The sequence below is a fragment of the Neofelis nebulosa genome, chromosome 9, assembly GCF_028018385.1.
Source record: "Neofelis nebulosa isolate mNeoNeb1 chromosome 9, mNeoNeb1.pri, whole genome shotgun sequence".
Classification (NCBI taxonomy): Eukaryota; Metazoa; Chordata; class Mammalia; order Carnivora; family Felidae; genus Neofelis; species Neofelis nebulosa.
In genome coordinates this window covers 52,376,573-52,631,199 of record NC_080790.1, presented here as the reverse complement: position 1 = coordinate 52,631,199, position 254,627 = coordinate 52,376,573, and the positions used below count along the sequence as shown (strand labels likewise).

Below are 254,627 nucleotides of genomic sequence, written 5' to 3'. Positions count from 1 at the left end.
TCATTTAGTATTAGCTTGAAACTACAAAGACCAAGCAGCCTTTACTTCTGTGGACCATAATACAGTTGCTTTTTAAACCATTTGAATTTGTATTTAATATGTTTGTAAGAGTTGCAAAGGTGCAAAAAATAATTCAAGTACTGGACATAGCCCTGTACTGTAAATTTTTAGATTAGGCATGCTTCAAACATAGGCCCACTGATTTTGAATTGCTTTAATACCAGATTTCGTAACTTTTCCAAGATTAGAGTACACCAGTTAATAAGAGAGAATGAATGGAAGGAAATGAAAAACTACTACTTTTTTGGGGGTTTTTTGGGTTTTTTTTAATTTTTTTTAATTTGAGAGAGCACCAGAGTAGGGGAGAGGGAGAGAAGAGAGACTGGATCTTAAGCAGACTCCACGCTCAGTGTAGAGCCCAATGCAGGGCTCAGTCCAACGACCCTGTGATCATGACCTGAGCCGAAATCAAGACTCAGACGCTCAACTGACTAAGCCACCCAGGCGCCTGAAAACTACTACTTTTTTAGATCTCTTACTCCCATCATAGCACATTACCTCACAGTGAGCGAGAATGAGGAACAAAAAGCAGCAACTTTTTGTTGCCCACTAAATTCACTGCACACTCAGTTCAGGCTTAGCCACAGCTTGAGCAAAATGACAAACTGTTACTACATGCCGTAGACTAATGAATGGGGTGGGGAGAGGGATAGCTTATGAATGCCATCTGTCTATTGTAATTAAAACCTGATAGGTGAGGTAGGTAATAAGATGGAAAAGAGCTATTAAAAGGTTGGAGAATAAGGTGCCAGTGAGCTAAAGCAGTATAGTCAGAATCTTTTCCTTTGGCCGCTCTGAAGCTTTTAAAACCAGAGATAGTAAGAGCTTTAATCTTGTCTGAATCAACTTTGGAATAAAAAAAATTTCTTTATTAGCGTTTTTATTTATTTTTTGAGAGAGAGCATGAGAGAGAGCATGAGCAGGGGAGGGGCAGAAGAAAGGGAAACACAGACTCCAAAGCAGGCTCCAGGCTCTGAGCTGTCATCACAGAGCCCAACTCGGGACTTGAAGCCATGGAAGCCACAAGATCATGACCTGAGCCGAAATCAGACGCCTAACCAGCTGAGCCACCCAGACACCCCTCAACTTTGGAATTTAATCTTAAAATTTTAAGTGTGAAACTCTTACTTCTGTCAAATTAGTTACATGGAAATTGGGATTCTAAATTAGAATAAAAGGAACTCCTAAAGCATAAAAGTGGTAGGGATGATTTTTGTTTCATCCTAGTGACAGGTGTTGATGGTTAGTAAACCATATATAAACCATGCTGTACTTAGTAAATCATGTTCCTGTCTGCTGCTTATTGTTCTTAAGACTGGGAATTTTTAGGGTTCCAAATACAAAAGATTTTTGTGTTTTTCTAAAAATAAAGACTTCTTTGCATATAATTTTAGAATTGTTGTATACTTTTTTCAGAAAACCTTGCAATACCTCCATCCTTTATCCACACTATACTTTATCATATATGTAGCAGTTTTTGCTTACTAGTTGGTTGGGGGATATAATTGATTGCAGTGTACTTTTAAAAATTTCTATCATTTCATCATCTAGACACCAAAGCAATAAAAGATTGCATTCAACACCACTTCTAATAAAAATTTCTAGGTTTTATTACCCTTTCTGGCACAGAACGCTGTGGAAATTTTCTGCCTCTCCAAAACTGTTCCTTCTGAATTCTTGAAAAAAAAATGAGAGCCAAGTTTTTAAGATTTAAAATTTTTGTTTTAATATGATTTGGTTGTGGAAAATACCAGGTGTATTGAAGAAAATAGGATAATTTACACATATATACTAATTATGTAGTTTCAATAATTATGAACTCAAAGCTGAATATATGTATCTCCACTCATACCTCTATTTTAAAGTAAATCAGCATGTCAGTTTACCCATACATATTTCATTATGTGCTTTTTAAAAATAAGGATTATTTTCATGTAACCAATAACATCATTAATGATATCCCTTATTTAAATCCAGTTCAAATTTTCTAATGTTTCATAAATGATTTTTATTTTATTATACTGTGTTTGAATCAAGGTCCAAATAAAGTCCATACCTTGTGACTGTTTCGATAGGTCTTTTTTCTTTAATGTATGTTTATTTATTTTTGAGAGCGAGTGAGCCCAAGCGGGGGAGGAGCGCAGAGATAGGGAGGGGAGGGAGGGAGACAGGGAGACAGGGAGACACACAGATTCCGAAGCAGGGCTTGAACTCAGAAACTGAGATCAGGAGCTGAAGTCAGATACTCAACCAACAGACCTACCCAGGCACCTCTAATAATTTTAAAATGGGGTTTGTACGTTTCTGCATTTCTTAATTTCTTAATTTATTTGGTATTACAAAGAATAATAATCTGATTGGAAATGGGGGGTGGGGGAAGGAAAGAAAAATAAAGCTGATCCCTCACATAATTTGAGAAACACTGCTGAAGTGTTCCTCACAGTTTAGATTTTGTTGATTGCAGCCTTGTAGTGCAATTTTAGTGTATTCCTCTATCCTATGATATCCTTTGAATCTGTGGTTGAATATGGAAACATCAGAATTTGGTTCTTTTTCTTTTTGTCAAGACTGCTTCTGGTGGTGATGTGGTCTTCCTGATCAGGAGGCACAAAGTATCTGTTTTCTTTGGGATTTTAGTAGCAGTTGATGCTTAAAGTTTAGATGTATATTTTATTCATTGAGGGTTGCAAAATGGTGATATTTTAATGTATATTCCTTGTATAAGCTGGAATACTCTTCTGAAAAGAGAAACTTGTCTCATCTGCTTTTTAGTTACTTAGTGGTGTAGTTTGTTTAAGAAAGGCATGATGCAGGGGGTGCCTAGGTGGCTCATTCTGGTAAGCCTCTACCTCTTGATTTCGGCTCAGGTCATAATCTCATGGTTCATAGGTTCGAGCCCTGTGCTGGCTCGGTATTCTTTCCCTCTCTGTGCCCCTCCTCTTCTGTCTCTCTCTCTCTCTCAAAATAAGGAAAGGCATGACAGGGGTGGGTGGCTCAGTTGGTTAAGTGTCCAACTCTTGATCTCAGCTCAGGTCATGATTTCAAGCATGGTAAATACTGATGCTTTTCCTTACTCATTTTTTTAAATTGAGTTGCTGGCACCCACCAACTATGGTAAGTTCTTTTATTTAAGTATTGAACTCCTGAATTTTAACTACTTGATGTTGCATACCTTTGCAGTAGTAGTCTTATTGATGGTCAAATGGTCGTAGTTTGGGCCTTTTTGATAGGACTCCTCATTCCTTTTAACAGGACACTACTAATTTTCAAAGATTCCTTGTTCTCCGTGTATAGATACATTGCAGGCTCACCTTGTACACTTTCTGCCCCAGACCTGAAGTTAGCCATTTCTTTAAGGAATAGTGGCTCCTTAGGATGCTCATTGCTTCTGTTGTGGTTGTTGCTTTTCAGTGGACAGAGCTTGGAAATACGTGTTTTGTTTTTATGACAAAATTCATCATTATACCCTTCTGGCTCAAATACAGGACTTTCAGGTTTCTATTGATCTTTTTTTTTTTTTCTTTTTTGAGAGAGCACACACATAAGCAGGGGAGGTTCAGAGGGAGAGAAATCTTAACGCAGGCCCATGCCCAGCACAGAGCCTGATGCAGGCCTGAATGGATGTATAGCGATGGTTGGATGGATGGATGGATGGATGGATGGATGGATGGATGGATGGATGGATGGATAATGGGAAAACTCAAAGACATCTAACACCCTGACTAACTGCAGTGATTTCTTCCCCCTATGGGAGTGATAGAATGCCTTTTCTTCCTTTTTTTTTTTTTTTTTTAATTTTAGTGAGAGAGCGAGGGAGAGAAGCATAAGGGTGGAGGGAAGGGAGAGAATCTTAAGCAGGCTCCACGCTCAGTGCAGAGCCTGATGCAGGGCTCAATCCCATAGCCTTGAGATGACCTGAACCAAAATCAAGAGTCAGATGCTCAACTGACTGAACCATCCAGGTGCCCCATCTCTTCCATCTTAAATCTAGATTTATTCAGGGGCGCCTGGGTGGCGCAGTCAGTTAAGCATCCGACTTCAGCCAGGTCACGATCTCGCGGTCCGTGAGTTCGAGCCCCGCGTCAGGCTCTGGGCTGATGGCTCGGAGCCTGTAGCCTGTTTCCGATTCTGTGTCTCCCTCTCTCTCTCTGCCCCTCCCCCGTTCATGCTCTGTCTCTCTCTGTCCCAAAAATAAATTTAAAAAATAATAAATAATTAAAAAAAAACGTTGAAAAAAAAATCTAGATTTATTTGTCTTAAAGTTAGGTATTGTAATTCGCAAGGACCTCCAATTGATGGAATTAAACTATCAAAATTGCTTATCTGTATCATACATCAGAAAAACAATACTGAGACCACAACAATGTGATTATTAAAAAGTTTAAAATACTTTTTCAGTTTTGTTTTTGTCCTTAGGGTATATCCTAAGAAGAATATATATTTAAATTGCAGAGCTTTCTAGTCACCTGGATAGTTCTTTAGTAGCTCTGCTACCTTGTAGATTACCATTGAGGTTCATTTCTTTATTTTATTTTTTATATTTAGGGGTTACATTTTAAATTTTAATTTTATGTTACATGAAGCATTTCATGGTTCTGAAGTCACAATTTTTTTTAATGGAGAATGAGCAAGAGAGGGAAGAACCCCAGAAGAGAGCCTGCTGCAGGGCTTGATCCCACAAACCTTGAGATCATGACCTGAACTGAAGAGTTGGGCACTCAACCAGTTAAACCACCCAAGCGCCCCTAAAACCAAACTTCTAAAACAAGGTATAGTCAAAGAATTGTAGCTTCTCTCATTCTTACTGCCTTCCTCCCTAATATAAATAACTTCCTTGCTGTTCATTTTGCAATATGTTTTTTATATATGTAAGCAGATTCATATCTATGGGATAATCAGTTTTTAATAGCTATGTCTTTATATTGATTGTTTATAAGGGGAACCAATGAAAACAACAACAATAGAGGTTGAAGGGAGAGGAGAGCTAGGAAATATCTGAATCCTCTATAAACCTAGGAGAAGGAAATTTGCCAGATCCTGAACTATAGGTCACAAAACGAGATAAATTACAGTAAGTTCCATGAGCTAAGGGAAATTCACCTTCTGATAAAACTTTAGGATTTTTTTTTTATAAGGGGTAGTTTTTATAAGAAGACCTAAAAATTTAAAAAGAAAGGTGGGGAAAAGGGTAACAACTTTGCCACAGAGTTCATAAAAAAAGAGGATTAAGGTGCTATGATGGACTCCCTACTACTTTATTCTACTCTGACATCTATAAACCATCAGCAAAACATTACAGGCTTATGAGGTAGGTGGTGAACTTAAGTGTATATGTAGTGCATGTATGTATATAAACCATGTTCTTGTTCAAGGCTTACATGAGAACATGAACATAGAAAGTAACTTGACAACATTACCTGTGCTAAATACTGAGTGGTATAGATCTCAAGAGTTAACATATGGAGAAGTAAAAGAAATGGTAACAGTTAAAAGAGGGGATTAGAGACTGAGATGGAATTATACTGTTACAAGTTTACATTATTTCTAAAGTGGTATAATAAGATAGACTGTAATTAGTCAAGGATCTCTACCATTTAAAAATGCAAATTGAGGGGTGCCTGACTGGCTTAGTCGGTGGAACATGCAACTCTCGATCTCAGGGTGGTGAGTTCAGGCCCCACACTGGGTGTGGAGCCTACTTAAAATTAAAAATTTCAATGCAAATTGATATGGTTAAAAAGTCAAGAGAGGAGCTAAAATGGATTACTAAGAAATAGTCTAACCCAAAAAAGACAGGAAAGGGAGAATAAAGGATTGAAGAGACAAATAGGAAACTTACAGAAAGATGGTAGACTTATGCCCAACCATATCAGTAAATTTATTAAATGTCAGTAGACTATACATTCCAATTAAATTGAAGTGTTAGGCATGAACTGGAATTAATTGGTTAGCACATCCTCTCTCTGCCAGCATCTTTGCATTCTACTTGGGCCCTAAACCTTGGAGATGAAGGATTTGCTTTTGTTAAACTGAAGTTTCTTACCTAACCTGTGAGGAAACAACTCCAGTTACTGTAGGTATGTAAAAAATTTGTGTGAAGTAAAGAATTTTCACTTATGTAAGGTGAGCTCATTTCTCAAACTAGACATTGGAACTGGAGTCAGGGTTGAAAAATACACAGTACGGTGTGTGCTGGTAGCTTTTTCTCATAACCTAGGAGTAGGTGAAAATATGAATCCTATTCATGTGCTGGACAGTGTCCTTCATGATTTTGTAGCATTCTCACTTAATCTTCAAAATAATACTAGGAAATAGATGCTGTGGTAATTTGCATTTTATTTATGAGGAAGCAAGCTCAAAGAGATGGTCACTTGGTCAGGACCACACAGCTAGTAAGTGATAGAACTGGGACTGGAAACCAGTGAATCTTACTCCAGACCCATGTTCATTCTACCTCCCCCCCCCCACCCAATCCCCACCCCCAGCATTCTGGTCATCATGTCAGGCCTCTTGGGGTCGCAGGGAAGAGAAGTTCATAAAGAAACAGCAATGTAGCTGAATTGGCAGGACTTGGGGATCAGAGAGGGAGGAAAGATGGTTTTCCTTGAATGAGTGTGGAATACTTTGTTTCAGTTATCTGCAAAAGCATTAATGGATAAGGTAAGAAAACCCTGGTAGCTCACTGGTAGAAGTGGTCTCCAGTCTCCAGTAGGGTGGGATATTTTATCACTAATACTGTTTAGAATTGCCCGTAGCAAATGGCAATGATAAAAAGATGTAGTCAGTTCTGCTATTTTTAAGTTCTCTTCAGACTGTATCCTTTATTTGCTTTTATGGAATAGACTGTATCCATTGATCTGCCTTTAGTACAGCACTATAGAGCAGCTGGAACCTTCTGAGCCTATCCTGACTTACCAGGGAAGGCTTCTGGGTGGCCAGGAAGGGCACTTGGGGTTTGCTTGTGCCTTTTTGTAAATACTGGCCAGAGGCTTGGGTGGAAATGTGACTAAGGCACTACCTCTCATAAGGCAGCGAACATGGTCCCATGGCCCTGTGGCCCCAGGTTTGTGTAAGCCCCTAAGTTGATCTTAGTCTATATTAAGGATCAGAGAAATGATGCCTAGTCTCATACAGTTATCCACAGGGACTAGCTGGAAGCTGCATTCAAGTGTTCCCTGCACTGTGATGGCCCTGGAGTCTGGGACTTCTTCATTTTCAGTCCTCCCAACTCTTTAGACCTGTTGGCTACCACCTCCTTGAGGCAACCCTTCATGTTGAGCTGCCCTGGCCAAGGAAGGATAGGATCAAGGGACTTCAGGGAGGTTGCAAAGGTGAGATTCTAACTTTGGCACTGAGGTACAGTTACAGAAATGGCCCCATATTTTGCTCTGAGCTGTTGAGTCTTGTTAAGTGATACCTAGCCAGGTTTTCCTCTCAAGAATAAGCCTAGCTACCTTGCCAGGGTGATTTTCTAGTTTGAGCCAGGAGAAATTTGCCCAGCACTCTTGAAAAAGGAGAGTCCTCCTTTGTAGAAACACAGAAGAAGCCCTATTTCTAATTTTTGGTAGCCCTAAGCACTGGCTGCCATCCTGCCACCATATGGGTCTCCAGGCTTTAGGAGAAATATATGCCATGGCCAATGAAGCAGAGAAACAGGACATACCTGGGCCCAGGATGGCATCCTTATGTTACTAGATCAATGAACACAGAAGCCACTCCACCTTGAGATTTCCTGTCCTTAAGAGCTAATCTCTTTAATGTTTTTAAGTCTATTTTGTCAGGGTTTCTCTTGAATTTATATGGCTTTTGGTGTTGAGTTAGGGAATTTAAACTTTAATCCATGGTCAGAAAATTTGCAGAGGTTTTTGAGATGAAATCCCCTGTTTAAGTGAAGTCCCATTTATACATGCCATCTACTTCAGTGCTGATGGAACAGAACCGTTTAATTTCCATTTTTTGTATAATGTGATACTGCTGCTTTTCTTACTCATTTGTGGCCAGTGTCCAGTAGGCTCGTACCCTTGTTCATCTTTCCACCGTGCCCCAAACATCTTCACACAGTGCCTCTGTCGTGCCCCAGGGACAGCCCTAATCTGTTTCCTCTGCACTCCCATCTGATTTCTTAGGACTTCCACACTAACTAGGGTCTTTAGTCTACTTTGTTGTGGCTTTCTCAGCAGCAGAAGCTTGATGCTGAGGGGAACTTCAGAGGTTCCCAAGGCCAGTCCTTAAATGTTTGTAGTTTCTTCATGACATTCCCACCACTGGCTATCCACTGAAGGAGTATTTCCAGGTTCTGGGTGCTTCCACTATGGCCAGTTCCATTTTTAGATGATTTTAGTTACTATAGTTCTCTCCCTAAAATTTAGATCTTAAAAACCTAGAGGTGTAATCCAAGAGAAAAGTTAATCAGCTCAGAGTCCTTTAGGTTAGAAACTGTTAGATATTTTCTGTTTGCCAAACCAGATTCACTCTCCACTCTTTTCCATCCTGCTCTCTGCCCCAAGAGGCTAACCCGTGTGGACCCCATGCTCCTCACTTCTAACTGGATTTGAACAAGTGAGCAGAGCAGGAGATTGAACAGAGGAAGTGAGGTCAAGGTATTTCTCCTGGTTCCCTGAAGGATCACCTCATTCTGGCTTTGTTCTTCAACCGAAGATTAATGTTTACATCCAGGTCACATTCTTTATAGGACTCTCCGTCTGGCTCTAGTAACTAATAACTGGTGTTTCTAGTCCTTGTGTGCTGAAGTACCAGTTGTGGTTCTCCTGCAGCTTGTCCATACCTTTATAAATAGTCCTTTATTAAATGTCCCTCAGGTTACCTATCAGTGTGCCATCTGTTTCTTATTGGGACCATGTTAGAATAATTGATACTGACCTTTAAAACTGAGCTAACATTAATTTAAAAAACAAAACAAAAAAAAAAAGAACTGACTATATTAATATCAGGTAAATTAGGCTTCAAAGCAAAATGTATTACTAGAGACAATAAGGAACAATACATGATGATAAAAGGATCAATCCACCAAGAAGATACAGCAATTTTAAATGTATATGCATCAAACCACAAAGATTCAAAATACATGCAGCAAAAACTGATAGAGCTAAAAGGAGAAATAGACAAATTCAGTTATAATTGGGAGCTTCTAACTCCCAGTTGTCTAACAGACAACTTCTGTCACCAAGTGATAGAGCTGCCAGAGGAAAACAGCAAGGATATAGAAGAACGAAACACTATTGAATCAACAGGATCAAGCTGACATTTATAGAATATCGAGCAATAGTAGAATGCACATTCAAGTACACACTGGAACATACATGAACATAGGCTATAATCTGAGCTATAAAATATTGACATTTAAAAGAATTTCAATCATACAGAATACATTCTATGACAATGGAATCGAGCTGGAAATCAATAATAACGAGAAAATCACAAAACACTTGGAAAGTAAACACATTTATAAATAATCCACGAGTAAAAGAAGTCTCAAAAAATGTGCAGAAATGAATGAAAATGAAAACATTAAAATTTTTAGAATACAGTTAATAAATTCCTGGGGAAATTTATAGCAGTGAGTGCTTACATTCTAAAGAAAGATCAAAATAAGTTCATAGCTCAAGAAACAGAGCAAAATAAACCCAAAGCAATCAATGAAATAACAGAAATCAATGAAGTTGAAAAGAGGAAAATGAGGGGAAAATTATACATAATTAGTTTCTCAAAAACAAAATATTGATAAAACTCTAACAAGATTAACAAAAATAAGACCAACTACTAATACCAGGAATGAATATCACCACAGATCCTGCAACCATTAAAAGAATACTATGAACAACAGTGCTCAAATTCAACAGCTTTGATAAATGGACAAATTTCTTGAAAATCACAAACCATTTAAACTAAGCCAGGATGAAGTGGAGTATCTGAATAATTCTAAAATTGAATTTGTAACAAAAACACAATCTCTTCCAGAAAATTGAAGAGTGAATATTTCCCAACTCATTTTCTGAATGATTATTCCAGATATGCAAGGCTGGTTCAGTATTGGAAAATTAATCAGTGTCATCCGCCATATCAACAGGCTAAAGAAGGAAAAAACTATGATATCAATTGATTCAACACCTAATCATGGTAAATGTGTGTACATTAAAATAGAGGGCAACTTCCTCAGTCTCATAACGAGGATTTACAAAAAACAAAACAAAAAACTATAGCTAGCATCATGCTTAATGTTGAAAGGCCAAATGCTTTCCCCTCTGAGGATGTCCATTCTCACCACTGCTGTTCAACACAGTACTGCAAATTCTTTCCAGCCTCCGAGAGAAAAAGAAGGCACACAGATTGGAAAGGAGAAATAAAACTGTTCTGTGGAGTTGACATGATTGTCTACTTAGAAAACTCAAAGAAATCTATAACAAAAAGGCTCCTAGAACTAACAAATGAGTTTAAGATCTAAGATCAACATAAGAGTTAATTATATTTTGGGGCACCTGGGTGGCTCAGCCGATTAAGCATCTGACTTCGGCTCAGGTTATGATCTCGCTGTTCCCAAGTTTGAGCCCCTTGTGGGGGCTCTGTACTGACAGCTCAGAGCCTGGAGCCTGCTTCAGATTCTGTGTCTTCCTCTCTCTCTGTCCCTCCCCTACTCGCATTCTGTCTCTCTCTCTCAAAAATAAATAAACATTAAAAACAAATTTTAAGTTAGTTATGTTTTCTATATACTGACAACGAATAATCAAAAGCCAAACAATTTTTAAATGCAATACCATTTACAATTGCTGCAAAGAAGATTACTTAGGTATTAATGTGCCAAAACATGTATAGGATTTGGGTAATGAAAATTATAAAATGATGAAAGAAATTAAGGGAGACCTAAATAAGTGGATTTATTATGTTCATAGATTGAAAAATTCAACATAGTAAAGATATTAATTCTCTAGGATGCCTAGGTGGCTCAGTCGGTTAACGTCCAACTCTTGATTTCCAACACACCAAGTCATGAGATCCAGCCCTGCATAGGGCTCTGGGCTCTGCACTGGGCATGGAGCCTGCTTAAGATTTCTCTCTTCCTCTCCCTCTGCCCCTCCCCCACTCACACTCGCTCTTTCTCTCAAAAATTTTAATTAAAAAAAGATACTAATTCTCCACTAATTTGTTCTATAGATTTTATGCAGTCCTGTCAAAATTTCAGCAATGTTTTTGTAGACCTAGACAAGCTTTTCCTAAAGTTTACATTGGATAGGAAAAGCCCTAGAATAGCCAAAACAACTTTGTAAAAGAAGAATGAAGTGAGAAGAATCAGTTTCCAATGTTAGGACTGAGTTAATAACATGTAGTGATCAAGAAAGTATGGTACTAGCAGGGAGGAAGACACAGAGATGAATGGAACAAACCTGGAAATAGATCCACACAAATACACCCAATTATTTGTTTACAGAGAAGCAAAGGCAATTCAATGCAGGAGGAGTAGCCTTTTCAGAGCACCATCAACACATTCATAAGCAGAAAAAATGACCCTCAATGTAAACTTCACACCTTATATTAAAAATTCAAAAGGGATTGTGGATTTAAATGTAAAACTTACATAAAATGTAAAATAAAAGTTTTAGAAAGGAGCATAAGGAAGGAACAATCTAAAATCTAGCACTTGGCAGAAGTTCTTGGGCTTGACACAAAGTGGAATCCACAAGAGGAAAAAAATGGATAAAATGCATTTTATCAAAGTGAAAACTTGTTCTGCCAAAGTTTAAAAGGATGGGATTCTAGACTAGCAGAAAATATTTACAAATCACATATCCAAAAAAGGCCTAATACTTAGAATATATAAAGAAGTCTCAAAAACCTTAAAAATCCAGTTAGAAAAGCAGAAGACAAAACTTTATACTAAAGAGGACATCTAGATTACAAACACATGAAAAGATGATTAACGTCATTAGCTGCTGGAGAGATGTAAATTAAAATCACAATGAGATATTTATTGTTACACAACTATCAGAATGGCTAAAATGAAAAATAGTGATAATACCAAATGCAAGGGTTCAAAGAAACTGAAATATTCATGGGAATGTAAAATGACACAGCAACTCTGGAAAACTGACAGATTCTTTCAAAACTAAAAATGGATTTACCATATGACACAGCACTTTTACTCTTGGGCATTTATCCCAGAGACACGAAGACTTATTTTTACACAAGAACTTGTACATGAATATTCACAACAACTTTATAATAGTCCCAAACTGGAAACTACCCAAATTTCCTTCAATGGGTGAATGGTGAAACAAACTGTGGTACATCCATACTATGAGATACCATTCAACAATAAACTATTGATACACACAATAACTTGCATGAACCTTGAAGAAATTATGCTAAATGAAAAAAGCCAATCTCAAGATATGTATACCACACGGTTCCATTTATGTAACATTCATTAAATAAAAATTACAAAAATGGAGAACAGATTAGTTATTGACAGATTGAGAATAGGAGAGACTTTAAAGGGGTTATTAACAGGAAGGAATCTTGTGATAGCACGACTGAGTATTGCAATCATGGTGTTTATGCAAGGCTACACATAACAAAACTGCATAGTGCATATACATATATAAATGCAGTCATAACTGGTGAAACTTTAAAAGCTTTATGGGTTGTACCAATGCCATTTGTTGATTTTGTTACAGTTCTATAGTTGTTTATTAACATGGGAGAATTAGGGGAAAGGTACACAGGACTTCCCTGTACATTTCTTTGCAACTTCCTGTGGATCTATAACTATTTCAAAATTAATAGTTTTAAAAAATTGGATTCTGGGGTTGCATTGATCATATATTCAAGAAGTATATGGGTAACCTTTTTGCCATGGGTGAATAGGACACAGTGATCTATGGTGTGCACTGTCACCACAGTTATTCAAATTATCACCAGTGGCATCAGGGAAAGTACAAAGTGCAGGTAGAGGGCAGGCATTGGAAGACCAAGTATCTGTGGCACTTAAGTGACAACAATAGTGATTTATTAAGACTGTAGAATCATTTGGTTCTTATGGCCCCAGTGAACATATTTAGGGAAAAAGAAAGTTATGAACGTATGATTCGAACCAGAAAGCCTCTAAGACAGCTTTGAAGGAGTTCCTCATCTGGTATCACAGGGCAGGTAAGGGTGAGAAGTCCCTGACATGACACATTCCCCTTGGGTACCTGCTAACCATTTGGTAGCTGATTGACTATATTCAACTCCTCCCATCATGGAGGGAACAGTGCTTTGTCCTCACTAGGAATATACATATGTTTCAGGTATGGATTTGTCTTCCCTAAACTCAGGGGTTCTAGTAGTACCACTGTTTGTGGACTTATGGGTAGACTTTATCATCATGGAATAACATCCAACATAACTTTGACAAGGAGATACACTTTTTGGTAAATGAACATATGGACCATGGGCTCATGCCTACACACTTTACAAGTTTTACCATGTGCTCTACCACCCAGAAGCAGCTGGCTTGATAGCTGGAATGACCTAAAGACTAGTTATGACACAAGTTGGAGATAACACCTTGGGAAGTGTGGGTGTTGTCCTACAAATGCTTTATATACCTTAGACAGAAGCCAGTATGTAGAACCATCTCACCCATGGTTGAAATGTATGGGTTTGGGAACTAAGGAGTAGAAGTGGGAGTGCTGCCCCTCACTATTAAACCAAATAACCCACTTGAAGGATTTCTACCTACCAGTAAAATCCAGGATTGTTATTTCTCCATGACCTTGGCCTCAATCTTTTTGGAAGTCCAAGTATCCAAAAAAAGAATGCATACACAAGACATAGGGCATGATTCTAATGAATTGGAAGCTGAGGCCACCCTTTCACCTTTTGAGTTTACTCATGCCACTAGACCATGGGAAGGAAAAGAATTTATTGTACCTGATAGAATGATTGGTCTTGTTTACCAGAGGGAAATTGAGTTGCTGCTACACAGTGAGAGCAAGAAGGACTTTGTTTGGAACCTAGCAGATCCATGGGTGTGCCCCCTTATGACTCTGGCCCAATAGTCCTGATCAAAGGAAAACTGCAGCAATCTGGTAATGACAAGACCAGGAAGGACTCAAATTTGACCAGCCTTCATGCTGGCAGAGGTTAAGAGGAAAATTGAATGAGTAGTGGAAATGTTCAACTGTAATGATCAACATAGGTCTTGTTATCAAATACAAAGGTGGAGACTATAGCAACCATGTTATATGATAATTTTTTTTTTCCAAATCTTTCCCCCCACCATTATCTTATATGCTGGGTGTAACAAACTAAGGATGCTCTGACAAATACCCAAAATCACTAAGAGGCTTGAATATGAGTAGAGATTGACCTCAGAGCCTAGGCTTGATGGGGATCATCTTGGAGTTGATAGTGTTCTCAGATGTTCGGGGTGTCAATAGTATCTGATTTCTGGACCAGTCACTGGACAATGGGCAGGAGAGAAGAGCAACTATGAAGTATTGTGATTGGGTAGGAAATACCGTAGCATGCTTTGTCCTGTTGTCTCCCAGGACCTTTGGCTCAGTCCTGTTTTTCTCAAGCCAAATATGTGAAAAACCGCAAGAGGTCTTCCTCAGCTCTTGCTTACCAAGAAAGCTCTTGGTAATGGTGACTATTCGCCAGGGTCAAAGAATTAAGTGAGTGCCCTGGGTTTGGGGGAGCTTGATTAATACAGCATGTTGTAGAAAGGCAGAGCCCTACAGAATTGACAGGGTTTGGGCCTTGAAAACCGGCCATCGCCCTGGTCAGCCTCAATCCCCAAGCATACCTTCTGCATCTGCTTCTCCAATCAGTTCTTTTCTTGTTGGTCAGGATTAGGTTTCTTGTAGCAGGTCCCTTCTTTCTCAGTTCATCTGAGAGATGGAATTGTCCCTAAGAGAAGTTAGAACATTACCAGATACATATCTTTGAGTTAGTGTAACTTCCCTAAATGTTCAGAGTGGAGATCTCTCCTTACCACCTCAGCTTGTCCCTACACAAGAGTCATCATCTCCATTAATCTCCCCTTTCCTTTACTTCCATCTAGAGCCTTTCTTGCTTGTGTCTTGCTGAGGATTTCCATGCAGGGGGTGTGTCTTCTTGATCTGCAGGACTCTCTCACTTGGTATTTATGCTTCTTTGAACAAAGAGTATCTTATATCACTCTGTTGGGTTTATGTACATACCTCTACTGTTACAACTTCAACTCTTTCTGCTATGGTCTGAATGTTTGTGTTCCCCCAAATTCGTATGTTGAAATCCTAACCCCTAAAGGTAATAGGGATTAGTAGATGGGAACTTTTGGGAGGTAGTTAAATCATGGGTGTGAAACCCTTGTGAATGGGATTAGTGCCTAAAAAAGAGGCCCCAGGGAGATTCCTAGCCCTCTTCCTCCATATGAAGATATACAATGAGAAGTCTGCAACCTGAAAGAGAGTACTCTGCTGCCCTCATCTCTACTTCCAACCTCCAGGGCTGTGAGAAATAAATTTCTGTTGTTTTATAAGCCATCCAGTTTATAGTATTTTGTTATAGCAGCCTGAATGGACTAGGGCAGCTTACAACATTTTTATAGATATCAGAGATCATAAATATTGTGGCTTCATATCTAAAGTTTTGTTATATTTTTTAAAAAGTTTATGTAATCTCTACACCCAATGCAGGGTTCAAATTTATAACCCTGAGATTAAGAGTCATGTGCTCTACTGACTGAGTTAGCCAGGTGCCCCACATTTCTGAAGTTTTAATCCTATGTTGGGCATTGAGAAGGCACTTGCTGGGATGAGCACTGGGTGTTGTATGTAAACCAATTTGGCAATAGATTATATTAAAAAAAAAGTTTTAATCCTATGAAATACTAGTTATACATTCCAATAATAATAACAACTAATATTTATTGAATGCTCACTATGCACCAGGCACATAAAATATATGCAAAGCACTGTATTAGAATTCTCCAGAGAAAGAGCCAATATTAATATATAAAGAGATTTATTATGAGGAATTGGCTCTTGTGATTATGGAGGCTGAGAAGTCCCATCATCTACTGTCTGTAAGCTGGAGGCTCGCTCAGAAAAGCCAATGGTGTAGTAACTGTCCCAACCCAAAGGCCTGAGAACTAAAGGAGTCAATAGTGTAAGTCCCAGACCAAGTCCAAAGGCCAGAGAACCAGGAGGGCAATGCCTGAGGACAGGAGAAGATGAATGTCTCGTGCAAATTGCTTTGCCTTTTTTTGGTCTGTTCAGTCTATTCAGGCCCTCAATGGATTGGATGATGTCCCCCCAAGATGGTGGGGATGACCTTTACTCAGTCTACTGATTCAAATGCTAAATAATAATAATAATAATAATAATAATAATAATAATAATAATGTTTTACCAGCTATCTGGGCATCCCCCAGCCCAGTCAAAATGACACATAAAGTTAACCATCACAAGCATTTATCCAGTGAGGCAGATATTATTATAGATAAGGAAACCAAGCCTCAGGAAGTAAGGTAACTTGCTGAAGACCCATCAACTAGTACGTAAAGAGAGCTAAGATTTGAATCCAGGTAGTCTGACTCCAGAGTCATCCTTTTACACTGCTGCCATTGTTCTTTTCCTGTCCTACTGGTTTTACAGTTTTTAGCTGAATATTATCTCCCTCACCTTCTCCCTCTTCTTCCCAGTGCTCTCTTTTTTCCACTTAAAGCCAGTCTCCAAACATAATCTTTTCAGTGCTTGTGAAACGTACTCCATCTGGATTCAAGAATGCATTCATCTGGTATATTAGGTTGTGATCCAAAGAGCCAAAGCCTTTTCTTTGATACTACCCAGGTCAGTGGTTCCTGGTCTTTGGTCTGCAAAAGAATAACTGGGGAGCTTTTAAAAGTCAGAATCCTGGGCCATTTGCAGAGATTTTGACTCAATAGATGTAGGAGTGCAGAGGGACCCAGGTATCTCCACTTTTTACAAGAAGATTCTGATACAGGGGAACTTCAGATTGACCACACTTGAAACATTGACATGTCAGATACTCACTTCTCATGGTATCCTTTCTTTCTCTAAAGTCCTACCCTTCAGCCAAGGAGGAAACGCTGAAAATGCTACCAGTTTGTTGCCCTCTTAACTCCTGGAAATGTTCTTTAGGCCTTGTGGTGATATCTTCCCATGATTCAACAGGAATTTTAGGGTATGGAGCGTCAGAAAGCTCCCTGGCCAATCTCTTCCCCCCCCCCCCCCCCCCCCCCCCCTGAGACACACAGCAGGGACCCCCTCACACTTGCTCCCCCTCATCTGCATCAGCTCTGCTGGTGCCCTTATTCTGCATCTTAGCTGGGAACCATTCATCACCAAGACCTGAGTCTCCCCCCTGCTGGGGCCTGCAGTAGGTTTCTTCACATTTGCTAATATTGGTACGTACTGGGATGTTGTAGCCTCTTTTACAAGGTGAGATTACCTCACTTCACAAAAAGTTTAGGGGTGCCTGGGTGGCTCAGTCAGTTAAGCTCATGCTATCAGTGTGGGATTCTCTCTCTGTCCCTCTCTCTCTGCCCTTACCCCACTTGCTCTCTCTCAATAAATAAATCAACTTTAAAAATTTAATAACAACTAAAACCTTTTTAAAAAAGTTTAATTCCTAGTCTGTCCCATACCCCATCTTTTTCCTCAGAAACTCTGTCTCTGTCTCTGTCTCCCTTACTCCTTCCCTCCCTCTCTCCGTGTGTGTGTGTGTGTGTGTGTGTGTGTGTGTAGGCTTTCCTTCATCCAATCTAGAGACTCCTCACCCTCTGAAATAAAGTTAAAAGGAGGGCTGTGCACACCAGTGGACCCACTTACATGGGCCCAGAGCTGTGTTCTATGCACTTCAGCAGACAAGCTGCTCTCCACTCCCTGCTTAAAGGGAGGGCTTTCAGGGAGGAATTTCAGACCAGAGGAATCTGACCATCCATTCTGAACACTCCTTTCCCTTGTACCAGCAGCCATTCCTGAACGGATAATAATAGTTTCTATTTATCAAGTGTTTACTAAGTATTTATTATGGTAGATTCTCAGAAAGGCCCCTTTCATGGGAAATTGAAGCCCTCTGAAACTACCATGAGTTTTTCTTCTCAGGGGAAACATAAGATGACTGAAGTGTGACCAAGGTTTGTGGTTCTCAGGAAGCTTTGCCAAGATATGTATGGCAGAGAACATAGAAATCATGTACGTTTTCCAAATTACCTCTTTCGCTAAAAATCTGCTGCTTTTTTTCTTTCTTTTTTCTACTGGGAAATAATATAAAACTTGCTCCTTGATTTCGCAGTGAGGTTGGAGAGTTGACCTTCCTTTTCTGCCCCAAAACAGTAAGCAGTAAAAAACGTTCTGAATGCCTGCTCTTTTCAACAATGGTCTGATTGCATTGTCAGAGGCTTGGTGTATTAGTTTCCTGTGGCTGCTCTTAATCAATTGTCACAACTGTGGTAGTTACAACAACAAATTTATTTTTTCACAATTCTGGAGGCCAGAAGTCCAAGATCAAGGTGTCTCTTTTTTTTTTTTTTCCAAATTTCTCCACTTTTCCATGCATGTGGTTCCTCTGAGCCTCCCGTTTTATTCAGTTCAGCTCCAGCCACACATAGAGGCTAGCATCCCTCAGTCTCAATTCCAAATTCTTGGAAAGAGAGCAGCAGATTGGTTCAGTGTTGAATCTTGAATTGGGTCTCTTTCCCTTTGCCAGGGGGTGGTCTCAAAGAATGTAGTTCTTTGAAATACAGAAGACACCCCAAACATATCCTACACATTGAGGAATAAAGTTGAGGTGCATTCTTACTAACCATTTATTTCTGTACAGAATGTCCTGTGGATAACAGGTTTGAAGAGAGTGGAGGCTGGCTGGCTTGGTCAGTAGAGCATGCAACTCTTGATCTCTGGGTCATGAGCATGAGCTCCATGTTGTGGGGAGAGTTTACTTAAAAAGTTTGAAGAGAACCTGCTGCATGAATAAATAACGTAGAGAAGTTGCAAGGGGATGGGTGTTTAACCGATAAAGAAAACTGGTTCTGGTCAAATCACTTTAGTCACACCACATTTGCAAGCAGCTAGGTGCTTCTGAGATCCAATTTTAGTTCTGCCTTAGAGCAGGTTCGTGTTACTTTATACATCTGAATAGAGCCAAACTGTACTTCTTTAAAAATAGATCTTAATTTGGGCTTTCCTTGTACCAACAGGGCCTCTTGCCTTCTTCCCAATGAAATTAAAGTTTACCCCCTACTTGGTACCCTTCTCTAAAACTTGAATCTGGCCAATTCCTGCCACATACAGGCACCCTATAAATGTTGGCTAAGTGAATGAATGAATGAGTCAATTACTTCATCCAAGCCAAAGTTTTTTTGTCCAGCAACATATAATGGCCAAGGTTAGCAGCAAGAAACCTGATCTACTCATACACTTGCTCTGCAGAACGTCCCTCCCACTTCCTCCCAGCTTTGCTCTACTTCCTTCCAACCCACTCTCAGTACCTTGGGTCACCATCCCTCTGCTGGAGCTTCTAACTGATCTCTTTGCCTTCAGTCTGGCGCCTTGCACTTCATTCTTCAAAAAGCAACCAGAGGGAGCATTTGAAAAGTAAATTAGATCCTGTCATTCCTCTGGACTACCTCAGGTCCTGTGTGGTTCTCTCAGCCTCACCTCCTCCACACCTCCACACCCCCTACGCCCAGCCTGCTCTCCAGTCACAGTGGTCTTTCCCAGGCTCTCCCCAGAGCCTTGACCCAGAGCATTCTCTTACTGCTCTCTAGAACACCCTTTTTCTCTGCCGCAACCTCAGTCTTGCCCAATGAACTCCTAACTGGCCTTCACATCTCATCTCAGATACCTCTCATTGTTCCTAGGATACACGAGGGCCGCCATTTTCTGTCCTTTTTTGCTTTTACAGATTTGCACTGGTATATGATAGGCTTGATTATTTCATTAAGTGTCAGTTTCCTCCACTGAAGTGTATACTCCTTGAAATCAGAGACTATATTAGTTTCCTCAAACTACTATAACAATATACAGCAGACTGGGTGACTTAATAGCAATGTATTTTCTCACAGTTCTGGGAGCTAGAAATCCAAAATCCAGTTATTGGTTGGCAAATTTGATTTCTTCTGAAACCTTTTTCCTTGGCTTTGAGAGCCACCTTCTCACTGTATCCTCACATGGTCTTTCCTCTGTGTGCATGCATCCCTGGTGTCGCCATTCCAAATTTCCTCTTATAAGAACACTTGTTGGGGGCGCCTGGGTGGCTCAGTCAGTTAAGCGTCTGATTTCGGCTAAGGTCATGATCTCGTGGTTCGTGAGTTGGAGCCCCACGTTGGGCTCTGCTGACAGCTCAGCCTGCTTCATATTCTGGGTCTCCTTCTCTCTCTGCCCCTCTCCTGCTCATGCTCTCTCTCACTCTCTCAAAAATAAACATTAAAAAAAAAAAAAAGAACACTTGTTGGATTGGATTAGAGCACACAGACTTGTTTTAACTTAATCACCTCTGTAAAGGCCCTATCTCTAAACACAGTCACATTCCTAACTGGGGGGTTAGGGCATATGGATTAACATACAGATTTTCAACTTATGGATTTGGCAGGGAGGGTGGGCGGGGAGGACAATTCAGCCCATAACAGGCACCATGCCACTTCTGCTCATCATTGTGTCCCCATCACCCAGGACAGTCCTGGCATGTTGTAAGACTTGATACACGCCTGTTAAATGAATGATTGAATTTCAACCCCCATTTCCCCCTCCTCCCCAACCACATAGTGTGCTAGAGGCAAAGAAAAGAAGAGACACAGGTTGCTGCAGGAAATGTTTGCTGTCCTGATCCTAAAATTACAGACCTTTCAGGGAGGGTTGCTCCCACTCTTACCACCCGTGGGGCAAAAAGCCCCAGCAATCTGTTCCTGCCCTGGGTGTGTGTGCTATCCCCATGGGTTGCTGGGAGAGAAGTTTTGCTGACAGGTGCATACCCATCAGAGTGGCCCTCTTTAGAAGGTGAGTCACCCAACTGCTGGGAATGTGGATCTACACAGCTCCCAGAAAGCAGTTTAGCAATAGGTACTAGGACCTAAAAAAAAAAGTATGTCCTGCAACCTTATCATTCCAAAGCTGAAAATCCAATCTAAGGAACTAGCACAAGGGGCTCAAGATGGGGTTATATCCTAGTTTTTATATATATATAAAAAAAAGTATTTCTCACTGTTACGATAGTGATGTATAACAATGGGAAAGTTTTGTAAATCTAGTCCATTCATATGATACAAAAGTATGTAGCTGTTGAAAAAATTGTCTATGAAAAATGAATAATGATGCAAGAAAATGTTACCTGAAAAAGCAGTGCACAGAACTGCATATACATTGATCTCAGAAATATAATAAATGCTCTAATTTACACACACACACACACACACACACACACACTCTCAAGAGGGAAAAGCCTGGATTGGTAAATCTCCAAATGTTAATACTATTTTTTTCAGACTCAGAGATTTCTTTCTTTTATGCTTTTGTGTTAAAGGTACCAGATGTTGCTTTTATGCCAGAAAGTGGGGGGGAGGGGGCGGTAAGCAAGAGTTTTTAAGGCAGCTAGACCAGGTCGGTCAATGAAATTCCTCAGCTCCTGGCTTCTCGGGAAAGCGCAGTCCCTGCGCCTGCTCCCCAACTGGTCCTCAGAGCGGCCCGCTGACTCCGGCCGACCGGGAGTGCTCAAATCCCCGCGTCGGGAGGAGGCGACAGACTTGGCGAGGAGTGAGGCCGGGGGTGGAAGGTCGGGGGAGGGGCAGAGCCTTTCTCCCATTTGGAGCGAGATCTGGACTGCGCTGGGCGTCCTGAGCCCTGGGCCAGCCCTCCGCCATCGCGGCCGCCGCCCAGTCCGCTCTTCCCCAGCCAGGTGCAAAATGCCTTGTCATTGGGAGACTGTGCGGCCGGAGCATTGAATTACAGCTCGGCCGAGCCGGGTAGGGCGGCGGGGGTGGAAGATGAGCAGAAGCCCCAGTTCTCAGAGCGCCTGCTGACAAGCTGGTAAGCGCAGAGGGTGCGAGGACCGCGTGTAGCCCACTGGAGCAGCCCGGGGCTGGCCTGTTCCTCTTTAAGAGCAGAAGATCTGAGCCGGCAGCCAGCGATCCCAAACGGCCTCCCTCCTCCAGCCTTCTCCAGTGAGGAGACCCACGAGCTGCGCCTAGATCCTCCACGACCTTCTCAAGCCCTCTCCGCGCCCTGGGCGCACGGGGCCCTTTCTCGCGCCAGTCATGCTGAGAGTCTTCATCCTCTACGCCGAGAACGTCCACACCCCAGACACCGATATCAGCGATGCCTACTGCTCAGCGGTGTTTGCAGGTAGGAGGGGCCTGCATCCCCGCCGGGCGGAGGGAAGGGGGGGGGTGGTCAGAGAGGGGACACCTCAGACCTCCACCCAGAGGGCACGGGGATGGGAGAGAAGAGACTCCACGCCCCAGCCAGACTGACTTTGAGTGTTGGAAAGACACACATCCTCAGAAAGGGGCGACCCAGAGGGAAACTGAGGCAATGAGTGAGGTGATTGAGCAGCGCTTCTCTGGATCCTGGAAGCTGAACCCAGGTTGGGGCTAAAGTGGGCCTGGAAGTTGGGGCCAGCACCTCTCCTCTCACTCTTCTGGGTCTCTTAGCAGAGGTCTTCCCGCACTGTACTGCGGGGATCTCCTCCTCTCCACCGAAGGCTGGGTCCCAGGCCTATTTATAGCCCTGCTGTCTTCCCTGGGCCTGGGCCTGGCTGCTCTCCGAGGCCTCAGCTCTCTATCACAGGCTGGGCTGGCAGGCAGGCGGCCACTGGGGGCAGAGGCACCGCTCTCCTGTCCAGGGATCCTACTCTGGCTTTCCGCACAGGATGGGAGAAATTTAGCAGCTGGCAGGGCTGACACCAGCACCAGCCTCTAGGAACTTTCTCCTTTCTCCCCTCCCCTCCCACCAGACTGGAGCTTGTTGGGGAGTGGTATCTGGGGAGTGGTATCTTCATCATCCTTGAACAGAGGAGCCTACTCCCCTATCAGATTGGGACCTCCTACAGTAAAGTCTTCCCATGGTCATGACTGAACTTTTTCTCCAGGAAGTGAGGACCAGGCCCAATCTGCTTCTTGGGACTGCCCTCACAGTCAAGCCAGAGCTGTGGTCTACCCCGCTGGGTTTTTAGGTTTAGAGCCAATGGGGGTGGGGGGAGGACCGGAGCCAAGGGTATGAGAGTCCAGCCCCCAGCCCCAACCCAGTGGGTTTGTTCTCAGTCTCTATTACTTGTCACTTCCCTTCTCTCCAGAGACCTGGCTTCATCTCAGGCCCTCAGAAATCATAACATCCAACAGACCTCCCTTTTCAGTTTCGTGAGTTCCTGGATATACCTGTTTGTTCCCAGACGCCCGATGCCTATGTACATACGTGTTCCGAGACACATGTACACCCAGGACTGCATATGACATCTGTGATGTTCCAAGGGGTAGAGGTTCAGAGAAAGAAGGCGTGTGTCCACCACAGCACACAAAGACATGTCAGAACAGGTGCATGTGCACACACACTCCTGGATGTGAAATTTGGGGCTTCTCAAGGAGGAGTCACTGAATGAGCCTGTGACCTGGAAAGCAGCCTGAGCCAAGAGGAGGGATAGAAGGGGAGTGGGAGGTGACACTACAGCTGTTTTTTTTGCTAACGTGTTGTTTTGACCTGTTCTCCACCAGTTTCCCACAGTTTTCTCCGGAAATGAAATTTATCCAGGTGTTTCCAGGGGAAAGACAAAGGCACAAAAGGGGGGCCTCCACACTTCCTCTGCATCCTCAGCACTGGGCACGTCAGGCCAGGCCAGCAGCCTCACGAAGGGCCCAGGGCTCCTAGTTGCTCAGCTGCAGGGAGCATCATACCCACCGTGAATATCCCCCTAGCTGAGGGGAAGGAGGGTACTGTCATCTTGGAGGGAGGGGGAAACCCTGTGCTTGAATAGCTGCCTCTTGCTCCAGTGCCCTAGCCCCCATCACAGTGCCCTAGGCCAAGGGCTGAACAACCTTTGCAAATGGCACCGTCTAGAGCTGTCCAATGCATAAAAGAACCTCAAGGGGGGGGCCACCATGGAGCCCTGCCTGTGTTCTCAGGGGTCTTGTCTCCTCTGGTGTCCATTCAGCCTGAACCAGATTTTCCTTCCCTGATCACAACCTCTCCCACCCTCCCCCACCCCTAATACACACACACACACACACACACACACACACACACACACACACACACACATACTTGTCTCATAATTCATGGTTCCCCTACCCATGCCAGGCCCTGAACCCTAGTAGGAGAAAGGAAAGAATGAATAATGTATGGGGAAGCACTTTCTAACCCCTGAAGTGCTTTACCCACAGGAGTACTGCTGGTGTGGCTCCTCTCCGGTCATTATTTCAACCCTAAGGGCTGTCTGTGGGGCCATTTTCCCCATCCCGCATCCGTCATCCTCCCTTGGTGTCCCTGACTCGCCCCTCCCCCCACCTGCGTGATGTCAGTCTGCAGCCTTGCCCTTTGCCTGCTGCCTGGCTCCCCTGGGTGGTCTCCCCTTCCCTGGGAGAAAGGAAGTAGGCTGTCTGCGCTGACAGTGAGTGCCCCCAGAGGGGGCTGGTGAGCCCACACTCCCAGTCACCGGGAATGCAGTCCCTCCCTCCCCCAGCCCTGGACACATTCCACCTCCTGCACTGTCCCTGCTCTTAACCCAAGTCCAAATTTGGCCTCCCTGCCGCATTCAGGCCTGTTCACCCTCCTTCTCCCAGCCAGAGCCAAGTTGGCGAATGATTACACAGAAGGCCCCAGTCTCAGGGACACACTATCACTACTCAGAGCCAAACACCCTTCTGGGGAGTAGTCCCTCACCAGTTAGCCAGACCCTTTAGGTGTTGGGCCCATAAAGCTCCTCCTTTGGCTACCTGATTATAATATCCCATAATGACACCTCCTCTGTGCACACATAAATTCATGTCATGCTCACAGCAGCTCTGTGAGGCCAAAAGGCAGGGATATTTTTCCTCTTTAGAGATGAACAAATAGGCCCAGAGAAGTGCAAGGGCCTGGCCAAGGTCATACAGGGTCATAAAGCACCTCCCATCCTCACCCCCGCCCCCCTCTTCACTGCCCTCTGTTGTTCTCAGCATCCATGGCTCACGAATAAGCATACCATGTGCTGCCCACACCCAGGCACCATGAGCCTGAGCCAGCACGGGAGGGGTGGGGGGGTGCTTGGGGTACCTGGCATGGGGCTGAGTCAAAGTAGGGGGCAGTGCAAGGCTGCAGGGCACACAATATAAGACAAATGACTAATAGATGGAGGATTCTGGTTTTGAAAATGTACATTCATCACAAGGAGAGAGAATGGGCATTCATTTAAGTACAAACAATGTACCGTTTTCAGCTGCTGTTTCTTTAAAACCCCATAACAATCCTTTGAAAGAGACATATTTAGGGACGCCTGGGTGGCTCAGCTTTTGACTCAGTCAAAGCATTTGACTTTGGCTCAGATCATGATCTTGGTTCTTGAGTTCAGGCCCAGCATTGGGCTCTCTGCTGTTGGCACAGAGCCCACTTCAGATCCTTTGTCTCTCTCTTTCTCTCTCCCCTGCTTGCGCTCTGTCACTCTCAAAAAAATAATCTTTGAAAGAGACATATTTAACTGATACCGAGCTTAGTAGGTGCTAGGCACTGTTCTAAATAAAACTCATTAACCGTGAGCTACATCATGTTCCAGCTATAATTTGTACCAGGCACTTGTATGTAAACACTTAACCCTCCTAGCAACCATATATAATAGCAAATATCACCCCCATTTTACAGATGAGAAAACTGGCACAAAGAGGTTACATTATACACTGGTAAGTAGTGGAGTTGGGAATCGAGCTCATGCAATCTGGCTCCAGAGCTCCATCTTTCACCACTTCACGATTTCCTTTGGGTCATAATTACCTTTGATTTTCAAGAGACAAGCAGTAAAAGGTGGAGGGGCAGGATTTGAACCCAGGTCTGCTCACACCCTGGAGTCCAGTCTCTTTGACATAGTCTCTTGGCACTCAATGCATACTAGCTATTATTACTAATATTATACATGATTATATATATATATATATATTTATTATAATAATTATTATAGTTAACATGCATTGTACATGTACAAGGAAATCACTTCACACATCCAAGAAGACTGTCACTATCTTTTTTGCCTGGTCATTCCTATCATCAGCTGCATCACACTGGGCACAAGGGGCTCAGTGGTGAGTGGCCATCCCCTCTGGCTCAAGGGACCCTGGTCCTATCTCCTCTGGCTGCCCACTCTGGAGCAGCCCCTTCTGAGCTGAAGGCATTTGTCCACCTGCCTGATGTCTGGCCATGGCCATCACCGTGGTGGTAGGTCTTTCTTGGGACAAATATTCCTCTGGTGACCCTTCAAGCCTACAAACCTTCTCGGTGCCTCTCCCCAGGTCAAAGTCATGCTCAATCTCAGCTATCTGTATGCTAATCTCTTTCCAAATTGCTTCATTAGAATGAAATGTTAGCCAGTAGAGTGCTAACATCTACTGTAACCTACTGTGTGCCAGCCATTGTGCCAGAAGGGCTATCGTTCAGTTTGAATCCTCCCAACAGCTCTGTGAAGTATCATTCTCTCGATTTCACAGAAGTGGAAGCAGACTCTCAAAGATCAAGTCACATGCCTCGGGTCACACAGCTAGAAAAGGGTGGACTGGGATGGAGGCCCAGGACCATCTGATTGTTCCCACTACAAGATGGTTCTGCCCAGGAATTCACATGATCATGGCCATGGCCAGAGTCACTGCTGCCTGTACATTCTACACCCTTGGTGGATACACAGGTGCCCTTTCAGTCCCAGCTTTGGATTGGGCTATCAATGGAGCACGTATCCTTCAGTGAATGTGAGGGGAGAGGGCAGAAGGATGCCTTGGACCGTCCATACTCTTGGAAGTTCTTGGACCTTGACACTTGTGCCCTGAAGGAATCCTGTAAATTCAGAGGCAGAGTCTTCATCTCAAGGTTGGTATCATTGAGCAGAGGGGCAAGGTGTGTTTGCTTCTTGGTCACCCCACGTCAGGCCTTGGTAAAAAGAGAGACCTGAGCCAGAAGATACCAGTCGGCCCAACTCCAGCAACAAGAAGAATCTCAGTTAGAAGTACCTCTTCTTTGACCGACAGGGAGGTAGGACCCCTAATAGGTGACAGAAGAGGGCAGGGACCAAAAACACACGCTTAGGGGAGCCTGGGAGGTGGTGTAACTAAGATGAGGTCAGAAGGAAAAGCACATGCACGTTGGGTAAGTGGTGGCAAGTGGAGTGAGCTGAGAGTGCACGGCTCACTGCACAGGTGCCAGATAGGCACTGTCAGGCAGAGAATTTGGGCCCATGTGCCAGCTTCTCTGATTTTTCAAGAGAAGCTATAAATTCGGATTTGTAGGAGAAACCTCCTGATGTTTAATTAAGGTATTATTTTGTTATAAAACATTGTGTTGCTCAAAGACAATAGGTCTGTAGGCCGAATGCACCCCCAGGGGACACCAATGACAGTGTGTGAAGCACGGTGTTTCATTCAATCTTGGAGACCTTAGTCCTGGGCTCTTGGGATAACAGACGGCCAGTCTCCTCTCTCTTGGGATTATCAGTCAGCACCTATCTGTGAATACACCGATGGAGCAATGGGGCAAATCGAGGAGAACTCTAGTCCCTTCCTCCTCATCTCTATCAGCCCTGAAATGTTGTTGCAGTTAACGTGACATCTTAAGTAAAGTCCGGGCTTGCTATGCAGACTCAGCTTCAAAACAGGTCCCCTCACCGCCTTGCTACCTCTCAGTGGCTCCTAAGCTGGCCCTACCACCTTCACAGAGGTACTGGGGTAGTCTGGGGTGCTGAGGAGCTGTCCTGTACCTGAGCTTCAGGTGGGGTGCAAACCTGGCTATTAGTGAGCCCTAACTAATGGTGGTGTGAACACGATAGTCTCTCTCACTTACCTCCTAGTTGATGTTTAGGCAGTTCTGGCCGGTAAGGTTCTGACCCACAGGGCTGTCTAGCACCAGATCCTCCTGTCTTGTTGCTCTGCTATTCCCGGGGGTCCCCTTGACAACATGGTTGGTGACTTCACCATCACAACCTGTATCACAGCACAGGCAGGCATGCCTCTTCCCTATAAGGATACAATCAGACAGTTCTGTACATTCTGCTCATACCCTGCTGGCCATCACTTGGTTTCATGGCCATATCTAGTTGTGAGGCCGTATCTAGTTTCTATTTGGGTGGCCATGTGTCCAGGTAAAACTGTGCAACATTTCTGTAGAAGAAGGGGAGAACATATAGAAACGCGACAAGTTGAGGGCCCAGCTGGCTGTCCATGAGAACTTCATTCCTGATACAAGTCCCTTTGGGAGGAAGCCTCCTTTAGGACGAGGCTGCACTATGATGTCTCCAAAAGAAAAGTCAGTTATCTCATCAGGAAGCAGTGAACAGCAGCCAGGCTGGGAAGCTGGAGGTTGGAATGGGAAAGGGGCCTCAGGAAGTGTCCGGGGCTCAGGCCACCAGCTGCTGCTTTTCTGGTTTACAGAACAGACATGTGGAGCCCCTGTTGCTGGGACACAAGCCAAATGTTTGTATGTACGAGTCCTTTGGAATATTCCTCGGGAAATATCAGATATGCCCCCTACAGATTTCCTGTGCTACCTCTGATGGATTCAAGCAGGAGGAGGTGGCGGGGTGTGGCGAGCTGGGGGAAAGGAACACAGCCTGGAATCACTGGGACAGTAAAAAATATCCCAAATCATCATATCCAAAACTCCACCAGGGGGCAGTACTGCCCTCTTTGAGAACCACTGGCCTAATCTCATGCGGCGGGGGGGGGGGGGGGGGGGGGGGGGGGGGGGGGAGGACACTGGGGAACCAAGTCCATTGGCCACTGCGCCAGCAGGCCGGCCCTTACTGTGCACTGGGAATACCTGGCCGACTGAGATGTCCTTGGTCTCTCCCCTCCTTGACCCCACCATCCAGCTAGACCTTGAGCAGGTAATTACACAGTTATTCCTTATAATTTCAATGAATGCCAAGAATAAAAGTGCGGCTGTCCAGTTGTTTGCCAGAGGGACCCATCCTAGGCCAGGATGTCAGAGACGGCTTCCCCAGGGACGCAATATGTAAGCTGAGGCCTGAGGATGCATGGGGGTTGCCCTGTAAAGAGAGAGGGGAAGGCGTTCACAAGCAGAGGAGACGGCAGGGCTCCAAGTTGGAAGAGAGCTCAGCACGTTCCCAAACCTGAGAAGCCATAGGAGCTGGGACTCAGAGAGTGAGGGGTGGAGTGGCCTTTCTCAGTGGGTGGAGGTGAGGGATCTGGGCTTCATCCCAAGAGCAAGGGAGGCCTTTGAGGCCTGATCATATCTGTCGTAAGATCACCTGGCCCCAGTGTAGATAATGGACTAGAGGTGACCAGCTGGGAGGCCCCTGCAGTGGCCCAGGCAGGAGAGGGTAGTAGAGAAAATGCCTCAATGGAGGCATTTGGATACTGTGGGCACATGGATGCTACCAAAGTCATGGGTGTCAGCAAGGAAGATTTAAGCTTCAAGTAAGTGAGCTCTTGCCTCAAGTAGGCTTTAATAATTAACAGTCTTAGGGTGACCTTCCCTCGCAATACATGCCCCCTTGGAGGGAACTCCCATCGAGTACTAGGCCCCAGTAGGATCCAGAGACATGGTGGGTCCTGTGCATTTACAGCGTACAGCTCCAGAGTCATCTCAGACCCAGGCAGACCATTTTTCTCTCTGGTCTGCTGCCACAGGTGTCTGCTGCATCCTAGAGATGGTAGGCCAATGGGATCCTCATGCTTCCTTATTCTTAAGAATCAGGGGAAGGAGTTGGGCTTGTCTGTTTCCGGAGTAAAAGCCCATCCCTTCTGGAGAACAACTCAGGATGTACGTCTGGTGCTACAGCAAGAGCCGTTGCCAGGAGATGGGCTCAGATAGATCAGGATCTACCTGGAGCTGGGCCTGGGGGGTCATACCTGAACAGCTGTGTTCTGCTAAGAGGGATGAAGGAGGTCTGAATGTTGGAGAGGAAGCAAGTGTCCACCTCATCATGAAGGTAGTGGGGTCACCCAGGGAGAGTGGGAGAGTCTGGAGGAAGTCCCCAGCCAGCTAGAAAAGGTGCAACCTTTAAGGTTGGGGAGAAGACAGCCTCAGACTTGTCACTGAAGGGGTGGGATCCAGTGCCCAAGTGTCCAGCCAGTCTTAGGAGTATAGATGTTTCATTCATAAAAAATGGGAGAGAAGGTTGGTGCACCTGGTGGCTCAGTCATTGAGCTTCCGACTCTTGGTTTGGGCTCAGGTCATGATCTCACGGTTGGTGAGTTTGAGCTCCACATCCGGCTCTGCGCTGAGCATGGAGCCTGCTTGGGATTCTCTTTCTGTCTCCTTCTGTGCTTCTCCCCCAAGCGCGCACTCTCTCTCTCTCTCTCTCTCTCTCTCTCTCTCTCTCTCTCTCTCTAAAAATAAATAAAATGAAAAACAATTAAAAATGGGAGAGAAGGCAAAGGATTTGGGCACAGATGCTGATGGGGGTTAGGAGCCTGGGAGCCTGGGGGAAGTTCTGTACTCAGTAAATAGGAAGCAAACAGAGTGAGGGTGGCTTGGCGTGTTGTAGGTTTGGGGAGAGAGAAGTATGACAGTCCTCTCTGAAGAGACTGTGGAAAGATTGCTTGCTGGGTAGCAGTCAGGGTGCACCTGAGTCAGGAGTCACGGTTATCAAGTGGTGGGGGCAGGTTAGATCTGTGATTCTCCAACATCTTCGGTGCAGGGTGGAGTAAGCAGAGTTGGATTTCACCAGGTTATGGTTTACCCACATGAAAAATGCTGGAGCCTCTAAATAAGAGAGGGGAAAGCGAGTTGAGAGGTTTTGCGGCAGAATGATGACTAGTCACTGAATTTAGGCTAAGGACCGGTGAGGAGGTGGCAGAGGGGCAGTGTCCTGCCCCGTGCTAGGTGCGGCGGTGTAGGGGTGTAGAGATGAGAAGCCAGGGCTCCCGTGGTCGAGAAGTCCACCAGCTGCAAAGGACCTGACAAGCACTCAAGGCTCGCGCTAAACTCAATTCCTCCCCTCTGTAGGGGGCGAGGGGGCCTGGAGGTTGCTGTCGAGGCGGTGGCAGGGGGACCGAGTGGGCAGCGTGTGGATCGGTGTGCTTCAGGGAACGCAATATAATTTAAACACCTTCAGCGCACGGAGACGAGCGACCCCAGACTGCTTGGAGAAGCTGAGGGGCGGGTTCGCGAGGCTCGGGCCGGTCCGGGAGTGTTTCCAGAACGGCCGCCTGGGCACCGCGGGCGGGTAATTGGTCGGGCGGCGCGAAGCCGGGGGCTCGGGTTGGAGCGTGTCGCCCTGCCGCTCCGCACACTCGCTGCAACTGGTAGTTTTCCGCAGACTCTCGCGTTCCTGCGGCCGGATGTCCCCTCCTCCCGCCTTCGCTCGTTCCCCAGTCTCCCGGCGTCCTAGGCGTGCGGAGCCTGGCTGGGCGCAGCGGGGTGCAGAGCCGCGGCTCCCGCGAGGTCGGCACTGGTGCGCTTCGGCCCCGGCGGGCAGAGCGCCGGGCTCGAGTCGCCGGCGCCTGGCTCAGCTGTGCGCTCCGCGTCAGCGCCGCTTCCGTTCCCGGCCCGGGGCGGGTATCCGCCGAGGGGGACCAGCGCAGCCACGGGCGCCCATCTGACCCCAGCCCCGCCCCGCCCGCCACCCGCGGGGCGGGCCTGGGCGGGGGCTAGGGCCGGGCGGGGGTGGGACGGTCCGCCCAGCGGGTGTCCTGTGTCCTCCCCGCGGCCTCGGCCGGGCGCGCGGACTTCTTCGCGGAAGCGCAGCGAAGGCGACTGCTCCCCTCTGGCGCGGGTGCCGCGGTGCCGGGCTCTCGCTCGCTGGTGCCCGGGCCCCCTGCTCCCGCTCCCGTCCTGCCCGCGTGCCTCTGCGCGCCCGGGGCGGCCCAACCATGCTGTGCTGCCTGCTGGTGAGGGCCAGCAACCTCCCCAGTGTGAAGAAGGACCGGCGCAGCGACCCGGTCGCCAGCCTGACTTTCCGAGGTGAGAGCCCCTTGGCCGCGGCACCCGCGCGCCTGCGCCGTCCGACCCTCCGCGCGCGGCCGCATCTGCGGCCACGGCTCCGGCACTAACCCTAGCCCAGGGCACGGGAACAGAAATCTCAGCCCTGCAGGGAGGGCGAGGAGGATGAACCAGAGCATAGTAAATACCATAGTGCTCTGCAGTTTTGGAAAACGGAAAGTGCTATAGTATGTAATAGTTGCCACTTTTCTAAGACCCGTTCCGGGAGGTATGATGTGAGAACCCTTTACCGGGCAGTGAGGCTAAGGGTGAGGAAAGAAAGATGGGTGCAGAACAGAGAGAGGAATCAGGATCGCTTACAAACTGGGCGTGTTAATGGTGTGCTTTTGAAGTTGTGTCTTTATTTCATTCATTCATTCATTCGCCCGTCTTTATTGAACACTGGCCATATTGAATCCGCCATGCCTCAATTGGGAAGAAAAGGAACAAAATAGGAGCGATATGGCCTTGACGCCAGAATTTTGAGCGGTGTCAAGGATGTTTTTCAGAATTCAAAGAGCCTAAGCATCTACATGAGGTGCTTAGACAAGAGAGGGTCTCTCTCTCTCTCTCTCTCTCTCTCTCTCTCTCTGGAGCAACAAAGGACTCCTAACCCCCCTTCTCACCATGTACCCTTAACCCATCCCCTTTAAGGTAGACATTCTCATGGGAGGAGGTGTCTCAAGAGCGGGAAAGAGAAAAGGAAGGATATGTTAAAATGAAGAGAAGGAACAATGGCTGTGAGTCAGGACCCCAGTTCTGCAAAGAAAGATAAATAAGGAGAGGACAGAGGGTTTCTCTCTTACCAAAAGTAGAGGGAAAAGTGGCCGGTGTTTTCCTGAGATTTGAAAACAGTGAGGGCACCAGGGGGCTCTTTAGCTCTGACCCAGGATTTCCATCCGGACTCCAAGCTCCTCAAACTAATAATGACCATAGATGGCAGACACAATTTGGCAAAGTGAGAAATACTCACATTTATTCTTTGTTATGGGACAGTTTACATTTTCTTCTCTTTTGAAAAATGTAAGTAAACGCATTTTGGAAAGCTTTGCTCTTTTCATGAGCTGGTGACATTACTGGATGCCTACTATGAAATGCAACTTCACGACAAGGTCGCTAGCTCATCTGCCTAAGCCATTCCCTTATAGAAATTGTGGGTCCACCTCTGGCTGGAAAAGAAGTCCTGTAAGGGTCTTGAGACCAGGGGCCTAGAGAAGCCTAGGTCTCCTGGATGCTTTGGGATCTGTTCACAGCTCTTTCCCTCTGGTTCTGGAACAGTCTTGTGGTAACTCCCAATCTCTCCATTCTGCAGATAAGGAAATGGAAACCTGGGGAAGCCATGTGTCCAGGTCAGTGGTCATGGCAGGGAGTTCTTGGAGTGGGCAGTACCGTTGGGTCAGGAAGGTGACCACATCTGTTGAGGCCCCTGTTGGCTGTTGCCCTGGCCCAGGTACCCCATTCAGCGGCTGTCCTCTCAGTATTCACACCCCCCCCACCCCTTGTGATGCTTTACTATTTATTTGCATTGATAAACTCCTCGCAAAATGGAAATATAATAGAATGTAACATCTCCAACTGTTCAAAGCCTATTGTTTTTCAAAGCTCTGCTGCAATGCCACCTTCTCCAAGAAGGCACCCAGGCTTCCGCTGGCATTCACGAGTGAGTCTCTTCTCTCTGTGTGTACAGCACCTTACTAGGTCTGCTAGAGTGTACACCCCAGCCAGCCTGTGCCCAGCACTCAGATCCACGCTTAGAATGCTGTGACTGCTTGAGAGCAGCAGCCTGTCCTATTTATCAGGATGCCCAGTGCTGAGCACAAAGCAGTTCTCTGTAGTGTTCGTGTGCTTTCTGGCCCAGGCTCTGACCATCCTTCAGATGTGCCTGAAGCCTCATGCAGTCTGGGCCAGTGGTCCTCATACTTGCTGTGCCTGAGAATCCTCTGGATTCTGATCCAGCAAGGTCCAAGAGGTCTGAGACTCAGCGCTTAACATCTACTTGCTGCAGAACATTTTGGAACCACACTTTAAGAGAAATTGATGTGAGATGTGGTGAAATGTGAAATTAATGTCATTCCCTCCCCCACTCCCACCCCAGAGGCTATTCATACTGCAGTCCATGGCTGAGTTGACACTTAGGGAGAGAGGCCATTAGAATCAGACCCAGAATTTACAGATCATTTAGGCTGGGGTGCTCTACCCTGGCTGCACAACGGAACACGTGGAGAGCTTTAAAAAAGACCGCTGCCAACCTCCTTATCCCCTCTTCGCTTGAATCTCTGGAGGAGGGGCCCAGATATAGGTGTTTCTAAAAATTCTCCAACGTTTCAGATGTGCAGTTAGTGGGGTGAGAAGCCTAGAGCCTGATCCCCTCATGGCACAGAGGGCACTGTGGCCTGCTTGCAGAGAAACCAACCTGCACTGGTTGCTTGGCTCCCACTTGCAGCCCCAAATGCATGGGCCTGGCCGGCCCCACTTTCCCCGCAGTTGTTCCCAGGGCATTCCAGGCTCGGATGTAATTTCAGGACCTACCTCCCGAAATAGACCATGAGCTCTGGGAGGCTGGACTCTGAGGCCGCTTTCTGGGTCCTCTCTCATGGGTTCTCCCTCTCTCATGGGTTCAGGGTGGAGGTTATTAATGAATACTTATCATTTCTTTGTTCTGTACTAATTAACTAATTAGTTAACTAAAACTACCATGGGTACCTGGGCTGTGGCAGATAGGTTTGACAGACTATCTGCATGAATGAACGTCTTCATTTCCTATAGCATTTGATGACTGTGCCTCTCTTCTATTGTACCCATTTTCCACTGGCTAATGTGATTATTTATGCCTCTTCATTCATGCACTTAGTTCACCGAACAAATATTTATTGAGCACCTAGTATGTGCTGGTGCTAATCAAGGTGCTGGGGACACAGCCAAAAGCAAAACCAGATCCCTCTTCCCTTGGAGCTCAGACATGTTTCCTTGAGGGTGTGCTCTCCTGTGACCTGGCTTGGTGAATTTCTATCCTGCTTCACCCAGGCATTACTGTTCCTTCCCTTTCTTTCATCCTGTCAGGGCCTCTCTTCCTTCCTATGTCTCTCTAGTGGGCCCCTCTCCCTTTCTCCTCCTTCCCACCCTTCTGTCTCCTGTGGGGGTGGGGGAGCACAGAGGTGGGGGCTGGTCTCTAGGCTCCGAGCAGGAGGCTGGGGGATCTTATAGAAACTTCTGAAGGTGGAAAGACTTCTTAGGGGCTGGTGTGCCTCAGCTGTATAGGGAATGTGGGTTGCAGGGCTGTCTGAATCTGGCTTTTTAAACATTATAAAGTGGCTTTAAAGCATTGAAATAATCTTCTATTTTCTTTTTGTGAACATAATGCCTACTCAGTGTAAAAAAAGGATTTATTATAGGAGTGCCTGGGTGGCTCAGTCGGTTAAGTGTCTGACTCTTGATTTTGGCTCAGGTCGTGATCTCCAGGTTGGTGCAGAGCCTGCTTGGGATTCTCTCTCTCTTTCTCTTTCTCTCTCTCTCTCTCTCTCCTCTCTCTCTGCCCCTCCCCAATTTGAGCGCGTGTGCACTCTCTCAAAATAAAATAAATAAATAAAAATCTTAAAAAGGATATATTGCAGGAATATATGAGGCAAAAGTAATGAATGGCCCCAAATCCAGGTACTTTGAATCAACTTGTTATTAGTTATCCAAGATTCTTTTTTCCTCTTTTTCAAAAAAGCAATTTTTAGGTGTGAAATTTAACACCCATGTAAAGTACATACAATGTAAATGTATGCTTTAATGTACTGGTTCTCAGCTGGGGGTGATTTTGTTCCTCAGGACACATTTGGCAATGTCTGGAGACATTTTGGGTTGTTACCACCGAGTGGGAAAGGGCCAGAGATGCTATTAAATATCCTACAGTGTATAGGACTGGCCCACAATACCCATAAGAAAGAGTTATCCAGCCTCAAATGTTAATAGTGACAAGGTTGAGACACCCAGCTTTAATGAATAAATGGGGAAGGTACTATCCGTGTGTATTACCAGGACAAGGAAGAGAACCTTGCTAGTCTCACCCCTCCATCACAATTCCCAGATCCCTTGCCTTCCTCTCTAGAGATAATCCCATCCCAGATATCTTTTTTCAAATGTTTGAATGTTTACATTTTCACTTGACAATGAACCAGGGGCATCTTTCTGTCAGTAAATAATCCTTTACACGTCTTTTTAAAATGTCTGCATAGTATTTTATTACATGGGTGCATGCTAATTCAGTTCATCAACCCCCTATTGATGTATATTTCAGTTATATCAAATTTTTTATATTTATATCCATTGCTTAAGTTATACTGTCACTGTGAGAAATATCCTAGCGATTAAATATTTTTTTAAATGGCTGTGCTAATGCTTCAGTGAAGCTTGATTTTATTTTATTTTGTGTCATTAAAACATTTTTTTTAATGTTTCTTTATTGTTGAGAGAGAGAGCACAGGGAGGGGGGGGGAGAGAGAGAGAGAGAGAGAGAGAGAGAGAGAGAGAGAGAGAGACAGAAAGAGAATCCGAAGCAGGCTCTGCACTGACAGCAGAGAGCCCGATGTGGGGCTTGAACCCACGAACCATGAGATCATGACCTGAGCCAAAGTCAGTCGCTTAACTAACTAAGCCACCCAGGTACCCCAATTGATTAAATCTTTATTAACATATTTAATTATTCCCTTTGGGTAAACACTGGAAGTGGCATTGCTGTTGTCTGTGTCAGAGGTTAGAGAGATGTGTGTAAGGCTTTGCTGCATTTCCCAAATTGCTTTCCTGAACATCTATACCAGTGTTACACTCTCATTAGCTGAGTATGAAACTTTTTTCCCTATAATCCTGCTAACACAAAACATTATCATGCTTTAACAATCATCTTTAACCATTTCTTAGGTTCAAATAGTATTTGTGATATTTCAATGTTATTACCTATTACTTACTTGCATTTATGTCTTACTGAATTGCTTTTTTAAGAAGTTTAAGTTTATTTTTGAGAGAGAGAGGGAGAGAGAGGGAGGGATGGTGGGAGGGACAGAGAGAGAGGGAAGGAAGGAAGAGAGAGAGGGAGAGAGAGAGAGTCTCACAGGCTCTGCGATGTCAGCACAGAGCCAGATTCAGGGCTCAATCCCACGAACTTGTGACATCATGACCTGAGCTGAAATCAAGAATCAGACACTTAACTGACTGAGCCACCCAGGTGCCCCTCTTACTGAATTGCTTTTTAATTTGCCCAGTTTTTTGTGGGGGTTGTCTTTTTCTTAATTAGTTGCAAGTGCTCTTTATATATTAAGGATGTTAACATTTTGTCATAGATATTTCAGGTATAGTCCCCAGTTCTAATTGTCCTGTTGGGTTTAAAGAGTACCCCTCTCAGAGTACATTCTATCACAGCCGGTATATCTACCTACCCTCCTTTTTGTAAGAGGGTATCTGTGCTGACAAGTAAAGCAGATCTTCCTTCAGCAGAAGCCAGGGCTATCTTTTCTCCTTTCAGTTGCCATTGCCTTCTGGTTTTGTCCTGATACTTTGAATCTTTATCATGCTCTTTGTACGATGGATAGTCTAATGAAGTGGCAACCGAGTACCCAAAACAGAACAAGTTCTCGATACATACTTGTTGAATAATCAAGGCTGCTTGCACAATCTTAAGCTGCCAGGAAGCTTCTTACAGTAAGTCTTGTCACCTGACTCATGGGCAGAGACAGCCTGTCTCTCTCTCTCTGGGAGTCCAGAACACCCCATTTCCTCTCTTCTCTGCTCTCTTTCTTTTTTAAAAATTTTTAAAGTTTATTTTTTTATTCTCAAGTTAGTTAACATACAGTGTAGTCTTGGTTTCAGGAGTAGAACCCAGTGATTCATGTCTTACATATGACACCCAGTGCTCATCCTGAAAAATGCCCTCCTTAATGTCCATCACCTATTTAATCCCTTCCTCCACTCCTATCAAACCTCAGTTCTCTGTATTTAAGAGTCTCTTATGGCTTGCCTCCCTCTCCGTTTTTATATTATTTTTCCTTTCCTTCCCCTATGTTCATGTGTTAAGTTTCTCAAATTTCACATATGAGTGAAACCATATGATATGTATCTTTCTCTGACTGACTTATTTTGCTTAGCATAATACCCTCCAGTCCTATCCATGTTGTTGCAAATGGCAAGATTTCATTCTTTTTGATCACCAAGTAATATTCCATTGTATATTTATATAACACATCTTCTTTTTTTCCCATTTTTTAATGTTTATTTATTTTTGAGAGAGAGAGACAGAGCATGAGCAGGGGATTGAACCCATGAACTGTGAGATCATGACCTGAGCTGAAGTCAGATGCTTAACCAACTGAGCCACTCAGGTGCCCCTATACCACATCTTCTTATCCATTCATCAGTTGATGGACATTTGGGCTCTTTCCGTGATTTGGCTATTGTTGTGATAACACCACTACAAACATTGGGGTGTATTTGCTCCAATACAAATCAGCATTTTTGTATCTTTTGGATAAATTCCTGGTAGTGAAATTACTGGGCCATAGGGTAGTTCTAGTTTTAATTTTTTGAGGAATCTCCACACTGTTCTCCAGAGTGGCTGCACCAGTGTGCATTCCCACCAACAATGCAAAAGAGATCCCCTTTCTCCACATCCTCACCAGCATCTGTTATTTCCTGAGTTGTTAATTTTAGCCATTCTGCCCAGTGTGAGGTGGTATCTCATTGTGGTTTTGATTTGTATTTCCCTGATGTTGAGCAATGTTGAGCATTTTTTTATGTGTCTGTTTGTCATCTGGATGTCTTCTTTGAAGAAGTGTCTATTCATGTCTTCTGCCCATTTCTTCACTGGATTATTTGTTTTTCAGGTGTTGAGTTGGGTAAATTCTTTATAGATTTTGGATACTGACTCTTTATCAGATGTGTCATTTGCAAATATCTTCTCCTATTCTGTCAGTTGCCTTTTATTTATTTATTTGTTTATTAAAAAATTTTTTAATGTTTATTTATTTTTGAGAGAGAAAGAGACAGAGCACGAGTGGGGAAGGGGCAGAAAGAGGGAGACACAGAATCTGAACCAGGCTCCAGGCTCTGAGCTGTCAGCACAGAGCCCAACGTGGGGCTCAAACCCACAAACTGCTAGATCATAACCTGAGCCAAAGTTGGCCGCCCAACTGACTGAGCCACCTAGGTGTCCCCCTGTCAGTTGCCTTGTGGTTTTGTTGATTGTTTCCTTTGCTGTGCAGAAGTTTTTATCTTGATGAGGTCCCAATAGTTTATTTTTGGTTTTATTTGCCTTGCCTCTGGAGTCATGTCAAGTAAGAAGTTGCTGCAGCTGAGGTCACAGAGGTTGCTGCCTGTTTTCTCCTCTAGGGTTTTGATGGTTTCCTGCCTCACATTTAGGTCTTTCATCCATTTTGAATTTATTTTTGTGTGTGGTGTAAGAAAGTGGTCCATGTTCATTCTTCTGCATGTCGCTGTCCAGTTCTCCCAGCATCATTTGCTAAAGAGACTGTCTTTTTTCCGTTGGATACTCTTTCTTGCTTTGTTGAAGATTAGTTGGCCATACATCTGTGGGTCCATTTCTGGGTTTTTGATTCTATTCCATTGATATATGTGTCTGTTTTTGTTTTTGTTTTTGAAAATTTTAAGCTTTATTTATTTTTGAGAGACAGAGCACGAGTGGGGGAGGGGCAGAGAGAGAGGGAGACACAGAATCCTAAGCCCGCCCCAAGCTCCGAGCTGTCAGCACAGAGCCCAATGCAGAGCTTGAACTCATGGACCACGAGATCATGACCTGAGCCAAAGTCAGATGCTTAACTGACTGAGCCACTCGGGTGCCCCTGTCTGTTTTTGTGCCAATACCAGACTGTCTTGATGATTACAGCTTTGTAATATAGGTTAAAGTCTGGGGTTGTGATGCCTCCAGCTTTGGTTTTCTTTTTCAACATTACTTTGGCTACTTTGGGTCTTTTGTGGTTCCATACAAAATTCAGGATTGTTAGTTCTAGCTCCGTGAAGAATGATGGTGCTATTTTGATAGGGATTGCACTGAATGTGTAGATTGCTTTCGGTGGTATTGACATTTTAACAAATGTGTTCTTGCAATCCATGAGCATGGAATGTTTTTCCATTTTTTTGTGTCTTCTCTAATTTCATTCTTAAGCTTTCTATAGTTTTTAGCGTACACATCTTTTACTTCTTTGGTTAGGTTTATTCCTAGGTATTTGATGGTTTTGGTGCAATTGTAAATGGGATTAATTCCTTGATATCTCTTTCTGTTGCTTCATTATTGGTGTATAGGAATGCAACCAATTTCTCTATGTTGATTTCATATCCCGCGGCTTTGCTGAATTCATCTGTCAGCTCTAGCAGGTTTTTGGTGGAGTCTTTTGGGTTTTCCAACAGAGTATCATGTCATCTGTGAAGAGTGAAAGTTTGACTTCTTCCTTGCCAATTTGGATGCCTTTTATTTTGTTTTGTTTTCTGATTGCTGAGGCTAGGACTTCCAACACGATGTTAAACAACAGTGGTGACAGTGGACATCCCTGTTGTGTTCCTGATCTCAGGGGGGAAAGCTCTCATTTTTTTCTCATTGAAGATGCTATTAGCTGTGAGCTTTTCATAGATGGCTTTTATGATGTTAAAGTATGTTCCTTCCATCTCGATTTTCTTGAGGGTTTTTATTAAGAAAGGATGCTGCATTTTGTCAAATACTTTTTCTGCACCTATTGACAGGATCATAAGGTTTTTATCCTTTGTTCTATTAATGTGATGTATCACATTGATTGATTTGCGAATATTGAATGAGTCCTGCAGCCCAGGAATGAATTCCACTTGGCCATCGTGAATAATTCTTTAAATGTACCATTGAATTTGATTTGCTAGTATCTTGTTGAGAATTTTTGCATCCAGGTTCGTCGGGGATATTGGCTTGTAATTCTCCTTTTTTAGTGGGGTCTTTGTCTGATTTTGGAATCAAGGTAATGCTGGCTTCATAGAATGAATCTGGAAGCTTTCCTTCTTTTTCTATTTTTTGGAACAGTTTGAGAAGAATAGGTATTAACTCTGCTTTATTTTTATTTATTTTTTGAGAGAGAGGGTGCAAGTGAGCAAGGGGCAGAGAGAGAGAGACAGAGAGAGAGACAGAGAGAATCCCAATCCCAGGCGGGGCAGAGAGAGAGAAAGAGGGAGAAAAGTGGGGCTCCAGCTCACCTGATGCGGGCCTCGAACTCACAAACTGTGAACTCATGACGTGAGCTGAAGTCAGATGCTTAACTGACTGAGCCACCCAGGTGCAAAGTATTAACTTTGCTTCAAATGTCTGGTAGAATTCCCCTGGGAAGCCATCTGGCCCAGGACTCTTATTTGTTGGGAGATTTTTGATAACCAATTCCATTTCCTCGCTCGTTATGGGTCTGTTCAAATTTTCTATTTCTTCCCATTTGAGTTTTGGTAGTGTGTGGGTGTCTAGGAATTTGTCCATTTCTTCCAGGTTGTCCAGTGTGTTGGCATATCATTTTTCATAGTATCTCTAATAATTGTTTGTATTTCTGTGGTGTTGGTTGTGATCTCTCCTCTTCCATTCGTTATTTTATCTATTTGGGTCTTTTCTCTTTTTGAGAAGTTTGGTTAGGGGTTTATCAATTTTTTTTCTTCTTTCAAAAGACCAGCTCTTAGATTCATTGAACTGTTTTACTGTTTTTGGATTCTGTATCATTTATTTCTGCTCTAATCTTTGTTATTTCCCTTCTTCTGCTGGCTTTGGGCTTTCTTTGCTGCTGTTTCTCTAGCTCTTTTAGGTGTAGGGTTAGGTTGTGTATTTGGGACCTTTTTTGCTTCTTGAGATGGGCCTGAATTGTGGTATATTTTCCTGTTAGGACTGCCTTTGCTACATCCCAAAGGGTTTGGACTTGTGTTTTCATTTTCATTTGCTTCCATGTATTTTTAAATTTCTTCTTTAAGTTTCTGGTTGACCCATTCATTCTTTAATAGGATGTTCTTTAACCTCCATGTATTTGGGGGCTTTCCAATTTTTTTCTTGTGGTTGATTTCAAGCGTCATAGCATTGTGATCTGAAAATATGAATGGTAAGATCTCAATCCTTTTGTACTTGTTGAGGGCTGTTTTGTGACCTAGTATGTGATCTCTTTTGAAGAATGTTCCATGTGCACTTGAGAAGAATGTGTATTCTGCTGCTTTTGGATGAAAAGTTCTGAATATATCTGTTAAATCCATCTGGCCCAATGTGTCAGTCAGAGTCATTGTTTCCTTATTTTTTTAAGTTTATTTATTTATTTATTTTGAGAGAGAGAGAGAGAGAGAGAGAGAGAGTGTGCGTGTGTGTGTGTGTGTGTGTGTGTGAGACAGAGAGAGAGAGAGAGAGAGAGAGAGCGCACAATTGGGGGAGGAACCGAGAGAGAGAGAGAGAGAGAGAGAGAGGGAGAGAGAGAAAATTCCAAGCAGGCTCTGCACTGTCAGTGGCAGAACCTGATATGGGGCTTGAACCCATGAACCGGGAGATCGTGACCTGAGCTGACATTAAGAGCCAGATGCTTAACTGACTGAGCCACCCAGGCACCCCCGTTGTTTCCTTATTGATTTTTCTGCCTAGATGATCTGTCCTTTGCTGAAAGTGGAATATTAAAGTCACCTACAATTATGGTATTATTATCAATAAGTTTGTTTATGTTTGTGATTAATTGATTTATATATTTGGGTTCCTCCCTGTTGGGGCATAAATATTTACAATTGTTAGCTCTTCTTGGTGGATAGACCCCTTAATTATGATATAATGCCCTTCTTCACTTCTTGTTACAGTCTTTGTTTTAAACTAGTTTGTCTGATATAAGTATGGCTACTCTGGCTTTCTTTTGATGTCCAGTATCATGATAGGTGGTTTTCCATCCCCTCACTTTTATTTATTTATTTTTTAAAAGGTTTTATTTTTTATTTATTTTGAGAAAGAGAGATGTGGGAGGGGCAGGGAGAGAGAGAGAGAGAGAGAGAGAGAGAGAGAGAATCCCAAGCAGGCTCTGCACCATCAGCATAGAGCCCAATGTGGGGCTCAAACCTACAAACCATGAGATCATGACCCAAGCTGAAACCAAGAGTTGGATGCCTAACCAACTGAGCCATCCAGGAACCCCTCCATCCGCTCACTTTTAATCTGCAGGTATCCTCAGGTCTAAAATGAGTGTCTTGTAGGCAGCATATAGATGGATCTTTTTTTTTTTTTTTTTTTTTTTTATCCATTCTGATACCCTATGTCTTTTGATTGGGACATTTAGTCCATTTACATTCAGAGTGATTATTGAAAGATACAGATTTAGTGTCATTGTGTTATCTGTAGGTTTCATGCTTGTGGCGATGTCGCTGGTCCTTTGTTGTCTTTGCTACTTTGTACTCACAGAGTCCCCCTTCGGATCTCTTGCAGGGTTGGTTTAGTGGTCATGAACTTCTTTAGTTTTTGTTTGGGAAAGCCTTTATCTCTCCTATTCTGAATGACAGCCTTGCTGGATAAAGGATTCTTGGCTGCATGTTTTTCCTATTCAGCACATGGAATATTTCCTGCCACTCCTTTCTGGCCTGCCCAGTTTCAGTGGACAGGTCTGCTACTACCCTTATGTGTCTTCCCTTGTAGGTTAAGGACCATTCGTCCCTAGCTGCTTTCAGAATTCTCTATCTTTGTATTTGGCCAGTTTCACTATGATATGTCATGGTGTTGACCTGTTTTTGTTGATTTTGAAGGGAGTTCTCTGTGCCTCTAGGACTTGGATGTCTGTTTCCTTCTCCAGATTAAGGAAGTTCTCAGCTATAATTTGTTCAAATAAACCTTCTGCCCTTTTTCTCCCTCTTCTTCTGGAACTACTATGATATGGGTATTGTTTCATTTCGTGGAATCACTTAGCTCTCTAATTGTCCCCTCATGATCTAGTAATTTCCTTTCCCTCTTTTTTTCAGCTTCATCATTTTCCATAATTTTATCATCTTTTTTTTTTTAACGTTTATTTATTTTTGAGACAGAGAGAGACAGAGCATGAAGGGGGAGGGGCAGAGAGAGAGGGAGACACAGAATCTGAAACAGGCTGCAGGCTCTGAGCGGTCAGCACAGAACCCGATGCGGGGCTCGAACTCACGGGCCGTGAGATCATGACCTGAGCCGAAGTCGGACGCTTAACCGACCAAGCCACCCAGGCGCCCCCATAATTTTATCTTCTATTTCACCTATTCTCTCCTCTGCTTCTTCCATCCTAGCTGTCACCGTATCTAGTTTATTTTGCAACTCATTTTAGAATTTCTTAATTCATCATGACTGGTTCTTAGGTCTTTGATTCCTGTAGCAATAGATTCTCTGTTGTCTTTTATGCTTTTTTCAAGCCCCACTGTTAGTTTTATGATTGTTATTCTAGGTTCTTGTTTAGATATATTGTTTAAAACTGTTTTGAGCAATTCTCTGGCTGTGATTTCTTCCTAAATTTTCTTTTGGGGAGAATTCTTCTGTTTTGTCATTTTGGCTAATTTCTGTCCTTTGCATATTTTAATAGCTTGCTATGTGTCCTGTACCTGCGCGTACTATTATATTAAAAAGGGGTCATACACTGTCCAGGGCTGCGACTTAAGGAAGTGTTTTGGGTGTATGTTGCATGCACTCTGTTGTTGCCTTTTGGCTGCACTATTCCACTTGTCTGTCCTCTGCAAAGCTCTTCCTTGCTTGTAGTGGTGGATTGTTTGGACCTTCCACCAGGTGTGCTGTGATTTGTTTGTTGAACTAACCCTGGAAAAAAAGGAAAAAGCAAGGCGGGACCCTGATCCCATAAAGAGAGAAAAATGAAAGGGGAGAAAAGAAGACCAAACAGAGAATCAAAAAACTATAAGGCTATGGGGCACCTGGGTGGCTCAGTTCGTTGAGTGACCAACTTTGGCTCAGGTCATGATCTTGTGGTTTGTGAGTCTGAGCCCCACGTGGGGCTCACTGCTATCAGTGCAGAGCCTGCTTCAGATCCTCTGTCCCCCTCTCTTCCCCTCCCCTGCTTGTGCTCTCTCTCAAAAAATAAACATTAAAAAAAACTATAAGGTTAAATCCAGAGAAAGAGAAAGGAAAATAAAGAAGAGAAAGAAAATGTGTAAAAAGAATAGAGTAAAAATGCCTGATCAAACAACAACAACACACACACACACACACACACACACACACACACACACACAGAATTGACCAAAAACAAATCAGAAACTATGAATCCGATTCCAAAAGAAAAAGAGGATAGAGAGAAAAAGAAAAGAGAAGAAAAGAAAAACAGACAAACAAAAACAACAACAACAAACAAACAAAAACCAATTGTCTGTTGGTTCCTGGGACCAGTGGCTCTTCTGGTCTGGAGGGGAGGCTGGCTGGGTGGGTCAGTGTCAGTCCCACCCTGGTAGAGAAGCAATTAGCAGGCATGGAGGGGCGGGGATTGGTGTAAGCAGATCCTGCTTCCACTGGGGGCTGCTGTGCTGCTCCCTGAAGCCCCACCGTGTTGGTGTTGGGGAGAAAAATGGTGACACCCCAGTCTCTCTACCCCGGACTGGGTGTCTCAAACCACGCTGCTCAGGGGCAGTAGGCTTGCCCTGCTCCACAGTCTCCTGTGCCTCCTAGGGGCTCAGCTGGGATTCAAAACCTGATGTGTTAAAGGACCCTCCCCTCCCTTCCCCCCCCCCCCCCCCCCCCCCGTTCTGGTGCAGCACCACCCAGCCCTGCTGATAAAAGGCCTTTGGCTGGCACCTGCAGAGCCTTTCGTCCTTGAGGAGGCAATAAACCCTCTTCCCAAAGTACTCGAGGAAGGGGACTGTTCTCTCCCAGTGTACCCCTGAGATGGCTACAGCGCCCCTAGGGTGGGCTCCTTCTGGCCCAGGAGTGCGCACACACGGCTCCCGGCTCCACTCCGGAGAAAGTCGCTCACTTTAGGAACCTCTGAGTTTCAGCTCCTAAGTCTGTTTGCAAAACAGAAACTGGTACTCTCTGGAATTCTCTTTCCCCAGTGCATGATCTGGAGAGGTTTTCCTCTTGGGCAAACTCGATAGGGAAGCCCTCTCTCTTTCTCTCTCTTTTGTCTCGCACAGAAGGGGTTCCCTCCCCTCCGGGCCTTTGCTGTTTTCTCTCCCCCAATTCACATACATGCACCCCAGTCCTGCCAAGCTGTCTCCCTCCAACTGTGGAGATCCTTCTGCCACTCCGCAGATTGATTTTCTGGGTGTTCCCAGGGACCTGATGTCAACCCAGCTGTGTTTGAGGGACGAGGAAAATCCTGGTCCCCCTACTTCTCCGCCGTCTTAACTCCACCCCTCTCTCTGCTCCCTCTCTAAGTGAATGGCACCACCAGCCACCCATGCATCCTTGTCAGAACCTGAGACATGTTCTGCTCTCCCCGCTTCTCTCTTCCTCACCTAGTTGCTGGTCAGTGTGCCGGAGACCCATAGCCTTTGTGTCCTCACTGTCTCACACCTGGACTTTTTGAAAAGATACGGCAAAATACACATAGCATAAAAGTTATCATCTTAATCATCTTTCAGTGTGAACTTCAGTGGTATTAAGTACTTTTATATTGTTGTGCAACCATCTCCTCCATCCATCCCCAGAACTCTGTAATGGTCCTCAACCCATTAAATAAGAACTCCTCACGTCCCTGGTAACTGGCTGTTTTCACTTGGTATAATGTCCTTGCGGTTCATCCAAGTGGTAGTGTTGTCATAATTTCCTTCCTTTTTTTTTAAAAATTTAAATCTAAGTTAGTTAACATATAGTGTAATAATGATTTCAGGAATAGAATTTAGTGATTCATCACTTACATATAACACCCAGGGCTCATCCCAACAAGTGTCCTCCTTAATGTCCCTTGCCCATTTAGCCCATCACCCCATCCAACACCCCACCAGCAACCCTCAGTTTGTTCTATTTAAGAGTCTCTTATGGTTTGCCTCCCTCTCTGTTTTTATATTATTTTTGCTTCCCTTCCCTACGTTCATCTGTTTTGTATCTCAAATTCCACATATGAGTGAAATCATATGATATTTGTGTTTCTCTGATGACTTGTTTTGCTTAGCATAATACACTCTAGTTTCATCTACAGTGTTGCAAATGGCAAGATTTCATTCTTTTTTTATTGCTGGGTAATATTCTATTGTATTTCTTAAATTTTTTTTAAAGTTTATTTATTTTGAGAGACAGAGGGAGCAGAGGAGGGGCAGAGAGAGAGGGAGAGAGAGAAACCCAGGAAGGCTCTGTGCTGTGAGTGCAGAGCCTGATGCGGGGCTCGAACCCATGAACCTGAGCCTAAACCAAGAGTCAGACGCTTAACCGGCTGAGCCCTCCAGGTGCCCCCCCCCCATTGTATTCTTTATCCATTCATCAATTGATGGACATTTGGGCTCTTTCCATACTTTGGCTCTTGTCGATAGCGCTGCTATAAACATTGGGGTATATGTGCCCCTTCAAATCAGGACTCCTGTATCCTTTGGATAAATACCTAGTAGTGCAATTGCTGGGTTGTAGGGTAGTTCTATTTTTAATTTTTTTTTTTTTTTAAATAAGGGGGGGAAGGAGGGCTTTTTATTTTTTTTAACATTTATTTATTTTTGAGACACAGAGAGAGAGAGCATGAACAGGGGAGGGGCAGAGAAAGAGGGAGACACAGAATCCGAAACGGGCTCCAGGCTCTGAGCTGTCAGCCCAGAGCCCGACGCGGGGCTCGAACCCACGGACCGTGAGATCATGACCTGAGCTGAAGTCGGACGCTTAACCGACTGAGCCACCCAGGCGCCCCTATTTTTAATTTTTTGAGGAACCTCCATACTGTTTTCCAGAGTGGCTGCACCAATTTGCATTCCCACCAGCAGTGCAAAAGGGTTCCTCAGAATTTCCTTCCTTTTTAAATAAATTTTTTAAAAATGTTTATTTATTTTTGAAGGAGAGAGAGACAGAGTGTGAGGGGGGGAGGAGGAGAGAGAGAGAAGGAGGCACAAAATCCTAAGTAGACTCCAGGCTCCAAGCTGCCAGCACAGAGCCCGATGCGGGGCTCTAACTCATGAACCATGAGATCATGACCTGAGCCGAAGTCGGATGCTCAACTGACTGAGCCACCTAGATGCCCCAGAATTTCCTTACTTTTTAAGGCTGAATCATATCCCATTGTTTGTATATCCCACATTTTGTTAATCCATTCATCTGTCAATGGACATGTGGGCCTTGATGTCTTTGAGATGCGTTGGGAAATGGATCAGTATCTCTTAGCTTTTCTTTAAACCCTCCTTCAACAGTCATAAAAACCTCCCAAATTACAGACTGAGTGTACCCTCAGTGAAAACCCCTGCTTTAGAGTTTGTCTTCTGTATGATCCCAATAGCCCTAAAGATTCCATTGTCATCAGTGTCATGAAAACAAGCATTCTGTCTGCTTCCCAAATGTGCCATGACCTTACAGTCGTGTTGTGGGGAGGTGGGACTACTGGGAGATTGCCACCTGATTCTGCCAGATGTCAGGGAGCACCCCGTAACCCCTGTGGGTGTCCAAGGCCCTGGGGCTAACAAGCATCCTGATCACTGAAAGGAGCCTATCCCCACAAGATGGGCCTACAGATATGAGTGAGACCTGGAGCCCAGACTGCTGGAGAGACAGCTCCCTGGCCACTGACAGGTAAACCTCACCAGGTGGTGAGCAGAAGGGTAGTGATGTGGCTTCTCATGTGAGGCCATGGATATGCCTGATGCTTGGCTGTCAGGAGATGTTGGAGGCTCCCACCAAGGGAGATTGCTTAGCCAGGTGGCCCCAGGTACTGGATGGGGCAAGATAGGCGGTCTTCTTACCTCTGCTCTGCTTCTGTCTCTGAGGCCCCTCAGCTTCCCTCCCACAGCCATGGTCTTTACCAGAGTTAACCCCAGGACCAGGATGGTGTCCTACCTCATTCCTGTCACACACCTTGGCTCTCGGCACTCGAGACCCAAGATGGTGATTTCTTTGTTCTTCAGTTCTCCTCTGACAACCTTCATTTAAGGCATTATTTTCAAAATTTTTGGATTGTTATCCACAACAACAATTATATTTTATATCAAGACAGGGGTGTGTACGTGGCTCAGTGGGTTAAGCGTCCAACTTCAGCTCAGGTCATGATCTCATGGTTTGTGGGTTTGAGCCCCTTGTCGGGCTCTGTGCTGACAGCTCAGAGCCTGGAGCCTGCTTTGGATTCTGTGGCTTCCTCTCTCTCTACCACCCCACCCCGTCCCTCTGTCTTGAAAATAAATAAACATTTTAAAAAGGCATAACACACACATATAAATATGTATGTGAATACATAACCCAGTGAAAGATGTACTCTGATATTTTCTTTTCTAGTCTATTCTGTCATTAAAAAGACATACTGGCCAACTCACTCAGTTGATCTCATGGCCTACTAATGGGTCCCAATGAGCAGTTTGAAAACTCTATCCTATGGCAATGGGAGGCTCTGGTTTGGGTAAAAGTTGGGGTAGGTAGGCCTGGGGAAACAAGTGAAGATTTTTCATGGGGAACAGAAGAGTCCTCCCATTGTACATTTATTCCTTCTCGCTGAGTCATTCGGTCTGGAGGAATACCCTGGAGCTACAACATGATTCTTATGGAGACCTGCTGGCCTCCAATTCTGCAGAGCAATCCAGGGAGAGGATGTGGTCCCCTGTCCCCAACCTCAACGTGACCTGTGGGCTCTCCTGTATCTTTAACTATTGAATCTGTTACATTACGCATGTAGAGCCACATCTCTCAAGGCCAAAATTAATTATCAAGGACAGGACAGGTCTAAATCTATGATAAGGAAGGAACTGTTTTCTTAACTGTTTCCTAATTAGCAGCATGCCTTCTCTTTCCTTGCCATCTATAAGTCATGTGATTGTACTGGCTTAAGGTTTCTTCTTTCCTGCACCTCTTAGGGGCTGTAGTGCCCTTCAGTGACCCTCCCTTAACGTCACTCAGAGAGTCTTAGCGTTGGTCCTTCTAACCATACTTAGTGAAATTTCACTGAAAGCCTTTGTTCGCCTCATCTTTAGGGAAGGCAGGAAGTGGGAAATGCTTGAAATACACTTTGCACAGGGCTTGGCACATGGACACTGTTCAATTAATACCAGGAGCACCAGGAGCACCAGGAAATGTTTCCAAGTGGATGACTCAAGAGTGGCTGCAGATGGGATTTTTCCATGTTACTCTTGCAGGTCATGGGGAGTTGATAGGGGAAGGGAAATAGACACTTAGATAGAATCTCCTATCTCCTCAAAACTCTATGAAGTGAGCATTCTTATTCTTCTTCTTTTTTTAAAAAAAATTATTTATTTTGAGAGACAGAGAGAAAGCACAAGCAAGTGAGGGGCAGAGAGAAGGAGAGACAGAATGACAACAGGCTCTGATGATGGGACTCAAACCCACAAACTGTGAGATCATGACCTGAGTCTAGATCAAGAGTCAGATGCTTAATCCCCTGTGCCACCCAGGTACCCCTGAAGTGAACATTCTTCTTATTATCAATTTACCACCAAGGGAGCTAAGGCCTAGAGAGGTCATAAGTTCTAACTAAGGTCACGCAGCAGTAGCTATTATTTGAATGACTCCAAATCTGTGTCTCACTGATGGAGACATACCAACATGGCCCTCAAGAATGGTTCAGCCAGGGCAGGTTTGAGAAGATAACTCTTGCCCCTCCCAGATCTCCTCCTTCTCATTGTGACTCCTCTCATCCCCTTTGTCCACTGACATACTCTCCTACTCTTAATGCAGTCTTATGGCATTCCTTGAGAACAGTAGTTCTATCCCCTGGTGATGAAGTTAACTTGGAGCCAACTTGGGAAAGAAAAGACCCATTTATTCAGCACTTCATTACTCCATTACCTTGCTATACACTAGGGTTACTACATGAGTAAGGCATGGTGTCCCCTCTGAAGCTCACAGTCCAGTTGAGGAGAGACATAGAAACACATATATGTGTTCTGATATGTGATCACAGCTTGCAACCATCTCTGTCTGAGAGAGACAAGGGAGATTGACAACTGAGCTGGGTATTGAAGAATCCGTAGGAGTTCACTCGATGAATCTGAGTGGGGCATGGGGGAAGAGGAAGTGAAATGAACCTCGTATGTAATGAGTATGCTGTGTGCCAGGAACCTCACTCATACTATCTTGTTTAGTTTTCACAAAACCCCATGAAGAGGTATTATTATGACCTTATAGATGAGGAAACAGAGGCTGAAATGTTCAATGAATTTCCTAAGAGTTTCTTCAAGTGTGTTACAGGGACTCCTGGAGGAATACCCACGATTCTTTGAGCAGGTCAGCAAGGTTAAAACTATTTTCAGAATAACCCAAAGATGATATGTGCCTTTTTAACTGTGTTGATATTTGCACTAATGGTACAACGGAATGTAAAACTGCTGGTGCCTTAATACTAGTGAAGGCCTTGGTGCCACATTGTACTTGGCATTGTATTCCTCACCCTTATGTATTTGCGGTTAAAAATAAAGCCAGTTTTGTTGAAGAATGTCCTTGATAAAGCAGTACAATTATTAATTTTATTAAACTAGATCCCTAAGTACATGTGTTTGTAATATTTTGGGTGTTGAAACAGAAGTATGCATAGAACACATCTGCTACATGCTGAAAAATAGTTGTTACAAGAAAAAGCACATGTATGGCTGCTTAAGTTGTAAGCTGAATTAGCCAGTTTCTTTTTCTTAACGTAATACTGTTTTTTACTTGAAAGAATGACTGGCAAACTGATTTTTCAGACTTGGGCACTTGATAGACATTTTCTTTCTTTTTCTTTTTTTTTTTTTTTAATTTTTAAACGTTTGTTTATTATTGAGAGACAGAGAGAGACAGAGCATGAGCATGGGAGGGGCAGAGAAAGGGGGAGACACAGAATCTGAAGGAGGCTCCAGGCTCTGAGCTGTTAGCGCAGAGCCCGATGCGGAGCTTGAAGTCACAAACCCAGCAAGATCATGACCTGAGCTGAAGTCAGATGCTTAACTGACTGAACCACCCAGGCGCCCCGACAGACATTTTCTTAAAAATGAGTGAGTGAGGGGCTCCTGGGTGGCTCAGTCGGTTAAGCGTCCAACTTCGGCTCAGGTCATGATCTCATGGCTCTTGAGTTTGAGCCCCGTGTCGGGCTCTGTGCTGACAGCTCAGAGCCTGGAGCCTGCTTCCAATTCTGTATCTCCCTCTCTCTCTGCCCCTCCTCCGCTCATGCTTGGTCTCTCAAAAATAAATAAACGTTTAAAAAATAAAAAAAAAAGAAAATGAATGAGCAAACTTTCCACCTCAAGCAGACATTTATTATTTGTTGCCCCAATCATAAAATTTGAGCTTTCAAACCAGAATTGGAATCTTAGAAAACCTGTATCTTTCAGCTTCTTGATGAGATGGATGGTAATATTAATGAATGTGATTTTTCTGGTATTATATACTAAAATGTGTCAATATTTGGAAGGTCTACATAACTCAGTGAGCAGAAACCTTCCCAAATAACCAAGGCAAGATATTACAGAATCACGCATGGGTAAGATATTCATTCAAAGTACAAGACAGAACAATGGATTTCAATGTAATAGACTACAAAATGTTCATCTACCTTGTTTCAAGAAATACTACTTGTTGAATTTTTGGTGTAGTGTCAAAGAAGGATATCCACAATGATCTGAAAATTTATTAAAATACACTTTCTTTTACAACTATATATCTGGTTGGATTTTCTTCCTAGATGTCAACCAAAACAAGACATCTCAACAGAGTCAATGTAGAAGGAGACATGATATCCAGCCAGGCATTAAAAAAATTTGTCTCTCCACTGTCCCTTTGTGTCTCTCATAGGGGTGAAGAAGAGAACCAAAGTCATCAAGAACAATGTGAACCCCGTATGGAATGAGGTATATAAGGTTTCCATTCTCCCTCTTTTTTGCTCTACTGCCACCATCTCTGCAGTGACAATCTAGGGACTTGTGCAGGAGGTGACTTTCTCAGTGGTATTGTCAAGGAGGGGAGGGGCTGCTGGTCCAGTGTGTCAACTAAATCTGCTTGCCTCCTGGGAGGAGGGTTGATGGCATGGCCCGCCAGGGAGATAGAACCATCTCCTCTGATGTGGGTGTGGCATGGGGAGGAGTGCGATGTCTTTTGTTTCTATTCCTCTCAGCTCTAGCCATCCACACAGAACTACCAGCCAGATAGTTTAGGGGCTCTCTGGCCTGCCTCGTCTCCCTAACGCCAGCTGTTCTTCCTGTCCAAAGCCTACCTCCTCCCCACAGTCCTCCCTGATAAACCAGGACCTCTACCATCTCCCTGCACATGACCCCCTGGTGGTCCTTTGGAAGCTCTGGATGCCTTTTGTGGATGGGGTTGGGATGCACAGGGGTACCTTTGCTCTGAAGAGAGTCCCAGGTCCTCTGGATGGGCATTCTCTGTGTGGTACTAATTTATGTTGCCCATGAGGGGCCCGGTTTCCACATGAGCACATTGATCTTGGTCTCTGAGGACCCTGCAGGGTCACTTGATTTTCCCCAGCTGTGCTTCTGGCTTGACTTCCTGGTGATTGGTGGAATTGAGTTGGGGGAAAGGGGCCATGGGAGCCTGACCTCCTTCTCTCTTCTGCTGCCTGTGGCTTTCACTGCCTCTTCTGAAGCTCTGGAAGTCTGCTGTTCGTGTATTCATTCATTTACTAATTCATCTACCCACCCACCAGCTTTTTTCATGGATGGCTGCTCAGTGTCGTGGGGGGGGGGGACCAGGGTGAACCAGACACAGTCTCTTCTCCTAGGGGGCCACCAGTTAAGATGTTTTTGTCCTCTTTTTTCTTCCAGGGCTTTGAGTGGGACCTCAAGGGCATCCCTTTGGACCAGAGCTCTGAACTTCATGTGGTGGTCAAAGACCATGAGACAATGGGAAGGAACAGGTGAGGTGGGCAAGGGTGACTCTGTGCCCTGAAGGCACAGGTAGGTTTGTTGTGGACATAGACTCCAGAATCTGCAGCTAGTGTTTCCATTTAGCGTTTATTGAAGACCTGCCTTTTGTGGGCTTGGGCCAATGGTAGCTGTCGGGAGGGGCCTGCTTGTAGTCTCAAGAACTCAGCCAGGGGTAAATCTGAAAGCTGTGCAGGCTCCAGGGAAGGGAGATGGGCTCGAATCAGATGTGTACATGTTTGTGCAGACAGCCTGTGCCCCAGGGAGCAGAGAGGAAAAGGCTCCCAGTGTCCTGCTCTAGCCCAGGGGTGCCTGGGTGCGGCCACCTCTCCCCGCCCAGTCCAGGCTGGTGAGGGCACTGGCACACACCCCAGCAGACGGACTGGCAAAGTGAAGCTGCAGCTAGCAGGGAGTTCTCAAGGAAGGCTTCACAGAAGAGGAGGGACGTGAGGTGAGCTTTGTGGTTTAGACGCCAAAAGATAGTAAAGGTTTGTAGTGACTGCATACCTCCCTTTGGCAGGCTTTTCTCTTGTTTCATGTATGTGGTGTGGAGGGTTTCCAGGCAGGGGCAGTAGAGGAGCAAAGTTGTGGAGGCAAAAGCAGGCTCTTTACAGGCGGGCAGTGGGTCCTTTCTCCTGTTATTGAGCTCCAGGCCTTATATATGCTGGTGGTAGTGTAGGGGGGCGGGCAAGACCAACTGAGCATGCAGACTGATGGCTCTGCTCACTGCGGGGTCAGGTGGTCTGAGAGATGCAGCCTGTGAGGCCCCTTAGCCTTGACTGTGAAGGTAGGGTTCAACATCCCTGCCGGGCATGGCAGGGTACAGCTGTGTTAGGTGCTGACAGCAGTGGGTTCCTGCTCTTGGTGCCATTTACTGAAGCATCGGCTTGCTGTTTTGTGATCTGCTCACAGGGGTGCCTTTGTCTGGGAACTGGGTCAGCCAGTGTCTAAGGCCTGGGAGGCCTGGTTGTGTTACCCTGGGGTGGGAGAGGAGAGAGAGGGAAGGAGGGAGGATTGAGAGGCCTAGGGAAGGCCAACGAGGGTCTCAGGCTGCAAAACACCTGGAACGTTTGAAATCTTAAGAAGCTTGGAAGAAAACCCAACTGCCACAGTCTCTCTGTGGCTCTGCTGGTCATGGGTGCAGGGCATGGTATGTGCGGGGAGGGTGGGTGCACTTTCATTGGGACCTCTACCCCATCTGCATGGGGGGCAGGGGCTGGAATCAGTTCATGCTAATGTACCCCAACACAGATGTTCCGTGGAGAAAATGCAGCCTCTAATAAGTGTGAATGGTGGATCTGCAGGTACGGGAGGGAGTAACGCTGAACACAGGACAGTCCTGGAAGGCTTTCTGGAAGAGGGTCTCACAGACTGACTCTAAGGCTTTGGGGGGTGAAGAAGGGAGGGCATTCCGGCATTTGGGTATGGCAGACAGTCAGGCTAAAGCCTCACAGGTGGGACTCAGTCACATGACACATGCGGTCCAGTGAGGAGGGAGCTGCGGGACCCGATTGGGAGGAATTCTCAGATACTAGGCTGAGGATAATAATAGCAAAAGCACAACAGCTGATGTTTACCAAGGGCTGAGCTGAGTGTCTGGCCCTGTGCTGAGTCTTTATAATACAAGATCTTTTTTTAATCAGTTGGTTACTACTGTTACAATGATAGTCATTACAGGGGGAGACTGTGGCTTTGAGAGATGGGGTGCTTTTCTTAGAGGCTGGTGATGGCAGAACTATTCTTTTTTTAAATTAAAAAAAATGTTTATTTTTGAGAGAGAGAGCACACACAATCGGGGGAGAGAAAGGGGGACAGAGGATCTGAAGCGGACTCCATGTTGACAGCATGAGCCTGACGTGGGGCTCAAACTCCCAAACTGTGAGATTGCAGTCTGATGATCACAGTCTGAAGTTGGACACCCAATTGACTGAGCCACCCAGGCGCCCCTGGCAGAGCTATTCTTGAAGGCAGGTCTGCAGCATGCTCGTAGTCACTGAGTCAGAGGCTCCTAGAAGGCCCCGGCCAGTGCTGGACCCTTCTGGAGAGTTCCATTCCCTCATGATGCTGGAGTTGAGAGAGCTTAGTGAGGCAAAGGTGGGACGGTCTGGTTACTGCAAGACACGCAGGAGGAAATGCATGTTTCATTTTTGTGATCATATTCAGCATTTTACAGGCCCTGTAGGGAGATTTCTGAGATCATGAAGGAGACCTGAGAGCAGGGGATGTGAAGATATTTTTTATCAATTCAAGGGCCAGGTTGGGTGACACGAGGCCAGTGCCCCACATGGCGGCCCAGCTCTACAGCACCCTGGGGCCTTCTCGTTGGCCCCTCTGTGTGTCCTCTAGCTCTTAGGGGGAAGCCGGCCCCCTGAACCAGTTTACTGCAGGGCCAGGGCTAGAAATCAGTTCCTCAAATATCAATTTGCAGAATTGCTAATTCTCAAAACTTCCCAATTTGCTAGAAACTTCTTATACTTGCATGTAGGTTTTGAGTTTTCCAAACGTGTCTTAATTTTGTAGTTGTAGCAATTAAAAATTAAATTTGAATTAAATTAAATTTAAATTTAAACTTATATTCGTACACATCTGAAGAATTTCAGAGATTGCCCAAACCACATGGTCATGTGTGGAAATAGTGGAATTCTGGCTTCCTTATAGCAGCCAGTGGGGTATGCAGCCTCCATAGCAGTTCGCCGGACTGTGAGGTGCTTAAGGGTGAAGCTGTTGGAGGGGCATTTGGTACTGCTGTGTTTCCCCTCATGACTGTTGGCAGTTTGGGGTGGCCTTGACTGGTCTGCTGGCCTGGAGTGGGAGCTCAGGGAGCCTCCATGCCTCAGGACAGGAATGGAGGCTGGGAGCCTCTTGGCTACTCAACACCCACCCACCTTGAGCCCGAGGGACCCCAGAGCCAACTACGGGGCCGGGCCAACTTTGTGTTAATAAAACCGGGTTTGAAATGCAGAGAAAGGGAAACTCCACTCCTATGGATAGGAGACGCTCTTGAAAGCCCAGCTGGAGGTCCTGGACTCCTGTCTCAGGCTGCACTGAACAACTTCTTGTTTGCTCTGGGCTTCTCAGAGGGACGCTGCAGAGGTGTTGACCCTGATCCCTGACTGGCTGCTCTGACCACTGGGATGTTCGGCCGAGAGGTTCCTAATCCGAGCAACACAATAGCATCACCTACAGCTTTTATCTATATCCGTGCCTTGTGGGTGTCGTTACAAAGTCCCAGGTATTAGGTATTTCTACTGTGCAGCCCAGGGTGAGAGCCATTCATCTCAGTCCAGACCAGTGCTGCCTGACAGAACTTTCTGGGATGATGGAAGTGTTCTGTGTTGGCTGGTATAACTGAGGAACTGAACCTTAAATTTTATTTACTTTTAATCAATTTAAATTTAATGTTTATTTATTTTAAAAAGTTTTTTTTTTTTTTTAACATTTATTCATTTTTGAGAGGCAGAGACACAGAGCACAAATGGGGGACGGGCAGAGAGAGAGGGAGACACAAAATCCAAAGCAGGCTCCAGGCTCTGAGCTATCAGCACAGAGCCTGACGCGAGGCTTGAACCCGCAAACTGTGAGATCATGACCTGAGCCAAAGTTGGATGCTCAACTGACTGAGCCACCCAGGTGCCTCTGTTTATTTATTTCTTAGAGAGAGAGAGAGAGAGAGAGAGAGAGAGAGAGAGAGAGAGTGTGTGTGTGTGTGTGTGTGTGTGTGTGTGTGTGTGAGTGGGGGAGGGGCAGAGAGAGAGGGAGACAGGATCCAAAACCCATTCTGTGCTGCAGCAGAGAGCCCCGCCCCCCACCATTGGTGTGGGGCTCATAGTGGCTACAGTGTTGGACAGTGTAGGTCTAGAGTTTTACAAAAGTGTTCCTGCCCTGGTTGCATATTAGCATGATGTGGGAGCTGTAAAAGAGATCAGTGTCTGGGCTCCACAGCAAATTCTGGAGTGGGGTGCAGGCCTCAGCGCTTCTTGTAACTGCTCAGGGGAGGCCAGTGTGCACTCAAGGTTGAACTGGCACTTCTGTAAGGAAGTACTCTGAATTAAAAAAAAAAAACCAAAACTTTTTTAATGTTTATTTTTGAGAGAGAGAGAGAGAGAGAGAGAGAGACAGAAAGAGGGAGAGGGACAGAGTGTGAGCAGGGAGGGGCAGAGAGAGAGGGAGACACAGAATCCAAAGTAGGTTCCAGGCTCTGAGCTGTCAGCACAGAGCCCGACGTGGGGCTCGAACCCATGAGCCGCGAGACCATGACCTGAGCCAAAGTCGGATGCCTAACTGACTGAGCTACCCAGGCGCCCCTAAGGTACTCTTAATTTTTTCATGGATTAGCTAGGAAAGAAATATAAACTGTCACTCTTGTAATAGTATATGTGTGTAATTATTGGTGGAAATAGTCACCACAAAATACTTATGGCTAAAACTGCACATGGGTAGAATCACGAAGGGAATGTAAAAGGGAATGAAGAATCCTGTTGGTAACTGTAAACACTGACCTGGGAAAATGGGCCATAATAGAAGTAATTCTGTAAGAGAAAACTCAAAATAGAAAGGAGCTATATTCGATAGAGCTTGATGTGAACCAAAGAATTGAAAAAAAAAAGTCTTTGAGCCAAATCTGAGTTTGGGAAATTTAAACAGAAAATAGTTGTTACCATTGGCACTAATTTCAGTCAAATAGAAATAAAGATTGAAGGAAAAGGAAATAGTTAATTGCACCGTATAGAAAGTACATCAACAAATTCAATGGACTTAATTTAATTTGTTCCAGAGAATGTCTTTTCAGTGGAAATGAATTAATGTAGGTATATCTTTGATTTAAATATTTGGTAAACATGCACATGGAAGCAGAAGTCTCCATGGGGTCAGAACACCTGCCTGTCAAAAAAAATACCAGGGTCAAAACGTTCTCCACTTTGACCATAGTAGCGCATTGGCTTTAGGCCTAGCCAGCCCTGGGGTAGGGTGGCCGGATTCAACAAAGAAACATTCGGGACACCCAGTTAAGTTTGTCCCAAATATCGCATGGGATTTATTTATTTATTTATTTATTTATTTATTTATTTATTTGAGAGAGAGACAGAGAGAGAGAGAAGGAGCATGTGAGTGGGGGAGGGGGAGAGGGAGGGAGAGAGAACATCCTAAGCTGGCTCCATGCTCAGCACCAAGCCCGATGTGGGACTCGATCCCACAACCGTGAGATCATGACCTGAGCTGAAATCAAGAGTTAGACGCTTAACTGGCTGAGCCACCTAGGCGCCCTGCGTGGGATCTACTTATAATAAAAAATTGTTCACTGTTTATCTGAAATGTCAGCTTAACAGGGAATCCTGTATTTGGTCTGGTAACTCTTTCTCAGGGTGACTATGCACCCTCCCTCCCTTTAATCAAGCAGCATAGAAGGACCCCTAACTACACCAACGACTAGTTCAGAGGCACTTAACTGCATATGAAAAAGCCTTCGTTTAGTGTTTAGGATAGCATTTTCTATGCAATAGTGTGGTCAACTTGGTACCTCTTAGGGACCCGGTGACTCCATAAAGTGGGGCATTGAGCCCCACTCAGCCTCACCCAGAGCCTTGCCTTCCCTCCCCTGCCTGTGATCTGGGTCATCAGTCATGGTGTCCATATCTGGCTGGGGGCCCACGAGGCAATTTGGGAACCTTCTTGAATGCCTGCTCCTTCTCCTCCTTCCTCTTTTGGTTGGTCCTCTTCCCACCCTTACACAGGGTTTGACATTGTGGTCCAGCAGAAGAACAGGGGTCTAGTCTCAGCGAAGCTCCCTGAGCCTCTCTGTTTCTTCCTCTTCGAGGGGTGTCAAATCAAACGCACAAGCTCATCTGAGGGAAGTGCTATGAAGAGGCTGCTCCATACATGGCAGTTCCTTTTGGCACATCCTCTTTTCCGTGTCTTTTTTGTGCTGCTCTCCTGCTGCCCCAGTTCCTTCCGTTCTCACTGGCTCAACCCTTTCCCATCAAAGCCTGCTCTCAGCCGGTGATGATTTGAAAAAAGACTAATTCATACTAAAGTGTTGGTGGCAGCCCATGGCTTAATGTTTTGCTCCTCTTAGGAGCCTGGGGAATGGTGCTGTCTATGCCAGACTCTGTTTAAAAAAAGTTTTTTTTAATGTTTATTTATTTTTGAGAGAGAAAGAGAGACAGAGCCCAAGCAGGGGAGGGGCAGAGAGAGAGGGCGACACAGAATCTGAAGCAGGCTCCAGGCTCTGAGCTGTCAGCACAGAGCCCGACGTGGGCTTGAACTCGTGAACTGAGAGATCACACCCTGAGCTGAAGTCGCAGGCTTAACTGCCTGAGCCACCCAGGCGCCCCTGCCGGACTCTGTAGACCAGCAAAAGAATGTTAATGGTGAGCAGCAGGTGCCACTATAGGCTTTGAGGAGATATTTTGGGAATAGTGGTCTACCTGACCTCTGTGACTATCGCTTTCAGGGCAGCCTCTGAGCCCAGAGTAGGCCTTGGTGCCCTCAGGGTTTGTGTGTATGTGTGTGTGTGGGGTGTCCTGGGCCTCCTGGGACAATGGGTTAACGTATTGGGGAATGTGGGCATTTCCGGGGAGGAGCTGAACAAAAGTCTTAGTCCTTAACAAGAGGAGCCCAGCACAAGAATGCACAGGGGATGGCCGTGGCTGCTGGGGGAGGGGGTCTGGCCGGATGGTGCCTGTGGCCCCTACAGGGAGCGTGTTGATGTGGTGGAGGGATTTCTTCCCTGAGGGAGCAGGGGGTCTCAGGTCCCCAGCTGTGTCCACAGAGCCGAGCAGGGGAGGGGTGGTGGCATGACAATGAGGCTCAAAGCCTTCTCTCAGGGACCCCCTGTCAGTAGTGAGCCTCATCCTGACACTGTCTGCGACCTGGATTTCTCTGAACCTGCTTCCTCATCAGGATAATGGCCACAATAGTACCTACACTGCGTGGTTGTTGCGAAGCTTGAATGAGATAGTGTGTGGGTGTCAGATGCCCTACCGCGTGCTTGGCACATTGGAAGGTGTGTAGCGTGAGGGGATTGTTGGGTCCGTACAAACACACGTACACAGACCACACCGACTGAACATACCACCCACACGCTCCACGTGGACACAGAGTGTGCACCAACATGCCTCACACACACGTGCACACACATTCCTTAATTTATGAAAACTCACAAGAATATAAAAATTTCAAGTGCTTTTTTATAAGCAAAAGTAACCTCCATTCTTAAAAAGCTATAAAGGAAGAGGTGCAAGTTTTCCCAGCCTTCCCCCCATCTGCTGCTTCCCTTCCCTCCAGTGTGTCTGTTGTTGACAATTTGGCGCATGTCTTCCTCGGCTTTTCAAGCCTGTGCAAACATCCGTTTACATACGTGTGTATTCATGTTCTTAAACAAAAATGAAATCATGTCATACATACTGGTCTACACCCTGCTTTTTGTCAATTCATCATGGACCCTTTCCCAGGTCAGTATGTATTGACCAGCCCCATTTTAAATGGTTGTGTGGTATTTCACAGGGTGGGCACCCCATAATTTATCCCACCGTATCCTTACTGGCTGGGATTCGGTTTCTTTCTCATTTCTTTCCTACCCCTTCAGTGGATATCTTTATCCAAATTGCTTTATGTCCTTAGACTATTTTTTTCTTTAAACTAGATCCTTAAAAGTGGGATTACTGGATCAAAGGATATGAACATATAACATTTTCATAAATTCTGCCAAATGACTTTTCAAAAACGTGTTCTAATTATGTCTACCAACAGTGTAAAAAAAGGTGCCTGTCAATTTTTATTTTTGCTTAGTGCCATGGTAGGGGGAGAAAAGTATCTTATAAACTCTGTGTGTGTGTGTGTGTGTGTGTGTGTGTGTGTGTGTGTGTGTGTGTGTTTAAGATTTTATTTTTAAATAATCTCTATACCCATTGGGGGAGTCGAACTCACAAGCCCTATATCAAGATCAAGAGTCACATGCTTTCTACTGACTGAACCAGCCAGGTGCCCCTAAACTATTTTCTTGACTACTTGTGAAGTTGGGCATCTTTTCATGTATTTTCTTGTCCATTTGTACTTCTTCTTCTGTCAATTTCCTATCGTTATATTTTGAATTGCTTGCTTTTTTCTTACTAATTCATAGCGGTTTGTGTGTTTGGGGTCCTATCGGGAATATTAACTCTCCATCTGTTTTATGTGTGGAGGGTATTTTCTCCCTGCTGACACATGTCATTCCCACCCAGGAATAGACACTCACCTAGATGTGTGTGTGTGCACTAAGACATTTAAAGAGGCAGAGTGGCGGTTTGCTGTTGCTAGAAGTTGGGGAAAGTAAGCCTAAGTTCAGCCTCTGGGTTTCAGCAGGTTGGTTTGCAGGCCCCCCTTTCTGGAATATTTATTTGGGAGGCAGGAATATTTACAGTTCACCACCTCATTGTTTTCAGCATACTCGGAAGTGTTGACCGTTCCCTTATATTCCAAGGATTTTTATAACTATAGACTCCAGAGCATCCCTGAGTTTCAGAATAGTTTTTCTTTTTTTTTTTGTTTTTTTGTTTTTTTGTTTTTTTCTGGATTGAAGTGGAAAACTATTTAGTCACCTTTGGGCAGTCCCTGGGGAATCAGATACCGGGGGGAAGGCTGCCAGAGGCCAGGGGTGGGAATGTCCGGCTGTCCCTCATTTCCTGCTCCTCACTGCCAGGCACGAATGGCTGAGGGCTGGAGGGGGCACAGATCACAGCTGTCTCCTCACAGGGATCTTAAATCTCCCCGGAGTGTGTTCGTGTGTGCGTGTTTGTGTGCATCCTGCCAGAACAGGGAGTCTGACTTTCCTGTCATGCCTGATTCATTGAATCTGGTGAGAGGAAGGTGCAGCTGAGTCAGTGATGAACGGATTTGAGTTGTCATGTATGTATTTTTAGTTGACATGTCCTTTTCTTAGTTTAAAAGATAAAAAACGAGAAACTGACACATGGAAACACTTCTGGAGTTTTTTTAAGAAACAATTTTGAACTTACAAAAAAGTTGCAAAAATAGAACAAAGAAGGGGGCCTGGGTAGCTCAGTTAAGTGTCCCACTCTTAATTTTGGCTTAGGTCATGATCTCACCGTTCATGGGATTGAGCCCCGTATCAGGCTCTGGGCTGACATCGAGGAGCCTGCTTTGGAGTCTCTCTCTCCCTCTCTCTCTGCCCCTCCCCTGCTTGTGCACACACACTCTCTCTCAAAATAAATAAACTTAAAAAAATATCAATATCACTGATTAACATTCTACTCCATTTGCTTTATAATATTCTCTCTCCTCTCCCTCCTTCTCATTTTCTTCCTTCCTTTTTCTCTGCCTCTCATTTGAGGGTAAGTTACATTCATCATGGTCCTCTATCCCTAAACACTTCAGGGTATATTTCCTAAGAAATGTGTAAAATATATTTTTAAGAATTTAAAAATAGGGATTAAGAATAGGGATATTCTTTTACATAATCACACTGTAGTTACCAACTTCAGTAAACTTAACACGGCTGCCATACTTCATCTAATTCACCGTTCATCTTCTGTCCTATCAATTGACCAAATAATGCCTTTTATAGCAAGTCCTCCTCCCCCTCTTTCTCAGTATGGGATCCAGTCTAGACTCTCATATTGAATTTAGTTGTTGTATTTCACCAGCCTTCTTTTTTTTTTTTTAATGTATTTAATGTATTTAATTTATTTATTTATTTTTTTTATTTTTTTAAAGATTTTATTTTATTATATTATATATTTTTATTTTATTTATTTATTTTTCAATATATGAAGTTTATTGTCAAATTGGTTTCCATACAACACCCAGTGCTCATCCCCAAAGGTGCCCTCCTCAATACCCATCACCCACCCTCTCCTCCCTCCCACCCCCCATCAACCCTCAGTTTTTTCTCAGTTTTTAAGAGTCTCTTATGCTTTGGCTCTCTCCCACTCTAACCTCTTTTTTTTTTTCCTTCCCCTCCCCCATGGGTTTCTGTTAAGTTTCTCAGGATCCACATAAGAGTGAAACCATATGGTATCTGTCTTTCTCTGTATGGCTTATTTCACTTAGCATCACACTCTCCAGTTCCATCCACGTTGCTACAAAGGGCCATATTTCATTCTTTCTCATTGCCACGTAGTACTCCATTGTGTATATAAACCACAATTTCTTTATCCATTTATCAGTTGATGGACATTTAGGTTCTTTCCATAATTTGGCTATTGTTGAGAGTGCTGCTATAAACATTGGGGCACAAGTGCCCCTATGCATCAGTACTCCTGTATCCCTTGGGTAAATTCCTAGCAGTGCTATTGCTGGGCCATAGGGTAGGTCTATTTTTAATTTTCTGAGGAACCTCCACACTGTTTTCCAGAGTGGCTGCACCAATTTGCATTCCCACCAACAGTGCAAGAGGGTTCCCGTTTCTCCACATCCTCTCCAGCATCTATAGTCTCCTGATTTGTTCATTTTGGCCACTCTGACTGGCGTGAGGTGATATCTGAGTGTGGTTTTGATTTGTATTTCCCTGATGAGGGGCGACGTTGAGCATCTTTTCATGTGCCTGTTGGCCATCTGGATGTCTTCTTTAGAGAAGTGTCTATTCATGTTTCCTGCCCATTTCTTCACTGGATTATTTGTTTTTTGTGTGTGGAGTTTGGTGAGCTCTTTATAGATTTTGGATACTAGCCCTTTGTCCGATATGTCATTTGCAAATATCTTTTCCCATTCCGTCAGTTGCCTTTTAGTTTTGTTGATTGTTTCCTTTGTAGTGCAGAAGCTTTTTATCTTCGTGAGGTCCCAAAAGTTCATTTTTGCTTTTAATTCCCTTGCCTTTGGGGATGTGTCAAGTAAGAAATTGCTATGGCTGAGGTCAGAGCCTTCTTCTCTAGGGTCACCAGCCTTCTTTAATCTGGAACATTTCCCACAGCCTTCATCTTTTACAACAACTTACATTTTTGAATAATATAATACACCAGTTTTTTGTTAATTGAATGTTCTTCATTTGAAGTTTGTCTCATGTTTTTCTCATGCTTAGATTTGTTACTAATTTCTGGCCAGAGTACTTTGTGGGTGTGTTGATCTGTCTCAGGTTCTGGAAGCACAAGATGTCCCTCATTGGAGATGTTCATTTTGATCACTTGTCAAGGTGGTGTCTGATTTTTCCGTTGCATATTTACTGCTCTTTTCCCCCCTTTGAAATCTCATTTTTTTAAATATATTTTTTCTTTATTTTATTTTAATTTTTTTTAACGTTTATTTATTTTTGAGACAAAGAGAGACAGAGCATGAACAGGGGAGGATCAGAGAGAGGGAGACACAGAATCTGAAACAGGCTCCAGGCTCCGAGCTGTCAGCACAGAGCCCGACGCGGGGCTGGAACCCACGGACCGCGAAATCATGACCTGAGCTGAAGTCGGCTGCCCAACCGACTGAGCCACCCAGGCGCCCCTCTTTATTTTATTTTAGAGAGAGTGAGCAAGCGAGCAGGGGAGAGGGACAGAGAGAGAGAGAGAGAGAATCTCAAGCAGGTCCACGCTTAGCATGGAGCCCAATGTGGATCTTGATCCCACAACCCTGTCTCAAAGAGTCAGATATTCAACTGACTAATCCACCCAGGTGCCACCCTCCTCCTGAAGTCTTTTAAGAGACACGTTAAGACCCTGCAAATATCCTGTGTCTCATCAAAATGTGCCCCTAAATTTAGCATCCACAGAAAAAGGCCTGAGGTTTTTAAATGAAATTATTTAGACTTCTCTGTGTTTCATTAAAATAAACTCACTTGGCCACTTTAATTTATAGCCTCCCACTTAGGGCTCAGATTTGGAGGCCATTACCCTGTAGTTCTTCTCCCATCTCTGATAGGATAGTAGCCTCGCTGGGTGATGAGTCTGGGAACTAGTTCCTTTTCCTTGGAGGAAAAATGTGTGCCCTGTCAATGTGTAAACTGCCTGGACCTCTCCCTCCTCCCCCGTGCCAATTCCTGACTTCTCTTTCAGTCTGTGGGATGGCAGCAGTGATTTCAGCCCTCGCATTTCTCCTGCCCCCACATTCCAATGGCTCCAGAACATAGCACTGCCAAGAGGGATGGCCAGGTCTGGGGAGGAAAACAGAGACCTGTTTCTATTAGTAGGCTGCAGGGGGTGGGGGGCGGGGGGAGATGGGGACGTGGGGGGGGGTGGGTATTCCTTCCCATCTGCCAGTTTCTGCACACACTCAGAGCTGGCTCTCAGGCAGCTGGTGCAGGACCCCCAGGCCCCTCCTTGCCTCATATGACCCCTGCTGAATCCTGTCTGCCACAAGTGGCCACCGGTTGGTATCAGTACCAGTGCCAGTGCTCCTGAGCACCTGGCATCGCTGGTTTCATGTAGGCCTCTGGGCCCTAGAGTCTGTGCCTCAGTCTTGATCTCTGGATGTGGTGGGTCTCCCTGAGGGTCTGGGCCTTCCTTCCCTAGGCCTCCTGAATAAAGCCACCTCTCCTCCAACTCTATGGAAGAATGAGTGAAGAGTGGCCATAAGGGTTTCCTATGATCAAGCCTGAGACCCAGCCTACCTCCCCAGGAAGTCCAACCTCCCCAAGCTGGCCTCCCAGAGCAGTTCTGTGCTGCCCACTCTGGGGTAGCCTGCTCCTTAGGGGTGGGGACAGGCAGCCGGCTGTGCTGCCTCCAGCCTCTCCTCCTAGAGGAGTGGGGGCTTGTGAAGCCACCTGGTTCCAAGGCCTATGACAGGGGTGGGAGGTGGGGGCATTTCAAGGTCCAGAAAGATATTAAGGGAGGAAATAACAAGCAGTCCCTCCTGGCCCAGGTCTCCCTGCCTCCGGAGGTGCCTGGGCTGGCAGGGGTGGGGCCGGCACTTCCCTCTGCATTTCCTCCCATTGTTCCTGCCCCACTTCCGGGAATTCTCCGTGGGGCGGAGGGTTGGCTGGCCTGGAGCCAGAGAGGGAGGCCTTGGAGGCCAGGCCTTGTCCTTGCAGCAGGCTCCAGGGCTCCCTTCTAGCAGTATGTCTGCACCACCAAACCTGCCATCCCCTCCGCTCCCACTGTCCGCTCTGCCTTTCCCTTCCCCAGGTGACCCCTCAGGGATGTGGGGACCTGAGTTCTAGGGCAGGCTCTGCCATCCACCTGCTGAAGCCAGTCTGCTCTGCTGCCCGGAGGGAAGTGTGACTCTGATGCCATGGATTCACAGGTCTTTTACACCGACTGTCTTGTCTTTTTTGACATTGCCTGGGTCCAGATGTAACCCAACTAACTAACATGAGTTTGCTCCTCAGTGAGTCACATATAGAAATTGCAGCTGGTAGAGTTGTTGCACAAAGGAAACTTTCTTTGCAGCAAATAAAGATCATGGGGAATAACTTCCAAAGCCATGACTTCCCTAGCAAGGGGTGAATGGGTTCCTTCTATTTAAAATCTTTAGACAGGGCATGAGGACAGTCATGCACCTTAAGGAAATATGCCTGTACTTACATTGTATGTTGTGTAAATGAGGCTTGTGCTCCTCCTCAGGCAGAGATTTTAGTATTATAATGAGGTAAAGGTAACTGTTAGTCACTCCATGGCTCACTCCATGGTTCATCTGCGCAGTGTAAGTGGAGAGTTAAACTCGACCTGGTCTGGGTAGTCTGGGCTACTGGAACTCTTCATCAGGGCGGTCATTATTGTTTGAGGGGTAGTTTTGGTTTCCATCATGGGATGCTATGCCAGTGGGGTCTTTTTCCTGAGTTAAGAGACAAGCTGGAAAGAAGAGCTTATAGAAAAATGTGGGACAAAGGTCATAGGGTACAAGCAGGCGAGCAGTAAAGATCAGGTCTTGGGTTCTACCTGGTGACACTGAGGACACTTCAGTCAACACACTGGTGACAAGTGCCTTCCCCATGCTGGCCCTATAGGATGGAGACACTCCAGGAGCCCCTGCTTACGCTGTGGTACAAGCCTGCTCCATGCTGCAAAAGAATATAACACACACCAGTCCAAATTCTAGAAAATGTGACTCCTGGCATCACGAGGAATGAATAGTAGTGAACGTCTCTCTCTTTAGCCCTTTCTTTAAAGAAATGCCAGAAAAATGTTACAAAATTCCGCACAAATCAGGCTATTGCCTTGCTGGCGAAGGAACCTGTAAGGTGACCAACAGTCCACTGGTCCCAAGAATAATGGAGCTCAAGTGATTTTATTGTCTAGAAACTTATGTAAGTGGCAATTAATTAATTAGTAATTAATTACTTTTATCGTGGTAAAATATATGTAACAAAACTTACCATTTTAACTATTTTAAGTGCACAGCTCAGTGGCATTAAGCACATTCACACTGTTGTGCGACCATCACCACCATCTGTGTCCAGAACTTTTTCATCACCCCAAACTGAAGCTGTACCCACTAAATAATAACTCCCCATTCCCTCTACCCTCCTGGTAACCTCTATTTTATTTTCTTTCTTCACAAACTTGCTTATTCTAGGAACTTCATGTAAATGGAATCATACCGTATATATCTTTTTGTATCTGGCTTATTTCACTTAGTATCATGTCTCCAAGGTTCATCCATGTTGTCGCAGGTGTCAGAATTTCTTTCCTTTTTTGTTTTTAATTTTTTTAATGTTTATGTATTTTTGAGAGAGACAGACACAGAGTGGGAGTGGGGGAGGGTCAGAGAGAGAGGAAGACACAGAATCCAAAGCAGGCTCCAGGCTCTGAGCTGAGAGCCCGATGTGGGGCTCGAATTCGCGAATGGTGAGATCAGACCTGAGCCAAAGTTGGACACTTAACCGACTGAGCCACCCAGGTGCCCCCAGAATTCCTTTCCTTTTTTAAGGCTTAATAATATTTCATTGTATGCATGCTTTTAATTAATTAATTTTATTTTAATTTTTATTGCATTTTATTTATTCATTCATCTGTTTATTTATCTGTTGATAGATACTTGGGTTGCTTTCATTTTTTGGCGATTGTGAATAATGCTGTTATGAACATGGGTATACAAATATCTCTTTGACTTCCTGATTTCAATTCTTTGAATAGATAACCCAGAAATGGACTTGCTGGATTCTGTGGTTTGATCCATTTTTCCTTTCCCTTTTTTTCATTCCCACCAACAAGGCACAAGGATTCCAGTTTCTCCGCATCCTCACCTACCTTTGTTGTTTGCTTTTTTTTTCCAACAGTGGCCATCCTAATGAATGTGAGGTAGTATCTCATTGTGAGCAGTTTTTTGTCTTTTTATGAATATTTTATTTTGTAAATTTAAATTTTAGTTAGTTAATATACAGTGGAATATTGGTTTCAGCAGTAGAATTCAGCGATTCGTCACTTACATACAACACCCAGTGCTCATCACAAGTGCCCTTCTTAGTACCCATCACCCATCTAGCCCATCTCTCATCCGCCTCCCTCCATCACCCCTCAATTTGTTCTCTATCGTTAAGAGTCTCTAGTGGTTTGTTTCCCTCTCTTTTCTTTCCCATAGCCCCCTTTCCCATATGTGCATCTGCTTTGTTTCTTAAATTCCACATATGAGTGAAATCATATGGTATTTGTTTTCTCTGATTGACTTTATTTTGCTTAGCATAACACATTCTAGCTCCTTTTGTCATTGCAAATGGCAAAATTTCATGATTTTTGATGGCTGAGTAATATTCCATTATATATATGTATATATATGTATGTGTGTATATATATATAATATATTATATATATAGTATATGTATGTGATGTATATAATATATATTATGTAATATATATATCACATCTTCTTTGTCCATTCAACAGTGGATGGACATTTGGGCTCTCTCCATAGTTTGGCTATTGTTGATAATGCTGCTATAAATGTTGGGGTGTATGCACCTCTTTGAATCTGTATTTTTGGGTAAATCTGTATTATGGGTAGATACCTAATAGTGCAATTACTGGATCATAGGGTAGTTCTACTGGATCATAGGAGCCTCCATACTGTTCTTGAGAGTGGCTACACCGGTTTGCATTCCCACCAGCAGTGCAAGAGGGTTCCCCTTTCTCTGCGTCTTTGCCAGCATTTGATGTTTCTCATGTTGTTAATTTTAGCCATTCTGACAGGTGTGAGGTGGCATCTCATCGTGGTTTTGATTTGTGTTTCCCTGATGCTGAGTGATGCTGAGCATCTTTTCATGTGTCTGTTAGCCATCTGGATGTCTTCTTTGGGAAAATGTTTATTCATATCTTCTGCCCATTTCCTAACTGGGTTATTTGTATTTTGGGTGTTGAGTTTGGTAAGTTCTTTATAGATTTTGGATACTAACCCTTTATCAGATATGTTGTTTGCAAATATCTTCTCTCATTCCATAGGCTGCCTTTTAGTTTTGTTGATTATTTCCCTTGCTGTGCAGAAGCTTTTTATCTTGAAGTCCCAATAGTTCATGTTTGCTCTTGTTTCCCTTGCCTTTGGAGACGTGTCTAGTAAGAAGTTGCTGTGGCCAAAGTCAAAGAGGTTGCTGCCTGTGTTCTCCTTTAGGATTTTGATGGCTTCCTGTGTGAGCAACCAGTTTTAAAAATCATCTATTTAGGTCAAGATAGAAATTTTATTTCAATAAAGCTTCATAAAACCTGTATTCATAAAAACCTATATTCTAATCAGTTGTTACAGACATTAGAAAAGAAGGAAGGCCCCAAATACTAGGTGTGCTGTTTATTCATCAGGGAAAAAAAAATTAAGAAGCAAATGATGAGAGCACTCCTGTGGCTTTTCGTTGTTCACACCCTGACAGCAATATGCAGGAAGCACACAGAAGTCTGATGCGACATCAGGCGACAGTTCTGATAGACATGGGCCACTTGCTGTTCCTGATTTCCGGCCACCGCTACAGAGATGCAGAATGCAGTTTGCCCATTTCTTGGCTTAGGGAACACACACATTTTCCTTGGCACTCTTTGAAGGATCCCTTAACTGATTGTCACTCAATCATCTACTCTTTCCAAGAGCCCATACATTTATGGGACTCCCACCCCTCAGTCAGAGGTGCTGCCTTAGGTGTATGTGGTGTGACAGTGCTGGGCCTCTCTTGGGAGTGGGACATGTCCACCCTGCCCCAATTTGCTTTTCTCCCTGTCTCTGAAGACAGGAAAGACTGTTTTTCATTTATGATCATTGCTGGCCGAGGCCTGGGAAAGTGATATAGATGGCCAGTGTAGATGGAGGTTAGAGGGGCTACTGCACCTTCAGAGCAACGCGGGTGTGATGGCTTTCAGGAGACACGGGTCTGGTGGATTGTTGAGGTGTGATGGGCAAGACAGCCCTTATATGGGAGTGTCCAGGCAGACAGGGGTGATGCGGCGAGGCCTCTGGGGAGAGGCAGAAAGGGGTCAAAGTTGACCTTGGGAGAAGGTGTCTCTCATCTGTGTGCAGGGAGACGGGCCTGGCCCTCCTTGGATGGTACATGGGGTGGCTGGGGGCAGGGTGCTAGGGAGCATTAAGGGGTCCTAAGGAACTGTGTTGTTCTAGGCAGATCAGCTTTGCCTGCAGGGTGTTTGTTTGTGGGGTAAAGTGGTAGGGTCAGGGGTGGGGGTGGGGGTGGGGGTGGTCTGTTGGGAGAAGAGTCAGGCACATTAGGCTAATTCTTTACATTCTACTTTTCTCTCCATTTAGGTTCTTGGGGGAAGCCAACATCCCACTCCGGGAGGTCCTTGCCACCCCCAGTCTGTCTGCGAGCTTCAATGCTCCCCTGCTGGACACCAAGAAGCAGCCCACGGGGGTAAGTGCGCACTGGGTCTTTGCATCAGGCTAGTGTCTGGTCTGAGGACTTGCCTTTCTGAGCCAAGTGGTGTTTCATAGTCCAGCTACCAGCAACCAGGCCAGGCCCTCCCTAGCTAGAGCTTAGAGTGCTGGGGAAAGGAACTGGCATGGAAGAGGTGGGAAGGGGACGGGAGGGAATCCTGGCCCCACCTGCTGGGCTCAAGTCAGCCTTGTCTCACACCAGCTTTGCCTGTTCCCTGGGTCCCCTCCTGCTCTGGAGGGAGGCACAGTCACCTCCTGGGACTGGTTTTCCACTAGAAACCTAATGTCTCCCCAAGCTTCCTGGGCAGCCTTGGTTATGGCTCCCCCAATCTCCTTGGCAGCCCTCCCTCACCACCCAGCCCCCATCTCTGGATCTGGAATATCTGAGTCATCTGGGTCACAGATCACAAGGGAAGGGGGACAGACATTTCCCTCCCCTGCCCACCGGGACCTGTCAGACCCTCTTCCTTTCCTCCATTGTCCTTCCTGCCCCTCCCCCAGCCTTTCCAGTGCTTTCCCAGTCCTAGCAGACAATTTCCAGCTCTCATCTCTGGCTTCCCGTTATTTTTAGGGAGCTAAATATATGCTGCAGGGTTCTTTCTTCCTGGTCAGTAGAATTCCTGACCTTCCCTCTGGGTCAGCTCCACCTCCCAGGATGCACTGGGGGACTATCCGTTTGGAAATACTTCCTCCCAGTGAGGCCCTGGGGATTCTGGGCTGAGTTCTCTTAGACACAGTGGGGCTACCTTGTGTGTGTGTGTGAAGGGGGGGGGGGTGGCTCTTGGCTGGCTTGGTGAGTCAGGAAGTGGCCAATCTGGGCAGAACTCTGATTGGAAATACTACTGGGTGCTGAGAGCTGGGGAAAGAGAGTGACTGATTGAAGTCACATAGTGAATCCGTGTCCAAATAGGGGCAAATTACAGGGTGGCACATCTTTTAAACTCTCAGGAGTAGAAGAGACTTGAATGGATTCCTGGTCCACTGCGCTTCTGATGCTGGAATTTCTTCCCGAGGCATCTTACTTAGGCCAATGTTGGCTGGATGCTTCCCTGATGAGAGATGTTACTTCCCAGGAGAATCCATCCCTTTCTCAGATAGTGCTTATGGGCAGAACGTTTGGGTTTAGCTTTCCAGGTGAAATCTGAAACCAGCTCCCTTTCAAGGAAGGCAGGGAGAGAGCAAAGAAAGAGGCAGGGCACTCCAGACTTGTAGGCAGCCGGTTTAGTAAGCAGGGAACTTACCTATGAGGCTTGTCTGGGGCAACAGCAAGATAAGTAGATATCTGCACCCATCCACCAAATCTCAAAAGTTTGTATAGAGGGGCGCCTGGGTGGCGCAGTCGGTTAAGCGTCCGACTTCAGCCAGGTCACGATCTCGCGGTCCGTGAGTTCGAGCCCCGCGTCGGGCTCTGGGCTGACGGCTCGGAGCCTGGAGCCTGGTTCCGATTCTGTGTCTCCCTCTCTCTCTGCCCCTCCCCCGTTCATGCTCTGTCTCTCTCTCTGTCCCAAAAATAAATAAAAAACGTTGAAAAAAAAGTTTGTATAGAGATCTTAACTGGGTGCAGTCATGGATACCATCCAGATAGTCTCAATGCCATGTCACTAGCTCAAGACTATGCCTGCAGCAGTCTTTGGGAGCAAGGACGGCAAGCAGAACTTACATTCCAAGGATGGTAGAGGGGGTGAGGAGCCTCTAATTGTCTAGGTTTAGCTCATGCGTCAACTGGTGGGCGTGTCCTCTGATAATCTTCAATATCACTGAGCCTGTCTCCATCACCTCTTGATCCCCCTTGTCCTCCATCTGAATTCTCCAGCCTAGTCGTGCAATCTAAGGGTTCTAGCACCAATTTCCAATGTGTGTATGTGGGTTTTCCCCCCATACCACTAAGCAATTCTCTGACACCAGCTGGGTGTCCTACAATTCAGCTCAGTTCTGACACTGTCTATCCAGAGACAGCACTGGGTTAAGGGCTTAGTCCTGCAAGACCTTCCCTTCCCCTTCCGATGCCAATCTCAAGTCCAGTCTCTAGGTGGAATGTTCTTATGACCCCCTCCTTGGGTTTGATTAATTTGGTAGAGTGGCTTACAGAACTCAGAGAAATATTTTATTTACTAGATTACTGGTTATTATCCAACCTGGAAGCTCTCCAATCCCTGTCCTTTGGGTTTTTATGGAGACTTCATTGGCAACTGAACTCATTCACCAGCCGTGGAGGTGGTGGGGCTGAAAGTTCTACAACCTTCTAATTGCAAGGTTGGCTCCAATAGCAACCAGATCCAATCCTTAGGTGATTTCCATTAGCACAACAAAAGACACATTTATGGTTCTTATCACTTAGGAAATGCCAAGGAGTTCCCAAAAGGACCTCTGTGCCAGAATCAGGGACAATGACCACATATACATATATACACACATATATTTGTAATTAGAAATCACAGTATCACATCCACATAGACAAGAAGGACTCCAAGCACTTCTGGATTCTGAAGAGGACCACGGCTTTCTCTACAGGTGTAGAGCACTAATGGATGAACTGTACGCAGCTGGTGAAGGAGATACTTTGAGTCAAGGATCTGCTTGGAGCTTCTCCAACAAACCTCAGGGCTGGGCTGCACTTTGTTGTGTATTGAGCCCCTCTTTTAGAGTTCCTCTAAAAGTTCTTTTAGACCCAATCTCAACAGGGGGTGCCCCCCCCCCCAACATCAACTCAATTCTGATACCATCTACCCAGAGACAGTATCAGATTCCACAAATTAAGGATTCAGTCCTACAAGTGTGCCTCCACCTTCTACTTTAGATGCCAGTCACAAGCCCCAGGCTGTCTCCTGTGCTTCTGACCAACAAGCTACAGATTGGAAGTTCCAGTGACCTTCTCCTTAGGTTTGATTAATTTGCTAGAGCAGCTTACAGAACTCAGAAAAACACTTACTAACATTTACCAGTTTATTAAAAGATTTGATAAAGGATATGAATCAATAGCTAGATAAAGAGATACACAGGGCGAGGTCCTGAACAAAGGAACTTTCTGTCCTTGTGGAGCATGGGGCCCTGTTCAGTGGCATATGGAAGCATTCTGGTTCCCTAAACATAGGATCTCTCTGAAAAAAGAGACCAAAAAACTTGAGTTTTTAATGGAGGCTTCATTGTTATCATGATTGACTAAGTCATTGGCCATTGACTGATTCAATTGCCAACTCCTCTTCCCTTCCCAGAGGTTGGGAGGGATGGGACTGAAAGTTCCAACTCTCTAATCACATGGTTGGTCCTCCTGGCAACCAGCTCCCACCCATGAGTGGGGTCCAAAAATCACCTTCATTAATAAGACATCCATTTTATCTTTATGGCTCTGAAGTGTTTTCAGGAACTGTGGATGAAGACCAAATATATCTGAGAAGTATATTTTGGTCACCTGAATGACCAAATGTGTATTTCTTTTAAATCATTAAATCACAGCCCCTGGTACCTCCAACCAGGGTTTTTAGCTTCCTGGATGTGCTAAAACACCTCTCCACTCTTGCTCTCTGTGCATCTATGACTGGTGTTTCCTGAAAGTTCTCCTACACTTGTGCCTCTCCAGGCTCAGAGGCCCATCCAGCCCCTGAGACACAGCTTTTCATACCTGGACCCTGTCCATGGGGCTGAGCCAGGTTGGCGACCATCCCTGGATGTCTCACCTCTTCTCCTCTGGTTCTTTGTTTCCGCACTCTGTTTGTGCTTCATGCTCACCAGCTGGGAACCTGCTGCCTTCTCCTTTCTGGGTTGGGACTCCTGTCTGACTGCAGAGATTGCCAATTCTTCATAGACCATGTCTTCAAGAGCGGGGTGTGAAAGCCAGAAGGTGATGGATGGGAGAGGAGGTCTAAGCCCTGCATTGTTTAGCCCCCACTTGAGCACAGGCTAGGGGAGGTGGGGCCAGGAGGCAGCTCTGGCCAGTGGAGACTATCCGAGTCCATTTTCTAGTGCCTGTGATAGTGCTAAGTCACAGAGCAGCCCAGGCAGGGGCCCCAGGCCCCAAGACCATCTGAGCTGGGGCTTCCCACTTTGGGACCTGGGGATGGTTGCAAATGGAGCGGGAGGCACAGAGAACTGAGGTTGTACTCAGAAGGGACAGGGAGCCCTGTCAGAAGCTCAGGATTCTACTGGCTATTTACTGAGGCAGATTTCTGGGCTGGGCCTAATGGGCAGAGCATGTCAGGCGTACCCAATTGAGTTTAGCTCAGATTGTCAAAGCAACCTGCTGAGGGAGTCATAGGAGTGAAGACAGGGTGCGGGATCCTTGGAAAACCTTGGAAAGACTGAGAGGAGGAGGAAGGCTGGGACAGGTTGTGAAATCCTGCTGCAGCTGGCCTATAGACTACATTTACCCAAATCCCTTCAGATGTGGCACACTGCACTGTGTGCCATGAGAAGATACCAAATCTGTCCTCAGACAGGTTCTAGACTGAAGGGGAAAACACTATCGCTGTCCTGGGGGAGCCTCCAGGCCTATGGTGGTTCTGGACACACAGGGAAGAAAGAAGCAACATACTCACAAATTTCCTTTGAGAGCAACTTGCTAATGAGCGTGTGGACACAGCATGAAAACCGTCGGTATTACCTCAGTCTTTTTTTTTTTTAAGTTTATGTATTTATTTTGAGAGAGAGAGAGAGAACGAGGGGCAGAGAGAGAGAGGGAGAGAGACAGAATCCCAAGCAGGCTCCACACCATCAGCACAGAGCCTGATGTGGGGCTTGAACTCACGAACCACGAGATCATGACCTGAGCGAAACCAAGAGTCTGATGCTTAACCGACTGAGCCTTCCAGGCTTCGGTCTTCACAACCAGAGGCAGATCCGAAAATGAAACCTGCTGGGTGACAAGGAAACATGAACCCCAGTGGTGTGGTGGGTTGGGAGCCAGGAGGGCACTGTGTGTGTTGGGAGCAGGAACTGGTGGCGAGTGGATGCACAGCTCTGGTGGGTCCCTGAGTTTCTTTTAAGCAGTTTGAAGATGCTGCCAACCATTCCTGCCTCAGTCACGGCCACATCTTACCCCCCCACCCCACCCCACCCCCAGCTTCTTAGGTGTTTTCTCAGGGAAAGGTAATAAATAAGACCGTGACACATATGGGGATTTCCTATCCACTCATGCAGTGTGTGTCGGGGGAGGTGGGAGTGGGCTGGTCTAGGGTTTGGTCGCGCTAATCAGTGTGAAGAGAGCCGGGGCTTAGGAAGCAGGCGGTAAGCAATGGACTAAGCATGGTGGGGTGGGCGAAGGACCCCAGAGCTGGGCCGCATAACCTGGAGGAGGATCCGATGAGGTTGTCCTCTGCCTTTGTCTTTGGTTTCCTAGGCCCTCCTAGCCTGGTGACCAGACAGGACCCTCTAGAGTTCTGTGATATTATTGACCGTGGACCCCAACATGGCAGACATGGGTGACTGAGGTTAGCTGCTCCTCCAGGGCAGCATGTTCTGGTGGACACATGACTGGCTGATAATGGTCTTGTGACGGGATGACGGTCTTGCGACGGTCCAGGGCCGGAGGCTTGAACAGGGCTATCAGGTGGGGTACCTTGATGTGGACAGCCCCAGAAGGATTCTAGGCCAAGGTCATTTGGTTTGCGAGAGCGCAGAGCTCATATACATCCTACAGGAGGAAAATCTCAGCTCTGGTTACGTCTGCAGAAGGGGACAGGCAATGAGGTATGACATCATGGTGAAGGTGGGAGGTCCTGACCATGGGTGGAATCCATAGACATGCCCCTGTGGATCCCCAGTAGAGCTAAAGGCCTCCAGTATTAATCACCTGTGGTCCTGCAGCTGTGGTTCCCCAGAGTCTGTTCTAGGTCCTGGGCTCCAGGTCATCTGAAGCTGCCAGGGATGCCCCTGTAGTTCCTTGATGGGTAAATAAAAGATGGAGCTGGTTCTGTGCTGGAAGTCTCATTCAAGTGCCTGAATGAGTGACTGAAATCTCATTCATCCACCAGGACGTTGCCACTTCTTCCGGAGGTTGGTGTGGGGCTCTCAATGTGGAGGTGCCTGATGCTGCCTGGATGGTCTTCAAATTTCGGGGCTGCTGCTCCTTCCTGCTTCTCCTGCAGGGCTGCCCCCTTGCTAAGGTGTTGGCACCCAGGTCATGGAGAGCAGCAGCTATGCTCTTGCGGGTCCACCTCCTCTCTGACCCAGAGATGGTGTGCAAAGTCTCCAAGGGTGCAGGGAGGGCCTGGTAAGGGGGGCAGGGTTTGAGACGTAAGAAGGGGTGTTCTCCAAGGGGATCTGCTCCTAGGGCCGGGGGACCCGAGTCACCAAGTATTAGTAGAGCTGGGGCTGAAAGGCAGCCAAGCTGTGCCCCTTCCAAGGTTTTGCTCCTCTCTCTTCACCACAGCGGGGTAGATTTAATACTGCGACCTGCAGCTCCTCCTGCTCCCCCGATCCTGCTCGCTCTGGTTTCCTTTTCTTTCCAACATACTTTATAATTTACACATCTATTTCACTGACTATGTAATGTCTGTCTCCTCTGCCAAGATGTCAGCTCCATCCATGGAGGCAAGAGCCTTTGCTTTGTTCGTGGAAGTAGTCTAGTATCTTGAAGTGCTTGGCCCTTAGCGGGTGCTCCCTATATATTTATGCAGGGGATGATTAAGCAGAGTAATGAATGAATGGGTCAGGCCAGATACGTCAGGTAGGATGCCCTCTACCTTTCAGAAAACTGCCCAACGCAGGCTGAGCCAAGCCATCACCCCACACCGGGCCAGCCTCATGAGCAGTTAGGCCCTGCACTTGCTTTAAATCTCTGCTGTTGCCATCTTGAAATTCCTAATAAATTTTTAACAAGGGACCATACTTGGGGTGCCTGGGTGGCTCAATCGGTTAAGCATCTGACTCTTGATTTCGGCTTGGGTCATGATGTTACGGTCTGTAAGTTTGAGCCCTGTGTCGGGCTCTGTGCTGATGGTGTTGAGCCTGTTTGAGATGCTCTCCCTTTCTCTCTGCCGCTCCCTTGCTCTCGCTCTCTCTCTCTCTCTCTCTCAAAAAATAAATAAATACAATAAAAAACAAAAAACAAGGGACCATATTTTCATTTTGCACTTGGCCTGTGGCTGGTCCTAAAGTGGGATTCAGCATGAATGGGTAGGGGGCTTATTTGTCTCTCTGAATGAGATTCCTATGGTTATAGCAGAAGCACGTTTCTCAGGTTTTTAACCTTTTGTTTTAGTTTACTATTTTTTAAAAAAGTTTTTATTTTTTATTTTGAGAGACAGAGAGAGTGCACGAGGGGCCAGTCACCCCTAACCTTTTATTTTAAAATAATTTAAGTTTTCGAGAAAGGTTGCAAGAATAATACAAAGTGTATATTATTCTAAACCTTTGAGACTAAGTCTCCAACCTCCTGGCCTGTCACCCTGAATTTAGTGTGTATTTTCTCTGATTAAGGACTTTTCCTACAGAACCCACAGTCTGCAGAAACTGAAGAAATTAATGTTGATAACAGCACTGCCACAGACCTGCATTCGAGTTCATGTGTTTTCAACAGTGCTTTGTAACGAAAAGATCCACTTAAGGATTATATGTTGTGTTAGTTGTTTTGTCTTTATTCTTCTTCCATTTGGGAGAATTCTTCAGTCTTTCTTCGACTTCTACAACCTGTGACCTTGATGCTTTTAGGAATACAGGTCGGTTATCCTGTACAACGTCTCCCAGTGTGGGTCTGTCTGATGTTTTCTCGTGATTTGATTTAGGTTGAGCGTCTTTGGCAGGAAGAGAATACTATGATGCTCTGCTGCCCTCGTTGTATCCCCATTACTGCGCTTTTAACTTTGATCATTTGATTAACATCACATTTACTGGCTTTCTCCATTAATCACCAATCCATTCCCTTTTCTCATAGGTAGGAATTGTGGGGGGGCAGGGGGGGGAATGGGTACCTTGTGACTCTAAATACTCTGATCCTTATCCGATTTTTACCCGGCAGTTTTCACATCCATTGTTATTTCCTTGGTTGGATTAATTATTGCTTGGATGGTTGCCAAATGGTGATATTCTAAATCAATTATTTTTGTCTGCATACATCAGTTTGTATTTCACTGTAAGGAAAAGCTTTCTTCTGTCTATTTCTGTGTAGATTAACCTATTCCTATTTTATTCAATGGTTTAATCTGTTACTATATTTATTTTCATATTTAAATTGTCCCAGATTTGGCCAGTGGGAGTCCATGAAGCTAGAGTTCTGTGTCCTTTTGACATGTTTCTATCATTCTTTGAGTATTTCCTTGTTTTCTGGCACAAAAAGTTTCCAGGGTCATCTACTTTCCCTGGCCTATTACTAGAATTAGTTATTTTTCCAAAAAGCCCAAGTTGCCTTTTGATGAAGTGGGGGAAAGCCCCAGGTTGTTAAAAATACAGATGCCCAGGTCCACCCCTGAGATGCTGACTGAAATCTCCAAGAGTTCTGGGGTGGCTGTGAGTGGGTCTGGGCACCGAGGTGGGGCTCCAGAAGCTCTTCTTTCCTCTGGGTTGCCGGAGCTTAGGGCACACGGCTCGCTACCTGCTCAAGTGGCGACACCTGGTGGTGTTTCACAAGCCTGGACCGCCGTGAGGGCAGTCCCTTGGTTTCAGCACATGAAGGGTCTCATTGCCTTCCCTGGCCTTGCCCTGGGTCTCCTGGGATGCTGGGCTACGCTGGCTTCCTTCCTTGGTGTTCAGAGCCCCACCCTTCCACTGGTCCTGCCCTCCCTCAGCCTGGCTGCCCCTGCCAAGGCCCCAGTCTGGGAGATTCAAGCCCCAGACCTGGAGAAATGAAGGACCTTCAGCCCTTTCTGTCTCAGGATTCCCCCGCCAGGAGTTTCTGGAATCAGTAAAGATGTCTAGTGAATTATGCTGAGCTGTTCAGAGGATATGATGCATTATTAACAATTATGTTTATAACGGATTTGTCAAGGGGCGCCTGGGTGGCTCAGTCGATTAAGCGTCTGACTTCGGCTCAGGTCACGATCTCACGGTTTGTGAGTTCGAGCCCCACATCAGGCTCTGTGCTGACATCTCAGAGCCTGGAGCCTGCTTTGAATTCTGTGTCTCCCTCTCTCTCTGTCCCTTTCCCACTCATGCTCTGTCTCTCCCTCTCTCTCAAAAATAAACATAAAAAAAAAGGGGTTTGTCAAAACCTGGGAAATGCTTACTGTCTAACATAATAAAAGAAAAGCGTTTAAATTTTTTTTATTAAAATTTTTTTTAATGTTTATTTATTTTTGAGAGACACAGACACAGACAAAGTGCGAGTGGGGAGGGCAGAGAGAAAAGGAGACACAGAATCTGAAGCAGGCTCCAGGCTCTGAGCTGTCAGCACAGAGGCTGACATGGGGCCCGAACCCACAAACCTCAGGATCATGACCTGAACTGAAGTCGGATGCTCAACCGACTGAGCCACCCAGGAGCCCCTAAATTTTTTTTTTTTATTTGAGAGAGAGAGAGAGAGAGGGAGTGAGCAAGCAAGGGAGAGGGGCAGAGGCAGAGAGAGAGAGAAAGAGAGAGAGAGAAAGAATCTTAAGCAGGCTCCACGCTCAGCATGGAACCCAACTCAGGGCTCGATCCCATGACGCTGGGATCATAGCCTGAGCTGAAATCAAGAGCTGAAAAAAAGAGTTGGACACTTAACCAACTGAGCCACCCAGACATCCCCAAAGCATTTTTTTTTCCCAAAGCATTTTTATATACAACAGGGCTATACACTATTTGTTTAAAAAGATGAAGAGAATTGTATCAAAATGTGAATAAAGGTGGACTTAACGGCAATTTGTTTTCCCTTGCATTATTTTTTTTTCTTTAAGGCTTTTGTATTCCCTAAACTTTCTTAAATAGAGCATTTATTATTTTGATCAATAAAAAGGCTGCCCCAGGAGGCTTGCTGAACCTATCATACCAGGGAAGGCTGGGCCAGGCCCCCACTGGCCTAGGAGCTGTAAGGCTGGAGAGTCTACTGAGGCTGTACCTTTTTTCAGGTTCTGGGGCTGTTTGAATAGTGCGAGGTCTTGGGGAGTTGTTCCATGGGGTAAAAAACAGGGCAGGCTTTCCTGGTCCATGAGAGTATGGTGAGTAGTCCCTCTCCTCTTGGCTGGTCAGAGCTGGAATAGCTGGGGTTGAGGTGGGGGACAGGGGTGCACCTGGGAGGAAAGAGGGCTCAGAAAGATGAGCAGCACCCCAAGACCCTCTCAGAGTTTGCTGCTGCCAGAGCCGCCTGTGGAGAAACAGTGGGGGGGGGGGGGGTAGGCTCAGCTAAGCAGAGTGGCCAAGGGGGCTTTTTCCTGTAGATAGCCTTAGGCTGAGAGATTAAAAAATCCTGCAGGAGGGGTGGCTGGGTGGCTCAGTGCGTTAAGCGTCTGACTCTTGATTTCAGCTCAGGTCATGATTTCACAGTTCATGGGATTGAGCCCTGCTTCGGACTCTGTGCTGACAGCCCACAGCCTGCTTGGGATTCTCTCTCTCCCTCTCTCTCGGCCCCTCCCCTGCTTGCGTGCACACGGCCTCTCTTTCTCTCTCAAAATAAAAACATAAACATTAAAAGAAAAAAGAAAGACCAATCCTGCAGGAGAGGTTGAATTGTGGATTCGTTTATAGAAGCTTATGATGTGCTTTATCGGCTAACTTAATCCCCACGTGACCCTACAAGGAAGGTAGTATTGCTGTTAGTACTATCATTTTACAGATGAGGAAGGTGAGGCATGGTGAGGTTACAGATCTTGACCAAGTCCGCACAGCTTCTGAGTGGTAGGACCTGATTCCAGATTCTGTGCTTTTGACCACTTGACCATGCTGATGGGCCCCTGGGGGAGGCTTTGCCACAGCTTCCTGCAAACTGACCCCTGTTAGAGCCTTTTTCCTAGGTGGAGGGGTAAAAGGAATAGGAAGGATGCTGGAGGTGGTGGTCCAAGGCCAATGTACTGACCTGCTGCCCTTCCACTCCCGTCTCTTCCAGGCCTCGCTGGTCTTGCAGGTGTCCTACACGCCACTCCCAGGAGCTGTGCCCCTGTTCCCACCGTCTGCGTCTCTGGAACCCTCCCCGACTCTGCCGGACCTGGATATGCTGGCTGGTGAGGAGCCCACCCTGGCAGGGCCCCTGGGAAGAAGCCCAGTAGCAGTGCTTAAGCCTGGGGGTGGGGGGGATAGTGAGGCTTCAGGCAGCCTCTGCCGCCTTCCCCAGGTTGGAGGCTGCCCAGTCCAGAGGCGAGAAGACACCAGTGGGTGGGGAGTGAGACCTGCCTTCCGCCGTGCAGAAAAAGTGCCACTAGGATTAGCGTGAGGGAGCCCTCTTGGGGAGGGGCCATGTCTGGGCTGGTGCTCTGTACTGTTCAGAGTGGGGGCTTCAGAAGGCATGCCTGTGCTAGGATGGGGTCAGTCCCAGATGATACCAGAGGCCCCGCCCGCTCCCCAGCAGTGAATGCTGCCTGGGTCTGGCACTTAATAGGCCTCTGGTGATGGCATGTGACAAAAGAGCTGGGTTTTCCTTGAAAGAGCCCTGGGCCAAATTCAGGGTACATGAGTTCCTTTCTTGCCTTTGGCGCCAAGTAGCTGTGTGACTTTGGGCTGGCCACTCTCCCTCTCTGGGCCTACAGTTTATCACTTGCGAAATGAGCAGACTGAGTTAGCAAGTTGCAGGGTTGCCTCAGTTCTCTTCACCTGCTTCTGCTGGCTCGGTCAAGGGAGGATTCAGCCCAGGGTGGTTGGCTTGCCGGTGTGGGGCTGGTAAGGCCTCCATGTGGCCCAGCCTGCTTGAATGTGCAGGAAGCTCCACAGAAGTTCCAGGTGGGGACATGGTCATGGGAAAGAGCCTACAGTTTCTCTCATGGTGCAGGGAGCTAGAGAGAGGCACCACATTAAAACCTGAGCGGCGCCTGGTGGGGGTGTGCCCTAGCCTGTCCTGCCCAGCCACAGTGTTGGAGCTTGGGGATAGGGAGGTCAATCTGGACTGGGGCATAGGCTGCCAGGGAGGGTAGGCGGTGGGCAGAAAGAAGGGGTGCTCTGGGGCACAGAGAGTAGGGAGAGTGAAGGGTCCCGAGTGTTCTGGGACCGCCTTGGAGATGGATCTGACAGAGTTAGGTTCGGGCCACTCAGGGAAAACTCCCAAAGGTGACATATTCCTAGTCCTGCCTGGAAGGTAGTGAGAAGGGACAGTCCCCAACAGGCATGGGAACTGTTTCTGAGCTATTGTGCCAGGCTCAGGCAGGCAGGGAGAACAGGTTTGGATGGGGGTGCCCTAGGTTGGCTGCCCTCACCCAGCTCCCTCCTCCCCTCCTGGGGCTGTGCCCTGCCCGCGTGCCAGGTGGGGGACAGAGCCGGGCTGAGACTTGGTCCCTGCTCAGTGACAGCACCGTGGACACAAGATACTCTGGAAAGAAGTGGCTGGCCCCCACGGGTGAGACACGGGCCAGGCTATCCTGATCCTGATCCTACCACCCATAACTGTCTCATTGCCGCCATCTGTCAGCTCTGGAGAGTGGGACGAGCTGGCCAGAGGGGCTGATCCTTCAGGACATGGTGGGGAGGGCTAGGGCCATTCTGTTTCCTCCCTGTTGACTAACTGGACTGACTCCCCTCAAGTTTCAGCTATTGGAAGCTCCTCTTCTTTCTCCCTCATCCATCCTGGCTCACTGATGGGGAGGGGAGGTGGGTGGTGGGTCTCAGCGCCCATGCCCTTTGGCTCCTCCATTGGCCAGGGGGCGTCCCAAGCCCAGGGCCAGAGGGACCAGCCCTTCTTATCACCCTCTCCTCCCAGACACAGGAGGAGAGGAGGACACTGAAGACCAGGGGCTCACAGGAGATGAGGCAGAGCCATTAGTGGATCAGAGTGGGGCCCCAGGCCCTGGGGCTCCCGCCACCCCGAGGAAGCCGCCTTCCCATCCACCCCCCTACCACCCGGGGATCAAAAGGAAGAGAAGTGCTCCCACGTCCAGAAAGCTGCTGTCAGACAAACCACAGGACTTCCAGGTAATGGGCTGACTGTCCCACCACAGCCTCCTCTGTCCAGGCTGGGTAGGGTCCTAAGGGCTCTGCTAGGCGGGAGTCTGTGGTTCCCCGGGCCCCTGAGAGACGCTGAATGAGCAGTTCATGTGCTGGAGCTTCAGAACACAGCCCTGGTTTTGCTCTTTAAAAAAATGAGGCAGGAGGGTCACTGCAGAGATGTAGCGTATCTTTACATTTGTTCTGTGATTTCCAACTAGCTAGCTTTTGCTACTCAGGGTATGGTCCTTGGACCAGCAGCGCGAGCAACACCTGGGAGCTGGTTAGAAATGCAGACCCCCCCCCCCCCCCCAGCCCCTGCTGAATCAGAATCTGCATTTTAACAAGATCCCCAAACCTAGGAAGCTCTGTCTAGCTCTCTTCTTTTCTCTCTCGATCCATTCCCTTCCTTAGAGCCATGGATTCTTCAGAAAAGTCATGTGGAATCTGAATTTGTTCAAGCTCTTCACACAATAAAACTGTTAATATTAATCCTTTGACATATTTTAATCCCCAAGTTCATCCCATTTTATTTGCATTTTAATTTTGGTCCTTTGCTTATGCTTTTTCTTTTCTACAAATGTTTCCATTTTGATATAGTGACATTTAGTGACATTGAACTAAGTCTTAGAATTACTTTTCAAATTAAAAACAGGAAACTTAGCTCTTTACTAAGTGCAACAAATTGTAATAATATATTAGTTCTAAATCGTGGTAATTTAGGTGAAAGTCCTGGCTGTAACCACTATCTATGCCTGAGAGACAAAATTCTAACATTATTATTATTCCCAAGACATGTACCTACTGCTATTTTTTTCTTTCTAGAAAATTGATGTATGTTTTTTTTGTAGAAAATTTAGAAAATACAGGAAAATGAAGAGAATAAAAATCATGGTTCTACGTTTCCACTGTTATTAATAATATATTCTTCTATAGTATGGCTTTTTAACTTTTTTTAAATGTTTATTTTTGAGAGAGAGAGAGAGAGAGAGAGAGAGAGCAGGGGAGGGGCAGAGAGAGAGGGGAAGACACAGAATCTGAAGTAGGCTCCAGGCTCCAAGCTGTCAGCACAGAGCCCAATGTGGGGCTCGAACGCACCAACTTGAGATCATGATCTGAGCCGAAGTCAGATGCTTAATGGACTAATCCACCCAGGCACCCTTATAGTATGGCTTTTAAAAAGAAAGTATTGATTGATCTGTCAATAAGTAACTGCTGCCTAAAACTTAAAACCAGTAAACATCTTATTTTTCCTTGAAAATTGTTCTAATATTTTAAAAGTTCATGTTTTAAAATATCTTGCCTAAATGTGGAAGCACAGATATTCCTGAAACCTTATATTACTCAAAGTTCAGTGGAGAAATTAAATTATTTCTCAGAACGTGAGAAAGCATTGCATCCTATAAAGGATGCAGTGGGGTTACTCCACTATGTAAGCTTGGCCTCTGAGGGAATTGTCAGTGAAGAATGTTCAAACCACTCGGATGTGCTGGTGTCGAGGTGTCTGCGGGAGGGCTTGTGCCAATGGCGGCATGAAATGATCTGGGGTCTGGGTCCTTGGCCCAGCCCTGGAATTTAATTCTGGGAGGTTCCCTGGGGCATCCTGGCAGCCCGTGTGTGGAACTATAGGATTTGATAGATACAAGGGACCTTGGTAGGAAAATACGATTGTTCTTATAATGCTCTTCCTAATTCTTATTTATTTATTTATTAAAATTTATCTCTTTATTTTGAGTGAGAGAGGAGACAGAGAGGGAGAGAGAGAGAGAGAGAGGGAGAGATTGTGAGTGGGGGAGGGACAGAAAGAGAGGGAGAGAGAATATCCCAAGCAGGCTTTGCACTGGCTAATCCCACCAGCCACAAGACCGTGACCTGAGCTAAAAGCAAGAGCCAGAAGCTGAACCGACCGAGTCACCCAGGTTCCCCCTAATTCCTTCTTCACACCCCTCTGAGAAGCCAGCAGTGATTTCTGACTCCTTTGGGGCCTGACTGCTTTCCCCCTTCCTGCTGCCCCTACTTTCTCCTGGCTTTCAGATCAGGGTGCAAGTGATCGAGGGGCGCCAGCTGCCAGGGGTGAACATCAAGCCTGTGGTCAAGGTCACTGCTGCCGGGCAGACCAAGAGGACACGGATCCAAAAGGGAAACAGCCCACTCTTCAACGAGGTGGGAGGCACTGGTTATCAGGGCTAGGACCTTGGTGGCCCTTCTGAACTGGGAGCGCACAGCAGATACCTGGCAACCAGTTGTTTTTGTATATGGCGCTAACTTTGTGTGGAGAGATGTGCTGGGTTCTGAGTAGGTTATCTGTGGACCTGGAGGGAGGGTTGTAGCTCTTATTCCTGCACTGGGCTCTCGATGCTCCACATCTCTGTCATGCTGTAGGGCTAGCCACCCGCCCTGTCCCTGAGATGACAGCCTCCGTGAGGTCAGGGGTGGAATACCCCAGAACTTGTCAATCCCCAGAGCTCGTTGCTGGGATGAGCTCAGTCCACACTTCCGTATGGACCAGACGTCAAGGCTGTGGGTGGTGGTCCAAGGGGTGGTGGAGAACCCCTCTCTGTCTAGCCCTGTGGTCAGCAGCTACTCGTTTGTTTCCCTTTCGCCCTGGACCACAGACTCTTTTCTTCAATGTGTTTGACTCTCCCTCGGAGCTGTTTGACGAGCCCATCTTCATCACGGTATGTCTCAGGCAACAGTGTTCTCTGTTACATGTACACTCACATACATGTCCCTGTGCATGTGTGCACATGTGCGTTTCAGCGTGCGTGGGCGTGTATGCCTGTCGGCGTGAGTGTTAACATTTTCAAGAAAGAAGCCATGAAGCCCAGGGGATGGGTGATGTTCAAGACCATCAAGTTCTGCCGGTCACAGAAATGCCTTCGGTAGCTCAGATGGAGGCAGCAGTGGGGTGGGGAACCCCCACTGCTCAGGAACCCCCCCAGATGCTGTAGGCCAGAGCCCTGAAATCATTCCTGCAGTGGACACTTATTTTCATTTTATTTTGTTTGTCCATGTGCCTGCTTCTGGCCAGGATTTTCTTTTTTGGGTCTTAGCTTTTTTTTTTTTTTTTTTTTTTTTGGTCTTTCTTCTGGAAGGCAGTGTAGTTTAGTTGCTGAATGTGTGGGCTCGGGAGCCAAACTGTCTGTATTCTGGTTCTGCCTGTGTGTTTCGGGGTTGTGTGCTTCTGTACAAGTCCTATAATGTCTCTGTGCCTCTGTTTTTTCGTTTGTCAAAAGGGGGCAATAATACTCCCTACTCATGGGGTTCATGTGAGTGTTAAACATCTCTCAGAACAATCTCTGGAACAGAGCAAGTGCTACCTAAGTGTTGGCTGTTAACTGCTTGGGAGGGAAGAGATGTTGTGTTGGTCCTTCCTGGGCCAACATTTACTTGTAAGTGAGAGTTTTAATTTATCTTTCCCCCCAGGTGGTAGACTCCCGTTCTCTCAGGACAGATGCTCTCATTGGGGAATTCCGGGTAATTATTTATTTTCCTTGAAATTGGTTAGTTCTTGCTAATTCATGTTAGTAGAAACTCTGTACATAATGTGGAGAGGCTTGTGCTTTAGGGGTCCTGTTCCTATTGGTCTGTGTTGGAGAAATATAGTTAACATTTTTAAAAAAATATTTATTTATTTTTGAAGAAGAGAGAGACAGAGCATGAGCCGGGGAGAGGCAGAGAGAGAGGGAGACACAGAATCTGAAGCAGGCTCTAGGCTCTGAGCCGTCAGCACAGAGCCCGATGCGGGGCTCGAACTCATGAGCTGCGAGATCATGACCTGAGCCAAAGTCGGGTACTTTACTGACTGAGCCACCCAGGTTGCCCCAATATAGTTAAAAAAACAAAACAAAATGATGTTCTAATGTCCTGATAAAAAGGGAAGAGAGGGAAATCTCTTCCCTTACGTCCAACAGGGGGAATTCAGCTTCTTCTGATTCGTATTGGTCCTTACATCTGGGAAGACAGCATGGAATTGGCTGTTAGGCGGCCCTCCTAATTCTGACCTGGCCCTCGCTCTGGGTTTGGAGTTGGGTCCAGATGTGGAGTCCAGGGGATCAGGGTGCGACACGGGAGAGGGGGGAGCCTGTCCCTCCGTTTGCTCCAGATCACGCAGAAGCCAAGAGTGCACTGCAGAGAACCAAGAACTGACAGTATGATTCAGCTCGCAGGAAGGCATCAGCAGGTCTCATAAAGCAAAAGCAACTAGCAATGAAGACCTTCGCGAATGGCGTTTTGATGGGTCCTTACTGATTTTCGCAGTTTTGAATCTTCAGGCATTTATCAAATGGAAGGCAGGGGTACAGGCTTATTTTAACCTCTCCATGCTATCCAAGTAAAATATGGCTTCTTCTCTGGGAAGTAATCACAAGATAGAAAACTAAGTCAGTTTTCCTGGAGAGGCAGTTTTAAAAGACTGGGATCTATCCTGAGTCCTTCTGTAATAAATGGGGTTTTATGTATTGAGTCTCTAATCTTTGAAGTATATTCTTGTTCTGAGAACCCGGAGGTTAAAGTAAAAAAATTATTTTCTTTTTTCTAATTATAAAAGTAATCCATGATAAAAAAAATTTTTTTTAGGGCAGTTTTAGGTTCATAGCAAAATTGAGTGGAAAGGACAGAGTTCTCATACCTCTGGCTGCCCCCAGGCATAGCCTCCCCAGCCATCAGTGTCCTGCTGATCTATGAACTTTTAAAAAAAAAATTATAAAATATAAGAAAGACAAAATAAAAAAGTAAAATCAATCTACCACCTGAAGCTACCACTCAGAGAGCACAGTTACCATTTTGCTGTGTTTCTTTTGCTCTTTCTCCTATGCATAGATACGCTTTACCAAGCTTTGATCAAAATGTATTCTGCTTTTTTTCACCACGTAATGTCAGCTTATGACCATTTCCCCATGTCGCCGATTTTCAAAGCATGATTTTTAATGTGATGGCATAATGCACCATACTTCATTTAACGCTCCAGAGGCAAGAGTTTGATTTGTGTTTCTTGGTTTGATTTCAGATGGATGTGGGTACCATCTACAGAGAGCCCCGTGAGTCGTATCCTCATCACCTTGGCCATATCCTTGCATTTTGGTTTTGGAGGCTGTTGGGGACAGCCAGTTGGGACAATCACTTTTCTTCCTTCGGGGTTTTAGAATCTAGATGTAGACTCTGATCCTGGAGATGACAGCTGCAGGAATGGAGAGAAGTCAGGCTTCCATCATCCAAGTAAAACAGGCCCTCAGGGAGATAAAAGCCCCCATGTGGGTCTCCGTTGGCCCAGTCAGGGATGCTAAATCTGGAAGCCCCCAAGCAAGGGTTGCTGGTGTCACCTTCGACAGGGGTGGGCCATTTTGATAACAAGTCTAGTATTTCTCCACACCCTGCTTTCTGTTCTGGTCTGGTCACTTCCTGAGAGGGAGGCAAATGTCCGGGGATCTGGCTTTGGTAGCCTCTTACAGTTGTTTCTGTTGACATTTCTGACTTGGACCCACATGAACGTTCGACGTGTGGCCCCTAGGTCTGCGTGAATAAATCCCTCCTCTCCCCCAAATGTAGTCGGCCCTGGGCTCCCAGATGTGGTTGCAGACTTGGACCCTTCTAATTCTGCCGTCACCAACAGACGTCATCTCTCTTAGGACACGCCTATCTCAGGAAGTGGCTGCTACTCTCGGACCCTGATGATTTCTCTGCTGGGGCCAGAGGTTACCTGAAAGCCAGCCTTTGTGTACTGGGCCCCGGAGACGAAGCGCCGGTGAGTACGTTGCCTGGGTTGTCCTCACAGCCCCTCATCTGGCAGGAGAGGCACCAAACAAACAAACAGAAACACAACTTGATGTTTCTGATTTATTTATTTACTTTATTAAAGTTTATTTCTTTTGAGAGAGAAAGAGAGTGTGTGTGTGCAACTAGAGAAGGGATGAGAGAGAGGGAGAGAAAGAGAGTGCAAGTGGGGAAGGGGCGGAGAGAGAGGGGGAGTGGGAGAGAATCCCAGTGCAGAGCCTGATGCAAGACTCAAACTCGTGAACCTCAAGATCATGACCTGAGTGGAGGTCGGACGCTTCACCGACTGAGCCACCCAGGTGCCTGGTTTTTCTGATTTGAAAGAATGCATGGTAATTATGAGAACTGTAGAACATGTGGAGAAGTATAAACAAAAATGAATCACTCGTAATTCTACCCCTCAGAGACAGCTGTGATTCACATCTTGTTGCATATCCTTCCAGAAGGATCTACATGTGTATTTTTCTATTTTTTTATTACTTTAAAAAATTGAGGTATTGACGTAACATTGTATTTGTTTCAGGCATATGACATAAAAATTTATTATTTGTATACATTGTGAACTGATTATCATGATAAGTAAGTTAACACCCATCACCTTACATAGTTACAAAAATATTTTTTCTTATGATGAGAAATTTTAAGATCTATTCTCTCAGTAACTTTCAAATATACAATAGAGTATTATTAACTAGAGTCTCCATGCTGTGCATTACATCCTTGTGACTTACTTATCTTGATAAATGCAAGGTTGTACCATTTGACGCGCTTCGTCCAGTTCCCCGCCCCCCTGGCAACCACCCATCTGTTGTATAGTTTTCTTTTTTTGCAAAAGTGAGATCATTCTCTCTATCTACTCCACCTTGAATTTTATCGGCTGAGCATATACTATTATCCTCTTTACACGCCAGTAAGTCAAGTTACAGGTTGAGAGTGGGAAGAACAAGAGAGGCATGCGGAATTGGGGAGGTAACAGCATCTTTGCATGTTTGGCCAGAAGAGAGAAAGTTTGCAGTAGTTGTGGGAGAGGAATGAGGGGTTAATTCCAGGTAAACAGAAGGGTTTCTGAGCAGACACAAGAGCGCCCACTCCGAGTTGGCAGCTTTGTGGTGGGGCCCCATAATAGTCAGTGGCCTGGAAGCAGGAGGGAGGAAGGTAGATGGCGTGGGCAAGGCAGGAGCAGTGGAAGCACTGGGCCGAGGGAGCCAGGGCATCGGAACATGGCTGGTGGTGCCGGGCAGGGAGGATGCAGGGGTGCAAGGCTTAGAGCTGATGAGGGGGGCGGGCAGAGAGAAGGGAACGCACAATTTTTGAGCACCTGCAGTGTGCCAGGCTGCATTGGTTGCCTCACACTGTGACTGAGAGTTTGGAGGAGGCAGACGGGTTGAAAGCTGTCTTCAGAGAAAGGTTTCAGTGGCCACAGTTTTGCTAGAAGAAGGGCCCTGAGTGGCTGGAAGTTGAGATATGGCCATGCCTCCAGCAGCTGAAGGGGAGGGGAGATTAAAGGTGCTGCTGGTGGAGGAAGGGAGCTGTGCTGGTGACTGACTTGTCCACATGGATGTTGGTTATCTGCTGGGAGAATTGGAAGGCATATAGGCAAGAGATGTGGCAGGGACTAGAGTCATCAAGGAAAGGTGACCACGCGTCCTCAGCTTGGTGGCCGGTACCGTGGGAACCAGGGGAGAGAGGGGCACATGCGGTGGTGTGGACTGGCAGATAAAAGAGAAGGTGGAGTGATGGTGGGTGCACGTGCAAGGTGTGGACTTCTCTTCCCAGCCTGTGACAGCCAGGAGAGGGAGAGGCGAGAGTGGGGAAAGCGGATCTCTAGGGACAAGAGCGGTGGGAGGTGGAGTCGCCCAGGGAAAGCCACTAATCATGGAGGCGGAGGGCAGGTTCCACGAGGACATCAGGAATAGGGGTTGGCTGATGACAGAGGCTCAGGAAACCACAGTGGGGAGGGTTAGGGGATGGAGAACCCAGGGTTCTGTGCCGTGCAGGGGGCTGATGGTGCTCAGATGGACAAGCTCCGCCCTCCCAAAGGCACCTGTCCCTGCCTCTCACCCCACAGTCCAGCCCTGTCCTTCTGTAGCACCTCTCTCCAGACATTGTACAATCTTGCTCTTCTCGTGGCATCTCTGAGCCTGTTACCCTTTTCTAAAACATTTCTTCCTCCTCTTCCTATTAATTGTAACCTTGCTCTTTCCTGATGAAGCCACTTCTTTTGAAACTCAGACAGAAGCCCCCACTTTCTGCTCCGACTCTCCATGGGTTCTGGAATGTCAGGAACAGCCACCTTTCACTTCCCACTGCAGCCTCCCGGCCAGCAGCTTTCCCAACTTCAGTGCTGCCTCCTCCTTCAAACGCTGCCTTGCTGATTGATTCCCCCTCTTCTGGGCTGTTACTCACCCCTGGCACAGACAGAGCTGGTCCAGGGACATCTCTGCTTGCGGATTCTCATCTTTGCCGTTGTCCCGAGATGTGACGTGTCCTCGCTGATGAGCCACCAATATCTGATTTCATTTCCTTTAAGACCCTGAGCTCCGAAATCCCTCTCTCCGCTGCTCTCTTTCTGCCTTTTTCCTCCCTCACCCCTGCTGAATGACAGTCCTTCCTCCCCGGCATTACAGCCCCCCCTGACTCCTCTCGGATTTCCCAGTCCATCAGTGTCCTCCTGCCATGCTTTCCCCTCCTCCAGGCTGGACGGACCCCACCCACCCCCATCACAGTTCTCACCATGTGCTTACTGGCCCCACAATAGGGGGTTCTGCCGCACCTCATGACTCCACCATCCCCTATTGTCTGTACCACTCCTTGGTCAGTTTGGGTGACAGAGGTCACCTGGAGGTGCTGGCTAGATGAACCTGGGGGCTACCAGCCTCTTCTTTTACTTGGGTGTTCTTTACTCATTCCATTCTCCACAGTGGCTGTTTCCAAACTTTGCTGTCTTTCCTAAGCCCCAACCTCCGCCTCCTTGGAGAGGCAGGGTTGCACAGCGGTGAAGGATGTGAGCTCCTGGAAGCTCCCTGGTTCCTCATTCCTGACTTCATTTGTCTTCCCTCCCTTCCCCATCTTCCCACCTCCTTTGCCATGTTCTCGAGTCCTCCGCCATCATGTTCTACGTGCTCCTCCTGGTGTCTCCTCTTCTGCCCTTTGGTCTGTACCAGGCCCAAGATGTCCCTACCTTCGAACACCCTCACTTTCACTCATTGCTCCCCATCCCTCTTCTCCAAACTGCTTGCAGCTCGCTTCCAGGAATCGCCAACTTCTTCAGGGAGTACTCTGTGTTGTTGTTCTCTGCTCCTCTCCCAACTGCTCATTCCTCCTCCTCCTCACTAGGATTCCTGCCACCTTCTTTCCCTGAAACCACGTGCTGGAGGGTCACTGTTGCTAACCTCCAGGGGCTCTTCTCTGCTATTAATCCTCTCTGTTCCTCCACAGAGTTTGATTCTAGAGCCCATGGCTTAGAATCTCTTCTCCTCTCCTTCTCCTTCTCTCTCTTCTGCTTTAGCATCGGTGATTCTCCTGATGCTTTCCACCCTCCCACCCCCGGCTTTAAAAATATGGATCTTTGGGGCGCCTGAGTAGCTCGGTCAGTTAAATGTCTGGCTTCGGCTCAGGTCATGATTCCATGGTTCCTGGTTTCGAGCCCTATGTGGGGCTCTGTGCTGACATTTCAGAGCCCAGAGCCTGCTTCCGATTCTGTGTCTCCCTCTCTTTCTGCCCCTCCCCTGCTTGCGCTCTCTCTCTCGAAAATAAACATTAAAAAAGTTTATAAAAATATGGATCCTTCAAATTCAGTGGCTCAGTAAAATTCCTTTGCCTGCCTCTTCGCTGTCTCTTTGACTCTCACTTTCCAGGAGCCCATCTCTTTCCACCTGAGACTCTTAAGTTGCTCATCTCCAGCTTGGATCTTCCGAACTTCAGACACTCGGTTTCAGTTGCTTTTTTTTTTTTTAAGTTTATTTGTTTATTTTGAGAGAGGGCGAGAGTGAGCACGAGCAGGGGAGGAGGAGAGAGAGGGAGAGAGAGAATCCTAAGCACTGACAGTGCAGAGCCCAACGCAGGGCTCTTTCTCATGAACCGTGAGATCATGACCTGAGCCAAAATCAAGAGTCAGATGCTTAACTGACTGAGCCACCCAGGCACCCCAGTTTCAGTTGCTTTGTAAGAAAGCCGCATTAACATGTCCCTGAGGCCCCTCTAACTTAACATATAAAAACCCAGGATTATCTGCTGCACACTCCTCACAACTGCTCCCATCCTGTGTGAGGTGACATCTTAGGAAATGGCTGTCATCTACTCAGTTCCCCCAAAAGCCAGAGGCCTGATTTCATTTCTCATCCCTCAGTCAATCCACATGCAAGGGGTTGGTCAGTTTTGTTGGCGTGACAACCTCAGTGCATGCTTTTCTTTCCCATCCCAAGACCAGAGTGACCAAGGTCATACTCCCCTCACATCTCCCCTGGGCCCCTGTGTGAATTAAGATATAGGTTCAGCTGCTGTAACAAAGACACCCTAAATAATAGGTGTTAAGGAGGATAGAAGTGAATTTCTTTCTGTCATAAATGCCTGGGTAGGCGGTCCAGAATTGGCTTGGTGCTTCCACAGTGACCAGAGACCCAGGCTCCTGGTCTTTGCCCTGCTGTCTTCATCATGAAGCTTCCATCTCATGGTTCAAGAGGGTTCCTCCAGTTCCCGTCATCATGTCTGTATTCCAGTCAGTGGAATGGAAGAGCAGGATCTTGCTTAAAGGTGCTCTTTCCCTGTGAGATGGTGAGCTCCGTGGAGGCGGGACCTCTGACTACCTTGTTCACTGCTGCATCCCTCCCCCTTCAGCGCAACCTAGTAGCCACTCACTGAATACTTGTTGACTGAACGAACGAAGCTTAGACCTGTCACGTCTGCACTCTTGTTAATGGGTGGAGTGAGAAGGAGACTGAGGTTCTTGAATACCCGCCGTGTGCCGCACGCATTTACACGTTACCGAAGTTGATTTTCCTAGCAGTCTGCAAGGTCGGTGTTACTGTTTCCACGGTCCAGGTGAGGAAGCAGAGTCTCAAGGGAGGAACCTGCCTGAGATCACATGTTAGTAAGCAGCAGGGCCAGATCTACCTTTGTTCAAATTGCACCATTTAAGGGGTGTTGGTTGAAGTAGAGAAAATACTGGGCTCAAGTGCGTATTTGGTTATATTGTAGCTGGAGAGAAAGGACCCCTCTGAAGACAAGGAGGACATCGAAAACAATCTGCTCAGGCCAACTGGCGTGGCCCTTCGAGGAGCCCACTTCTGCCTGAAGGTCTTCAGAGCTGAGGACTTACCACAGAGTGAGTCTGGTGTCCTCCCTGGGTTGGGAGATTGTAAGTGGGGGACCCTCGGCTGGGGAAGCAGTCTTTGAGATGTTGGAAGGGCTCAGTGTCTCCACAGATGAAAAGCATCCATCCACTTGGTGACCCATCATGCCGTTTGCGTGGGACTGTCCTGGTTTCGGCACGGAGAGTCCCACAGCCTGGGGAACCCCTCAGTCCCTGGCCAACTGGGGAAGTGTCCTCATCTTTCCAAGAAAGAGTGACAGGGTGGCCACTGCCTGGTTGCTCACAGTGACTGGCCCTGCACTGGGCCCACTCTGTGTGCTCAGGAACTGCTGGAGGAATTATGCTGAATATTTCAGAGCCATAGGTTTCAATCCGGGCCGCACGTTAGAGTCTCCTGGGGCCTTTAAAGGTGTACAGACACTAGGGCCCCACCTCCAGTGTTTTGTATTGATTAGGTTTGGAGTAGGGCTCACACACGGGTCGTTTTCAAAGTGGCTCACTGTTTTGAAGCATGTGTTAGCATAATCAAGCCAATTTCTGTCCATAGAAGAGTCACTGAGAGCGTTTGCAACTTAGATCCTTGTTTATAAGTTTTGCATAAAGCTAATTATTTGAAGTTTTGCTTAAACTTTGACTAATGACTTAAAAAGAGAAATGCACTCTTTCTGTACAAACTGAATTGTACCAGAATCAAGGAGAAAGCCTTTGAGTAAGTAATGGGTTTTAAATGGGCATTAAAATGCATGCTTCAAAACATTCTGCATTTATTGGTTGAAACTAGGCAGAAGTGAGATTGCTGAGCTCCCGCAGGGGGCTGGGGAAATAGAAATGTTGGCTTTGTTCAAGGTGAATGTGCTTTATATTTAATTCTCTGCAGTCTTGTTTAAATATAAATAAAACAAAGTAAGTGGGTACATAGGACATGAGTACTTGCTAATTGTTATCTGTTGTATTCATGTAGACAGCAGCTGGTATGTAATCTGTACCTGCCTTTCCCCTCATTCATATACACACTAACATCTATACATGCCATAAGTATACATGTGCACATATCTATTTATCTGTGTATACATTTGCAAATAATATAACTAACTCAGTAAAATATTGATTTGGAGTAGCATAGACTAAAAATTGTTTTTTTAAAAAAGCAGAAGTGACTTATTGGTTAAGGTCAGGTAAATCACTATGCTAAGAGACATAAAGGAAAATGTGAAACAGGCCACCAGTTATGGGATATTATTATAACAACTTCCAGTCTTTTTCTGGATTGTTAATTGCCCTTAGTGATGTGGATTGCTAATCTATGAATCAGTCAGTCCTCACTCCGTTATCTTTTGGGTCTATACAGAAAGCCCTTGAGAGCAGGGGCCAGTGAACAAGCTGTTTGGGCAGGATAAAGAAGCAGTGTGTGCCCTCAGGAGCTGCTGCTCCGGGAGTCCCCGGGCTGAGGGGGTGCCACTCCCTCAGGGAGTCCCAAGACTGTCTGGAGACAGTAAGGTGGAATGCTGGGGTTTTGGTGGTCGGACAGCAGGCGGGCAGTGACCAGAGTGTTCTCCCCAGTGGATGATGCCGTGATGGACAATGTGAAGCAGATCTTTGGCTTTGACAGTAACAAGAAGAACTTGGTGGATCCCTTCATGGAAGTCAGCTTTGCAGGGAAAATGGTAAGAAGCAAGGAAGCAGGAGGATTCTCTCCGGAGGGTGACGGCTGGGTGTGTCTGCGGATGGGTGCTGAGCAGAGTAAAGGACAAGGTGAGGGGGCACACTGCCCTTGGTGCTGCCCATAGAAGGCGTGCACGGGGCGACTGTTTGGAGGATGCACGGTGAGGCACTCATCACGGCCTGGCTCTCTGGGGCTGCCCGGCACACACACATGGGCGGGTCTGCTTGGGGTATCCGAGATGGATACATAGGTGATAGACACGGCGAGGACAGACAGGCAGTGGGTAGATAGAGGAGTATTTGGGAGAAAATGAAGCAATAGCATGGAAACCAGATGTGAAGTCATAAAGGTAGGGAAACTTAAAAAGCAATAAAAACATAGTGATTATTTTTAAAAAGTCATGGCAGGGGTTGAGTGGAGAAAGTCCACTTTGGTAGGGGCCCTAGGGGTGACTGGCACCTTTCTTCCTCGCAGCCCACCTTCCTGCCCAGCGTCAGGGCTGTTGCTGCGGGCTCCCTCCCTCCAGCCCACCCCAGGCAGGCGGGCACTCTTGCGGCCTCCTCTGCCCATCCTGCGGGCTCTCCCTGGCAGCTGGGCCACTCCCAGGCTTCAGCCTCACCCCTCCACAGAGGACTCCCACAGCTCTGTTTAACTCTGACCCCCACTTCAGCCCCAGACCTCCACAGGCCTCTGTACAGCTCTGTCTGCTGCCCCTTGGGCCCTGGAGAAGAGTCCTCTTCTGCCCAATATGCCCTCTATCAGGAGCCTCCCTCCTAAGCAGGTACCGACGTCAAAGGGAGAAGACGTGGGCCTTGATTCTTCCTTCGTTTTAAACCTCCTTATGCCAAACATGCCACCCTAGCTTTTGATTTCAAACATGTCCCAAGGCCCTTCCTTCCCCTGTGCCCACTGTCGTCTCTTCCCAGGACCACACAACAGCTTTGGGTTTCATTCTCTTCTCTGGGTTCTCCCCAGAGAAAGCCGCCAGAATAATTAGTCTAAAACAACCCTGTTTGTGCAATGAAGTTCAAACGTATAATCCGGCTGATAAGGTGCTGTGCATCTGAACTTTCTCACCTGGTCTCCATGGCTTAAGTCAGCTGCTATGGTATCTGTGCAAGTGGGAGAATGGCGCCCCCTGCCGGGAACATGCAGCTCTGCAGCCCCTGCTGGAGCGTGGCCTCGTGCAGGGTTTCAGCCCCAGGGGCTCCCTTCCTGCATCCTCCTGTGCATACAAACTACATTGCTCACACAGCGGCCTTGTGTTCTCTCATCTGTCCTGCCTCTTCCTTCCCTTCAGGGTCACACTTCTAGGCTTTGCACATGGCTGTGCCCTTCCTTCACTCCCCGCCCCAAGTCCAGCATCTTTTAATGTTCAGCTTCCCTAAGGTCCCAGGCCTGATGCGCTAAGCCATCGGGGCTCTAGGGTGCCCTGGGCCCTCTTTTAGCAGGTTTTCCATCTCATTACAGTAGTTGTTAGCATCCGTTTCTCCCACTTGTGGGTAAGAGCCTGATCCCAATCATATTTAGTCCATAACCTCAAAGCAGAGACTGTGGTGGAAATGGTAGGAAAATGACATATCAGGTGGGTGCAGACTGCCCCCGTTCTCAGAAGCCCTGGCAGGGAGCCTCTGTGTCCCAACCACAGGGGTTTGGCAAGGGTGGGGTCATGGCCCTCTGAGGTCGTGCCAACCTTGTGGATGGTGCCACCTGCCGTAGAACCAGGGTTGGGAGAGTTGAGTCACATGGCTTGGATGTTAGCGGGAAAATTGGAACAAGGCAGAGAAGAAGGGCTGAGAGTCTGAGCTGGGTGGCAGGAGGGTGGGTGCGAGGCAGTGGGCTTACCCTTCCCTCCCTAGGCAGAGGTGGGGAGTGGGGGAGACAACCCACGGGTGTCACAGGATAATTGCAGAGAAGTTTTAAAAAATAATACACACCAAAAGGTGAGGGTGGTGTGGGTTCCCATTCACACAGCACTTTGCCATTTTCCTTTCTCATAATCTCTTCTTAGATTCATTTTGAAAAGGAGCAGGGTCTGCCAGCCCATCCCACGGACAAAAGGAGGCCCTGGGATGGGGGTGGGGTGGAGGGAGAGGGAGGTGTCGTATCATCTGATGCCCAGATCCACTCCCCACCTTTTGTTTCTTTTCTCTTTTTATTACTGACCTACATGTTTACTAATGCATTTTGAAAATTACAGAAAAAAGTAAATAAAATGACCCATAATGCACCACACAAAGTTCATCTTTGGTGCCCATCTTTCCCGTGATTTTCCTGTGTGTAGATGATAGACATTTTTCTGATTCTTTACTTTGAATATTTTAAAACATCAAGTTAGAAGAGTTATTCAGTGAACACCCATGCATTGGTATGACTTCCACTTAGATGAAGCACTTGCTAACATTTTGTCACATTTACTTTCTGTATATAGATACTTTTTTTCCCCCTGGGCAATCATTTGAAACCTAGTTGCAGGCTGTACTCCTAAAGGCTTCAGCATGCATCTCCTGAGAAAAAGAAAATTCTTTGTAACAAAATTCTTTGTAGCTACAGTAATATTATCAGACCTATGAGGTCAACAATCATTCCCTAATATTATCCCATACTGGCTCATATAAATTTACTCTGATCATCCCCCCAAATTTCCTTTAGAGCTGGCTTAGTGTGCTGATTGAAGACCTAACTGTAATTCACGCTCTGCATTTGGTCCTTGGTCCTCTTTATTTTAGTCTCTTCTGTAACAGCCCCTCCTGCCTCCCTTCCCCTAACCATCCCCCCGCCCCCACCCCGACAAACAGTTTTTCTTACCCCATGATATTGACTTTTTTGAAGAGTCCAGGCCGTTTGTCCGTGTTCTGGATCTGTCTGATTGCTTCCTTCTGGTGTTGTTTAACTTGTTCCTCTGGCCCTGTATTTCCTACAAACTGGAAATTAGGTGTTGAGGCCAGACTAGATTCAGATTCAGTATTTCGGCAAGAATGTGTCACACATGATGTTGTGTACATCGTACTGCATCATAACAGGAAGAGAGGTGAGGTTGTCCCACCACTGGTGATGATTGTCTGATCATTTGCTTGAGATAGTGTCTCCAGAACACCCTCTTGTCAAACGACATGCTCCCTTTTGTACTTTGCAAGTAACTGTGGGCGATGTCTTGGCACTGTGTATCTTGTTTCCCAGCAGCTTCTTACCTAATGGTCCATGCAGCCATTGACCTCCTTGCCGGAATAAGTCATTTACTTGGGGTTGCAAAGTGGTGATTTTCTCATTATCATTCCTTCTCTCTTTACAAGCTAGTGTTTTGCTGGAAAGAAGAGCTTTCCTCCTCCTTGGCCCTTTTGAGCATTACTTATAGACCTCAATACTTTTTATTAATTCAGTGTGTTAAAATCCGTCATGACTGTGTTGGATGTATGAACTGTCCTCAAGTTGGCCATTGGGGGCCCCTTCAAGCTGGCTCCTCCATCCTGAGCCTAACTCAGGGTCTCAATGAAAATGTATGTGGGAGAGGTAACTCCGATTTTAAACTCTTTCACGCAGAGGTGTAAATGCTCACTGTGGGTCCTCACCCAAGTGCTGTGTTAGTGTGGGTTTGGGATCGGGGTCTGATGCCCTGTACTTGGCCACAGGAAGGACTGTAACAGAATAAATGAAGGCAAGAAGGAAGGGGAAAGGTGTGGCTGGATAGGCCTGTGGGACACTTCTTCCAAAGACTGGGATTAATTTCCGAATTTGACGGATGAGGAAGGTCACACCTCAAGATCGTTTTTATTCCACTTTCCTCCAAATGGTAGGGTGCTTTGATGGTGGTGAGAACCGAGACTGACCTGCCTTCAAATTTAATGGCTTTTTTTGGAGCTGAGTTTCAGAGTTCTGGGGCTCCTGGCTACTCCTGGGTCCACACAGGCACCTTGACCTCCCAAGGTCTTTTGTTCTGAGATGCCCTTGGCTGGCCCTGGGGGTTTTTCTAGGTAGGTGCACATGTTCGTGGGATGTGATGGAGGTAGGGGACCTGGCCAAAGCAAGGGGCTATATATAAAGCTGATTGGTGACTGGGCTTCTGCAAGAAGCCCCCAGAAGGAAGAGGCTTATTGTGGCGGAGGCAGTTGAGACCTTCCCTTTTGAAAGCTTCAGCCTGTTGGACACCCCTGGCAGTCCCCAGGCCTCTATCTCACCCTCTCTCTCCTCCAGCTATCTGAACTGCCTGTCTCATTCTTTCTGTCCCTCTCTCTTAGCCTGCCAGTATGTCACTTTTTCTCACTACATCCTAATCTGGAGTCCTGGAGTTTTGCCCTCTGTGTGCCCACTCACCTCAGTCTGGGTCTCATTGCACTTCCACTTATGGACACTTGGCGGCACTATTATTCAAGATGTGAACCATACCTGATTTTACACACACACACGCACACACACACACACACACACACACACACACACATTCTTGGTAGTATGTGAGAAGGAAAGGAAAGGTACTTGGGGGGCAGGGTGGGAGATTTTCAAGGAATTTTTTTCTGAACTCAAGAAAAAAACCTACCAATTATAAAAAAATTGAAAAAAAAATCAGAAAATAAAAGAAAATGAAAAGAATTAACCATATTTCTGTACCCCACATCACTCTGGAGATAACCACTGTTAACATTTGTGGGTATTTCCTTGTAGTGTGTTTTTCTCTCTAGTGCTTTCACTCCCAAACCTCCACTCCCCCACTGGAAAAAAATTGGATTCAGAGTTGATTTTCATTATTTGTGGATATTTGCAAATTCACCTACTCGCTAAAATTTTTTTTTAAAAATTTATTTATTTTGAGAGAGAGAGCAGAGGAGGGGCAGAGAGAAAGGGAGAGAGAGAATCCCAGGCAGGCTCCGACCTGTCAGCGTGGAGCCCAACGTGGGGCTCGAACTCACAAACCGTGAGATCATGACCTGAGCTGAAACCAAGAGTTGGATGTTTAACAGACTGAGCTACCCAGGTACCCCTATTTGTAATCCTAAAATTTACAGTCATGCTGCTTCATGATCATTTGTGGTCTGTGCAGTATGACTGAGGCCCACGTTGCCAGCTGATTTGGAACAATGTGACCCTGCCTTTTTGTCTCCGTTCTCATCCTGTAATTAAGTGTCCTTTTCTTGGTCTGCCTGGTGTTGTGTTTTTCACATTTTTGTGCGCGTTATTGGTGAGTTGACTGTTTAAAATGCTCCCCTAGCGTAGTGCTGTAGTGTAGTGTAGTGCTCAAGTGTTCCTCTGTGTAAAAAGGCTGGGTGTACCTTATAGAGTAAAGATATGTTAGATAAGCTGCATTCAAGCATGAGTTACAGTGACGCTGACTGCGAGTTCAATTTTTTTTTGTGTGAGTTCAGTGTTAATGAATCAACAGTATATATGAATTTTTTTTTAAATGACCATTCATGCTTTTTATTGACAAATGTCAGGATGGCTTTCTGATTAAATCAAGAAACAACAACACATCTGACTGTGTAATTTTGGTGTCAGATAGCTCACTATTTTGTAAAATTCTTTTTTTTTAATGTTGATTATGGAGAGACAGAGCATGAGCATGGGAGGGGCAGAGAGATGGGGAGACACAGGATCCGAAGCAGGCTCCAGGCTCTGTGCACAGAGTCTGATGCGGGGCTTGAACTCACAAACCACGAGATCATGACCTGAGCTGAAGTCGGACGCCCAACCGACTGAGCCACCCAGGTGCCCTTATTTTGTAAAATTCTTTGGTAGACCACCCATAAATTATTAGGTGATATTTTTCTTTTTTTAGTGTTTATTAGATATTTGCTTCATATTATATATCACCAGCAATTTTATTGCTATGTTCTTATCTAATTCCTATATAAAAGCTGTATAATATCAGAGAAACTATTAAACAATTTTAGGTTATAGTAAGTTACAAATGTTCTTTTCAACTTTTTTTTTAAATTTTTTTTTAACGTTTATTTTTGAGACAGAGAGAGACAGAGCATGAACGGGGGAGGGGCAGAGAGAGAGGGAGACACAGAATCGGAAGCAGGATCCAGGCTCTGAGCCATCAGCCCAGAGCTGGACGCGGGGCTTGAACTCACGGACCGTGAGATCGTGACCTGAGCTGAAGTCGGATGCTTAACCAACTGAGCCACCCAGGCACCCCATCAACTTCTCTTTTTTAAAAAAAAATTTTAAAATTTACATCCAAATTAGTTAGTATATAGTGAAACAATGATTTCAAGAGTAGATTCCTTAATGGCCCTTACCCATTTAGCCCATCCCCCCTCCCACAACCCCTCCAGTAACTCTCAGTTTGTTCTCCATATTTATGAGTCTCTTCTGTTTTGTCCCCCTCCCTGTTTTTATATTATTTTTGTTTCCCTTTCCTTATGTTCATCTGCTTTGTCTCTTAAAGTCCTCATATGAGTGAAGTCATATGACATGTCTTTCTCTGACTGACTAATTTCACTTAGCATGATACCCTCCAGTTTCATCCACGTAGTTGCAAATGGCAAGATTTCATTCTTTTTGATTGCTGAGTAATACTTCATTGTGTGTATGTGTGTGTGTGTATATATATATATATATATATATATATATATATATATATATACCACATCTTCTTCTTTTTTTTTTAAAAATTTTTTTTAACGTTTATTTATTTTTGAGACAGAGAGAGACAGAGCATGAACAGGGGAGGGGCAGAGAGAGAGGGAGACACAGAATCGGAAGTAGGCTCCAGGCTCTGAGCCATCAGCCCAGAGCCCGACGCGGGGCTCGAATCCACGGACCGTGAGATTGTGACCTGAGCTGAAGTCGGACGCTTAACCAACCGAGCCACCCAGGCGTCCCTAGACATCTTCTTTATCCATTCATCCATTGATGGACATTTGGGCTCTTTCCATACTTTGGCTATTGTTGATAGTGCTGCTGTAAACATGGGGATGCATGTGTCCCTTCAAAACAGCACACCTGTATCCCGTGGATAAATACCTAGTAGTGCAATTGCTGGGTCGTAGGGTAGTTCTATTTTTAGTTTTTTGAGGAACCTCCATACTGTTTTCCAGAGTGGCTGCACCAGCTTGCATTCCCATATATGAATTTTTTTTAACTTTTATTTATTTTTGAGAGAGAGAGACAGAGAGAGCGGGAGACACAGAGTCTGAAGCAGGCTCTAGGCTCTGAGCTGTCAGCATAGAGCCTGGCTAAGCGCACGAACCCATGGACTGCGAGATCATGACCTGAGCCAAAGTTCGACACTTAACCAATTGGGCCATCCAGGTGCCCCACAACAGTATATATTACATAAGAATCCTTAAACAGAAACACACATGACACAAAGTTATGTATTGATTAGTTGAGAAAACTGTTGTGACAGAGGCTGATAGGAGCCTAACCCTGTATTTCCCCCAGAATAGTGGTTTAATATTCACAAATTCAATGTTCTTGGTGATTTATAGAATATATAACTACCATCAACAACAAGAATCAATTCTATCCACTCAGCTTGGTAAACTATTTTTATAGTCTAGTATTTTCTTAGGCTATTAAACAGCCTTTGAAATAAATTTTTGAAGACTGTATAATATTCCATTAGATGATTATGACATAACATTTAACCTATTTTGGGATAACTTTTTTGTTGTAGTTGCTAGTTTCATCTTTTATGAACATCTCTGTGCCAAATCAGTGTGCAGGAATCTTTCTTCATACTCAGATTGTTTTTTCTATAGAGAAGTTTCTAGAACGGGGCAGAGGGCATGCTTATTTTTCAGTATTTGATACAGATGGCCAAATAGCCCTCCAGAATGGTCATATGAATTATACTCTATCAGGAAGTGAAGGAGGGTAAAACAGAAAAAAGGGTTAGAGACAAAGGAGGAGGAAGAGGAAGAGGGGAAGAAAGAGGGGAAGGAAGCTTGGTGCTGGCTCGGCTGAGTGTGTGGGGAGTGGAGCAGAGTGTGGGAAGGCTGTTGGGGTCTTCCAGGGCCAGAGGCAGTGCTGGCCTGGGTGTGGCAGGGAGACCTGCTATGTTCAGGCTCCCAGACCCACAGCCCAGGGTGGCCAGGTGGAAACACCAGCTGTGGAGGGTGTCTTCAGCAACTTGGGGCCAAAGCTGAAGCAGGCCCTGGGGGTATTCCTCCTGGGAGTGTGGGGAGCACACACATCGCTCCTGTGCCTTCTTGTACCAGGGAGCTGAGGCACGGTATCGGCAGGATCTCTCTGCTGTGTCCGGTTAGAGTCCTTTCTCTTCCTTTTATTTAAAAATTTTGGTCATCAAATATTTGGGTTAGGTAATATATTTATTGTGGAGACCCTATCTATCTATCTATCTATCTATCTATCTATCTATCTATCTATCATCTATCTATCATCCTCTACGTAGCAGCCATCATGAAATCTCTTCCTCTTGCCCCACACCCATCCATCCATCACTCTCTCCCTGGCAGAGGGAAGCATTGCAGTTAGATGCTTTTGCATCATTCTGGTTTCATTATGCGTGTGCAAACAAATCAGACTACAAATCCTTACGTGCTATTCTCTTAACACAGATGGTTGTATATTATACTCACTGCTCTGCACTTTGCTTTTTAATTTTTCTCCCCCTCCAACTTCTACTAAGATATTGACATACAGCACGGTATAAATTTAAAATGTACAGCATGATGACTTGAGTTACAAACTGCAAAGTGATTATCCTAAGTTTAGTTAACATCCATCTCTCATATAGATACAAAATACAAAAAAAAAAGACAGAAAAAATGTTTTTTCCTTGTGATGAGAACTCTTAGGAGCTACTGTCATAACAACTTCCAAACATACCATACGGCCATGTTTTCTATAGTCATCATGTAGTGCGTTACATCCTCAGTACTTACCTTTTCTCAGTTAATAATATAACTTGGAAATTGTTTCGTATCACAGAGCAGTCCTCATTCTTCAGAGCTGCATAGCAGCCCGTTGTGTGGATGGACTGCTGTTTATGTAACCCGCCCTCTGTTGGTGGACACGTGGGTTGTTCCGTACCCTTGATACTTCAAGCTGAGTGCAGTGAATCACTTCATTACATATGTCATTCTGCACGTATGCAAGTATTTCTGTACGATGAATGTCTAGAGGTAGAACTGGTAGGTTAAAGGGTTTTTACACTTGCAATTTGGATGGATAGTGGCCAGTTGCCCTCTAGAGGGTTGAGATATTCTTTTCTTCCGCCAGCACAATATGAGAAAGGAGTCTCCCCATAGCCTTGCCACCAGAGGGCTGTCAGATTTTAGAGTTTTATGAATCTGATGGGTGACAGATGGTGTCTTGGTTTTATTTGTGTTTCTTTTCTTATGAGGGAGGTTGAGTATCTTTCCATGTGTTTAACCCTTTGAACTTTCATTCACCCTCTGCCCGTGAAATTGTCGGTCTCTTTTCTTTCCTTACTCCTTTCTTTGCTGACACAAGGGGCAAATCCTGGCACCCATCCTTACCTCCAAGCTTTGCCTGGGCTATTCTCACAGGGAGGCGGGGAGGGTGGGGACAGGGGCTGACTTCGGGTGGATCAGGGGTGGAGACAAAGTCCTGACCTTCATGGAAGCTGTACCCTCATTTAATGGAAGAATGGAAGCCCCTGATCAGATGTTCATTAAGTGAGATAATGCACATAAATGCTTGGCACAGTGCAGGGCCCACAGTAAACGCTCTGAGAAAGGCTGTAGGACATGCAAACCTACCAGGATCTATGTATCTGAAATAGATTACCTGCTGTCCCTGTGCAGGGACGTGATTCCCCGGAGCTGGCTATGGGGTGTGGCACCTCCCAGGGCATTCTTAGCACATGTAGAGCACACAAGTCACTGGTTTGGATCTGGATTCCACCTCTGCCAGTTTTCTTGATTGTGGAAAGCCCAGTCTTAAGAGCAGGGCTGATCTGAGGCAGACTGTGGCTTATGGGGTTTTTGTGTTCGCTGCATTCTTCTCTCATTCTCAGATGCTGGTGCCTGGCCCTCAAGCCCTGGCCCTCTAGCTCCCCTTTCCCCTTCTCCTCCACTTCCTTCCCCCATCTTCAATCTCTTAGGGCTCACGGTGTTCCAAAGGGGCAGGTGGTCTGGGCTGACTGGTAGAGGTTAGTGTGTTTAGCTGTAGGACCCCTGGGAAAGCCAGTCTAGACTCAGGGCCCCCACACTAAGGTCATGGACATATGGGAGTTGGGGCGGGAGGACTTCCAGTCAAAGGTGGGAGATAAGGGTAGAAGGGCCGTGGAATTCAGGCAATCTGTCACCCCACCCCCACCCCATCCGCGCACTCTCTTGCTACCCCACCCCATACTCTCCAGCTCTGGATCTGATTTACCATTGAGCTTTGTCTCTGCAAATTCCTTGTGTCTGAGCCTTTAAGGTCCCTAGGATCTTCTGCCCAGCCTGAAGGGTGGCCAACATGGTAGAGAGAAGCCCTGGCTGGTGAGGTGGCCTCCCAAGGAGATCATAGTTCCCTTGGAGCTCCATCCACCTGTCCTCTTTGTCTTCTAGCTCTGCAGCAAGATCCTGGAGAAGACAGCCAACCCTCAGTGGAACCAGAGCATCACCCTGCCTGCCATGGTAAGCCTTGCCTCCTTGGGCCCATCCCAGCAGACCCTGGGCTCCTGGCCTCCCCAGCATCCTGCTTATATCCTGGACTTCTCCTTCTCCTCCACTTCCTGCTTCTTCTTCTTCTTCTTCTTCTTCTTCTTCTTCTTCTTCTTCTTCGTCTGCTTCTTCTTCGTCTGCTTCTGCTGCTGCTTCTACTTCTTCTATTTCTTCTTCTTCTGCTTCTCCTCCTCCTCCTCCTCCTCCTTCTTCTTATACGTTTATTTATCTATTTTTGAGAGACAGAGAGAGAGTGAAAGCAGGGGAGGGGCAGAAGGAGAGGGAGAGTGAGAATCCCAAGCAGGTTCCATGCCCAGCGCAGAGCCCTACGCGGGGCTCGATCTCACAACTGTGAGATCATGACCTGAGTGGAAATCAAGAGTCAGATGCTTAACTGACTGAGCCACCCAGATGCCCACCCCCTTTTATAAAAAATATTTTATTTTTAAGTAATCTCTATACCCAACATGGGGCTTGAACTCACAACCCCGAGATCAAGAGTTGCATGCTCTACTGACTGAACTAGCCAGGCTCCCCTGGACTTCCCCTTCTTTAAAAGGATCCCACTCCACCATGTCTCTCTTTCCTCCTCAGTTTCCCTCCATGTGTGAAAAAATGAGGATTCGCGTCATAGACTGGTGAGTGCTGAGTCTTGGAGTCTTTGGGGTGACTATTGTCAGGGTTCACTGGGTCCTTCAGTTTTCCTCAGTTGAGAACACATAGTGGGAGAGTCTTTTTCAGGTAAGGGAGTTTCCTCTGCTGGGAGGCCAGAGAAGGAGAGGTCGTGGGCTGTTCTTGGGAAGCTTACTCACAGCCCTACTCCAAGGTACAGAGGGCAGCCAGGTAGAGCAGAGAGATCTCCAGAAGCCTGAGATCCCCTAGGGCAGGGGGTTATCAGGAAGACTTCCTGGAGGAGGTAGGATTTTGATAAGTCCAGGGTGAAGGCACTCCAGTGCAAAGAGGATAATAAGCAAAAGCAAGGAAGCTGGAAAGAGTACGGCTTCTGGGAGGATGGGCTGTGACCCGGCTCCACCCCCCCCCCCCCCCCCACCCCATGCCCGCTGTGGCCTGTTAATGTGGAATGAGCACTTACTGTGTGCCAGGTCCTGTGCCCAGCAAGTATTTTACATGCGTGACATCATGTGATCCTCAGCTCGATTCCTGGTCACTTTATAGATGAGGGGGTGATCTATCTAAAGTGACAGCTGGGAAGCAGCTGAGGCTGGGATCGAACCCAAGCCTGCTGCTCCCAAAGCCTGTGTTCTTAACCACTGGGCTCTCTGCTTCCCACTGTGTTAAGGTGATCTCTGTCACACCTGGAGGGCTATTAGGGGTCCACATACATGAGCTCTGGGACCTTCCAGACATGAGGCTTTCCAAAAAGAGAGTTGTCCTCTTTCTGCCCCCAAAAAGTCTTGGCCGTGCGGTTCCCAGCGTGTTCTCCTTTGGTCTCAGGCCATGGTACCCCCAGCCAGGAGGGTAATGAGAGACCAGGGAAAACCCCCAGGCCACAGAACCATTAAAGTGTGCGCCAGTTCCCTAGGCCTAGAGAAAACAGCTTGTGGGAATTAGAGAGGAAAGCAGCAGCCAGGAGGGCCAGGAGGGAGAGGCCTCTAGGGCCCTGACCGCAGGTATGTTCCGTGGGCAAGCGGTCTTGGGGAGAGATGTGCTTCATGTCCCCAGAACCACCTCTGTATCTCCGCTCACAATGTGTGTGCGCACCTGAGTGTGTTGTGGTGACAGGGGCTGATTGGCTGTACGTGTCTGTGTGTGTCTGTGCCTGTGGACTCTTGTGTGCATGTGCGCATGGGTGTGGCTGTGTTGTGTGTGGTGGGTGGGCCTTGCCGGGGTCCGTGTGAGCTGTGTCGAAGGCATCAGCATACTGTACAATCCAAACACATTACGGAATCCGGTGGTTGCATCTCTGGTTTGGGTTGAAGCGGCATTTTTATTGTGAGTCTATTTTCAGACTTGCTGTATTTTCCAAAAGCAACCCCAAGCCCCAAAACCCAACTCTTGGCCAGAAAGTGTTCTGCTGCTGCAAGTTCCTGTCCAGAAAAGTGCTTTCTTCCCAGAAAACTCAGATAAACTTTTGTTATCACCTGAGCCCTGGAAATATGATATGGTCCACATGGCCTTTTCCTTGTAACTTAATCTTCTGTTCAATCCTTTCATGTTTTCTTTTTTGTTAAAGAACAAAAATTCAAGAAGTTCCTTCTACCCCATAAAAACGGAATCTGTCTCCATTCTCACACAGTTCAGATAAGACCAGAGGTCAGAAATTTCATTCTCCTCTCTAAGTGCTGGTCTTTTCCAGGGGCCGGTCATGAAGGCAGTTGCCAGTTATCTGCTGTTGATCTCACTGTAAGATGTGTCAGGAAGTTCTTACTTCCCAGGGCTTATCACCATCCTTCATCAGGAAAAATGATGAAGATCTCTGCTGACAATCCATTCTTGTTGGTTAGTCCCCACCCAGGTGGAAAACTTTAAAATCAAAGCTTAATCACCAATCTGGGAAGTGCAAAGAGGAAGGAAAGGAGCAGTAGAGATCAGGTATCTGATGGGTATAGCATTGAAAAGAGAAATAGAATAATAGCCTTGCCCAAGCGTGTCTTTCACAGTGGGGCTTGGGTGTGTCATTTTCTGAAGCTGCCTATGGCCTAGGTACCCATAGGAGGGAGAGAGAGCCTACAAGGGCTCCAAGGAACATGGATCCCAGGAAATTTCAGGAAGGAGATAGGTCTTGCCCAGTCCAGCATTTCTCAACTTAGCACTATGGCGTTTTGGGCCAAAAAATTCCTTACTGGACAAGACTGTCCTATGCATTGTAAGGTGTTTGGTGGCAACCATGGCGTCTCTCTCTTGCTCCCTGTCCCCATTCAAAACTATCTCCAGACTTTGCTAAATGTCCCTGGGGGTCGAAATCACTGGATTGAGGACTCTTGGTCTAGCCTGACAAGGAAGCAGTAGGTGACTGCAATCAAAGCTCTGCTTCCCATGTCAGGTGTATCTGGCTCAAATCCTAGTTTTGCCATGTTGGCAACCTCAGTTTCCTCATTGAGATCCTCATGAGTACTTGCCTCATGGGGCTGAGTGAGGGTTCGAGCTAATTCATATGACGATGTTAGCACAATGCTTGACTTTTAGTAGGTGCTTGATAAATGCCAGCTATTCTCTATGTTATTGTGAAGGGGGCAGGGGTGGGACCCAGAGGGAGGGTCTGCATGGGATGTTTTTGGCTAATGGACTCGTTATAGTCAGTCTGCTCAAACTCCTACCTGTAGTCCCCCATGCTGGTTAGGGAAGGGAGAAGCCTTCCTCCGAGGAAGCAGGACAGGGACAGGCCCCTGTGCATGTACCATGGCAGGAGCACTGGATCAGGAGTCAGGACACCAGGGTTTCAGTTCTGGCTCTGCCCCTCCCTCCCAGGCTGACCTTGGGCAAGGACCTTCCACCTCTGAGCCTCAATTTTCTCATCTGTGCAATGGAGAGAGAGGATAATAAAAGTACTAGTTCTTCAAGGCTGTTGAGAGGATCCTTTGAGATAAAGGAGGTTGAAAGTGCCTCGTCACATATAAAGTCAGATACAAAAAGTAATCCTGCATTAGCTAATATAAGCTAATTTAATATAAGCTAATATAAACTAATTTAAGACTGTGGCCTTGGAGATAGCTTCTTCTTGGGATGCCCCATTTTCTCCTGGCCTGGATATTTCCTGAGCTTCTAGAACCTTGCTCAACCTGGGTCTGGGGGTCTGGTTCCCAGAGCAGCCTCCTGCTCTCCTGCCCTCCCTCCTGCCTCTGGCCTCTTTCCTTTCAACCTGCAGATGTCTCCCCAGACATCCAGGCTGGCAGCCCAGTGTTGGTTGGCTGATGGGATGCTGGTGGTTGGCCAGATGGACTAGTTCCCTCAGAGGAGTCTTGAGCAACACTTCCTTTCCAGTCTCTTCTTCCCTAGGATTACCAGGCCTCAGTAACATACCCAGTATGAAGACTGAGACCCATAAAGATGTATAACCCTCTCCTTCCTGGGTGGGCTGTGGCGTGCAGTCCCCCTCCTGTGTTCAGGCCCTCTCTGCCCTCTTATTCTAGGGACCGCCTCACCCACAATGACATCGTGGCCACCACCTACCTGAGTATGTCAAAAATCTCTGCCCCTGGAGGAGAAATAGAAGGTAAGTTTCCCTCCCTTGTTCTGTCCTCTGGTCCTCCACACTCTCCCCTGATCTACCCCTACCTGCCTTATACCTGTAGTTTTGAGAGTACAGAAAAGGGAATATTAATTATGAGGCCTTTGCAGCCCATTTGTCATGAAGAAGGGCTGTGGCCAATAAGAAAGATGGCCTTACAGACACTTAGGATTCTCTACACCTCGGCGTGTGGGATACACCACTGAATGGTATAGAGAGGATAATTCCCTCCTGCCGATAACATGGGCGGCTGCGGCCATTCTGTGCATCAGGTTCTGTGTTGGCCAACTGTGTTCTAGGAGTTTCTATTTCGAAATAGTTTTCATTGGTCAGTGAAAAAGTAGGCCATGATCATTTTGTAAAATTTAAAAAATAATTAATGAAGAAGAATATAAAATTTGCCCATAAAATTACCCATATGCTTACCCCCCAGATAAGAGCTAATTATTAATATTCTGGGAGTTTTTTGTGTGTGTGTGTATGCATATGTACATGAATGTGTCTGTATGTATACCCAGGTGTGTGTGCATTAAAAACTGTTTTGAAACAACTATTTTGAAAACTGCTTTTTGTCACTTGGCAATATAACATAGATGTTTATTCATGTTATTAAATATTGTACAGTAGCATTTTAAATGAATACCCATTTTCCACTGTGTGAATGTATCTTAATTCACATTAACTAGTTAATGATGAATATTCAGGTTTTCTAATTTTTCTACATTATAAAAAACTAATTTTATATTGAATATTTTTGTAGATGAATCTTTTATACAATTCATGATTTTTTTTTGGATGAATACCTGGAAGTGGAATTGCTGTATCAAAGGATTTATGAATTTTTTGAAAAGCTTATTTATTTATTATTTGAGAGAGAGAGTGTGTGTGTGTGAGCAGGGGAGGGATAGAGAGAGAGGGAGGGAGACAGAGAGAGAGAGAAAGAGAGAAAGAGAGAAAGAGAGAAAGAGAGAGAGAGAGAGAGAGAGAGAGAGAGAGAGAGAGAGAGAGAGAATCCCAAGCAGGCTCCATGCTGTCAGCACAGAGCCCGACACGGGGCTCAATCACACGAAGTGTGAGATCATGACCTGAGCCGAAATCAAGAGTTGGACCCTTAACCAGCTGAGCCACCCAGGTGTCCCAGGATTTGTACATTTTAAAGCTATTTGTATATATCAAAATTGCCCTTCAAAAGACTGAACTAATGTACCCTCTAATCACTCACATAAGCTTATTTTGCTCTGCTTTCGCCAACACAGGATAAAATAATGTTAAAAAAGAACTTTGTTAATTGATGGCTGAATTTCATTGTTGTCTTAATCTTCATTTCATCAATAGATGGTTAAGTTGATGAATGCAAGTTTAGAAATATTTTAATAGTTGTTTTATATTTACATATTACTTATGTATTTATTATGTATTTTATTCTATTATAAACTGCCTATTCATTGTCTTGGTTCATATTTCTGATAGTATGTTTGTTTTTTTCTCACTGTTTTGTAAGAGTTCTGTATATATATGGATGTTAACTTTTCCCCTGTTGTATATGTGGTAAATAATTCTTGTCTGTTTTATTTTACCATGTAATAGAATTTGATGTGTAGATATTTAAAATTCTTATGTAGCTAAATCTGTTAACCTTTTCCTTAGCAAATAAGGCAAGGATCTAACATTACTTATTTCACAGTTGTTCTTTGGTAATACCAACACTGTATATTAAATAATTTTTTCTCTATATTTTGAAATGCCACCTTTATCCACTACCAAATTCTTAAATGTGTTCTTGGGCCTGTTTCTTGATTTTCTATTATCTTTAATTGGTATGTCTGCTTGTTATTTCTTAGGTTTTGGTATCTGGGTTATGCTGGCTCTATAAAATTAATTGGAAAGATTTAAAGTCTTTTCTAACATCTGGAGAAGTTTATATAACATACGAATATAGTCTTTTGAGGGTTTGAAAGAATTCACCCATAAAACCAGATGGGCTAGGTGCCCTTTTTGAGTGGGTATAGTACTAGCTCTTTAAAAACTTTTCAGTTTCTCCTGTGACCATTGTTATTTTTAGCTTGTTACTTTTACTATAGTCAATTTTGATAATTTTTTTCCATAGAAAAGTGTTCACTATGTCGAACTCTTCTAATTTATTTACATAGTGTTGTATAGAGCAATCTTTTATAATTTAAACAATTCTCTCTACCTATGGTGTTTTCCCTTTTCTTATTTCTAATGTTATGTGTTTGAGTTTTCTTTCTTTTTTTCTTGGTTAGCTTTGTTACAAGTCCCCTACCCCCGCACTTTGTTTCAAAGAATCAACTTTTGGATTTATTTATCAATTCTAATGTTTTTTCTTAATTTTCTAATTTTTTCTTTTTAAATTTTGTCTTCTCTCATCTTTTTACTCTTTAACTCTCTTCAGCTTATTTTGTTGTTTCCTTTTAAAACTTTCTAATTAACTTCTTGTGCTTATTTTCAAAATCTCTTATCTACATAATGATATGGTTTTTGTCCCATATGTCATGCTTAGGAAGGCCTTCAGCAAACCCCAAGGTTATATTTAACTCTATTTCTAATTTTTTTTACATTTAAATATTTAGTCTATTTTGCATTTATTCAGGTGCACTTTCTGAGAGGAGCCTGATTTGATTTTTCTAACTAGATGCTGCTTGTAGGAACGCATCTTTTTTTCTTACAGTTAAGTTACTTTGATCTAGCCAAGTGCGGGACTCTTTTCAGTGAATTTTATCTGAGTCGTGGTGAATTCTTAAATCTGAGTTGAAGAGGAATTTATTCTAACATTGGAACAGGAGCAGCTGAAAGCAGGGTGGGGTAGGGGATAAGAGCAGGAACTCTGGAACCAGGCAGCTTGGGTCCCAATTCTGCTTCTTTGTAGCTGAGTGAGTCCCTCCTCCCCTCTCCTCCCCTCTCGCCAGGCCGGACCTCATAAGGCTGTTGTAAAGATCCAGTGAGATTATAAATGTAACATTCTTAGAGTGTCTGGTACGCATGAAAACCTAAAGTAAAGTAACTTTGCTGTGTAGTATCATTATTATTGGCTTTCTGCATCACTAATCTGATCTTTCTCCCCTGTACCGGTTCTCCTTACTGCTTTCCATGTAGTTTAAAATTGGCCATCGCATTTTGAGTTTTCTTGTCCCGCCTCCGTTCCCCTCTGTCATTCCTTTTATATTTTTCATTTTCTTTTTGGTCGGTTCTCTCCCAAAAGTTTTGTTTTGCTTCACAACACCTATGTCTTCTTGCACTCTGTTGAGAATTCCAAATCATTTCTGGAGACCTTCAGGTGAATGCTGTCTGGAAACTTACAGACGCTGCTTCTCTACCTTGGTCAGCACTCTGTGATTCTTCCTTTCTCCTTTATTCACTCTCTGGCAAGACCTGGTCAGTGCTGGTGCCTTTCTACAGACAGGGTGCATTGTTCTCTGTCCATTCACCTTGACAAATCTTTACCTGGAGCACAGGTTAATGTGTCCAGTTTCTGGAAGATTCCATCTGGTACTCTTAAAGTTGAGCAATCCCTTTCTTCTACATTCTCTGAAACATTAAAAAAAAATCACCTTTTAATTATAGAAAATTCAAACACACATGAAACTAAAGAATTGTGCAGTGAAATTCCAGGTGTCCTCAGGTAGCTTTAATATCCAGTTGCTCTCTGCCATTCTGATTTCATCATTGGTACTTTTAATCGGTGGAACACATAAAAACTGCCATCCATAAGACACTGCTGTGAGGGCCTTTCCTGCTCCAGCCTCCTACCCCCCCTGACTGTGGAAACAATCATCCCACTTCTCTGATGCTGTTCAGATAATTTTTGAGAATGGCTATTTTGGATGTGCAGGTAGAAAGACTTGAGGGTCAGTGCATCATGAGGGTGGGGTGGAAGGGAGGGCATTCTGGACCCCTTGCAGATCGAAACTCCTGGTATGGAAGGAATCTTCTCCAGTTTTCTGATTGGTGCTGTCTCTGGCTTTAGAATCCAGGGGCAGACCCTCGTAGAAGCACAAAATGACCTTCTGACTGTTTCCTGATGGCTACTATTTCATGAGGCTACACCTGTGCCTGCTATTAGCTGCCCGAGGGAGAGTTTAGATCCCTCTCCCCCCAATCAGTCTTCATTTCTTTTGGTGATGTTGGCCTTGATCTTTTTCAGGGTCACTATGAAGGTTTTAAAGGGAATGTGAGAAAGAGGTTTACTTGGCCACTAGATGGCGCTCAGGTCATGGGCAACCCTGCAAGGGTCAGGGAGGCATTCCAAGGTGGGTTCAATCCTCTCCTGCAGATTGTTTTGGGAGTAAATGAGACTCTTCTTGCAACTAGCTAACCAGTTTTAAATGCGTTATTAAATAGCTTGATCTCTGAAACAATACAAGAGTTTAACTTACTGCTCAAAATAGAGCTGTTCTTCACAACTGCTCCAATGTCCCTTCTGGCAGAGGTGCGTCACTGAGACCCTGAAAGTTCGTATTTGCCTTGCTCCCCGCCCAGCTTCTCCCATTTGTCCTGAGGCCATCTCAGAACGTGTCACTCCAGTTTTCCTTTCAGCTGCTTGTGTTCTTTCTTCCCTTTAGGGGGTTCTATCACATCTGGGCGGTGCTCCACACTGTTTTCTCCCTGCTCTCAATACCCCCACTAAACCAAACTGTAAAAACGCGTTGTTTCTCCATATTCCTCTGCCTTCGTGGTTCACCAGATTATCTGGCACAACCAGGAGTTTTTGTTTTCATGTTTTTGTTTTTATTTCCAGTGAGGACAGGACCTAACACTAGCCTCTTAAGCACTGCTGCCCACAAGTTTGCCTGGGCACACTTAAGTATTCCTTGGACCCTGTGCTCCAAAGCATTTAGTAAAAATTTTGTTTTCTAAAAAGGAGTGATTTCCTTAGAAGCTGCAGTTCTTCTTCTTCTTTTTTTTTAAGAAGCTGCAGCTCTTTCGAAAGGTAACGGGCACATGAGGCCCGTGAAACCGACACAGACTCTTTTATAATTTTAAACGTACGAAAATCATCCTACATCGATGGCACTTGGGTCCTACAGTTTTTTCCACAGCTAAGAAATCCATAGAGTTTTTTGTTTTTGTTTTTGTTTTTTTCCTTTGGTCTCTGGAGCACAGATGATGATTTCCCAGCAGTTCTCGGCTTCTCCTCCTGTCTGGCGCGGGCTGGTGACAGGCAGCCAAACCGTGGGCGTGGGAGATTGCTGAGAGAAGGAGCTGGCGGGGCTGGTGGCAGGTAATGGCCTCGGCTTCTCCAGAAGAAGACGTGGGTGTCCCAGGGCACAGCTGTGTTGTGTGGCTCACCAGGCCGGGAGGGCCTGTCCTTGGTCTTCCCCCAGGTGAGGGAGTTGGGCTGCGTGGCTCAGGCCGCCAAACTGGGAGTGTTTGAGGCTTCTACAGCCACGGTTCCCTGGGCTCAGGGAAAACACGGCAAAACCCTTGGATTTTGGCAGAAGGGTGATGAGGACTAAATAGAAGCCTTGTCTTAGGTAGCTTCGCTGGTCACTCTGCCCTTGACTTTATGAGTTGCCTGCAGACGCAGAGGAGAGAACCTGGGATAGGTCTCCTTGGCACCTGGAGACCTAGGATTCTGCCCCCAAATTAAGAATTGTTGGTCTAAATTGTCAGCAGGGCCATGTCTTACTAGGTGCCCAGCACTGTGCCTGATGAGGTTTGTTGAAGGAACGAACGAACGAATGAAGAGATGAAGGAATTAATGAAAGGTGCCATTGGGAAATAGGCTTCTCGGCAGCCACCGCTTGGTCCTCCTGGACACCAGAGGCATGTGTTGGTCAGATGGCTGGTGGGGATAGGGGGACCTCGGTGTCTAGGTGGGGCACCGGTTTACAGCCAGGATTCAGAGTCAGTCTGTGGATGTGAAGTGGAGTTTGCCCCTGCAAGAAGCACATGGCAGTCAGAACCATGACCTCGGCCTCATTAGCCTGAGATAACTGGCCGGGTCTGTTTGTAATCATTTGAAAAGAGCTTAAAATGGAATCTGTTTCCTTCCGGTGGGTCCTGGCCACGGCTCTCCTCGGGGCTGCAGCTGTACCCATGTGGGTCCTCTCCCTGTTGCTAAAAGCTCCCCTAAGACCAGAGGCCTGGCTCCTCCATGGAGGAAGACCTATTCCTGTGGATATGGAAATGGCCGTGAATGATGGTTTCTGCAGCCCTCACTTCTGCCAGCCAGCATTCCTAGCTGAGGCCCGGCTGTAGAGAGCTGCGGGGCTGGGTCCCAGGGGCTCACCCTCCTGCTGCCTTCTGCACCAGTGGCTCAGCCTTGTCCTCGTATCTGGACTTCCATGCTCCCCTTCTCTCTTGTCTTCGCTCTTTCTCTCTCTGCTTCTATTCAGTCTTGCTTCATGATATTTTGCTCAACTCTTGGCTCTTAACTATAGCCACGAAGCTGTGGGAAAATAGGCATAGATATATATTCTAGGAGGAGACAAGTAGGCAAAGATGACCAACAAATGAAAATAATCAAAGATTTTACCACCATATCACAGGCTTGGTCATGCCCCCAGACCTGGCTATGCTTAGCTAGTTGGAGGAGGAAACAGGGAGGGTCAGAGGGCAGGAAGAGGCTAAAATCAGAGAGGACCATGGAAGGAGACTGAAGGGTGCCCACTCCCTTGGGGGTGTCTTATATCTACCTCAGAAGTGAGGGACAGATTCTAAGAGCCCAGAAGGGTGCTAGAACATCTCCTTCCTTGCTTCTCTCATTTCTGGAGACCCCTTACCAGAATGCAGGGGCATGTCCCAGGGTGTAGAACCTTCAGCTGATGGACAGGGCCTGGCACTGTGCTTCACTTGGAGTGGTGGGTGCCGGAAGCAAGATGCCAGTGCCTGCAGTTGTGAAAATGCAACATGGTGCTCTTGCTGGCAATACTGAAAATGGCCACTAGATGGAGATGTCGTACCTTGAAATGCCATTGCTCAGGGACCTTGCTCCCAATTGTTAACCTGCCTGTTAGGTGGAGTGCTGGGTATGCCTCACTGCCTTTCATGTTCCCCCCACCTTTCTTTGTGTCTGTGCTTTCTTTCTCTCACTTATTTGGCTATAATACAGGGGGAAAAAAAGCACAATTTCTTTTCTGTGTGTTACTTGAACGTATTGAATCAAGTTTCGGGTCCCATTTTCAACTGGCAAACAGAACACTCAGACATAGGTAGGCAGACACCGGTGGGGAGGGACCTGGGGGCTCATCTTGCTGCTGGGGGCTGTGTCTGGCTGGGGGTGGTGGTGCAGTAATGACTTAATTTGTGATAAATTCACAGGTGGGAGGGGGTTGGGGCCTTTGGCCACATCTATTTCCCACACAGGAGCCGTCTTTCCATCTGCCTGTCTGCCAGCTCTCCATCCACATGCCTGTTCATGTAACCAATCCTCCCAGTCATGTCCATCTTAACCCCTTTTCCATTTCTTTACGCTTCAGAGGAGCCTGCAGGTGTGGTCAAGCCTTCTCCAGCCATGGACCGTATGTGCTTTCCTGGGGATGGCAAGGGGGTGGGCTGCGGGTTTTTAGCTGGAGGCCAGAGGGTGCTGGTTGCTGGGGATTATTTGATTTGCTTGAGATGGGACTGAGGTACACCACCACGGTCCCTGAGCTTACCTTTGGCTGTTACTTCTGTACCGCGGTTGAATATGAAAATCGCTTGGAATGCTTTAAAGACAATTCCCCGTGCAACCCCTTCCTGAATCTGCTAGGCTCCAGCTCAGGCTCAAATGAGTCCACTCTTGCAGGCAGGGAGGGGGTGGGGCAGGGCCCTGGGCAAGGCATCTTGGGGACCAGGAGGAGGCCAGGCTAAGTGGAAAACTCTTGAAGTTGGAGTTTACAGGGTAATTCATAATGGAGATGATTAGTACAAATAATTAGTAAAGCTCATGTTAGTTTCCTTAGCCTGGGCCTCCACCTCTGTCCCAAATGCCAGAGCCCTGTCTGTGCTGGGGACTGGAGGGAGAATGGTGACAGGTGCACGGCAGCTGGCTCTGTGGGGAGGCATGCTCCTGCGCTCAAGCTCTATCCCTGCCCACCCCACTTTACCCCAGGGTCTTGGCACTCAGTGGGACTTGGGCTTCACAGCTCCTGTCCTTAGGTCTGGCTCAAGCATTTTCTTGCTGAGGCCATTTATTTTGTACCTTCCTTGCCCCATCCTTGCTCATAAGGGTTGGATCATCCCAGATGGCTCCTGCTCACAGGCCCACTTCCCATTGTTGGCATTCTGGAAACAGCCTCTCCCCCCTTCTTCTGGAAGAGACACCTTGGCTTTTCCGGGTTCTCAGAATATTTTCCAGTGACGTCCTGTCCTGGGAAACTTGACCGTTGACTGGAAAATCATGCCATAACAACAGAGAGCCTCTGAGGAGACAGTGATGTAGAGAAAAGATTTCCCTCATCACTGGTGGGATTCTCCTTTGCACTGTCCTCCAGCCTGTTCCACTGAAAGGTGGTTCTTTGTACAATGTGGGGAGGGAGACAGAATGCTGGAGTGAGTCAGAGCTGTTGGGTGATCTGTCTCGACTTCATAATGACGTGGTGGGTATGGGGGACACATGCTGGAGGAGTGCCCTGTGGATTGGGATATCTAGCCAGGTTCCCCCCCACCTCCGGCTTCCTGGGTGATGGCTTCTCTGGTCACCAGACTCTTGGGCCTCCTTTGTGTGTCCCCACGCTCCTGTGAAAGAGGGAGTGGGGATGCAGGCTGGGGTGTGGCCTGAGAGGGGCAGGACAGCGGAGGGCCCTGGGCCCCAGCTTTGCGTGTTGGCTTTGGGGTTAGACCAAAGTGCATGGGATTTGAGGTTAGACCATTTTGGGCTGTGCCACTTTGTAGTGATGTGTTCCTTTGCATCTCTGAGCCTTAGTTTCCTCATCTGTAAAATGAGATAATAAAAGTAATAACCATCTCCACATCTCAGCATAGTGGTGAGAATTAAAGGGCCTATGGGAGACAATGGTCAGTGTCACGATTCTTTATACACTTACCGGGGTTGCAACCTCTGCACGTTCAGGGAACTCAGGGCCAGGGATGGGCTCAGGCCTGAGGTTGGCTGGGCTGAGCACTAGAAAGCCACACCGGGCTGGCTCTTCTGATCCTCACCTATGTCTCCCAGTGGACGACCATCTGGGCTTCCTCCCCACCTTTGGGCCCTGCTACGTCAACCTCTATGGCAGCCCCAGGGAGTTCACTGGCTTCCCGGACCCCTACGCAGAACTGAACATGAGCAAGGTGAGCCAGCACCCCCACAAACCCACATCCCCAGGCCTGCATGCAGGGCTCTCCCACCCCGGGCAGCGTCTGCTCCAGTCTGGACTCCAAGAGCCCGATGGGAGCCCAGGGCCAGAGAGCGTCCCCTCAGAGAACCCTCTTTCCACCCGGCCCCCTCCTGGCTTCTACTTCCTTCTTACTCCCCTCCCTTTTGCTTTCCCTTCAGGGCCAGCCTAACAGCTTCCCCTCCCCTGCCGCCTTTTTCCTGGTCCCCCTGAGGGACCCAGGCCTTATCTGTCTCAGGTTCCATCCTTCCCTGGCTGGGTTGGAGTCTGGTACTGACCATCTGGGTGGCTTGTCATGTCCCCTGAACTCTCTGGGCCACCGTTTCCTTATCTGCAGCGTGATGGGGGTAGCCCAGGGCCTTCCTGGTTGTCTGGGAGATGAGCCCGGGACAGATCAGGCCCCTTTCCTTCCTCTCCTCCCCTCCACCGCCCCCTTCTCTGCTTCTGGTGACCCAACCTCCCCTCTTAGGGGGAAGGTGTGGCCTACCGAGGTCGGGTTCTGCTCTCCCTGGAGACCAAGCTGGTGGAGCACAGCGAGCAGAAGGTGGAGGACCTCCCTGCGGATGACATCCTTCGGGTGGAGGTGAGGGGTGTGGCTCTGGAAGAAGCGAAGGAGATGGCGACCAAATGGGGCTGGCTTCTATTGTCATGGTGGAGGAGGGCTCAGCTGTACCCACAGTCTGTTCCTTCACCCCTCTGGGCCTCAGTACCTAAGCAGTGAAATGGGAGTAACCCCACAGCTATCCTACCTTCCTGAGGGATATTCAGAGGCTCAAAGAAAATAAATGAAAATATTTTAAAAGTCTAGAGCTTGATGCGAAATGAGAAGTGTGTTTTACAACAATAATGTAAAGATAGCTAACGCTTATTAATCACTCACCGTATGTCAAACGCTACGCTAGTGACATTTGATGGCACTGAGTCCTCCCAGCACCTGTGAAGTGGCTGCTGTTAGTATCTCCATTTTACAGATGAGGAAACTGAGGCTTAAATGTACCAGAGCAGCAAGCGGTAGAGCTGAGCCTTGTGTCCAGGAGGCAGCCGTATGGGGTCTGTGTGGTGTTTTAAGCTTTCAGACTCTGTAGTCAGAAAGCGCTGGTTTGAATCCTTCTGTATCAGTTTCCATATCAGTGAAGTTGGGGTAGTGATTATACTTAACCTCATAAGATTGTTGGGAGAACTAAATTAATTCAAACCTGCATGCAGTGAGCAGTCAATAAGCGTTAGCTATTATTACTATGTACTTAGTTTTTAAATTTTTAAATTTATTTTGAAGGGGAGAGAGAGAGAGAGAGAGAGAGTGCGAACAGGGGAGGGCAGAGAGAGAGGGAGAAAGAGAATCCCAAGCTCTGTCAGTGTGGAGCCTGACGCGGGGCTCAGTCTCACGAACCCTGAGATCATGACCTGAGCCGAAATCAAGAGTCAGATGCTCAACTGACTGAGCCACCCAGGCGCCCCTCTATTTACATGATTCAAACACCCAGTTGCGTAACCATCTTCTCTCTGCCTTCCGTGAAGGGGATTGCAAAGTCATCTTGGGATGTGTGATTGAGTGCCTGCCATGTCCTCAGCCCTGTGCCTGATGCCCAGAGGGGACATTCGTCCCAAACACATGGCAGCTCGTGTGTAATGCAGGGCTGGATGGTGTGGTGGAGACTCTGAGTGGCATGGGCTGGGAGCTCTGGGCAGAGGCATGGTGGTTTAGACCCTTTGGCCCCTTTCGAGTGGCAGATGCAGGCGACCAGGCATCCCCGTGGTGGCGAGGCCACTGCTGCCAGTTTGGATTGAGGAGCAGCATGACCTTGGAGGATCAGACCTTATTAGAGGAACGGGGCCAAATACACAGGCCTGGAATGAGTTTGCTCAGTTAGTAACCAAATCTGGGCACTGTTGCTTAGCTGGACCATTCACCGCCCATCTGTCCAGCCAGGATTTATTGGGCGCCAGTCACGGCCAGGGCCTGCCAGACACGTGATGCCTCCCCACCCCAGTGTCTTCCTTCCTGCTCCTCATGACCCTTCGGCTGCCCTTTCTGTTCCCAGAAGTATCTCCGGAGGCGCAAGTATTCCCTGTTTGCTGCCTTCTACTCGGCCTCCATGCTCCAGGATGTTGATGATGCCATCCAGTTTGAGGTCAGCATCGGGAACTACGGTAACAAGTTCGACACGACCTGCCTGCCGCTGGCCTCCACCACCCAGTACAGCCGGGCGGTCTTTGATGGTGAGGCCAGAGGCTGTGCGCCCGGCTGGGACCCAGACCACAGAGCAGGGGCTGAACCCTCAATACTGTTTCTCACAGAAAGCTGCCGGAGGCCCACGCAAAGGCCCTGGCCCGTGCAAACCTATTTGGGGTGACTCCCAGCTCTGTCCCCCTGTGCTACCCCCCACTCCCCGCTCGCCTCCAGGCGGGCCCCTGTTGCCAGGGCCACAGATGGGGCTCCTAAAACTGGCTGTGGTCGGCGTTGATCCTGACCTATGGCAGTAGTCAATTTCATGCTGGCTTGGTGTTGAGATTTTGGAGAGCGTGGGTTTCCCAGGGTCCTTCTAACAACCCCTTTGTTTGGATGAGCTAAAGAGCCCTAATGAGAGCAGCTGCTGTTGGTTCCGCACACGAAGGGAGCTCAGACCCCTTGTTTGAACCTTGGGGAATATGAACCACATGTGTATGTCCAAGGGAGTCCTCAGGGGGAAGGAGCAGGTGCCTGGATGTGTCCCACCCTGGGTCCCTTTCCTACCCGCCCCTGTGCTCCTGGCTCAGTACCAGGCCCTTTGCATCCTTCCAGGGTGCCACTACTACTATTTGCCCTGGGGCAACGTGAAGCCCGTGGTGGTGCTGTCATCTTACTGGGAGGACATCAGCCATCGGGTCGAGGCTCAGAACCAGCTGCTCAGGATCGCTGACCGGCTGGTGAGTAGAAACTGCCTCACACCTGCACACACCCTTGTGCACGCCCCCTGTCCCCGTGGGGGCCTGTGGATCAGGGAGAGGGGAGTGAGGATGATCTGAGGAGCCCAGACTGAGGTAGGAGACGATGCAGAGAAGGAGCTGAGTGGAGCCATGCTGAAGCAACAGGATGGAGCCTTGCAACCATTCATTCATTCACCAACTGCCTTTGACTCTGACCACATGCAGGGCTTTGTGCTGGAGGCTTGCAGCCACAAGGTAGACTTGAACAGGAATGCCTTCGGGAGTCAGTTTAGTGAAGGCAAGCGCAGGTTCACCCCACACCTCTCATACAGAGGTTCCAAACTGAAGTGCAGGTGACACTCTAGGAGAACCACGGGAATGGATGGGGGCTCAGAGGAGGGAAAGGGCCAAGGAGCATTGGGGGGCATTTCAGAGGCCGCGAGGAGATGGGAGGCAGGAGCCCTGTTAGGATGCCATTGAGGTAGTCCAGGAACAATGACGAGGCACCAGGCAGGAGGGACCTCAGGAGCAAAGCTGCAGGACTTGGGCTAGAAGGACTTGGTGGCTGGGGACTTGGAAAGGCAGGGAGAAGCAGTGTGTATGAGGTCAGGCAGTGAGTCCTGCTTTGGATGTGACCAGGGGGCCCTCTGGGGGTTTCCCTGTGGATGCTGAGAGCTGAGAGCCTGGCATTTGGCCAGAGAGTGGAGGACATCAAAGTGGACACAGGTGTAGAGGTCAAGGGCATGCAGCTGGTGATCCTGGTGGTGGCCCCAGGCTGTTTCTGTGCGTGCATGGAGGCTCATCCACAAGGAGGGTGGCCCATGGGAACCTCGGGGAAGCAGGTGCGGCTACGCTGCTGGAGCAAGCCGTAGGGCAGCGGGGTGGAGGGAGGGGGTTGCAGAGGCTTGGGCGTGTCTGTGGGTGTGGAGGTGAACACAGTGAGGGGGATGGGGAGCGGTGTGTGGGGGGCAATTGGGGTCTTGAAGGGGCAGGGAGGGGATACAGGCCTATGTGAAGGCATGGTAGCCAGCCTTCCTGAGACTGGCAGCTCTCGGGGAAGGAGGAGACCAGCCAGCACCCAAGTTCTTCAGGGCTTGGTGTCCATGTTCTACAGGTCCAGACTCCTTGGGGGTCAGCTGTTCTCCCACAAGACGCTCCCTGAGGGCCTGGACTGGGTGTCCTTCCCAAGGCCTGTCCTCAGAATGGCATGTGCTCAGGGAGGCTGACAGGTGGGGAGGGGACCTGAGAGGACTCAGCGGTGAGCCCTTGATCTGACAGGTATTCTGTGAGAGGTCTCTGTCTCACAACTCAGGGCTGAGGCCCGTGGAGATGGCTGCAGAGGAACCCCAGGAGGAGACGGATGTGACCTGGGAGGGACTGGGCCGTGAGTTTGGAGAGGGAACTCCCTGCTATTGGAGGTTGTCTGAGTGTTCCTGAAGAAAGGGCGGGCAGATTGGGAAGGGATGGGCCCTTCCAGGTGGGGACTGGTGTGGACTCAGCAGGTCCCTCGGCTGTGAGTTATCAGACCAGCTTGAGGGGGCCCGGTGAGGAGCCAAATGCAGCGGAGTTCTGTGGGAGCTTGCACACGGCCTCAAGTCCCGTGACCAGGCCGGCGGCTGGGGTCCCAGGCTTGGGAATTTGGATCTGTTTGGTGTGGGGAGCCCCGGAAGGTTCTCGAGGCGAGACGGACTCTGGTTTGTTGGGTCTGGGCTCCGCCTTCTCTGCTCTACCTGTTCTCTCCTTTGGTTCAGGGTGACCGACTCAGATTTCGGTGACGGGGCCTAGGGGTTGGGGGTCTGGTGCGTACCTGCCGCCCTGCAGTGCCGCTCCCAACCCTCGCCTGCCTGTTCCGCAGGAAGCTGGCCTGGAGCAAGTCCACTTGGCCCTGAAGGCTCAGTGCAGCCCCGAGGACGTGGACTCCCTGTTGGCTCAGCTGATGGATGAGCTCATCTCCGACTGCAGGTAGGGGGTGCCTGGCACCCACGCGCCCCCCTCCCCTCCTGGCTCAGCCAGGCCCTTTCCCTAGGAGTGTTCGTGTGTGGCAGTGAGTGGCACGGCACGTCTCCCCAGCTACGCTTGGCCAGCAGTCCAGCCCGTGCTGAGTCCAAAGGTGGTGGAGCCAGCGCGGGGAGTTGAAAAGGTGACATTTAGAGCAGGTCATAAATCTCCCTGCAGCAGCGGCAGCTGCGGGCCTGGGGCAGCCCGGCTCACCTGAATGGGGAGCATTGTGTCTCTGATCCCCGACCTCCTATTTCCCTGATGGAATCTCCAGGAGGAGCTGCCTGGTGGGGGTGACAGTGCCCCTCCTCCCCAAGGCCATGTCGGGGACCCCGGTTTCTATTTAACCTTCTATTGACACGGCTGATCGTCAGCTTCAGGAAAAGAGGGCTCTGGGGGTGATGGAAAGTGGGGGTGCTTAGAGGCCCAGCAGAAGGGGAAGCATCTCAGCCTCCCCTCCACTGCTGGGTGATTTGGGGCTCACCACCCACCTGCTCTGAGCCTCCCTTTCCTCATCTTCAACCACATATTAAGAATAACTGCTTATGATAGCATGTAAGCAAAATGCTTGGTCTTTTAGGAAGTATTTGATAAATGGTAGCTATAATTACTATTAAGAAAAAATGTCAGAAGACCTAGCTTCTTGTCCCTTTAACCGGCATTGTGGCTTTGGGCAGCTTCATTTCTCTGGACCTCCATTTTCTCAGCTGTTACATGGACTTAATGATAAACAGTTGTTTTTCTACTGTCTGCGGGGTTAAGTGTAAATGTATGAAACCGTATTCTGTGCCCCTCTCAATCTTACCATTCCCCTTCTGCTGAATGTCCGAGAAGTGCCTTCGCACTCAGAAACGGGTAACCGTGGCCGCCTGACACAGGGCCTTCTCGTCCTTTGTGCCCCAGTTGGGAAGTGCATCTTTATCAAACAAAACATTACCCCAGAGAAACTCCCCTGCCCCTCAGTGGTGGAATTTCAGGCAGATCATTCACCCATTCCCTGAATCTTTCTGAAGCCTGCAGCTTCAGCCCTCCTGAGGTGACAGATGCAAAAGTGAGCAAATGACATACGTTGGGGAGTTAGAGGCGTGTGCCATAGGAGCTCAGAGCAGGTACATCAAGCTCAAGTTGAATTCAGGGAAGCTTTGTGGAGTAGGGGATGCCCCCAATGTGAGTTCTGAAGGAGGAGTGGGAGCCAGCCTTTGGAGAGGGGACTGTCCAGGTAAGGGTGCAGAAGCCTGAAATGCCTGCTTCCTCCCTGGATTGGCAGGGGAAGCTGAAACCCAAATGGGACAGACCCAGGGGTCCACCAAAGTGAGCTCAGCTCTGAGAGGCTTTGGGTGGGGCCACGGGGGTCCTCGTGGTTCAGATGCTCGCCCTGGCTATAGTGTGAGCCAGGGGGTTGGTGGGGTGGCGAGTGGACATTGGACGAAGATGTTACCCAAGCCAGGGACATGGGGAGGGATGGGGACAGAGGACAGAGAGAGACACAGGGCAGTATGGACTCCTGAGGAGGCATCATAATGACAACAGCCTCGTCATGAATGCTTTTTGTGCTAGGATTCATACCTCTAGTAAGTGGCTGGGCCTGATTAGATATGGGGGCTCAAGGAAGGTCTAGAATGATTCCCCAGCTCTGGCCAGAGCAGCTGGGTAGACATAGGGCTATTCTTAGAGGGGATCAGTGGGAGAAGAGCAGCTTTAGGGGAAGACGAGGAGCTTAGGACTGGCCGTGTTGGGTACCTGATGACAGTTGTGGTCTGGAGTTTGGAGGACAGAGTGAGGCTGGAGGGGCACATGGGGCGCAGTCAGCACAGGGAGGGGCTCAGAGCCTGAGAGCCCGGGTGTGGAGGGTGGGCCAGGGCTCTGGGCTCTACCTGCAGCACTGCTCCTGAATCATGGGTCGTGTGGACCTTGGCGGGTCTCAGGTGCCTGAAACATCGGAGACAGGTGGGACCCAAGTCCTGGGCTGCCCTCACTGGCCCTCTCAGGACTCTGTTCTCATACTTCTGCCTAAGCCTGGTCCCCTTTGAGTCCCTCTCCTGGGGATAGAAGGTGCCTGGGGGCCCCCTAGGGACACTGATCCCAGGTCAGGAGTTAGGGGGAAGGTTCCCATCTTCTTGGAATGCACAAATGGCTCTCCAGGGAGGAATACTAAGCATCAGGACCAATTCCTTCAGGCACTGCTCAAGGCCACTGATAGCCCTGGGACAGCAGCAAGAGGCCTGCCTTTACCTCTGACTCCATGCTGACAAGTGTTGGGGCCCCAAGCCAGTGCACCAGAGCCGACCCCTGGCTGCTCACCGTTCCTTCAGCCAGCCCCGTCCTGCCTCCCAAATCAGTGTCCTTCGTTTCCCATCCGCCCTTTTCCCTGGTAGCCAGTCTGCCCCTGCCAGTGGTGCCCACTCTGTTCTTCCAGCCAGCCTTCTCCTCTCGTCCTCAGACCTACGGACCCATCTGCTTGCTACACATCTCTACCTGGATATTCTGTCGGCACATCCAGTTCACTCTCGGGAGTCTTCCTAAAACTGTCGTGCCACCTTGGCTTCAGCCCTCAGTGGCTCCCAACTGCCTTCAGGAAAAGTCCCAGCTCTCATCCTGGTGGAGGGGCCTCTCTGTCCCCACTCCCTCTCTGCCTCATGGACCCCAGAAGTCCTACCCTCCGGCCCTTTGGAGCCTCTCACCACCCCACATGTGCTCCCTCCTGCCACTGAGCCTTCGACTTGTGCACATGCTGTTCCTTCGGCCAGAATGCCATCTGGCTCTTCTTGGCCTGACTAGTTTCCTCCAGGAAGTACTTCTGCCTCTGAGGCTGCTCAGTGGGGACCTACCCTGTTAGCCTCTCTGTTCTGGGTGTTCCCTGTGGGCAAGCCGGGGTCTCCAAACCCAGCCCCCCCCCGTCAGGACCAGCTCATGAGGAATGAAGTGAATGACCCCTGGACCAGCTCATCTTTCAGGCTGGACACTGTCCCTTCCAGATGGCTATTCTTGACAAAGACACCCATTCACTGCAGGGGACGGCGGCGACTTTGAGCGGTCCAGCTCTGTTCTCAGCCTGCACTGAGCCCTGCCCCGGGCCTGCCCACCATTTCCGAGTCAGCCGGGTTTGGCAGGGCAACAGCCCCTGTTTGAGGTTGGGGGCACAATATCATCTGACCTTCATTTTCCAGTCTCCCTGTCCTTTGGTACCTCTTGCCTTGGGCTTTCCTGGGGGTGGGAAAGGTCCAGGATATCTTGCTGGTGGCAGTCACGGGTCCTGGCTGTTTCTGAGGGAGTCTTGGCTGGACTGGTGGCCTCCATGAAAATCTCCCTCTGGTGGTCTGTATGGCAGTCCCTCCCAGCTCCCGACCTAGGCTGGGAGCGTAAATCAGCCTCGTTGGCTCAGCTCTCCATATCCAACTCCAGATCTGCCTGCCCCCACCCTCAGGCCCACTCAGGCCTCCTTCCCAGGCAGGCCCCAGCCAGGACTCTGGCCCAGGCCCCCCTTTACCCACCCGGCATGCCCCTCCACCCCAATCAAGTGGGCTGGGGATGGAGGCCGCCCCTCTCCTGGCCTGGGGCAGCCCCATCCGCGGCACCCTCGGGGCAGTAAATATTATATTACTACAGGGTGTGCAGTACGTGACCTGAGACAGGCCCCGGGGCTTAAGTTTCCCCGAGATGGAGTTTGCGTACCGCTCCCCCCACCCTAAAAATTCAATTAAAAAAAATAACAGGAAAAATGTAGTGCGCCGAGGGCCTGCCAGAGTGGTGTATCTGGCGGCCGCAGTGCCGCTGCGCTCCGGCGGTAATTGGTTCTGCATAGCTCGGGGAAATTGGCAGAAAAATAAATCAGCCGGGAGCCGGAGTCGAGACGCTGCGGGGAGGGGAGTGTGAGGTGGGGGGGGGGGGGGGCTGCAAGTGCTGGGGGCAGGACTGGTGGAGCGGGTTTGACTGATGTCCTGCTTGGGAGTCAAGGGCTCAGTGGGGGTGGGGCAGGGGTGGAGCAGCCCCCAGACCCCCAAGCAGGGGTAATCCAGAGGGCTCCTGCCTGCTGAGGGAGAGCACAGAGGCCCCCGCCCCACCCTCCCTGCATGACCCTTGTGTGTGTATGGACTGACCCCAGAGGCTTAGTATGGTCGGGAAGGGCCACGTGAAGAAAGACTTCCAGGGAGCCCAGAGGGATGGGGAGGGTCAGAGTTCTTTGCCTGCAAATAGGATTGAGTTTAAACCCAACCCCCACTTGGGGCCTAGGGTTGTATTTCTGGGGCTGTATGTACCCCGCACCTCCTCTCCAAAGGCTTCTGGGAGGGGTGTCATGGGGCTGCCCCAGGTCGACACATCTGTATTGCTGGCTGCCGGCCTCCCCACAGTGTCTGCAGTGGCTTGTCAGGGGTCCATAAATTTCCTTCCTGAAGAAAGTGTGCATACAACAGAATGGATTCATTTCAGCTAAGGGCAACTTAGCACTCTGGCCTCTGCTCTAGGAAGGTGCAGGGCACCGAGGGACCTGCTGGGCCCTCTGAGGGCTTGCAGTCAGTTGGGCAGAGGGGACACACATGCAACAGAACTCACATACATACAAAAGAACTCCTAAGTTCCAAACAGGCAGCTCTGGAATAAAGGGCAGAGGGACTTCAGAACAGGAGGCACACAGACCAGTGTAGTTAGGGAAGGCTTCCTGGAGGAGGTGACGATGGAGCCGGTCACATGGAGATGACTGTGCTTGTGGGTCAGGCTGGAGAAGGCACTTGGGGCACACGGAGTACCCAACAGGCAGGCGGAGGGTGTGGGGCCTATTTTGGCGGGGTGGCGGGGTGTCCGTGTGCATGTGTGTGTACAGCATGTGTACCTGGGCCTGGACGACTGCCGGGTTCATCTCATCTGTCCGTCCCTCACAGCCAGCCCCTAGGTGACGTCCAAGAGATACCCTCTGCCACCCACCTGGACCAGTACCTGTACAGGCTGCGTACCCGTCACCTAGGCCAGATCACTGAGGCGGCCCTGGCACTGAAACTTGGCCGCAGCGAGCTCCCTGCTGCCCTGGAGCAGGCGGAAGACTGGCTGCTGCGTGTCCGGGCCCTGGCAGATGAGGTAGTCAACCCCTGGAAGGCGTCTTTCTTCCTCCCTGAGAGCATCAGAACCGGGAGGGATGTGGGCACTTGTCTGGACTGTGATCCAGCCTCTGGCTCCATTTCTGGGTGGGCTTGGTCAGGTGACTCAATTTTTCTGATCCTCAATGTCCCCAGCAGGAGGAGAGAGGTTGCAATTGGATCCTGGGTGTTACGGGGCCTAGCTCAGAGCCTGGTGTGTGGTAGTGTTCGCACGGTGCCCCCAATGTGCTCAATAAATGTCACCAAAGTGTGCCAGAGACAGAGCTTGGACTGGAACCCAGGACGCCTGGCTCCAGGTTCAGTGCTGGGGCCTGCTTCCCCGGGGACCTGACTCCTCCCTGCCAACTAGTACCTTTCTGCACCTGGCCTTGAACCAGCCTCTCTGGTGGCCCTGCATTTCCTGTTCTCCCAAATGCCTCCGAGCCCCAGGCCTGAGGAGGCTGCATTTATAGTAACTCTGAACTTTGTTATATTGAATCAGAGAGTGGTGGCTGCAGTTTGTCCCCACCTGCATAGCACCCCCTTCCCCGCCCCAGGTCAGATGTACCCACCCAGTTCCTAGGGCAAGCAAGCATTCTATAGATTTGTTCAGAATGAGGACAAAGTTCTGCTGAGATGTTATGGGTAGACTAGCTGTTGCCTATTCCGACCAGAGAGGTGTGTGGTCCCCCTATGGAGGGGGTGGGGGTGATGAGGAGGGACCTCCCCAGAAGGAATGTAAGAAAGGGCGGGGCCTGAGAGGGGCTTCTGGAGAGGTGAGTTCTGGAAGGGGAGAGGGGGTCCAGGAGGTAGGGGGCTGCGCAGAAGGCAGCCCAAAGAGTTGGTCCCTGAGAGTGAGCCTTGGACTCGTCCCTGAGCAAGGCCTTGGGCATGTGGCCAGCTACCTGGGCAAACACTGTATTGCCCAGCCACAGGCTGTCCCCATGCAGTGGCCACAGACCAATCTTTGGGCTGGACAAAGGCTGCCTTCCATAATCTTGGCCCAGATTGACCCTGGAACTCTCAGCACAGATTGTGATATGGCTGGGAGGGGTTAAGGTCAAGTGTATTGAGTGCAAGGGAACCCAGAGAGAGTCTTTCTCAGGTTTGAGTGTGCATCAGAATCCTCTGAAGGGCTTGTTAAAACAGGTTGTAAACCCTGTCTGATCCTGCATGTCTGGGGTGGAGCCTGAGAATTTGCATTTCTAGCAAGTTCCCAGGAGCACTGCAGCTGCCGCTGTGCTGGCACCACGCTGGGAGAGTGGTTAGGAACCATTATTTGGAGTCAGAGGAACCTGGTTGGCTCCTACCCTCTTTGAGCTTGAATTTCCTCACCTGGCAAGTGGGGCTGCCTATCTCTGCTGCAGGGAGGGAGTGCAGCTGGGAAATGCCCAGCGAGGCTCTAGGAGCATCAGCTGTCAGCCGTGGCCCTGGTTAGAGGCCCAGCGCCACCTCACTGAGCACACTTTGCTCACCAACCTTGGAAGCAGATGGGCTGTGCCCAGTGGTTCTCACTCATAGTTAGTGGCTCCGAGGGGTTCAGGGCCTTGCAGTTTTGTTCCGGGCTAGTCGCCATTTTCAGAGCCTAATGTCACTAAGCCCAGAAAAGGACCAGACCCCACAAGTCCCTGCTATTAGAGAGAGGAGGGTGGGAGTGTCCTCGGGGAAGGGGCACATCTATGGATTTGCTGCTATTCTCGGGGGTGAGGAAGAAGGGTAGCATCTTAAGTATGATGTCATTTCTTGAGTCAAATCAAATCCTCCAATCTCTGCCCCCGCCAAGAAGCATCTATCTACCCAGGGGAGGGAGATCTAAGAACATAAGCTCTCGGCTCCAGGCAGGAGTGTCTCTTCCCGGAAAATGTGGACTCAGCTCAGTGAATTTTTGGCAGGCTCCTGATGTGAGCGGACGCAGCCTCATGCCCTGTCCCTGGGGGCTCATAGCTGCTGAAGACAGAGGTGCCCAGCTGGCCCTGGGAGGTCAAGGGGTGGGCCACTCTTGAGGGTGGGTGGTGGGAGAGCTGGAAGCTGGGAGGAGAGGCTTGGGTGTCTCAGGGTGGACTGTGGGGCGTGGGTCTTCCCCACCCTGACTGCCGTCCTCTCTCCAGCCCCAGAACAGCCTGCCCGACATCATCATCTGGATGCTACAGGGAGACAAGCGAGTGGCGTACCAGCGGGTGCCCGCCCACGAGATCCTCTTCTCCCGGCGGGGTCCCAACTACTGTGGCAAGAATTGTGGGAAGCTGCAGACGATATTTCTGAAAGTGGGTTCTTTTTTCTCAAGTCGTGACCGTATTTTCTCCCAGGTTGTCCCCTTCCTGTTCCATGTCCCCTCCTGTTCTCCATCTAACTGAGTCTTTAGGCTTGAGTCTCAGAAGGGGCCGAGGGCTTTGTGTAAAACCATTTTCTGTTGTCTCTCCCCTACCAAGTCCCTAGACCCCACACACCTGGTCTAGAAAGTTGGCAGGTGGGAGCTGGAATCGGAGGTGCTAGGAATGAGTGAGACAGGGTCTGTGCCCCTCCGCCCCCTGGCTGTCTGGGAGGGGCTGACTCCCAAGGCTGTTCTCGATCTCCCCAGCCAGACCTCTGGGAGAGGGGTTCAGCTCTCAGCCCCCACCCCAACCTGTAAGAGCCTTGGTAGAGACCTCAATGCTCTGCCCGAGTGCTTTGACTCCAGCTGGGATCATGCTCAGATTCAAGTTCTTCCCTGTGGGAAGGCTGGTGTTTGGGCATCGAGTGTGCCTAAGGCTCTGGCCCCTCAGGGAGCTGGGGGCGAGTAATCCAGTACCCTTCATGTTGTCCTGCCTGCACCTCTCCTCCCCTTCCTCCTCCTCCAACCCCTATCCTTGCACCCTGTCCGTCTTCTTGACTGGCCAGCCTTGGGCTGAGTGACAGGGATGTGAGCAGGTGCCTGAGGACCCCCATCCTCCTCTCTAGGTTAATGTGGGAACAGAGAGCCGAGGCTGCGTTGGTTGGGATATACTGTGGCCTGGTGGCCAGGACACAATTCAGGGAAATCCCTTCCTGTGCCATGACTGCCCGGGTCTGAGGGGAGAGTCCCTGTTAGAAGGGCTGTCACTGAGGCTGTCCTGCCAGAGGAAGAGTAGCCCTGGAAGGCAGGCCTGCCCCTTGCCACTCACTGCTCACTCCAGATGGTTCTGTTGGAATTATAAGCCATCTGGCCTTCTTCCCAGCCTGGCCCATCTGCCCCAGCCCCTTGCTCTCAGCCTTCTCTCCCCCGCCCCTCCTTCTATCCACACTAGGACCGGCACCTGCCTCGCCTCTTCCAGCCACTCATTGTTGATTAGCCTTAGCCTCAAACCTCTCAGTGGCTGTTGGTCAACCCATTCACGTATTGGCCAGTCATTCCTGTCACCCCCTGGGGTCGGTAGAGAGGACAGGCTTCAACGGCACAGTGTGTGTGGACAGGTCACGGGGTTGGCTGGAATCCTGTGTTGCCTAACCTCCCTGAACTGCTGGCGGTCTTCTGACCTGTAAAGTGAGCAGGAGGCTGCCCACTTCACAGGTTTTCAGGATTCAGTTAGGTGACGCAGGCCATGGATCTTGCTGGAACGAGGTGTGATCCATGAATGTCCGTTTCTCTCCGCTCTTCTCCCCTTTCTCCCCCGTGGAGCTCCCTTGCTCCCTGGGGAGAGGAGGCTCCACCAGCACGACTGGAGGCCGACATAAAGGCAGAGATGAGTAGATACCTGGACTTGGGGTCACTGGGGAGGCCAGCTTTGCCTAGAGAGAGAGTGGGCAGGTGTCAGGCAGTGGGCTGCCTCCTCTCACCTGCATACGTGCCACCTGGGGCATGTTCCCTGTGCTGTCCTAACCTCCTAGCATCCTGCTTTGCATCCCTCCTAAGCCAGCTTCTCGCCTAGCAGGGCAGAAGGGAAAGGAAGTGAAGGAGCTGCCGCATCGGAGCGAAGCTAACCAGGAAAGGTTGTCTGGCTAGAGTGCAGGTGGGGATGTACTTGAACAGGATGAGCTTCAGGCTCTGACCTCTCGGCCCTGCGTCTTTGGGGAAACACAAACTGAACATTTTTCCCTGATTCCAAGCAAAAAAAAAAAAAAAAAAAAAAAAAAAGAAAGGAAGGAAAAAAAAAGATATAGAATTGTTTCTCGAAGTCTTCCCCACTGAGTTTATGAGCCCCGCCAGTAGCTCCTGAGCAAGCTCTACAAAAATGTTGGCAGCAAGCAGAGACCAAGAAAACATTGGTGTTTCTTAACTTAAACCAAAGTTGGAAAAAATGAGCACCAGTAGAGAGGGAGAGGAGCCCCAAACTAGACATTTCTTTATTTGCTGTTGCTATTTTGGGTCCGGCAGGCTGGCCCCGTCTAGGGGAGGGCAGGGGAGAGACTGGGGTTGGAAGGGGGAAGGGAGGGTCAGGCATTCCTGCCATCTCCCTGGGGCTCGTGGTTTGGAGGGAAAAAGGCCACTAACCACCCCAGGGAGGGGACAGCTGAAGCCAACAGTCATGGGAGGTTTCCAGGGGGTGACATGTGGGGTCAGGCCCTCCTCCAGGCTTTACCACGGATGAACCAAAAGCAGAGACCGGGTGAAGGGTGAGACCATCATTGTCGTGGCATGCCCTGCACCCCTTTCTGATCCCTTTCCATGGCCTGGGCTCTCCTTCCTGGGGTGTAGGCCTCCTCTACCTGTTGCGGACCTCTTACCTCACCCCCCCCTTTCCTCTTCTGAACCCATCAAAACTCCCTTCTCCTCTCATTCAGCCCCCACCCCATTGCAGAGGAGGAGATACCCCTCCAGGCTCATGCTCACGAAACCTAGGTACTTAATGTGCTACTTCCTATAAGAGACAGAGTGTTGTTCTAAGAGTGAGAACTTCTGTTCCTCAGGCCATATCTGACCGTTGATTTCAGTCAAACAGGGAAGTAGTTGTGGAGAATAAATGTTTTATGCTGGGTTGTTGTGGTTATTCCATTTTGGCAGAGCTTCTGAAAGTTTCGGGATAATAGGCAATTGAGGACCAGTGCCTAGTGGTTAACATGCTGATAAGCGCTTGAAAGGATAGGGCTATCAGATGATACACTGACATCGAGCCAAGACAAAAATAACAAAAACACAACCCCCCATCCCAAACAAACTGAAAATTAAGGAGGAAGCTTTAACCTCCTCCCCTTCCAGACCTGGATCGTTGTTATCTCCTTTAGAGATACATAGTAGAACTGCACTTTCCAATATGGTGGCCATAAGGTGCTATTTACATTTAAATTAATTAAAATGAAATAAAACTAAAAATTTGGTTCCTCGGTCACAGCAGCTACATTTCAAGTGTTCAGTCACCAGCCACAAGGGGCTAGTGCTACCAGACTAGACCATGTGGGTATAAACCATTTTCATTGTGACGGAAATGTTATATGTTCCATTGGGCAGTGTTACTCTAGAAGAAACAGAAATGGGATGTGGTGGGAGAGGGGAGAATGGGGGACCCTGGTCTATCTAGGCATGGCTAATTTTAGCAAAGATCACCTAGGTGCGGATGATAGTCCTCTTTGGCGGGGAGGAATCTTGGCAGGTGGGGAGAGGCCTTCTTAATTATACATTCCTGGGGCACCAGGTGGCTCAGTCGGTTGAGGGTCCGACTTTGGCTCAGGTCATGATTTTGCGGTCTGTGGGTTTGAGCCCTGCGTCGGGCTGTGTGCTGACAGCTCAGAGCCTGGAGCCTGCTTCGGGGTCTGTGTCTCCCTCTCTCTCTGCCCCTCCCCTGACTCGTGCTTTGTCTGTCTCTCTCAAAAATAAATAAACATTAAGAATTTTTGAAAAAAATTTATATCTTCTCTTTCTGTGAAATTCTGGTAATTCCTCCAACAGGACATATGTCTAGTGGGTGTCAGACCAATATGTCCAGTCCTGGAGGACCCCCCGCCTTCCCCCCCAACCCCTGTCTCAGTTGGGACATCCTGATCCTAAAGGGAATCATGGGTTTCTGTCCTTCTCTGGTACCTAGTATCCAATGGAGAGCGTTCCTGGAGCCCGGATGCCAGTGCAGATACGGGTGAAGCTCTGGTTTGGGCTTTCTGTGGATGAGAAGGAGTTCAACCAGTTTGCTGAGGGAAAGCTGTCCGTCTTTGCTGAAACGGTGAGTGCTGCTGGCCTGCCCTGCCTGCCCTCCGTGCCCCAAGCTGTGCTGGACCCCCTCACTTCTCTTTATTGCTTGCTCTCCAGTATGAGAACCAGACCAAACTGGCCCTGGTTGGGAACTGGGGCACAACAGGCCTCACCTACCCCAAGTTTTCTGATGTCACGGGAAAGATTAAGCTACCCAAAGATAGCTTCCGCCCCTCGGCCGGCTGGACCTGGGCTGGAGACTGGTTCGTGTGTCCAGAGAAGACGTGAGTCACGGGCAGGGAGGCTGGGGGACCCCTCTGCTCCGGTCCTTTCTCCGAAAGGCTACAGTGCTATTAATTGCTCTACCACCCCTATGCTGGCAGTGGGGACTTCCACTTGAACTCTTCCAGGGCCAGGGGCTGGCGAGGCGCCGTTCTTTTCTGGAAGGGCTCTAACAATTGGAAAGTCCTTTATTATTTATTATTATTATTATTTTTTAATGTGTATTTGCTTTTGAGAGAGAGAGAGAGAGAGAGAGAGAGAGTGAGAGAGAAAGAGAGAGCTGGGGGGAGGGCAGAGAGAGAGGGAGACACAGAATATGAAGCAGGCTCCAGGCTCTGAACTGTCAGCATGGAACCCGATGTGGGGCTCAAAACTACGGACCGCAAAATCATGACCTGAGCCAAAGTCGGACGCTTACCCGACTGAGCCACCCAGGCGACCCAAGAAAGTCCTTTATTATTAAACTAAAGTTGGCCTCCATTTGAATTTGCATCCATTGGTTGCAACCTTCTTCTCCAAGAGGTCACAGCCTGTTTCTTCCTCTCTGTGTCAACCCTTCCCATGCCTGAGGCCCCTCCTCTCTCTTTTAAGTGCCTCTCAGAACAAGGCGGTCTATCTGTGTCACTGCCCTTTCTCTCTTTCTCCTTTCTCTTTTCCTGTTTGACGTTCAACAACTGGATTTCTTTCTTTCTTTCTTTTTGTTTTTTTTTTACTTTTTTTAAAAAAAATTGAAGTGTAATATATATTATCTCAAGCATGCAATTCTTTTTTTTTTTTTTTTTAATTTTTTTTTTTTTCAACATTTTTTATTTATCTTTGGGACAGAGAGAGACAGAGCATGAACGGGGGAGGGGCAGAGAGAGAGGGAGACACAGAATCGGAAACAGGCTCCAGGCTCCGAGCCATCAGCCCAGAGCCCGACGCGGGGCTCGAACTCACGGACCGTGAGATCGTGACCTGGCTGAAGTCGGACGCTTAACCGACTGCGCCACCCAGGCGCCCCAATCAAGCATGCAATTCTTAAGCATACAGCTTGATGACATTTTCCATTTCAACAACTATCTATCTATTGAGCTTCAACACCCACCAGGCTTTTGGTGTCTTCAGCCCTCTCTCTCTTTTGGATGTCTTTTTCTTTATCTTGGGTGGTGGTATATTCTTTTGTCTATGAGTGTCTCTAGGTATCCCTGCGTCCCCTTTTGCTCTCTCCCCTTGACCCTCTGCCCCTCCTTTCCCTCTTCTCTTTACCCTGTTGTTGGTGGGGTGAGGCTGATGCGGGAAGCTTGGCCAAGGCCTTGGGGTACTCTGGTACCCCTTGGGTACTCTGCTGGAAGTTCTGACCCTTCCCCACCTCCAGCCTGCTCCATGACATTGACGCGGGCCACCTGAGTTTTGTGGAGGAGGTGTTTGAGAACCAGACCCGGCTCCCTGGAGGCCAGTGGATCTACATGAGTGACAACTACACGGATGTGGTAAGTGGGTGCTCCAGGGGCAAGTGGCATTTGCTTTCCTGGGGTCCTGGATATTTGAGCTCAGGAGGGTCCTGTGGCTCAGAGGAGATGGGACATTTTCTCTCCTGTTCCCAAGTCCCCAGCTTCATGCTCTGGTTTCCAGAGAAACAGTGTGAGAACCAGTGTGAGTAGGATGCTGATCTGGAGTGGCACCTGGGGCTTCAGGGATGTATGTTGTCAAGTTGCATCTTTTCTGCTTCCCTGCTGATACCTGTCTCTTCTCACACTTGCCTGTCCTAGAATGGGGAGAAGGTGCTTCCCAAGGATGACATTGAGTGCCCCCTGGGCTGGAAGTGGGAAGATGAAGAGTGGTCCACGGACCTCAATCGGGCCGTTGATGAGCAAGGTGGGCAGCACATGGGGCCCAATGGGACCCACCCCAGCAAGATCAAGAGGTGTGCTGGTGGGACAGCTGAGTGCAGGGCCTTTTGCCCCGGGGCACCGGCCTTCAATGGGCTGCTTCATCCAGGGGACTTCTTAGATCAGCCCATACTTGTAGCTATAAATTAAGAGTCGGTGGTCAGTCATGAGCCTGTGAGTGTGCCCCAGAGGGAGAGAGAGCCTCTGGAGAGATGGGGAATGGCCGGGCAATGACTGACAGGTGCCCTTCCCCCAGGCTGGGAGTACAGTATCCCCATCCCCCCGGATCGGAAGCCAAAGCACTGGGTTCCTGCTGAGAAGATGTACTACACGCACCGTCGACGGCGCTGGGTCCGCCTGCGCAGGAGGGACCTCAGCCAGATGGAGGCACTGAAGAGGGTGAGCCCACTAGGTGGTGGGTGGGATGAAGCCCTGGCTGGGGGAGGCCAGCTGGGCACATGTGTGCACAGACACACGCGCGTGTGCTCAGGACACGTATAAGGCACATGAGCTCCCTCGAGATGCTCACAGATCACACCCAGCATGTGCACAGTGCACACGCAGATCTTCCCATGCTTGTCCAGATGCTCACAGCCAGAGGCCCATGACTACGCAAGGAGATGCACTTGGAACTGCACAAGACCTGGAGGTACAAAGGCATAGCCAGACTCTGGCTGTGGCTGCGTGTCCTGGAGGCAGGGTCTGAGCACAGGTTTGGCTGCAGGTAGTTTACGGAAGCAGTGCTCTCAGGAGTGCTGGGAGCAAAGATGTGGTCTTAGGCCAAGTCAGTTTTGGTCTGAGCTGTGGCTTGGGGAGGGGTGCCCCTTGGAGCAGCAGAAAATCATTCTCACCTGGAGGCAAGGGGGCTGGGGTTTGTAGCCTCTTAGCTGTGTCATCGGCTGGGGTTGCTGGGGCTGGGCTGAGGGATGCACCCTCCCCATGGGGCTTGCTTCCTTCAGCATGGGCAGTTCCCTGGAGAAGGGGGCCGCTGGAGCTGGTAGGTGAGGACGTATGCATCGTGTGAGTGTGCCAGCTGGGAGAGTGGCCTCGGTGGGCTCCCTCAGCATTTACCAGGGGATGTGTACACAGTGCAAGTACACATGCCCACAGGCATGCCCGTATACCCACAGCACAGAGGCGTAGAGTGGACACATGAGTGCACACAGCACATGCACCTGCTCCTAGAGTCCTGCAGATGCCCAGGTGCTGCACAGCCTCAGTGCCTGCCTTCCCTGGGGCCTCTTGCTCTGTGTTCTTCCTTCCCAAGCACGCAGTTGAATTTTGGTCCAAGAACCAGGCCTCCCCCAGTCCAAAAGTAGCCTTTGGCATCACCCAAATTTCTTCCTTTCTCTTTGGGCACAGAGAATCTAGACAAGTATGTCACTGGGTCCAGGGAGAAGCAAGGTTTTGAGGCGACAAACCGTTTTTGGTGCCATGAACCAGACAGACTCAGCTCTCCCTGTAGGAGCACCCAGGGGACAGAGGTGAACCGTGTCAGGCAGCGTGGCTCGCCCAGTCCAGCTGCCCTCTAGGACAGGCACTTACTGCTTAGTTCATAGCCTGAGCCTGAGGCGTACCCGAGGGCAGTCTCTCAGGTCACCAGCTGAATAGGAAGGGACTTCCAGGTCTCTCTCCAGGTCTGGGAAAGTGTCCCCTCGAGGAAATGTGGGGGCGGGGTACCTCCACAGCTGACCTAGGTCTAGCCTAAGGAAAAAGAGCCTGGAGTCGGGAAACAGAATCTTCATTTACCCGCTTCTATTTTTATAAGCTGGGAGGTGAAGAAGAAAAAGGAAATGACAAGAAAACCTTGGATCCATGAAATCCATTCTTAATCTGAGTAAACAAACAAACCCAAAGCCGAGTGTTTTCAGCGCTGCTTTAGTCGACCTTCCCTTTCTGGCTCCTTGGGTCCCCACAACCCGGGGAGCCTCTTCCCCTCCTGATTTTCCGACTCAGGCTCTTGTCATTGCAGAAGCTGCTAAGAGCCCCCCTCCTCCAGGTAGCCCTCCCAGGTTTTCCCACCTGGAGGGTGCTGGTGTGGAGCGGGTGGGGACTCCTGGAGGGCAAGCCAGAGAGGCACAGCAGGAGTCCAGCCCAAGAACTCCTTGCAAGCCTCCAAGCAGTGCCTGAGCCTGCCCTGTTCTCTCCCATGCAGCACAGGCAGGCAGAGGCGGAGGGCGAGGGCTGGGAGTACGCCTCGCTCTTTGGCTGGAAGTTCCACCTGGAGTACCGCAAGACGGATGCCTTCCGCCGCCGCCGCTGGCGCCGCCGCATGGAGCCCCTGGAGAAGACAGGGCCTGCGGCCGTGTTTGCCCTCGAGGGGGCTCTGGTACGTTGTCCCTGGCCTGTGGTGGGTCAGCGGGGTGCAACTTGCTTTCCAGGGCTGTTCAGGCCTGAAGTAGGAGCCCCCGGGATAGCACTTCAGATGGAACAGTGGCTGGTCACCTTGGCTACACAGTTCCTTTAGGGTTGCCTGTGGGGAAAGTAGATGGCAGTCTGGGTGTGCTCCTAAAATAAAATGGCTCCCTTCTTGGCACTGGGAGATCCACTGCTGCTTTGTGTAGTCAAGTTGGGAGCAGGCAGAGAGGGTCTCGGTCTGACCTATGGCTAGAGCCGAGGGACCTGGCTCTTCTTGAAGAGGCTGGCTGCTGCAGGGTGGGTCTGGGAGGCTTTGGCCTCACCCCAGGGAGTAGCCAGAGAGGTCTAATAACCCCTGAATGTCCTTGGTTGGACACGAGTGCTCCTTGGCTGGACAGAAGCCGTGTCATGGCATCCCTGGGAATTCTGGGGGAGAGATGTACCTCAGAAACTGAGTTCTCAGGCTGGCTTTCTGCCTTAGAGCACACTTTCTGGAGCAGGTCACATTGGGGCAGCTCAAGGTTACCTAGGGTCTGGCTGATGTGTTCCCCCAAAAGATGAGCAGACCCTTCCTGGCTAGTCTGAGTAGGGCCATTCTCCGCTCTGTTTTGGCCTGGGGATTTCTGGAGGTGGGAGGAGATACAGAGTCAGAGACCCTTCTTCTGAAATCTAGCCAGGACCGCCCACCCCCTGGGGCTTTGGGCTGTGACTCAGGGAGCAGGTCCCACCAGCTTCTATAGCTGACATGTGCACCAGTTGTGTGTGTGTGCATGTGTGTGTGTGTGTGTGTGTGTGCGTGCATGTGCACATGTACATGAGGATTTGGTCTGAGTGAGGAGCAGTGGGTCTTTGCCTTGAACCAGGGAGTACAGAGGACAGGCCCAGGATCTGATGGGATGGAATCAGGGAGAGGAGGTGAAGTTGGCAGTGTCCCGAGAGGGGTTACAGCCCTCTCGGGCCTTGATGGTGGGCCAGGTGGCAGTATGGGAGAGGACACCTTCTGGGGGCCGGATAATGCTGGATGTCTGATGATGTCTTGGGGCCAAGTTGCGGGGAGGCTGAAAGGAGACGGCAGAGCTCTGGGCTGCTGGGCTCGTGCTCAGCCTGGGTGGGAGGAAACTGCTGCCCCAGCTGGAGCAGCCACAGCTGGAGGGCTTGTAGGGCAGGGCTGGTGTCCATTGACTCTCTTTGTCCTGTCAGAGAGGGTCTGGTTTGGGCGCAAGGCAGGGCCTGGGGGTGGTCTTGTGGCTCCAGCTGAGGGGTGGGAGGATAAAGGCCTCTGTGGCAGAACTGAGTCAGGGCCATGTCTGAGAAGGCTGGGCGGGCACCCCAACGTGAACAGAAACTCAATGAAATGGGTTAAAGAGAGAAAAGGAGTTCAAGGGCTCAGACTGATGGGAGAGCCCAAGAAGCCAAACAGGCATTAAGCCTGGCAGGACTCTGTTTCTGACATCTGCCTCTGTCTTGGCCTCATTCTCACACTGCCTCACTCTGTGTGGTAACAAAGATGGTGCCCACAAAAAAGACTGACACCAACTTTATAGCCGGCAAAGTCCTGGTAGGTAAAATAGCACAGCCCACCCGGCATCCTCTGTTTTCCTCACAGTTGGAGGCCCCAGAGAGGAGAGTGCTGTTTTCACCCTGATGCTGTGACAGTCTCGTGTGTGACTAACTAGCTGTCTTGGTCATGTGCCCCTGCCAGCCTGAAGGTGAAGAATGGAATGTTCTGATTGGCCACTTCAGTCATGCCCCTTTTCTGTAGTCGACAGCACCACCAGGATGGGGAGAAGAGCACCTGGAAAGGAAAAAAAAAAAAACCCAAGCAGTGCTGGGCAAAGAGCTTTTGATGATGGCCACAGGACTCTGTTCAATGAGCAGTAGGGAACCAGTGTGGATTGTTGAGCGGAGGAGTGCTCTGGTCAGAGCTGGGCTTCAGGGCCATTAATCAAGTAGTCACGGAGGATGATTGGGGGTGGAAGAGTAGAGACCATCAGGAACCTTGATTAGTGATCTGGGATGAGGTGACCATCTGGGGTGGGAGCTAGGGGAGGCAGTAGAGGGCAGTATAGTGGCAGAGTTTGGAGAGGGTCAGATGGGCCCAGAGTCTCTGCTGGGTACGTGGTAGGGCCTCTCCCATTGCTGGGCCATGGGGCGGGCGTGGTGGGCCTGGGGCTGCGATGAGTTCATGGCTGGCCCTGGCAAGTCTGACACACATGGTTAAGTGCTGTGTGAAGAAGGCGGACCTGGCAGCCGCTGGCCGGGCCGCTTAGGGCAGGGAGGCCAGGGCCGTGGGAGAGAGAACGCAAGGCCAGAGGTAGCCAGAGACACATGGACGGAAGTGTGGATGGGTTCCGGGCTGGCCAGGATCTGGGGGAAGAAGAGGAACAAGGCTGGGGACCCACTGCCAAGCTTTCATGGCTCGGTGACTGGGAGAATGAAGGGGGGTACTTCCCAGACATGGAGAAACCAATCCGTTTATTCTTTATGTGGGAGAAAATGTTGTGAGGGAGCATTGAAATCAAATGTCAAGGCAACAGACATGAGGAGGTGGTTGATTGTGAAGCAGATGTGACCTGCCTGTGATATGCAGAAGAAACCAATATAGTGAAGCCCTCTGAGTCCTGGGGGAACTTGGCTGACATAGAGAACCAGAGGCAGACAGTGGTTGGAGAGGCTGGATCCCACAGACCTGGAGTTGGAGGACACAGTTTTGGAAAGTCTTTAGGTGTGGCCAGCATTTGGACAGGGCCACAGGCCCATTTGATGGTAACTATCTAGACTACTCTACTTTAGTGAATCGAACCTCCATCAGCACACAACACATACACTCACACACACTCACACATGCACACACACACATGCGCACACATACTCATACATGCACACAAACACTCTCTCTCTCTCTCTCTCACACACACACACACACACACACACACACACACACACACACTCCTCCGTGGCCACTTTTATGTGCTCCTGCCCTGAACCTGCTGTCTTTCGTCCTGGGACATACTGATGCTCCAGCAAGGCATGGGGGCTAAAGTCCACCCTGAATCGTGGGAGCAGATGGTAGGGATCTCTGGGTGCCAGGACCCAGCTACTGTCCTGGGTGCTGCCCTTACCCGCTGGTTACTTTTGTCTGCTGATTCGCCTGGTGAGAGCATGGTGGGATAGGTGAGGCTTCTCAGGGGAGCAGGCTTGGTTTGGATTCTGCCTTCTCTGCTTCCTAGCTGTGGACAGGTTACTTATCCCTTCAGCGACTCTGTTACCTCACCTGTGAAAGTCACTGCATCCTAGAGTCATTGTAAGGAAAAACCACATGGCACGTCTTTAGTGCTTCTCAGCCTTAGTCAACGTAGGAGCAATATGGCGGCCTTGTTGCACACTCTTGATTACAAGTCTGGGTGAACCTAGAGTCTACATTTCTTTTTTTTTTTTTTTAAATTTTAAAAAAAATTTTTTTTTTCAACGTTTTTTTATTTATTTTTGGGACAGAGAGAGACAGAGCATGAACGGGGGAGGGGCAGAGAGAGAGGGAGACACAGAATCGGAAACAGGCTCCAGGCTCCGAGCCATCAGCCCAGAGCCCGACGCGGGGCTCGAACTCACGGACCGTGAGATCGTGACCTGGCTGAAGTCGGACGCTTAACCGACTGTGCCACCCAGGCGCCCCTAGAGTCTACATTTCTAAGAGGACTCTGGGTGATGCCAGTGCTGCTGGTCCAAGGACCATCTCTGAGTAGTGAAGATGTGAAGTACATTGTGCCTGAGGAAGATGAGGGGCGTGGTCACATCGCCCTCCTTCCCTACTTGGATGCCTTTTTTTTTCCCTTCATGTTTTTTAAAAATTTATTTATTTTGAGAGAGAGAGAGAGAGAGAGAGAGAGAGAGAGCGCAGGGGAGGGGCAGAGAAAGAGAGGGAGAGAGAGACTCTCAGGCAGGCTCTGCACTGGTAGTGGGGTGGACACAGGACTCGACGTGGGGCTCCAATTCACGAATAGTGAGATCATGACCTGAGCCAAAATCAAGAGTCAGATGCTTAGCTGACTGAGCCACCCAGGCGCCCCTTTAGATGCCTTTCAGAGAGAGGCGGAGTGTATCCATTATTTGGGGAAGGTGTGTGGCCAGGGTCCTAGAGAGGGAGACAGGGTATGATGACATGTTCTCCTTGCTCCTTGGTGGGAGAAAAGTGATTTTTACTTCTAATGATCCCCTGATCTGATGGTGGAGGCCTGGCCTACAGGGAACTCTCGTCTGATTAGGAAGACAGGCATTCACATGTGAGTACAAATAAACCCCATAGGATTTGCATCTTTGACGTGCTGGAGGGCAGAATGAGAGTTATTCCAGAATGATGGTGTCTAATGAGGGAGGCTTCTTAGGGAAGGACATTGGGAGGCAGACCTTGAAGGAGTCCAGGGAAGAGCTGTGGGTGGTGGCCGGGTGGACTCCCTGGTAATCTGACATTTCTGGCTGTCTGGGCCCGAGCACCAGGCCTGTGGCGCCCCCTTGCCTCCTACCATCCTTCTCCTGGCCCACAGGTCCACCAGAAGGCCGAGCCTTGCCTGCCAGTTTCCCTCCTGAAGACATCTTGCTGGAAGGCAGGCCCTGTCTGCTCATTAGCACGGGCAGCCTTTCCCTGAAACATTCTGCTGGGGCCAAGCCTGGCTCCCTCCATGGAGCGGGAGGCCCTGGCTCCGTCTGCTAATCGTCTGCTGTCTCCATCCCGAGCATTATTTTATTTTCGTATTATTCTTTTTCCAGCTAATATCCTGGCATTCCCAAAGACACCGGTTTCATAATCTTCCTGGCGTTCCCAGGGAGCTGGGAAGCAGAGCACAAAGCTGCTATTATAACGCGTTCCATCCAGCCTCCCTCTCCTCGCCCCACACCCCTTGCTGCCGCCACCGCCGGCTCCCACCCAGGCACCCCTTCCCGACGCCACCAGCCTCTCTGGGAACTCTGGTGACGGCTGCTGGGATGAGCTCACGGAATCCATCCTGTCGCCCTTGCCCTGGGCCTGCCCTCCATGTGCAAGGATTTTTCCAGAGCCCTGCCTCTGTGCTTGGCCCCGAGGGTTAGGAAGGGTTTTCTGAAATGCCTGAGCCTGGGCAGGAGGGAAGGAGATGGGGACTCGGCAACATGTGCTCATAGCCTTGGAGATTTTTAGAGCTGGAGGGAGCTTTCGTGTTCGAAAGGCACTCTCCACCTGGCTTTGGGTCCCTTTGAAATTGGATGCATGGTTGTGGGTGTGCGGATGTGATGTGTAAGCACATGGATGATGTGTGTGCACATACAATATGTGCGCAATGTGCTTGTGTGTGACATGTATGTGCACATATGCGTGTACACGTGTGTGATGTGCATGTACGTGCACATGTGTGTCTGTGGTGTGTAAATTCTGACATAAGGTTCACGGTTTCCTCCAATTCTCAAGGGAATTTAGGACCCCAAAGAAGATAAGAATTACTAAAACCCATTTTACCGTGTACTAAAGATCAGGCTGAGAGCTTTATATACATTGTCTCATTTTATCCTCACAGTGACCCCAGAAGACTGGATTCTATTATTATACCCATTTTCCAGTTGGGGAGACTGAGGTTCCAGAACTGCACTGTCTAATACAGTAGCCACTAGCCACATGTGAGTATTTAAATTTACATTTAAAGTAATTAAAATAAGACAATTTAGTTCCCCAGTCACACCAACCACATGTCAAGTGCTCAATAGCCCCACCTGGCTCGTGGCTACCATTTTGGACAGTGTAGCTCTAGAACAGTTTCATTGTTGCAGGAAGTTCTGTTGGACAGTAGTGCTGTTCTAGAACAACTCTGAGCCCCTCATATTACTCCAGAAGAAACAGACCTGAGAAGGGGTTTGCCTAGTGGCCCAGCATGAGTCAGTTCTAGAACCAAGGCCAGACAATGGGCTCTTCTGTCCTCTCTCCCCAAGTTCGTATCTCCATTCCTATTAAGGCGTAATGTCCTCCCCCTAGAGAGGGCCCTTGAGTGGGGTCCTAGAGAGGGTCCTGGGCTGCTGGCTAGAGCTCTTGGCTGTTGTGTAGCCATGTGGCTTAGCTTCCCTGGGGCACTTAGAGGGGAGTTGGCAGAACTGCCGTCAGCCCTGGAAGCCTCCAGTTGGTTGTCAGAAGCCTGAGTCTTGACCTGAAGTGGAGAGGATCTACAGAGACAAGCATTCCCAGACCAAGCCTAGGGGCAGAGAAGAGCAGCTGGGACTTGGAAGTGCTGGGGGTGGGGGTGGGGGAGCTTGGGGAAAGGCTGGTGCCAGAGAGGAGCAATGTGGGATTTGAGCTGGCTGAGAAGGAGGTCAGATGTGAGTGGGGAGGGGAGGGGCCGTCTCTGCACCTGGATGAAGCCCATGCCATACGCAGAGCATGCAGGCCCGGTTCCCAGAGCGGGCGCTTTGACCAGGGGCAGCGTCTGGGAGGTGAGAGGGGTTTGCCTCATTAAGTAATCAAAATCCCCACTGGTCTGCACAGGCGGGGGAGGTGGCTGCAGGTTTCCCTGGATTCTATGTTTTGAGTATGGTAGCTGAGCACCTGTTCTCTACCTGGCTTTGTGCTAGCGGGAGCTAACGGAAGGCTGGCCGGCCGCACAAGAGCCTTCTGCTGCCCCACACAGAAGGACCATTTGGGTAATTCCTTTAAATGGGTGGACCCCTGGATCAGTCTCACTCCAGATGTGGATGCTGAAGTCTTGAGGGTCCAATTGTATGTTTGGGTACCTGAGACAAAATGCCAGCACACAGGCATGCATGGGTGCTGAGGGGCGTGTGTGTCACAGCTGGGCAGATGTGTCTGGTGCCCCATGCATGTCACGGTCCATGCGCTGGGGTCTGCATCCACAATTGCTAGGGCGACCTTATAATTTATTGCCTATACTATGTGTAATCATGCTGGGAAAGAGGCATAAGGGAGGGCCATCCCAGACAGACTGGAACCTGATTATGGCCCTGATTACGGAGGCACCCTGGCATTGGGTAAAACCCGCTTGAGCGTTCTCTGCAGCCTCCACGTTGGGAGACACGGAAAGCCTAGAGGGACGCATACGCGCACACACACACACATACACGCAGACGCTTGCGCCAGCCCACACGTGGCATCGTGGATTCTCCAGGTTTCCTGATTCCATTCCCAAACTCCCCAGGGGCCGGCCAGTAGTTTTGCAAGGATTTTTGCAGCTGCTTCCAAGCCTCGGCTCCAGCTGTAAATTAAACGGGGGTGCACCCTTGCCTGCTATTCTACTTAAGGTTGCAATCAGCCCTGATTAGGAAGGGAGGTCTGTGTTCCCGAGTTCCCTCTTTTAAAGCGTTCCCCTCCTTTGGCCTGGCCTGCTAGCCTGTGTGGGGTTTCCCTGGAAGCTGAGGCTGGGCAGCCAGGGCAGTGACGTGGGCCCTGGGCTCCCCAAGGCCCTGACTTGGCGCTCAGCCCTGTCCTGTCCCTGAGCCCTGCTCTGGTGCCGAGTTCTGATGGGGAAGCAGAAACTGGGAAGAGCCCCGAGGGGCTGCCGGGAGATGCCCTGGCTCTGCCAGTTAATTTGCTGTACAATCCTAGGGAAGACCTTACCCTCTCTGGGCCCCAGCTTTTTCACTTTCTAGATGGGGGTAAGAACAACACAGCAAAAATAAGAATCTCTCCTTACAGAACAGGCGTTGGCAAACCATAGCCTACGAGCCAAGTGTGGCCTCTGCCGGCTTGTATAGATGGGGTTTACTGGCACACGGCCGTGCTCATTTGTGTAGGCATGGTGTGTGGCTGCTGTCCTGCTATGATGGCAGGAGTCGTTGCCTGAGTAGTTGCAACAGAGACCGTATGTCCTGCAGAGGTGTATTTACTCTCTGGCCCTTTCCGAACAACGTTTACCAGCCGTTCTAGCTAGAGCAGGCATTGCCTCCCTGCCTTGTTGGTGCATCATCTCCTTTAACCCTCCCAGCAGTCCTAAGAGATAGGTTTTATCATCACTCCCGTTTTACGGATAGGCAAGTTGAGGTACAGCGAAGGCAAGTCATAATTGTCCTAGCGGCGTTTCCTCACGTGAGTGTTACGAAAAATTTTGTGGATAATGGTGGGGTCGTGCAGCGTTTATAGCATACTGCTCCTATGCTGTTGTTTGTTATTTGGATGTCCTAGCAAAGCCGGTAGTGGAGAAGAGATCCTGGCACTTCACCGTAGCGCGTGCTGGTCAGTGTTAAACAGCTGGCTCTCCAGAAAAAACATCCAAAAAACAAACTCAGCCTGGTTTGTAGTACTTGCTGGTTTCCGTGGTGTACATACCCCCGCTGTGGCCGATTTCAAGCTAGCAATGTGGCATCACTGGGAGTGGAGACGGGAAGAGATGAGCAGTAGCAGATGGTTAGATAGTATTTCCAGCCCACAGATACACTAGGCGCAAGTAACCTCAGGAGCAGGACAGTAGTCAAAGGTCATAAAATCATTAGGAAGTGATGAGTTTGAGTATCATCTTTGTTTCTAAAAAAATGTCTGTAGTTATAAATGCATGTGGTATAATGGTTACAAATGGCTGTGTTTAACGGCTGGCTTGCCATACACCTGAAGATTTAAGAATCTGCTCTTGGGGCGCCTGGGTGGCGCAGTCGGTTAAGCGCCCGACTTCAGCCAGGTCACGATCTCGCGGTCCGTGAGTTCGAGCCCCGCGTCGGGCTCTGGGCTGACGGCTCGGAGCCTGGAGCCTGTTTCCGCTTCTGTGTCTCCCTCTGTCTCTGCCCCTCCCCCGTTCATGCTCTGTCTCTCTCTGTCCCAAAAATAAATTAAAAAAAAAAAAAAAAAAAAAAAAGAATCTGCTCTTATGAGCTATGCAGGCCAGCTCCAGCACTTGCTGCTCTGAGGGGGGGGGGTCCCCCGATCCTGTTTACATAAGAGATAAGGGCCCCGATCGTAGCAGCCTTCCCGACAGCTCTGTCCCTGTGCTCTTTGGGTCCATCAGGCATTGGAATTGGGTCCTCCTCATGAAGCCAGGAGAGCAGCTGGTCCCCGAAACCCACCTGCTTGACTCTGATAGGATAGAGGGTACCCTTGTAGCCCCCTTGAGGTACCACCGAGGCTCCGTTGTTTGCTTCCTGACTGCCATGGTGTGGCTGCGGTGGCTCTGTCCTCTGCCTGCTCAGCTCCAGAGGCCCTCTGCTCAGCCTGTCCGCTGCATCCACCGCCGCTCTTGCCCCTCCGTCCTGCCCCCGTGTTAGAGCTCCTGAGCTGGATGTCTAGGCCCTGTATGGATGAGGCATCGAACCACTGGCAAAGGGAGGAGGTGTGTGGGTGACAGACAAGCAGCAGCGCAGGAGGAATTCCAGACACACTAGCGGTCTGGCGCTTGGTCTCGTATCCAGTTTAGATGGGCTGAGGGGTCCCCTTCATAGGCTGCTTATTTTCCCAGAACCTGTCCGCCTCCTCCTGGTGTGGTGGCCGCACTAGGGTCCTAGGGCAGGAGTCCCCAGCAGGAAAAGTGGGTTTGGCCTCTGCCTTTGGCGACCCCCGGGGGCAGCCCCGCACCATCTGAGAGGGAGAGAGCTCCTCACGGTCCTAAGCTCGGGCTCCTCCAGAGATCCGTGGCCGCCAGCCGGGCAGCAGCGGGTTGGATGCTACCCAGTCCCCTGGGCGAGCAGTAGGATCCCTTACACAGCTAGCCCCAAGATGGAGTGCGTGGCCACAGACCACAGTCTGGGAGTCGCATCGGCATGAGCTATGGAGGCAGGAATGTGGCTGTGGGAAACCCAATGCCCAGGGCCCGGCCCTGGAGGCTGGGGAAGAGCGAGTGCGTGGAGTGGGGGTGAAGGGTGGGTGGACAGAAAGCAGAGTGTCAGCCGCCACTGCAGCCTGGCTCTCTCCACCCAGGGCTCTGAGCAGGAGCAGAAGTCAGCCAGCCTTTCTCTCCTTCCTTGCCCTGCCCCAGCTTCGCCCTTTAGCCGAGGCTTCCTCTAAGCTCTGGGGTGGGGGTGGCGGGGGCACACATCCAGCATACTGCTGCTCCCCTTGAGTCAGCACCTCTTCTCTTTCCCCTCCTCCAGGAAGCTTTCCTGAATGGGGCCTTCCAAGGGTTCACTCCATTCTGTTCCACCCCAGAGATGGCTCCGTCCTCGGGGGGGGGTGGGGGTGGTGAGTCCCTATCATTTGCTCTTTCTGTGCTGGCATCTTACTCTGAGCCTTCCGAGGGAAACAGGGTGCTAGCTGATGTACGCTTTCCAGACCCTTCCCCTGGAACCTAGGGCCTAAATGCTGCCCACGTGGCTTAGGGCAGGGAATGCCAGTGATTCATTTTATGTGACAAATCTTCACTGGGTGACTACTAAGTGCCTGATGCCAGGCTGGGTGCTGGGGATAAAGGAGAGTGTGTGCTTTGCCTGGACACACGGAGAGACGGATACAGGAGAGAAGTGAGGAGAGGCTGAAGACATGTCCACCACAGCAGTATCCAGGCCTCAGTGATGACTGAGCTGAGGGAAGAGCTCAAATTAGCTCACACGGGAGGACATTCAAGGTCGAGAGAACAGCCGTGCGAAGGTCCTATGGCAGAGAGAAGACGATGGATTCCAAATTGAAAGAAAACAGATTAAAGCAGGAAGGTATTGTTTAGCACGAGACTGGAGAGTTGAAAGATTTAAACTGACCTCACTCGCACCATTTGCTGAGTGCTGCTTGTGTGCTAGGAACCTGCCACGGGCTGTGGATGTTCCACTGCATTCCCTTTCCACCAGTGGTTCCCAGCTGGGGGCGATTTCTACCCCCACCCCATCCCTCAGGGGACATTCGACAATGTCTGAAGATATTTTTGGTCGTCACAACTGAGGGGTCAGGAAGCTGTGTTGGTCTCATGGGTACAGGCCAGGGATGCTGCTGAACATCCAGCAATGCACAAGACAGGCAGAGGGAAGGACTGACGGGAAGGTGGTGCTTCCCAGAAGCTCCCACATCGGGTTTTCTTGAGGCTTCATTGTTTGCTTTGAGAGAAATTCCTGGAACGTGAGCCCTGTATGCCCACGCATGAAAACCAAAAAATACTTCGGAGTGAAGGAAGTGTGACATTGGATTATCTGTTAATGTACATATAGACTGAGCCCGGGTGACAGGCCAGCCTTCTTCATAAGCTGTCTCCAAAGCTCACGGTGTTGCTGTCTCCTGAGGTGTCCGCATTCATGTGTTCACTTATTCACTTGCTCTCCAGGTCTGTCTTGAGCACCTGCTGTGTGTGAGGTGTGCCGGGCATATGACAGAATCCTCACAGAGGTCTCAGTGGGAGGAGATGGGTAGATGGGGGGTGCTAGATCCAGGGTGCCATGGAAGGACATGGGAGGGATGCTTGATTCATCCTGGCAGGGTGACCTTGAGGATGAGGCTGGCCACCCAAGGAAAAAGAAGGAAAAGAAAGGGGCAGAAACACTTATGTGCAAGAGGCCTGGGGACAAGGAAGGGGCCCCCAGAGGGTCTCAGCTGGTTTGAGCGTGGAAACCATCAGGGATGGGGGTGTCTGGGGGTGTCCAGACTGCCGGAGACTCAATTCAGAGGCCACGTCTGGGCTGGCTGGGGGAAAGTTGGCCTCTCTCTGCTCCCAGGGCCTGAAGAGGATGCGTGCAGAGCACCCTGGGAAGGTCAGTGGGCCAGAGGATGTAAAGACGTTGGCCAGTGGGATGGGTAGAATTCCACCCAGGCTGGGAACCAGGGTGGCCGCAGGGCCAGTGCTCTGCCGGGAGAGACCGAACTTACTGGGTGTCCCTCAGCCTGGCTCCTCGTTCTCCCAGCTTCTTCTCAGCAATCCCTATCTGTCGTTTTGAGCTGGGGGGGAAGGGAAGGAAGAGGCAGGTCTGCACTTGGGAGGTAGGTTAAAGGGTTGGGAGGTGGCCGAGGACCCTGTGGATCCCCACTCTGGAGGCAGGACAGGTGGAGAAGCCCAGGCAGTGTGAGGGGTATGCCCCAAGGGGACACTGGTTCCTCCCTCTGAAGGACATTATTTCTCAGGGCCAGGGCCTGCTGTGGGCCAAACACTGAGCTAGGCCTGAGCTACCTGGCGCCCGCCCACGTGGAAATCCCAGGGAGGGGGACACCTTTTCTGATCACAGGAGGGCAGACTGCCCTTGGACAGAGACCCAGAAATTGCTGCCAAAGCCCCAGACAGAGGCCTCTTGGTGGGAGTGGTGCTGAGGGGAGGCTAGGGGAGCCATCTGGAGGAGGCGTGAGGTGAGTGGGGATGTGCACTGGCAGCGATCCGCGAGCACGGAGGTCCCTGTAGGTACTGAGAGGGAGTGAAGAAATTATAGGGCTGGGGGGGGGGGTGGTCACAGCCAGCCTCCCTCCTTTCACTCACCTTAGCATCCTACCCGTGGGGGGCACAGTGCATTGCAGGCTGAGGTAGAGGGGCTACAGGGGTCTGGTCCTTCCACCCTGTCTCCAGCTGAACCCCCTCTCGCCCCACCAAGGTGCCCTGGGTGGCACGGACTATGGCCGTTGCACGGGGGGCTGGCCAAGCCCTGTTCTGAACTGCTTTCCTTGGCATCACGCACCTCACGCCCGGGGTGGCCTGCCGGCCCCCCGCCCCCCCCCTCAGGTCCAGCCCTGTGTGCGGCCTTGCAGATCCTGAAACTGGGAGCCACTAGTTGCTGGACTTGGTACATGCCCTGGCGGGAGGCCAGTGTAACGTGGCCGGGCCAAATGCCTTTTCTGTTGGGAGCCCAGGATGCCTGGGGTCCACACCTGCTCAGGAGGGAAGGATTCAGGCATGGTGGCCTTTGGGTCTTTCCCTGTCTGTAGTATGACACCCCTCCCTGTTATCCTGCTCTCGTGTGTGTGTGTGTGTGAGTGTGTGTGTGTGTGTGTGTGTGTGTGTGTGTGTGTGTGTTGAGAGATTGATTGCTTGATTGATTGCTTTTGATTTCTACCCAGGGCTGTGGCTCCTGAAATGTCCACTTTTCCAGCTCCTGGAATAATTTTGAACAAATATGAGGTATATGAACCACCCCCGAGTATAATTGCAAACTTTATAGTTTATGACCTACCCTGCCTTTGTCCCACCTGTGCCTCATTTCTCTCATAAGATCATTAATGGCAAACATCGGTTGAGCATTTATTATGTGCCAGGAGCTGTGCTAAGAACAATATGTAATGTATTTCCTTAACAATGACAGCAACTCTCTGAGCTAGATACTGTAGAATTATTCCAAATTTACAGAGAGACTGGTTCAGAGAGATTAAGCAAGCTGCCCAAAGTCAAACAGCCGATAAGTGACAGGACCAGAATTGGAGCTCCAGCAGTCTGGTTCTAGAGCTTGTGTTGAAGTTGTGATCACAGGAAGCAGGCCACTGTATCTCTCTGTCACTGAGGGGGAGGTCCTGCTTGGTCTCCGAGTTCCCCAAACCATTCAGGACCCCAGTGAGAGGCTGCAGGTTGGCAGAGGTGGCCCTGGATGCATCAGAGAGTGGGCATCTGGTCCAAGGAAGCTGGTGCGTGGCCCAGTGGCTAGAGCCCAGTGCTAACAAGGACAAAGTGAGGGGCTGACTGACTAACTTTATGTGCAGTAAACTGCAGACTGGCTTCTGAGTCAGCCTCCTGCTCCTGTGCCTGTCCTGGCCTCAACCTGCACTCTCTTTCACCCTCAGCTCAGGGGGAGCTGGTTGAGAGGTGGTGATGATGCGGTATAGCCTCTCCCAGAGCTAGGACCCGGTGTCCAAATATGTAGGGGGTGGACAGAGATGGTGGGCCGGGCCCTCCAGACTTTGGCTTCTCTTAACTCATCCCACTGGGAAAATCCCCACTGGATTCTCTCCCTTGGAGTCCTTCCTTCTATCAGACTCTAACCTCTTGGGTTGGAATAACTCAAAATTCCATTCTGAGTCTAGTCTCCATTGGAGAGAGAGAGAGAGAGAGAGAGAGAGAGAGAGAGAGAGAGAGAGAGAGAGAACAATTTTCCTGTGGACTTGACATTGGAGTCTGGGGATGCTGTAGGAGGATGTGCTACCCTAGAGTAAAATTAGAGGCTGATGGCCCAGCTCTTAGCATCCAAAGAGTGGCTAGAGGTCTCCTGACCCAGGCCAGTCTCCCTGCCACTCCCAGGCTCTGGGGTCAGAATCAGCCATGACCAGCTCTGTGTCTCCAGGGCGGCGTGGTGGACGACAAGAGTGAAGATTCCATGTCCGTGTCCACCTTGAGCTTTGGTGTGAACAGACCCACGATTTCCTGCATCTTTGATTGTAAGTGATGCTTGGGGGTGTCTACAGGGGTGATATGGATGGATGTGTAACCTTGTGCTTGTTTGTATGGGGTTATATGGTCCAGTGTATATGGGGGGCTAGGGAGAATCGAGTCTATGTGCTCTGTGGTGGGTCAGTATCTTTTGGGGGTGTGTGTGTGTGTGTGCAGGCATCTGTGAGCACATGCACACATCTATCTACGTGTGGCGTGTACATCAACTCAATGCTTGGAATCAGGCATTCAAGACCCTGTGCATTGTGGCTGCCCCCATCATTTATTTGGCCTTTCCTCCTCCTTCTCCTCCATCCCCCCTCACCACTTCTCACTAGGCCCAAGAACATGGCACTTAGGTGTCTACCTTTGAGCTGTAGTCTGTTCTGATCCTGTGGGGGGCTCACTCCCACATAATGTGATGTGTGTCATTTCTATTGCTCAGACCCTTCATCTGTGGCCCCTCCTGGGGGTAGACTCTACCCTTGCCCCAGCTCCCCCTCTTAGCCACTCCTAGCCCCTCACTTGGCATCTCTGGTTTTTCCTTGGTGCAGATGGGAACCGCTACCACCTACGCTGCTACATGTACCAGGCCCGGGACCTGCCCTCGATGGACAAGGACTCTTTTTCTGGTAGGTGGGAGGGGAGCCAGGGACCAGGGATTGCAGGTTGGGAGCTGAGCCATCAGACCTTTGGACCATAGGAAACATGGCCCCGGGGCTTCGTCTATGGGTGGGGGCTTTAGCTGTGTTTGTTGGCTTTGTGGAGGTGGCTGCCAGGGTCACTATGGCTTTCTGGTTGTCAGGTGGCCTGCTTGACCCTTCTGCAGGGTTTGGCTTTACTGACCATCGTTTCCTTCTGAAGTCCCTCTGGCCTTGACCCCCAGGGATACTTCTTTCTCCTAGGTCTTCTGCAGCCTCTTACTACTCTACCTGCTCCTTCTCAGCTTCATGGCCCTCTCAGTCTGATGGTCCTGATGGTCTGTGTCCTCTTCTCTGGGCACTGGGGTCCCTTCACCTTCCCTGGCTTCATGGACCACTCATGTCAGGGAAGCTTCTGGGCTTTTAGTTGATAGGCGCCCCTGATGTCCAGTCACATCTTAAGTATCTCCCCCTGGATGCCTCAGCGGCTCCTCAGTTCATCCTGTCCAAACTGAATTCCGTGTGCCCTCCTCCCCTGATCCAGGGGTCCCTTTGTTGCCTATCTTGGTCCTGGCATCACATCAGCATGTGTCTATTATCCATCAGTTTGGAAACCATCAGTCATCCGGTCCTGTTGATTCTGGCTTCTGAATTTCTCTTGGAGATGTTCCTGAGGACTGGCCTCGCCCCTTCTTCTCTGGACACGCTGGTCAACTCGTGGTCTCCCTGCCACTTTCCACACTGCCTCAGACAGATCTGGTCATGTCACTGCTCTGATTTCAACTCTAGACACTGAGAGAGAAATCCCCAGCTCTTAGCCTGGCAGACGGCTCCTTTGTTGACCTGACCCCTGTGGACCTTGCCTTTAACCTTTCCCTATTTTACCTTTAACCACTAGTGCTGGCCTCGCCAGCTTTTGTCAACATTTGTTGAGCTTTTCCACGTTCCTGACCTTTGTACTCAGTGTTCTCTCTGTCTAGATGTATTCCTTCTATCTTGAACCCTGCAAACACCTACTCATTCTTTAAGATGCAGCCCAGATGCTCTGACTTTTCCCTGAGCTGAGCTGGTTGTTCCTTCCTCAACACTTGGCCAGCTCCCCACCAACACATCTCTCAGAGCCCTGACCACTGCATAGATCAGTTGACATCTATCTTTCTCACTATGATTGTGAACACCTCTAGGAAGGGGCTTTATCTTTGCCTTTGAACTTGCAGCATTGGTAGCTAAAGAGTGAATACTTACTGAGTGCTCACGACAAGCCTAGGCATTTTACTGGCATTATTTCACGTAACCCTTACAACTCTCCTCTGAAGTGGGTATTTCATATCTCCATTTTATAGATGAGGAAAACTGAGACTCAGATGCTTAACTAAATTGCTTGAGTGAAAATAGCTGACAAGTGACTTACCACCCTCCAAAAGCTTGCTGCTTAATTGAGTAGAACTGAGTTCTTCTATGAGAGTGACTCTCTGTTCCTAGAAAGGCACTGCAGCCTATAGCCACCTGCCTGTCCTCCTCCTGGCCCTGCTCCTCCCCCCATGGGGGCCCACTCTCATCCCTCACCCCTAGCAGCTGTGTTTCCTCACATTTTGTCCTCTCGGTGACCTGTTTTCCAGCTCTGTGCAGCCAGGCACACGGTGGATGGGGCAATTTCTCTTCTGTGCTTTGGGCCTGGGGTCCTGAGGGTGCCCTCTGAAAAGCACATGCAAAACTAACACGCAGGGACTGGCGGGCTAGGGGCAGATACGTGATTGCCCCTTGTTGGGAACCTGCCAGGATGCTTGCTGACAATTGGAATGCAGCCCAGAGAAAAGAGGTGGACTAATCCACAGCCTTGCTTCTTCCTCCTTGAGGGGGGCATGAGAGATGGGGGTGCAGGCGGCAGGCTCGTGTGGGCATGTGGCAAGGAGGGGGAGCCCTCGTCCTCTGTGGGTTAGGCTGGCCGAGGCCCCTGCAGGGAGGGAGCCCCTCCTAAGGAACCCGCTAGGAGGCAGCATGCACCCTGGGGACCACAGGCAGGTCAGCCTGGTGCTGGTCTGTGGGAGATGTCACGCTTTCCATCCCAGTCCCACCCCCTCCCCCAAATAAACATCCCTTGAGCTTTGAGGGCACTGCCCAGGGCTTCCTCAGAGGCTGCTGGCTTCTGAATGAAAGGCCTGATTGACCAGCTGCTGGAAAGGAAAACAGCAGCCAACATGGGTGAACCTATAAAACCCAGAGTGTTTATTTTCACTCCCAAACCCTAAACCAAAGCAATTTCTCCCCTGGCACTGACCCTGGGGCGGCTGGCGGCCGGAGGCTGTGCGTGGCCACCGGCTGGCATTTCGTGGAGGAAACTCATGTGTGAATCCAGAATGTCTGGGGCCAGGGGAGGGTCTAGCGCAGTGTCTGTCACCAGTATCACCCTCAGCCTGCCTGCCATGTGTCTGGGGCAGAGAGGGCTCTCCTCCAGAAGTACTCCATCGACTGTGACCTGTGGTGCTCTAGGCCTTTCCTGCACTGCCGGGCTCCCATGGCCCTGAGCTGTACTCTCTGCTTGTGCCCTGAGGGGTGGCCTTGGGGCTGCCCAAAGGGGGGGGGGGCTGTGTCTGCTTCCTTCTCTCTCTGGCCGAGGGGTTTGGGGGGACACACAGGAACTGCCCAGGAAATACTTGTTGAATAATATTAAACCCAGGCAGGAAAGGGAGGCTTGTGATGTTCTGCCCAGGCTGCATGAGGATTCCACCTCCGGTGGGGTTTGAATATATAGCCAGCATTGATTCTCCAGGCACTAGAAGGACGTGTGTGGCTTGTGGTTGTGAGCGTGTGTGACCTGTGTAGCAATTAGGCATTAAAAAATGTAAAATGATGCTTAACTCAAGTGACTTCGCTTTGATATTGGGTTGGGATCGCCCCTGCTTGGTGAGCATCTATACTGTGCACTGAATTCAGTTTGACTGGGAAAGATATGACTCTGGAGGACTTAGAAATCACATGTCCTCAACGCTGTATCTAGCGGAGAGCATCGCTTCCTTACGCTGCAGCCTGAGCGGAACTGCTCTTCAGTGTAGAATGGTGTTTCTCAAAAGAAATCAGGACAGAAGCTGTCTCATTTGCCAAAATGTTCCTTAGGGAATTCTGATTTGCTCTCTCCTCCAGCTGGGCACCTCGGCTGGGGTTTGAGCGAGCCATAAGCTCTGCTTACAGATCTCCCGCCAAGATAGACACCCCGTGGGCAGCTCTGTTGTGAGGTCACCACGTATCAGAAGATGGTCCTTACCATGGGGGAATCAGACACTCCTCTTTGAGGATCTTGCAGGTCACTGGGCTGAGGCGGCCTGACTTGGTTTTAACCAAGCAAATCAGGGAGGGTAGGTAGACCAGATGCCAAGTTATTAATTTACCAGAGTGGGGTTTCTTAAGAAAGCAGAAGGTCCTGTGCCCTCTTTGTTGGCCTCATGGCTCCTGGTAGATCAAAGATGTGTGGCAGGCAGGTGGCCCTGAGAGGTGCTGCTCCAGGGCAGGCCGCAATGAGGTCTGATGATCCATGGCTGCCCCACAGCTGAGTTCACCTCCGTGGGGACCGGTGCTTAGTTTTCACCCAGATCCAGACTCTGTCTTGGGTGGGGCTGGAGAGCTCTTGCTTTGGGGCTTACTGTGTCTGGACCCCAGTCATGGCCCACCTCCTCCTGAAGCACAGCTTTCTGTCAGGTTGGCTCCGGCTAGGGGAATTCTCCTGTTGAGCTTACGGAGCTGTTTTCCAAAGTGCATTGGAGGCTTGTGAAATGCTCCACTTAAAAAGGGTCCCTGAGCAAGGGAGACTGGGAAACACTACACACTTGAAGATTTACGATGCACAGTGGCATTGAGAGGCTCTGAAATGGCTGCAGGAAAGGAGCCTGTTTGACTTGTTTAAGCACTCTTTAGCTCCCCAGGGAACTCGCATTTACGAAGAACACATTTTGGGAAACCCTGATCTACAGGATTCAGTCCAAATTGCTCAGCTTGGATCTGGGACCTTTGTGAGCTGCCTCGCTTCCTCCTCCCTCTTTTATCCCCACTGCCCTGGGCTTCCCCTCCTCAGCCAGACCAGCTCCTGTTGTTTCCCAAATGCCCATGCTCTTTGGTGTCTTTGCGTATGCCACGCTGGATGTCCAGAATGCCCCCTCTTCCTTGGTCTGCCGTGGTTACTCTTCCTTCTTGAGACTCGTGGTGGGAGACCTCCTTTGAGAAGACTGACCTGATGCCACCAGGCTACGTGGGCTGTCCCCCACCAGCAGCACCTTATACATTCCCCTATTAAGTTGCACATCACCTTGGATTCTGTTGTGTGGTCACCATTTCCAACCATAGTCATGATCCTAAGAGCCTAGATTGCATCTCATTTATGTTCGTTTTCCTAGTGCTGTGCTTACCTACCACGTGCTGGGCAGTCAGAAATTGTATATTGTATGAATGATGGATTACAAATAATGCTGGAATGAACATCTCTATACATATAGCTTTTTGGTTAATTTGGATGATTCCCAGGAATATAGGAAACAAAATATAAACAGTTTTATGTGTTTTAGGGCATAATGCCCAGTTGCTTTCCTGAATTGCTTCCAGCAGTAAAGGAGAGTACCTATTTCATCAAATATTTGCCAGCACTGGGTTTTATAATTCTGAACAATTTTTCTAACTTAATAGGGAAAATATTGCTATACTATAGTTTTCATTTGCACTGCCTTATTTGTGGTCTACTCCCCTCTCTCTTAAGGGTTCTTTTCCTAAAAGCATGGCATGGTGGAAGGAGCACTAGACTAGGAGTCAGGGGGTCTAGCCCTCGTCACGTTTGAGCATGGGCTAGTAACCTAGTCTTCATGGGGACAAGTAGGATGATGCCACCTGCCCTGTCCCCCATTCTGGTGATCTGAGCTGGGAAGGTGGCAGGGCCTATGAGGAAAGCTTAGTGTACTGTAAAGGTTTAGGAAGGCTCTAGGAAGGTCTGAGCAGCAGAGCTCAGGTGCAGGGCTCTAGGTCCAGCAAAAGAACCACCTGCCTGGGGCCTCTCTAGGTGATGGTGCCCAGTAGAACCATGTGTGTTCATGGCTGGAGCTTCCTGGGACAGTTAATGGTGCTTAGAGAGCTCGGATCCAGCCACTTTCCATTTCAGCTCCGTGTGGGTTGGGGGGTGAGGCCTGGGGGCCAATGCCGCCCCTCTTTTATGGGAGTGGCCCTGGGGAGAGGGCTAGGCTGGGGCCGACAGAGAAGAACCAGCCCCTTATCTTCCCTTCCACCTCCCCTTGGGGATCTGCTTCTCCTTCCTCTTGGCTTTCCTGGAAGAGGGATGTGTCTGTGCGGTTGTCTGGCTTTCCCTCATCTGACCACCTTGCTTCAGCAACACCCCCGCCTGCCTTGTTTCTTTTTTTTGGAGGGGCTGGGCCCTGTGGGGGGAGAAGCCAGGCCCCAGCACACAGTAGCCCAGTGTCTGAGGCCCCAGGCCTCCAGGCCTGCTCTTTACAATGCCTTTGTTGTGTGTTTTTTCCTCCCATGGGCGGGTGGGGCGCGTGTGTGGGTCTGGGTGATTTTTGTTTGAAAGCCACCCCCTCCCTGTTCCCCCAGAGCTGAGCTCATTGCTTGCGCTGCTGGGGCTGCTGGAAGGAGTCGGCCTGCTGGGGGGGGGGGGGCAGCGTGGGGGGTGCTGGCAACACCAACACAGCGTGCACAGCCGCTACAATGTGCAATTGTGATCTTTGTGTAAACGCGGTCGGTCTGGGGCCCTCGCGCTTATAAAAATAAAGCGTTGGGAAGCACGGGGGGTGGGAACAAAAGGGGCTTTTTCGCCGGCTCTCTAATATGGTTTTATTTATCAGAACGCGCCCTCTTTCCCTTACTGGAACCAGGGAGAGGTTCTCTGCCGAGCTTGGAACTGATGGTATCACAGCCAGACGGTTTCATTAAATGCACAGACGCCGCTGGGCCCTGCCAGGGGCAGGAGGGGAAGTGCTTGGGGCCCACCCTGCCAGGGCCGGTGCACGGAAGGGGGAGCCCCATGCCAGGGAGGCTTCCACCAGGTAGCGGTGGCAGGATGGGTGGGCACGTCTCCTCTGTCCCTTCCCCTGTCAAGGGCCTTGCATTGCCCTCTTCTACCCACAGGATCAAGTTCAAAACCAGTTTCCTTCAGGAAGCTCTCCAGCCTTGACTGCACTGTGATTTTGTGCTTAAAGTCTGGTTCCGTGTGGGTGGCTCCCTCCTGTTAGCCCAACCCAGCATTATTCAGCCAATGAGTGCCCATGGCTTCTGCCTCCTAAGTTGGATCTCCCCCACCCTTAAAACTAGCCCATCGGCCAACAACCAGAATCTTGGATCCTACTCTCTTCATCTCTTGATGGGAGCCCTCCCACTCTCCATCCCAGTCTTTCACCTCTTCTATGGTCACTCTCTGTCACCTCCTGCACAATGGCCATAGTATGCCACTTAGACTCCTTATGGCCAAGGAACCTATCCTGCTCCCCTTCCCTTTGTGAGGAAGTGCTGTCTCCCCATCTCAGCCCCAGCATTATAGCTGGACCTCCCAGCACCGGACCTCTAGTGCTGAGCGTCTCTTGAGGTCACATGGGGGTTAGAGCACCACTGGGGCTAAACTGTGAGGTTCAGAGGATGCAGGATGCTGCAGGCTGGAGCAGGTGCCAAGGGTATAAGGCATGTGTGAGAGCGTTTGGGCTCAGCCCTCCCAGACATCTAGCATCCAACTGCCAGCTTCCTGCATCTCCAGACTTTCCTGTGCAAATGCCTGGTACTCTGGGTCTTACAAAATGGCAGCAAACTGGACCCTGCACCAAGTCTGACATCCTAATTGGAGAAGTTGGAGGAGCCCCACCTCTGGGCCCTCTGCCCCTGTCCCAAGTTACATGCATTCAGTTCCGTAGGACTTTCTCCTTCACTGGTTTCCAAAGTGTGGCCCTGGAAGACCACATCAGTACTCCTGGGAACTTGTTAGAAATGCAAATTCTCAGGCCCCACCCCAGACCTGAGGAATACGTCTCTGGGGGTGGGGCCCAGCAGTCTGGGGAAGCCTTCCGGGTAATTCTGCTGTATGCTCACATTTTAGAGCCACTGCCGTAGGATCTTCTCTAGTAACACCAACTTACCTTTGGAAGCAGGCAGGGGGAATTGCCAGCACATGGGCCCCCAGCCAGCATGCCTGGGGCTGGAAGACTGCAAAATAGTCTGGGGCAGCAGGGAGCTGCAGGGATCTCAGGGCTTCGCTGAACCCCACCTACTGCTAAACAGCTTATGAGCCCATGTGCTTCCCTCTGGTGTCCTTGCCCATCTAAGCATCACTATCACCCATGCTCACAGAGACCTCATAACTGATGTCCCTGCTCCCTCCAGGCTGTGTGGCCGCCAGAGGGGGCTTGCTGAAATGCAGGCCTAGGCACCCCGGTCTGATGGCACCGACATCTCTGGTCTGCTCTCCCTTTCTTGAGGAAGATAGGCCCTTCTCTCACACCGTCTCACACATGCCCCTGCACCTTATATGCACTCTTCAAAGTGCTGATCAGGATTGTGGTTTTATGGTTGCTTGCATGGATTATGTTTTTGCTTCAATTGTATGTATTCTCAGCCCCTAGCACCTAGTTCCTGGCCTGGCATGTAGAAGCCATTCAATAAATGCTTGCTGGATAAAGGAATGAATGCATCATCTGGGCACTTGCTTCCTCTAGCTGGGCCTGGCCTCCAGCAGCCAGCCCAGGGAGGAGTCCAGTAGGGGAGTTCTTTGGATCTCTGGCCTGCTCTCCTGGACCTTGTCTCTATTTCCCCATTGTGGCCCACCAGCTGACCTTACAGAGACCTAGGTGAGGGTCCCTGGGGAAGTGGGCTCCCACCTGCAGGTTTTTGCTGCAGCGCGGTGGCCATGACTCTGCTCCAGCTTTGTGGTCCGCATGACTCCTGAGCGGGCGACTCTCACGGTCTCTGCTGTGTCCTGCCTCCCTTCCCTGTGCCCGGCCCACACAGATCCCTACGCCATCGTCTCCTTCCTGCACCAGAGCCAGAAGACCGTGGTGGCGAAGAACACTCTGAACCCCACCTGGGACCAGACACTCATCTTCTATGAGATTGAGATCTTTGGTGAGCCAGCCAGCATCGCCGAGCAACCGCCCAGCATTGTGGTGGAGCTGTATGACCATGACACCTACGTGAGTCTGCTTGCCTTCCTCCCTCGTCCCCTCACTGCCCACGCCTTGCAGGAGTCAGGGGGAGACACCACTGTGAGGGCTACCCCGCCAGGTGGCCTCTTCCCTGACCCCACAGCCTACAGGGAAGTTAAAACTATTCTAGAGTAATTAAAATTGGATTGCTCACACATGTGCTGTGCCGGTGGCAGACACAGGGGATGGAACTGGAAAGGGTGTTTGGCTGGGGGTCAGGGTTTCTCTGCCTCTAACCTGCTTGTAAGATCCCAGGCCAGTTCCTTGTCCCCATCTGAGAGTTGCATTGACTCCACAAACGTTTATCAGGCACTTGTGTGCTAGGCTGAGTGGCTCTGCACTTGGGGTTCCCAGTCTAGGTGGGAGCCGAGAATCACCCACAGAGCAGGGAATCCTCCAGTAGCACAGGCAGGGCCCTCCAGAGCTGTCCAACAGAACCTCCTGCGATGCTGGGAATGCTCTACGGCTGTCCATTCAGAATGCGAGCCCCTCGCCGCCCATGGTGATCGAGCAGTGAAAGTGGGTAGTGCAACTGAGAAACTGAATTTTAACTTTCAGTTTTAATTAATTAAACTTTAAATTTAAATAGCCACAGGTACTGGGCAGTGCAGCTCTAGAAGGTTCCCGGGAGGGAGAGACAGCCCTGGGCTGGAATGTGAGGGAAGGCCGTGGGGCAGACCTAGGCCCTGAAGGAAATGTGATTGGGGTGTTGGGGCAAGGCACAGAGGCATTGCAGCACGGTGTGGGGCAGGGGGAGACTGAGGAGAGCAGAGAGCAGGCTGGGAGGAAGGAGAAAGGAGTATGAGGCCAGGGGAGGCAGGGAGTGACGGGGCCGAGCAACATTTTTAAAAAGAAGAGAAAAGGGAGAGACTGGGCTGGCTGACAGCGCACGTAGCAGAGAGGTCCGGCCTGGGTCGGTGGGGGTGGCCGCGGATAAAAGGGGAGGGGAAGGGTCCGGAAGATGTTTCCAGAAAGAGTTGCCATGGCTGGATGTCAGATGCTCTGGGAGGGTGTGGTCAGCAGGGGGTGGGGCAAGGTGATGCTGTTTAAGGTGTCCCACCAGGTGGAGGCGGCCCACTCGCAGTGGGCAACTCGGGCCTGGGCTGGGGAAGCCCACCTGCGAGCACTTCCCTTGGCTCAGCGAGGGGAATGAGCAACTGGAGGAAGAGCCTGTTTGGGACAGTTTGGGAAAGAGCACAGGGCCTGGCACCTTTGGGGCAGGGAGAGGAGGGAGGGAGGAGGACCGGGATGTGCTGGGCCGGGGGACTTAGGCAGAGGAGCAGGTGCAAGTGCTGGAACAGGGCTGGCCAGGAGGCTGGCAGCACACAGACACTTTCTTCCCAGAGCATCCCACCTCCTCTTTTACAATGTTACTCTGACCCTGCCTCTCCCCTGCAGGCCAGTGCCTGGGAGGGATCTCACGGGGGGAGAAGAGCCATGGCTTCTGGGTGTGGGGCTCCAGGGTCCTGGGGGAGAGCAGAGGCTGTGTGCATTGTTAACACAGTCAAATAACTCCGTACCTGTTGGTGAATACCCATTGCCTCAAGCTCCTGCTGGCCTGGCTGCCCCGGATCCCCTCCCCACAACCTCTCCATGACCCAGCCACTAACGGGGCAACACCAGGGCCAGAGGGGCCTCCAGGACCACTCCCAGCATTTGGCTGCTGTTCATGCTGAGAGGTTGGTGCTGGGCTATCACCTGCTGTGTGGGCGTCCATGCAGGAGCTGGTGGCCACTCTGGTATGGCTCTTCGGGACGTCCCCAGCAGTGGTGTGACTGCAGGCAGTGGCTTCCAATTCCACTCTGGGTCTTTCCAGATGAGGGCCTTGGCAAGGCACTAGGGCTTGTGAGAGCTGCCACACCATCTGGCCGAGACCCAGGTCCTGCCACTGTCCCCTTGGGGAAGCTAATCACAAGGCCGGAATCACAGGCCAGTGAGGTCACAGAGGACCACGCCAGAGGGCCAAGGTTGGGCAGGGCTGTGGGTGACGGCTTAGAAGGGCAGAGGGTAGTACGGCCGGGGGAGATGGCCCATGTGAAGGCCAGGGGCTGAGAGGGCAGCAGAGGCCAGCAGACTGGAGTAGGGGATGTGCAGAGAGAACGAGGCAGGCCAGCAGAGGCAAGCAGGCTCCATGAGGAGCCTTCCATGCCGGGAGGAGATGTGGGCTCTATTCTCTAGGGAGTGGGAGCCATGGAAGGTGCCTGAGCAGAGGGATGATAAGATGAAAACATCATTTTAACAAGACTCATTTAACTTGATGAGTGATCACAGTTTCCCCAGCTGGAAATGGGGAATTTAAAGGAGAGGCAAAAGCCCTTGGAAATGTCAAATCCCTACTCTGCTGAGGGCATTGGAGAAATGCTAGTGCCACCCTGGTCTCTAATGGGCTCAGAGCTTGATTAAATGAAATCAAGGTGAAGGCTAGTTAGACAGACAGAGGGATATTCGACCGTGATGGGAATTCAAATCTAGCAACAGTGGCAGGAGGCCACTTGCATACTGTCCTCACATTCTTTTAAGGGGGGCAGAGCTCACCATTCTGCACCAGGGGCTGCCCTGACTCTTGAGTCCCTTTCTAGTTCAGGAGGCCAGATGTAGGTCTGGTGATTGCTCTGAGGCCACCCAGAGCCCCGGACTGGGAGATGCTGACTCTTCTTTCTCCATGCCGGGTCTAGGGTGCAGACGAGTTCATGGGACGCTGCATCTGTCAGCCGAGTCTGGAACGGATGCCCCGGCTGGCCTGGTTCCCGTTGATTAGGGGCAGCCAGCCAGCGGGTGAGCTGCTGGCCTCTTTTGAGCTCATCCAGAGAGAGAAGGTGAGGCTGGTTCATGTCTGGATCCAGGAGGCCCAGGCAGGGAGTACCTAGTGGGGGAATGTTGGGGGGCACAGGGAGAGGATGCCCCAGTGGAGGGGAGGGGGCTGCAATGCATCCTTCTTCCCCGACCAGGGGCCTGAACTCAGTGGGGGAACACCCAACAGCCACCTGCTGTCAGGCCACCTGCTGAGGATGGGTTTTGCCCATCTTTTCTAAACCCCAAAGCATGACATGATCTAACTATTGGGGAGAATGTTGGAACCTGGACTGTGTTCGAATGTTTGAATCTTCTGGCCATTGGATATATTTTTCCCTGGGTCATAAGTCGATGTGGTTTCTGGGAGTAGGACCTCTGTGATCTGGTTTGGGGGAGCTTAATTGTGATGGGGGCATCTCCATGGAAGGGTCTGGGCAGGACTTCTGTTCTAGTGCTGCCTCGTCCAGGGCCTCGCTGTGTGACCCAGGGCCGGCCACTTCCCTGCTGTGAAATAGGGCATTTGGTTTAGAGCCATATCTCTAAACTTGCTCTGACTGCAATGTGAACCTCCCTGTGTCAGCCAGAGAGAAATCGGGCTGCTCTGGGTGAGGCGTCTGGCTTCCCCGTGCAGTCGCCCACCACTTCCAGCTTCCTCTGAGGAGTCCCTAGTCCTCCAAATAAGTCTACAAACCCCTGCGCTGCCTTATCACTGACCTATTCCATGAGTGTCATTTTGCAGTTGGAAATGCGTCTGCCTGGCCAGGGCAGAAAGGAGGGGGTGATGGGGCCTTGGGCGAAAGGCACCTGACTAAAAGCTCTTTTTCTGCACCCTAGCCGGCCATCCACCATATTCCTGGTTTTGAGGTAAGTCTTGCTTTTACCCTTTCTTCTTCTTCTTCTTTTTTATTTTATTTTTTAATTTTTTTTGAATGCTTATTTATTTTTGAGAGAGAGAGAGAGTGAGCATGAGCAGGAGAGGGGCAGAGAGAGAGGGAGACAGAATCCAGAGCAGCCTCCAGGCTCCAACTGTCAGCACAGAGCCCAATGCGGGGCTTGAACCCACAGAACGCGAGATCATGACCTGAGCCGAAATCGGATGCTTAACCGACTGAGCCACCCAGATGCCCCTTACCTTTTCTTCTTTAACTGACTGCCAGCCTCCTGGTTTGCAGCCCCTGCTGGGTCAGGAAGTGCTATCAGGCGTACACGATTATGGTCCTGCCTTCAAGCAGGGGAAGGCCCTGGTGGGACCACAGGGGCAAGGTGGGCAGGGGGTGGGGTCCCTGCCCAGCTCTGGCCTTTCTTGCCCTTCTTCCCTGAGAAGTCCAAGAATCACAGACTCTCTGAATGAAATGACCTCACGGTCACCCAGCCCAGTGGCTCTCAGCAGTAGGCATATTAGGATCCCTTGGGCAGCTTTAGATATGGTGCCTGGGTGGCCCAGTCAGTTAAGCATCCAAATTTGGCTCAGGTCAATATCTCACGGTTTGTGAGTTTGAGCCCTGCATCGAGCCCTGCATCAGGCGGTGCACTGACATTGGCATACAGCCTGCTTCAGATCCTTCGTCTCCCTCCCTCTCTGCCCTCCACCACTTGAGCACGTGCTCTCTCTCTCTCAAAAATAAACATCTTCGTTAGTAGAGTGTTGAGTATCCCTGTCTATCACGTGGGAGACCAGGGTTCGATTTCCTGATGGGGAAGCAAAACCCCCTTCTGGGGGGTGTGGGTGGCTCAGTTGGTTGAGCATCTGACTCCTGATTTCAGCTTGTGTCATGATCTAGCAGTTCCTGGGTTTAAATCCTGCGTCAGGCTCTGTGCTGACAGCACGGAGCCTGCTTGGGATTCTCTCTCCCTCTCTCCCTCTGCCCCTCCCCCACTCGTGCTCATTCTGTCTCTCAAAATAAATAAACATTAAACAAACAAACAAAAAGAATCCCTTGGGCAGCTTTAGAAATCAGCAATGCTCAGGCTGCACCCCAGACCAAACAGAATACAATCTTTTGGGGGAGTGGCCCAGGCACCAGTATCCTTCCATGCTGTCCAGGGGATTTTAATGTGCAGCCAGGGCTGAAAACTGTCGGCTCAGCCCAGTGGTGTTCAGTGCAGTCTCACCTGGGATAATGTAAGAAATGCCGATTCTTGGGTCCCACTTCAAACCTACTAAAGGGAACCCTGAGGGTGCAGCGCAGGAACCTGTGTGTGAATAAGCCCCCAAGGGATTCTGACGCATGCTTGAGTTCCTGAAGCTGTGATTTAGACTCTCTTCCCCAACTCCTCATTTCCACCATGATGCACTTTTCCTCCCTCTGCTGGTGGTGGGGAGTTCACTCCTGCTCCCCCTTCTTCCTCTGGGGGTCGTGGTAGAAAATGCAGACCCTTTACTGGTACCCCTGCTTATGCGATTCAGGAAGTACTATTCTCCGCCAGGCTCAGCTGGGGCTTTGAGAAGCAGGCTCCGTTTGGATGCCTCTCTGCTTATGAGGTAGCCTGTGCGATTTGCAGACAGTTCTTACCCTGCAGGCTGTCCTTTGCCCCCTGCCCCCAACTCTACCCTCTGCTTCTGCCCCCCACCCCTCTAGTCTTTTTCCTTCTCCCTCTCCTGTCCAGCCCAAGCTCCCGCCCTCAGGCCTGCCAGTCCCTGGGGATCTGGGCTGTTTCTTCTTGCCTCTCCAAGTCCACATGCTCCAGTAGAAACAGCAGCTCCAGGGTGTCCAGCCTGTCTGCTTCCTGGGGCTGCTGCACAGGGTCTGGGACCCTTCCCACCATCTGTTATTTTCCTTTCTCCTGTCCCTTCTAGAGATGCCTGAGCTGGAGGTTTATGCTTTGGCCTCTCGCACCAGTCTCTGCATCGACACCCATCACCCCTTCTTTCTCAGGGACCATGTGGAGGGCATGGCTGGAAGCATATCACCCTTACCCTTGATGGGAAGCGGGTTCTGTTGGTTTCTCTTAGGACGACATCTGGTTTGTGGATCTCTGCCCCAGGCTAGTGCTTCTCATCACTAACGGTAAACTTTTACCCTCCCTCCTCTCTTCCCCCCCCACCAATCTTCTGGATGCGGACTATCCCATGGTGTGGCCCAGGTGCAGGATACATCAGGAATCCTGGAAGAGGTGAGCTGAACCCTCACAGCTGTGGCCTGTAGCTGGGAGTAGGTGGGCAGGGACAGAGGGAAGGAGAAGGACTGCCCCTGGACAAGTACCCCAGAGCCTTCTGGGTTCCTGGTGTCCCAGTGGGCGTCTGCCATTCAGAGATCTGACTGGGTTTCCTTCCCCACACTCTGTGGATCCACAGCTGCGTAGGTTGTGTCCTGGTATGATTTTGGTCCCAGAAGGCTTGCTGCCCTGTTGGAGGCCGGATTCACCCAGACCTCCTGGCAGAAATACAGAGTCTCATCTGGCTGAGTACCAGATGGCGTGTTTTCAAGAATAAAATGTTCATAAGGGGCCAGAGTCGTCAAGGAAGCCTTTCTGGTGAAGGTAGCATTAGCCAGACATTGTTGCAGGAAGACAGGAAACGTGCCTTTGGCCCAAAGGGCCAAGCACCAGTTTAGGACCTGGCTGCTTTAGGGGCTGGTGGGGTTGGGGATTCCTAGGTTCTGGAAGAAGATGGAGGTTTGCCTCCAGAGGAAGCAAGGCTCTATCCTTTGCCATGAGGGATGAGGAGCACGTTCCCTTACAGCCTCCTACACATCTGTGAGCGGGTCCTAGGGGTGAGTAGGGGCAGAGGCCTGGGCAGGAAGACAGGAAGGAGAGCCCTGGTCAGACGGACTGGGTAAAGGGCAGCCACTTCCTGCCATCAGGGAATCCCCAGGCTGGGAGCGGACACCATTTGACATTTTCAGTGCAATTTGGACTTGAAGTGCAGGGTCAGGATGTGGGATCCGCAGGCCCCGCGCCCCTTACCTCACTTCCTTTTGCTCCCAGACCGAGGTGGGGTCCGCCAAGTGAGCTGGCCGTAATTAGGCCTGACAGGCAGCCTCCTGCTTCTGGCTGCAGTTGCGAAAGACTGCCGATTTGGAAAGGGGAGCAGAGTCCTGTCCAGGGAAGCAGCACGGAGCCCTTTCTCTTGATTGAGAGCACTTTGTGGCCAAAACCCACAGCCTGCTCTGAAGAAGACCCAGCCCAGGGATGAGTTATTAAAAAAAAGTTAAAGTCCTTAATAACTGGATTTGTAATATGTAACAGTGAAGGCTCAGATTCCGAGAGCAGGGATCTGGCTGTGGTCTCACTGTCAGGAAGCAAATCAAAATTTGCCGCTTTTGTGCCAGACCCCGAAGAGAGCCAAGTGTCCTGCTGCAGAGCCAGGCAGGCCACAGACTGAGGCTGGGTGTGGGTCAGCAGGGCCAGAGGAGAGCAAATCTTGGGGGTCTGCTCGGCACAGGACTGGGCTGAGTCGGCAGGTTCAAAGGGTCTGAGGCCCAGTAGGATGACTGGAGTATCAGCTGGTCCAGGGAACAATTCCCGAAGATGATCTCGTGGACCCCCTCATTCTCAGGGGCCCCTACCCCAACCCTGGGGGCTCCATAGCTCAGCCACTTTGCCTGCACTTACAGGCTAAGCGTCATGCCAAGGTCTTGGGTCCTATTTAGTTTTAAGGGTCCCCAGGGATGGGGTAGCCAGGTGAGTTCGGCTGCTGCTGCTGTCCTACAGGAAGCCTGACGCTTTAGCAGGCTTTTTGTCTTTGCTGTGGCCGAGCTTCTGCCTGTATCCCCCTATTCAGCACCCTCCAGGCTCCCGGCCTGACCCCTGTGAAGAGTGTTCCTGCTTTCCCTGAGGGTTGTGAAAAGGCCCGCTGGCAGCTTAGATTCTGGGCCAGTGGCCACGGGAGCCCTCGAAAGCTTTTGTGACTCTGAAGGATGGTTTAAGGATGGCCTTTCTGGTGGGAGTGCCTCTGGCCAGTGTATCCCATGCCTGTGTGGGAGTGTCTGGGAACGACGTGTCTGTGCTATGCCGATGGCTCCCAGAGCAGATGGAGGACAGTGGGGATGGCTTCCTGGATGAGGTGATGCTGAGCTAGCATCAGAAGCAAGGATTGGCAGAAGGGGTTGGGGAAGGGGGCTAGGTGGCAGTGTCTTGGACTGGGGGCCTGGCCCTGCCTGGGGCCAGTTTGTTGGCTGACATGATTTCCCCTCCCCCAGGCTTTATGCCCATCTGGAGCAGCCCTCTCTGGGGGGCTCTGGTGGGGAAGTGGGTCTCTTGTCTTGTGTCTTTGAGGCTGTGGTGACGTCTGGGAGACCTGGGTCCTTGCAGAGAGCTTGGGTGAGGGGAGGACTTCCTTCCCCAGCTCCCCTGTCTGTCTCTCTGCCAGAGTAGAGTAAGAATCCTCCCTCTTCCTGAGCCTTGCCTGCTTTCCCCTCTTCCTGCTCTCCCTTCCTGTTTCCCTCTTCCTCTGTTTGCTCCTTGGCCTCTGGCTCCCTGTCTCCCTCCTTCTCCCCGCCTCTTCTGAGTCCTCTGTCTCGTTTCTTTTCCTTTTCGTCTGGAGAACAAAGGCGGTCCGTGCTGCCAAGGGGAATGAGTTCAAAGAAACTGCAATTTTAGATTTCCTGAGAACTGGAGAGCGTGCACATGCACGTGTGAGTGTGTACGAGTGTGTACACGCGCAAGAATACACACGTGCACGCACGGGCAGCAGAAGAGGTGGCGGTTTCCTTAGCAACCAAGGGCCCCAAGGATGTGTAGCATGTGCAGAGAGAGAGAGAGATTCCACCTGGGGTGAGCTGGGGCTTGCAGACTTGACCATTGAAGGGGGCGTGGTTCAGAACGCTTGGTTCTGCTTCTTCTGTCCCGCTCTGTGGCAGGGGATGCCCTGGGAGAAGGGACTGCATGCTCCATGGATGTTTTCACTGAAGGCTCAGGGGACCAACCAGATGTCACCGTATCCCCTTCCAAATCCCGGGTATGGCTTTTAATCTGAGATGTATATGAGGTACTCTCCCGCGCCCCCAAATCCACTAGAAGGAAAATTTTGGTGTTTTGCAATCAGGAAAATAAACCCAGTGGTCCCCATCCCCCTTTCCCTCCCCCAAGGCCTTAATTTAAAACACTGTTTTTCCTGGGAAGTGTAATTAGAGCAACATGTTGTTCCTAACGAGCTGGGTGGGGCAGGCAGACAATGGAGCCCTCCCAGCCTGCCTGACTGCCCCCGCCTGGGGCTCCCCTCCCCGAGGAGGAACCCGGATCTGAATGTCCAGAGGGTCCTCTGACTGTACCCTGCTGGGTCAGGTAGGGGGGGCGGTCTATGGGCTACTGGTAACAGGACAACCTAGGTGGCTGGGGGAGCTCAACCCCTCCCTCAACCCCGCCCTGGAAATGAATGTCTGTCTAGTGTGGTGGCCCTAGGACCTGGGAGAGGAAGTCCCCCTCATGGCTTGTCCTCAGCTCTCTGTACTGAGCTGGTCTGCTGGACAGATAGACTGAAGGGGGCTTAAGGGTAGATTTTGCTCTGATGGGGGAGTGAGCCTCACCTATCCTTGGGTCCTTGTCCTCTGGATCTGAGGCAGCTCGGTAAACACCCTCCCTGCACACCCATCCGTGGGGAAGTCCTGGGGCTGCCCTGCATTCAGGGTGGGTGGGGAGGGTAAGCAAGGAAGGGATTGGTCAGATGTGGCTTCATCTAATTAGGCTTTGAATGGCTGCCCTTGAGGTCTGTGGTCCTCAGAGTCCCTGTCTCACCTAGGACAGTGAATTAGGATGTCCTGGTGACACTTTAAGTCTACACCTATCCCTGCCTGGCAGTGCTGATATGCTTCCCCAGATGTGGTAAGGATCACTGAAGCCCAGCCACATTGAGAATCACTTTCCTGGAAGGAGGTGTCGAACCCCTCTAGCCAGCCGGACCAGGAGAAGGTTGGGAAACGTAGGCTCAGGAGTTGACCGTCTGGCCAGGGCCATAGGACTCTCTCACAGTGAGGTGTCAGAGACCAGCCAGGGCCTTGGGAAACCGGGCCACACTGTCACTTAGAGGTAAAAGAAGTCAGAGAGTAGGGTGGTAAGAAGTTTCCGGAGTGGTTGGGAGATTTTCTGGAGGACGGAGAACTTGAACGAGGCCCTGAAAGATGTGTTAGATTCAGGAAGGTGGGTGGTATGGGAAGCCATTCAGAGGGAGCCACACGCAGGCACTGGGGAGGGGGTTGGTGAGGACCCATGAAGCAGGCTGGTGCAGATAGGAGTGCTGGGAAGGAGGGGAGAGTATGCCAGAGTCCTTTCTTTATCCACCCACCCACCCACCCATTCACCCCTCTGCCCGCCCTCCCTCCTCTCAATTACCCATTCATAGTCCTGCAGTTATGGGATGGAGATTTCAGCTGTGGTCCCTGTGTGTAGAATTGCTGGTTTAACACAGAGATGGCACAGGGTGGTGGTCTTTCAATGGGAGTGAGTCACGTTGCTGTGGAAGCTTACCTTGAGCTCAAGACACCAGGGAAGATTTAAATGGAGATCTGAAGTCTGAGTAGGATGTAGCCACATGAAGTGGGCAGAAGAGCATTTCAGACAGAGGGACCAGCAACTCCAAGCCTCAAAGGTAAAGAGAGCGTGCTGCCTCCTGCAACCTGCTAGTGTTCAGAAGGGCCGGGTTGAGCATGTACGGGGAAGTGGCTCATCACTGTCCGGGACCCTGGAAGGGAAGGTTATCTAGTGGGAGGCAAGACCAAGGAAGTCAGAAGGAACTAGAAGATGAGGGTCTTGGAGGCCATGCCGAGGAGTATGGGCTTCATCCCGAGTGGCTGGTGAATGTTGGACGGGTTTTAAACAGAATGACATTCTTAGAAAGTTCCCGCTGGCTGCAGAGTACAGCATGCATTGGCTCTTGGGAAGGGATTTGCAAAACCAGACACAAGGAGACCACTTAGGGGGCTGCTAGTGAATCCAGGCAAGAGAGGGTGGGGGTGCAAACCAAGGGAAGGAGACGGGTGGATGAGTATGCGAGAAGTTTGGGAGACAGAATCCCCAAGGCCCCAGGCGGTCAATTGGGCACCGTGATGTGGGGGAAGAGAGCCAAGGTGGCATGGGGCTTTTTGGTTGGTTGTCAAAGCGGATGGTGGGACTGGTTTCTGAGAGAGCAGGTTTTGAGGGCAAAGTTAGAGAATCCAGTTTGTGACCAGTTCAGCGTTAGGGGCCAGTAGGGTGCACAGGTGAACTGAGCTCTAAGAGGTTGGGGATGTGGGTCCGGGGCTTAGGGGAGATGCCCGGGGGCAGAAAGCCCAGGAGAGGGCTGGGCACAGGAGGAGACTCAGCCAGCAGAGGGTGAGGGTGGAGAAGGTGGAGGCGCAGTGTAAAAGCACCAGAGGGATGGCGTCAGGAAGAAGGCTGAGGTCAGCTGGCAGGATGCTGCTGAGGGAGTGGGAAGGACAGGAGCCTGCCAGTGGCCTTTGGGCTGAGCTACAAGCAGGTTGTTGTTGACTTTGGACAGAGAAGTTTCCGAGGCAGGGGTGCAGGGGGCAGAGGTGAGTGCACTGGGCAGAGGGCCTCGTGGAATCGAACTTGAGAGGGACTGGATGGAGGCAGAACTTTCCAGAGAGAGAGAGGAGAGGGAGGGAAGCTGCCTGAAGATGCAGAGAGCTGCTGGGGAAGGATCTGGGAGACCATCGTTAAATGGGGAAGGGAAGGATCCAGCAGATAGTGTGAAGAATTGGTGGGGACAGGATGGGACAGGGTCGGGGAACAAGAGAGCCTTTAGATGTAGATGTACAGGGATAACTCCACAGGGCGGGGATGGGCAGTGAAGCGTGCACAGTGCAGAGGGGGCAGAAGACCGTGGTGGTGGCGTGCAGGCCGGGCGGGGGGTGGAGGATGGGCTGCAGAGGCAGGGATCCTGGTGACAAATGGCAGGGAGCAAAGATGTCCCTGGACCCCCGGGGACAGTGAGGTGGACGGGGATAGCATTGGGATGAGAAGAGTGGCCTCACGCCATGCCGAAGGAGCTGCCCGCGGACACACCTCTAACCACTGTCTCTGCTTGTTTCTCCCTCCTGCTTCCGCCGGGCCTGGCGCTCCACAGCTGTGTGCACCTGCCTTCTTCCTCCAGGGCCTCCTCCAAACGGTACTGGAGCCTAGCCTCCTGGAGGTTCTTGTTTCCTGTCCTCCTCATAAACAGGTTCCTGAAAATGGGGATCCTGGTCTCAGCCTGTAGAGAGGAGCATCACCACAGAGCTCAACAGAGCCGGGAGGAAAGAGGGCATATGGAGATGAAGGATAAACAGGAATCGGAGGGACACTGCCCAGAGTTTGGGAGCCTGGAGAGGAATGCTCTGGGCAGGGAAATATATTAATGAGTTTTCCTGGTGATTCAGGAGAATGTTATAAGCACGTGAGAAAGGTTTGATCTTTCTGCCTCCCTGATCCCTTCTTTTTGCTCCTTTTGTCCTTGGGTTTTTACCCCTGGGCGCCCCCCTCCCACATTGGAGTGGGCATCAGCCTTCAGCAGGCCACGAACAGACCATGAGCAGGCCTTCAGGAAAAACCCTTCTTTTAAAGGGCCCTGCCTCCAGGGTGAAGCACACATCACCCCTCCTCCTGACAGCATTCGTCTCTCAGCCAGTCTACAAATGTAGGTGCTTCCTACGTCACGCCACCTGCACTGAAGGTTTGGAGCAAGACTGTGAATTCCTTCACTTTATGCCCCATGACATAGGGATACATAGGAAGCCAGTGTCGTTCTGAGAGATGCTTCTGGTGGCTTGGTTCTCCTCGAGTCACCCTGGGAGATCGAGAACGCTAATGGTAAACACAATGGTACCGACAACAATAATGTAATCCTTACAGGCACTGCAGTTTACTGAGCAGCTCCTGGGTGCCAGACACTTTACGTTTGTTCTCTTATTGAATTGTTGGAGCAAGCTCGTAAGGGTATTGTTATCCCAGATCTTCATATGAGGGTAATGAGTCACAGACGTTGAGTAATTTGCCCAAGGTCAAACAGCTAGAAAGCAGCAGGGCTGGAACCAGAACTGAGGTCTGTCTGATTCTAGAAATGAACTTCTTACTGCTGCAGGTCAGGGAAGTGTAGTGTCATCAGTGTGTCACCAGGCAAGAGTGACAGCTGGGGTTGGTTGTGGCAGGAGGAAGCCAATGTGTTTCAGTGCTCCAGCTGCTCCCACCATCTACGTTAGGGCATTTGTACGTGGATGCACCATCCTTTGAGAAGGAGCCCAAAGCAAGAGTCTTAGAGGATTAATCTAGTGATTCTATTGTTTGTTAAATGAGATTACACAAGGCAAGCTCTAAAGTATCCGGCATAGTCCTTTTATTTATGGTTAACATCTCCCGAGTGTCAAGGCCTTCTTGTATGGACGTGTAGGTTGTGCACTGCACAAGGGCCCTGTGTCTAAAGAGATACAGTTTCCAGGGCAGATACCATATATTTGTATTTATTATATCAATTTTCCAGTAGGTGGCAGTAAAGTGTCTTGTTCTAATAAACCAGTAAAATATGACGATTTTCTGACATGGAAGTAAAGAGTCTTACGAAAGGGACATCTTTCTTTAATTGTCACAAAGGTGCCACGTGGGCTGGTAGACCTGTTGAGGGTTTGCCTGAACCCATTCTTCTAAGGGTTGTGTTAACTTCTTCAGGCCTCACACTAATCTTTAGAGGTTGGCAACTTTAATAACCATTTTATAGATGAAAAAATTGAGCCACGGAGAGAGATGAAATAACTTAGCTAGCTCGGTAGTTGGTGGAGTAGAACCTGTGTTCCTAACCATTGTGAGACTTGCTAGTTGTTTAATCCACAGCGGTATGTGCGTGCCTGCCTGGCCCCAGCTGCTTCCTCATGTATTTCTTCGTGATCACTGAGGATTCTTGCCCAAGTCTCTCTGGCAAACCCTTATAGGCAGAGTTGACACATGCTGTTCTCATCTCTGGTCTATAGTGGTGAAGGAGCCTCCCCAGCAGCTCCCTTCGGTGCCTGTGGATGATGGCCACTTCTGTCCCCTTCTCCTGTTTGTGAATTGTCTTTCTGGCTCACAGAGCAAGTGTTCTGTCCTGATGGTGGCTGGAGGCGAGAGGTGGGGGTGTGGGGCTGGCAGGTGTCTGGAGGGTGTGGTGTGGGGGATGGAGACAGAGATGGGACACCAGGGTGGATGGTATGTCGGGAGGGTCTGAGCCTGGAGGCAAGACAACCAGGCTAGCAGGAGGATACGTGGTCCTCTCTGGGATTAAGAGGGGCTGGCGTGGACGTGCCAGGATGGAAGTGGGCAGTGTGTGTGTGTGTGTGTGTGTGTGTGTGTGTGTGTGCGCGCGTGCGCGTGTGTGTGTGCATGCATGGTTGTGTGTGTCAGGGATGGGGAGACCCTGAGCAGCTCACTGATGCATCAGAGCCTGCGTTATGGAGGAGGGGTGGCCTGGGGTTCATTTGAAACAAGGTCACCTGAATCCTGGGCCAGGCTGCTCAAATTGTGACCCTGGAGAATATGGCGTCTGGCAAAAACTGACTCAGTTTTCTCATTTTTGCCTGCCCGTTTGCCTACTTGTGTGCCTTTGCCTCTCTGTTTCTGTCTGTCCGTGCATGTCCTTCTTTCGGCCCCGACTGTCCTTCCCTTTTTTTATCTCTCTGCCCTGGCCTTCCTCCCACTGTTGTCTCTGTTCTACCTGCCGTCCCCTGCAGTCGGAGGACACAGACCTGCCGTACCCACCGCCTCAGAGGGAGGCCAACATCTACATGGTTCCCCAGAACATCAAGCCAGTGCTCCAGCGTACTGCCATAGAGGTGAGCCTGTCTCTGGGGTGGGGGGTGGGGAGGCAGCCTGGCCCTTTCCCTTCCTGCCCCCAGCCTCTCCTGGGCCTTTTCCAGCTGCTCTCCTCACTCTGTGTCCCCAGATCCTGGCATGGGGCCTGCGGAACATGAAGAGTTACCAGCTGGCCAGTATCTCTTCTCCCAGCCTTGTAGTGGAGTGTGGAGGCCAGACAGTGCAGTCCTGTGTCATCAAGAACCTCCGGAAGAACCCCAACTTTGACATCTGTACCCTCTTCATGGAAGTGGTAAGCCTGACCTCCCTATTATCTCCTTCCTGAGTCCCGATGCCTAGACTTTTCCTCAGGGCCCTGGGCAGCTCGGGTGTCTGCTCTGACTCCCTGTGGAATCCTGGGTAGGTCATGGCATCTTTCCCACCTCATTCGTCTGTGAAAATGGGGAAGCGGAGCTCACACTCTCCTCACTGGAAGAGTGGAAGCCTCTGAGCAGCACAGATGGGGTCAGCTCGCTCCTTCCTGCCCAGATCCCGAGTGCACAGAAGGGACCCACTGTTCCCTCTCAGGGCAGGTCTCAGCCAGCTGGAGCTCCCCCCAGGGGCCTGCCAGGACTGGCCTTCCATGGTTCCTCCAAACCCTCCCTGACTGGGTCCTCCCCCAGCCGTGCTGTGGGCTCACCCCCATGGCCCTCAGGCCCCCAGTCCTCTGCAGCTCCCCGGGCTGCCTGGGCCTAGTGGCCGGAGTAAGGCAAGCCTGAGGAAAGGAAAATGGTTTGCAAGATGAAAGCACTGTAGAAATTCCAGGCCCAGTGGCTGTCAACAGGAGCCTCCTCTTGGCTGAGCCAAAGCCGCCACCGAAGGAGAGCATATAAATTATTTCAAGTTGTGTTCAAAGTGCTTTTGGGGCTGGGGTTGGGAGGGGGAAGAATCTGGGTCTGTAAGCCAACTCTTGAGTATCCACTTGGGGGGGACTGTCTGCAAGAAATGTTGAGTCCTGGGCCAACTTCTCCCCTCTTCCCCTCCCCAGCCAGTGAAGGTTCAGGGAAAGTAGACTTGTTGTAACTTTGGGCTGAGCTAGATGTGTTTGGAAGGTAAGGCTGTGGGGGAAAGTCAGCCTCTGCATACAGCATTCAGGAGCAGACAGAAAAGGTGTGTGGCTTCTGGTCCCCTGGCCAGCTCCTGGGCTTGGCCAACCACCACTTTGGATTTATGGCTGTTGGGGGTTATGAGTGGGTTTATGGTCATTCTCTGCTCTTTGAGCTTGTCCTGTGAAGGAGAGCCCCCCTCCTCCGAAACCTCCCAGAGGTGGGTTCAGGCCATTGTCCAGTGCTTCCCTCCTGCTCTGCCCAGATGCTGCCCAGGGAGGAGCTCTACTGTCCCCCCATCGTGATCAAGGTCATTGATAACCGCCAGTTTGGCCGCCGGCCTGTGGTGGGCCAGTGTACCGTCCGCTCCCTGGAGAGCTTCATGTGTGACCAGTACTCTGAAGAGAGTCCGTCCCCGCAGGGCGGCCCAGGTAGGGGTGAGGCTGTTGATGGAGAGGGCAGGGCAGAGGAGCTGGGGCAGGTGGGGCTTCCCAGGTGAGATGTGTCCGAGGCCCTCCTCTTAGCAGGATGTGAGTGAGAAGTCATTTCTGCTCAGCTGACCAGAAGGGTGGACATCTTGCTTTCCTTGGGGCATCTCCTAGGTCTGGGCTACTGAGAGGCCAGTGCTGCAAAGGGAGGAGGTAGGGGAAGAGTTGAGGGAGAGAGAAAGGCATGGATTCCATGGGATGATGAGGGAGAGAGAGAACTGGGAAGACAGAGAATGTGAGGGAAGGTGGGAGAGACAGAGACAGGAGAGGGAAGAATTGGGTGGGAGGAGGAGAAAGACACAGATTGAGAAGTGTGGAAGACTGAGGGCCTTTTGGCTCAGTATCCTGGCTGAGTCTTGTGGCTGGAGAGGGGCTGGCCACAGAGAGAGCCAGCCCCTTCCAGGCCTGGACACTGATCTTCCCTACAGATGACGTGAGTTTACTCAGTCCTGGGGAAGACGTGCTCATTGACATTGATGATAAGGAGCCCCTCATCCCCATCCAGGTAAGATGGGAACTGGGCCCCCTGGGAGAGATGCTAGCTCCATTGGCCTTGGCTGCCCTTCCCCCTCCCTTCCTTATCACATAGCCTCTATCGAAAATCTCTCTCCCTGGTGGCTAGACACTGTATAGGTGGAGGAACCCAGATGCGAACTTTTCATTCCGGTCAGGAGCGGGGTGGAGGGGTTGGGGAAGTCTGTGTGTGTGATCTCCTGGGTAAGACCCAATCATTTTCCTCAAAGCATGAAAAAAAAATGGTCCCTCTACCTAGAGGGCTGTGTTGAGGGCTCTCCCTGCAGATTACTCAGGAAATCATGGTGGGGGCAGCAAATAAGAGAGAAGGAAGACAGGGGAGGGAGTGACCAGGCAGTTTTAGGGGTGCTCCAGCCCCATTGTCTTACCCCAGCCACAACCCTCCTTATGGGTAGATTCACTTATGGGCTCATGCTTGGTGGCACCTTGGAGGCAGCTGAAGAAGAAGGGTCTGTGTTCAAGCCAATAGTCCCTCTTGCCCCATCCCCCTCCTCCCAACTCTAGGAAAAGAGAGAGAAAGGGGCAGGAGGGGAATCTTATTCCAAGGGAATCCACCCTGTGGGCAGGTAAGAGGCATCCTTTTGCCAGGTACTCAGCAACTTAGGGGCCAGCTGGTGACCCAGACCCCAGTGCCAAACAGAATGGCAGGAGGTCTGTGGCATCTCTTACTGAGCAAGAGGCCTTTTCCCCACCTTGGGCCCTGGGCTGCTCTAGTTCCTGTAGGGCCAAGGTCACCCAGTCCTTCCCACAGTGGAGATGAAGAAAGGCCTCACCGTGAGCACCAGCCTTGACCTGCATCTGTTCCAGGTTGTCACCCCTCTCCCGGCTTTGCATGATGCTGGTCACTCCCCTGGCATCTGGGGCTGGCTTCCCAGCTGCCCAGAGGCAGAGCCTCCAGCCTGTGTAGACAGTACTTGTGTCCTCGGGCTCTTGGCCTGTTTATTCACCCAGAGATGGCATCCCTTTTTGGGAGGGTCTCATTTCTTTAAACCACCAAACAAATACTGGCCTTGGGAGCAAGAGAACACACTGGGTGGGGTGCTAAGGTGGGCTCAGGATCCTCCAAGCTGCCCTGTCACGGGTCTTCCCTCTGACATGTGGGGCTGATTTCTGCTTCTTTTTCACTCACGCACCTTTTACCTTTGCCACTTCCACGGGAACATCTCTGCTGTGAGCCTGGGCCTAGCTGCTGCTGAGCTGAGACGAGGTCTTGCTCTATGGTTTCTCTGATGCGAAGAATCCTCACCGGTACCGTGATCTCTGTTTCTCCCACCTCTGTGACTCTCTAGGGTTCTTCCTACCATCCTCTCCACCGGGGACACCTTCTGTTCTTCTCCTGGTCATCCTTTAAGACTCAGCTTAGGTGTGGTCACTTCCTTCCAGGATTCATCCCTGGCTCCCTCCCCACTGCCTCTTCCTGCAAGTCTTGTCTGCATCTTGGTCCCGGCCTTTTCTTTAGGTCCTGATTGTCTCTGCAAGTGTCAGCACCTTCCCCAGACCACGTTCAGGGCAGTCACTGGGGCGCATTTCTTGTGCGACATCAATGCCCAGCACAGGACTGGCTTAAAGGAGGTGTTCCGTGAAGGCTACCTTGATGGGTGGATGTGTGGGTGGATGTGTGGGTGGATGGATGGATGGATGGCCTGCCTACTCTCTGAATGGGTCTAAGAAGGAGCTTCTCTAGACTGGGGAAAACCCAAGTGGAAATTTTGGATGGCCCTACCCAAGATTCAACTACGTTTAATACTAGTGCCTTCTGGCCTGGGTGGGTGTTTGTAGCTGAATTAGGCAGATAATTAGCCCCAAACTCCAGGCTACCCAATCCTGGCTCCTGTTTTCCGCCCCCTCAGTGGCCTGTCTGAGTCTGTGCAGGGAAGTGCAGGGCTTGCCCAGCAGGATTTCCGTTCTCTGTGTGCTGCCCTCAAAATGTCTACAGACTCAGATGGGGAGGGACTATTTTGAGTCCTGCTGGCTATGAGCACAGCCAGAGGCAGACGGTGAGGAGGCCCAGTCTGGACGTCCTCCCGGCGTTGACACGAGTGAACCGGGGCTGGGGTCTGAGCCAGTGCAGGGTCTGTGCTCTTTGTGGGAGCACGTGGTCACTCTGGCTAGAGCTGCTGGACAGGCAAAGGGTGGGAAACTGGAATCTGGGCTCCTGGAGGCGTGTCCACACGAGGAGGGCCTGGGCTCTCAGGGCCTCAGAGGTGGGCCGGGAGAAGGAAGAAGTGAGACCTGCTTGCTCTGATGGAGGAGGCTTGGACCTTGCCCTCATTGAGCTCCCTGTCTGATTGAGAAGACATTGTCCTACTCTCAAGGAACCTTGAGGCCAGCAGGGAGACCAGTCCTGGTCTCCAGGAAGCCCTGGATGGTGTCTGATGGGGGACTTGGGGAAAACCAATTTTGTATTGTGTTTTTCTCTGAGATCCATTGATCATATTTGGTTGATCAGGAAATCTTTTGCTCCCTCCGTCCTTCCTGCATAGCCCTTGGCACTTGAGAGGACAATGCATGCTGAGGCATATCCAGGAGGCAATGGATACGAGTTCCAAATGGTGTGCCAGATAATTCTGGCTGGGCTCACATCCCTTCTCCCCTTCCCCAGATGAGTAGAAGTCTCTGCCCTCTGGGGGCTGGAGGGACAAGAAGTCTGGCAGAATTTGGATTTTTCCTGGCTCCTCTTTGTCCAACCCATGTTTCTCAGCAGACTGTTTCGTGCTCATGGTGACATGGTCCCCACTGCGGAGCTCACTAGGTCCTGACTTTGGACCCAGCTGAGGCCTCCTCCCCGGTTTCAAATCCGCTCTTGCGAAATCCGGCTTCTGTCTTGGTCCCTTCCATCCCCTTCCTTAGTTGTACATGATGAACCTGCTTACCATCATCGGCTCATTTCCTGGTATGAGTCTGCCACACATTAGAAATGTCATCTCACACTCGTTCTGATGTTGTCATTGGGCTGAAACTCACGGCGGAGAGTTTTTCAGGGTTCTAGAAATGTTTGGTTTCTGTCAGGAGTGGCCAATTCTAGAGATGGTCCAAAATGTATACATAAGCAGGTCTGTCCACTCGGCCTCGTAGGGCTCCTAGGTCAGCACCCATCTCGGGGTGAGGAGGGTCCCATGTGAGCACGTGCCTGGCCTCTTGAACTCCTCTCTGGTGATCCAGGCGAGGAGGAGATAGGCTCCTGTGAATTAGTTCCACGGTTTATTCTTGGTTTGTGTGCCTATCCTTTGTGTAGGTTTTAGATCCATAGCCTGGGGATGGGGTAGTGCGTGTGCACGTGTGCGTGGTGTATACACATGAGTGTGTGTGAGAGGTGGGGAAGGCTGGGAGCAGCTGTGTATGCAAGCTCCTGAGAGTGTGTCTAGACTCAGGAGTGGTTTTGCAGGAATCATGGCCGTGACTTTTAACATTCTGAGGGCAGGGCTGGGTATATCCTCAAAGAGGGGGCACAGAGGTTATTTCATTCCATTTAGTGCTCTGCTTTTATATATTGGGGCAGTTGGGTGGCTCAGTCGGTTAAGCCTCCGACTTTGGCTCAGGTCATGATCTCACGGTTTGTGAGTTCGAGCCCCATGTCGGGCTCTGTGCTGACAGCTCGGAGCCTGGAGCCTGCTTCCGATTCTGTCTCCGGCACTCTCTGCCCCTCCCCCACTTGCACTCCGTCTCTCAAAAATAAAATGTTAAAAAAAAATTAAAAAGGATCCCTTAATTTTCTCTGGTTACAAATACATGTTAATTACATAAAATTTGGAAAATATAGGATAATTATGAGCAAACAGGCATCATCTCCAGCCAAGGCACAGTCTGAATGAATGGCTACCAACATATCCTTCCCATCCTTTCCTTTCCCCCTGGGCTTCTCTTTTTGTCTCTGATTCTGAATCAGATCCCATTTCTCTCCTGAAAACAAAATTGGGGTCTCTGTTTGCTAACCTGCTTTCTCATGAAGCTGGTTCTTGGGGTTCTGATTAAGAAGAGGGGGTGAAAAAGGCTGTGCGGGACACACCCAGAGCACCGCCCCCCCATCACCTACAGAGGGTCTTGAAGCTCAGAGTAGAGGTGGTGCCCCTGCCTACCCCACACATCACCCACCTTGCAGGCACTGAGATGCCCCTGGAGTCACCCGGTCAGGGGTGACTCTTGCCCATCATTCTGAGAGCCCACCCTGGGTAGGGGGACTCCTCTGTGTCTCCAGAGAAGGAGAATTTCCGGGCGTGGGTGTGGGGACTACGCGCAGGTTGAAGAGGCATAAAGAAAGAACACCTTGAAACTTTCACGCTAGTTGGGAGAGATGAGACGTGTGTAGCTGGTCTCCAGTGAGATGCTTTATCAGCAAGGGAGGAAGATTGTGGACTCTCTTGGCCCTGTGGGTTGGCATGGGCTAAGTGATCAGGAAAGCTTCTGGGGAGGGGGTGGCCAGATGAGAGAAAGTCTATGAAGGCTGGTGGAGCTACAACAGCAGAGGGGAGAGGAGGACTTTCCTGGTGGGCAGAGGAGTGGGAGCAGAGGCTTGGCAGTGGGACTGCATGTGTGTGAGTGTGTGTGTGTGTGTGTGTGTGTGTGTGTGTGTGTGAGGTGGGCAGGTATTGGAGGCTGGTGTGGAGAAGGCATCAGAAGGTTTGAAGACCTGCTCCCCATGCTGTGGGGTGGGGTGCTGAGGCTGGCCGCTCCCTGGCTTCCTAGCTTGGGCTCATTTTGAGCCTGCCGCTCCAGTTATAGTCTCTGGGATGCTGTGAAGGTGGCAACGTGCTCCCAGAACTGGAGCGGCAAATTATGCCCACGTCCCAAAGGAGAACGTGTAATTTCGGAAGCTGGACCAGATCTTTGGAGCACTATGTTTAGCTTTATTTTTTCTCCCTCTTGCTCTGGTGAACTGCCGGTTTCCCTCTCACCTTTCTAAAAACAAACTGTATTAAAAATAACAATAAGGCTTCTGTGAGGCTCAGGATGAGAGCAGGAGGGGCAGAGGCGGCCGGCGGGGGCGGGTTGTGTGGAGTTCATCCAGTCTATGCCAGGGGTCACACCGCATCCACCAACATGTGGCCAGCACCCCAGCACCGTCCAGCGACCTGGCCTGGTGCCCACCGGCCATTCTGCCCTCCTGCCTGTGCTTCTGGCTCTGAACAGCCATGAGACTAGTTTAGGGGAGGCTAGGGTCCCCCGTGGTGATGCCTTCTTCACAAAGGAGGGACGGGTCTGTGGTTCCAAGACTCCCCTCCAGGTCTCAGCCGTCTTCATCCTGTCCTTCCTGAGCCCTTTCTGACCCCCCAGGTGAATGTGTCTCCCAGGCTTTTTCTGCCAAGGAGGGGAGGGCTGCCTGGAGCTCAGCCTCCTGTGGCGTCTCTCAGAGCCCGCTATTCAGGGCTCAAAGGCAGAGAGGGCTTAACCGTGGGTGTCTGCGTCCCTGCTGGTCTCCTGAGCCCCTCAGCCTTATTTGCCCACTGCCCAGTGCCTGCCTTCCAAAGCTGAGCCATTTGCTTTCTTGAATGTGCTGTATTTTATTCATTTATCCCTTTGCACTTAAAAAAATTTATTTATTTATTTTGAGATAGATAGAGAGAGCTAGTGCAAGTGGGGATAGGGCAGAGAGAGAGGTAAAGAGAGAATCTCAAGCAGGCTCTGCGTTGTCAGTGCAGAGTCCAATGCAGGGCTCGAACTCATGAACTGAGAGATCATGACCTAAGCCGGAATCAAGAGTCAGATGCTTAACCAACTGAGCCACCCAGGCGCCCCTGCTCCTTTGCACTTGTTATCCTCTCTGCCTGAAGCATCTCCTATCTTTGTCTACCTAGACTAATACTCATCCACCCAGAGCCCCATCACCTTCTCTGGGACCATTGTAGTGGTCACTTGTCTCCAGTCCTGACCCCTGAGGCCCTCTGGGCCCTGTAACCCACGGATTCACACAATAAAGTATTGAGTCACAGTACCAGAAGATTCCAGACAAGGATCCAAAGCCAGAAGAGGATGCAGAAAGTTTTCTCTAATATAGCAATGGCATGTTGGACTATAAGACTCGTAAAGCCCCCCCTTATATAGGCTTCGGGGAAGCCGTATGATGCCCTGGTTGTTGTCCTTGAATAGAAAAGACTCAGAAACAGGTACTAGCTTAGGAACCATGCCCAAGCAGGAGTTGGTGTAGTTCAGCTGTTAGAAGAAACCGCCAGGGATGATGGGGAGCTTGGAGTACGTATGAGATGGGGACGTTTGAAAGGCAGGGGAGGCATTGAGTCAGTGGTGCCAAGGGTAGTGAGAATGCGGGCAAGAGACAGGCATTGGCTGAGCCCCTTCCGCGTGCCTCACCTGTGCTGGGTGTGTGCGGCCTGCATCTCCTCCATACTCGTTGCTGCCCTATGAGCTGGGCTTTGTGCCCATTCTCTGGATGGGGATGCCGACTCAGAGAGGTCAGGGGGCTTGACCAGGGTCATGCAGCTGATAAAGCAATGGGGCCAGGATTTGGACCCAGTCTTATCCAACTCCAAAACACATGTTCCTTCCACAACTTTTGCAGCCTCCCTGGTTGGAGAGCTCTACGTCCTTGGGGGCTGTCCAGTCTTCCCTGAAGTGGTTTCTGTAACCCTGTTGCTAACCAGAGTGTTTGATTTGTAGCTTGCAGACGGTCTGTCGGGCTCTGCCCCCACTAACATGGCATCCTCTCCATCCGGTCCTCATGTATGTATTGTTTACCTATTTGTGGGCTCTTTGATTTCCCTGGGGGGCTGGGGGCGGGGGTAGGGAGTTAAGGAAAGGAACAAAGGAAGGAGAGTGGGAAGGGAAGAAAGGAAGTACATTTGACCCTTGCACAATGTGGGGGTTAGGGACACCAGCCCCCACACGGTAGAAAATTCGGTAACTTTTAACCCCTCAAAAACCTGAACTAATAGCCTACTGTTGACCAGAAGCCTTACCGATAACATAGTCATAACATAACATATTTTGTATGTTAAACGTATTATATACTGTATATTTTTGTACATATATCTTACAATAAACTAAGCTAGAGAAAAGAAAATGATGTTAGAAAAATCGTAAGGGAGAGAAAATACATTTACAGTACTGTATGTACTGTATTCATTGAAAAAAATCTGTGTGTTGGTGGACCCATATAGTTCAAGCCCATGTTGGTCAAGTGTCGACTGTATTTCCTGAGACCCAGCAGAAAACAGTTACCTGCCTTGTGTAGTGGTGGAGGGTGGGGGGCAAGCTCAGGGAAGGTTCTCAGAAACAGACATCCCTGAGTTATCTCTTAGTGCATCTTGGGATTTACCTTAATCCTGTTTACCTGCATGAGGGCTAGAGGGTTGGTTGCGATCACATGGGCCAGTGGAAACAGGGAAGTCTCTAAATTAGATCCTGACCGCCGGAAAACAGGACACGAGAAGCTTCTGTGGGCAATGGCAGGTTGATTTTCTCTGCCCCTCCCAGAGGCATGAAAGTGTGACTGAGGAACCCTGGTTGTCTTGAGCAGATTCTAAGAAGTATGCTGGTGCCCACAGTCTACAGCTGGGCTGATTTCCTTGGTGTCATCTTGGGGGGTCATGGGGCCCTCCAGGAAGATGACTTGGGCGTTTAGCCTTCACCACGCACTCATGAAGTCCCACGCTGAGGGCCAGAGCAGCTCCTGAGCTGCTGGGGGAGCCCTAAGAGATGGAACCCGCCCATCGTTAAATTCTATTCATGCTGTCAGGGGGAGGGATTCCTGTAGTAGGCGTCTTATGGATTTCTAGGAAGAGGCAATATATTTTTTAAATTTTTTCTGATGTACCCATTGTAGAAAATATAGAAAACAAAAGAGTGCAAAGCAGAAAGTGAAAACCACCTGTATTCCTACCAGTTGGAGATAATCACAGTTAAGATTTTGATGTGCTCATGGGGCACCTGGGTAGCTCAGTTGGTTAAGCGTCCAATTCTTGGTTTTGGCTCAGGTCATAATCTCACGGTTCGGGAGTTCGAGCCCCTCACGGGGCTTTCACACTGACGGTGCGGAACCTGCTGGAATTCTCTCTCTCTCTGCCCCCGACTCTTTTTCTCTGTCTCTCAAAATAAATAAATAAACTTCAAAAAAATTACAAAAACAGATTTTGATGTGCTCACGTTTTTAGATATCTTTTATGCATGTGTGCATACTTTTGTCTAAAAACAAATTTGGAATCATATTGTAATCTGCACTTTCTTTTACTTAAAAGTATATCATGAATGTTTTTCCATATCCTTATATTCTTTAAAAACATGGGTACATGTAATCCCATTATATAGCCATCCATAAAGTTTTACCACTCCCGTATCATTGGACATTTAATTTTTTTAATTAAAATTTTTTTTAACATTTATTTATTTTTAAGAGAGAGAGAGCAAGAGCGAGCAAGCAGCGGAGGGGCAGAGGGAGAGGGAGACACAGAATCCAAAGCAGGCTACAGACTCTGAGCTGTCAGCACAGAGCCCCACGAGGGGCTTGAACCCACGAAGTGAGAGATCATGACGAACCAAAGTTGGATGCTCAACCGACTGAGCCACCCAGTCGCCCCCATTTAATTTTAGTTTTAATTTCCACTTGTGTATTATATTTTGTTTCTTAGAGGAGTTATTTTTGTTTACTTTAGATAGTTTTAGCCCATTTTGTGTTACATTTAATCCTTGGCATTTTATAGCCTTTGTTTATTCCCTACAGGGAATATCTTTTTAAAAAAATGATTGGGTCTAGCTATTTATTATTAGAGTATAGGGAAACAATATTTTGTATGTATACTTTGAAACATGCTCTTTAATGAGCTCCTTTATCAATCCTGAGAGTTGTTCATTGATTCTGTTGGATTTTCCAGGCAGGTAAGATTGTTCTCTTCAAACAGCAATAAATATGTCACTATCTCTCTAATAAGTATACCTTCTTCCTGTTTTTCAGAATAACATTTGATAATTGCGATGCTAGTGAGCAAACATATTTAGTTACTGATTCTAATGAAAAGCTTCTACCATTTTTCCATTAGTTATGATAATGATTGGTAATTTAAGGTAGATATTCTTGATTTTGCCAAGGTTATGCCCTTTACTCTTAGTTTGTTAATAGTTTAAAAATTAGGGATAGGAGTTTAACTTTATCCACTGCTGTTTGGCATTTATCAAGATGATTATTTTGTTTGATATTGTTCCATTAATATGATGTATAATTTTTGTGCATTCCTGGGATAAATCTGAATCGGTCAGTTGGTCATGGTATTATAATTTCCTATAATTGAAGTTCTCTGATCCGATGCAATCACGACAGGTAGTTGGTTGGCTAATTGAAAAAGGTGATTGAATGGGACTGATTAAAATTCATGCGTACACACCATAAACATTTTATTTCTGACCCTATCTGTGTATCTTCCCATGCTAATCATTTGACATGTGCCAAGGCCTCCTTCCATCTGGATCTGCTATTAGAGTGTCGTCCTGTCATCCTCCTGGTATAAGCCACATCCAAAATGCATTATCTATGATTTTTCCTGTAGGTTTATTAAAGTTTGGTGAGATTTTAATGACACCTGCAGAAAAACCAGACTGTGGAGTCCTTCTAAAAATTTAAGATTCCTCCTTCCCATACCTTCCCTTAAAAAAGTCCCACTAATGATTCAACACTTTCATACAACATTGAGTGCTCATCACAACAGGTGCACTCCTTACCCCCCACCACCTATTTAATTAAATTCACTGATTGAATCACTGTATTGTGCACCTGAAACCAATATTTTACTGTATATTTACTAACTGGAATTTGAATAAAAACTTCAAAAAAAATCTCACTCATACTTAATTTTCATGAGTTAAAAAAATCATTAAATTCATATTCTAGAATAGATGGCTTTTCTTAAAAAAAATTTTTTTTTAAATATTTGTTTTTGAGAGAGAGAGAGAAAGAGAGAGATAGAGCGTGAGCAGGGAGGGGCAGAGAGAGAGAGAGACACAGAATCTGAAGCAGGCTCCAGGCTCTGAGCTGTCGGCACAGAGCCCAATGTGGGGTTTGAACCCACAAACCTTGAGATCATGACCTGAGCTGAAGTTGGACACTTAACTGACTGAACCACCTACGTGCCCCTTAAATTCAATTTTATATGTTTTTGTAATATTGACTTACTGATCTAATTACCCTGTTAGTACAACGGCATAAACAGGTTTGGGAACCAGCACAGTGACTCTTAAGCACGCAGCGCCCCGGTGGGTGCCGTAGTGGGCATACTAGGTTAGCTGCACGCTTTGCACCTTACACTGTTAGCAGGGGGAAAGCATAGTGTTTGTTGATCCTCGGTAAGGGCAAGTTTGAAAGAACTTCTAGACTATATTATGAGTTAGATTTGCTCTTACTTATTTAGTATTTTTGTATGTCTATTAATAAGTGTTACTTTTAATTTTTTTTTTAACGTTTATTTGTTCTTGAGACAGAGAGAGACAGAGCATGACGGGGGAGGGTCAGAGAGAAAGGGAGACACAGAATCTGAAATAGGCTCCAGGCTCTGAGCTGTCAGCACAGAGCCCGACGCAGGGCTCGAACTCACAGACCGTGAGATCATGACCTGAGCCGAAATCGGATGCTTAACCGACTGAGCCACCCAGGCGCCCCAATAAGTGTTACTTTTAAGTGGTCTTTGTTAGGTTTTGACATCAGAATTATAAGTTTCATAAATACTTTTTTGAGGTGTTCTCATTTTCTGTGCTCTTGAACAGTTTCTATGGCATGGGAATTACTGTTTCTTAAAGGTTTGAAAATACACTAAAGCCACTCTATGAATCTGAATTATGCATGTTGGCAATTTCGTGATGTAAACATTTAATAGTCTTGTTCTATGTACAAAATGTCTAGTAATATGAATCAACCTAAATGTGAAAAATGACTAACAGTCATGTCATTCAAAAGGTGGCAGCCAAGCAAATTGTATTTATGGTGCAGCTGATAGGTAGGATACTTATTTTTTCTTGAAAATGGTGCTGTTACGTGAATTTTGCGTTCTAGATTTTCAGGAATGCGTGCCTTATATAATTGTAAGATGCATCTACTACCCTGCACTTGTTTATAAAACTGGGCCCAGGACCTTTTTGGGAAGGGGAGTTTTTGATCACTCTCTACTTCTGTCAGTTTGGTAGCTTGATGTCCCCGATATTGCTTAGTACATTACCGTGGCTTTGTATTTATTACTACAATAAAAGAAAAACATTTCTATATCTGTCCCGTTTTCATCTTCATTCCTAATTTTGTGATTTATGTTACTTATCTTTTTTACTTTTATGGTTGTTTTTCATCCAAAGAATCAGCTCTTCAAAAATTCTGCTGTTCGGTTAGTTTCCTTAATTTCTAGTTATTTTTAAGCCCTCTTCCTCTGAAATTCCTGTCATTTATATTTTGGGTCTCTTGGGCTATTCCTTCATCTTTCCCTTGCTCCCTCCTTCCTTCCCTCTCTGCCTTGTTTAAATTTTCTTTTCAAAAGGGGATATTAGTCTGCATTTTGTCCTCACAATTCTAAAATTCTGAAATCTTGCTTATTTCATACTTAAGTCCTTATTCCATTTGGCATTGATTTGCGTTATGTGCAAAGTGTGAAGTAGAGATTGGATTTCTTTTTATTTTTTCCCATGCAGATAACCGGTGAATTCATATCATCACAGAATGACCTATCCTTTCTTGATCTGTAATGACAATTGTGTCATATATCAGGTTTCCATAAAAGTGTGGGTTGGTTTGTGGCTATCTATTCTGTTCCATTGGTCTTTCCCTGCACTAATACTCCACTGTCTTATTTACTATAGCTTTATAACAAGGCTTCATACCTGGTAAAGGAAATATTCTACCTCATTCATTTTTAAGAGTGTTGTTGCTATTCTTGTCCTTTGCTTTTTCCATCTCAATTTTCTTTATTTTATTTTATTATTATTTTTTTCCATGTCAATTTTACAATCAGCTTGTCGGCTTCTGTTGTGATTTGTGATTGAGTGAATTTTTGGATCAATTTGGGGAAAGCATTTTTATAATATTGTCTTTTAAACATGGATATGATCTCTCTCCATTTATTTAGGTATTCTTTAATGTTTTTCTATAAATTTTATATTTTTTTCCCAAAAAAGTGTGGTACAACTTTTATTAGATTTTAGTTCTAGTAATTGTATGCTTTATTGTATTTTTACTTGGATTTTAAAGGTACATTATCTAATAATTTTTTGCTTGTATATAAATGAAATTTATTTTCATATGCTGACATTATATTCAGAAACTTTGCTAAATTCTCTTATTAATCCCACTGATTGGATAATTTTTCTGGGTTTTCTGTGTAGTTGGTCATATAATGTGTGATTAATCACAGTTTTTATTCTTCTGTGTACTTTCAATTTCTTTTTCTCTTTATTATTTCCTTATTGCACTGGCGAGGACATTCAATTCAATATTCTATGTAACTGATAATAGAGAGTATTCTTATCTGCTCTAATTTAAAAGTGAATATTTTTATGTGACACCACTGGTGTTTCAGGTGAATGATTACCAGTTAGCTAAGAGTTTTTATCATGAATGATGTGAAACATTATTGCATGTTCTTTATGTATCTGTTGAGGTGTTTATATAATTTGTTTGATCTGTAAATGTGGTGTTCCTTTAATCTATTAATGTGGTGAATTACATTAATAGGATTTTTTTTTTTAATTGCTGAAACAACTTTGCATTTCTGAAACAATCTATCCTGGTCACAATACATTATTATTATTATCATTATCATTAGCGTTATTATTTTGTTTGTGCATTGCTGGTTCAGTTTGCAAATATTTACTTTAGGAAATTTTCTTGCATCAATTATTGTGAGTGATAATGGCTTGAAGTTTCTTTTTCTGATACTGTTTTTTTCAGGTTTTGGTAGCTACATAATACTAATCTTCAAAAATGACTTGGGGGCATACATGCTCTTTTTCTAGTCTCTTGACAAAGACTGACATTATCTGTTGCCTAAATGTTTGGTAGATGCATTTCTAAAGCTGTCTAGACTAAGTATTTTTCCTGGGGATATTTTAAATTGCTGATAGAATGTGAAGAAATGTTTATAGGACCTTTGAGGTTTTCTTTTTCTATGTGAGTCACTTTTGGTGATTTATATTTTATAGGAATTTATCCATTTCCTCCTAAAAATTATCGACATACCATTTCTCACAATAACCTTTTACTTTTTCAATTTTTTCCTTCTTTTATTTATGTTCCTTTTAATTCCTAAGGTTTTATTTTATTATTCTTGCCAGAATTTGTCAGATTTTTAAAAAATCTTTTCAAAGAACCAGTTTTTAGCTCTGTTGATATTCTATTGTTTCCTTGTTTTCTAGTTTATTAATTTCTTTATCATTTCCTTCCTTTTATTTTTGGGAGAGGGTTATTTTATTCTTAACCTCTTAAGTGCTATGTCTAGTTCATCGATTTTTAAACTTTCTTCTTTTCTAATATAAACATTTGGGACTATAAAATTCCCTCTAAGTACTGTTTTATGCATCCCACAGGTTTTGATGACTGTTTTTTTGTTGTTGTTGTTGTTGTTGTTGTTATTTTCTAGTTTTCCAGTTCAGTGTTTACTGATTTTCGCTATATTTATTTTTGACACCTGCATTGCTTAAAAGTAGAAGTTCCTAGCTTATGTTTTAAGTTATCTCTTTGTTGCTGGTTTCAGCTTACCTGTGCTATGGTTCAGAGAATGGGGTCTGTATGTTATGTTTCTTGATACTTACTTTGTGGTCTATTACAAGATCATTTTTTTGGAATTGTCCTGTGTGTGCGTGGAAAGAATGTCTAGTCTATAAATGTGTTTTACATATAACACGTCCATTTGGATCAGACTTGTTAATTGTGTTGGTTTTTTTTTTTTTAAGTTTATTTATTTGAGGGAGACAGAGACAGTGTGAGTTGGGGAGGGACAGAGAGAGAGGGAGAGAGAGAGAATCACAAGCAAGCTCCGTGTTGCCAGCGCAGAGCCCGACGTGGGGCCCAAACTCATGAAACCGTGAGATCATTACCAGAGCTGAAACCGAGTCAGACGCTTAACTGAGTCATCCAGGCACCATTGTTAATTGTGTTATTTAAATCTATTTTTATTCTGAGTTTTATATGTGTCATTCATTAATTTCTGAGAGAGGTATAATTGAACATCCTGCTTTGATTTGATATTTCTCATTTTCTCCTTATGATCCTGCCTACTTTTCCTTTATATATTTGATGCTGTGTTATTAGCCACAAACAGTTAGAATTCTTATATCTTACTAGAAAATTGAATCTTAAAAAAAATTTTTTTTTTTTTACATTTATTTATTTTTGAGAGACAGAGAAACAGAGCACACGTGGGGAGGGGCAGAGAGAGAAGGAGACCGAATCCAAAGCAGGCTCCCAGCTCTGAGCTGTCAGCACAGAGCCCGATGCAGGGCTCAAACTCACAAACAGTGAGATCATGACCTGAGCCCAAGTGGGACGCTTAACCAACTGAGCTACCCAGGCACCCCAAATTGAATCTTTTAAGGATACCTAGTGAACCTCTGGCCCTTTGCCTTTTAAAATATCTCCTAATGAGAGTGTTTTTTTTTTCATGTTAATATAGGCCACACCAGCTTCCTTTTGGCCGTATTTTCCTAGTATACCTTTTCCTATTGTTTTACTTTCAACTTTTCTGTGACGTTATGTTTTAGCTGTCTCTTTGGTAAACAGGAAATAGATGGATTCTGTTTTTTCCTTCGTGTGTTCTGGCAATATGTTTTCTTAACTGGTGAGTTGAGTCCAATTATTAATTGTGTTTATTGATATATTTGGATTTATTTCTGCCATCTTATTTTTTGTCTTTATTCATCCTGCCCGTTTTCCCCCTCATTTTTTTTTCTTTTTTGGATTGAAAGATTACTTCCCCACCCCACATTCTTTCTTCCCTTTTCAGTTTCAAAACTATACACTGTTTCTATTCCTTTAGTGATTAGTATAGAAACTTTATCATGCATAGTCAACGTAGCAAATTCTAAGTCTAATTAATATTTATAGCTTTCGTCAGAATATTACAAGGAACTTAGAATGCTTTAATTCCAGTCACATACAAATTTACAAACTTCTGTTCAATATTTTAGTTTTAACTGTAAATGACATTTTAAAAATAATACCATTTTTATTTTTATTTATTTTATTACTTTTAAAAATATTTATTTTTGAGAGAGAGAGTGCGTGAGCAGGGGAGGGGCAGAGAGAGATTGGGAGACACAGAATTCGAAGCAGGTTCCAGGCTCTTAGCTGTCAGCATAGACGGGGCTCGAACTCACAAACCGTGAGATCATGACCTGAGCTGATGTCGGATGCTTAACTGACTGAGCCACCCAGGTGCCCCAAAACAATATCAGTTTTAAAAGTAACCTATTTTATTTTAGTTATACCCATATTTACTACTTTGTTTTGTAGGTCAGTCTTCTTCCTTCTGGGATCATCTTCTTTCTACCTGAAGTAGAGCTTATAGAAATTCTTATAATTAGGATTAGTTCATTGTAAATGTTCTCACTTTTAAATTATTGCTTGAAAATATTTTTATTTCATCCTTATTTTGGAAATACTGGTTTTACTGACACTTATTTTCTGTCAGCACTTTGAAGATACTATTATCTTTTTGCTTCCATTTTTCTGTTGTCTTCCTAAATCTAAATCTGAGAACTGTTTTTTGTTTTGTTTTGTTTTAATTAGTTCTATATAGTTTTCAATCACTATCTCTTTAAATGTTATGTATTTCCCATTTTCTCTATCATTTCCTTCTGGAACTCTGATTAGATCTACAATGGACCTTCTCTGTTCTCCATGTTAGTTCAACTTTCTTTCATATCACTTTTTTCTTGTGTTGCCCTCTGGCTAATTTCTGAAGATAGGTCTTCAAGTTCACTAAGTCTTTAGCTGCTTTTATTTATTTTTATTTATTTATTTATTTATTTTATTTATTTATTTATTTATTTTTATTTTTGGGACAGAGAGAGACAGAGCATGAACGGGGGAGGGGCAGAGAGAGAGGGAGACACAGAATCGGAAACAGGCTCCAGGCTCTGAGCCGTCAGCCCAGAGCCTGACGCGGGGCTGGAACTCATGGACCGCGAGATCGTGACCTGGCTGAAGTCGGACGCTTAACCGACTGCGCCACCCAGGCGCCCCTTTAGCTGCTTTTAAAGGCTCATGTTTAGGGGCACCTGGGTGGCTCAGTTGGTTAAGTGTCTTGACTTCAGCTCAGGTCATGATCTCACCATTCCTGAGTTCGAGCCCAGCATCAGGCTCTGTGCTGACAGCTTGGAGCCTGGAGCCTGTTTCAGATTCTGTGTCTCCCTCTCTGTCTCTGCCCCTCCCCCGCTCATGCTCTGTCTCTCTCTCAAGAATACATAACATTTAAAAAAAATTTTAAAGGCTTATTTTAACCGTATCTATTGAGTTTCTAATTTTAAGTATTATATTTTTATCTCCAGAAGTTCTTCCCCCTGCCATCCCCTGCAACTGGCTTGTTTATTTTTGAAAGTCTCTTATTCTTTTGCCACAATTTTTAATGTCTTTTGTTTTTGTAAACAGTGTTTTGTTTTTTTTTTTAAAGTCCTATTTCTGACAATACTGTTTTCTGTATCTGTAACATTAGGTCTGATATGCAGTTGGTGTTTCTAGCTGACTCTTGCTCATGGTGCCTTATTTCTTATATGTTGCACTATTTTTGATTGTGAACTCATGTTCCTTGGAACTTTATCTGAGAGTTCTTTGAGGCCTGGATGAAAGTTAACATTCTTTTGCAGAGGGTATGCATTTACTTTACCAGATGCCTGAAAATGTGACAAACCCAGAGTCACTAAAACTAAATGTTCAGCTTGGGCTTTTTGAGCCCCACAGTTAGTTTGCATTTTGGCTCCTTATTTCTCTGCAGTTTTGCTTCCTCATTTGCCCCCGTGGATTTTCTTTACATTCCCATCAGCTCTAGCATGCATTTAAAGAGGATTTTAAAGATATCTTATCTGTTAATTTAGGTGTTCTTACTTAGTGAGTTTCTCTGGCCTTCTTGTTTGTCATTTTGCTAGAAATCAATGTCTTTGTTATAGTTTTATTTTTGACAGTCCTATTTGTCTCCATGCAGGTTATATTTCCTTCAGGACCGCAGGCTCTAACTTCTTGTATCCTCTTGAGACTTTCTATGAACATAAGGTAGTCATTGGTTTCCTTCTGTCTTTTACTCAATTCATTAAGATAACCCTTGTCTTAGTCCTCATGTTGCTCCCCTTCCTTTGAACCTTATTCTCTTCTTTCTGTCTGTCCTTACAGAGAGAAGTCCTTGCTTCACATACTGGGAGCTCAGATGGTTCTGTCCATTAGTGCATGGACCCCTTTCTAATTTCCAACTTTTATAAAAGGGAGAAGAGAACAGTCTAAGGTTGCTGTATCTTTACCTTGCCAGTTAGGAATCCAGCAGGATAGGAGAAGCAAGAAGGAAAGCAGGATCAGAGGCTTTTCCATGGGACCGAAGGGCTTGTTTTCTATGTTTGTTGTGGCAGCGAGGTGTTAACTAGCTAGGTCAGGGCCAAGGTCCTTGCCTGTCGGCTCCTACCTCCTACTGTAAGGAGTTTCTGAAGTAAAGGAGAGCTGACCCTCTCCCGCCAGGCCCACAAGACAGGGGTGTTCTTTAGGGAGGTGTCAACAGTCTTGTGAGTGGATCCTCAACCTTGTGGTTCAGACACCTGATGAGCCCATTTTCTTTGGGCTGGATACTTATTATTCAAGCCTCAAACTGAGGTTGCCAGTTTATGAGTTTATAGTGAGAAATACTTCTGCCCATGGGACATGACCTTGGATTGTGGTCCAGCCTGTGGTATCTTATAGGTTCAGCAGTTGGGAAGCCAAATTGTGATTGGAGATGAGTAAAGAATTAGAATGAGGAGAGATGGGTTCTGTGACTTGCAATTTAGCAGCAGCTGACCAAGATGGACAGATCCATCTATCTCCAAAGGTCGGGACCATCCCCTGAGGGTGCTGATGTGAACAACTGTCAACAGCCAACCCTTCGTTCTCTTGTACTTCCAGGCCTGGCCAATTCCTTGTTTTCACTTTCTTTCTCGGGTTGTATTAATACAGCCTACCCATTTAGGGTTAAGGCTTAGTGTAAGAGCCACTCTTCTGCTTTGAGGTGATTTTGCCTGTCCTTGCTCTGAACCACTATGCATTGATTTCACGGTCTAATTCTCCGAGGGCAGCCCTATTTCCCTTAATTCCAAGTTTTGGGGGAATGCCTCATTGCAGCTCATGAATACTGACAACAATTTATCCAAAGACTTTGAAGCAAAGGTTTTCTGAGCAAAGGAATCAATTACAGGGTGTGGCTCCCAAGTGAGGAAGCATTTCCAGAAGGCATCCCAGGCAGTTTGTCTCAGAACCTCCCGGTTGCACCTTTGAACTTGAGAGTTCGAGGGGGAGTATTTTAACTTTAATAACATGAATGGTTTTACCTATACTTTGGTATCTAGCAGATGTGCTAATTAGGAAGATACTTCTCCTCTCTTTAAAGTAGGTTTCCTGAGGACATGTATTTGGCAATATTGGTTTAGCAAGAATTACTGTATGTGCTCGAAAGTACAAAACTGTACTTCTTTAAAAATATCTCCCGTTCAGATGTGTTGCCAGTGCAGCCTGGCCTCCCCCCACTCGCATTAGTTCTGATGAGGGAGGTTTGATGCCTGTCACTGCGTGTAATCTGGACCTTCCTTTGTGAGTCATTCCTTCTCTCATTTTCTCAGAGCAAATACAAATCGCCCATCAAATGACAAGTGAAGGCACAGGGGAGGCAAGGGGAGGGAAATCAGAGCCGAAATCTGTTAGCTATTTGGAGTAATTGGTTATTTGCTGTGTTTGCTGGTTGGGAAGCAGAGCACATACTTTACGGTCTCTCCTGTTACGGGGGCTGGAGTCACCCGCCGATATTGGATCCTCGTTGCCGGAGCCCTTGGCTCCGGGCGCCTTTCCCCTGCTTGGCATTCCTGTGGTCTCCTCGGGGGTGCGCCCCTCCTCCCTCGATGCACACTGCAGGGGGGACAGCCCGGGGTGAAACTTGTCTGGCAAACTCCAGGGCCTCATCAGGCAGGAGGAGGCCCCAGCCCCTTCAACCAGCCCTCCTTGTCTCTGCCTCCACCCCACCATACTCCTCTTTTCCCAAAAGGTCTTTCCCCTGGTCCATGGGGGACCTGTTTTCCCGTCCAGAGAAAAGGGGTTCATCGCTCCTCAGAGAAAAAATGCTCAGCTTTCCGTGGAAATCTGCAGGACAAGAAGTTCTCTCTGAGGTCTAATTATATGCTTTCTTACCCCTGACTGTCCTGTCCCTGTCCCCTCCTGCCCCCTAGTCTGGGTCAGGACAGCGCTTAGAACTTGGTACAGTGCTCATGGCTGAGTAAAAATCCCCAAGTATACTCACTGAAGCTTATTAACCAACCCAGGGTCTTTAACACCTCTCTTACATTGACTGAGGGCTGGGGAAACCACACTGAAGTAGCAGCAAGTTCAAAATAGGAAATATTTGAAAAGTAATGTGATTTTGTGTATGAAAATGCACACAGTAACTAGAAAGTAGGTTGACTTTGGCACATAGTAGGCTCCCCCAAAATACTTTTAAAATTGAATTTAAGATAGCTAAGATTAGTGTCTGTAGTTTGATGAATGCTTCAGCAGTCCTGGGAAAGCCTTCAAAAATAGTTTTTCTCTTAAGTAGATTGTTGGAACTCTTGCTAAGCAAAACCATCTACATAAGCAGAATGAAGAAGATAGGGAAAGCTTTTGCCCAGGCCCTATTGGAATCATCACAAATCCTGAATTAGTGATGTCTCATTGCTTTCTTCAGAGGTTAGAGGACTCTGATGGGACCTTCTTTTATTCACCCTGCTGGATAGATCCCCATTCCTCTAGGCTTCCTGCATGGGTATATGTGGTCATACTGTCCCTGGAGGACCAAATCATGAGCTCATGTATCTTATCTACCATAGACTCCAGGGTCGGGAGAGGGCTAGTAAGCTAGAATTCCCCAGAGGTTTTCCATTCCACTTGGGTCTCCCATCTGGAACAGGCCAATAGTGAAATTATCAGGCCCTGACCCTTCTCTGCTCACCATCTGCTTGACTTTGCTAGATTTCGGGCACACTTACTCACTGGGCCTTTTGGAAACAATTCAGCATTTTGGTTAAAGGTCTTCCCTTCCCTCCCACCTCTGCTGGTCCAGCTTGAAGTGAGAATAAGTGGAATAACGATCTCTACGACAGACACAGAGGCAGGACTACAGGGAGTGTGAACAAGAGGTTGAAAGCCTAGTGTTCCACTTGTGGAAATAATTCAGTGATTTTGTGATGAGTATGTAGAGTTCTGCTGAATCAACATGGTAGCTGGCTGTGGGCATATGTTTGTGTGGTTTGGGGGGGCACGAGAGGTTCAGTATGTATGGGGTGTGGCAGGTTTGAAATCAGGGTGCTTGCATGTCTGGGGGTTTGTCTGTCTATATGTACATAAGTGGTTGTGTGTTACGTCTGTGTTTGTATTTGTGTGTGCATGAGAAAATAGTCTCTGTTGCTCAAAACTTAGGACATTAATTAAAGAATTAGAGGCATCATATCATTATTCTAGCGATGCAGATGTTGCGTTTTGCGGCAGTGGTATTGGGGATGTTGGCCGTATCAACAAGGATATTTTTCATGGTAAACTTTATAGGTCATAAAGTCTCTTTGCAGACTTTGACTCACAGCCTCGCAGTAACCCCAGTGTTGGGTTCCATTATTACCATCTTGATGATAATGATTTATGCTAAGAGAGAAATCACTTTCAACCCAGTCTAGGGGTCAACCATAGGCAATGAAGGCCTGCTTAAAACTACTAAAAAAAATAGACTTCTGTTTTAGAGGTGGGTATGGGTAGTTCCATATAGTGACCCAAGCAAAGTTTAACATTACAACTTTGGTGATAAATGGGTTTGACCAGGAATTTTTCTGTTTGACTCAACTGGCCATCCTGGGAGAGAACACCAGTGAGACCTCCCCCTCCCCCTTTCAGTTCTCCTCACTTCACAGAAAGGCAGGCTTAGAATTATTGTTGTCAATTTTGCTGTCTATATTCATGAAATGTGTTCGGCCCACTGAATGAAAATGGGAGGTTAAATGTTCAGAATGTGCTGTGCTGATTTGGGTCTTCAGAGGGATTAGGGTACCCATTACACTGGATCAAGCCCAGAGAAGCATGTCTTTGTTACAAAGCTCTGGTTGCTCAGGAACTGAATGCTGGCTATTAGCTGAAATTGGAGAGACTGCCAGTCCGTGCCTTGATCAGACTTACTTGCTTGGCTGGCTGAATGATGAGGGGCCTTGAACCTTGGGCATGGGGATATAAAGTTTTAATGGCCAGACTGCTTGCAAAAGCCTGAGATGACACTTAGCAATCAAGCCTTTTGCATTTGTTTCTCCTGTTTGCCATGTTCCAAGACGGGATGCTTAGCTGTTGCAAAATGAGGTCAAGAGCACACTTGGAATCTGAGAACATATGGCGGTTACTCTTTGGGAGTTTTGGATTATGGGATTCCACTGACATCAGAGGGTTGGTTGGCTTTGACACATCAGGGTTAAGACTGGAGGAGAAGGAAGAAGTGGACTTGAAATAACTCTATCAGAAGACAAATTAGTGAAATAGCAGGAATGGTATTTTCAAGTCACGTCTGTGAGTGTGTTTAAAAACATAACTTTGTTTTTCTGTAATTCAACGTAATCTCCTTTTTAAGCCCATATTTTTCCTGATGGCCGAAAAGCCCTGGTGTCCTTCAATAGTTCAGGTTTAAGCTGAGTCAGTTTTGGGTTTTTCCTCCTTGTCCTTACCCTTGGGAGGCAGCTACATTCTGGGTTGAGCTTCCATAATGTCATGGCCTCCATAGACAGGGTCCCCTGGTCACCAGTATGTGTCTGCCCTGTAGCTATAGGCCCACTGATTTCTGGGTGCATGGACCACACAGACAATAGCTTATTATCTTGGGCACAAGACCCTTTCAGATCCCCTGGCTCTCTCTCTCGACCAATTTTCAAGCCCTTCTGGGGGACACGTTACAATTTGGCAGCTGTTGCGTGACACTCTGGGGTCTACAGGAAATGCTGAGGGCTCCGTGCCTCTCTCTCCCATGACGCCCATGCAGCCATCTCCTCCAAGTGCCTCATGTCCCAATGCTTCTGGAAACTTCTGGGCCTCCCTTTACCAGATCCCTGAAGTTAAGGAGGGGTCTCTTCCATATAAACTTCAGAGCTAACCTGGGGTCCAGGTGTGGGGATGCCTTATCGAAACTATCACAAATCTCTAGTTCTTTCTTCCACTCCTCCTCTACACTTTCATCTCCTCTGCAGAGTATGAGAAAACTGGCTGGACAAAACATCCTCTTAAACCTATTTTTTTTTTTTTTAATAGCAATGTTATCTTCCTTTGGAAATGTAAAAGCCAAAGATCCTCCTTCATTCCCGCTGTTCAGGCATTCACATATTCGTCAAATATTTACTGAACTCAAAATATGTGCCAGGCAGTGTTCTAAGTACTGGGGATATAGTGTTAAAAAAGCTAAAGATCTCTGCCCTCATGGGGAAGGAGACACAACAAACTAATACCTAAGTAAAATATATGTAATGTCAGATGGTGATGGTTGCTGGGGAGAAAAAGCAAGGAAGAGGGGATAAGATTTGCTGGGGGAAGAGGTGGTCATTTAACATATGGTGGTGGTGGATAAAGCCGATTGCATTTGAGTCAAGACTTGAAGGGGGTGACCCATGGATCTACAGGAGGAATAGAGCTCCTGGCAAGAGCATGAAGATGTTGGAAGTGCTCAAGGACCAAGCAGGCCACTGTGGCTGGACGAGCATGAATGAGGAGGAAAGACAAAGGGCATGGGGTCAGGGAGGTGAGGGGACTGCATCACAGGAGGCTTAGCTTTGTCCTGAGTTGAGTTGGTGAATCACTGAAGGGATTGCACCGAGGGCTGATGCGTTCCGGCATGGGGTGGTGGTGGGGGGGCGCTATTGTGTTGAGGATAGATTTGAGGGCAAGGGTGAAAGCAGGGAGGCCAGTTGGGAGACTGGTGTAATATTCCAGATAACGGAGAACAGGGTGGTAGTTATTTGGGAGAAGAGTCTGATTCTGAATATGTACTGAAGGTGGCACCAACGGGTTTGCTGTTAGACTGAACATGCGACATGAAGAAAGGACTCAAAAGGTGATTGCAGGGATTTTGGCTTGAGCGTCTGGAAGGAAGGTGTGTCATTGACTTATCCGAGGAAGACTAGAAGGAGCAGGTGGGTGGAGGATGGTCAGGAATTGGATTCTGGATGTGGTGCATTTGAGACACTTACTAGATGTCAGTGGGACAGGTGAAACGGGGGGGCTGGAGTTCAGAGAAGTCATCCAGGCTGCAGAGAGCTCCGCGTGGGATTCATTAGCATCTTTGCCATTTAAAGATGTAAGTCTCAAGGGGAACCCCGGGGAGTGAGAGTGGATGGAGAGGAGAAGAGTTCTGAGCACAGAGCCCCGGGGCACTCAGATGACCAAAGGGTGAGTGACCAGGAAGAATCAGCAGAGATTGAGAAGGCTTGGCCGGTGACAGGGGAGGGCACCACCCTGGTCCTCTGCCAGGCAAGGGGGATGTTCCAAGGACAGAGGAGTGGCTGCCTGTATCAAATACTGCTGCTGGATTGATCACTGAAGCCACTGGTGACCTTGACAAGTTTTGGTTGAGCAGAGACAATGGAGAAACAGGAACTAGACACAAGTGTAGATTACTCTTTCTTTTTTTTTTTTTTTTTTTAATTTTTTTTTTAATTTTTTATTTTTGGGACAGAGAGAGACAGAGCATGAACGGGGGAGGGGCAGAGAGAGAGGGAGACACAGAATCGGAAACAGGCTCCAGGCTCCGAGCCATCAGCCCAGAGCCCGACGCGGGGCTCGAACTCACGGACCGCGAGATCGTGACCTGGCTGAAGTCGGACGCTTAACCGACTGCGCCACCCAGGCGCCCTAGATTACTCTTTCTGTAAGTTTTTCTGTAAAAGGGAGAAAGAAATGAGCTGGGAGCCAAAGGAGAAAGTCAGAGAGTTTTCTTTGAATGACAGGGAACTAGTGTCACATGTTTAAATGCTGATGGAATGGCCCAGTAGAGATGCGAGTGGGATGGCCTGGGCGAGGGTGAGGAGGATCGTGGGGTGGTGTCCTTGAGCAGGCAGAGGGCACAGGACCCAGGGCATGAGTGCAGGAGTTGGCCTTGTGCTGGGGTGCGAACAGAGCATGTGTGGTGACAGGATGGAAGGCAGAATATGGTACAGATGCTGGTGAGGGCTCGTGGCAGTTCTTTTCTGACTGCTTCTGCTTTCCAAGGGAAGGAGGGTCACTGGCCAAGAGTGAGCAGAGGGAGGAGGTGCCCGAGGTCTGAGGACAAAGCAGAAAGTACCGGATGGTGGTGTTAGAGGACAGGAGAGTTCCAGGAGTGGGAAACTGAGGTGGGCGGATGGACGGCCCTGAGACCCACTTGAAGCAGTGACATGAACTCGGAGCCCCTGGTTTGCTCTTTCCCTCAGCCACGTTGGGTTGTGCGGGGCAGATGCGCAGCAGGGTTAACGGCAGGTTGGGCTGGCTGGAAGTATGACAGTGCCCCAGAGAGGGGCAAGGGAGTAGACACAGGGAAGATCAAAGGGGCAAACAGAGGATTGTAGAGACAAAAAATAAACAAGTTAATACACAAATTGTGATTCTGCTGCACACACAATTTCTGCCAAGGGGGTAGAGTTAGAAGAGGTTAGCCTGTGGGATGCAGGAGGAAAAGGGGAGACAAGAGCCACTGAGCGGCAGGACAGCTGGTGCAACCGGGAGTTAGGAAGGCGCCCTGGGCTGTGCTCCTCACCAGCCATGGGTCTGCTGGGGAGACCCAGCCACTGGACACTGCCTGGAACTTTGAGGGATGACGAAATTGCAGCTGAGAGAGCTTCTCGAGAAAAAAGTGGGTGTGCGAAGATTTAGGTCTTTTTTTGGTGATCGTTTGATTGTTCTTCTTTTTTTTTTTTTTTTTTTTTTTTTTTAAATTTTTTTTTCAACGTTTTTTATTTATTTTTGGGACAGACAGAGACAGAGCACGAACGGGGGAGGGGCAGAGAGAGAGGGAGACACAGAATCGGAAACAGGCTCCAGGCTCTGAGCCATCAGCCCAGAGCCTGACGCGGGGCTCGAACTCACGGACGGCGAGATCGTGACCTGGCTGAAGTCGGACGCTTAACCGACTGCGCCACCCAGGCGCCCCTGATTGTTCTTCTGAAAAAAAATTTAACTCTTATCTCCTTAGAGTACATGCTTGAGATTGCCGCTTTTGCTGTCATTTTAAAGGTTATAAGCTCGTATTTGGTCATTTGTTCTTTTTTATTTGAATGGTTTTATTGAGATAATCCACGTAATAAAAGTTCTTAGTGTACAATTCAATGTTTTTTAGTATATTCACGGAGTTGTGCAGCCATCACCATAATCAATTTTAGAACTTTTTTTTATCTCTCCAAAGAGACCCTGTACCCAAGAGCAGTCATCTGCCATTTCCTCCCAACCACTTGCAGCCCCAGGCAACAACTCATCTACTTTTTGCCTCAGATTTGCCTATTCTGGACGTTTCATGTAAATAGAATCATACAATGTATGGTCTTTTTGTTTAACTTCTTTCACTCAGCATAATGTTTTCGAGGTTCATCCGTGCTGTGCATCAATTCGTCGCTGCTTTTTATTGTCAAATAATATGCCGTTGTATGGCTATATCTCATTTTCTTTATCCGTTCATCAGTTGATGGGCATCTGGATTCTGCTGTTTGCCTGTTACGAATAACGCTGCCACAGACATTCCTGTACAAGTTTTGGTGGGGATGTAAGTTTTCCTTTCTGTTAGATATATAACTAGAGGTCCAACTGCTGGGTCGTAGGATAGCTCTCTGTTTAACCTTTTGAAGAACTGCCGGATTGTTTTCCAAAGTGACTGTACCATTTTATGTTCTCGTCAGCAGTGTTCCAATTTATCCACATCTTCACCAACACTTGTTCTATCGGACTCTTTTATGATTGCCATCCTAGTGGGTGTGAAGTGTTTTCTCATGGGGGTTTTGATTTGCATTTCCCTTTTGGCTAATGATGAACACCTTTTCCCGTGCTTATTAGCTGCTTATCAACTTTGGAGGAATGTCTGTTTAAATGCACGGCTCCTTTTTTATTGGGTTATTTGTCTTTTTATTATTGAATTATGCGAGTTCTCTATGTATTTTGGTGACACATCTCTTATCAGATAGATAATTGGTAAATATTTCCCCCTGTTCTGTGAATTATATTTTCATTTTCTTGGTGATTTTTTTTAAAGCATCCTGCTATTGCTCTTTACTTTAAAAATATTTAATTTTTAAAGTTGTGTAAGGAATACATGCACACAGTGAAGAATTAGAAAATTCTGAATGATGCACAAAAATAAAAGGAATAAACAAAATATCCATAATGTTATCATTCAGATATGCTATGAACTGCTATGAACATTTAGGCTCTGGTCCTTTTATTAAAATGAAATCATGTTATTCATTTTTTAACCTTGTATCAATCTCATCAGTTGTGAATAGCTTTCCATATCAATAAAGCTATTTCAACAGCATAATTTTTTATGTTGTATAACATCTAATCATGTGGATGTTCAGTTTACCCAAACAGTTCCTTATTGATCGATGCTTAAGTTGTTTCCAATTTTTCACTATTATAAATGAAGTTAAATCTTTATGCCTATGATTACTTTCTTTGTTCTTTAAAGTTTATTGTTTATTTATTTATTTTGTTTAATATGAAATTTTTTGTCAAATTGGTTTCCATACAACACCCAGTGCTCATTCCAACAGGTGCCCTCCTCAATACCCATCACCCATCCTCCCCTCCCTCCCACCCCCCCATCAACCCTCAGTTTGTTCTCAGTTTTTAGGAGTCTCTTATGGTTTGGCTCCCTCCCTAACTTTTTTTTTCCTTCCCTTCCCCCATGGTCTTCTGTTAAGTTTCTCAGGATCCACATAAGAGTGAAAACACATGGTATCTGTCTTCCTCTGTATGACATATTTGACTTAGCATAACACTCTCCAGTTCCATCCATGTTGCTACAAAAGGCCATATTTCATTCTTTCTCATTGCCACATAGTATTCCATTGTGTATATAGATTTCTAGAACAGCTTGTTGGGTCAAAGCGTATGCACACTTTTAAGGCTGTAGAGACATGCAGCCAAATTGCCTTCTGGAAAGACTGTGGCTAGCTATGTGCCTGCTGGCGGTTTGTGAGATAGCCAGTCCTTGGCCAAGAAGCTAACCCGGTCTGCACCAAAGAAACAACAATACCATGATCAGCGATAGCAATAAACACAGACTTTGCACTTACGTGCTAGGCACTGTTCTAAGGTCCTTATACCAATTGACTCATTTATTCCTTGCCATAACTCTACCAAATTGGTACTATTATTTGTTCATTTTATAGATTATTAAGGCACAAAGAGGTTAAGTAGTTATTCAAGGTCACACAGGTAGGGGTGGCAGGATTTGAACTCTGCTAGTCTGGCTCCCAAGTTCCTGGTTCCTAAACCACCCTGATTTTCAACTTTTTAAAAAAAATTTTAAATGTTTTATTTATCTTTGAGAGAGAGAGAGAGACATAGACAGAGACAGAGAGAAGGAGGGAGGGAGAGAAGCACAAGCAGGGGAAGGAGAGAGAGAGGGGGTAGACACAGAATCTGAAGCAGGCTCTAAGCTCCAAGCTGTCAGTGCAGAGCCCAACGTGGGGCTTGAACTCATGAATTGCAAGATCACGACCTGAGCTGAAGTCGGACACTTAACTGACTGAGCCGCCCAGGTGCCCCTCAAGTGATTTTTTTATACCCACATCAATGAGAATTATCGTCAGAGGCAGCCCTATTTACAGAAGCCCAGAAGGGAGAATTTCTGGTACTATTATTAGCCATTGCTTTAAGATAGAAAGCTTCCCTTTCTTCTTAATTGAATGAAAACAAGTGAATGAGGGTGAATGAACTGAGAGTTTCCTTTAGGAATAACTGAAAAGTTTTCTCATTCCTTTCTCCCCATTTCATATTTGCACGTTATAGATCAGGGATTGGCAAACTTTTTCCTAAAGACCCATTGAGTAAATATTTTAGGTTTAGGGGACTTAAGGTCTCTGTCTCAACTACTCAACTCAGCTGTTGTAACTAAAAAGTGACCACAGACAGTATTTAAATTACAAAAGCAGGTGGCTGGTGAGTGGGCAATAGTTTGCAAATTTCTGTTATAGATGATCCTGTGGGTTTTCTCTCCTTCTTATTCAGTGACATTGAACCACTCCTGCATCCTGGAATAATCCAGCTTGACCATGGCAGATCTACTGCTGTGATCTATTATTATCTTGAGAGCTTGTTTGGAGGTTCTAGCAGGGGAGCACAGCAACTCGTATACCCTTGATCGAAGAACGGTCCTCCTCTATCAGGGAAGGTTGTCATCTTCGACCGAGTGGAGCACACAGCTTCAGGAGGGACGCACACAGAGCAGTGAGGGAGGAAGGGGACACCCGCCTAGCCAGCCAGATCAGCCAAATCAACCCTGGTGATCAGTGGGGTGACAGATGTTGCAGCCAGATCACCCTCACATCCCGTAATCTATTAATATCTTAATGACTCTGCTCAGGAATGGAATTAATGTGTGTGTGTGTGTGTGTGTGTGTGTGTGTGTGTGTGTGTGTGTGTGTAAACCATGATTTATTCTTTAAAAAACATTTTTTTAATGTTTATTTATTTTTGAGAGAGAGAGAGAGAGAGAGAGAGAGACAGATAGAGTGCAGGGCGGGGGGAGGGGCAGAGAAAGAGGGAGACACAGAATCCGAAGCAGGCTCCAGGCTCTGAGCTGTCAGCACAGAGCCTCACGTGGGGCTCAAACTTATGAACCTTGAGATCGTGACCTGAGCCAAAGTCTGACACTTAACTGACTTGAGCCACCCAGGTGTCCCTGATTTATTCTTTGGAAGACTGATAGAACTTTATCCCAAAGGAACCAACTTGACCTGATATCTCTTTTAGGGTAGTTCTTTGAGAGCTTTTAGAGTTACTGATCTCTTCATGTATTCTATTACTTTTGAATCAATTTCAGGAATTTATATTCTTCTAGAAGATTTTCTGCTTCATCTGCATTTTTCATTTTGTCACTGGTTATGGTAAATCTTTTAATATTTTCATTCTCCCCATAATATCGTTTTATTTGATCTTTCTCATTCCTAATGGTGTACCTACTTCTAAACATTAGATTTGATAAGTGTTTATTTTATTGGCCTTTTGAAAGTTTGCTCTGAGATTTAATTATAAATTATAATATTGTCCTTTTTTAATATATTAATTTCTACTTATCATTTTCAAATTTTGGTCTTCCTATTTTTCATTTTCTAATTTCTTGAGCTATCAGATGATTTATTTTCATTCTCTTTGTATAAATGCAAGAGCATTTGAGACTGAATTTGAGACAGACTTAGCTATAATCCACAAATTTGGGGGCATAACCCTCTCACTATTGGTATTTTCTAAGTATCTATGATTTTAGGTTTGGTTTTCTCTTTGACCCAGGAAGGTTGTAAGAGTGTGGCTCTAAATTTTTAAAAGGTTCAGATTTTTAATTCTTAAATTTCTCATTAGTTTTCAGTTTTATGCATTATGGTCAAAGAGACTTTATTGAGCTTTGCTTGTGGCTTTTAATTTTTTCTAAGTGCTCCAGTGGTGCCGGAAAAGAAGGTATATTTTCTATTTTTAGATCCCATAATGTTGTCTTCTTAATTGACATTGTTAATGGTATTATTCAGATTCTCTGTCTCCATACTCTTTTTTTTTTTTTTTAATTTACTTGGTTTTTCAAGACCGCAGGAAGTGTAACAACTTTCCCACAACTACTGTCCTTCTGTTAGTGCTTCTGTTATTTCATTGTACAGAACACACTGGTCGTTTGCCTATTTGTGCCTGACTCTGAGCCTGAATCGTAAACTCAAATCTTTAAGTATCTGTGCTGGGGAAGAAAATAAAGACTTAGGAGGAATCAGACAGCTAAACTGACTTCCAGTCTAACTCTTTCTACCTGTATGCACATATATATGCCTGTGTGTTAGTGTGTGTATTTTTGTGGGGGTGTATGTTCATTGCAGTATATACATGTCTCTTGGGCATGTCTGTATAAATATATTTTTCTGTGTTATGAGCTTGATATATATGTCTGCATATGTTTATTCACCCATGGCATATTTTTCTTTAAATTGAACTTAAAATATCAGGGCTAGGGTTGGCCTTGTTCTATGCTGGCTTTTTCTAGAGTGGTTACAAGCCAGAAAGCTCTGCTACACTGTACCTTAACCCATCTGAATGGCTTTTCCTCTCTCCTGGCTGCAGAAGCCCCTCCTGGTAAGTGGGTCTAACAGTGACTCTGTAGACTCAGCCTTGCTCTGATACCTACTTTCTGTGCTGTGTGTCTGGGGATCACATTTTGGCCACTCAGTGGTATTAGGGCCACACTGTCAGGACGGGTGGAGACTTTGAGAACTTCATCCTATCCTCTCCCCATGGTGCCTGTTCAGGTACCCTTGGCCTGGTTCCAGCCTGTTCTCACCCTTAATAAGCCAGAACTCAAGGGACTGAACATTAAAGGGAGCCACTGCCATTTCCAGAAACTCAGTGATAGACATTCAGTTGACTTTATAGAATCAGAGCAGACTTTTGGGAGATTTAGCATATTCCCTCACACAGAGGAGGAAAAGCAAGCTCCAGATAGGCTCTCCTAACACCTCATCCTTGGCCCTGCCCACTGAACTGGGTGAGTTTTAATGGTATTGACGGGCACAGACTGAATGCCCAGCTCCAGGCAAGGTTTGGAGGGAGTCCTGAGGGAGACCTGAGGAAGAGCTTCAGGAAGCTTGCTGACTCCCTGTGACAGGACACACAGGTAGGACACGGCTGGAGGAGCATTCTAGACACAGAACTGAGAGGACCTGTAGACCCACCATGTGCAGGTGAGGAGACCAGTGTGTGCCACAACAGACCTGTCCATCTTTTCCTACAAATATGAGTAAGCAGAGAAGGACAGGGCAGAGAGTGGGTTGTCACAAACCTCTTTTCTTTTAGATGGTGTGCCATTTGAATAATGGGTGCTTAGTAAGCATTTGTTGGCTTTTAGGGACTCTGTCTTGATTTGATCTTGGGAGGGCTAAGTTCTGATTTCCGATGCTTTTTCTTTTTCTGGGGTTGGGGAGGCAGGACAACTCTTTGAGGTCTGAGTTTTCCCTGGGTCTACCACATTTTATTCATAAATGACACATTGTTGACATTTTCCTCCAAAGGGTTACTGTATGTACCTTCTGATTTCAGCCTCGGTCTGTCCCTGGAATGGAGGGGGCACCGTGATGGTAACGTCCACGTCACAGAGAGGAGAAGGGAGGCCGGGGAGCTTAACAGAATTACACAATGAATGGGGGGCAGAGCAGGGCTGGAGCCTCTGCCTCTCAATGCCGCACAGGTGCTGTGGTCTGATCTGTGCAGCCTGTCCCCGGAGAGGTGGGGAGTTGCGGCTCTCTGCTCCCCTGAACTCAACCCAGCAGGAGAGCTTGGAAGTGCACACCAGCCCATCAGCCTTGCTAGGTGTCTGGTCCAGAAGGACCTTGCTTGGCAAGTTCTGTGTCTGAAGTGATCTCTTTCTTTCTCCCCACTCAGGAGGAGGAGTTCATCGACTGGTGGAGCAAATTCTTTGCCTCCACAGGGGAGAGGGAAAAGTGTGGCCAGTACTTGGAGAAGGGCTTTGACACTCTAAAGGTGAGGCCTTTCCACAGTGTGCTCTTCAGTCTAACAGCCCCTGGGCATACGCAGTGGAGCGGGGGAGGGGCACAGGAAGACAATACATATGCATGTGTGTCACCTCCTTTGAACACATGTATCCAAAGGATCTCCTCATTTGGTGCCCTGAAGGCTAATGAATCCTGATGAGCTAATTGAGGTGAGAGAGGTCACCCCCTGATTTAGAGCAAGAAGTCAGTGTGGGCTGGAACAATCACAAAAGTACTTTTGGAAGAATGTTGAAAAATACTGAAGTATTTATGGATGAAATCATGCCTGGCCTGGGATTTGTTTTATTTTTTTTTTTAAATCTTTTTTTTAACATTTATTTATTTTTGAGACAGAGAGAGACAGAGCATGAACGGGGGAGGGTCAGAGAGAGGGAGACACAGAATCTGAAACAGGCTCCAGGCTCTGAGCTGTCAGCACAGAGCCTGACGCGGGGCTCGAACTCACGGACCGTGAGATCATGACCTGAGCCGAAGTCGGCCGCTTAACCGACTGAGCCACCCAGGCGCCCCTGGGATTTGTTTTACAATGCTAAAGAAAAAAAAAAAAAAGAAAAGAAAAGAAAGGAAGGAAGGAAAGGAAAGGAAAAGAAAGGGGAAGATAGATGATGTGAGTGGCCCTCTGGTAGATTTTCAAAATATTAAAAATTGTTGAAATTGCAAAATATTTAAAATTGTTAAAACTTGAGGATGGATACCTAGGGATTTGTTATACTATTCTGTTTTTTAAAATTATTTGAACATTTCTATAATAAAAAAATTGTATTAAAATAAGAGGAAAGTCAGCTTGAGAATGGAGCTCTGATTCCTTCACCCCTACAATTGGAACAGAAATTGCTTAGCAAATATAAAAATATGGTAAACTTCGTTTCTGTGAGAAAAAAAAAAGCAAAGAAAAGCCCCCAAAACAATCCAACAAAACAAAAACAGCCAGGGATGAGTCAGCCAAATTCTGGTATTTTGAGGAAATTCCACAAATACAATTATGCTTTTTAAAAGTAGACTGCTTTAAAAAAAGATAACCAGAGGTGACTCAAAGTTACACCCCAAAGGAATCGTAGAGGGTCCTGGAGAGGGTTGCCAAATAGATGCTCAGTTACACTTGAATTGCAGAAAAATAATGAATAATAATTTATTGTAAGTATCTTGTGTAATGGTTAGATAAATATGTCTTATGCCTCAAATATTACATGAGACATACTTATCTAACAAAATTATTTGTTATTTATTTGAAATTCAAATTTGAGTGGGTGTTCTGTATTTTGCTATGCTCTGTCTGGCAAGCCTCCTTAGAGAAGGTATGCAAGGACTGTTAGATGCAGGGAGGTGCCCTGAGGAGCACCCGGAAGGGGACCAGATGAACAGGATTTGAGGCCAGTTCGAGTGGTGGGTGGTCTGGGCTTCCAGGTAGTTCTGCTGGCTAAAAGCCTTTGGTGGCCACTCTGGAGGATGATTCCACAAGGTGGCAAGAATTGTCTCTGATAGATTGGGGGCCTCTGAGTGAATGGTGCCGGGAAGCCTGGATGTGCAGAGATGAAGCCTCAGGCAGTGGCAGTGGCTCTGAAGACATAGTCTTCCTGAGGCAGCAAATTCTTCGTTGACTTGCAGTTGGGTGTGTGAGGTTGGGCAAAGAGACTGAACTATTTGTGTACCAGGAAGAAGGTCCGACACATTGGGTCTGGCATGTGGTACTGTGGCCTTGCCAGAAAATGAGAGAAACCAAGAATGAGGACTCCTGCCAGTGTGGCCCATGGCCCTGGCCCCTTTGCTGCTCCCTCAGATGCTGGACATAGAATTGGCACCCAGCCCTCCAGCCTGACCTCTCCGAGGAGATCTCTGACAGTGTCCAAGTGAATATGGACCGTCCAAAACAGTATGCATTCAACCTGTTTCGGGTGGGGTGGGGGGGATGGTTAGAACCAGACCTGGAAGGAAAACTTGTCCTTTAAGGATAAGTAAATAGAAAAAACCACCACCACTACCACCACCACCACCACCACCACCACCATGAGTTTTTGAAAAATAGCCTGTAGCATTATGGAGAGAATGGAGAACACAATGGGTAGAGAAAAAAAAAAAAAAACCCATATTTTAGAAATTACTAGCATGGGGGAAAATACAACCCATAATCTCAGTAGCAAAAGATAGAAAACAAAAGATACAAACAAGAAAGCACAAAAACCAGAAATCGTAGAAAAACACAACAGAAAAAGAATAAAACATATTTGTTTTCCTAATAAATGAAAATGGATTAAACTCCTCTATTAAGTGATAAGGACTCTCAGACTATATCAAATTCAAAACTCATTAGACTGTCCTTAGGAGGTATGTCTAAAACAGTACAACTTAGATTGGCTAAAAAATAAATATTATGGCAAACAAAATAAGGTAAGTGCAGATAAAAGAGAAACAGAATTTAAAGTAAAAAGCAAAGGAAACAAAATGGGTGTTTTATATAAATAAAAAATACACATCTTAGTGAGAAAACACCCAAACATTTATGTACAGGACAGTAGAGCTTAGACATATTTAAAGCAAAACTGGTAGGAATATGTATATGAAATGAGAGAAATTAAAGTTGCAGTGGGAATTTTAATGCATCTCTCTCCCAGGCAGATGAAGCAACAAGTAAATAAATAAGTAAATAAGAGGTCTGAATAACAAGGTAAAATATTTTTTAAGCTACATAAAAACTAGCTTTAAAATAGGGAATGAAAAATAATAAAAAAATAGAGAATACATTTTTTCCTAATGTTCAGAGAATGTTTACAAAACCTGATCACATATTAGTTTAACAATAAATTACCAAAAGCAGAAATCATACAAGACAGATTAAAATGCAATAAAATGAGAAGTTAATAACAAAAGTTTAAGCAAAAAGACCAACCACTTGGAAATTTAAAAAGTATTTTATTGAGACTTCCAGTATGAACATGGCTGCATAAGTCAGCATTTTCCCCCTTTTCTTCTGGAAATCATTCAAACCCACAAACTCCATTTTCAGTAAAAGTTGGAAACAAATAAAACCCGCAGACTCCAAAATACATGTAAGGGCTGTCCAAAGGCAACCAAGATTGGGTAGAAGCCAGTAGGCAGTAGATGAAGAGAAAACGATGAAAGGTCATAGTTGTAGCAGGTCTCAGAAAGCCCCATCCTTCCCAATAAAAGAATGTTGAGAATTAATTAAGACAGGTTATAGGCACATGGATGCTTATTATCTGTTATCTTTACTTTTGTGTGTCCTTAAAAACTTTCATAATAAGTAGTTAAAAAATATAGTTCCTGAAGCAGAGATTTCACTATGGAATATAAAAGTTATCCCCCTTTGTTTGCAGTAATGAATATGGGAACTTTGGAGTAAGGTTCAGGCTGAAGATAAATGCTCCTTAGACCTGGTCTGGTTCAGAGAAGCAGAGAAGGTGGAGCAACCCAAGAATCACACAGATGAGCCATATTTGCGGGAAGCAGTCTGCCTCTTTGAGAGGAGCAAAAGAAATAATCAGGCTAGAAAAATCCAACACCTTTCATGATGAGTAATAATAAAAGAACTCTCAGGGCATTAATTAAAAAATACTATGAAGAAAAGAAAATACAAATCAAAACTTAGAGAAGAGGATATATACCCACCAGGCAAATTTTTCCAGGGAGCAGATGAAATGAAATATTTCACTGTGAACTTTTCAGAAGTAGGACAGTCAGAATGCAAAGGAGAGATGAAAGAACTCAAGGGATGGTGCGAGGAGGAGACCTGATATGTAAACTGGTATGATTCAGGAAAGGAGAACACAGCAGTTTGGAAGGGGCATAGGCACACAGGAAGGGGCAGAGGACAGAAATGATGGAAGTCAGCAAAAGGATATGGAAATAAAAAACAGAAGTATGAAACAATAAAGAGAAAATAACAGATATAGAAGTCAGGGAAAAGAGATCCAACACTTGCATAATTGGAGTCTCTGAGAAAGACAACCAAAACAGTGAACTAAAGCAAAAGACACTTAAGAGTGTATAGAATGTCACTGGAGTGAAGGAATACCTGAATATACATACTCTTAAGGTCCACCGTGTGTCAGGAAAAATCAACCCAGATCGGTCAACCCTGAGATGTATCCTGGTATATGTTATTGGACTTTGGAGATAAAGAATTTTTGTGGTAGTCATACCTTTTTCTCTTCTTTTCTCTCTTTAAATGACTTTAAATTAAATCATTTAAAGTAGGAAATAAATCAAGGTGGCTTCAGTTTCTCCACAACAGCATTTAATACTCAATGACAGTAAAACACCATGTGTAAAATCATCAAGGAAAGAAAGGGTGGCCCAGGATTTACATTCAGCCAAACTGTACTTCAGGCACAACAGCTACAGACACCCAAGTGGCATATTCAGAAACTGGGGATATGGGTCTCATGCCCCCATCTTGAGGAAGTTCTAGGGAATTAACTCTGTTGGGAGATAATGGGGAAAGCCAGAACGAAGGGACAGGCTGTGATCATATTTTACCTTTGACCTATACTGAAAATAAATGGCAGGATTAGGGTAATAGGACAGAATATAAATATGTATGGTGAAGTTATGGAAGTGACAAAACTGACAAAACTTAGGCACAGAAGGAGGAGAGATGATGGCATACAGAGTAAGGACATGGATTGTCATGTTGTAGAATAAATAGAGTTGACAGATTGTATTTAAAACTGGCAAATAAAATAACAGGAGCATAAGCAAATTATAAGCAAATAGTACAGAGTAAATACTAAGGAAGACAATACTGCCTGAATCTGAGTGAGGGAGAGGGAGGGGGAGGGAGATAAAATTCCATTATTTTACTATTGCTATAGTAGGGAGCTCATAAATACTGCCCCTAAAGACATAGAAGACTTAGAGAATTTCTAGTATATGTAAATCTATAATAATATTAGAATATAAATGCAGCCCATCCTAGATATCAGAAACACACACACACACACACACACACACACACACACACACACTAGACCATGCAGGCAAAGATTTTTAAAAAATTGATGAAATTGGGAAATGTAACAAACATATGACTACATAAATATAAATATAAACTCAGATCAAACATATCTATCATATCAGTGCATATCATATCAATCATTCATTAATTACAAAATTTAAATCCAATCTCAAGAGATTCATGAAGGTTGAAAATAAAAGATTGTGAAAATGTGTGCCTGGCAAATGCAAATGAAAAAAAAGCAGAAGTCACAGTCTTACTATTAGATGAGAGCAGATTCAGGTCCCCCAAATGAACGAGACAAAGAATTACATTAAATGGTGCCATTCCAAGACGTGACAGCTACAAAAATACCTATGTGCTAAATAACACAATATCAATATTTACAAAACAGAAGTTACAGGAGACAAAGGAAGAAATAGTAGGTAGGGAGAGATTTATTTTTCTCTCCTCTTGGTTCACGTCAGGTCAAGGGGGCGCAAACGTAAGAGGATATAGAGAACCGGCCTAGTCGTTCACCTGATTGAACCCCGTAGCCTGAAAATAGAGACTACGCCTTTGGCACAGATACAAAGATTGACCACGTAACAGGCCGTGAAGAAAACTTTAATAAAGTTCAAAAAGTGGCATACCACTGACAATGTTTTTGATTATAATGCCACAAAATGAGAACTTATTTTTTTTAAGTTTATGTATTTATTTTGAGGGAGAGACAGAGAGAGCAAGTGGGGGAGGGGCAGAGAGAGAGAGAGAGAGGGAGAAAGAGAGAGAGACAGAGAGAATCCCAAGCAGGCTCTGTGCTGTCAGTGCAGAGCCCAATGTGGGGTTCAAACTCATGAGCCGTGAGATCATGACCTGAGCCAAAACCAAGAGTTGGACACCTCACTGAGCCACCAAGGTGCCCCAAATGAGAACTTATAATAACAAAATCAAAAGCCCAAAAGTTCTCTTCTATCTAGACAATTAAAACACACACACACACACACACACACACACACACACACACACACCTCTGTTTTAACAGTTCTTGGTAGAAGAGAAAATATAAACCCACCCTGGCAGATTATCTAGGAAATGATGATAAAATGCTACCTATTAGAACTTGCTGGTTATAGCTAAAGCAGCATTCAGAGGAAATCTATAGCCTTAAAAGCTTAATTAAAACAAAAGAATGAAAAAAAACATCTAGCTCTTGGATCAAATAATGAAAACTGTAATTATGGCATGCCAAGAAAATGAATATGATAATGTTATAATCAAAACAAATGGGTAAATGCCAAGGCAGTAGTGAGCAGAGGCAGTTTCATAGCATTAAGCATTTTCCTTATCAGGACAGAGGGAGCCAAGTAAAGAAAGCTTCAACTGATCAAGTTACAAAGAACAGAAAGAAAAAGAAACACCCTGAGAAGAGTAGGAAGAACAAAATAATAAAAATAAAAGCAGAAATAAGGAACTGGAACAGAGGATATGGTAGAATTGACAAATTAAAGAACTGTCCTTTGAAAGATATAAACTATGTAAATGGGTCAAGAGCACACTCAAAATGACACATGTCAAATATTAACCAAATAACTGGTTGTTATTTTTGAGAATCAAAATGTAAGGCGATAATAATATTTACTTTATATTTACTCATATGGCTAATTTTTAACAATGAATCCGCCTCCACTTGCAACATTAAAGATTTCTTGGAAGGAACAGAACTCGGTCCAGGCCTAAATGAGAAATAATACTCAGCAATATGAGAAAGGAATTTACCTGAAGTGTCTTGTCTATCAGTTTCAGGTATAACCAACTTGGCATGTATGTTAAGGTCTTCTGTTTTGAATATTTGTATATTTATTTTGAGAGCGAGCAGGGGAGGGGCAGAGAGAGAGAAAGGGAGAGCGAGAATCCTAAGCAGGCTCTGCATTCAGCACGGAGTCCTGCACGGGGCTTGATCTCAATGACTGCAAGATCACGACCTGAGCTGAAATCAAGAGTCGGATGCTTAATCGCTTAAGCCACCCAGGCACCCCTGTATATTAAGTTTTTAATAGCATTAACTGTTAGGTACATTTAATCATCTATAATAGGAGACTCTTGCTTCATTTAAACCTAAGCAATTCCGAAACACTAGCATGTAAAAGTTAGTGGGAATTCAAGGGGAATGAAATCGATAAATCAGGGTCACAAATTTAAAGTAGTGTTCAAAAGTCATCGTTGGCCAGGTATCTGGTACCACTGCCATCCGGGCATCCTGGACAGTGAGCATTTGTGGCTTAAAATGCAGACCTGTAAACTTTCTAGAGTTCTGTTGCGATCTTCAGATAACATTCAAGTTAGCTTTTCATTTATTTGTTTGATTTTGTTCTCTTAAAAAAATACACCACCCTATGTACATGATGACTCCTAGATACCTAGAACATTGGATTAAACAGAAAACTGTTCCCTAGTGGTGCTGAACAGAGCCTTCCCCTCTTCCTCCCTTCTCCTGTCACTTCTGTCCCTCACCTTTCTCTCTCTTTACTCTCCACTATTTGCATTCTTTAACCTCTGCCTTTGTGCTTTCCTTCTCTGCCCTCTGTTCTTGGCCTCTGACCTTCACCTCTCCTGCCTGCCTTTGCTTCTTGAATTTGCAAATGGCCTTTTCCCTTCATTTTCTTCTCTGTGCCTTCTCATTCTTCTTCACTTGAATACTGTCATGTTTCCTCTTTCTTTGCTGACCCTCTTTTTTCTCTCTTTCCTTTGTCTCCTCCTCTTGTCCCCACATGTGGCAGGTCTATGACACACAACTGGAGAATGTGGAAGCCTTTGAGGGCCTGTCTGACTTTTGTAACACCTTCAAGCTCTACCGGGGCAAGACTCAGGAGGAGACTGATGACCCATCTGTTATTGGGGAGTTCAAGGTAAGTCCTTGAGGACTTGTCCCAAACTGGGAGGCCTAAGACTGTGAAGTAAGTGAAGGGGGCAGGAGCAGCAATACCGTAGTAACTACAGTAATGACCGTGGTGTTGATGTTGGTGACCGTGTGGGTGACGGAGGTGGTCACAGTGAGGGTGATGCTGTTGATGCTGTTGACACGGTTGATGCTGTTGATGCATCCCTTTAGGGATGGCGGTGGGCTTGGTGGTCCCTGGTGAGACGACTCTGATAGAGATGAGAGTAATTAATGGTCATGATGGTGTTTATGTTGGTGACAGTGATGATGAATGAGTTGGCCCCTCATTCTTTTCAGGGCCTTTTCAAAATCTATCCCCTCCCAGAGGACCCTGCCATTCCCATGCCCCCAAGACAGTTCCACCAGCTGGCTGCCCAGGGGCCTCAGGAGTGCCTGGTCCGCATCTACATCATCCGAGCATTCGGCCTGCAGCCCAAGGACCCCAATGGGAAGGTAACATTCCTGGGACTCTCACCTCTTCCCGAACGGCAGGCTGGGGTACGAATGGACTGCAGAATCTTGAAACAACTCTGTCCTGGGGAGTTCACAGTAAGCTGTGGAAACCAGCCGAACACACAGCACTGAGAGGTGACAGGATGCAGTTCTGTCGAGGGCCAAGTGCTCCAGGAGGTCCGAAAAGGACAGGCAGCATAAGACTTGGGAATAATGAGGAAGGCTTCATGGAAGGAATAGGATTCTTAAGGATCAATGGGGTTTTGATAGGCTGGGAGGAAGAAGAAAGTAGTATTTTAGCACGGGCCAAAAAACTCGGCAAGAGTTTGTTAGAAGAATGCTTAGTGTCTGTTCAGCACGAGGCTGAGGCACAGGAGGAGGCCACGTGGAAGGTGTGGCTGGGATTGGAGTCTGTTGGGCTTCAGGTGGTGGGGGTGTGGGGAGGAGAGAAAGGGCTCAGTAACTGTGCAGTGCCTAGCCAGGGTGGAGCCTGAGGCAAAAGGAAAAATCAGTAATACCGATCCTGTCTTTATTTAAAATTTAGTATTTTGTTCATCAGGGCCTGTTGGCATTGATTTTAGCTTTTTGAATATTGCATCAAAATGTGTTTATCTTGATTACTGAGTGTTTTTGGCACTCACTCAAATGTTGCCTCTGAGGCAAGTATCTCATCCCCTCGCTCCGCTCCTGGCCCTGAGGGCGGTCAGGAAGGAGTCTGGAGCTCTGGGGAGGTGGTGGGGGAGGGGTAGAGAAAACTTGGGAAGAGAGAAAGAGGAAAGAAGTGGAGCAGGCAGGGATGATTAGAGTTCAGAGGTGCTCTCTCATCCCCTTAGATGGGTGCAGGCCTAGCGTATGTCCTTGAGGCTGTGGGTGGAGGTCTGGTGTCCTATTCCTGGAGCCCTGCCTTTCAAGGTGAGAAGTCACAGCTGCCCTTGCCCTACTGGGAAGTCAAAGCACAGACGGATTAGAGCCATCTCCAGCCCAGGCACCACCAGCGGCCTCCAAGATGTGACTGTGGCCAGTGTTCAGTTCATACACTTCAAGCTTTCTTTATGCCACCTCTGACCCTGGGCATTCTGTGGCCGCAGCTGCTCCCGGGAGCTAGTGTTTGCAGGAGACATGGGGAAGGCCAGGCTGGCTGGGCTAGGCTGATAAAGTCTGGCCATCTCTTTCCCTTCGATCTGTTGAAGCAGAGGTCACAGAGAGGACCCCAACTAGCTCAGTCACATGTGTAATACCAGCCGTTGTGTTTCTGAGGATATGAGCCTTGCCCTCACCCACCGTCTCCCAATGGGGCAGTGGTTTGGGAGTGTGGAGGACTCAGGTACCCCATTGCCACTGCCGGTCCGTGACTGGAAGTCCATGTCAGGGCCAACCGGTGTGGCGGTGCGCAGGACGGGGCCCTTGGCCCGGCATGATGGCAGGATGGCAGCTTCTTGATGGCTGGCCTCCTAACCCCATCGGGAGGCAGAGGACTGAAGAAGCCTTAGAGATGTGCTGGGAAAGTGAATTCACTGAAGTCTTTCTGTCTCTTCCTTCAGTGTGATCCTTACATCAAGATCTCCATAGGGAAGAAATCAGTGAGTGACCAGGATAACTACATTCCTTGTACTCTGGAGCCTGTGTTTGGAAAGTAAGTTGGGGGCAGCTTGGGTGCTGGGGTGGAGGTACCAATCTGGATAACGCCACCACCCCTGCCCCGCCACCCCTTCTCCCTGCCCCCCTTCCCGCCTCCCCCCTCCCTGCCTCCCCCCTCCGCCTCAGCGTGGAGATGTGGCCGCCTCTGGGAAGTCCCCAGGTCCCGCAGCAAAGCTGTGCTCTGATGATCTTGCGTGTCTATAGGGATGTAACCTCAGCTAGCTTTTCACTATGTGCTGAAGACACGAGTCCTGGCAGAAGCTCCTAGTTGATCACATAAACAGTTACCTCAAAGATCAGAAATCTGAATGGAAACTCAGAGCGCACTGGCTAATTATTCTTTTTCTTAGATTAGTTTTTACTTTCGAGTAAGTTTAGATTTACAGAAAAGTTGCAAAGATAGTACAATTTTTGCATACCCTTTATACTCAATTTCCCTCACCATTATCATCTTAACCTAACCCTGCCTTATTTGTCAAAACTTTAAAATAAATCGATAGTGGTGCATTCCTGTTTACTAAACTCTAGACTTTATTAAGATTTGGCCAGTTTTCCCATAATGTCTTTTTATTGTTCTAGGATCTAATCCAGGATCCCATGTTGCATTTACTAATTGTTCTCTTCTCTGTTGCATGTTCGGCTCTAGCGGATAGATAGAGCAAGGTAGTAAAATGCTTCTTGAAATCTAAGAACAGGGAAAGGAAGGATGCGCGCCCACTGCATGGGAGTAGCTCCCAGGCATCCTGAATTTCTTGCTGTTTGGATGTGAGCTTGTTTAGGCTGGAGAAAGAGTTACAGAGAGAAGTTGGTGGCTAGTTCTCTGGCATCGGTAGGAGAAGATGTGTTGTTTTGATGTTGTCTAATGACGCATTGAATTCATAAACCCGTATCTATAGATTTAGCTATGGTCACTGAGCTCTGCAGCGAGGGCCTAGTCAGCCTGGAGAATTGCTGGTTTTGAAGGTGAATCGTTCCTGCCAGTCATGAGCCAGCAGCAAGCTGGACTGGGAGGGAGGGGCTACAGGGAAGGAGGTGGGAGGAGCTCTATTTGGTGAGGTCCAGTGGCCTGCGTGAACCACAGGCTAATGGTGACCAGGCAGAAGATCTGGCCGGTTCCACAAGTGGGGCAGGGGTGAGTGTCAGGGCCCAGGGCGAGGTGGGAGAGTGAGTGCAGAAACTCTTTGTATAACTCACGTGCTGAACAAGCACAACTCACGGAATTGAATGAAAACACAACTTTGTTTTTGTCTGCCAATATCCTGTAAACATTTATTCATGGGGGTTACCTTCCTCATTTCCTGAGTGGAAACAGGGCAGGCAGGTGACTTTCCTGCTTACTTGTTCACAGTCGCTTTGTCCTAAACCCACAGTGTGAAGGTGGTAACCAGAATGCCCCTCCATGTGCCATCAGGAACCTGACTGGCTCTAGGGTAGTTGTCCCCTCTCCCAGCTGGGTATAGCTGTACTATTTGGGTACAGATGCATGCAGCATGTAGGTGTGTGTGTGAAGGGAAGGAGGGGGCTTTGCCTCTCGCCCTGTCCTGTCTAACGTCTCCTGCCAATGCCAGACTAGCTGCCGAGGTTCTGGTTCGTGCAGGGCCAGGATTAGGGGAGCCCCGGTGAGAGGAGAGCCCCATGTGCTCATTGCCCCTGTTTTCTGGGCACTCTCTGGGTGGCAGATGTTAAAGCTGATTTATTTTCTTGTGAGTGCTTTCCAGAAGTCTCTGAGCCCACCCACTGAAGCTCCCACGATGTGGCAGATGCTATGTCCTTCTACTGGTGGCCCTTTTCAGATGGGCCTGGAGTCTCACTGCTGGAGCTCCAGGTCCCGTGGGGTAGGATTCAGGGTGGCTCCGTTTGGGCATCATGGTGGCCCAGCCAGGATGGGGGCAGTGTATAGCCTCTCTCTCCTCCTCCTCTCAGCTGCCAGCTGCTTTTCTTCCTTGAGTGGGAGTCGGGTGCCAGGCTTCTGCCTCCTGCCTGCAGGGAACTATTTCAGGGGGAAAGGGGCTTTACATCTACATTTGACCAGGATGGGGGATGGGGATCTCAGCACAGCAGGAACTCTCTCCCAAGAAGTCTCTTCACAGATCCTCCTTCTTCCCACCCTGCAAGCAGGTGTGAAGCCCTAAGTGTCCCCAAAGTGGATTCTGGGCCATCCTCTTGGTAAATTCCAGAGCACTGGCACTTTCACATCTCTTGCTTCCGGTTGTCCTGGTAGAAGCTTCAGTTTTAACTTTCTGTTCCAATTCATTGGTTCATTTTGTGGTTTATCAGGCAGGTACATACCATATGCTCAGTGCAGATGATTTGGGAGCATCTGATACACGTGTGCATGTGCATACACTCTCTCTCTCTCTCTCTCTCTCTCTCTCTCTCTCTCCCTGAAAAGCCCAGCATCAGTAGAGCATTGGGGGTAATAATTTAAGATATATAGGAGACCCAGGAGGGTAGACCCCAGGACCACTCTTGGGAGGGGAGGAAGAGGCCAAGGAAGGCTTTCAAGCCCCTGCTCTTGTCCTGCTCTCCCTCCCTTGAGTACCCACTGTGTCCAACAATATCAGGGAGCCTACAGCATTCTGACATCTGTCCTGGGCTCCCTGCAGGATGTTCGAGCTGACCTGCACTCTGCCTCTGGAGAAGGACCTGAAGATCACTCTCTATGACTATGACCTCCTCTCCAAAGATGAAAAGATTGGGGAGACAGTCATCGACCTGGAGAATAGGCTGCTGTCCAAGTTTGGAGCTCGCTGTGGACTCCCACAGACCTACTGTGTGTAGGTGTACGGGGGCTGGTTGCTTCTCTGCCAACAGTCCTGCCCCCCAAATGTGGAGCACTTACTGTGTGCCAGCCCTGTGCTTAGCACTTTATAGGCGTTCTCTTGCTCAATCCAATTAGGGTCTTATCTCTATTGTACAGATAAGGAAACTGAGGCCCAGAAATATTATGGCTTGCAAATGGTGGGGTTAGGATTTGAACCTGTTTGTCCGACTCTAAGAATCTGGCTCTTCATCATATTGTTGTAATCCACTTCTCCTTAAGACACTACTGAGCCTTGTAGAGGGAAGAATCAAGAAGGGAAAGGCAGGAGCACATGGGGTGGCTTAGCTGGTTAAATGTCTGGTTTTGGCTCAGGTTGTGATCTCACAGTTCATGGGTTCAAGCCCTGCATCAGGCTGTGTGCTGAAAGCTCAGAGCCTGGAGTCTGCTTTGAATTCTGTTTCTCCCTCTCTCTCTCTGCCCCCCTCTCCCCCACTCATGTTGTGTCTCTCTCAAAAATAAATAAACATGAAAAAAACTAAAAAAAAAAAGAAGAAGAGAAAGGTGAAGGGAGACAGACAGTGGGACACATGGGTGCCAGTTGAGCTTGAGGGGGTTAATGTCAGGTGAACTCATGTATGGACAGCCCCTGTCCACTTCTTGCCAATTTGGGTCTCGTTGGGGTCTGATTCTCTAAATCTGGAAATGAGAAACATTTAGATTCCAACTCAGTATTTATTTTTTAAAGCTTATTTAATTATTTTGAGAGAGAGAGAGAAGGGGAAGGGCAGAGAGAGAGAGAGAGAGAGAGAGAGAGAGAGAGAGAGAGAGAGAATCCCAAGCAGGCTCTGTGCTGTCAGTGTGGAGCCTGACATGGGGCTCAAACCCAAAAACCGTGAAATCATGCCTTGAGCTGAAACCAAGAGTTGGATGCTTACCCGACTGAGCCACCCACGCGCTGCCCCCCGCCCCCAACTCAGTAAGTATTTAATCAAGTCCCGTCGTCTCTGGACCTCGGTTTCTCTGTGTGTAAAGTGGGCGCCCCAGACACAGCGAGTGAGGGCGCCCATGTCAAAGTGAAGGGTGGGTGATGCTGTGCATGTGGTACTCAGGGTAGTGTGCATCACTCTGCCCTCGGCGGTGCCCTGGAGTGTCTCTTCTTTGCCTTGTGTTTGGGCCTCAGCTCTGGACCCAACCAGTGGAGGGACCAGCTCCGGCCCTCCCAGCTCCTCCACCTCTTCTGCCAGCAGCGCAGAGTCAAGGCTCCTGTGTACCACACAGACCGCGTGGTGTTTCAGGATAAAGAATACGCCATTGAGGAAATAGGTGAGCTGCCACGTGACCCCAGAACCACAGTGGGCTCTCCCTCTACGTCAGGATCAGGGCGGGGCCAGGGGCCAGGTCGTGGTTAGGATTCCTTTGCTTCTGGCTCTGGCTTCTCAGACTGTAATTGGAGTTTGGGGTGCAGACTACTTCTGCGAAACAGTTTTCTATGTGAATTGCACTAGGTTGCCAGCTTGGCCTTCGTGGTATCTTCCGAGCCCCGCCCCACTCATCCCTCCTTCCATCCCCAACACTCATAGCAGGCAAAGGGCGACCAGAGAGCCTGAAGCCTCCACCCTCGCCCCTGGATCTGCCCGGTGCTCACACCTGAGAACTCCACCACATGCTCCCTGTGTGTCTGGGATGTCCACAGGCCTACGCTGCCCACCAGGAGCAGCTCAGACTCCCCGGAGGTGTTTACAGGCCTGGGGGGCCCCTCACTTCCTGCTGGTTTCAGGGACATTTGATGTCAGAGCTGGTGCTGAGGTTATAAAAGGGGAAAGGCGGCTTTGATTCCTTCATCCCCAACCCCCTCCTCCTTCTCGTTCTGTTTTTCTGACTCTTTTAGGTCGTGGCTGAGCCAGCTCCTCTCCATTAGCCCTTAACCCAACCCCCATTCTCCTTTCCCATAGAATGTGCATCTGTTTTCGGGGTGGTCTCATTTCCTTCTGCTAGTCTGTGAGCAACTTTAGCACAGGGACCAGGGCTCATGGTCATAAACTCATAAGAAAGGAAAGCCAGAAAGCTCTTGATGGTGTGGTCGGACATCTGCCTATTTTTGCAGATGAGGCCACTGAGCCCAAGAATGGTTAACGACCTGCCCAAAGTCACCCAGACGGTTAGGGGCAGAACCGGATTCCTGGCCCAGTGTTCCTTCTGCAGTGCTGTGCCGCTTCCTTTGTGGCATCTATTGAAGTGGGCAGAGCAGGCTTGATAGGTGTGCGCGCGCGCGCGCGCGCGCGTGTGTGTGTGTGTGTGTGTTTGGTGTGTGCATGAGAATCTGTGCTGGTGAACATGGGCACACCATGGTGCACACACCTGTGTGTGTACATGTGTGTTTGGACAAATGTGGATCCACCTACCTCCAGTCAAAACTTCTGTCGTGGGGGCTCCAAGTTCATGTTGCTGGCTGGTTGGCCAGGCTTGTCTGGGTCAGAACCACCCCTGTGTCCTCATCTCATCCACAGGACCAGCGCTCAACCCACTCCCTGGCAGGGAGGAGCTGTACCTGGGAAGCACGAGGGGATAGGGAAGGGTGTTCACATCCAGTCATGCACCTTCCTAAATGAGGGTGTCATCTCAGCTGTCCTGCTGACCAGCTGTGTAACTGCTCTGTGTTTCATTTCTGTCGTCTGTAAAATGCGCCTAATAGCATTTACCTTATAGGGTTATTGTAAGGATAGAACTCGATATCTATGAAGAACAGTGCCTGATTCCTGTTCCAGTTCACTATTACTGCAATTATTTTAGCTACTGCTGGTAATAGAACAGATTGTGTGAACTAGAGAATGGTAGTACTAAAAGCACTGAGGTGCCCAATCTGGGAGTATAGGTTGCTGAGGCTCAGAATTTGGAGCAGTCGGGGACGGCTTCCTGGAAGGGGTGAGCTTTGGTGGGCAGGGAGGGTTTGTATTGGTGGAAAAGAGGAAGAGCTTTACAGAAAAAGGTTGGTAGAAATGATGGCAATGAGGAATCTGGAGTTTAAGCCTGGAGCCAGTGGACCGCAAGGCTTCCCTTACAGAGAGTGAGACCTGTGGATCAGAAGTATGTCTTGGCTGGAGGGGAGGGGGAGGGGGATGGTCAGGGGCTTCCCGAGGCCTCCAGGCAGCCCCACCATCCCTTGCTCACTCAGCTCCGGCAACTTTTTTGTCTTCCCTCTGGAGCAGAGGCTGGCAAGGTCCCGAACCCACACCTGGGCCCAGTGGAAGAGCGTCTGGCCTTGTATGTCCTCCAGCAGCAGGGCCTGGTCCCTGAGCATGTGGAGTCCCGGCCCCTCTACAGCCCCCTGCAGCCAGACATTGAGCAGGTAGGACAGTGAACCTTGGGCCCCTGAGCCTTGCCCCCCAGCCAGCCCTGCCCCAAGGACAGCGTGGATATGCCAGAGGCACCAGTGGGGAGCTCAAGATTTGGCCAGTTCCTCCTTGACATGTTTTTCCACAGTCTGGGTGGTGACTGCTGTTAGCCCAGGAGGGGAGCTCTTAGACCTGCCCCCGCCTGCCCCCAGATATCTACAGCCCTCAGGACCTGGGGAAGAACCCGAGTCACCTCCTCTATCCCCATGGATAGACTCCTGACTTCCCATGAGGCATTCAAAAGCCTCGCTGTTTCAGCCTGGCCCCAGGATGCGCTCCCCTACCATTGGTCAGTGACATCCAGGTGGCTGGCCTTGGGTTGGGCCGCAGTGGGGAATTCAGACAGGGATACTGGCACCCTATGACAGAATGGCAAAGCTGTCACTGAGAGCAGTCACCAGGAGGGCCAAGGGCATCCTCCGTGCAGAAGGAGGGTGAGCAGAGGGGCAGCAGGCCCAGGGCTGAGACTGGGAGGCTTCCTGGAGGAAGTGAGGTCGGGGCTAGGTTTTGGAGGAGGAGGAGGAGGAGAGAAAAGATTATGGGCAGAGACAAGCCAAGGTAGCAATGAAGATGCCTTCGTAGACATGCAGGGGACATCATCTCTGCTGTTTGGAACTGAGCTCTCTTCCTTGGTATGGGGCTGCCGACACCCCAGAATGGCACAGCAGGTGTTGAAATGTGAGCTTTCATTCTCTAGCTATGTACCCTGGAGAAGTTACTTCAATCCTTCTCTTTCTCTATGAGATGGGGACAGAAGTAATACCCAGCTTGCAGAGAGGAAAGGAGCCGAGGGGTGGCAGGTAGCGTGGTTTCCTGTAGCGGAAATCCTCTGAATCCCCTATGACTAAACTGTGATCTCTGACCCTCCATGACTTTGTGTGTGTCATTCTCTCAGCTGGAAATGCCCCTCACCCCTTTTCCATCTGGCATGCTGAGACTCAACTCAAACATCATCGTCTCTGAGAAGCCTGCCCTGACCCCCGATCCCCAAGGCACAGGTCCACGTCATCAGCCTGTGCGGCAGGGGGCTCACTGCTGCAGTTGGCCTTGTAGTCCCATGTAGGGCACCTCCTCTTTGGGGTGCTGGTGAGCCTCTCCGTGGCAGGGCCTGGATGTTCTCTGTTCTGTGCCCCGCCTATCTGGCACAGAGCAGGTGGTTGTTAGGTTTGGTGGAGTGAAAAAGGTGGGGAGAGAACAGAGTTATGTCTCCGTAGGGGAAGCTGCAGATGTGGATCGACCTATTTCCAAAGGCCCTGGGGAGGCCTGGACCTCCCTTCAACATCACCCCACGGAGAGCCAGAAGGTGACTTACCCCAGCCATCGGCTTGGAGCTGAGCAGAGTGGCAGAATGGTTGCAGCCAGCTGTGGGTGGGACCTGGAGGTCACTCTTAGGCCGGGTGGGGGGCCACTTGGGCCACGGGGTACCGCTCTTGTGTGTGTTTGGCCAAGTGCCCAGGTGGAGGCAAGCATCGGGGTCTTGTTGGGTGAGCTGGCTTCTTGGCTTCTCAGTCAAGGACTGCACACCCTTTGGTGGGAACCCCGTGTGGACTTGAGCCACTCTTCTCCACAGGTTTTTCCTGCGCTGTATTATCTGGAACACAAAGGACGTGATCCTGGACGACCTCAGCATCACGGGGGAGAAGATGAGCGATATTTACGTGAAAGGGTGGGGAGTCATGCCCCTTCCTGCCTGTCCCTGGCCCCATGGTGCTGCCCTGCTCCCTCTGGGGTGGTGGAAAGAGGGTGGTCTCTGCCCTTGCAGAGTTGTTTTCCTACCATATTTCTTCTTTTGCAAAAATCTCTGTGCTGAACGTATAAAGTTTGAGGATGTCCCTCAAGAGAGAAGTTGGAAGGCCTTAAAATTTATGGCACATTTGGTACTTCATGGAGATTTCTTGGGAATTATTTCTGCTTTATCCTTTACCAAGTTCATTTACCTTCTTAACTGCCTAAGTTGAGGATGCAGAGTGTGGTGGAAGCCTTAATTAGAAATGTTCTCTAAAACATTGTCTAGCTGGATGGTTGGCTTTGAAGAACACAAGCAAAAGACGGATGTGCATTATCGCTCCCTGGGAGGTGAAGGCAACTTTAACTGGAGGTTCATTTTCCCCTTTGACTACCTGCCAGCTGAGCAAGTCTGCACTGTCTCTAAGAAGGTGAGCATCCTTCCCATCTGCCGTGGTGCTAGTCCCAGGGCTTTCTGTGATCGGTGTGACTGCCCTGCCATCATCACCCCTCACCACTGCCCCCAGTGTTCAAATCCCCCTGGCCATCACCACGTGATGACTACCGCCATAGCCCCGTCGCTCGTCGCCCCACCCCCACTTCTTCCGCCTCTACCGCTGTTGCCCTCATTAGCATCGCTACCACCCACAACCATGCCCACACCAGTGCCACAACCATCCTATGTTGGTCAGTCCAGATCCCGAAACTACTGTCTTCCTCCCTACCCCAGACAAACCAAGCAGTGAAGGGTCACAAGTCAGAATGGGAAGAACACTTGTAGGAAAGCCCAGCATGGCTAGTGAAGGGGCGGTGGGGCAGACCCCACGGGGAGAGCTTCCCTGGAGCCTCGCCTATGGATTGGGTTCTCCATAGGACTGGAGATTGCTTAGATAAGTCCCTCCTGCTGCCTTGTTCCCCACCTTTCTGTGTCTGGTGCCTGTGATCACTGTCCAAGCTGGAAAGTTACTGGGAGCAGCTGTGGTCTTCTAGGCCGGAAGCCGTTGCCCTCCTCCCTGACCTCACTGCAGGCTGAAGGCACGTGGCAGACCTGGTGCATCAGCCAGAGGGCAGAGGTGGGTTCTGGGACCTCAAGTTCTGTGTCTCAGCACCTCTCCATTTAGGTCTTATCTGGGCAACAAATTCATTTTTCCTAAAGTAGGCAGATCCCGAGGCACACAGCCTCTTTTCTGGTGGCACTGCACTTGCCCTTGGGGAGCGTCCACAGAGCACGGGCTGAGTGGAGGCAGGGGGCACCCCTGTTGGGGCTTCTGACCACCTGCATCCCACCTAGAACCAATCCATCTTGAGGTGTTCTCTATTCAACTAAATGAATGCCGCTCTGGTGTTGAGGTTCCACTGGTCCGATTTCCTTCCTGAGGTGGCTTAAGGCTTCAAGCCACAAAGCTTCTGTGATGCCAATTTCTCTCCTGAATGCTTGAGTGACTTAAAGGAGGGAAATACAGAATGTACTTCTTACGTGCTGCTTAGGTCTTTTTAGCTCTGTTCATTTCAACCTTTCCGCATGACCCCTTCCCAGCCTGACACACGGGATCATCTGCATTTTAGAGAAACCAAAACGGTCCACGGAACATTCTGAAACCATCGCAGAAAAGCAAAGGGGGTTAAACAAGGTTAAATGAATGCTTTCACCCAGGGATTGCTGCATTGTGCCTGCCAGCAGGCAGAATTTAGCAACAGCCTTGGGTTCTGTGCCGTCAAGGAAAGTCTAGCCTGTTTGTAGGTTTAATCTCGTTTGCCTTTGCTCAGTGTGTTTGTCTAGCACAAGTTGTTTCCATAACAAAGCAAATGCTGCATTTGTTGGGGAAGAGCTCCAAATCAAACACACGCTGCCTCTCTTTGCTGTGGGCAGAGGGAGAGTGGGGGCCAGGAAAGGGGAAGGGAGGGCTCAGGCATCCTGCATGCCATCTCCAGTGCTCAGCATGGCATACAAGGGGCCAGGTGTGGATGGGAAACTGAGGCTGAGAGATGCAGAGTGGCCTGTTTAAATGGGAGGTGGGACTACCCCCTTCATTGTGACAGGTGGAGATATGGGCAAGGAGTCACAGGAAGCAGAGGTTCTATTTTTGCTACAAAGTAGGAGGAGAGATAATCTCCTGGCACTGAGGCAGGTGACATGAGACAGGTGAAAAAGGCTTGAAGTAGCCATTGTGCCGAGAGAGGGAGGGAGCAGAGAGAGAGAGAGGGAGAGAGGGAGAGACAGGGAGAGGGAGATGGAGAGAGAGCTCATTGTGATGCTGAGATAGTTACCTGGAAGTTCTGAGGGCCCAGCTGGGGTTGCTGGTTACGAACCTGAGGTGGTTCCATTCTGGCAATGATGGAGTTTCATCTCGGTATTACAGGCACTGGCGAGGAAGAAGGAGAGAATTGGGCTGACCCACCATGGCACAACCCATAGGCTTGGGCTAGTCCTGGAAGAACGAGAAGGCCACCAGGGCTGCTGGGGTAGAGAGAAGGAAGAGGGGTCAGGAAGTCCAGGAGAGGCCCCCAGGGTGGCAAGAGGAATGGAATTCTGGGGGGTACCATACTCCAGGAGAGGGTAGCTGGAGGTAGGGGTGGAGGAGGTCAGAAGAGGAGGTTGAGAAACAGACTCCAGGGGGCTTTGAAGTCAACCAGGAGAGTGAGGGAGGAACTGGCTTGACCCAGGAAGAGCTAGCTGGTCCCTTTGTGGGAGAAGGGGCCCAGGAGGCAGGTGGAGCTGTGCCCATATCAAGGCACCAATGAGCTGGCCTGGGCCGAAGGCCTGAGTCTGGGGGTGGGACGGTGTGGAGGTACCGCACAGCCTCTGGGCTCCCCAGTTCTGCTGCAGAGCCAGCCCTCTGCCGAGGGGTTCGGGGCCTCTGGCTGGCAGGCCCTCCGGGGACCCCATTAACCAGACGAGACTGTCGTAAAGCACAAGGTCTCCTTTCATCCGGCTGCTTTGAACCACCGCTGGTTGCCCCGGCCTGGCTCCCCACCTGGAGCCCAGCACACCCACTGGGGCCTGCCTGCACGTCAGGCACCCACCCTGCAAATAAACAGCTAGTAAAAGGGCCCAGACCGGGAGCGTAATGAGCGCCTGGGACCTGGGGGGCCATTCCCCAGGCTGGAGCCCCAGCCCAGCTGCTCCCACCAGGGGCCGTTTGAACCTCTGGCTCATTACTGAGCCCATAAACCAGGCCGGCCGGAGGAATGGAGGATGCTGGCGGCCTGTGCAGGCGGGCCTGCGGAGCTGGCCATAAAAGCCCCGCCAGAGAAGGGAGGCACCTGCAGGAGGGCTGGGGCCCGGAAGAGGGGAGGCACCAGACAGGGGCCAGCTGGGGGCCTGAGCCCCTCGCCAAATCAGGCAGCAGTCCAAGCTGCAGTCGTGTGCTTTGCAAGGTGACCATTCCTCACAGGGCATGGATTTTGGTTCAGGAGCCCCATGGGTCTACGTGACCTGGGGTGGCCACACAGCAGGCAGAGCCCTGGCTGGTGCAAGCCTGTGTGTACAGGGCGCCCGGGGGCAGGCAAAGCCTCTGTATCAGCAAGTGCTCCCCGACTCCCCATAGTCTGTCCCCCAGGACTCTGTCCAGGCCCCTACTGTGGCGCGGCACTCAGGATGTCTGAAGATCCTATGTCCATTGCCTGTAGGATCGTCACAATGTTTCCTGTCCTTGCCACTCACTCAGCAGAAGCTCCAGCAAGAGGACAGAGGACAAGCAGGAGCAGGAAAGCCCCAGTGACAGTCCTTTGGGTTAAGCGTGGCTGGATTCAGGGGTGAACCCAGGCCTCAGCATGCCCGTCCTTATCCCTCAGCTGCTCTGCAAGGCCTCTGTGGGACGAAACCCAGGATAACACTGGTCTAGGCTGAGTGGTCTGAGGGAGGTGGAGTAGGAAGAGCAGGAAGGTGGTGAACTTGCCAGCACCTGGGGCTTTTGATTTGCTCCAGGGCAAGCTCTTGGAGGTAAAGATGGGGTGGGTGGCCATGCTGAGGGAGGAGCTGGGATTACCGTCCCCTGGTGTCAGCTCCTTCCACCAGTGTGTCAGGGGGATCCTTCTGGTGACAGCAAGGGTTGGGTGGGGGGCCCCAGGTTCCCAGCCAGCCAACCCTGTCCCTAAGAGCACATGGGCAAAGCAGGATTTAGAGGCGAGAGCAGGACTGGAACCTGACCGCCTGGGTTTGAATCCCAGCTCAATGCTTAGCGGTGTGACTCAGGCAAGCTACTTGCTCTGGTTTTGACAGCTATAAGGCCAGCAGCATGTCCCATATAGCTCGTTGGAAGGATAAATGAGCTCATAGTGGTAAAAGGCTGGCACATAGGAAGTGCAGATTAATATTATTATTATTAGCTGTCAGACCTTGGGCAAATTCTTAACGTCTCCAAGTCTGCGCTTCATCATCTGTAAAATGGGAGCAAAGCCTCTGCCCGTGGACTTGGGAGACTTAAAGGAGCCACCTCGTGAAGTCAGCCTGCATGGGTCCTTCCTGGGTCCTTGAATACTGTCGGCTGGGATCTTAGCAATCTTCCCACCAAGACCTGGTTCTGGCAAATCCCTAAGAGATGTCCCATTCACTGCCTCCTCCAGGAAGCCTTCCAGGCTGGAAGGGACCACTGTTTCTCTCTAATCTTGCTTCCCTGCTTCCTCCTCTGGGCCAGGATGCTTTCTGGAGGCTGGACAAGACTGAGAGCAAAATCCCAGCACGAGTCGTATTTCAGATCTGGGACAATGACAAATTCTCCTTTGACGACTTTCTAGGTGAGCACCGTCTCTGGTCAGCACCATCCTGCACATTGGGAGTTGACCCAGAACCCCCATTGTGTGTGTGTGTGTGTGTGTGTGTGTGTGTTTGTGCTTGCCACTCTTGGGAGGCTGGCAGGAGTGGTCTTACTTCCTGTCCTCAGGTTGCTCAGGGTCACTGCTCCCTGGTGCTGAGTAAAGTCTGCGACACAGAGCAGTGCCTGAATGGTCAGAGCTGCCTGTCTGCAGAGGTGGCCTTGAACGCTGGGCTACGTTGGATGGTATGAGTCAGGTAGGTAAGGAAGAGAGGAAAAACACAGGTTTGAAGGCAACGCAAGCATGAGCTGGCTGTTGCTGGCTGTCTGGCCTCACACTTGACAGGATGCCCCCACCTCAACCCCTGTCTAGACTGGGCAGACTGGGCCCAAGTAGTGGGGGGCTCAAGTCAGTCTTCACCCTTGTGCCTGAGTGATGAGTGAATGAGCCACCGCGGCTCCATCCTCCAAGCCCCCAGGCAGGATTCCGGTGGGGGAGAAGAGTGCAGAAACCTGAGCTGGGCTGAAGGATGTGGTAAAGACAGGGTGAGATGTGGGGTGAGGAGGATGGCTGTACCAGGCCAGCAGGTGGGACTGTGAGTAACAGCCCTGTCACAACCGTAAGAGTTACCCGGAAAGTGTGGTCTGGCTATACAATTGGATATTATTCAGCCATAGAAAGAAATGAAATACGGATCTATGCTATAACACGGATGAACCCTGAAAACATGCTAAGCAAAGGAAGCCAGTCACAAAAGGACTAATATTGTATGATTGCATTTATATGAATCGTCTGCAGTAGACGAATCCAGAGACAGCAAGTAGCCTCGTGCTTGCCAGGGATTGGGAGGAGGGGATTGAGGGTGACTCCTGATGGGGATGGGGTTTCTTTTGGGAGTGATGACAATGTTCTGGAATTAGCGCTGGTGGCGGTACAACACTGAATATCCTAAAGCCACCGAGTTTGACACATAAAAATGGTTAAAATGGTACATTTGATGTTATGTTAGTTTTAACTCAATTAAAAAAAGGAAGTGAGGGGTGCCTGGGTGGCTCCGTCGGTTAAGCGGCTAACTTCGGCTCAGGTCATGATCTCGCGGTCCGTCAGTTCAAGCCCCCCCTCGGGCTCTGTGCTGACAGCTCAGAGCCTGGAGCCTGTTTCGGATTCTGTGTCTCCCCCTCTCTCTGACCCTCCCCCATTCATGCTCTGTCTCTCTCTGTCTCAAAAATAAATAAACGTTTAAAAAAAAAAAAAGAAGTGAGCCTTGTGAGAAAGGCAGTCCTGGGTTCCTGTTCCACTCTGCCACTTAGGAACAGGGCAGCTTTGGATGGATCACTGGAGCCCTTCTTGGGTGGCCCTTGATTGCAGGAAGGTGAGTTGGTCTTTGCTGAACCCTTGGGCCCCTGCAGGGACGTTCTGAGGAGCAGCCCCAGCAGGGGTGAGGAGGAGGGCTGCTTTCTCCACTCCCCACCCCACCCCTGTCACTCCTGGCCTGGTCACCTGCCCTCAGAGGATGGGGGGACTTTTGCAAAACTTCACTGTAAAAGAGTCAGCCTGTCAAAATCAGGGCATCGATGGGACTTCCGTTATTTTATTGATTCTCCTGCCATACATAATTCCTGTAGAAAAAACAGAAAATGTAGATCAACAATGTCTCCCTTTACTTATGTATTACAATTTCTCTACCCAGAGATAACCTCCACTAATATTTTGGCATATATTATTTCATATATAAGCAAACACATATCTGTTATATGTGTGTTTATACATACATATGTGTAACCATACATGGCATATAGAGAGAGCAAAATGAGTTTTTATCATACATATGCTTTATATCCTGGTTTTTTGGGGGAAAACTTAGTATTTCAATAACATCCTTTCTGTCGGCAGTTTTCTGCCTACATTTATATCTGCATCATCGTGCTTAATTCCTGCCTGTTGGTGGACCCTCTTCTGCCTATTTTCTCTTGGTGGGTACTCAGCTCATCTTTAGATCTAACAGTGTGAGTGACACCCTCCTGCACACATCTCTGAAGGCTTTGTACATATTTTTCCCGAACTGTAAGAAGTAGATTGTTAGGGTCTTTATACATTTTCGTGATTTTTGAAATACTTTGTTCAAATGCTCTCTAGAATATTTTTACATTTTTATGTTTACATTTTACTCCCACCTGTGCCCTTTTTGGATAAGGTTGCCATTTTATCCAAACTTTTGCTACCAAAAAAAATTTTTTTTTAATTGCCAATCTAACACCTTGTTTTAATTTTTTACTTGCATTTCTTCATTACTTGTAAGGTAGAACTTTAAAATGTATTTATTATCCATATTACTGGTGGGATTTTATTTTTCATGGTATTGTTCAACTTGTTAATCTTTCATTTTTGATTTTCAGAGCTTTTTATATAGTAAGGACACATTCCAAATAATTTCTCCTAGTTTTTCAGCTGCTTTTTAATTTTTTTATGGAGTCTTTTTTGCTTACAGACTTAAAAATTCTTTTGGCATCATTCTATCAATCTTTCCTTTATGAGATGAGGCTTTAGAGAATTAATTTTAAAAAGAAAAACAAAGAAAGCTGCATTTTTACTGAATGAGAAAATGGTGTTCAAATAAAACTAAATGGGCTCATCTTTTGTTTTTAAAAATAAAAATAAAACTATTAAAACTAGCACTTTTTTTCTCCCTCATAATGTGTTTCTAGTTACATATTTTGCTTTTTAAAAATACTATTTTAAAAAAAAGTAATAGCTAAGATCTGTAATCTAGCCATCCAGAGATAATACTGTGATTCCTTAGAGTCTTATATGTGGATCATGCTGGGATAATTTCGTGTATGCATACATACACACACACACATGTATGGTTTAATATCCTGATTTTTTCTTAATATTATATTAGGACCATATTTAAAATGGGAAATAAACATTCATCTACGCTTGAAAGATGGAGAGACATGTGGGTGGGTTGATAGATATATGAACGCTGATACAGAATTGAACAAACGAATGAATAGAATAATAGCCTGATTAATGGGTAGATGTAATGCTCAACAAATGGTAGCTATAGAGGGATGGAGATAGTTAGATCAAAGCAGATGGGTGGGTGGAGGGATAAATGGATGAGTGGAAAGAAAGAAAACTAGAACAATAGATCCAATCAGTGGATACTTACAGTAACTGAACATTCCACACTGAAAAGTCCTAATCTCTTTTGCATGGTATTCAAGAATTTCTTTAATTTGGCCTCAGAAAACATTTTTTAGATTTGTCTCTCACTTAATCCCTTCAGCAATTTATGCTCCAATCCCATTGACTTCGTCCGTGTTGTTGTGATTGGATTAGGTGAAACCACATGAAATTGCTGCTTTTATAGGTCAAAGATGGTTGAATGCCATTTTCATATGGTGTAACCAAATAGATGGAGCTATACGGGGAGCTGATGGATTAAAATTAATGAGTAGATAAACAGTATAGGAAGATGGATAAAGAAGCTTGGATAAATCAGTGGGCAGGTGAAAAAACTGATGGATGAACTGCAGTGAGATACCACTTCACATCTACCAGGACGGCTATAAAAAAACAAACGAAAAGTGGAAAACAACAAGTGTTGGAGAGGATGTGGAGAAATTGGAAAGCCTCAGACATGCTGGTGTGAATGTACAATGGTGCAGCTGCTGTGGAAAACAGTTTGACAGGTCCTCAAAAAACCAAAGACAGAGATTACCATATGACCTAGCAATTCTATTCCTAGTTATATATCCCCCAAAATTGAAAACCCAGACTGAGGCACTTGTATGCCAAAGTTCAGAGCAGCTCTATTCACAACAGTCAAAGGTGGAAACAACCCAAGGGTCCCATTGACAGACAAATGGATAAACTGAGTGTGGTCCATCCACACCATGGAACACTGTTCAGCTATAAAAAGGAATGAAGTACTAGAACATACTTTGACATGGATGAACCTGGAAAGCCTGCTATGTGAAATAGGCCAGACACAAAAGGACCAATATTTTATGATCCGACTTACATGAAGTATCTAGAATAGGCAAATTCATAGAGACAAAAAGGAGATTAGAGAGTATCAGAGGCCGAGAGGAGGGGAGAATGGGGAGATATTGCTTAATGGGTACAGAGTTTCTGTTTGGGAGGACGAAAAAGTTTTAGAAATAAGTAGTGGTGATTGGTTGCACGATGTTGTGAATGTGATTAACACCATTCCATTATACATTGAAAAATGGCTAAAGTGACAAACTTTATATATATTTTACCACAATAAAAGCAATTTAAAAGATGGATGGATGGATGGATTGATAGAGACAATGGGTGAATGAATGGATCTGTACAACGTAAGCTGAAATGGAGCATGTGGGAAGCCCTGTAAAGGGTGAACCAGTAAGGGTGGATTAATGAGCATATGGATATGTGAGTAGTTGAATGGGAAGCTGTGTATATGGAATGAGAGGCAATGGGTGGGGAAATGGAGAGTTTGTGGGATGCGACCCGTGGCTAAGCCCATGGATAAAAGTGGAGGAGGTGGCAGTTTTTCTTGAAACTGCCCAGCCCCAGGGGAGCCCTAGGCTGGCAGTGATTGAGAAACTGTCGGCCAAAGACCCTCTCTCTGCTTCAGGCTCCTTGCAGCTGGACCTCAACCACATGCCCAAACCTGCCAAGACAGCTGAGAAATGCTCCTTGGACCAGCTGGATGGCACCTTCCACCCAGAGTGGTTTGTGTCCCTTTTCGAACAGAAAACTGTGAAGGGCTGGTGGCCCTGCGTTGCAGAAGAGGGCGAGAAGAAGATCCTGGCGGTAAGTCGGCTCCCTCTGGCTTAGGGCAGGTGCCCAAGTAGCTTCCTCTGTAGATATCACTGGGCCCATATGTGTTGCTCTGCCTCTCTCTGTCTTTCGAGGCACTGTCCCTCTTCTCTTCCAGTTCCCAGCCTTCCTCTCCTTGAGGCTTGCATCCCAGGAAGCCTATTTAAATGGAAAGATACCCTTACCTCCTGCAGATCCTGTTTAATTTATACTCTGCTCTTTGGTGTCTGGGGATCTGTGTCCTGGGTTCCCCTGTGGCCTGGGCATCCTGTGGAGAACCGAGGGAGTGCCTCTCCCATTTGAGCAGGATTCTACCAGGGACCATCTTTGTACTACTCTCCTGGCCCAGAGGTCTGCTCAGGGATGCTGTGACACCCTGGAGAACAGTCCTTCCTCTGGAGAGGAAGTGAATCCCTGACAGCTTACTGAGAAACCACAGGCAGCCAGCCAACCTCTAAAGTGGACCTTGAAATAAAATACTCTTGTTGAAGAAGGAATTGGAACACTTATTAAGAAATATTAGCACCTCAAAAGAAAAATGAGCAAAGGGCATGCATACGTAGATAATACACAAAAGAAATATAAATGGCCATTAAACATTAAAAAAAAAAGGTTCATTTCCCCCTAGTAGTTAAAGGAATAATTTTAAATGTGAAAACATTTTTTTGCCTATTAAATTAGACATTTAAAAAATCTAAATGCTCATTGCTAGTGAAGACGCAGAGACAGACCCCTCATTTACTTCTGCTGGGAGGGCTAATGGTTTTACCATTTAGGGAAGCAATTTAGTAATATATAGCCAGGGATTTAACAATATTTATGCCCTTGGACTCTGTCATCCCACTTTTAAAAATCTCTCCTAAAGAAATAAACAGACACAATTAAAAATGTAGGCTCTGGGGTGTTTTCTTGCAGCATTATTTATAACATCAAAGAGTTGGAAACAACCTAAATGAACCAAAATAAGTGGTTTACTAAATAAATTGTGGTCAACCATCCCATAGAATGTTTTTACAGCCATTAAAAAGCAAACTTTAAAGAATATATAATTATATAGTGAAACATAATATATTTCTAAGTGAAAGAAGCAAGCTCTAGAACTCTATATACACAGTGAGGTATTTCATATACTTGCAGAGGAAAATAGTTGTAATGCATAAAAATACGAACGGTGCTCATCTCCACATAGTGGAAGTATGGGTGACGTTCTCCTTTATACATTTCTGTATATGTTCTGTATATGTTCTCCTATATACATTTCTAAATGTTCTGCAAGGAGCAGTAGTGCTTTTGTGATCAGATCAAGCCTCTTTTCTTTTCTTTTCTTTTCTTTTCTTTTCTTTTCTTTTCTTTTCTTTTCTTTTCTTTTCTTTTCTTCTCTTCTCTTCTCTTCCCTTCCCTTCCCTTCCCTTCCCTTCCCTTCCCTTCCCTTCCCTTCCCTTCCCTTCCCTTCCCTTCCCTTCCCTTTTCTTTTCTTTTCTTTTCTTTTCTTTTCTTTTCTTTTCTTTTCTTTTCTTTTCTTTTCTTTTCTTTTCTTTTCTTTTCTTTTCTTTTCTTTTCTTTTCTTTTCTTTTCTTTTCTTTTCTTTTCTTTTCTTTTCTTTTCTTTCTTAAAATAATACAGTGGCTCTTATGTCTGTTCTGGCCGGGTTCCTCTCCAAGCCATGGGGCAGAGCCTTTGTGCCCCTGACCAGGTCCCTTCTGTCTCCTCAGGGGAAATTGGAAATGACCTTGGAGATTGTAGCAGAGAGTGAGCATGAGGAGCGGCCTGCTGGCCAGGGCCGGGATGAACCCAACATGAACCCTAAGCTCGAGGACCCAAGGTTAGTGCCCACTCCTTACCCCTGATGGCCAGGGGGCTGGGAGGTGTGGTCCAGGAGACAACCACTGCATAGCCATGCAGAGGTCACAAGGCCCACATGGCTCAGAGCGGGGCGTGACTTGTCTCAAGCCACACGGTAAGTTAGGAGCAGATGACAGGCATCATTCAAGGGCACACCAGGCTCCTCAGCTCATTCAGGAAGCAGAGACTGTTGGGTAGCTGTTGGTTGTGTGCCGAGCATGTGGTCACATGGTATGTATATGGTGTAGAATGGAACCTTCCCTGCTGTGTTGTTACTATTCCCATCTTATAGATGAGGAAATCATGTTGACAAAGTTAAATAATGGTCATTACACTAGGAAAGTGGTGAAGCTAAAATTCTCACACCTGTTCTGATTGGCTCTGGAGCCCAATCAAGGTTTTTACCTTGACCAAGCTGCCTTCTGTGGCTCACCTGTGATGTCAATGTGGCTTTCAAATGGCCTTTCAGTCTTAATTTTCTCATCTGTGAGTCCCTGCCTTCCCTACTTCATAGGCCCCTAAGGATGTAGACCAACCCAGTGGATGTGGAAGGCTCGAAAGCGGTTATTAGGGGCAGGAGGACGGCTGTGGGGGCAGTGGAGACAGCTGCATTTGCTGGGTCCCTCCCCACAGCCCAGCTCAGGTCAGACTAGACACAGATGGACCACTTGATTTCGGTGCTATCCCTAGTCCATGGGGCCGGCAGGGCTGTGGGAGGTGTCCCTGCCCTAGGATGTTGGGATCTGGGTGGAAAGTGAGAGAGACCTTGTATACCCTGTGGTGTGCACTGTGATGTTAAAACAGCCAGTATTGAGACACAGCATCCTGCATGCTCTTTAAGTTGGACGATGACCTAGGGGAAGGTGTTGAGGTTCTTGGCTGTGAGTGAGAGAAAATCAGCTTTCTGGGTTCATGTCCCACCATCCTTCCCTGACCATGGACCAGCCATGTGCATCTAGGCAGGTAGTTTGGCTTAGCTGGGGCTAACTGGGCCATAGCTCACCTAATGCGGCAGCCCTTTGAGGCTCTGCCCGGCTCCCAAATCTCTAGTCTGTGATTAAGTTCCGGGTCAGGAAGGAGAGCTGGTGGCTGAGAACTGGGTCTCTGAGGGTGCATAGGGCTTGGTGGCACCAAGAAGAGGAGGGGAGCATGGGTGAGGCTCATGCTGTGACAAAGGCTCAGAGGGCAAGGGGAGGCACAGGAAAAGGGCTAGGGGCCCTGAGGCTGGGTGGGTTCTGGGGACCAATGGTGGAGGGCCAGGGTGATCTGGGAGCAGGGTTTGGAGAAGCCAGCCTTGGTAGGGGGGTGCCCTGCTGACCTCTCGGGTCTTCCTTCCAGGCGCCCTGATACCTCCTTCCTCTGGTTCACCTCTCCGTACAAGACTATGAAGTTCATCCTATGGCGGCGCTTCCGGTGTGCCATTATTCTCTTCATCATTCTCTTCATCCTACTGCTGTTCCTGGGCATCTTCGTCTATGCCTTCCCGGTGAGTAGGCCTCAGGGGAGGGCCAGACACTGCCTTTGAGGAGCCCCTGGCCTGAAGAGGGACACATAGCCCCTACTCTGGGGAGTCTTCAATCTGGTAGAGACAAAGTCCTACCCTTGGGACAAAGTCCTCCTCTTAGTCCAGTGAGAGAAACTGAGTTTTTGCCCTCAATGGGGAGATACAGCTGTCCTAAGCAAGCCCGTAGTATCTGTAGTCAATGTTGGCAGAAGGTGAGGCACCTTGGGCAGGGGTGGGCAGGGGAACCTTGTTGAAGGAGTGTGTGTAAGTGGGTATGTGGATGGCAGGGCAAAGGTGAAGTCTGCTCTGTTTGTAAGAATGGCACCTGCTGAGGTCCAGAGGAAGGGAGGCCCTAGGGCCGGGAGAGGCTCTTAGTGTCCACCTGAGGACCTTGATAGAGTGTGTCCTGCCTCCTGCCGGGAGCTGGGTTTGGGAGAAGGTGTGGGCTGGCAGGAGGCTGCCCCAGGAGCTTCTCACCAGGGCAACGTTGGTGGCACTGGTAAGAAGCCAGCTGATGCCTGGCAAAGAGCTGCAGGGGCCACTCTTGTGAGGCTGATGTACCCCCCGCTTCACTGGGCCCCTTCCAGGGAGAAGTATCAGGGGCTGTGTTCCCTGTCTGTGCTCCCCAACCTCACAGCTCATCAGGGGAGCCCCAAAGATGCTCCAGCCCCCCATCCCACTGTGTCTCTGGAACGTCAGACCTTGAAGTGTTCTCAGGCTAATTCCTGATTTTTTTTTTAATGTTTTTATTTATTTTTGAGAGAGAAAGAGACAGAGTACTAGTGAGGGATGGGCAGAGAGAGAGAGAGGGAGACACAGAACCCAAAGTAGGCTCCAGGCTCTGAGCTGCCAGCACAGAGCCCGAAGTGGGGCTCGAACTCATAAACTGCGAGATCATGACTCGAGCCGAAGTAGGACACTAAACCGACTGAGCCAGCCAGGTGCCCCTAGCTAATTCCTGATTTTTAATGTTCTTTAAATTTAAAAAAAATTCTCATATGAAAATTTCAAACTGATATAAAAGTAGAGAGAATGGCATAACCAACCCCATGTCACCCTGATTCTAATGCAAAGAAACAGACAGCCAGTGAAGGGAAGGGACTGGCTCAGGTCTCCACAGCAATCTGTAGACAGCTCCGAGTCCACGGTGCCGGCCAACATGCACCTCAGTCCTGGTCAGCACCAAGCTGCCAGCCAAGGGCACTGTCCCCACAGTGGACAGTCTGCTCTGGGAATTACTTGTCTGTGTGCTCTTTGCTTTGTGAATCCTCTAGGAGGAGAAGGAGAATGGAGAGCTCTCTCCCTCTGTGTTTGGCGGGGCCTTATATGAGCAGCACACACCTTCCTCCAGGAAGACAGTTAAAACCACAAAGCCATCTGCTTCAGTTCCTAATATCATGGACTGTGAGGAATAGCAGGGGTTTTGTCTGGTCTGGAAGTCCAGGCTCCCTCTACTCTCTGGGCTATAAGTGACAAAGAAGGGTCTAGAGCCAGAATGGCTGATGTGTCGGGCTGCAGGCCAGGCCCTCTAAGCTGGCTGTGCTCACCTGGAGCACCAGGCTGAAACGTGTTCCAAGAAGAGTCATGGCCAATTGGCTAAATATGGCCGTGGTCTAGGGGAGGGTCCAGGCTGTAGGGCCCTGAAACATGTGCAGTTTTGGGGGCCCTTTTGAAGCAAAGGAAGACAAAATCACAAAATCACAGACCATGGAAGGGCACATGCGAATGTGGTGGCCTGGCATCAGGAGTCAGGCCCAGGACTCTGCCTCAGTGTTTTCCCCCTATTTGGGCAGGCCCAGGTTGCCAAGTCAGGGAGGCATGGTTCCTCTTGCCCACCTGTCCTCAGGCTCACTTCCTTTCGTTTTGGGTATATCCGGATGCCACCCAGTTCAGGTGAAGACCTCACTAAACACAGGGTGTGTGTCCAGGAGGTGAGGGAGTGTTGTGGGGATGAATGAGAAGGCGATGAGCTCTGTGCTGCTGGGGAGCTCTGTGGCTCTCCGGGAGACACAATGGAGCCCGTGAACGAGGGAAAGGGTACTGTTCAGGTACCTCCATCCTGAGGCTCAGGCCAGGGGAGTTCAGGCAAAGGAGAGCTGGTGCAGACCCCTGCTGCTCAAGGAGGTGGTCTGAGGAGGAGCAACAGCTCCAGGGAGCTGGTTAGAAATGCAGAGACCTGGACTGGCCCTGGGTCTGCGGAGGGGAATCTGCCCTGGACATACTGAGGTTTGTGACTCACTGCTGTGCAGGACAGAGCTCTGTGCCTAGAGTCAGATGTTGGCTAGATTTTGGCTCTGCCAGTGACTTCCTGTGTGACTTTGGCTTTGGCAAGTCTCTCTTCATGAGGGGGAGGCTGGGCTAGGACTGCTCTGTCCTGCTGTGACAGCACTGTGCTTAGGGGAGCTCTTTTGCCTTCTCTGAGGGTGCTGCACGTCAATCCAGCAGGGGCGAGTCCAAAGTGTCACCACTGCCCATTGTGTGACTAGCTCCAGCCCCTCGCCAGCTGGGCCCTGTCCTGCCAGGCACTTGGGTGGCACTTCAGGGGCCTGGGGAAAGAAGGCCTACTACCTGGCCAGGAGAGGGAGAGTGTCAGTGTCAGCCTATGGTCCTTCCTCGTCTCTGGGGCAGCCTTAGCCCCAGGCCCTGTGGGCAGGAGCAGAGGAGCACTTTGGCCAGTAGCCCTGGTCAGAGCCCCTCCCCGGTCTCATCCCCCAGCTATGGCCTCACTCTCCTTGAGCCCTGCTGGAAATTGCCCTCTTTAAAATACCAACTCTGACCCTCTGTGAGGGTCAGATCCTAGGTGAGGGGTCTGGGCAGCCTAGGCCTGAGGCTGCACACTGTTTTTGTCTGTAGGTCTTTGCTACCACCTGGGTAAATCCTGCTTTCCTCCAGCCAAGTCGCTCAATTAGCTGATGGGTCCCAGACCCTCACCTGGCCTTTAGGCCTTGGGGGCAGAGGGCCTGGTAGAGAGGGGCCCAAAGCCACCGCTGCTCTCCTCCAATTGGCCTAACTTCCCACGCTCTTGGAAATTGCCCTGGGAGGGGGACATGGAGGGCAGCCTTTCTGATTCCTACCAGCTCCACCCCCCCACCCCCCCACCCCCCCCCACCAGAGCCAGCCGGGAGCAGGGCCAGCGTAGGGAGGCAGGAGGCGATCTGGCGGGGAAGGAGCGGCGGCTTTGTTTCCAGAGTTGGCTTTCCCGGGCCGGCGCTGGGGAACATACTGTCCCAATTAGGAGTCTTGTGTTGTGTTGTATGTGTTTTCATGGTTTTTTGGGGGGAGGAGTGAGGAGGGGAGATTCCTGTCAGTCCTACATCAGGCAGGGCTTAATCAGGGGTGACCCATCTCTGGTGCTGACCTGCATGGTAGATCATCCCCGTACACCCCACCCCCAACACTCTTTCTCTGTTTTCTGGACAGAAGTGTGGTGGCCAATGAGCCCATGTGGGTTCCCATGTCGGGGGTGTATGGGAGGGGGATGGGGAGAATCATGGCCATGCCTTCAGGCCACCTGTCTGATGGAAGAGGCCAGGGCAGGCCTGCCCTGACCAGGCCCTAGATGATCAGAATCTTTTTGACAGGTGGTTAGAACATGGGAGTGGGCCTTGGGTTGGTGGGGGAGAAGACAGCAATTTGGGTAGCTGCGGCCGCAGGTTGGAGGGTGCAAGCAGAATTTTGGAGGGGGATGGGCTTGTGTGATTGGCCAGAGGGCCAGGAGGTGGGGTGTTGAGCTGAGTGTGGCATGGGGGTGGTGAGGGTAAGGTATAGGCAGGTGGTTGAGTAGGTGAGCCTCCTTTCCCAGCTCTGGCCCCTCTGGCAGCTGTTGTCACATATCCCTGCTTCTTCCCTCCCTCCAGAACTATGCTGCCATGAAGCTGGTGAAGCCCTTCAGCTGAGGACTCTGGCCCAGGACTGGCTGCCTTATCCACCCAGCTTAGCTGAGCTCTTCCAGAACTCTAGGCCTGGCCGGCCTGCCAGGGGACACAGACAGACAGACTGGCACATGCTGCAAGCGTTGGTGACATCGAGCCCTGGGATCACCCCCCCCTTCATCATTTCTTTCTTCCCCTCAAACCAGCCCTTTTTGGATCAGCCCATATGTATTTCAGTATAAAACAGTTTGAACCACAGGGCCATGTTGGCATGTGTGTCCCTATAGTCGCTGAATGAGGTGTGACCGTGTAGAGGATGTGTCTGGGTGGGTGGGGTGTGAGTGGGGTGTGGGCCATCTCTGGCTCTGCATTCTGAGTGGAACTTTATCCTTTGACAAGACTGGTCGGGGGTGGGTGAGTTTTGAGCCTTGCTGTTCTGGTTCTCCAGGACTTTCCCCTTACCCCCTGCCCGTCCTCACTGAGGCTTCTCCTCCTCCTTTCCCAGGTTGTGCTCTGCTTAGGTGGGCCGTTACCTGTACCTTCTAGTTTCTTTGACCACGCCCTGGAAGAGGATGCACTTTATACAAGTGGGTCACCATGGAAAGGGTTGGGTCAGAAACTCTCCAGGTAGGGAGGGCTCCTGGACCTTTAGCTGTGACCTTATCTTTTACACATTTGGGATTTCTTGTGACTCCGTCCCTCTGCTTCCTTACTCTGCTTAAGAGATCGGGTCTGCACAAACACACCTTTTTCTTGTGGTCTGAAGCTGCGTGTCTGTCGTCTCCTGCAGGAATCAGGCTTAATCTATGGGGGCAGCAGAAACACACTTAGAGAAAAAGCAAAGAGCTTGAAAACATTGTGTTTCCAAAATAGAGGCCTCTGCCTCTCTCGCCTGAGGGGCTGGAACTCTGGAGCACAGAGGCTGGCCTGGCTGCCTCCCTTTCTGTTACCGAGGAGGGCTTCTCCTGTTTCCTGCTGTGAGCCTGCTCCCCTGGCCCGGGCGCTGAGGCCCCAGAGTGATCCTTCCAGGGCACTTGGCTCTTCATTGCTCTTCACTCTGGGACCCAGACTGAGGCTCTGCCTTGTCCCACCTGATTGGCACAGGGCTGATGTCCTGGACCCTTCTGGGTGAACTATATGTCAAACACTGAGTGATTCTCTCTTCAGGAGAGGTTCAGGCTGGAAGTAGTCTTCAACATCCAGCTAGGGAGGCTCTGAATGTTCAGGCAGGAGTCAATCACTCATTAATTCATTCATGCCTTTCATTCATTCATTAAAGAAATGTGTGTGGCCATCTGTGCACCAGGCAAAGGGCTAGACTCAAGAAATGCAGCATTGATCAAGATAAACGTTGCTTTATAAAGGTGGTTCCTGTCCTCCCACATCTCACCATTGAGTAAGAGAAGATAAATAGATAGGCAATTATAGTGCACTGATGGATGAGCAGGGGTTACAGGGTCAAGGGCAGAAAGTAGAAAAGACAATAGAGGGAACAGAGTGTGTGAAGACTAGCCATAGCCAGAAACTAGCTCAAAGATCTATACGAATTTCCATGTGGACACAGAGCAGTGGTTCTCAGCTAGGGGCAGTCTTACCCCTCCAGGCATATTTGGCAGTGCCTGGAGATGTCTTTGTCACGACTGGAGAGTGGGGTGGGGTGAGGGTGCTGCCGGCATCCAGTAGCTGCTAAACATCCTTCAACATATAGAACAGCCCCCACCCCCTACCCCAAATCATTATCCAGTCCAAATCGGCCGTTTCTTTTGCTGTTGAGAAACTTTGGTATAGAGATAGCGGATTCCAGAAATAACTGAAAATTTAACTTGATAGGCCCAGAGGATTGACTGGTTAGGACTGGGAGTGGGGTGAGGTATGATAGGAGATAAATTCCAAATGGGATAAATCTCAATTTTCTGGCTTTATGAGCGTTGGTACCACTCATGAAGTCAATTTTGGACAAGAAAGTTCAGACGTGTTTAGGACAGAGTCACGTGTCCCTGCAGTTATGGTATCTCCTCTCCCTTCACAAAGTTCTAGAAAGCATCCTCTGCATTTGTGTCTCCCTGTCCACACCTTGCACTCCACCCGCTGTGGCCTGACTTTATGCCTGTGGCACCCTCCTCTCTTTTCCTCCTTGTTGAAAGAATCCTCATACTGTTCAGCTTTCTCCATGGCCAAGTGCTGAGAAAGGAGCCCCGCCCTAGTCCTAGCCGGAGGGGTCTTATTAGATCAAACCATCACACTGATGCTATTCCCCTAGCTGGTGATTGGCTTAGGAAGAGGCATGTGACTCATTTATGACCAGTGAGACTTGAAGGGAAGCAGTGGTGGTGGTTATGGGGAACGGGAAGCAGCTGGGAAAGTTTCTAGGAAAGTTTTATCCCCAATATCAAAGGACACACAAGGAGATACATCTTCCATCTTCTGCCTTCTCATCTTGTCATGACCGGAGCTATGGCAGGCACCTTGTGATCATGAGGAGACCAGCCTGAGGAAGAAAGCCAGCACACAGGATGGCAAGGACCTGGTTCTCCATGAAGCCGTTGAGAAAGAACCGATTCTGAAACTGCCCTAACTTCTAGTCGTCTTGTTACATGGGGTCATAAATTCCTTATTGTTTAAGCCATCTTTGACGATGTAGCGTGCTACCCACAGCTCACAGCAATCTCCCTGGCAAATATTGTGCTTTTCTGAACACCGTTTTTACTGCATCGCCAATAACTAGGGCTACCCTGCACAGGCACCACATCTGAGACATCATACATTTATTATTTATTATAACAATTTTCCTACAGATGGCAGTAAAGTGTTTTGCTCTAATAAAATCAGTGTGTTACAGTAGTTTGCCGATAGAAGTAAAGTACCTTGAGGAAGGGGCACCTTTTTCTAATTCACACTGGGGCCCCATCTAGCCCTGGCTGTTCAGTCTGTGGCCACTTACCCTTCCCGTGTCTGGGCAGCAGCCGGCAAAACCGAATATCGCTCTGCTTCATGATACACTCTCAGTCTTTGGCTTCTGTGACATCACAGTTGTCCGATTTTTCTCCTCTCTTTCTAGGCATCCTTCTCTGTTGGTCTACAGTGTTCCCCAAGCTCTTGCCCTGGCCCCCTGTTCTTTTTACACTGTACGTCTCCTCTGCAGCCTCATATGTTCCTATGGCTTCCACTGCGCTCCAGAGGCTACTGACCCTGGAATCCCTACCTCTACCTCCGCCCGCCCCCCCCCCCCCCCTGCTCTGTGCTGGAGCCATGTTATCCAGCGTCTTACCCAAGGGGCATCTCCTCAAGGGTCATGCACAGGCTCCACAAACTCAAGACCTCCTACCCAGCACTGCATTCTGCACCCCATGAGAACCATTCCTGCCCTGTTGTTCTCTCCAGATGCTTGGTCACTGGAACTGGACAGGTGGGAGGCAGCCTTGAGTCTTACTTCCTCCTAACCCCTTATCCAAGACATCACTGAACCCCAGATTCTGGTTCTCAAGTCTCTCTGAATCAAGCTATTTCTCTTCCCATTGGCACCACCTCCACTTGCAATGAGGCCGCCACTGGGCCCACATCATGGAAGTCCGAGGATCATTTCTTCAGCCCACCTCCTTTCCACTGACCCACTGTCCACAAGCAGTGAAACTGAACCTGGCCTGGTTCTCTACCGTCCTCAGGAGGGAGGTCAATCACAATGGCGCAGGGCTCCTCCAGAGGTGACTCCTCACTTGCCTCTCTCGTGTCATCTGTTGCTGCCTTTCCCTCTGCTCTGCTGAGCTGAGCCATTTTCATACCTGGCCTTTGCCCATCCCTCAGGTCTCTGCTTGGCCCTTCCTCCGAGGTGTTTCCTCTGACCTGCAGGCACGGCTGCAAACATGATTCTCTCTGCCTCCTCCCACCCTCAGTCTGTGCCTCCAGGGCTGAAATCACATCACAGACCTTAATGAGATGTCTGCTTCCTTCACTAAAGGGACTTGACTGTTTCACTGAAAGTTCTCTTTAAATAGCCAGGCTCTCAGAGCCATTTCAAAAGGGATCTTTATGTTCTAAATGGAATGCAGTTAGTTCTCAACATTTGAGACCCACTCTTGCTGCAAGGTGGAGAATAACTCTCATCTGTTAAAAAATGGTTCAGTAAAGGGGCATCTGGGTGGCTCAGTCAGTTAAGCTTCCAACTTTGGCTCAGGTCATGATCTCACGGTCTGTGAGTTTGAGCCCCACGTGGGGCTCTGTGTTGACAGCTCAGAGCCTGGAGCCTGCTTTGGATTCTATGCCTCTGTCTCTCTGTGCTCCTCCCCCGGTCTCTGTCTCTCTGTCTCTCTCTCAAAAATAAACATTACAAAAAATGGTTCAGTAAAACTTGATAAGCCCTTTGTATCCAGGATACTCGGTTCCCTGCCTTTACTTTCTCTGTCAGTGTTTTAGAGAGAGATGTTCTGTGTGCACACATGCACACATATGTGTGTGTGCTCATACACACCATTTTCTGTTCCCTTTCTAGGGCTATGTGGACAGCCCAGGAAGGGTGACAGGGAGGTTGGACAGACAGAAAGAGCTATAAGCACAGCCCTGGCCTGCCCCTGGGCCCACACACCCCTCCCCATTTTGCCTCCACCTCCAGGGAACTCAAACTTGTCTCAATCCTCTCTCCACGTGTTTCATAAATGTAGGATTATGGGATTTCCAGAGGAGTCAGGTGGGCATCCCCTGACAGGGACACGGGGACAGCCCAGGAAATGTTTCCTGCTTGCTGAAGAGAACAGGGTAAGGGCCAGGGTTCAGCCTGATGTGCTTGTCCTTAAATGGCGGCTGAGATACTGACATGACAGGTGGGAACTTCCTCTCCCTTCTTTCCCCATTTGCTGTTGTTCCTTCCTCCAGGACAACCAGCTGCAGCTCCTATTCCCTGTGGCTTGGCCCAATGTGGGTTTCATACCATTTCTCTGCCTTTGTTTTGGTCTCAGTTTTTCATGGTGTGTGTGTGTGTGTAAAAGAGAGACAACAGATGAGACAGATGTAGAGAGACACAGATTCATGGTGAGGGACAGAGACAGAGACAGACGACTGTGGCAGGCAACGGGGACAGGAAAGAGACCAGAACCTCACGCAACTGCTGGAGCATTTCCTCAGCTGGCTTGTCATTCCACCAGGGGCCAGAGCTGGCTCCCTTCTAACCACCCCTCCCCGCCCCCCCCCCCCCCCCCCCACCGGCACTGGCTCCCAGACTTATTCGATTAGAAACAGAATATGGGAGGAAGAGAGAGACAAGCCCCCTGAGCTGGTCCCCCCAAATCCAGTTGGGGAAGCCTCATGTCACATTTTCCTCATAACACAGTAGTTCATGGTAGGCTCCATCGATCACCCGGCTCCATGTTTTCCCTTGGCTCTGCAGGGCTAGCTTGAGTGTGTTTGGGGGTGGGGTGGAGTTGGGGGCCATGGCTGGTTCAGCTCCTGTGCAGAGGGGCTGGATGCTGCCCCAGCTTGGCTGGTTCTCCATGTTTCCACCATCAGCCTGGGGCCAGAGCCTGGCTGCCCCTTCCTCCTGCAGACACAGGGGATCCCTGTGGGGCCCTCCAGAAGCTTACCTATGACCCTATCCCCAGTCTCCTGGGCCCACTCCATCCCTCTGCCAGCTGAGGCCTATGTAGGAAACTCTTCCCTTTACTGCTGGCTTTGGCAGAGATGTTCTGGAATCTTTTCAAAAGGAACTTGACCAAGAACAGACAAAAGACCAAAATCCACAAAGAAATCATCCTACCCACACTTATGATGGGTAATGCTGGTATATTTTACCTCTTTGTAACCTACATTTTCCTCTCCTTTTCCTGGAGCACTTTTACCATCCAGGCTCACTACCCAGAGAACAGGAAGAGGTGTCAAGAGACCCTTCAAGACAGGGAAGGCAGAAGGATAATACTGTCTGAAACCCCAGGAGGGCACCCCTCTTGGGTCTCCCTGGATGTGGGAATGCAGAGAGGCCTGCCCTCTGAGCACTCCCACTGCAGACACCCAAACTCACCTGGAAGACATGGTCTGGGAACAGAGCTTCAAGGACCAAAAGGCTTCTTCATTCTTAGAAGGATTCCCAGCCTTTTGAAGGAATGTCAAAAGAGATGTTGCTAGAATGTGGCTTTTACTGTTATTATTTTTTTTATTTTTTAGGTTTTTACTGAAATGCCAGTTAGTTAACGTACAGTGTAATGTTAGCTTCGGGCATACGGTGTAGTGATTCCACACCTCCATACACCACCTGGTGCTCATCACCACAAGTGCCCTCCTTAATCCCCATCACCAGAGGGTGGCTTTTAGCAGCAGGCACACAGC

At 48.2% G+C, this 254,627-nt stretch overlaps 1 protein-coding gene across 24 annotated transcripts; it reads left to right on the top strand.

Moving 5' to 3' along the window:
• Positions 1-21,913: 21,913 nt before the first annotated feature.
• Positions 21,914-248,590, top strand: DYSF (dysferlin). Of its 24 annotated transcripts, none has more exons than XM_058683726.1 (58): positions 21,914-22,403; positions 53,020-53,075; positions 54,003-54,094; positions 71,691-71,796; positions 82,768-82,882; positions 84,112-84,204; positions 84,565-84,776; positions 86,823-86,951; positions 87,404-87,466; positions 88,215-88,265; positions 89,797-89,827; positions 90,416-90,531; positions 95,757-95,883; positions 97,432-97,535; positions 108,022-108,090; positions 108,712-108,755; positions 112,209-112,291; positions 119,746-119,787; positions 121,422-121,537; positions 122,051-122,164; positions 123,624-123,801; positions 124,364-124,488; positions 126,344-126,450; positions 131,364-131,556; positions 133,664-133,819; positions 137,531-137,662; positions 137,749-137,915; positions 139,271-139,385; positions 139,665-139,770; positions 140,041-140,183; positions 141,940-142,113; positions 156,261-156,354; positions 156,901-156,978; positions 164,971-165,152; positions 167,840-167,980; positions 168,792-168,821; positions 171,042-171,071; positions 176,959-177,000; positions 179,567-179,668; positions 179,779-179,940; positions 180,999-181,164; positions 181,650-181,726; positions 188,365-188,427; positions 213,536-213,634; positions 221,398-221,526; positions 221,856-222,011; positions 223,553-223,644; positions 226,256-226,426; positions 227,594-227,736; positions 229,620-229,759; positions 231,020-231,108; positions 231,376-231,471; positions 231,820-231,961; positions 236,168-236,267; positions 240,916-241,094; positions 242,813-242,922; positions 244,281-244,428; positions 248,304-248,590. In XM_058683726.1, the coding sequence occupies exons 1-58, from the start codon at positions 22,316-22,318 to the stop codon at positions 248,340-248,342; spliced, it is 6,447 nt and encodes a 2,148-aa protein (XP_058539709.1). In that variant the 5' UTR covers positions 21,914-22,315; the 3' UTR covers positions 248,343-248,590. The 24 variants fall into 24 exon arrangements, 23 of the variants coding, with proteins under 23 accessions (XP_058539709.1, XP_058539717.1, XP_058539721.1 ...); XM_058683725.1 differs by lacking the exon at positions 21,914-22,403 and adding an exon at positions 31,881-32,147; XM_058683734.1 differs by lacking the exon at positions 84,112-84,204.
• The last annotated feature ends 6,037 nt before the right edge of the window (positions 248,591-254,627 follow it).

Excerpts from the sequence above, each read along its gene's own strand:
- DYSF (XM_058683725.1), top strand. The coding sequence starts at position 32,057 with ATGCTGTGCTGCCTGCTGGTGAGGGCCAGCAACCTCCCCAGTGTGAAG. Across the intron at positions 82,883-84,111 it reads GGACCTGGATATGCTGGCTG|GTGGGGGACAGAGCCGGGCT; the intron begins GTGAGGAGCCCA and ends CCCGCGTGCCAG. Across the intron at positions 137,916-139,270 it reads TTCGTGTGTCCAGAGAAGAC|CCTGCTCCATGACATTGACG; the intron begins GTGAGTCACGGG and ends CCCCACCTCCAG.